Source organism: Solenopsis invicta, chromosome 7 (assembly GCF_016802725.1).
Source record: "Solenopsis invicta isolate M01_SB chromosome 7, UNIL_Sinv_3.0, whole genome shotgun sequence".
NCBI classification, from domain to species: domain Eukaryota; kingdom Metazoa; phylum Arthropoda; class Insecta; order Hymenoptera; family Formicidae; genus Solenopsis; species Solenopsis invicta.
The window spans coordinates 10,379,453-10,648,682 of record NC_052670.1 but is presented as its reverse complement, the minus strand read 5'-3'; the positions used below and the strand labels follow the sequence as shown (position 1 = coordinate 10,648,682).

The following is a 269,230-nucleotide window of genomic DNA, read 5'->3' as shown; positions in this document are numbered from 1 at the left end:
ACGCCTAGGCATCATTTTAACCTGTTTACGAGCGCGCGGCGCGGCGCTCCCTCACGTGGGTTCTCCTTCTCCCTTTCTCTATTTCCTTCTCTTTCCACGCGGGAACACGCGCACCGTATCCTTGTTGCTCCTGCCCTGCTGTCAGCGAGAACGTGAAATATCGTCCTGCCCAACTAGCATCCAATAATTAGTTTACTCCTCATTACGGCTGGCCCGCGTTATTAGGAGGCCCCGCGATCGTGGGAGGGAGCGGCAAGGAGCAAGGGGAGCGGGAGAAGGGAGAGAACGACGGGGAAGAGAGATGCGAGAGGGTCGAGCTCTAATTAACTGGACGTTTAGGGGTTACTCGACTGGTCAAGTTACGGCCACGCCCGTTTGGTTAAGCAATTCCGTTTTTACCTGGCTGGCGCAGCTAGCTCGAATACTTTGTGGGGCCAGCTACCACCCCTGTTTCGTGAACGCACCGGTGGGATGGTTCATTATCAAACATTTTCTCCTCTCTTCATTCGAACGTCCCTACAGAGAAGACGGAGAAAAAACTGTTCAACGGGTTAAACAATGTATAACGACAGTGTAGTAAAAAAAAGGGACAGATTAAACTAAAGCTAATCGTGGAACGACGCTTTCGTTTTTCTTCCGTTACGAAATATGAAGATAGAGAGATTCTACTTTGATCTCGCAACTTTTTTTACATTTTTTTAGTTTTGATAAAATTTAGATTCATAAGTTGTTTTTGCTTTCACACAAATTAAAAAAAAAAAATCGCTTTATATTATAAATGTTGGCGTCGATTCGCATTCTATCGCGTGTAAGATTACATAGCATATTATGCGTGATAAGAAAGAGGTAGAGAAAGAGCACGGGTCGAGTCCAGAGTATCAGAAAGCAGAAAGAGAAGCGTGGCATGAAGTTACAAAGAAAGAAAGAGATACATAACTGAACGTGCTCGCGCACGGGGCTATCTTTGATCTTTGATCTTCTCAACCGGGAGATCCAAGGGATGAACGGGAGGAAGGGACGATCTGGGTAGGCGGACGCAATAGAGGAAGCAATGAACAACTGGGAAGGGAGAAGGAGGAGGAAAAAGAAGACAGAGGCTCTTGTACGATGCGCGGGAGCCATCTCTGTTAATCACCGCGTAATTACCGCTCCAATTATCAGATACAGAGATAGAAGCGCGGAGAGAGAGAAGAGAGCAGGGGTATCACGATCGAGCCCCGGGAATCTGTTAGCGGCGACGATCCGCCGACGATCCGCCGACGGGGTCCGGTTTACATTCGGGCCCGTCATTCCCGGCGAACGGGCCACGGCTATGTCGATCTCGATCGCTCCGAGAGATTGGTAACCGCCAGGAGAAAGTGTCAATTATTCGGAGCAGGAAGTACGTTGCAATATCCGTTCGGTAAATTAAACCGCGTCGCTCAAAATCTCTGTAATATTCATTGATGATGTTTGACCAAGAATATACATCTGGCGGTAACTTTCTTGCCTCGCGTTATGGGACTGTTCGGAATGGAGTCTGATCAAAATTATTTCGTTTTCCTTAAAAAGATATGATAGAACTTTATGGAATAATTGAGTAATTCCGATTGAAATCTATTCCAAAGGATAAAGTTGCCTGTTATTGGATAAGTTCCTAATATGAGATAATAGGATTTCCACTAAACTAATGATGCATGTGATTGGTTTCATCATAAGCTTACTATTTTTGGAGTGAAATCTATTTAATAGAAAATTATTAAATCATGCGTGCGGTCGTTAAGAAAAAGATTTGCGAAATTGAATGTTGTCAAGTTGTTCAAGTTAAGGCTAGTCTTTAAAACTTTGTTTATTATTGTAATAATATACGGAAAGAACAATTTTACTGTTATATTTAAAAATTTAGCTAGATACAGATCAGAAAATAGCTTTATGTTAGACTATCAAAATAATTATGTAAGACGTTCAATAATACTGCTGCAAAAAGTTTTGACATTCTAGCAAGCGGCTTAAACATCCAATATAAATTTTATAATGATTGAACATAATTTATTTTTAGATCTATTGTATATTTCAGCTAAATTGTCTTTTCCGTGTGAATATTTGATAATAAATTCTGTATATTGTAAAGTAAAGTCGTATTAATAGAAAAATACGAGATATGACGATTTGCTTAATTGTAAAGATTAATTTTAATGATTGAACAAAAGGCTGAAGCTCATATATGAGACACTTAAAAATCCTTATTTTTTTATTATATATTCTAACTTCGGGAACCATTCAAAACGATATATTAAAGTTTTTCATTGAAGATTTTTCAAATTATGAGGTTTGACAGTTATAATATTCATCACTCAGACCCTAAAATATCTCAAAAGGAGTAGGCTTTAGAGGAAAGTGTTACGTACAAAAGATTTTGAGTATCAAACGAGCTATCTGATTAACTATCTGGTCAACTAAATTTTGAGTCCAGAGCCTAGTTTGGCCTAGTAAAGCCCAAGTCTATAAGGTATAGATCTTATACAAGAAAACTTTTGTGTCATATTAGGAACTTTTTTCTTTAATTATTAAAATCGGTAATTTTTATAAAAAAATTTTCACATACAATAAAGTATAGCTATTATCGATCACTAACTTTTGATGATAAAACTTAAATATATTTCCTGTAATTAAAAAAAAGAAATTATTGTTACAAAGTAAATAAATAGAAATCTTTAAAAAAACGTATTCTATAATAAGTGATTTTATCCTTAAATTACGTCGTTGAATCCATAAAAGTTGAGTGCTAAGGATTTCGTATCATATATGGATTAATTAAGTCATCAACTACGTCCGCATTAATCAAGATTGTTATCAATCTTAGAAATTAATAGTAAAAAATGTAATAATTCTATATACAAATGTGAAAGCGCATCGCACAAATAAAGATATTTATTCAAGAACATTGAAATTTTCTTGTGCTAATTTAAAAATTATTCTTTTTCGTTCACCTGCATGCTATTCTCAAATCTAAGGTATTACTGCCGGATCTATTCAAGCGCGAAAATAACGCGCGAACTCTCGCTAAAAGACGAGGTGAAGGTCGATTCGCGAATTGTCTGCCAGCCGCAATCCGCGCAGCATCCCGACGAATCCCCCCTTTTTTTTTCACGTCGCCGCCGACGCGTATCTCGCGCTTATGGTTGCACAGGGGCGGGACAATACTTGTCCAGCTGCCGGTAGGTTGAACAGGGCGTTACCCAACATTCCTCGGTAAATTAACTTAGCGGGCGGCTGCAGCGCACCGGTGAGCGGCGCGTCTCCCGCCAAATATTCATTTAAAAAGGTAAATGCAATTTTGCCGTTTTACGTGATTGAGATAATGCCCTCCGATTAATGGGCCCTCGCCTTTCCTGCCCCCGTCGGTGTCGACCTGATCTCCTCGCCCTTCTCCTCCCCCTCCTATTTCCATCCCTTCATTCTATCCTTCGAGCCCTTGCTCCTCCGCCGTCGCTTCCTCCTCCTCCTTCTCCTCCTCCTCCTCTTCATCCGTACATCTCCACCTTCTCCTACGGTAGCAAACGGGTCATTACCGAAATTCAAACCCGTCCCACGAAAGATCATCGCGGAAAAAAACCTGTAGTTCAATTTTCTGCAGGTGTACCAATGTTGAGTATACGGTGCCGTGAAACTTTAAACTTTGCGCGCGTGTTTCATTGTGCTGACGCATACATGAGAAATTGGCATTTAACTTAGTTTAAATTAATCTTCTGTAATAGAGGGATTCCAAAATAGTTGGGAAAATTCAGAATAAAAATTTCTTTTCGAAATCAAAATCCATTACAATAAAATAATTTCATACACGCAGATTATTATTGCGTCAAGTCCTTGTTGCGCAAAAACTTGTGCTGTTCTTTCCACGAAAACTAGAAATAATGAATATGTTTTACTACTTGAAACCAATGTAAATTTGGTTTAAGCAGTGTTACGTGAAACTTTCTATATATGTAAATGCACAGCGGGAAGATTCGAGCGCGAATGGATAGTGATATAGTGTTATCCTTCACAAACTTCTCAATCCCCATCAAAGGGGATGATCACAAAGGCGCCTCGACTGAACATTTTGCAGAGATCGTACATCATCGCGCAACACTTGTCCGCCTATCCGGTCGCTCCATTTGGGTTTAAATCAAATTTACTAATTAACACCATTTACCGGTATCTATAGCGAGCGACGCGCTGTCCAGCGAGCGTGACTTTCCAAGCTCTTTTTTGTTTTCTCTTCAACGTCGGTACGCGTTATTGATGATGCTCGTTAAAGAGCTCTCTCACGTGGCGGTGGGCACTTCTTCTTCGTCTCCGCCGTCTTTGGTGTGCCCTCCCGTCCCTTTTACTCCCTACCCTCCTCCCCGCTGCCGACCAACATTTCAGCCACGACTTCTGGACACCCTCGATCCATCCTCGCGGCAGCCACGCTGAGTGCCGCGGGACATTAGTCATCGACAATCAAGATGAATTCACTCTTAAACAATGACGCTTAATTTCAAGAAGCCACCGGCGGACAATGCTCAAATTAGACTGGCTTCCCGATTCGAGGGCGTCGCGGATCACTCGTCATCGTGATGAATGACTTTAAATCGTTCAAAGCTCGAAATTATTTGACCTTAAAAGCGCGTCTCGACCAGTTTGCGCGATTAGTAGTAAAAATGCCGACAGCGATCCGTTAATAAATTTTTATTTATAAAAATGGTATAAATTATATTTCAGCTTCTTACTATCAATAGTGAATCGTCACAATTTGAGAAATTGATAGAATTATAAAAAACTGACGATTGTATTACTTTTGAACTAACTTAGTAATCATTAAATTATTAGAGGGAAAGGTTGTGACGTAGCACTCATTTACATTTTATTCAGTAATTTTGTTAATAATCAATATTTTATATTGAAACTTGAATGATTATTCGTCAAAGCGTTTAACAGATTCTCGATTCAAAAATACATTTTAAAAATTCATTTTGTTTAAAACACACACAGTACTTTATTACAAAATTATATTTTTAATCGGCTATTGTGTATTAGAATATTAGCATCATTACATATAAATGGCAGATTATTAAACAAATGATTCCATAAGCAATCGTTAGAAGTTGTCATTTAATAATGGAGATAACAAAGGTCACAATACCTTCTCTTTTAATATTATACATACCTATGTACAAAATTATTCTTGTTACTGCTCGTTTTAAATTGAAGAAAATTGAAGAAAATTGTTTATCGAAATTTCTGCACTCTTAAACGAGAAATATTTGGTAATATCAAATCAACAAGATTGGCGTACATTCACGTTTAGCTAGAACTCTCGAGAGGTGAACGCTGCTTAAAATCATTTTACACCCCGTTTTGCGGCAATGCGCTGACGAATATGTACGTCCGATTCTCTCACGTTATTACCGTGATTCTTCGTGCGCTGGACAAGTACGCGCATATGGAAGAACGTCGGTGAATGCTTTACGGTGCGTCGCGCATTATCGTGCAGGGTAACGCGACACCGCAATTCCACTCGGCGGCAACTGATGGGGCAAACGCGCAAATTACCAGCGCAATTGCGGCTAACTTTGGATTTACACTAATAACGGCAATGCTACGCGGCGAATTGCAAACAAGGACGCGGTACAAGAACCTCGACGGGAGGTGCAACCTTTCCCACCGAGGGCGTAAACCGCAGGTGTGAACGACACCGCGGGCGAGGATGTTTTCCCGCGCGATTGCATAAAACTTGGACGGTGCGTTTGCATTCCGCGTTTGCATTCGCGGACCCTGTCCTGCCCTTACCCGAGAAAAAGCCTCGAGTTTATCGAAAGGAGCTAAGGGTAATAAAGAGAGTAATCTCTTTCACATAAATATTTATCATTTACTCATTTTCCTTCTTTGTACGTAATGGGAAATTGATTTTTAAGCCGTATCGACATTTCGAGGATGCGATATTACTTTTCACATATAAAAGCGAATGAATGTTATGAGCGACAATTCGATCTGACGTCGCGATTTGCGTCTACAATTTATCGTCCAATCCCGCCTTCATTGCGTTTTATTGCAAATTTACATAAAATTATAAAGTCGCATTAATTATTCATGCGCCTTGGAAATCCAATTTGGCCTGAAACCTCCGCATAATTTTTTTTCCTGCGGAATAATGCAACGCCAGCTAATATCGCGATGACAAACATTCCGAGTGCAAGAGGTTAAGCATCTCCCGAGCTCGGGAATGACTTTTAATACTCGCTAGAGCAGTAAGTTGCGAAGGAGGTCGAATTTAAAGACGAAGCCGCCTTTCTTACCGAATCAGAGGGCTCATGGAACGACCGTGGGCGTTCATTATTTGCCGAGAGAGGAGGGAAAAAGCGAGAAAGAGAAAGAGAGAAAGAAAAAACTAAAGATCCATTCGTTCATATGGAAGCTTTGTCGTATCCGTACACATGCGTAGCCCCAGTGGGATTACGTATCCACCAAACCAACACGGCCGAATGCAAATGGTGCGAGACGCCCCGGTAGAATTATATCATTACTCCTTTGGGGCCCGACCATGGCCGTGGCCGTGCCCGCGCTTTTTTTTAAATAAGGAAATAAATTAAGACGTAATGGGCTTAATAAGGCTCCAACCGGATGGCATTCCGCGACCGTGCCAGTAACTAATGGCGGCGTTTGCGCGTTTTATGCCATGTCCGGGGAGCAACGGGGCCTGGACGGAGTCCGCACGAGGTCCCCGAAAGTCCCGGTCGGGGCTACCCTTTCTCGATTAATGCCTCGCCGCCGCGATCTCGCGCGTGAGCGAGCGAACGAACGACGCAAATCGAATCGAGCCTCTTTCCGACGAGAATTAATGCAGTCGTATACCAATCAGTCCCAAAAATCAGCTTCAATGGAATTTTTTTTCCAAATGGAACAACATATTTTTGTAATCGAACGCGCGCAAAGTACCGGTAATTATCCGTCGATTCAACAGTCGTGTGTCTTACGAGTAAGTCTGCATCTTATATATTTGTGACTATAATAAAGGTGACTAATAAATATTGGAATCGTATATAACGGAAGTATGATTGCCCCAGAGTACAACACTGTAGTTTATCATTGTAATACAGCACCCATTTACATTTTATTCAATAATTCTGTTAATAATTAATATTTTATATTAAAAGTATGCCTTTAATTTGTATCGTAGAATAAATTCTCAATATCTTATGTATACAGATAATTAATTTCGTGACTGTATATAAGATTATCTCCTAAAATTATTTTTTTACTATTTTTTACACACGTTATCAAACTTAAATGTTATAAAAACAGATAAACTTAAACGATTATATTCGTCAAGTGCAGTTTAATAGATTTTAGATTCAATTATAAATTGAAAAAATTGGTTTTGTTTAAAAAACACATAGAATTCTGTTACACAATTATATATTTTTAATTATACATCATTTAGAATTTTTCTGCGTTTAAAAACATAAGAGATATCATTAATCTAACTCTAAAGAGAATTGTTATTCTCATTAGAGTTATATTAATTATAATTTTACCAATAAAGTTTTATTCGATTTACTTCTAAATCTTGATTTAGAAAATTTTTCGCAAATTACGTAAATAGGATTTTGAGATTAATAGGATATACAGGATATCACGAAATTAATTGTCGTAGGACATTGAGAGTTTATTATGCTACAAATTCACTAAATATTATAACTTTTTAAAGAAAACTCGCTTGTAAGTGGAAACCTTTATCAATGATACATTTCCATCAAAAGCAAACTTTTGTTCATACTGAAAAAATTCACTGTTGTTAATAAAATTAGATTGAAAAATGTATTTAAATAATTGCGACAAAGCGTTGTTTCTACCTTATTTGTTTTTATAACATTCAAGCTTGATAACGTGTGTAAAAGATAGTAAACAAATAATTTTAGGAGATAATCTTATATATAGTTACAAAATTAATTATCTGTATACATAAGATATTGAGAATTTATTCTATGATACAAATTAAAGGCATACTTTTAATGAAAATGCATCACTGGCAATGATTTCCACTTCCAATCAAATTTTCTTTAAAAAATTATAGTTTGATAGTTTGATTTTGTAGCATAAAATAAACTTTCATATCCCGTGTTCGGAGAATTATAGTTTCGTAACTGTAGAAGCGAGTGTCCCCCCTATAAGGTAATATATCATAGCTGCAAAGATCTTGATTTAACTTGTTCCAGGGTGTTGAAATAATAGATAATTATCATCGAATTAATTCAGTTGTAAGATATGGCATAGATGAAGATAATAAAAGAAATGTATGAATATTGTGCATTAAATGCATAAAACCTCATTTTTCTCATCTTTTGTCCTAACGACCCATCTTGGCGTATTTGTAAGACCTTAAAATGCTAATAAGATATTCTTTCAGATAAAATGATAAATATTAAATTGTGATACATTTCAATTTTAAAGAACACAAGTTAATTATGTTTCATGTTTATGTTTGAATTAATATCGTTGATGAATATATTTCTATCTTTCTCTTGTATACTTCAGTTACTTTCTAATATACATTGCCAGTACTAGAAATCTATAGTTTATATATAGTTATATATAGATAAGATTACGTTACTATAGATTTTCAGTTCTGGCAATAAATTTTAGGACGCAATCTTTCATGTCAACTTTTACATTTGCAAAAAATATATATTATGATTTATATAGATTGCAGATTATTATTATATGTCTTACAGGAAATTTTATATAAATATATTCTTTTAAAAATTTCAACATAAGGAACGTGTTCAATTATTCAAGCAACAAACTCTAATTGGAATTAGTTTAAAAAAAATATTTTTTAAAGTGTGATATGTATAAACTTATGTGTAATAAAATAATTCGAAAATATTGTTTAAAATGCGTTATTAATCCTCCGTGATTTAACTCGGGGATTTGAACACCCAGATAAATTTGCGATATTGAATTATTCTGCTTCAAATTACAAAAAAAAAAAAAAAAAAAAATTGGAAAATCGATGAAACAATTGTGAAATCGTATTCTGGAATATCGGAAAGATGTATTGGAATTTTTTCAGATCTTTTAGAGCCCAAAAATGCTTTCAAAAACATTATTAGGCATCACACCCGGGTGAATTAGAAAAACAGTAAAAAAGCATTGGATTATAATATTGGTTTACGTGATTATAATAATTATGTATGCAATCTATTTTTCATATGAATTACGATATTGATATTATATTAACATTTAAAAATATCACGTTTACTTTGTAGGATTTATTCACGAAATTTCGTATATTAAATAAATTCTCCTTTCGTACACACAATCACGAAGAAAGTTAGAGGTTAAGATTGCGTAGCAATTTACGACGTGGCGATGATTGCCCCGGGGAGAGCTATTGACGATCGGTGAAAAGCGATACGACGGTAACGATGATCCAATAATAATCTTTTCGCTTACCTCTCGCGATACTCGGGGTCCCCAGATTGAATCCCGAATCCATGATTTACGAAAATGGTCAAAGCTGCGAGACGGGAGACGAATTCTCGTTAAGCCGAGGACGCGGTCGACGCACTGTAGCATCGTCTCTTAAATCATCGTGACGCCGCGCGAGTCCGTCTTTTTAATTATCGCCTTGCTGCCGCGCGCGATTTAGGTTTCGTGCGTTCTACCGAATTTTGGCAGTCCCGCGCGATTTACGACGTGCTGGCGACGCGCGACGAGATAACGCGCGACGAGATAATCGCGCCTCGGCGGCCCCGCCGATCGTATCCGCAAGTCGTGATTTACGAAAATGACGGTGGATCGGGAGCAAGACGAATTCTCGTTAAAGTTGTAACACGCACTCTCTCGTCTCTCGTAAATCACCGGTGATACAAAAAAAGAGACGGGATAATAGCAGCGGGGCATCAGCAGATCGACTGATCGACGCGACGTGAACGGAGCGACCAATCAAAAATGCGTCCAAACGATAACCAATAAGAGAAGGTCCCGTTAACACACGGCGGTGCGGCAGCACATGTCCACTGATGTCCACTGAAATTAGCCATAGGATGCACCCAGATGCGCGACCGCTCACTGAAGCTAAGTAGCAATTGAAGATGATTAGCTGGATCTTAAGGTAAGAACCAATCGACTTTAATTGCTACTTGGCCGCTCAGTGAGCGGTCGCGCATCTGGATGCATCCATTATCTAGAAATTTTCTAATGTAGCTCCAATCTATATTAAATTATATATTAAATTTATTTTACATTAAATTATAATTAAACTAATTTTATATTAAATTATATTAAAATTTAGTAATTTTTTTCTCGATCTTCTATAAGTTTCAATCTATATCACGTAAACATTGTTACAATGTTATAGTTATAATTTTACACTTTTTTTTAAGTAAAGATGCTACATTTATGCATAATTACTTTTTTTTTTATACAATATCTATGTAGTTCTAATGATCAAATTTTATATATTAAAATATCACATACTTGTTATGCAAATAATATATGCAATACATGTATTTGCTCATTTATATTATATAAAAAAGTAGATACAAGTAACTCTGAAATATAATACAAAATTTACTTTCTTTTAAAAAAAGAAATTTGGAAAGATAAACATTTAAATTCTTGTTTTAAACACATTTTGAAAAATATTGTTCAAAACACAATATTTTGAAAAATATTGTTTATTTATTTTTTTATTTCAAAGTCTTTCTATTCTAATCCAAGTATTAAATTTTATATATTTGGATTATAAAATTTAATTATAAAAAATAAAAAAGATAATAATTCAAAATAAAAAAATTTTAATGTAAAAAAACTGAGTACTGTTAGTCCTCCAAGTATAATAAAATAATAATGATCATACATACATGGATTAAATTCATTATTACTTAGAAATTATTTTCCTTATTCGGTTTAACAGCGCCAAATGTTTTTTACATTAAATTTTTTTACTTTAATTAAATTTTATATTTCATGAAAACATACTTGGATTGAAATAGAAAGACTTTTAAATGGAAGTATAAGGACCAATAATTTCTAATAGAAACCGATAAAAAAACAATTGGCATTTGTAAAATTCACAAACTAAAGTGCATATTCAAAACAATTGAATTTTATTTATCGAGTTCTACTTTTTACTTACCAGAATATTTACAAGTAATTGTGATATATGTATCACGAAACATTTGTTATGTAAAGTATTATTCCCAAATTATATAGCATATACAAATTGTGTCAACTGAGTTATTACAGGCGTGTCGATCGGGACGGTAAAAATTAGTTTTTCAAATTATGAACCGCTCCGCCGCGCCGCGTCGCCACAGTGTTCGTATATCGCCGCGTCGCCGAATCGGCGCGCACTTCACACGGGTGATAGTCGCGTCGCGGTGCGTCGTTTGCGTGGTCGTTGCTCGCGTTTGATCGACGAAAAAAGGGCCGTTTAGCCCGATGATCGATGCAGGAGCTTATCGAACATCTTGTCATCGTTGCCGGTCCGTGGTAAACGATGTTCGACGGTGCGAGGGCGATGGATGAAGTGGGCGCGAGAGGAGAGAGACGCGAAGGAAGATCGTGAGATAGCGGGCGGATCAGGTGAGATTGTTGCACGCGCAGGTGGACAAATTATCCCCGTGATACGCGGTTCTCCCTCCCGTCGTTTACATTCTCTCTCTTTCTCTTTCTTTCTCTCGCTTGCTAGCTCTTCCCTCCTCATCCCCAAGGTCTCGGACCGAGCGACGACGCCGATGAGCGCGTTTATATAATGGCGCAGCGGTTTGCTCCGGTGAAAAAGGAGGAACGATCCCTCTTCGGGGGAGAGACCAAGACGGAGGAGACAGGAGGAGAGCGAGAGAGCCGCGGTCCGTAGGAGATAGCGCGAGCGACGCTGCATCGAGTGCAAACGAAAGGTACGGTGATGCAAGTCGTGATGAGGAAGGAGAAAAGATGGCGGTGGGAGGTGGGGCGGGCGGACGAACGGACGGACGAACGGACGGACGGACGGACGGCGAAGGACGACGGTAAGGAAGGAAAGGTAGAGAAGCGGCGTTCACGGCCAGATACGGCCTCCGCTGGGGAAGTTGGGTACACCGTGGATACACCCGGGGATACGGGAGGCCGCGCGGCGGTGTAAATGCAATCAAGAGGGCCTCAATTAGACCGTCACGCCGTACATCCCTCATCTCAAAGTCTTCGGCTTCTCCCGGTACTGCCTCTTCCCTACTGCCGCCACTCCGCGCGTCTCGGTCCCCGCCGTCGATTTCGCGAAGCAGGGGAACGTACATCGGGGCTTATTACGAGATAAGCGCGGTGTAAAGTTTCGAAAAGTTTCGGTTAGAATACGTCGAGAAATCGACTCTTACGCACGCGATTACGCAAATAACGGATTTAATCTACGAGTATGTGTTTTTCTGCTTCAGAGAGCTTGGATTTTCGTCAAGTTGGCGCGGCGTTTTTGTTAAAGCTAAATCGAATCCAAACTTTTTACAAGATAAATACTGAAGGCAATATGAACACATTTTTTATTGTTAGGGAAATAAAAATAAGTTTTTAGAATTTTTTAAGGAAAATATAAAATCTTTTAAAATACATTACTTTTTAATTAAAAAAATATATGTACATGAAAATATTATTAAATTATGTCACAAATTTTTTCAAAATGATGCTACAGCATTCATATTACATGCCAATTTCAAAAATGATATTTCAAAAATGATATGAAATATCTACATATGCATCTGAAATAAAAAGGTCAATTTGTTTAAGTTCCTATACTCACTTAAAAAATTCTCTTAATATCGTTGCCATTTTATACATTTTTGTTTTAAATAAAATGGTAGGGGCAGTATTTTTTCGAAATTGAAAAGTTAATAAAGTATCAATTTTTCTCACAAATTTGCATTAATTTTCCAATTAAAAAAGTTAAAGTATATATAAAATAAAAAACCTCTATGACGCTAAGAGCATTTTAGTTATTAAGCAGAAGAAACAGTGTAAAATTTTAAATAAATCGATGTAAAAGATTTTAAGATAAACCTAGGACCGTTTTTGAAATTGGCATGTGATGTGAATTAAACATTGTTATTTTGAAGGTTTTTGTAATATAGAAATTAATAAATATTTTAAGATACATATGTTTTTGTAAAATTAAAAAAATCTATTCTTAAAAAAAAAGTTAAAAAAGTGGGTCTTATTTTCGTTGCTCTACACTAAAAAAAAAGTTTTTTATGTTCAAATAAATATATTCACTATTAAATAAATTTATTTTGACTATTTCCTTGATTTAAATAAATATTAGCTAATATAAAATAATTTGTTTTTAAACTTAGGAAATATCTTTTTTTAAATCAGGGAAGTGATGTTAAAATAAATATATTTACTTAAACATAAATTTTTTTTTAATGTTGATATATATATATATTAATATCGTTGCATAGTTAATTTCTATGAAATTTTATAAGATGTGACTGTAAAATAAAGTAATTAGAAGATTTTGTTTTTTTCTTTTTATTTAAATTGAAACGTCTAATGAGTAAAAACTTAAATTGGCATACGTTTCAGCAATAAAATTTTATGCATATTATATTTATAAATATAAATTTGTTTAATATATGTATATCAAATTATATGCAACATATTGAAACAATTATTTTAATTAATGAACTTTTTGTAACAAAAAAAACTGAATGTTATCTAAGTAAACTTTATTTCATTAAAACTTGTCTCGATTTCGTTGACTTTGAATGATGAATATATTTAAAGAAAGTTTTTTTACGCAATGATTACTACACGTACATAAACGATGCATTTTTTATTCTATGTCAGATTTTACATTACATTATGTTTTTGTGTGTGTAATATATTTAAACACATACTCATATTGCGATATTATATTTCATTGTCGTCAATTAAATTTTTATGAACAAAAATAACACATGAAATTTAAGATATCGTTGATGAAAGAAAAAATTGATGTCGTCATTTTTCTATAACGTAAATAGATGCAAGTTCATTACTTAATAAATCTTTATCCGCAAATATGTCCTTATGCGACAATATATTTCGTGTAAAGTATTCCTTGAGATAATCACAGTAAAATATATTCGTGTCCCAAAACCTTCATTTAATTCTATGTATGTAAAAAGTACATGTAACATTTTAAAATGATTTACGTTTAGGTACTTTAAAATAAATCGATTGAAATTTGTTTATATCTCTGTAAATTGTTCGAAAACATTTTGAAGTCAATCCGATTTAATTCCATTTTGCGACACTCGTTTACAAATTTTACTTCTTTTTATCCTTTTTTTAATTTTTTAAATTTATTTAATTTATTTAAATTATTAAAAAGGCATAACAAAAAGAAATATAAAAAATTATATTTTAAGTTCATGGATTGTACAATGTGTCTATAATTTAAATGTTTTTTCTTCTAGATTGTGTGGGCACTCTTCGGGATACAAAAGACTGCAGCGAATTTAACCGGTGAATTTTAATACTTTTCCACAAACTTGGGTAAGTTAATTTTTTTCAAAATGATTTATAGTGATAAGCTACTGTTCTTTTCATATACCTATTTTATAATTGAATTTTTTCTCGCTGAGCAATAAGAAATATGCAAAATAACATAGGATAATTGCAATTCTTTCCTATATTGAAAAACTCTTTTACGATAAAAAGAAAATCGGTCCATAAGACTGCAGCTCACTTCCACGATATCAAGACGAATATTATGGAATCAAATCTTTAGTTCGTTTTTTGCCTTATGGCGGTGTCTGGTACACCTTGTATTCGCCTCGGTTTAACAAATTTTGTAACGAGTTATTAAAACTTGGCGGCCCATCTCGAGGCGGCGTGGCAGGATACATGAAATCGAATGCCGTTGAACGAAGGAAGCCGGTGCCGGGAAGTTAAAGCGAAGGCCCCGAGAGAGATCAGACGACCGGTTAATCTGCATCCATCGCGATGATAGGCGAGCACTGAGCGACTCGCAGGGGGGAGGAAAGCGGGGGCGCCTTTCACGTTAACCGAGTTAGTTATGAGGAACCCCGTAATTAGGGATTGTTAACCGGATAAAGTCTTGCGCGTGCTGCGCGCGAGGATACAAGAGAGCAGGAAAGAGTGTAAGAGAGAAAGAGTGAGGGGGAAAGGGGGGAAAGAAAAAGACAACAAGAAAAAAGAGGAACATTTAGATGAAGTGCCGCTTCTTAAGCCCATATTTATAGTCCTTATATGAATTTCATATTAAAAAATGTATCACATGAGATACTTTGAATAAAGTTTTATATCTTGAGACATATTCGTTAGTCACATTTTAATTAGAGAGCAACTGAGAATATACTCAGCTGATCGTGAAAAGTGGAACAATTATTTTCTAACACAAAACCTGACGCTGATACAAAATTGTTTTAATGTTATAAAATATCGCACAATATTACATACACGATGAAATAATTTTTTAATATCACGTTATTTTATTTCGAGCAATATAAAATTAAATTGTCAATAAATAAAATGGATAAGCTACTAGAAAAAAAATACTTTTTTATTTATTATACGAATAAACATAATTAAAAATTTTTTCTATTTAATAAATATATAATATTATCTGACAGTAAAATGCCCTCTGTTCGTTTTTTAATTAAGCTTGTATAAAAAAGAAAAAAAAACAAACAAATATATCAGTCGCTGATACAATTGCGCAGCGGTGATGTTGCGACTAGGCTGAAACTACACATAAAAAACAGATTACTTAATTCAAATAAATATATTATTAGTACTATTTTTTATTAGTTCCAATAATTAATTTATCGTCACTTATTTACATCATACAAGTATATATTACTGGTTTGATACAAAATAGTTACTTGAATAGTACTAATAACATATTTATTTGAATTAAGTAATTTGTTTTGTTGGTGTATGAAATAGAAATATATGTAAATTATAATAATATGCAAAATAATTAATATTTAGAGCAATAATTATCTCCTGCACATAAAATAATGATACATAATTAATTTTACAAATGAGAATGAGGAAGATCATAACATTCTGCTGGCAGAATTTGATAAGATCTGCTGCAAGATTTATAGCAATTTTGCAGAAAATTACTATTAGGGCACATAAACATTACATATTATATTTTACTAATTTCATTGAACGTAAGAATAAAAATTCACTTTTATTTTTACACACTTTACACACTATAAAAACCTGTATGTATAAAGCTCTTTTAAAAAAATAAAATTGCAAGTAGTATCCTTAATTTAAAAAAATAAAATTAAATTAAAATGCTAGTAATAAGTGGTAAATTTGATTTTCCCTTTAAAAAAATAATATCATAAAATTGCGCTAACTAATCCATTAAATTTCGAGAACTGCGTGTTTCTGTTTAATTATATGTAAATAAATTACCAAATTAATTGACTCACCAATTGTTGTTGCTGCCACTGTTTCTGTTACTGCATTTGCTTTCTGCAAATTCTGAAAATATAATAAATATATTTATTCATAAATATAAATACAGAGTAAACAATGAAATATTATTTCATAGTAGAAATAGAATATTATTTATTCTATCATTTTAATTTACGTGTGAGATTAATAATATATTTTTATATAATATTGATTAATAATATATTTTTATATAATATTGATTAATTGGATTCTTTTAGTTTCTGAAGACAATAAAATACATAAAATAATCTTTTAAACCTTTTTTAAATTTAGATAGAATCAAAGAAATTATTACAATAGCAAAAGTAAACATATTTAATGAGAATACTTCACATTGAAATTCCAATAACTGTAATCTCAATTCTTTTGACACCCTAGTGGCACTATTTTCTGTAGAGTAGAATCTACTACATGCAGTTAAACACACATAAAATCGTCAGATGTGCAAAATATTATTCTCAATATGGTCCTTGTGTCTGTCAACAAGATTTGTGCAATGTACATGCAAATAATCTATTTTCAAATACTTGATGCAAAAATCAAACTTTAGCTATGGTCCACTTGATGTGACAGATGCTTCAATGCATTCTTGATGCATGGATGGATTATAATTGATCCATTCATAAAACTTTGTTTCAATAATCAATGAAATATTTTGAAACATTTGTAATGTCAAGTGGACCGCAGTTTACATCGAAGCAGATTCTTTCTCGAATTGCAATTTGTAAACAGAACGCTGCAGTTCTTGCATTAGATATGTGCAAGTTTCTTGCAAAAATCTGGTTTACAAAATCCTTCAGAGGACTTGAATAGGATAAGGAAGATCACAATGTCCTGCTAGCAAAATTTGTCAAAATCTGCTGCAAGATTTACAGTAGTCTTGCAGCAAATTACTAATAGGGTGCATAAATACATCACATATTATATTTAATTAATTTTATCAAGCGTAAGAATAAAAATTAACTTTTATTTTTACATTCAAATTGGGAAAAAATGCAAAAACACCCATAGATATTTCAGTTAATAAAATAATACACTCACCGAGTTACTCCATGGCTGTCGTCTTCTGCTGACATCTCGTTCTGTTGCTCTTCTTATATCAACACTTGTTAATAACCGATTTTTTATTTAACATTCCCGATATTGCTTAAATATCACAAACACGAACGCGAATAAAACGAGAAACGTGCGAGAAAGTAACATGTCGCGACGCAACAGGTACTACCTTGACTAGAACATATTAGAAACGCGATTATTTTACGTGTCACACTATGCTTGCGTGGCGATCGTCTGCCATTGCTCTCATCACTTTTGACACTGCATCTGTGCACAATTTATTCTCAAAAAACGTGAGAAATACGAAACGTCCGACCAGAAGCGAGTACAATGCCGGCCAAACAAGGAAAGCAGTGGACGCGTGACGCACGCTGAGTGATGGTACGTAGTTCGAACGGACATGAAAGCCGTTGGATACATGCATACGTATAACGCAGTGTTCGCACTGTTAGAAACAACCCGGCTTTTGTATCTAATTGAGTCGACGAATATGGCACAATGTCTACTCGCGTATCACTCGACACATCCACGATGTCTTACGGCGCAAATGAAACGCTCGAGGCGAATACGTACTGCGCATCACAAACGAGCACGATTTCTACACACGATACAGTCACTCTTGTCACAAGATTTGTTATCACATTCAATACTTTCTCATCATCCACGCACAATACGAAATACATGGGAGCCATGGGAGCACATAACAGCAATGGCGGAACGTGCGACTGCAGCGACTACCGGCGGCGCTAACGCTAGTACAAAGAGGGCAGCAACGGCGTAGTTGCGTAATGGCGTAGTAGTGGCAGCGGGCAGCAGCAGCGTCTCGGCGCCTCGGCCGCTCGGTCACCTTCGCTGGCGCTCGGCAACGCTCGCCGCCGAGCAGGCGCCGCCGGCCGGCGAGCGTTGCCGAGCGCCAGCGAAGGTGACCGAGCGGCCGAGGCGCCGAGACGCTGCTGCTGCCCGCTGCCACTACTACGCCATTACGCAACTACGCCGTTGCTGCCCTCTTTGTACTAGCGTTAGCGCCGCCGGTAGTCGCTGCAGTCGCACGTTCCGCCATTGCTGTTATGTGCTCCCATGTATTTCGTATTGTGCGCGGATGGTGAAAGTACCGAATGTTATAACAAATCGTCTCGTGACAAGAGTGACTGTATCGTGTATCGAAATCGTGCTCGTTCGTGATACGCAGTACGTTTGATGACCTTGTCGCGTTGCCGCATGTCACGGTTTCGAGAATATTCGCTCGAGGATGTTTTCTCTGCGTACGTATTTGTCCCAAGTGCCTCATCTTCGCATTCCAATATATCGTGTTAATGATTCGTGAGTAGACGTCGATCGATATTCGTTAATTCAATTAGATACAAAAACCTGGTCGTCTAATCTCGCCACCGTTCAGGTACTTCATTCAGCGTGTGTGATATCAAATGCCGGCTGCTCTTCTTCCGATATCGTTACTTGCTTCTGATCGGGCGTTCCGCGTTTTTCGAGTGTAAATTGTGCATGGATACGGTGTCTAAAATGACGAGTTTAGTAACAAACGATTGTCTCGACACGAAAGCATAGTGTCGAAATAATCGTATTTGTAGCACGCTCCTTCTCGCGACCTGTTGCGTCGAGACATGTTACTTTCTCGTACATTTCTCGTTTCGTTCGCCTTCGTGTTCGTATATGATATTTAAGCAATATCGGGAATGTTAAATAAAAAATCGGGCGGTTATTAACGTGTGATTCAAGAAGAACAACAGAACGAGATGCCAGCAGAAGACGACAGCCATGGAGTAACTCGGTGAGTGTATTATTTTATTAACTGATATATCTATGGGCGTTTTTGCATTTTTATCTTCCCAATTTGAATGTAAAAATGAAAGTAAATTTTTATTCTTACGCTTGATAAAATTAATTAAATATAATATGTGATATATTTATGGACTCTAATAGTAATTTGTTGCAAGACTGCTATAAATCTTGCAGCAGATTTTAACAAATTTTGCTAGCAGGACATTATGATCTTTCTCATCCTGTTCAAGTCCTCTGAAGAATTTGGTAAACCAGATTTTTGCAAGAAACTTGTACATATCTAACGCAAGAACTGCAGCGTTCTATTTATAAATTGCAATTCAGGAAAGAATCTGCTTTGATGTAAGCTGTGGTCCACTTGACATTATAAATGTTTCGAAATATTTCATTGATCAATTGAAACAAAGTTTTATGAATGGACAATTCAATTAAAGAATGCTTCGAAGCATCTGTCACATCAAGTGGACTATAGCTGAAGTTTGATTTCTGCAGCAAGTATTTGAAAACAGATTATTTGCCTGTACATTGCACAAATCTTACTGACAGACTGTCAGCTGTGAATAATCTTTTATAGATTTGACTCAATTTTGTTGTATTTAACTGTGCACAAATTCTGTGCAGAAAATGCTACTAGGGTGTCAAAAGAATTGAGATTATAGTTATTGGAATTATAACACAAAATATTTTTATTAAATATGTTTACTTTTGCTATTGTAATATTTTCTTTGATTCTATCTAAATTTAAAAAATGTTTAAAAGATTATTTTATGTATTTTATTGTGTTCAAAAACTAAAAGAAACCAATAAATCAATATTATATAAAAAAATATTATTAATCTCACACATAAATTAAAATGATAGAATAAATAATATTGTATATCTACTATGAAATAATATTTCATTGTTTACTCTGTATTTATATTTATGAATAAATATATTTATTATATTTTTAGAATTGCGGAAAGCGAATGCAGTAACAGAAACAGTGGCAGCAACAACAATTGGTGAGTCAATTAATTTGGTAATTTCTTTACAATTAAATATAATTAAATAGAAACATGCGTAGAAGTTCTTGAAATTTAATGGATTAATTAGCATAATTTTATGGTATTATTTTTTTAAAGGGAAAATCAAATTTACCACTTATTACTAGCATTTCAATTTTATTTTTTTTTTTAATTAAGGATAGTACTTGGACTTTATTTTTTAAAAATAGCTTTATACTTATAGATTTTTATATATTATAATCAGATCTACTGTAACTTTGACTTTTATATTGAAGTTATCATATTATAAGAGTAAAATCATATTACAGTATCAAGTGTCGAATTATATGAGCTTATTTTTATTAGCATTGATTAATAATTACATAAATAATTATATACATGGTTTAATCATAATTAAAAACACACTAAAAATATATATAAAGAATTAATTTATTATATTACATAATTTTTATTAGATAGTTAAAACAACAAATATAAATATTGTAACCATACGGCTGTAGTTATAAAGTTTGAAGGGATATTGTTAAATGTGGATACAAAATCTGATGTTGTCTGTTTTAAACAAATAATATGTGAAATAAAAAATAATGTACTCATATCGTAATTGCTCCGCCGATATTCGATGCCTCCCAGGCCGTCTCCTTTCAATTTTCTGCGTTCTCCTTTGTTTCTTTCTGACATTTACTCGCAAAAACGTTAATTACGATCTCGCGTAATAATTACCAAAAATTGATTGCGGAATAATTGGCACGGCACTCTTGACGTTAACAACTACTATCACATATTATATCGCTCGTGATATAATGATTACGAAACAATATATAATTTGCAATTGTCATTTCTTATCGCTTCGATACTCATACTTGGAACAAATAAATTGTGTGAAATATTCATTTCCATCAGTAATTACTGCTTAGGTACGCCTATAAATCATGAAATGCAGAAGTTAATCATTTGCGTGGGCTTAGAATCATTCATAAGGAACGCGTTTCCTTTGCTGTTACACTTGTTATGATTGTGTTTCAAGAAATAATAACGCCGCGCGCCATACATATGGAGAACGGCTCGTTTCACTACCTGCCGATTCGAATCGCATGTCCGATTGATAGCGCGTCGACCTTGTATCAACATAGCGCCGTACAACGCGACAACAAACATCAAGGCCGCGTGCCAACCGGGTTGAGAAATATTCTACAGAATTATAGAATCTATAACGTTTTATAGGATAATGTTTATTTTAAGCAATAAAATCATACCGCCAATATTCTTTAATTATTATATAATTTAGCAATTCGTGTATTATATTTTATGATTTTAATTTAAAAAATGGACAAATTAAATTTAAATCTGCGAAAAGATAGAAACGTGATGAAGAAATATATCCGTTCAAAATTGAGCATCGCAAGGAAAATAATTTTATTCTCTGTAAGTTATAACGAAAATACTATTTATATATTCTCGTCCTTCATCAGCTTCAGATTTTATCTTATACATAAATTATCCTAGTGTCTATTTTAATAAAAAGATTATCGAAAATATTGTGTTGATGTATTCATGTGTTGTAAACTACAGGCATTAATTAAAATTAATAGGAGTAAATTAATTATTTACATAAATACTTATTTTTAATCATAATATTAAATAAATTATATTCTTCCAATATGACATCGCGCATTTTTTTATAAATCATCCACGTATAAACAATAATTAATTAAATAGGAACAGACTAATTCTGCAAAAGTATTGTAATAAATAATAAACGGATTGCCCGGTGTTTCACGAGCGTCTTTCTTCTCTCAGATTAATTTATTGCACTTGCACAATTTAAATTAATTACGAACATAATTGATAATTGACACAATTTTTTAAATTTTAATTACTTATCACATCAAAGCTATCCGTATCCGGATATTGAACTAAAGTAGAGTGAAAAAAAAAAATTTAAGTATTTGCAATGACATAATTTATTAAATGTAAATAAATATTTAATAATAAAACGATATTTAAATTATATTAGTGATTCTTGTATTAAACAAATATTTATTTACATCTAATAAATCATGTTATTGCAAATATTCTTCAAACAAATATTTAGTAAAGTTTGGTAAAATTTTTTCTCTTACTGTATGTTAATAATTCTTAATCTGATTTAATAACTCATAATAAGTCGTGATTAGTCGAGCAAAAATGTACAATTTTCTTTCTTTCCATTTCTAAAAGAATGAACACGTGGAAGGGACACGCATATAAGCGTGACGTAAATAGATATGGGTCCATTGCCTTCATCACTTCGGTTATCATCGAAAGCGGCTCGAGCGATAAGCGGCCACGGTAAACGAAAGGATAATCGACGCAAATTACGGCCCAGAATAGATCGGTAATACGCGGACGAACGGCAAAATCGATCGGCGGAGGCGTGTCTCCTCTTCCTCCTGCGTGATCGATCCTCGATCACTCGGGCCGCGTTGTCGATCGTTGTCCCGCCGCGCGATCGGCATGCAGACCACGCAGCTAACCCGATCCCGAATTCATCGTGTCGACCTGGCCATTAGCAAATTACTACGGTGTAAACAGTATCGACGATGCCCGCGGCGATCGGCGAATCGCGTATATATGCGCGTGCACATCGCGAAAAGATGTAGAAAGAGGCAGCGGGCGGGAGTTCAGCCAGTTAGTTAGTAACCGGTGATTACGGCGACGTTTTACACCGACTCTAGCCATCTAATAACCGTTCATATCAAAATGAATTTAGCGGTCGGCAGCTGCTATGTTGTTTGCAACGCATGATCTGCCAAGTCGTCTTTATTCCAAGATGCATTTGGAAAATTATCACACTGAATAAAGTTTTTTTTGATCAAATAATTTTCTTCGATTTAAATAACTTATAGTTAAAATACTTTATTTTTAAACTCAGAAAATCTTTTCTTTAATCGAGGAAATAATGTTAAAAATATATATTATTTATTTCAAAATAAAAATTTTGAGGGCACTTATTCTTTGTTACATTGAGAAAAGAATTTATTAAAAAATTAAAATATTTACGGTCCAATATGATCACCTAAACATTGAGTTGATTCAACAATTTAGTTGCACAAATAAAAGTTGTAGTTTATTTTTATGTCAATCTTCAAGAATCAATTAAGCTAACTCAATATTCAATTAAACGTCGGATTGAAAATATTTTAGTTATATAGCCAATTTTTTTCTTAATGTATAATACAATATTGATAACCGTATTGAGTAACTATCCAATCGATATTATCTGATGCTATCATAAATAAGTCATTTAAATGTAGGAAAAGAAGTCTAGGATAGTAAAATAAAATTTTATCAAATGAAATCATAAAGACCAAATAACGATAATTTTTTACTATTATGTTTAATAGAAAGGAGAAAAAAGCATTTTTTGTAAGATGCATAATAATCTGAGAAGTCTTTAATTTCATTACGTACTTTGGAACTTGCGTCCGTCACGATTACGATATGAGTGATGTAGATATATAGTCGAAATATGTAATTTAAGCTTAAGTTCGATACTTATTTAAGATTATCGCAAAATACGTAATCACGTTCCATACGACGTTCGTAAACTAGCCCCGACGTATCGCGATAAAATCATAATTCCAAACATTAACGTCCCATTTCTAATACCATTCCTCAATCACCCGCCGGTATAATATCGCGATTTTCCGGCAAATTTATGATCGCGATCAATGAAATTCCATGAGATCACCCCAAGTGACCGCTATTCGTTCAGTGCTTTAACGGTTTCAGGAAATTGAAACGTGAAATTGATTGTATGTTATCGTTTCACGGCATATCATTAAAATCCGTCCATTGCGCGCTCATTAGTTGCAATCGAGTTCAACGGCGATAGCGGTCTGCGTCTGTCCACGTTCCCGTTACCACGCATGTCTATCTGAATCGCGCGCTTAGGCAAAAAAGATCGGGATCTCTTAATTCAATAACATTCCTCTCTTCGACATATTTAACATATTCTCTCGAAAGAATATTTTACGTATCTTTATGGGTGTATTAGACACACGGTCCTTGCAAAGTAAATAAAATTTGAAAATGTGTTCAATATTAACACTTCAAATAAAATATATAAAAGTTGTGTAAATAAGATATATTTTTCTTTAATAATATATTTTTATAGTTTATTTACTGTGTTTGTTATTAAAATTATTTTTTAAGAAAAAGCTCAATTTTTTGTATAAGTACTTTAAGTATTCAAAAGATAATTTATGTAAAGTTTTATTGTGATTGTTTATTTATTTTGTAAATAAATAAATAAATAAATTTTATTTATTTTACAGAACTGATCTCTTCATTGCAATGAATCTTTACATAAATCATCTTAAATATTTAAAGTATTTAAGTAAAAAAAATTTAGATTTTTTTTATTATTTCATTATTAATTATATTTTCATTAGAGCACATGTCTACTCCTTGTTGAAATCATCTTTTTAACCAGATAGAAAATTGCCACCAAGTTTTTACCATTACTTTTAAATGCAATATAAAACAATCTGTAATTTTTCATAATTTTTTAAATGTTTTAAAAACTGTTCTACATCTTTAATACTAGAACAATCAAATGGCGAAATGACTAGTTTGTAATTTGTTATCAAATTTATAATGATGTATTTTCCATGATTTATGTTATTATAATATGTAAATGATTCAATCGATACATCTAATTTCTTTTTTCATTTCTTTTTTCAAAGATATACATATATTAGCATATTTAATAATAGAAATAGTTGTACGTTAATCGTCGATAATTTAGTATGAGTTAAATCTCGCAAGAAAATGAGATCTGCGAGAGTTAAATTTTAGCAAGTCTCTCGTATCATCTGTCGAGGAATCAATCCGTGTATTTTTATCTTAGAAGACCTGAAACATTTTAAATTCGTTGCTGCACGTCAGGTTCGATCGGCGAGCCGATTTGTCGGCGGAACGTTCGATTTATCGACCGATCGTTAGCGAGGCCTTCCCGAGAGCACGCTCGCGCGTTGTTACACGTCGGGATACATTACTAATTAGCTGACGCCCGTTAATGGCCCGGGACTCCATTAAACTGTAAAATATTTAAATAACTCGTCGGTCGGGCGTGTCCGACCGCGAATTACTCGCCGTAAGTCAATCCCGGGGAACTCCTCGAGTGCGGCCTTTCGAGAGAGAAGGAGCATTTAATGTATGTGCGAGTTAATGGGGTATTTTTCGGGAAGCTGACGAGCCCGTAAATTAATATCGCTATCCGACGTGCATCTCCTTGTGGCGTGATGGCGATATTGAGAATTAAGTCCGTGTATTTTTCAGATATTTGTAACATATACGTTCAGAGGAAAGTTTCTTTGAGTAAAAAAAAAATTTGTTTGAATCGAAGAAATTTGTGCATTGCATTATAATTAAAGAAAAGTTTCTTTAACTTGAAGACATTTTTTTAATTATTCCTTTTATTGGAATTGAAGAATTAGTTTCGTTGTGAAACGCAAATTTTTTTTAATGAAAAAATATATTTTTAAAATAGAACAACTGAATTATTTCATACATTTCTGTCGGTATTTTATTTGAATTAAAAAGTTGCTTACATTAAACAAATAATTTTAATAAATAATAAATTTGTTTAAAAAACGGCTAATAATGTCATTTCTTGAAATTAAATAAATTTTTATTTTCTTCAAAAGTATTTTTACTTTAATTTAAAAATTTTTACTTTAATTTTTACTTTAAGTTAAAAAAACTAAGTTAAAGAAACGATTTTATTAATTTAAACATAATTTTTTTCTGAATATATATATATATATATATATATAATAATTTCTGCATTTGGTTACAATAACAAAACAGTTTTAAAACAATAAATATCCTAATTAATATCCTATTTAATATTTTCTTTTATTAGTGATACAAAGCAACAGTAAAAAGTCGTCATTAAATCAAATATAAAAATTTTATTAAATTATCAATCTTTAGTGATGAAGGACTCATTCAATAAAAAACGCGTTCTTTTTTTTGTTGTAGTCATTTATTCATTGTAAAGAAAGGATAAAGAGGTAATATTAAGATTAAGTACAATGCACGTGGTTGGTTCAGTTTGAGAAATAGAGAAAGCAGATTTTCGATCTCGATTTCGATTCTAATCGCAATAATTCTATTAAAAGACGGAAAGATGTGATTTAATTTATTTTCTCCCATCTTTTTTTGCATTCAACGCGTTACCAGGATCGACAATTGTTATGTTTGTTGTTCGAGATCGTTTTAAAGATCTCACATAAATTTTCAATGGGAAAATTTGAAGAGAGAGCGCCAGCGAAAAATAGCCGGACTGCTGTTACGGTTACGTATGCGTGTCGTCGTACATATACAAATGGAACAGGTGACTGTAAGGTCTTGTTAAAAATGACACGCAGATCGTTACAATTATTTACAGGCGACTTACGCAATATACTAAGAATGCTTATACAGTCATAATATCTATAGCAATAGTGTAGAATATCTCGATTGTAAATAAAGTATATAGATTTATATAATATATATATTTATATATAAATAGTATCTCTCTTCTTTTTTTTCTTCATTGTCTAAACGTATATATAACGTGTAAAAGTAAATAAAACTACACGGACTTGGACTTCACGCGATCATCGATCGACGCTATGTAAGATCTCATTGCGATCGCGACGGGAAGGAACGGAGATATCGGGACAAATATTCTTTATATTTCACGAAGTTTTGCCCTTTTCTATTCATATTTTAGTTAATAGTTTCTAAAGTTCCGACTTTCCGTCGCAATGCCGAATAACCTTCAAATGGACGGACACTTTTCGATGATCTTTAGATAAGGATCACTTTGGAATCGCGAATATTCACTACTATCGTCTTCCTCTAAAAAAAAAAAGAACGGTTTACTTAGTTTTTATTAATCCTAGCAGATTCAAAAAGCTACCAAATATTTAATTAGATATCGAAAAGTGCTCTATATTACACATATTATACAAAATTTATTCTTTTAAATATAAATATAAATATAAATTTTTTAAAATTATAAACATGACAAAGAGTATTTAAATTTATAGATCAATTTTTTTCAAATATAACATTCTTCTAAAAATAAATTTCAAAGCTTTAACTAAAATTTCAAAAATTTTGACTTTTGTTTTTCAGCTTTTATTCTAAATTTAATATTAAACCAAAAAGTTTTATATGAAATTTAATATTACACTAAAAAGACTCATCTAAAATTCACAGTTGAATTTTTTAACATTAATCAGATAACCACACATAAATTTTATTCACATATTCGTTTATTATTTTATGATATTACATTTATTTATATCATTTGATGAAATAAAATATGATTTTAACGGAGCTCGCCGCCTTTCTATTCGGGATTTGATCCTGCTAGAATTAATATCTGTTTCACGCATATTTAAAACGATCAGCATTGCGTCAGACTAGTATCTCACACGTCCTACAATAAATTGACCGAACAACTTTATATAAAAAGAAAAATTTCTTACCGCAACCAAAATGCTAATCCGTCGTGATAAATTCAACGTGTATGATACTGGTCTTAATAGAAGCTGACGTGATTACCGGCTATGCGAACTAATTAAGAAACCTACCTCTCAATGCATATGAAACAGATTCAAACGATGTACCACGCGATGCACTTGCGCGAGCAAGTCCCTCGATTTGCACAGTTCTATTAATTTGCTCGCATACGGAATACTGTAAACTATATATACACAGTGCGATGTACATGAGTAACGGTAATTTCACTCTTCCTTGCTTTCGTTCACGTTGCTCCGGGTTCCTTTTTGTTTCATGTTGTGGAACGATGTCATGGATTATAACTAATCACATATGTGTATAAACAAAAAAAAATTGAAAAATATGCATCGTAATAAATTTTATTCATTATTAATTACATTTGCAAAGTAAACTATCAATTTTTCAAAAAAGTCAGTAGAGTTCTTCCATTTTTTTTATTTTTTTTTTATTTTTTTTTTAATATAAATTTCCATTGGTTCTGATCGAATCGAATTATTTCATTAGTTGATACGATCAGCATGAAATCGGAAAGATTGCAACAGGTTACAAATCGACACACGTGGAATGTTAGAAAAATAATAATCAATGATTCGAATCAATGTAAAATATAGTAATTTTAGTTTTTATCGCATGCGGATAGAGAAAAATGATGCATAAATTGCGATGTTGGAGAATCATATTTAACCGTCTACACTAACAATTTTCTCAAAATATACTTTTTGCCGCGTAAAGCGTACTGGAAATAAACACATAAAAATCGTATCGTTGATTCGATAATTCATGTTTTGACGGGAAACGGAACTTATCACATACCTTTCACATTCCATTTTTCGATACTAAAGAATCTGTTCCGTCTAACAAACGTACCAGCACTCACTACATACAGTTCGTTTGCCGCGAAAGTCGATCACGCATTTTCCTAAGTTCGTCGCGATTGTCGATAGCGGACCGATCAACTGCACTCGAATCACAGTCTGACCAATGTGGCGTTTTGCACAACCTAAAATTGCCATATACAGTCGAATTTCGCGTTCGATCAAGTATTTTGATATTTTGTTGAGATCCCGCGTCACATTGGGCAAACGTCGATTTTAAGTGTGCCCCTAAGAACTTGACGAGTTCACCCCACTTGACTCAACCTGCCGATGTTCTCCACGCGGATCCCTTGATCCATGACCGTCCGAATCGATTCAGGACAGAATTCGCGCTCGTTGTCTGTCGCATCCGATCGGCAGCGTTTCAACTTATGAGATCGCCGCTCTTACGCAACATCTCCAGATGCATCTCGTACTCGCGGGCCTTGAGTCTCAGCGAGGCGATGCTGTTGGTCCTCCTGTCGATGTCCGGCAGTCCCACGCTACCCGTAGGTGAGCTCTGCGGCGAGGTGGCTGTCGGCGGGGGCGGGGGCGGGGGTGCCACCGGGGGATGCGACAGAGCGATCGCGGATGCAGGTGGCGGGGGCGGGGGTGGCGAGCCGCGCACCAGCTTCGGTCGCTGCGCCGCCGATATGTTCGCTAGCAAATTCTGGAAGGAGGCGGCGGACGTGTAGGGCAGGGGCATGCCGGGCGGCAGCAGCGGTGGCGGCGCTCGATGAAAGGGATGAGCGGCGTAACTACCGGGGAGAACCGGGCCGTGACCCAGCGGCGGATAGCGAAAGACGTCGAAGGGCTTCCTGTGCGGGAAGTTGGCCAGGTGGGTGAAGGGGTTCGGCAAGGTCGGCGCCACGACCGCCGACGGTGGTGGGTACGGAGTGTACGGATGCGCCTGGGGCCCGACCTTCTCCTGCTTACGCCACTTGGCCCGCCGGTTCTGGAACCAGACCTGGAACACATGATGAACGAGCGGTCTGATTAGGCGCTGTGTCGTTCGTGGAAGGCTCTTGGGCCGCGGCGATAACAGCGCAGCCCGGAAGAATTCCTTTTGCGACCTTCGGAATCCTTCGCATTACGCAATTAGTGATCAGCTGCATATCTGCGCATTCGATCGTAACAAAACGAACATTTCGCTTTTTTTTTATCGATCTGTTTCGTAATAGAAGAAATTTAAATATAATTTTTAATCGATAAATTGGAATCGTTTCCGCTGTTTCTACTAATCATTTAATATTTATCTTACATCTAGTACTTGATAACATTTTATATAATAATTCTTTATTATGAATTTTAAACGTAATGCCGATTGCTTTCGTAATTATCGCAAAAAGAATAAAAAAATATTAGAAGCAAAGATTTAGATTCCGTTTAAGAGTTTCAAGAAAGTCGTTCGTTCGATTCCGGGTCAGAAAAGTAATCGATAGGTACTTTCTTCCTTGGAAGTTGTTGATTCGCGAGAGTTCGAATTCCGGTTACAGTGACGCATTCTCCCCTTTTTCAGGAAGGTAGAGAGCAGCGTATCATTACCGTTGATGCTCCAAGGAAACCGAGCACTGCTGCGAGGCAGAGATCTCTGCTCGTCCGCGCGTTTCCCTCTCTACCTTCCTCTCTTTTTCTCCTCTTCTCTCATCTGTCTCACTACCTGAATTTTACGTTTCTCCTCGAAAATTAACAAAATATCGGCTGTCGTAAAACCGTTAGGTTAGCGATCCCTTGGCCCACTTTTCGTTTCTGGCAATTCGAGATACTCGGAATCGGTATCGCTGCGTGTCAAAAACTCTCGATGTACGCATTTTTATAAATAACGCATTGAAAGAATGTGATACGAACATATAAAAATAACGCTAATACTCTGCTCAAAATTTGAAACTTCCTATCTTTATGATTATCGTACAGTTGATGCAGTAATTGCTTAATTGCAGCGTTTAATAATTGCAAATGTATACACTGTTAGAAATGATATAAATAAGCGGAAATGAATAAGACTGTACCTTATATCAATTATCATGCCCGATTATTTTAGCGAGACGCGAAACTTTAAATTTTTTCTTTTTACAAAATGACAAAAATATAAGAAAAAAAATTGATAACCAAGTTTTTGTGAAATAATTTCAATTAAATATTTTAATTAAGTATTTCAATTAATGTAACCAAATATTTAGTAATTATTTAATAATTATATCAATAATAACCAAACGTAATAGTAACCAATCGATTATTGAACGGTTACTCAGTATTATTAAATATTTGTTTATATTAATCGAACGTTTAATTAAAATTATTTCATTAAAAAGTTCAGTAGTTGTTATTTCGGTTTTAATTTTATAATTATTATCAAATTGTTTTCTCAGCGTACGTAAAATGTTTTCACGATTTTACTGGTCTCAGTTATGAAAAATGTAACAACGTTATTGCTCTGTTTTATGCCTTAAATGCTCTTTGAACAAATCAGAATTTGACACGGACGTAAAATCCAACGAAGATTGAATTCTAATACTCGTAAATAGAAATTGGACAACAAATCGCGAATCGCCGTTCGTGATGTGCGTCCACCGGGTTCCAGCGCATTGCATTCCATTCCAACGCGAGGCTTCCTCGAAGAGACCCGGAGCTCTAATCAGTTCAGCGGAAGTCCTCTCCTCCTCGCTCCTTCTTCAATCCGTGTTCCTCTTCTCTTTTCCCTTTTTCCGTCGCTTTTTCATGCCTCCGCCGTTCTATCGCTGGTTGTTGGGTCGATTTTATGCCGTGCGCGTCCGAACGCAAATAACGTATCGCCGATTTCGTTTTAATATCAGGTCGCGCAAGGGAAAGAAAAAGAAAGCGCACGGGAGGAGACGCGTCTCGTGACTGATCGCAATGACGAACGGCTAAGGACAACAACAATTCAACTTATCCAATCTCTCCGCGCGCAAGCACCTGCTGCGATTCCGGATTTTTGTATCATCGCGTTTCCGCGGTAAAGAACGGCTGCGAATTCCAAGCGCGGCTCGTTACGTCGATTGTTCGAGTAGAACTTTTCGAGAAGCGGCCATCTATCCTGAAAGCTATCCCTTGAGGTCTTTTATCGTTTCCGGTGAGGGAGATGTTTCGTGTTACCGCTTCAGAAGCGCGCGACTCTCGAGATACTTGTAGCGAGAATTCTCGTCAGGTAATCGTGCGAACGATTCTCCATCTTCTGCAAAGTTTTCTCACTCCCTGACTGCCATTTCAACGACTTCTGGATTGAATTTCAATTCGTCGTCTTTATGAATTTATTTTTCTAAAACTGTTCAATTTATACACTTGACTAGGTATTTCTTGTAACATTAATCGTTTTTACAGACATACACGTATGTACGAATCAAATTGTAAAATAATTAATATTGTTAGACCATTTTTTGTCAAACTGATGAATCTATACACGGTTGAATAATTTGTGTTAAATTTAACACGTATCGTTTTAAACAATTCACTTAAACTCTTGTGTTAATTTAACACAAAATGAATACATTAAAAAGTAATATTATGTAAAAAAATTCACACGAAAAATGTAAAATGCTTTGGCATAATTTGGAAACAGACTGTGAAAACGTATTTCTTCAGTAAAATTTTCGTTTATAATATGTTGACACGTACCTATATTTTATTCATTTATCTTACACAATAGAACATTTTGCGTTTAGATTGAAAACGATTCTTGTTAAAATTTCTGTGTTGAATTTTTCATGAACATAATTCAAAACATAAGTACAAAAAGTTTTCTACTGCGTGTGAATTGTTTTTTTTGTTTCAATATATATTTTGTAATTTTACTGTTCATCGTTACTTTCGATCTTCTAACAGTTTATTCTTTATACGCGCCGAAGAAATAGCACGTTACGTTGGAGGAATATGAACGGTGGTATTGGAAAATAATGTCTCTCCTCTTCATTTTCTTCATCGGGCTATAAGGTCGCGTAATAGGCGAGACCTTACACGGCGCTCGCTCGTTTTTCCCACTTACGAGGAGAGATTTGCCTCGTTTTCCGTCGGCGTGCACTCGCGTCGAATAGAACGACCGCGCGTTCCACATATTGCCGCGGCTCCGGCTCTCGGCAGCATCACGGATTTGGGAATCAAAAGTACCGCCGGGCGATGTAGACACTCCCAATACGGTTCGTCACGGTGCGGCCTCGTCATCGCGCGGACGAGGATAGACGTATGCCCGGATGACTTAGCGATTTGACGATCAGCCTCGATCATTGGTTCACAACCGGCGCGGCGGTGCGGCGGCGACTGCGAGCGCGTTCCGTGAGATCCTACCCTGGTAGCTCGCTATCGAGAAAATGATTTCGATCTGATCGTTTGCTCGATCTGAGATTTCGATTTGATATTCGAGTCCGTGATCACTCGCGCGATCGCTTTTCGCTGTAAAGAGAAATTACAGGTGCTATGCACTGAGAAAAAAAAAGTTGTTAACTCGACTAACAACTTGATTAGATTTTCTTCAGTTCAAGTAGTATTAATGTATTTAAGTTAAATATATAAATGCGTAAACTGAAGTATTTCATGTATTGAAGTATTTGAAATATTTCATGTATTTAAGTTAAATGCACAATGAGCTGAAGAAATTTAATTAGTTCAAGTTAACAACTTTTTTTTCTCAGTGTGAAATAACAGGATTATTTGAGGTGTCGTCAGCGTTTTTAAATAGCTAGAAACAGATTTCAGGCCTTGTTTTCACGTTACGCGCGCGTATGTATAATTAATAGATTTTAATGATTCGAATTAAACGTGTGCTCCCAACAATATCATTTAAATCAATCATCCTGCCTCTGGGAGCGAATCTACGAGCGGCTAAAGCGTGAGATTTACGATTGCGCAATAATCGATTACAATCCTCATATTTATATTTCCATTTTTGTTGTTCGAGGAGGAGGCTCCAAGCCGAATGGTGCGCGCGCGTTTCGCGTGTACCGTCCGCCTATACCTCGGAATCTCGCCTAGACGTACGGGAGATTAGAGCCTCCTGGCATCGTTAGGGTAGAGTGAGGAAGGAGGGGTCGCGGGTGCCAGGACCCCCCACAGCGAACAGGATTGCCCCCAGCAGGGCGCTAAACATCTCCGACTCTCCGCTTTTAAAACAAAACGTAACCACATCGCCGCCGGAACCTACTCGTTTCGTGCTTAATCGTGCCGCATTAATTACACGAACGCCGAGTACGTTCGTTTCTTCTGCTTCTCCGCTTCAATCTTTTCCTCTCTTTCTCTCTCGCGCCGACAAAGATTTCCCCGCGCGTTCGACACACGTATAGATACTTTCTCGGGTGTATCTTTGAACCCCTTCAGATCGGCACTTACAATCACGTTTGTATTGAAGAACGTAGTTGAAAACAACCTTGGAACATGATACGATTTAATTAATAGAACTTGTGAATTAATTTTATACTTGTGTGTTACGTCACATTCATAATGGTAATTTAATTGAATTCAAATGCTGTTTTTTTTTTTTTTTTTTTTTCCAAGACATCCTGAATGTTATTTCTTCGTTCAAGAATTGAGAAAGAGATTTTAAATGCTGTAACATTTTTTGTAAGATGGCTTGAGGAAGATCAGCTACTTTTGTGAAAAGTCTGGTTTAAGAATTATATAATATTTTTATAGTTTTAATTATACTCAAGGCAAATGAGAGTCATAAACGCAGATATTTTTTGCATATAAAAGATTCAATAATTTTTTATGAAATAATTATACATCCAACCTAACATTTAAATTATTACTTTAACAATAAATTCACAAAAACAATTAAACTTAGTAATATGTTATACATTTATATAGATATAATCAGATTGAAACAAATCGCATCATTCGTCAAAATTCAAGTTACAATATTTTTTTAGAAAATATCTTAATCAAATGGATTAATTACCTTATTTTGTTTGACGTTAATACTATACATCCACGAAATGAATCACAATAATAGCTATTAATTAAAATAATTTAATACAATGAATGGAATATTCTATGTGTTTCGTATTTTTACGTTACATATTTCAAGACTGCGACATATATATACACACATATAAAGTTAATTCATATATACAAACATCAGTCTCCACGTTCATTCGTTTGTATACGCGATGCTACACAACGCAATGTTGCACGCGTATGCACACGATTACTGTATTATTTGCGCTCGAAAATTTGAGCCGGTAAGCAGCAGCGAAAGCTGCACCATGTGTCATTACGTTATTATCTCTCGAAATACGATCGCGACGAGTACCGGGAGAAAACACGATTATTTCTTACACGATTATCAGTAACAAACAATATTCACGCGATTAACGAATTTCTGTAATTCATCATGAGCAACGATTTGTAAACATTTCGGAGGTGATAGAGTTTAATCGCAGCAAATACTTCGCATGATTTATTTATTTGAAATACGAAACTAAACTATGATATCTATACGTTCGTGTTTTGAACTCTTTTCGTCGATTTCAGCGTCCATAATTTTCGAGAGAGAACATGGAATAAGTATAAAAATAATCAGGTTACAAATTATCCAATTGATATCCATGATGCAAATCGATTCTTTATTTAATAATTAAATTGGATTGGAATTGGAAATATGTACTGAAAAAAAATTGTTGATAAACTAAAATATTTGGCCCAACACGATCAGTTAATACATTTTACAAATTTATTGTTTTAAAATGAATAGGAAGAAATTAGTGTTAGTACAATACTAAATTGTAATAAGAACATTTTAATAAAAAAATATTTGATAGAGAGAATAAGCTAAATAAAAAGTAATAAACAATAATTTTAAACTGAAAAATAATTGTGATGTTGGATTATTATTTGAGCCATGCAAATATGCAATCTTGATTTATCTTGTCAAATTGTAGACCAAATTCGTTTGATTTTAAATATTTTGATCCAATCTTACTGATTGATGCCCATTTTCACCAATGCAGATTAACTTTGATCTCAGTTTAACTTACTCTTTATCTTTTTCTAATTCTTAGAACTAAAGAGAGAGGAAGATAAAGAGTAAGTTGAACTGAGATCCAAGTTAATCTACGTCGGTGGAAATAGGTATAAATCCATCAAATCAATGCGATTAATATGATATACGAAAACGCATATACCGTTATCGAAACTTTCAACAATTTCATGAGAAAAAGAGAAAGAGCTGACAGAGAAAAGAATTCAAAAGTACAAAAATTACAAGCTTGCGAATATAAACACACACGTCGAGCGGGTTTATTCTTTTCGTTTGCCGTCCACTGAATTTGCCGCGAAATCGATTCGGAGAAATGTGACGTCTCGCGTGTACATCTCTAAAGACAGATGTCGAACGAAACGCGTGATATTTTTATCTGCAATTCCAGTTTTGCTTACGCAAGAATTTCCTCGCTCTCAGAAGTTCGCGACTCGTCGATTATCTCGTCACACTCGGGGAGATCGTAAAAATAATTAATAGCCAACGTTGCAACAACTGATAATCACTTTGCCTAATAGTAATCTGTTATTCATGCGATAGGTTTCATCGGCACGAGCCCGCGGGAAAAAAACAATTCATTATTCATTGAGCTGTGCACAAAACTCATACGCTCGATTCATAGTCGAATCAAAAGTCGAAGAATTTATAATATTTTGTACACAAAACGAGTGTGTAATTTTCAGACAAACGCGAAACAAAATATTTTTTTTCTTTATTCGGTATAGAAACGTTCGATTCGCAATTGAATACGTCAAGCAGGTTTTATTTTGAATTGGCAAGCTCATTTAAAAAGCCTTGGTGAAACGCGATGCGACGCACTTCTATTTCCGGTGAACCCGCAAACGCGATTAAGTTAGCGGTAATCCACGACTATCCGGTTAGATATTATTCTTTAATCTAATTTATTCATTTGTGTACTTAAAATATGTCGACTTTCACGCGTAGTATTTTAATAGTTTCAAGATTATTTCTACTTTCTGTTCGCGTCGTTAAATATTATAATTAATAAATTCATCGAAATTTCTCTCTTTTTATTGGTTCTGATTCTAGATTTTTATCATAGTTTTAATATTTTTCGCAGTTTCTATTTCTTATCTACATTTATTTAATGTTATAATATATTTTACGATACTTAATTCGCCTTATAAATACGAATCGACGTTTTTAAAATTGCTGCAATAAGCTCGTGTTTTATTTTCAAACGATACTGCGTGTTTCATGAATTATTAATGGTCGCCGATGATAGGTCATGTATCCTAATTTTTGTGCGCTGATGTGTACGGGCGAAATTTCGGGCGTCGAAAAAAATCGCACCTCATTTTCCATGACGACATATTTGTCATGCATATTAATGACGGCTGATGGACAAGCGGCGACTGAATCACCCGACAACCTAATTTTCGCGCGTTAGGTTGAGCAGAGAGAAATTTGTGGTGTTCACTTAAATCGTTCATTATAAGATTTACAAATGGGTTCGTAATATCTGTCAATAGCGAATTTACCGGTATTATTACTCTAACGAAATTATGAAGGCGTTTAATTATGCATTTAGTTATGTCATACCACCAATTGGAAAATAAAAAAAGAAATAAAATCTTGTCCATTTAGAACTTAGAAGGGAGTTAATTTGAAAACGTCGAATTTGATATGTAAATAAGAAATATTTATTTTTATCTAATAAGAAATATTAATCTTTAAGTAGGTAGGGTGCTGACAATAAGAAATGTTTTTCGTGTCATATTTTTCATTAGGATATTATGTTATATTTAAATTTACATTAATTAAGGATGTATCTCAAAACATTATCAAAAATATAAAAATTTCATATATTCTAAATTTTGTTAATAAGTATTACGTTTGAATATTTGAGCACAATTCGCTTATTGGTATAAAAGTTATTTAATTTTTTGTAAAATCGCGTTTTGCAAATTTAATGAAAGTAGCATTACCAATTAAATCAAAATTTTTATATATACTAATAAAACTCTAATAAATATTTGTGCAAAATTTTATTTAGGTCTACTCACTCGTTTAAAAGTTATTTGTTTAGAACTGCAGCAAAATATAGTAATTTTTGCTGCAAAAACTATTATAAATCAAATTTTTCATTGTTTTCTTCTTTGCAGCTAATTTCAGGGCATTCGCGATCAAATATTTGTTGTTAAATAGGAAAAAAAAAAGAATAAACCTGGAGAAGCCTTCAGTTTTTAAATTTAACTAAAGTATCTTTTAGCTCGTGTGGTATAGCCAAAACATCCTTAAAAGAGGTAGAGGTATATAAAAAAAAAAATAAACTTTGAGAATTGTGGACCATATTTTCTATTTTTTTCTCCAGAACAAGATGTCTAATCTTGCATTTCTTCGTTGCCTGAGGTGCTGTGATCACCCCACCTACCTACTTAAAAGTTAATAATGAATACCAAAGGATTCAAAATTTAACATATCTTAGAAGTCTGTCGTATCTCCTGAGAGGCAGCTGCGCGTTAAAGGGGTTAAAGACACCGCGATTGAATAAGTGCGCCGAATTCCCCGAAACGTTTTCGTAAACCAACACGCATAATTCCGCTACCGTCGCGCGGGCAATTGACACCTATCGCGATTGAAAAGGGACGCGCAGCTTCGCGAGGCCGGTCATCTCGCCGCGCTCGAGCGAGAAGAACGAGATGCAAGGTCCCCCCGTACAGGTTCAGGGATTCCTGAAAATTATTAACGGCACCGCGTGGAGTTATGGCAGGCGTGTCATTCCTCGGATGGTGCAGTGGTTCTCATCGCGTGCGCATCGTCGCGGGTAATTCCCGGCCGTCAGTAAATCGGCGATTTGCGGTGGACGGTGACGGATTTGCAAGTATAATGAAAAGTGCCGGGTTAACGTTAAAGCGTTGCCCTCGCGATGCGGGAGAAAATAACGAGAAGATCGCATAGGGGCGCGCGATAGTATGCGTGCCTGGAGCCAGCGAGGGATGGAGAGTGAAAGGACGAAGCGAGAGGAAAATACGCGTGGGCTAAAAGGGGGTAAGAGAGGGGGGAAAAAGAAAAAAAAAGAGTAAGTACCGGGAATAAATTAAACTAATTGAGCAAATTAGCCAGCTGTTCACGCAACGATGGCATACGGACACGCTCTCCTCGGTAAGAAGTTATCGTCGTCACGCAGAAAACGTGTATCCGTGCGCCCTTTTGAATAAACGAGTAGCGCGAATTATATTCGTGAAAATCAGAACAATTGGACGCATAAATCGAAATTGGCGTTAACAGCAGTGAACATTTCATAATATCGAACATATTACATTTAAATACTTTATATTAAATTAGTACAGCTTATTAAATCTATTACAATCAGGGAAATAACAAGTTACAGTAAGGAACGTTGTTACTTGTTACCTTTTTATAATTTGGTAATAATGTTACAATTTTTCATAATGGTAATGGTAAGGTCAGAGCTGGAATAGTCACTTTTAACAATCAATTCGTTATCAGCATGCATCACTCATTGAAAAACACTAACTTGTAACTTTATTCGTTACGTAACAAGTCAAAGTAACGCGTTACTTTTGTGTCACTTTTGTTCGTTACGTAACAAGTTAACTAACGAGTTATTTTATTTTTTTTCAATGATAACAAGTGGCTTATTAGAAGTGATTGTTTTCCAACCCTTATTATTACTATTGTGAAAAATTTTTATGTCATTACCGTGTCGTTATTATAAAAAAATAAAATACTTGATATAGCAAGTTACTTATACGATCAGTTTATTAAGAGCGAAATTTTTATATTAATTCTTCCAGTTATTTTGCAATATTTTATCATAAACCTATAAAACATAATGCAACTGTATTTACATCTTAATTGCATTTTATGCAATAGTTATATTGCAATTTTTCAACTTTTTTTTTAAAACTTCGAGTTTTCATAAGATTATACAATCATACGTATGTGAAAAGAAATGAAATATTATAATATCTTGATCGTCGAACGGTGGATATTAATCAAGTATAATAAAAACGGAGGAATGGAGCAATAATTCAATGTTTGAATTTAAATATTCAAATGTATCGTGTGATTGCCAAGGAAACATAAGACTGAACATTATCGAAGTTTGATGGCGGATGATATGCGCGATCTTAGCGTTGATTAATCGCAAATGTTTTTAATGATCGATTTATTCATATGTAATAAATGTTGCACATTACGAGAAGATAATTTCTTGTGTTCAGTACGAGATCCATATTCTATTGCCAATCGTATTTTGTGCAAGAATTGTTGCGAGATCTTTTTTCTATAAATAGCTAATTGAATAACTGATGAATACTAATGCCGATTATTATTAATGAATAATTATGTTACTTAATATTTATTGACGTCAATGCTCAGAATTAGATTATCGATAAATGCTGTGTTATTAGACTGTACTTTATCATAAATATTATACATGAGTTTTTTTTCCACGTGACGCGAGTGCTTCATAAATATCCCGATAGTAAATTTTTCTCAATGTCAGAAATATATTCTAGTAACAATGAGTAGCAATCGTTAAAATGTTCCAATAAGCAATCGCGTGTCCAATTTTTCAGTAATAACGGGCGCTTTGAAAAGGGTTGAATAAATAATTAAAGACTCATGACTTGTGTGTTGCTCGAAGGGTATCGCATTTCGCCATACAGGTACAGGCAAATTACAGGTGGGGATACGTGACCGCGTGGAGAACTTAAGTAATTCTTAAGTAATTCTTCGCGCGCGCTCGCGGGCTTCAAAACTATTATCCAAACGAAATGTCAGAGGATACGGGATAATTGTCGTTACGCAAGAGACGCGCGATATTTTCGCCTTCGCACCAAAGAAGACGCCTACCACATTATTACCGCCAATTATTGCCTCATTTTTCCAACAGACAAACTTTGACACGCGCAGCTGCTTATTATTAAAATGATTTTGAAGTTACACCATAATGTGTCAATATACATATAATCAGAGATAACTAATCAATTTTAGTTTGACACGTCATTATTTTTATTTAGATAGCATTGGAGATTTATTTATTTGTTCATTTAAAAAGTACGGTTTAGTAGATCTCGAAATTTTTCAAGTTAAAACGAACTTGTAATTTATTTTCGCTTTTATTTTCAATTATTTTTTTAATTATCCATAAGACTGTGTATGAAACAAATCCTTACATCCTGTGTTCGAAAAATTAATTGAAAAAAGAAAGATTGTAATAAAAAAAAAGTATCGAGCAATATCTTGCACATATTGGAAGCTTTAAACAAATTTACTGTGCGTTTAATAGCTGCGTCGTAAATGAGTCTATAATTTATCTATGTCGCGTTATTCACTGTTTCGTTTTACGCAAAGCAACGTTAAGAGAGAGATTCCACTGACCTGTATCCGTGCCTCCGTCAGACCGATCTTCATGGCGAGCTCCTCCCTAAAAACAAAAAGGAAGGTAATCATTAACACAAGAAAAAGGAACCAAGGCCGCACGTAGCCGCGGGCCTATTTGCGCGTGCGAGTTATCCGATTCTGCTATTGCGATAAACTCGAGTTAACGGAGTGTGAGCTTCGGCGTTCTTTCTCAAGTCATTTAGGATATTATTGTATTATCCAACGAATTCTGAACAATGCTAATGTAGCGGTAATGGTTGAACTAATATTTTTAATAATTTCTAATGATATCATTAATTTAATATGCGTATATATACAGTACACAGAAAAAATAATTTTACTTTTCTAAATATTTTATAAATATTACTAAATTTGATATTTGTTAAATAAATATTTAGAATACTTGTTAAATGTTTAGACAAGTAAAATTATTTTTGTTTATATTAATCAAATATTTAATTAGCATTATTTCACTCAACATTTAACAGCTATTACCAAACTTTTTCTTTAGTATATGTATTATCTCTTTTATAATTTTATAGTAATTACATAATTTTTTGTTGAAATCTTAAAGTGCTGTTTTATTATAGTCAATGACTGCAATTGCTCGACTTAAACTTATCGATATTTAATATGCAAAAATGTTCTTATTATACTATTTATTTTTAAATGAACATTGTTAGTTTTCTTAGAGACAATAGCTTTACATAAAATTATCTTTAATCGTTTTAATTGCTTTATTGTCGTTATTATTTCCAATTGATGGTCTATTAGTACTGAATTATTATTGCGTACGTTTTCAAGAAGCTAAATATAAACTCCACAGTACTCTTAACTCTTAACAAATGACACTTCCTTCTGTTTCTCTTTTTCTCACTCTCTCTCTCTCTCTCTCTCTCTCTCTCTTAGCTTACGTAATCAAATGCATATCTAAACGTTTGGGCAGTTAACGGAGTAAGTCTACGTAATCGCAACTTTAATTATTATCTCCCTTGAGTACGCGATTTATTACTTCGGAACGCGATGTAATTTAACAAAAGAAAAAAAAGAAAAAAAAAATCATTTAGTTGTCTTTTAATAGCGTCGGGGAATAGCGGTTACAATCTGACCTCGTATCGCATCCGTGAGAAAATCGCAGAAACCGTTCTACGAAATAGCCAGTCTGTCTCGTAAAAACGCGCGCGTTCATTACCTTAATTAGTTTTGCATCCGAAGCAGATTAGCCGACATAACGACGCACGATGGGGATTAATTGCATTATGTATCTCGCGGCATTATGTATGATTTTCCGTTGGATTGCCACTTGCACGAGCCGTCGTGACGAGAGCTATTAATATCTATTACGAGGCGATCAGAATCCGCGGCGACCGCGCCGCCGTCCGTCGTCGCGCCGCGGCTCCGACGACGAGAAGATAGAATCTCGTTTTATATAGGTGACTGCGCTTCCCAACGGCGTATTACGAATACGATTATCCGTGACTAATTGACCGGTCCAGCGCAGCGGTAATGACAAATAATTATTAGCTCGTGATATTTTACATAACGTCGATCATGTCGCACTCTATACGCTGATCGTTTCCTTTCCGCTCGATTGAATTTCGCATCCTTCGCTCGCGGGCGCATATAACACACGAAGCTGCCTGCATCTTACGTATCTTACGTGACACTTTTCTGTAAGAGCATACGCGGCGCGGCGCTTGCCTCGCGTAAAGGCGCCTCCCCACCATCAGAAATCCGAATCGCACGTAGCTGGAGGCTACTGATTAAGACAGACGTGGAATGTTCACATGTCCATGTGTGTCGGGGAAATTAGTAATATTATTAATAACGTTATTTATAGCGCAGAATCTATAATCTAAAATCATGATAATTCAGTTATTTATTGCGAGTGCATTATAGGTATGCGCTAGAAGTCACGAAGCGTGCACAGAAGTGGGCACGAGAACTTTTTTTCAAAGAACCCGTGTTTCACATGTGTAATCATAATTATAACATATTCTTTAAGAGTGTAAATTGTAAGAGAAGCATTACGACTTACTGTTCAAGGAAACAGGGGAAATTAATACTCATCGACTTTAATAATTAAATTCCTTTCGGTTGATTTACGTCGGTTAAGCGATTGCTCGCAGGATGTTTCCAGTAAAGATAATAAGCTGTATAAATCGCCGCTCGCATGATTTCACCGGAAATTATGCGAACACATTCCCAATCTTTTTTTTCAACTGAGAGAACGAGGCAAAGCGGAGGCGCGAAGGAATCATTACGCGGGCAGGCGTGAATCATGGCGGGCGTCGATAATTCATCCCGCACGTCGAGAATTCATTCATTCCGGAAATATCTGCGATTTTCGCCGTTGTTGCGATAAAGGAACCGGCCGGTCGGGCGGGTTGCAATCCGGCGGCGGACAGGAAAAGAAAGAAGAGAGTGAATCGGCCAGTGAGACACCCCGCCGGGCGTCTCTCATCTTGCAGGCAAATTGCCCAGATGTTCCACGAAATCGCGAGGAAATCTCGGTGATTATGCCGCGCACAGAAGCTCTCGCGTCCGATCGCCTTCGATCTCGTGTTTAGGTGCATTTCAGCCTTCAGACGGTAGCTTCCGAAATTACAGGGATTTCGGGGTGAGTCCGAAAATTGGCCGCGGTCCACGGATTCGTCCGGTTCACGTCGCGCCGATTTTATCATCGTCCACTCGTTGTATCCCGTCTGAGATTCTTCCGTTAGTCCGATCAATCCCTTGAGCGAGAAACATTTTTTTTCTTTTCAAATCGAAATATATTTTATTCCCATATATGTCTCGTCTTGAAAGCCTCGTCTTGAAAGCTGTATCATTTTACAACTTTAGCAACCACAAGAAAATTCCTGTGAGCACATATTCCTAGACGAATATGATTAAAAATTAAAATAATATTCCGAGAATATTATGTTACTCAATATTTTTTATATTATTTTAATATTATGGGAATATTGAGTTAATGTTACATGTCCGTTATATTCGTGATATATTATTTCAATATCCGTGAAATGTTATGAAAGTGTTCTAAGAATATTATTGTGATAAAAATTAATGTGAATTATTATGTATAAAGTATTCAAAAACTCTATAATTATTATATTTAAAAGTTATAATATTCCTGATAATACCTGATAGTACTCCTGATAATTTTTAAAATTATTGAAATAAATAATATTATTTACTTCTTCATATAATATTCATATAATATTATCAAGAGTGAATATGTAACTATTTTTTATTAATATTTTGGGAATATTATAAAAATGTTCTATGAATAGTATTGTGATAAAAATTAATGTGAATAATTATGCATAAAATATGCAGAAACTCTATAATTATTATATTTAAAAGTTATAATATTCCTGATAATTTAAAATATTGAAATAAATAGTATTATTTACTTCTTTATATAATATTCATATAATATTATCAGGAGTGCATATGTAACCATTTTTTTATTTATATTTTAGGAATATTATCAAAATGTTCTGTGAATATTATTGTGATAAAAATTAATGTGAATTATTATGCATAAAGTATTCAGAAACTCTATAATTATTATATTTAAAAGTTATAATATTTTTGATATTTTCTGATAATATTCTTGATAATTTTTAAAATTATTAAAATAAATAATATTATTTAGTTCTTCATATAATATTCATATATTATCAATATTATCAGGAGTAAGCATGTAACCATTTTTTATTAATATTTTAGAAATATATTTTAATATTAAATAATATTATAGCGCTTATAGGGATAATACGAGTATGTATCACATACATCGTGTATTTTATTCTTTAGAGAATTCTAATTCGTGGTTTAATTCATCAAATTGAGTTGGAGTTGATCGATAGTTTGATGAGAGCGATCGTAAACAAAATAATCGAACGATGTTTATCCATTGATTAATCGTCCAAAACATTTCTCATCGTATATATCGCGTATATCGGTCGGTAATTGCAAAGCGTATTCACGTCGTCAAATCATTTTGATGGCCCGCACACTGGACTTATTGGAGGAAACGTAACTAGAAGACGCGCGTTCGTATACTGCCGCGGTACTCTCTGATTACCCGTTGTCGTGCGCTAATGACTACTCTGGCGAACATAGTTGCAGACGGTAATTCGTACCTGCTACCAGGCGGCTCGGCTTCGTTTTCAATGAAACGCCGAGTATGAAAGCGCGCACCTATCAGCTGCTTCTCACGAAAAACAGGCTTGCGCCGTGAACGATAAAATTACGTGTAGTATGCGGTTTCTCTCTCTTTCTCCTTCTGTTGTTCTCTGTCTTTGCCCGTTACATCAACCATTTGTATGACTCACAAATACGAATGAATCAAGATCAGCAGTCTAACTGCTAGTCATACTAGATAACTCGACGATGCCAGAAATCTTCTATATTGCTACTTTAAGCGATATAAAATTTTATACTTAACTTTTTCTAGTCAAATATATAATATGTAGAATCGTAAAGAAAAAAAAGCTACTACAACGGAACAGTTGAAGATTTTATATTAAGCGCTTTCGTAAAAACTATCCATTGTGCCTGCGATGATGAGGAAAGTGTTTTACACTGTCGCTGTTCCGCCTAACGATTCAAATGTATTTATCTATCTCGTAATCTTTGCGTCACTTCTGGCCATTCGAGCGCGATATAATCTTTATAGATATGTGCATTACACGCACGGGTGCGCGAGCGCGGACGAAACGCACACCGTCGAAGTGGCGGACGAGGCTCAGGCACCTTGGGGCCTGCGAGTAATAATAATTTAGCCTTTCCCTTTTTCTCTCTCTCTCTATCTCGTGGCGCGCTCGCCGGCGTCCTTCTGGATTTAATAAGATCACGAAATTTCGCGGTTAGACGGGCGTCCCTAATTACACCCGCCGTTCACTGAGACTCTCAGTTACCCTCGATTCGCGTATCATTATTATTACGTGTCCCTCTCCTAACTCTCCCTCGTCCCCGCGATGTGTCCTTGCCATGGGAAATGGCGCGAGCTTCGGAAAAGTCGCCTCCGACGGGCACGTACGCAAAGATTAGTCGCGCATTCGCGACTTAATGGGAAATATGAGACCATGATGAAAACCTCGTGCCGCGAGATCAGCCAAGTTTCCGTTACGTGTCCTAGAATTCAATCTGAAATGCCTTTGCGATTAATCCGTGAATTCCGCTGACGTAAAGTACACTTGAAATTAGGCGACGATAACGAGAGATCTTGCGTTATACATTTTCAATTTTCAGTTTTGAAATTTTAACACATCGCTATTTTCGACGTTTCGACACTTTCCGACGAAGACTGATCGGTCTCGTGTTCGTCAGAATCAAAGAACTAACGCAGAAAATTTAAATTACGATCTGTTACTGTTACCGATTATCATTTCATCGATTACCGTTTATATACCATAAAACGAACCGTTAGATACGTAGGTCTTTAAAAAGACATTAGGAAGAAAAGAATTAATATTCCGCATGTTATTGTGCCAGGCGCACAGTCGCGGTGTGTAATACGTCACATATGCGACAGAAAACACGTTTCTTTCTCATTACGGTACACACCTGATTTATAATTAACGCGGCCGCTACGTTCACACGCGTTGCAAAATAGAACATGACTAATCGCCGATTAATTGCATCAACACGATAATCACATATCCTTTCGATATCCGCTTTGTATTATATATACGATTCCGCGGCGTATTACGCGAGTTTCTTGAGCCTCGAGAGGCGAGAGAGATCGCTTTTCACAGATTTGGCGAACAAATTGCCTCGCGCAACGAATAATCCGCAACAAAATGCATTCTCGGAATCGATTGCCGTCGCTGAAAGGAAGTCCTTCCTGTCCTGCCCTGCGCAACGTTGCGAAGTCATAGCAATCGGACTGCGAGAGGCGCGAATGGATTTGCCATTTCGCAACCGCACGGTAGTACAGCGCGAACCCACGGCCGGCATCAAAAGAGGCCGCTAAGTGGATTAAAGGCGAGTTTCTTCGTCATCTTCTTCGTCTAGTTCTCTTTCTCTCTTTTTCTTTCTCCGTCTGTCTCTCTATCTACCTCTTCTTCTCCTTTTGCTACTCCCGCCGCGCCGCGGCATCCTGCCGTTCTTATTTGCTCCTGCCTCGGCGCGAAGTCCTTCGCTGCAACCGCGCTTCGTCAGAAGTCACGGACGAAGGAAGATAATTTACTTAACTTACGTTTAATCGTGTTTGCGCGCTTATTTATTCGCATCGTTTGCGTCAACATTTGAATTTAATGCGCTTGGAATTTAATTCGATGACGAAATGATAGTGATTAATCACGACTCGCAATCGTACGTTTAATGTGTGCGAAGGTTAATTATTTTTCTTTTGCGGAAAAACGTATTCTCTGTGTCATTTAAAAAAAAAAGGTCACATAAATGTATTCCATAAGGAATTGCTTTATTTCTGCAACGCTGGAGAGAAATTGCTTCTAATAGAATCGAAACAAAAGAAACATTCACGGTTCATACATTTACGGTACTAGCCAATTTATAGTATCGTTTATCTTTATTAAGCTTTCAAGTGCCTATAAATAAATTCTTCTTCTCTTGTTATTTTATACATAATAATATACATTACATGGTAAAATTACATATATAAAACGGAGTAATCCAATATCTCCGATCTTGTTTCGATAAATCACTGCGTAATGTCTCGTTTTCTGCATGCAATTTAAGATCGATTTTCTTTCTCGTTCGATCCGCGCGAAAACCACACTGTGCATACGGTGCTTTGCAAAGCGCATCAAATGCGCATCTCGAATATTACGGAGATGATTACATTATCGTTAGATGGAAATCGAATTGAGATGGAGAAAAGAAACAGATGGCCGGGAAAAAGAGTGTACGAACGAGACAGAAGAGACAGAGAATGCGCGCGGGTGCGTGAATGACATTGCTGGTATGAGCAAGAGGCTTGGCGCGCGAGTAATTTGAGTAATTACCGCACAATTACATTATCTAATTAACCCCGGAGGTCGGAGCAGCGGCCACGACGCGGCGGCTGTGATTGTCTCACTCTCGTGGCGCAATCGCAATTATTATTGTTTAACACGCGCGGCACGAAACCATTGGATTTACAGAAATCTGCAGGCTTCGCAGAAATTTGCGCAGAGCTGAGCAAAGTACATCATTAGAGTATTTGAAATATAAAACACTGGCAATCTTAATATTTCAATTGCAAAATACAAAATACTTTTCATCTTTTGGTTTGAAATACAAAATACATTTAATTCGATCTGTATAATCTGAATTATTAATGTATAATAATAATAATATTAAATAATTAATAATGTTAAACTTCCTCAATGAAATTAAGCGCTGCAACATTGCGATAAAAGTTTGAGCAGCTTTTAGTCGGCTGAACGCAAGAAAGTTAAAATGTACTTACTAGTTGTAATTGAATTTCAAAAGAAAAAATTAAAATTCAATAAATATTTTTATTTTGACTAATAAAGGTCGAATTACTGGTGTATCGGTAGAACCGGAACAGATTAATTGAATTGTTTCAGTTCCAAACTGGCATCGCTGTGCCACGTGAGAAAAATTCAACTTACTATTATTATTGTCAAGGAACTTTTTCAAGGACTTTTTTGGTTATTTCAAATATAAAATAGATTGAAATTGTAATGAAATAAAAATACAAATTGTATTTCAAATGTACCAGCCTTGAGAGTTGGTAACAAAAAGTCGCGTTCTATTCCTTTTGTACTTTGATTCTATATTTTTCTTACAAAAACATTTTAGCGTCAGAAAATGTTGTTATAGCGAATGTAGTGGAATTAATTATAAAGGAGCAAGATTATTGAATTTTTAGTTAAATCACGATTATTAATCACTATCAATAATTGCGAGCATTGTCTGCGCGATTGATCTATTCGTAGAAATGCATTCGAGAGGAAGCTACGGCATTATTGTCCTTCTTCTTTCTTTTTCATTATTCTCATTATATACTAAGCAATCGTTCCCCACGATCGCCAATCGGCCCGCAGGCCTTATACACGGTTTTTTTCCGGGAGTTAGGTCCGAGACGAGTTCCGGGGTTTTACTCCTATCCTCTCTAGATTAATGGCGAGTTACTGAGTATTATTCTGCTGTCATTAAGTTATTATTAATGGCAAGGCGTAATTGTGTTGCCATGGCACATCCGGAACGATCTGAATTACGGAATATTTTTTAGTCACCTTAGGCGATGAGTTTTTTTCCAGTCTAAATTTTACGTAAAAATCGTCTCTTTCGTGACTGCCGGACGAATAAAAACTTAAATGCTTCTCTGATGTTAGTATGATAACAGTCGCTCAAACTCAATTGACCAATTAGATTCTTAGACACTAATTTTATCGACATAAATTTATTTTACATTTGCACGCAAAAGTATTTTGTGTTATTAATTTAGAGATTCGCATTTATAATTTTTTTTATTCCAAGAATGTTAATTTATAAATTTTTTCGTCGAAAATAAATTAAGTAAATGATGATGCATTAATTTATTCTTTATGTGTGACTTTAAAGAGGAGCTAATAGTTGCGAGTTATAAAATTACGCATACATGTACACACACACACATAACACGTTATAATCCGTGTGTACTATAACAATCGCGTTGATTAAAATCGCGTTGATTAAACAAGTCTTGGAATTTGCCATTTATCTCGACATAAATCACGTATTGTAATTATCTACATTTCGTATTTGCGTAAGCTGATATACCTTCTGATAAATTCGAGGTCTAACAAAAGACTTGTTAATTATATTTACAAAGTAGTAGTGATATCAGTATCTGATTAGTATCATGAAAACAAAAATTAGCCACTTCTTTGTCTTTAATTAGTGTTGATTATTATCGACATTATAGTGAATAATTATTATGTAAGTGTAATTTTCCGCATTGTAATTAGAGAGATGGCTGTCACACGGTTTATACAAATAAAATAAAATAAAGCGCATTAACAGATTAATACTAAATAGATAATACAATAAACAAAAGATATAAATTAATATAAGCTAAATATAATAATATATATATAAGGAAAGAAAATATTTGAGCTAAGCAAGTATATGAAGATATTCGTTTGTCAACGATATACATTCCTATAAAAAAAAGAATCAAATATAGTGTACATTAAGGAACAGTTACTTAAAAAATTTATTTATGGGACATAAATTGATTTCATCGAAATAAATTTTTATTTAAATTTTATTTTAACAAATAAACCAATCAGTCAGACGAATGAAATATATTTCACAGAAATATATATTCTGTCATCGTAATCAAATTTTTTTTATAACTAATAAATATCGAAGAACATGTTACAAGTAACATTTGCTGCTTCCGAACATTTCGATTTTTTTTCTCAATGTAAAAGCATGGACTCAAAAGATCGGGATGATATAAAATGGCAAGAATGGCATCATTGATAAAATACACATTCCTACGATCGGGAGATCGCGAACAAGGTTTATGCACACAACGATCTTTATCTGTGACGCGAGGCGCAAAAAAAGAGAGGAGAACAAAATTCGTCGACGAAATTCGAGCCCCGGTAATAAGCGACGCCCGAAGCCCTCGCCTTATTCCTTATACGTCTCGCCCAGAGAGACGCCTCCTTACGCGCGGTATCGATAATGTTTAATAACGAATCGCGCCGGCCGGACAAGTAATTCGCACTGACGAGGGGTGACAAGCGGCTTTTGCCGCTCGCATTATTCCCGAGCGGGATCCGCGGGCCGTGCGCGCATACCTGCCGCGACCGCTACCTTTGTGAGGAGCGAGGCGAAAGAGAGAAGCCGGTAGCCGGCTGCGTAATGCGTGCGTAATGCGCGCTTAATACGCGTACGGCGTGGAGAGCCAATTACTGATTGGCCACACTACCGCCAATCGGATGAGGGATGGACCCCGGTAAACCTGTACTCTTCGCTCTCCTTCGCACTCCGCGAGGCGAGGTCCTTCGTCCTGCTCGAGCGCGGAGCCTGTCTTCGAGGAAGAACGAGAAGAGACGATCATCCCGAGGTAGTCTAACATTCTTTTTCGTCGCTTTGAACGGAATCCGAACGGGCAGGATGAGATAGACTCGAATCTGTCGTTGACAGTAATAAAACGTTTAGAATGTGTACAATTTGTAACTAGAAATATCTTCCGTTTATTGTTTCATGAAGAAGAGATCAAGAGACATTTTTAACATTTACTGCATATTTTAAGAATTATCTTTGAACGCTTTGATTTGATGCGCAGAGTCCTTATTTTAATATCATTCTGGGAATTAAAATATGAAGCAATTAAAATTCAAAGTAACAACATGCAGCAAATTTGAATTAATATTGGATATAATCTTTTACAAATTTCTCTTTTTCTTACATCTTCTTATTAATATATAAACTTGAAAGGAATAAGAAAATATTATATACCAATAATGAAAAGAAAGAAATCATTTATTAATGGCTTTTAATGTATAACATAAAAATCCTGTGTAAATTTTTATCGTGTGGCTCGCCGTGTTATTAACTCAAACATAACTTTTTCGTAATAAAGCAATGACCGATCAAAAACAATGAAAAGAAGGCCTGTATTGACTCATTTAACGGTGACGAAGATCCAATGCCGCTTCCGTGGGACGAGACAGCATCGTCCACTAATTAACTCCGGAAGGCACTAATCTTATTTGTTGAGAAACGAATAACGGGTCGGCGGCGTTTCTAATCGGGAGCATGACTCGTCGTCGGTCGATTAATGACAGGAGGAGTTGCGGGTCCTGGACGCAGCGGAGAGCCCGGGACCAGAGGAGGACTAGAATCGCGCTGGAAGGAAGGAAAGGGGGAGAAGGGAGGGAGGGAGAACAGAAGAAGAGACCGCTCCGTGGAACTGGTTCCGTTCCATGGATCACTGGAAACAATCATCCTTATTAAACTCACCACCGGCCCACCCCGCGGATATAAAGGCATCCTTCGGAATGATTTACCGAGAAGCGCGTCGCGCGGCCCTTTGAACAGGTGGATCCCTCGAAACGCGACGCGAACGGACGATAAATTTTATGGATCCACCGGCCGGATAGATTGAGAACGCGCGCGACGGGGGTGGCCGCGCGCGCGATATTCCGCCGAGTCAGGTTTTCGAAGCGAATTCAGGACGAGGATGGCGCCCGGCTGGTCGGAGTAATTAAGAAGTGGAAAATCATCAAAGAGTTTTGTTATGATTACCTTAGGTAATCCCCTCCCGACATTCCCGACAGAAACAGGCTTAAATAAGTTGAAATAACTCAGCTTTCCCTTAACGCACTAATTTCGAACTATAATGTTTGTCGATACTATTTTGTCGACCTTAAAATAAACCAAGTTATGTCTGGTAGATTTTGATGCGATATCTATCTCAAAAAATGAGATGTTTAGTCATTTTTACCGACTTACAAAATGTATAGCATTTTTTTTCAGCATCCAGGTGGAAGTTGTTGAGAATGGCTAAATCCTTATTTTTTGCATCTTTAGATCAGAACATCTCCAAAATTTGATGTGATACATTTTCGAGGTCATACTCGTGCATCAAAATCTATTAGAAACAACTTTGTTAGCTTCAAGGCCCAAAAAAGATTGAATTTTTGTCGATCAGTGTAATCGGAGAACGACTTGAAAAAGGAAAATCGAATAGTAGAAAGTGAAGTACAAATGCGGTTGCTTGATTCAATTTTATCAATTGTACCGGCGCGGCGACGTTGCAATAAAAACCGGCTGAAATGCCACGTTGGAAGTAACCGCGTTTAAACACGCCATACGTGTTAACGTTTACGAGGTTATTAATTAGCTACGTCGTTTGCCAGAAAGAAAGTAAGTAGCCATAGCCGGACATTCGGAAAGACGCCGAGATTTCATCACTTTAACCGCGATCCTTCTCTCTCTCTCTCTCTCTCTCTCTCTCTGTCCTGGGGTTTACAACTGGGATAAAAAATTAAAACCAACAGGGACAGGTCGGGGACTGGCCGGAATCGCTCACGGTCGAACGATTAGTCCGTCTCCGTCGTCGGTAGCAGCGCGGGCCCGAGCCGCAACACTCCAATCTAAATTAGATCTTAAGAGCCCGTAAAGGTAAGTGGCCACGTTCTCTCGCGAGCCTGCGTGGCAAGACGGCTTTAAGTGCCATATAAACAGGACGAATCTGGTAATCCGCGCGCTCCCTCGCAAATGCCACTCGCCGGGCCTCGTATTCGCGGCTCCAGCAAAAAAGCTCGTTGTTATCTGTTATCGTATTCGGAAACGGCATTCCATGAAACGTTGTCCTGTCGTCAACAGTTTGTTCGGGCTACCTGCTCCTCTAGTCCCTGCTCCCTGTCAGTGTCGTACTCGATCGCAGACAAAATCAGTCTCAACAGGCTTTTTACAGTAACGCAAACAGGAACGCAAAAATTGCAAGTGAATAAAAATATTTATATGAACTACAGTAATAAAAAAGAAAAGAAATTAAGATTAACTTATTCAAAGAAAAAAAATTTGTATTAATGAAATAATAAAAATAAATGACAAATGACAAATAAATAAAAGTACGGAAAAAATAAAGAGAATAATTGCATTATACGATTTATGTAATATAATAAGCGTGCGTACAAAAGTCAAACGCCAAGGGGGTTCAGAACAGAGCTCGTCCGATGCTGTTTTCGTGCCAATGCGTGTTCTCTACTGATCAAAAAATAAACGAAGAACATTTTAAGAGAAACGTTTATCGATGTCCAATTGGATGTACACGGCCCGCCGCGCGGGAACACGTGTCTTTTATTGGCGGGAATGAAATTTCATTCGCCATGTCCAGGAAGTTAATGTCGCCCTAGCATCCTTTTGAGCCATTGATATATATATATATATATATATATATATATATATACATATACATTTCGATAGGTCCCAAGATCGCACGTCTGCCCTTACGTGTAAAGGCGCGCCTAATGAATATGCGCCGTGTTCCACGACATGGTTTACTTTCTTCTCTTTCTCCCTTCCTGTCTCTCCTTCTCGTCGGGCTAGTCAATAAACCTAAGCGACCATAAAATCCAATTAGCGCGAAATTAATACTACTACACGGCGAAATAGCGGAAGAAACGGGGGATCAATTTATACTACGAAACGCGGCAGAAAACCGGCGAGCAATTTTCCATACGGGCAGGAAGCCCGTATAAATATGGACGAGGAATAAATTAATACGGGCGACGAATATTATTAGAAACCAATCAAGCCAATTATTGGCCGTTCTCTGATGAAGAGAAGGAACTTTTACAGCGACAAATAAATAGGTGTCGGTTTTTATAAGGGAATATACATTTATTATGAAAATAATACACTGGATGATTGAAAATTGGACAGGTGACGGGACTCGTGGCACACGCTATTAAATTACAAAACTTTATTTCTTTTGAATTCGCACGAGTTTATTTTACCAACGAACGGCAAAACAACAATTTACATTTTTTTCGAAATTGTACATTATTATTGGTGGCCGGTATTCGCAGTTATAAATAATTTTCAATCTTTGAAAGAAAAAAATTAATGAATTTATGAATGAGAAAATATGTAATTAATTACGCCTTCAATCAAAGCGTAATTAAATTGAAAATTATTTACGACTATGAATATCGGTTTATGAGAAAAAAGTTTATTAGCTTGATTAAATTTTTCAAGTCGATTAAATTTTTTCAGTTTAACTATTTATGTATTTGATTTAAATACATAAAATACTTCAATTTAACCATTTATATATTTAATTTAAATACATACATATTTAATTTAAATACGTAAATGTTTGAACTGAAGAAATCGAGCGTATATTGAAAAATTTAGTCCACTTAACACTTAATGTTTTTCAGTGTAGACAATTTCTTCATGCTTTTTTTTTATTGATTAACTCTCTCGTCTGATTGAAGTCAACGATTTCTTAAAAGTCGACACATTGATAATTTCTAAATGATTGTAAAGACTAACGAGTTATCTTTCGACATGTTTTCCAATATTATTTATCACAGATCAGACATTTTCGAAAGACGCTTAAAAATCTTTTTTCGCTGCAAGGAAAAATTATTCGGAATCTTTTTCTTCTGCTTTTACGAGAGATTCGGTTCTAATTTCGCTAGATAAACGAAAGAGAGACGTGTATTTTACTTGTTAGGGCTATCTTCGTCGCAGTTTCACGCGCGCACATGAATACGTCGTAGTTTGTCTCCCCATACTCGCGCGAATACATCTCCAGCCCTGGCCGTACACCACGGACACTCTACCTGCTTCACCTCTCTCTGCATACTCCCCACCATCTTCGTTAATTACGAGAACCCATACCGTGGCCGCAGGACCGGACCTATTACGAGCGATTACACCGCTATTAGTTACCTACCGGGTGTTCCACGGCGCGGAGGAAGGCACTAAAAAAAGGACAAGGGGAAAGAAAAAGCTACCCAGATAGATTGCGCCGCGGCCCAATGGCGGCGCGATATACTGTACGTATGTAACTGGACCCGGGTGTGCTGGAGACTTAATAATGCAAAACCGTCGTTCCGCGTCTACGGATGGGAATTTGCATGAGGATCGTCAGTCTGGCTGCTGGAAGGCTCAATGATCGATGTATCGTTCCACGAATTTACACTCGCGGATTTAGCAGACTTGCTTGGATGGATATTGGAGGTGATTTATTTTAGAATCTGCCACGGATTCAGATTAAAGAGGGAAACGGGCATGATCATTACTCAAAACTACATTTGAAAGCGCTTCGAAAGGCTTTTGTTACCGAATTGATTTTAATTTCGTCTTTGATAAGAAAGAACGTTCGATATTATTAAGTATTCTACATGGATTATCTTAAATTCTTATTATTAACATTTTTATGCTATTTCTCAAATTCTTTAGTCTTAAAACAAAATTTTGTAAAAACTTCCAATATAAAATATTTATTAGTTGCAGTAATAGATGCATTATTCGTAATAGATAAGTAGTATAATATTATCAGTTATCGCGCCAAGTAATCGTTTGTTTCATTCCTGGTTCCATTATTTTCCATTTGGGTCTCTGGTGCGTTTAGAGTCCTGCGTTAACACGCATTAAGCATACCTTTTTAAAACACGATATGCTTATGCAGGCGTTGTGTCTCCAGCCGTCACCCGGTCATCACTATTTCGAGGCTGTCTCAGGTAGTATACACTTAGGATAACCAGATCTGTTTTATAACCGTGCTCAAGGACTACCTGTGCACCCATCGTAAATATCTTGTGGCGGAGACCATTTTTAAAAAAGAATTTGGTAAGTAGCGACGATATCGGCGATAGCCAGGAGAGTGCACAGGAGCCAGACAACGAAATATTTGGATGGCAACCAATCGGTCTCTAATATTATATCTAAATCCCGTTACTCCCCCGAACGTGGATCCTAAAGCCTGATAAATGCGGCTAGACACCTTGCCTATCGTCTAGATCCACGGGAGGTACACGAGCTTCCTATTCCGCCACCGACATGTATCATAAGCTCTTAGTCGTCAGAGTTGTTTTTGGAAGAAGGATTGAGACCCTAAAGTGTCTTGTAACAATTGATCTACGCTCTTGTGAAACATTAGCGGAGTAATATCAAATTAGTCGCACGTTTTTTTCATTTTATGCACTTCTTATAATATGATATTTACGCATAATAATAATTCAAAATAATTCTAACAGAAATATATGATTTGTTATTATTTATACACATATGGAAAAGAAAATAATGAAATGCAAATTAGCTCGTAATCGAACCGCTATATAGCATTTTTTAATATATAGCTTCATTTTAATTTAATTTAATGCCCGATTAGTTAACTGTCGACTTAATGTTTTACGCAGTGAGTTTCAATGTTTAAGTATAATAATTAATATCAAAATAGTTTTTAAATATACGTATTATTCATCTAAAGATGTTAGAGAGTCATTTATTTTATTTTACGCTATTCTACGTATGCCACTGTTTATTTGATACGTTCTAAGTACATGCACCGGAATGGCATCTGTTGTGCATTTCAATTTATAAGAAATATTAATATTTTTGAAATACGACGATGCCTACAGTCTTTGCATACCGAGTTTTCGATTCCAAATAAAATCCCATCTGAACGCCATTCACCCCGGCCATTTGAGCTGAGATAAAGCTCGAGATTATTAGAACATCGCCTGATGGTCAGTTGACTCACCTCGTAAACACGTCCGGATAATGCGTCCTGGAGAAGGCCTTTTCCAGCTCCTCCAACTGGAAGCTGGTAAAGGTCGTTCTGTAGCGACGCTGCTTTCTCTTAGGCGCAAAGTCGTCGGCCTCCGCCTCGCTCTCGGGGCTGGTCGGCGCCGCTCGCGGGTGGGTGCCCTCTTCCTCGGGCCTTACCTCCTCGGTAGAGATGCCCATTTGGGTGGATTGAGGTGTTGTTGTCGTCGTCGTCGTCGTTGACGCCGGCGCCGATTGCTGGTGAGGCTGCGGGTGAGGCTGCTGGCTCACCTGCTGGCTCACCTGAGTCTGACTCGAGTTGCTCGTGCTGCTCGCAGGACTCGTCTGCGGGACGGCCTGCTCGCTGCCTCCTCGCGACGAATGATCTGCATAGAAAAAATTATCACTTTACTCTCGTATAATTTCGTCACCTATACTAACATAAGTTTAATATAATTACAAGTCACTCGGGTGAGAATTCGGATATTATTGTATCTGGATCGTGGACAGCGTAACACCACCGTTTTCAAAGGTCAGATTTATTTCACGAATACAATTTTAAGCTAATTATAAGACTTTGCGGATCAAATGACAATGATCTAGACTGCAATGCTGTTTCGATATTCGTCGGTTTTATAGAAGACGATTTTAAATTTGATTATCTATACGAGCAAGATGATTTTAAATTCTTTCGGACGATCGCAAATAAATAACAATATCAAAGATTAAAAGTTCTGCTTGATGAAATTAGAAGTCACACATATGACGGGAAATTATAGTTGTTGTCGCAACAATTATTAAAAAGTTTGTACACGAGGTAAAAAAAAATTGTTCTTAGAAAAGCACGATATATATATTATTGATAGGATAACACTAGGCTCTAGTTAGGCCATCTGATCGCGACTGAAACGCAAACGTAGTGTGAAACGATTCATCAGCTGTCACGTGAAGCGGTGACCACAACGTATTATCAGCGACGACCAGCTTCCACGAATGGTCAGGGAAATCGCTGCGGTCTAGTTTCCGCTGCGAGCGGATTTAAACGACGGCCTGTTCGTCGACGCGCCGGCCATAAACCAGCTCGGGATTTGAAATTTCCGCGCTTCAAATTTCCGCCTTCGTGGAAAGATCTACGAAGTGACCGCTGTATAATTAGGCTACCCATTAACACAGCTGTTAGGCCGTAAGAAGTTTTACGCCTCTAAATAAAAACTAGCTTTGAACAATTTCTCGGCTGTGCCGGCGTGCCGAGTGTTTTCTTTATAATAAGCGCAGGAGAGTGGTATCACCGTAATATCATCGATTACTGTCAAATCGAGGAAATACATTTTTCACAGATATCATTATTTTAGTTGGTAAATAAAATGTGTTAAAATAAAATCTAATCTGGTAAAAAGCTTTTGTGCAATGAAAACATTTTTAATGAAGTTAAAAAAGATAGATCTTTTATCAAAAAAACATTAATACATTTTTTAAATAAAAGTGCTTTTTGCGTGGTTTTTTTTAACAAGAATAGATTGAAAAATAACTGCCAGCAAATAAATTCTATTGGATTGAAAGAATTTAAGTGCTACAATCGAAACAAATCTGCAGTAAATTACGTTTTCAAGAACGTCTTTGTGTAATAAAAGAAATCATGCTGACGTATAAGCTATCCTTTTTATTCTTTTTATAAAAAAAAAGTGAAAGAGATGGTCACGTAATGCACAGCCTATAAAGGGAATAAAACGATACGGTCGCTTCTCTCGCGCCTGTTCATTTTCGACACACAACCTCCTTAATCGCGTGCCCTCCCGCTGCACCTTGCAAACCCGCCGCGGTTAATTTTCGCACTGCATCATTATTTAGTCCGAAAAAAATAATCTCTCGCAGAATCGTGAGACGCGGTGCGCTTTCGCGGCAAAAGTGTAAAAATTGCCGTTCATTCGGCATCGATGCCATTTGTTACAACGTTATACGTTCGCATAGACAAATTAGACGAAGTCATCGCATTCGATACTTGAATGCATCTTTTCTTCAGTAAAAAGCTCTTTCTCAAATAGAAATAATATAAATATATCTATTATTAGTAAAAAAATTTATAACTTTACTTAATGAATCTTGTACATCGAAGTCGCGTTTTTTTTTATCGAAATGATAAATTGGATTTATTTTATAGAGCTATGATAATTAATTTTCTATATTAATGATATACATCTACTCTGCAAAATTTAATAAATATCAGTTTTAATCGAATAAATCAGTTTTAAATACGCGATATTGCATGTGCGAGATTAGGATAATCAACATATCGATATACATATGATTTATTATCAAATAAAGAAGCGAATCAAAATAAATAAATTTTAGCGAATACTGACAGCGCATACGCGCGCGTGCGGCAGAGCTATCACTCCTTTCACCGCGACTTTGCCTCGTAGGAATTAATGATTTCTACGAGCCCGTACCTTGGCATGATCGCAATCCCGCCATCGTGGCAATCCTGTAACGGCGTTCGATATTGCTTGTAAACTTGTAACGGAATCATTGGCAATAAATATCCGCAGACCGGTGGCTTCGAGAGACATTACAAACTATTGCCGGCTAATGCATATGAAAAGACGAATAACAGCTGGAATAAACACGAAAACAGCTGGAACAATCACGGAACAATTAATATATAGGTATTGAGTTAAAATTAAACTATGGAATATTTTGTAGACAATAATTTCACAATTTGTCCTATTAATTAAACAGAAAGGTGTTATAAGAAACGTGTAAGTACTTGACGGTTAAAATACTTTTCCAAATCGTAAAATTAAATCGACAATATAATTTTATGTTATACGTGTGTGTAGCAATGCAAACATATCTTAATTAATATAAAAATATGTTGTTATTGCTACACATATACATATAACGTAAAGTTATATCTGCGTAATCGACAATTAAACTACTTTCTTTTTTATTTCTATTTATCTATCTAGATATGCACTTAATTTCACTTAGCCCATTTTAAATCTCGCAAGAAGCTTAATTCGAAACGACTACAAGTATCCCCGTCACGTTTTGCGCATATTGGTGAAACCGTAGCACTTACGTACATCGATATATGCTCATATGCGAAGTCTTTAGAGAAAACGGCAGCCGATCGAGTAAATTTCTAGAAGCGGACGGTTCGATAGAAAGCGGGGGTCGAAATGACGGGCGCGGGATGGAGGGCGGGGGAAGGATCGAAGTGGTTTACGCAGTTCTTAAGCGGCAGTTTTTAATCGAGTCAATTTATCGGAAATGAGCTTATAATGCAGGTAGCCTCGACGTAATGCCGATAATATACAACGGGCCTAAACCTCGCCGGATTTTCCTTTTTGTTCACGTGCACTTCACGACGTGTGCAACTACGAGTTCATCGACGCGCAAGGAGAGTGAGGCGGTGAAAGAGAGAAAGAGAAAAGAGGGAGAGAGATGGAATTAGAAACAGATAAGGAGAGAGGAGAGAAGGAGAGTAGGACGTGTAGGTAGCCTTTTACATTATAATAGCATTAATGGGGCCTGAGGCCGCACTTAGCGTTCGTTCGCTGGCCAGTTCGCCTCGTCGTTATTAACTGAAAATTACCGAAACCGAAATCTAATTCACGTAAACACTATAATTTCACCGTGTGCCGAGGAATCGGGAGTCGCTCTCTAAGCACTTGCGCTCTCTCTCTCTCTCTCTCTCTCTCTCTCTCTCTCGTATTCTCCCCTTGCGATAAGGCACATTAAATTCTTCGGTCTAATCAAACGGGCAAATACACCCGCGCCTATGTGCTGTAAGTTGATGTACTGATTTTTTATCTTTTCCGTCGTTTGCTCTACATTAATTTAAAAGCCAACTTTGTTTTGCGCGCATAGATAGTTAAATTAACGTAAGGAGCGTACAGATATTCAATATTTAATTGCAGCTTTTAATGCTCGACGAAGCCTTTTTTTCTATAATGGGTTGTGTCACAAAAATTATAATCTGAGAAAATATTGTATTTATATCTTAAGAATTATTGCTATTGATTATTATTATTAAGAGTTTTTTTTTAGAAGAGTTTTGCAACAGAATTTTATTGAAATTCTTTGAAAAACTCCTTGCATATCCAAGGTAATTGCAAAGAAATGACGTTATCACTTTAGCGTCAATTACATGGCAGAGTAATTTTGATTGACATTGTAATAGCTTTAAACGACAATATGCAAATGAAAATGTCGGGAACACGCAAATCTTTAATTAGCACAAATTCATAAATGTCAAACAGCAAATTGTTTTCAGCAAAATTATACAAATCATCGAGTGTATACACACTACTACTATGTGTGCTACGCGCTATCTCGAAGTTATTCCCGGCGCGGATTAATGAACGATAGCTGGTTTATGTGTCGCAAGTGTGCGCGTCGTAATAAACATCGGCGAGAACGTGTTTTAGCGCGATTCCATCGCGAGTGGTAACTTGCATCGCATCGACGTTACTTAATTTACCACGGAGTTCGATCTCGCGAACGCCCATTTATTTCTCTCCATCGGCTGTTCCGCGCGCCTTGACAATATCATGAATGTTCAATTAGATACGTCACGCTCGATTAGAAATGATAAAGCGAATTGCAGGGCTGTAACCGGTGATTAATCTCGCGGGGAACGAAGAGAGGTATTACTTTGCTAATACGACCAATAAAATCGTGTACCTATTAGTTTTCGTTATATTTCTTTGTTGTTAGATGTAAGAATGTCACGGTTGGAAAAAATTTGTGTTAGATTTAACATGCGCGGCCCACTTAAATTTTTGTGTTAACACAAGATGAATATGTTAGAAAATAATACAAATATTATGTACAAAGTTAACACAAAAAGCTAAACACTTTGATACAATTTGGAATTGTGGGAACATATTTTTTTTTTTTTTTTCAGTAAAATTTACGATACATTGACGCGTACATTTTATCTTAGAATTGACGTTTTAAAACTGTTTTATTTTTATGTTATTTGTTCATTCACCTATAAATTGCATTATTTTGACACTAAGAAATGTTGAATGTAAATTTAATAAAAAATATTTAAATAAGATGATCACATTATGTTAAATTAACATTCGGGTACGCTGTTAAAAATCGGCAACAGAATTTGGTGTGATGTAACGGAAGCAAATTTCAAGCATGCTGGAACGTTATAACAGTTAACATACATTTAATGTAAATTTAATGTTATCAAAAGTGCGTTTTTTACGAACGTGTTTTTTAGTTATAGGTACATTAAATTTAACGTTTAATTAAAAATACATTGAATTTCATGACATTTTTAATAGTGTATGTTAAAAATTCGACACAAAAATTTAACAAGAACCGTTTTTAACTTAAATACAAAATTTTTTACTGTGTAGAAGGCCTTTCGGATTTTTTATTACTTTTTGAGTACGGTCGCGAAAATATACTTTTTTTTTCGTCCGGAAAATTAAATTCCAGAGTAAACAGCAAAATCTTATTTTACATTTAACATCAATCTCGACTTTGGCTCTTAACAAAAAATTTTAATTTGAGAATTAGTCGGGGGAAAAAAATCCAAGCAAATTTGCTTCGCTCCTTAGCCGTGCGTCGACGGTGTAGTGTGAATGTACAGATTCCAGGAGAGTGCAAATGCATCTACTTGTCGTTCCTCTCGTTAAGGCGGCTTGAAAAACTCCGTCGTTTCTGCTACATTTGCGCACCGTTAGCGTCTGCTTGCACACGTACGTACGTTGCGTGCGCGCGATTTACAGCCGTGCAAATTAGCGCGTCGCAATCAACCAATTAGCTAAGTCATTGTGGCCGCGTACGCGAAAGCGATGTACGCAGTACGCACGACGGGCGACAAACGGCAACTGTTAATTACCCGCTAATTCATACCGCGAGTGCCAATTATAGTTTCCTCCATGATATTTTCCATCCATGAGATTTCCTGCGTGTGATCATGCGGATTATCTACATAAAATACTACCGCTTCTGTTTATTCGTAATTCTATTAAGAGTTACGTTTGATCGTCGTGCTCGTTTCATAATAACTGCAATAATTGCTTATTAGTATGAAACTCGCGTTTCCTTTAATTAAATCTCGAAGCGAGTAAAACGTCTTACAGAGCGGACTTGGGTACTTGGTGCAAAAAGAGAATGCAGAAAAAGTTATCACCCTTAACATTTACTCAGTGATCTAGTCGAGATTAAATTTATCTAATTCACCGATGTATGCGACAGGTCGCGCAAGATTGAACTGTTTCAATTTACAAATTATACTGTCAATTATTATCTCTCATTATGTGATTTTATTATAGTTTTATTATAATTTTTATTATAGTTTTTATTTCTAGATGACTCATTTTTTTTTATATGGCACATTAAAAAATTGTATCTAAATAGAAAAAGAACTACTTAAATGTAAATAATTTAATATTTAAAATTAAATCGATATTTCAAATTAAATTAATTGCAATAACATTAAGCTATAATTAGAGCTAGTTGAGGCCTCTGGTATAACGGTAAAGGATTCTGGGAAAGAATTTTTGCGTGCTGCTGCAGCGACACTAATTCTTGGTATAAACGTACGTGCGGAAAACGTACGTGCAATTACACAATATTATCACACTGTAACTGCGCTAGGACTCATGTGAACGACACTTGATAGTACGGGGTCTCCTCGCGATCGTCTTTTTACCGGCTTTCGCCGGTTCAGACGCCTTGACCGGACGATTCGGGAGAGATGTTTCCACATCGAATCATACTTGCAAATTCGCGCTAATAGACGCATCAATGCATCCTGCGACACGAACCGGCGTCGCTCGGTCGTGTTCGATCTCTCGGGCGCGATAATAAGCGGCAATTACGAATTATCGGCGAGTCTTCTGGTCCGTTCGCTCCTGCCGCGATAACGGCGCAGATAACGCCGGATATATGTACCTTCCGGATACGGGCAATGCGCGTCCGATGCGCCGCGAATACGCTTGTACAACTCTTCCGCTCTCGTAATGCCTCGAAGAGCGCGGTAAGATTGCGAGATATGAAACGGGAACGGCTGAATGCCCCGGACGTGTGAGAGCAACCTATGACCCTTTACGTTATTCATTCTGCCGCCTCGACTCCTATTTTTTTTATTTTTTTTTTTTAACTCTCTCGAGACAAGTAATTTCGCCGTTATTAAAGGGGGAAAGTGGAATTTTGCCTCTACCTATTATCAGTATTAAAATAAAAATACGAAAACGCGAAAGTATAAATATTTTCGAAACAAGGCCAATATAAAATTTATTTACTATATAACATTTTTTTTTTTTTTACAGATTGTTATTAGTCACGAGACAAATTAATATCAAGGAAGTCGTTTCATATGGTTGATACAAAATACTACATTATTTCCATTTAGGGTTATTTAAAACGGATCAAACCAGTACGATTTAATTAAGTTCGAATAAACTCTCATCTTTTTTTCATTGATTGCATTTGCAGCGGCTATTTCTTATGCGATTGCTATTTAAAATTCGCGTTTCATCCAATTACGCAATTTCATAATTAATTCACGATGAGAAATACGAGCGTTGTAAAATGATTTCTCGGTAGACCGATTAAGGTGGTCTACTGATTCATGCAATTCCGCGTGGTTCAATCGACAGATCGATTTCGATCTCTAGTGTAGTCCATTATAAAAAAAAAAAAATATTAACTCAGACCCAGGTGATTTACGTAAGTACGATTTAGTCGATAATAACATTCGCAAAACAGGCAAGTAGATTTTCCGCTTGTGCACAAAGTTATATCTTTTTTTTTTTGCAACGGATCATTGAAAGTATAATGTACGCTAATTCAGTATTAAAATAAAATGTGACAAATACTTTTGCACGTTTACATTATTCGTAGCGACGACGATGACTAATACTTTCGATGAATCGATATAATTCAAATCAGTCAGAGGGCACTGTAAATTTTCATGCGGCGTCATAATAACGAAATACGGTTGTCGATCATAGTACTTTACGATTTTCCATTGCACCTCGCTCTTACGTCGCGCAACCCTTTTTTTTCGCACGACGACGCGACGTTTACAACTTCGACCTCTCACGTCGATTGAGCACGAATCTGTTTCGCGAGCGGCCTGTGGCAACAATCCATAAAACGATTCCCGTCGTTCCACCACGCGCGATTGACTCTGTCGATCGCGGTTCGCGTACCGCGCCAAGTATCACGTCGCGATCGCGATTGCGTATTTATGACGGCGAAACGTCTCGCGACCCCGTCGGGCGCTCACGTATCCGCCGATTATTACGTTGTAAAGATTATCGTGTAAACTGGGACGCGTGCTCGTTAGTACGCGTATACACACGTATATGCACACGTACGCACACACGTATGCAACTACCAGTGAACGCCGACGAAACATTATCTCCTGGCGGAGTCGGAGAAAGGCGAGGATTAAACGTCATAGGCGTCGACAGGGTTTTTCTTCAAGACCCATTAGTTTTCTATCGATCAGATTTAGATAAAAATACTGCACCGAGAGAAAAATTATGATTAAAATTAAGAAATTTTTTCTTTAAACATATTTTTTCAAGTTGAAGTGAAAATACTTTTGAGAAAAATAAAAATTTATTTGATTTCAAGAAATGACGTTATTAGCTTTTACTAAAGTAAATAAATTATTTGTTCAAATTATTTATTTAATTGAAATAAATAACTTTTTAATTCAAAGAAATACTGATGGAATTATAAGAAATAATTTTCTTGTTTTTTATTTAAAAATATATTTCTTTCATTTAAAAAAGGATTTTCGTTGCCCAGCCAAATTATTTCTTTGATTCTAATAAAAAGAAATAACCAAGAAATTTCTTTACATCAAAGAAACTTTTGTTTGATCGTATAGCAATGCACAAAGAAAATTTGTTTTATACAAACAAGTTTTCTTTGATTCGAAGAATTTTTTCTCTGGGTGTGCGCTGATAAAGAAACCGGATCCAACTTTATCAATTATCAACTTGATATTAACATTATTCAACATTATTCACATTACAATTTAAATCCAAGTGTGTAATTTTTATTTACTTGAGCGTGTATAACGTGTAGTCACTTTTTTTACACATTTTTATACTTATAATTTTGTACTTTTTATACACGTATAGACGTGTAATTTTTTACGCTTAGACGTGTATCAATATTAAATTACACATCTAAACGTGATAAAAAGTAGAAAAATCATACGCATAGAAATGTGTAAAAAATGACTACACGTTTTACATACTTAAGTGTATGAAAATTACACACTTGGATTTAAAATGTATTAATCAAAAATATCGTTAATATTATAATATTTATAACACTAATATTTATTGTCCATTCTTTTTATAAAAGTCGAAGTATCGTTTAAGCCTTTCAAGTGTCATTTAATAAATAAAGGCTTAGTATTTATTACAATACATTTTATTGTAAAAGAAATGATTTCGTGTAATTTTGGTTTTAATTTTCTTCAGTTGCATATACTACTGATGATGTTCAATATCGAAGGGATTAGAGATGAATCTTCTTTCATTGCGTATAAGAGCACAAAAAGATGAAACCCCTTTGCGGCGCCCATGAATATCGCGATCGTACATTCGAATGCCGTATACATGCGATGCCGAATCACGTTTTCCCCTCTCCTCTCGCGCGCGATTCTCGTTTACAATCTGCAAATTGGTCCATTATCGGCCCGGAGAAAGCATCCATCGACGATTTACGCACACGCGAGTAATTAATGATCGCGGAGATAGCGGCTAGTGTAATTTGCGCGGCATCCGGCGTATCGGCCGATCATCGATCACTCGCGCTGATCGACGAATCGACGAGAGACGCGGGGCACGCCACGATGTGCCGATTCGCAAATAAAAATTAATTCCGACGTTGCGTGGTAGCCGCTTAAGTCACGGCGCATATATATCGTTCCGTTCTACGTCCGCGCCTCGATAGCGATCGTTAATGATTTCTGCACACATGATCGCCGGGGAATGCCAAGTTGCCCGCCGCCGGCGGTATTTGCACACACTTCGCTGTGCCTTGATACTTTGATGTACGCGCACACGCGGTGTCTGTCAATATAGTAGCCGCAACGGTGTACATTATCGATTATCGCGGCAGAGGAAGAGAGAGAGAGAGAGAGAGAGAGAGAGAGAGAGAGAGAGATCTTCCCAAAGATAGATGTGAATTGAGCTTCTTTAATCGCCACCACGGGGTCTTTGGATCATTAACGACCAGTAAAATGGGAATTCCGCGCACTGATCAATTAAACGCTGATAAATAACAGGGTGTAGGCGCGTATTCCTAATGTACATTATAATAATACGCTGCGTTCTGTGGATGGGTAAAGATATGGGCAGTCAATCGACTTGAATATCGATGGAATGTTACGTCACGCTCGTAATGATTTACTGGCTACTACAACGTTATTGATCACTTTCGATTAAGGTAATTTCTGCACCTGTAAATCCCACTTGAATAAATTCTTAGTGAAACTAAGTGAAAAGAAAAAAAGTCGAAATCTAATATTTAAAGCGCGTTTCGAAAAATTATTAATTACCAATCTTTATTTGATTATATAATTTCAGTAGTTTCGTTATAAAGAAAATATACTTTCATGAAGATTATGTTCGCGTATATCTCTATCTAAATTATAGGAGTTAGCTTACCGAAGTACCACTTTCGATCCATCCTTTTGGCTTTTGTTTACCACGTCGATTCGTTTCTCTTTTTTTTTTCTTTTTACCGATCGGCCGATCTGTCGATCGATGCGAGCCGGGCGCGTTTGCTAATCGATGATCGTCCAAAGCAGATGTGCCGTCTGTCGATCGTCGATAGCGATTCGCGAATGATCATTAGACGCTCGAAACGAAAGATAAAAGAAGAAAAGAAAGATATGGCGAAACAGTCGGCACACGTGTGATAAATCACGCGTCTCCCGTTGCGGAGTTTTGCGATGTGCAAAATGTAATTGGCCGCGCTCCAATCTGCATCTAAATTCATAGCTGCGCATCGAGGGTTTTTGCCGCCACACATATCGCGCCGTTCGTTTTTGCCTCACTCTCGGGGCGCACCTTGATCCGTAATTAGAGGTCGCGTTTTTACTCGCGCGAAATGGGTGGAGCTGCTACAAATTACACAAATCTGTTCCTGAGCGAGCGAGCGAGCTCAGTTTGTAATACTGATATAATATCGTAACAATGCTTACGTAACATCTTACGTAGAAACTTGAGGAGAATGCGCAGGAGCGCAAGATATGGATACATCTTGCACTTGCGCGTATTTTAAAAACAAGAACCCTGTAGACACGTAATATTCCTAGAATATTATACGAATATTACTAAAAATTAAAATAATATTATTATATTATGTATCAATATTCCGAGAATGTTATTCAGTACTTTTTAATATTATGGGAATATTGTATTAATGTTATATGACTGTTGTTACGTATCTGATATTCGTGGTATATTATGAAAATGTTCTACGAATATTGTGGCCAAAAATTAATGTGAAATATTGGTAATATTACGCATAAAATATTCATAAGTTTTATAATTATTACATTTGAAACTTTTATAATGTTCTCGATAATTTAAAATAATGTTATTTACTTCTTCATATAATATTCATATAATATTATCATAAGTGGACATATAATCATTTTTATTAATATTTCAAGAATATTATTTAATATTAAATAATATTACGCGCTTATAGGGAAAACGAAAGGATACTAAAAGGCTTATTTTATTTTGCCAATTAAGCCGCATGTTTAATACAGATTACGAAATCTCTCTCTGTCTCTTTCATTGAGTAATTAAAAGTTGTGTTAAATGTTCGGGACATTACATTCCCCATCGTGGCGAGTAGATCCCCTATCGCGGGACCCCCCGCTAGAAACGGACGGCGAAATTTCGCGGCGCTCAACGGGTTAACAAATTTGATTGTAAACGTGTCCCTTGTAAGAGACAACGCGGCGTGCGTCGTCGTCGCCTTTATTCTGAACCATAAATCTCGCTTGGCCCGGCTGCATGAATGCGCGACGCATCGTTGTCGCGTGCATTAGTCTTGTCCTTACGGCAATTCTGAGAATATACACAGCGACGAACAACGACGACGACGTTTGCAACGTTTCCTTCTTCCCTTTTCTTTCTTTTTTTCGTCCCCCTTTACCTGCGAAAGAGCGTGTACCGGCTGCCAGTCGACAAGTCTTAAATACAGTCACAATTATCCACGGCAGTTAATTACCGGTGGTGTCACTATCAATTACTAAATCACGTCCCTCGTGCCGTCTTTGTGCCGCGTGCGGTACGCGTACGATGCACTTCTCTGTCCAGCGGTAAAAATTGCGCATCCAGCTGAATAATCAGCGGCGATGCCGATAATTAATTTTGTCTCGCAACATATTATAAGTCGCTGGTGACAACGTTAGCATCGTGCATTACTCGTTCAGATAATTACATGGCATTACGGGATAAGAAGTAAATTTTTTTCTGCGATGTGCATACGTGGTACGTGCCGAAAATGACAGAAGAAAAATCTTGAGGACACGTCTCACATTTTTTCGGATCGAGTATTTAAGACTAAGTATTTAAGACGAAATATTTAAGGTGTTAAAAGATATTTATTTGATGATGAAATATTTTTGCATGTGTGTTAGATTAGCGTTTTAAACTATTATTTTTTATGATGACATATTTATCGTTTAAACATTGTCAATTTAGCATTTAAAAAAATTGAAAAGAATTCACACAGCACAAATCTCTTAGGGACATTCTTTAGATAAAGTGTGCTGTGTGGGAGAGAAAAAAAAGATAAATCACATCAATCAGATTTAATTCAATGCGATAAAAATTCACTCCATTAACCCTTAACGGTCACTGGTGATCTCTGTGATTCTAATGAAAGTTTCAACTAAATTTGTGACTGTGCGAGGATGTTGTCTGGAACGCATCAATTTTTTCAAAAATTATCCTCTCTTATATTTCAAATAAATACTTTTTTGGAAACGTGCACTATTGATACTGATTTTTTTTTAAGTGCTATATTTGAAGAGTAACCCTAAAAAATTTTTTAAAAAATATTAAAAATCTAAAAAGTTATGATTTTTACAATAAAAAAATTTATTATTTATTTTGATTTATTTTGATAATTTTTTGCTATGTTCGATTTAAAATTTAACATAACATAAAATTAATTCACATTTTACACTATTTGAAGAATGTTCAGTAATTGTTTTTTACTTAGGTCAATTAATAGTTTGGGCGCAATGATCGTTCAGTCAACTGAAGTCACTTTGATTTCGTGTGACCGTTATGATACTTTACTGAAGTGTGACCGTTAAATATTAATTTGATATTTATTTTTTGTACAAGGTCTACTGTACAGAAAAAAAACATCAAATTAATTATATTCTCATATATAGGTAAGAATATAAAATCTTGCAAGAATTTGATAAATTTAAACAGATATAACTTGCTTGAAGAAATTTGTTTCTTACATGAATTACAAGATTTTGTTTCTTCATATAAGCAAATTATGTCTCTTTAAGATTATCAAATTCTTTCAAGAAGAATTTTATACTCTCGCTTATATATGAGAATATGATTGCCGATTTAATACAATTTTTTTCTGTTTGTAAATTCTCAATTTACGTATTATTAGTCTAACCGTATATTGTCCGGCTACGGCAATCGATCAAGGTGTCGCCGTCCTTTTATCTCATTACAACGATCTAATACACAATTTAAAAATATTAATGCGACACGTTCGTGATTACCTTGGACGAGCAAAGTGAGTAGTAGGTTTTTTACGCGTACGCAATTATTTGCTACTTTCTTGCGCGCGGCAATCTGCGCCCCGTGATTGCGCGGCTACTTTTTGTCCACTTCAACGACTCAGAAATTTGATTTAGCGTACGCGGTGAATTTGTGTGAATCCGGTCGTGCATACGCACCCTGGCTCTCCCTATACTAGTGCCACACCATACCGTATGGTATCCGCCATTCCGGTAGCGCGTCGCGAATATAACGCGTTGGAGAAACGCGGTCCCGCTTTTCTGATTAATGGCAGGTAATTACGGTTTTTGCTGTCCTTGTAATTGTTAATAATTGAACGTAATCGTTATGCCTTTTTAATCGCATTAGCCGCACACGCGTACACATATGTGCACGGCGTTGCGTAACACGTAAAGAATTGCCACGTCGCGTCGCGTCCTCATTCACTGGAGGATGACGACGGTGACGGCGGCAACGATGACGGGACAGGACGACGACGGAAGTACGTCGTCGACCCCTCGCGCTCCTACGTCCGGCTACATGATGGCCGTTTTCAAAGTAGGTGGCAGTGATTGATATAAGAATCATATATGAAAGTTTTTATCGAATATCACGGACTCTTTTAGCACACCGTGCATTTTTACGCGACATGATTTTGAAAAATAAAATCTCTATCTTAGTTTTCTGTACTGACAGATTTTATTTGAGCTTAAAAGCAATTAAATATCGATTGTAACCTGTAAGCGTTATAATATGAAAGATTTAATATTAAATAATATTCCCGAAATATTATTTTATATTGAGAAAAAGTGATTATATGTCCTCTCCCGATAATATATAAATATTATATATTATATGAGAAGCAAATGATATTATTTATTTCAATTTTATTTTAAATCATTGGGAATATTATATACAAGTTTTAAATATAATAATTGTAAAGTTTATGGAGAGAGATATTTTATGCATGATCACATTAATCTTTGAAGAAAAATGATGTTCGTAGAATATTTTCATAATATCTCATGAATATTAAAATAAAATACCACGAATATTATATAAGGCGGACATATAACGTGAATACAAGATTCCTATAATATTAAAAAAATGTTATATTTATAAAATAATATTAAAATAATATTCTTGGAATATTATTTTAATATTATTTTAATTTTTAATATTATTCTTGCAATGTTTTAGGAATACTGTAGCGCTTATAGAGAAATAATTGCGTAACGCAATCACAGAATTATTACAGTTGCATTAAGGAAAAATGCGATTGTGATCGATAATTGTCCACATATCGAATATCGAAAGCGGCGAAAACGCATCGTTCCACTCGTCCTCCCGTTTTTTTTGTCTTTATTGCTGCGAAAGAATAATAACAGCGGCGATGCGTCGGGCGCGAATAAGGGCAGAGCTATTTTGCATAATTGTCGAAGAGTATACCGTCGGTGCAATCAAGAAATGAGTCAGCTTTTTGGAAGCGGCCGGGCAAATTTCACCTTGTAAGAGCCCGATGCCGCCCCTTCGCAGGTTGTTCTTAAGCATTAACTCGGGCTCGGAGTCCCTTCGAAAGGGTAACTCGCGAGCGCAAGATCGTCTCGCGGCAAAAAACTTTAATAGGCCTTATTACGCGTCGACCTTGCGCGATTAATTAAATATTCGTTCATTTATGGGGAACGGGCCCGGATAATCATCGATAACGCCGATGGGTAATGAGCATTGAAATCGCCATTACGGTTAACGCAACGGCCAGATAAATGGCGAATAAATTAATAATTCATTTTTCTCTCCGGCCGCGCCGTTATCCTCGCGTAGTTCTTATCTCGATCTCTTAATCGCTGGTGTTGTAATTAAGAACTTAGAAATAATCGTGCCACGTATTTTATAACGAATTAAGTCGTCGTTATCAGAACGCTAATAGCTTCAAATTGCTGACTCTATTATCAACCTTAATGCGCGATATACATGTGGCGTGCTGGATAAATTTGCATCGCGCGTTTATGTCAAGAACGCAATAATAATATGCTCTTTTTCTTCTCATAACATGCAATAAGCTATAGAATGCTTAGTTTGCAATAGCTACACCAATTTAAATGTGCCATTACGTTGCACATATTGTAATTTGCATTAATTCCTGTTTTTTCTTCATGTTAGTAAAGTTTTTTTTTCAATCTTTTTTTTAATTAATTTGCAATCGCGAAAGATATTTTCTCAATAAATTTAGCTGCTCAAACTTGTCAGAGAAAATTATTGTATCGTTTACTATATTACATTGCATATAGCAGTTAAAATGAGTGCATAAATATTTCATTTTTACGTAAATAAGCTTCTTTTAAATATTTTGTTCTTTAATTGAATAATTTAAAAATAAAAACGCAGTAATGAATATACGAAAGCTATTAAATATGTATTTTTCAATGCTACATCAGGCTCAAATTTATAGTAATAAGTGAATCAATTTATCTCGAGTAAAGCTAATTTCCTACCTTTCCTAATTCTCTGTTCAAAGTAATTAACTTAATACTATAATTCAACGACTATTGAATATTTACGCTTTCGACAACTTTATCTTTCAGAATCTGCCAAGTAATCGTCCGTACCACGGACTGATGTAACTACGTATTAACTCGCAACCTGTGTGCAAACTCGGCACATGAATTCTAAAAGCAAATAAATCTAGCGTGCGCGAACGCCATCCCGTGTCTCGCGGGAAAAAAAGTCGCAGGAATAATTAACTATCTGGCCGTTGAGCAGATCGAAGCGCGGATGCAGGGCGTTTCATTAGTCGCTGGAGCGCGGCCGTTTGTGAGCGAAATCAGGGATCAGGTTTTCTACCGGTTTTCCAAATCCACTTACGCATCTTCGCCGTCGTCAGCGCGACGGGAGCCCGCGTTTCTTTCTCGCGACCCGCGCGGAGCCGTTTGATTTATGCGCGACGCTTAAGGGCCGATTACTCTACCTCCGCGCGGCTTTATCTAGTCATCAATCATCGGCCTGCAAGAAGTCACTCTCCCGTGCTCCGGCGCGCCGTGTGCGATCGTACGACGAGCGTACGTAAACCCCGCAGCAGCTCGATACGCACGCGGTACTCGCGCGCTCTCCGTGACAAAACGCCTCGCGGAATTGTACCGACGTTTATAGAACGATCGACAGTTCCTCGGCGGGTTTCGTTTAACCCGCGTTGCGGGGGGTTAATTTGAAGTAATCCCGCGTTTAGAGAACGTAGAGAAGACTAATCTAGAGGCGCGTTGCGGTTGCTAGTGCGCGATCACTGGCGCATAGTCGAATAAATGGGGGAATAATTCTATTACTTAAATAGAATCAAATAGAAGTTTTTTTTTTTTTACAAACAAAATTCTTACAATTTTCTCTCTGCACCCAGAGAAATATTTCTTTGAGTAAAAAAATAATTGTTTGACTCAAAGAAATTTGTGAATTGCTATACGGTTAATAAAAAGTTTCTTTGATTTGAAGAAATTTTTTCGTTATTTCTTTTACTAAAATTCAAGAAATAGTTTAATTGTGTAACGCAAATTGTTTTTTTAAATGAAAGAAATATATTTTTAAAATCAGAACAACTATAAATTATTTTTTACATTTCTGTCAGTACTTACTTTGAATTAAATCATTATTTGTTTAAATTAAATAAATAATTTAAATAAATAATGGATTTACTTTTAAAAAATGCTAATTACGTTATTTCTTGATATCAAACAAATTTTTATTCGTCATAAAGATATTTTTGCTTCAACTTAAAAAACCAAATTAAAGGAACGAAATTTTTCTCTGAGTTTTTTTTTTTATTTTTTTTTTTTAGAATCTATAACATAGTTTAAAAAAAATATATTATAGACACTTTGTAAGAGTGTACGCATTTAAACATGTAAATATCTGTCATTACTTTTACAATATTTTTTATTAGTATATTTTTATTGCTATTTTTTGCAAAAGACAGTGTAGAAAACAATTATACGTTACGAAAGATACGCGAATACAATTCACATTAATCTTGCTCATCCAAAAGCACGTCACACTTATAAATAAGAAATTGCAAGTCCCACCAATGAAGGAGATAAAGATGTATTTTAGGATATTTTCACATCTAAAAGAGAATGAAAGTCACGCGATTTCGCACCTAGCGGCAGTTTTCGTGACAAGCTGTCGACGAACGTTGTCGCGCATCGTGAGCGCCCGTGACGGTGAGAGAGGCTCGTTGGACCTTCTCGCGACCCGGCGCGATGGTACTACTCGACGGGTCCCATTGTTTCGCCTTTCCAACGGAATTCTAATTAAGGAGATCTGTCAGATAGCGCCGCGCGGGAGCGTTCTAGCGCGGCGCGCTAGAGGGTTATTAGACTTTTCCCGGCGATGTGTAAAACGGCGAGTGGAAGTGTTGGTAGTGATGGTGATGGTAGTGACAGCGCGGTGGACGCCTGCCGAGACCTGCAATTATTATTCAATTTCCGTAACTGCGCTTATCTTATAACCCGATGTCACAACCGTGGCGAGAGAGCGCGCTCGCCTGTGTAAGCTGGAGAAGCGAGCGAGGCGGAATTGCAGGGGGTCGCAATTAAAGCCCATTAGCGACGGCTGCACATACGCCGTGACTGAGTGTGAGAGACAGAAAGAAGAGACGCAATTTTCGAGTCCTGCCACGGCACCCTTGACATTCTTCGCGGCGAGCTTCTGCAGCCGCATCTTTCACTGACCGACCGCGGTGACACCGTCGTACCTCCAACATCATAAGCTCGTAACTGACGACTTTCTGCCTTTTTCACTTTCCGATGTTCTATACATCTGCGGATATTCTGCGAATAATTTATTCTTCGATATAAGCGTTAAAATAAACACGAATTTCTTTAGTTCCGGTGAGAGAGCGGTCTCTCGATTCATGACGGTTGAAATTACGTAAGAGACATTTATGAGTCTTTATAAAAGAGTAATTTGGCCGACGAGATGCGAGGAAGACATTTGTTTCTTTGATGGTATATCGAGAAAGGAAATCAGATAACAGGAAATTGTGAAAGAAGCGTTTTCTGTAAATTTTTCACACATATAGAGCCAGGCGAGTCGAAAACCTATAATTAAAACTACGCACACGACGGCGCTGTAAAATTATGGAAATCGTCGAGCGTGAATCTTTCTTTCTTTTTTGACACTATCTAGTGAACTAAATTACTAGGTGTCGAGTCGGTAGAGTCTTGTATGTGATCCTAATTTGAATTTGGGCGGCCGGACTGGATCTAGAAAAGGCTCGGCCGAAATGTCGATAACCATCGTCGCCGTGGTCATGGTCGGTTATGGCGACATGCGTCGCCTTCAGTTCTTTAATCGCGTTCCGAAAAGCCGCGGAGCGCATCGAACCGACGCCCCGTGTGACCCCACGTGCTGGGTAAACTACCGCGGAATAATTAGTTGGGGCAGCCGTGAGTCGGCGTTAAATGCATCGCGCAGGATGTCCTTTGTCCCGGCGAGCGAGCCGCTGGAATTCAGACGATCTTTACTACCTAGGTAGATTTTCTGTGAGCACCTGTTGTCCGTTGGCATATTCCTCCAATAAACAAAATGTGCGCGCTCGAAAAAAAAAATTATATTTACTTTGCACTACGTTTAATTCCGTTCGTGTATGAATAAAAATACGCAACAGATAAATATGCACATATTTGATATTATACATGGCTGTGTTTACGTACTTCAATAAACATATTATACATGCGAAACTCGGTTTCACAAGCTTTTAAAATTCAGATTAGATTAAGCAGATGTTCAATTAATTTGATTCAGAATAAAACACTCTAGCTTGTAAAAAGAAATTGTATTTCTACGAAATGTGTGTGTTACAAAATATTTATTACGTCAAGGCTTCCTTTACGAGATATTAACGACTCGTAAATTGATCATCAATCATAAACCACTGTAACTAATGTCTCGACGAGAAGACTCTCGTCTACAAAAATCAACTCGGTATGTCTCGAACGATTCAGACTGCCACGAACATTCCGACGATTCTTGAGAATCGCCGATTTCGATACGGGTCGCGGTTTCTCGCGCGGGCAACTTCTTCTCTCCCGCTTCCTGGAAGCCGGGAGGATTAACCCGTCACAGATTCGGTGGAGGTCCAGAAAGCAATTTGCCTCTCTCTGTTCCTCTCTCTCGCGGCGCGTCCACCTCTCTCTTTTCCGGTCGGCCGGGAGAGGAGCTGCTGCAGCTGCGTACTTCCAACGAACGAAAGGGTGTCGGGTTCTCGGAGTTTCACGGTGGTTTTCGTGGCGCTATCCCGCTACTATCTTTCGGACCGCGGTAATGTGCTTGCCTTGTCTTCGATTAATCCGAGTCCAGTGGGGACCGCTGGACCCACGATACGCGTGAGTTCGTTAAAGAATGTAACGAGTTTGCCAAAATTTTTCTGTTTCTTTGCACTAAATCGACGAAAATTCAATGTTCTTCGAATATGTCTAGCGATACGATATCAAAACATTTTTTTCTTTTAAATATCGTTTTAAAAGATGATTTATTTTTAGAGAGAGAGAGAGAAAGAGAGAGAGAGAGAGAGAGAGAGAGAGATACATATTATAATTATCGTCTCGGTATAAATACTAGAGTATCTCAAGGTAATTTAACACCTGATACTGCATAATAATATTATAATAACTTAATCCACGTAGTAAATAATAATGTCGCCTTCATGGATCTGTTTTTGTAACAAACATCGCATATATGAATATATTTATCAACGTCGAATATGTTCTAGGCAATATTACTTAGTTCTCTTCTACAAAAAAGGATGACTGCTATTATATCGTTAAATTAATGATAAATGTTTGTTTTAAAAATAGAATAATAATGACTCTTGAAATTAAAATAAAAAAAATTAATAAAACAAAGGTAATAAGAGTCCAATATGAGATGAAAAGAGCGCAAGATTATAATAAATAGTAGCATTTATTCCTCGTGTATCTGTAATCTTCAACGAACATTTCGACTCTCTTTGGAGTCATCATTAGCATTACAAATTATCATGAAAAGATATCCCTGCGAAGATGAGGTCACTAACCAGTTGCCAAATCCGTAATGTTATCTTATCATTCTGTTGACTAATATTCGAGCTCTGAAGAAATAAGGTTGTTTGTAATGCCAATGATGATTCCAAAGAAAGTTAAAACGTTCATTGAAAATTATGACTACATGAAGAATAACCTTATATAAATGCTACAATATTATTTAATATTATTATATTAATTAACATTTCAGAAATATTATTGTTAAATAAAAAGTAATTATATATTTCCTCCTGATACTATTATATAAATATTATACGAATATTTTATGAAAAATAAATAATATTATATTATTTACTTTAATATTTTTAATTATTGGGAATATTATAACTTTCAAATGTAATAATTATAAAGTTTATGAATATTTTATTCATAATAATTATTCATCTTAATTTTTGACCAAAATAATATTTGTAGAACATTTTCATAATATTCCACTGGTATTAGAAATGATATACCATGAATATTATATAAAACGAACATGTAACATTGATACACTATTCCCATAATATTAAAATAATATTAAAAATATTGAATAATATTCTCGGAATATTATTTTAATATTTTAATTTTTATTAATACTCGTAATAATTTTCTGGGAATATTGTAGCGCTCATAGAGGAACGCTATTAATTATCGCAATTAACAATCTTGCGCTCCTTTAACTGCGTTTTGAACTCTTATTAGCCTTTATTCATTTATTATTTTTTAATGCACGTTTTATATATTAAATTAAGAAGCCAGAAGTAAGAGTCTTCTTTCTCGGTCAAACGGCGACGATTTCTTCAACGGAGATATATAATGAAGAAGGATAAGGACACTCGAATGAATGTCGCGCGTCCTGCGGCGTGTCCCCGCCGCGTGTCCTATCTCGCAGGATCATCGGATGTTATCTCCGGCCGTAGGAATGCGGCCGCAGGTACGAAAATACAAATAAGAACTCGCAGTGTCGACACTTCGAATTAGGATCGAGAGTCTTTTAGATCTTATCTCGGATTAGCAGTCGTCTGTCTGCGCGGCCACGTGCCGCGACGCGAGCGGAGACACTTTGTAATTCCCGAGGGACCACCGGCCATCACCGCGACCCGCTCATTAACCGCCACGTTAATAGGCTGGCTCGTTTAATCGGCCGTAGTATTTACGCCGCGGTATATTAATCGCGTATGAGCGGCGGGTGGTAACCCACAAATAGAGCGACAAGAGCGAAACGCGACTGTCGCAACAACAAAGTTTAGACCGGTTAGATATCGTGCGATATCAATCCAGAACTGATAATTGCTAATGCAAATTTGTCGAGTTTCAACTTGCAATTAGCAAATTGATTTTTCTCGTTAAGAGATTCTCTCCTACCATTCTTAATTAGTATTAAGTTCAAAGGATAAAGCATGTGCGGCAGCTTCAAAGACACAGGACTGTTTTACAGAACTGTTTAAAACATGGTGTCCAGCGATACCTGGCTAAGCCAATTCAAGGATCTCTTCAGGATATTTCAGGTTAAAAATGCTAGTTTTTCCAGGTCGATTAATTTTCGAACGTTGAAGGATCTCGGAACGGCTGTTTCCGTTGATCCAAGCGATATCGTGCGGTACAGGAACGTGGCGGGTCCTGTGCCTCTTGTTGGCTCGAAAGAAATGCCCGTCCCCGTCCCCGCCATTCTTCGTGGACGAGCAGCTGGGGAATTCGCGGGCCACCCATCGGGGCGCGTCTCCCTCGGTCGCGAGGAATCGAAACGTTCCCGACAGGTTACACGGAATTGACTCGTCGCCCGCGAATTCCCGGCGCGCAAGAAAAGGAGGGAAGGAAGGTCGACGGTGATACGGGGACGCGGACGGCGGCTTTATGTTAAATGGATTAGACAGCGGTATGCGAGTCCTCGATGGATTGCCTTCCCCGCACATCCCATTCCCCGCCCCCGCCCCCGCCCCGGGACCGGGCCCGGCGTCGGTCCTCTCGTCTTCTCGGAACAGGATCGTTCGCATGGATCCTGGGCAGGCTCCTTTGCCGGCTAAAGCCCCAGTGGCGCTAATTGCCTCCTCGAAGAGCAGGTTAATCGATGAATTCCGACGACGCGTTGCAAGAAAGTAATGAAGACCGTGACACGTTCGCCGACGAAAGCGAACATTGTGCTGCGTTTTATAATGTGGATCCGGCCACACATGCGCATACGCATACGTGCATGTTTGTCAACGCGACCGAAGTGCTCGTATCGGGATTGGGATCTTCAAGTCATCGGGGGAAGGCAAGTCACGTCAAGATAAAAACAGATAAAATCGTTACTAAACAAAAGAGTTGTAATAGTTGCTGACCCATTTGTTAGAAAACTTTAATATCGAAAATCGGTATCTTATCAATATATCGTTCGCAATAATAGTTTTGAGCAATATTAGTTAAAAACTTGTACGCTACATGCAACTCCCATTAAATATAAATTAAAATGTATACGGAAAGAACAATTTTACTGTAGTAAAATTTTAAAAATTTTGCTCGACACAGATTAGAAAATGATTTTATGTTGGACTATCAAAATAATTATGCTGCTGCAAAAAGTTTTGACATTCTAGCAACCAGATTAAATGTCCAATATAAATCTTTCAGTTCAACATAATTATTTTCAAATTTGTATTTCAGTAAAATTATTTATATCCTTATCAACTTTTGGCTACAGATTTCTTATTAACCAGCTTGATTTAAAATATATAATTATTACGTGCTCGTGCGTTGTGTAATTTATTTTTTTTTAAGTTAAAGAAATACAATAATTTACATTACGCTTTTACTCAAAGATTTCAGAATCTTTAAAATTGAAAGGGTGACAGTCCTGCATAAAAACGTGCAATCGACCGGAATTATCACATGTCATTACATTAATTTATATTCAAGTCCGATTTCGAGAAACTGTCGGAAAACATTCCGAAAAGCGAGCGATTATAATTGAATAATAAAGCAAATCGCGCTGCGCGAGCATTCCTCCTTCCCCACACCCCGCTCCCTCTTTCCGCCGCCCCGAGTATCGTCGCGTTGTTATTTACATTTGATTGTAATGGTCGCGCGCCCTGCTCCGCGTACATCCCGAAATCCGCTACACATTAAGGTTACGAGCGCGTCGCGAAAAACGAATGTGAACAACATAAACACTCCGATCAGAGCACCCCGATTATTATTTACTGTGCCAAGAAACATGATAATGCTCCATCGTTGATTTTTTGGAAACCGCGCGATTTTGGTACACTTATCGATGCGGAGCGTGCGAGTAATTGATTTTGTTGTTAAACAGTTGGTAGCAGTGGATCACCAGTCGCTCCCGAGTACCGGCACGGTCGCGTCCACCTATTCGTTATTGATCGTGGATCGAGAAGGAAATTCACTGATGAGAGACTCGAGCGGCCCCAGGAACGAGCCCGAGGATCTTCCCAAGGATCCTCCGATGCCGTAGAAGTGGTCGTGGACGGCGCTCTCGTGTCCTGGTGAAACGAAACGGACGCCGCGGAATGCCGCGTTTCAGGCATTGCGTCGCAAGTGTCGCGTCGTGTGTGTGTGTGTGAGAGAGAGAGAGAGAGAGAGAAATGTGTTTCGACGAGTAAAGGACAGAAAAGGATGCATCGAAGGTGCGTGACGAAAAGTGCGTATCGAAAACACGAAAGATGAAAGAGGTAGTGTGGTGAAAAGTACTTGGAAGTGCCTCTAAGGACGGAGTAACGACTCCGCGAAAATTCCGAGGTATCTACGTGACGCGCGGCGAGTACTAATGGCGGGCGGGGAGGGGGGCAACGTCTTTTCCCGGCTAATTTCCGAGGATCTTCCGATGCCGTGAAAGTGGCCGCGGACGGCGATCGCGTCCCGACGAAACGAAACGGGCGTCGCGGAGTGTCGCGTTTTGGCGGGAAGTGTTGTGTGCGCGAGATGAGGTGTTTCGACACGTAGAAAAGAAAGGACGCGTGTCGAAGGTGCGTGGCGAAAAGCGCATATCGAAAGTGCACGAAGTGAGAAAAATGGTGTGTGATGTGAAAAGTGCTTGCAAGCGCCTGTAATGGAATAACGACTTCGAGAAAATTCCAAGGATGTCTACGCGGACACGCGGCGAGTAATGGGAGCGAACGAGGGGAGCAACGCATTTTTTTCCGATGTCGTGGTCGTCGAAAAGTAAGTCATAATACAAAACATATTTACTTTGATGTGAGAACTCTTCGCGATTTACGGCGAATAAAATGGAGTAGATTAGAGAGACTAAATCAGGTAAAATTACGTGTAGAATTTTCTCTTAGAATTTATTTAAAAAATCGTGATAATCGTGATATCGTGGACTTTGGCGAATTTTATTATTTTACTTTTAGCAAAATTTGATTAAATTTCAATGAAATATATATATATAATTAAACTACTTTGTTATATAAAATAATTTTACTAAAAAGTTTTTAAGATTTAAAAAATTTTCTTAGGAATTTTTTTCTTAACAAAAAAAATTTTTTTTTTTAAATTTTATGATTACACTAATGACTAATAATCAGCAATTAAAAAGGTATGCAAGAATTAATGCAGCACTATTGACCATGAAAATATTAGATACAGTACTATTTTTTGCAATGCTAATTCTAAACTAAATGACCACAAAACTTTCCATTCCATTAACATATCTATCTATGTCATTATCGTTAGTAACATTGTTACATACATTTTGTTTTTAAGTTCTTCTATCTAGTTTATGTTAAACGCGCCATTATACGCTGCTGTCAATAAATAACTAGTTAATAAATAAACATACTATGCAAAAATCTACACAAATGTAAAACTCTGAGTAAACGAAAATTGTTCGGGATGAAATTTTCCGCAAGATAGGAAAGATTTAAATAAAAATCACGACATCCGTACTGTAGTTGATAGTCGAATGCATCGATTCAATGTATTCGGTTATTGAGCACGGAGCGCAGCGAGCGATCCTGTTTTACACCATTCAGGTTTTATTACTGCAAAAATTCGTTCATATCTCGTTTCCACGTGTCATGTATCGCGATTTGTGAGCCTTGTAAAATATCTCGAGACCCGTGTTCTCGAAGAAGAACGCGACGTCGATGAGTCCGCGGGAGACAACATCTAACGCGCGCGCAATCTAAAACGATCCCTTTTTATATTCCGCGGATCATCCGCTTCCGACGACGACGACGACGACGACGACGACGACGACAACGAGTGCGCCATAAAAGTCCGCACAGGTGTTCGATCTAAACGCGAGCAACCTTCGCGGAATCCGAGCAAGATTTTTCTTCGGTCGCCGGACCCTTATAGGATCGAGTCTGCGCGGACTCTCCCCGACTCGCGCGGTAAGAAAGCACCCAAGTAAAGATCATCGAGGCTGCCAATGCCGACCGACTCTCTTCATGAATTAAAGAGGCAGGCGCGCGCCATTGACGACAACACGTCAGACGCGAGTTCTTGCACGAGATCTCATCCGGTTGTCGATTTCCACTCCGGCGAACGAAGCCGAATAGCGATTATCGCGTTTTGCGATAATAATTGTTCTCTGATACCGCGCTGCTCTCTCAACGCAAGTACCATTAAAGTACTTTTTCCATTTCCTCGCTCTTCCTACTCCCTCAATTTGCTTCCTCAAGTGCATCCTCCGCCCTCCCTGTTCTTCTTTCCTTTGCCTTCATCCCTCGTTCATCGATTCGTCCACTTTTTCCGCGCAGGGTATATCTGTCCGATTGGTCGCTTGATGAAGACATTCGAATACTCCATGTCTTGCACCGATAAACTCGCAGGACTAACGTCTTTAATCGCGTCACTCGGCGATTCCTCGATGTCTGGCTGGTCTACGCGCCGCGAGGATAAGCTTCGTATGTTCGTTCTTGCATACGTTCTTCTCGTATCGCGCACGTCAGGCCTGTTTGTCCAGGCGATCGCTCGCGAACGATCTGTCGCGACAAACGAGCCTCTGTAAAGGTCTGTTTGTACAGTGCATCGCGGATATAAATGGAACGCTGAGGAATGATATAGACCGGTCATGGGGAAGTTTGGAAAAAGAACTATTTCGATAGAATGAATTTCTATGAAAAGGTCTATTAATATAGATCTTCCTTAACAGTAGTTGTACATATCCCTTATCGTTAATTTTATCAAACGTCTAGAGGTCGCATCGTCTTGTTAAAAAAATTCTTCTTTTCGACAGATTTTATTCAAAAATATCTTGTAAGTGAAGAGTCTATCGATACTTCATTTTTTCTTTATTTTTATTATTTTTTGACACCTTCGTCTTTTTGGTGGCATTTCAGTGGAGCACTGAGAGAAAGAATATCGTAAAACAAAACAAAACAAATTTTACTTGACACAAAAAAAATTATTTACTCGGTGGGTTAATAGCTTATTTACTCGCAGTCAAGTTAAAAATTTCTTAATTGAAATATTTGTCTCAATGAAATGAAGAAACAATTTTTAATCAAGTCTTTTTTTCTTACAGTTTTAGAAAATGTTTACTGTTAAATTATTTTTATATTTAAGATAATTAGATTTTTTTAATGTAAGAAAACAATTTAATTAAGTTTAATAATATTACGAGCTTATTTGTAAAATTATTATTTTAACATAATATAATAATACAAAATTATATACTTAAGGTAACATATTTATTTATTTAAAAATAAATATTTTTACTTAAACAGAACAAACAAATGCTTGCATCAAAATTCATGGTTTTAAGAAAATACATTTTTGTTTCATTAAAACATTTTCTTTTCTCAGTGTACATGTATTTCAATTTCCAATTTTTAACTAAATAAACAGTATAGATTTCGAATTTACAGATAAATTGTTACATTTACGCGTGGAAAGTAAACGTGGAAACGAAATATGCAACGTTCACTGCCGTGAGAGAATTAATAAGTTTTTAGGTGAAGAAGTAGTGAAGTAACGATAATAGATTAATTTCTATATTTTATTTTCGTTTCGTCATCGCGCATATTGCGAAGCATATTATTACAAGACGCGCAAAACTTTTATTAATCTTTCATTAAATCGTAATGATCGTGTTGCCACAACCGCAATAAAGTTGGAGGACTACATGCGTATTCCAGCTAATTAATTTTTTCTAAAAGAAAAAACTAGAAGTAAACGCACGCTTTGGTATTTCGTTAAATGACGCGTTCATAAAATATAAAGGATTTGCGCTCTTTCAAGTCGTAGATAAAATGATTATCTATGCAAATAGTCATTATTCGTTTGTAAATGAGTTCGTAAATTAACACATTTACGAGGATAATAATCGTCGAACTGACACGTGTGAATTGCCCCGTGTTCTAGATCGGTCGTCGCATCGCGCGCGCGTTTCCACAAATAGAGTAAAATTACCTGTGTATCTGTAATTTATCTATGCGCATGTGTTGGTGTGCTCAATATTAGAAATTATAATCTTACTCGTAATGCTCTGGGGAGAAGGAGGCATATCGGCGCGGCGAGTTACGCGATGAAACGGCTAAATTGATATTATCGGATGCACTGTGTTGCAAGGCTAATAGAATTAGCATAAATAATGCGTTAATCTCCAGACGAAGGCGATTGCCAGCACTACTTTGTTTTTGTCTTTTGTTCTCGATAACATATTTAATGTAGAACGCAATATATACATGTATATAATTCTAGTTCCGGAAATACATGGCACAGTACGTGGAATTTATGTCAAAGAAATACGAATTAATTAAATCCGAATATAATGTTATTTTCCTTTCATGAAAAATAATAATTATTTACTGAATAAGGCATGAAAATAAATGTATAAAATATTGCGGACAAGAATACAAACAGACGATAAATTATGTATTACAGTATTACACCCAGAGGAAAGTTAAATAAAATTGATAAAATAGTTTGGTTTACTTGGTTTTCTCTTTTTAAGTTATATAAGGTGAATATATCTTTGAAAAAAATAAAAAATTATTTGCTTTTAAGAAATGGCGTGACTTCAATTATTTGTTCAAATTGTTTGTTTGAATTAAATAATTTTTGATTCAAAAAAGTACTGACGGAAATCTAACAAATAATTTAGCGGTTCTGGTATTAAAAAATATATTTCTTTCATTTAAAAAAAGATTTGCGTAGCACAACCAAAAAATTTCTCCAAATGACAGAAACTTTTCTTTAACTATATAGCAGTGCACAAATTTCCTTGATTCAAACAATTTCTTTTTTACTCGAAGAAACTTCTCTGGGTGTATTCTTTTATATTGCATACAAGTATTTTTTTTTACTTGATTTGTGACCGCATAACAGTGTGTAAATGAAATCAGGATTATGCAAACGCACTCGTTTTAATTATTTGCACGATCTGATTAGAGAAAATTACTTGATCTGGTGACAGAAAAGAGAATTAAAATTTACCTCGAGGCAGTTCGTATATTGAGACACGCGCGATAAGTTGGCGGATAATTACACGGAGGTAAAAAAAGAAAGCATTAAAACGCATCGGGAGGGCGTGCCTGCGAGAGCTAAGGATATTACCCATATCCTATTCGTTTTTGCGAACGGGCGTTTCCAGGTCGCATTAAGCCGCGGAAACACCTGTACCGCTGTCGGGAAAGGCACTCGCATGCTTAAACTCAATTAGCTGACGAAATTTCATTTCCCTTGTTCGCCGCCACCGCCGTCGCCATATATATGTACGTGCATAAGAAGCATTAAAGAAAAAGAAAGACGAAACGCTCGACAAACACGTCCTGGTACGCGGGTACTTTGCTAATGGGCCGAAACACAGCTGTCCGCGGAGGAGGCTGCCCGATGAACCTTGACCCTTGTGCGAGCCTCCAACACATGTCTGCCTCATAATTAAAAAAAATAATAAACCTGTCTGATTGACGGCGTACGAGACTCTCTCTCTCTCTCTCTCTCTCTCTCCCTCCCTCCCTCTCTCCCTCTCTCTCTCGTAGAGCTGAAATTGCTACGTAAAAATTGATATTTTCAATAACAACGGAGCGAGACGTTCATTTTAATTGCGTCTCGCAAGGGTAATAAAGGTACAGAATGAAAATACAGAAACCGTAATTGTCAGAGATCGGCGAAATATAACATAATAATAAATTGTTAATATCCGAATACAGTCAGGAGAGACTGCTTGCGTATTATCTTACGCAGGATCATAAAAAAAAAAGTAATATGCACAATCGGTTTCAAATTAATATTCTTTAAAGCAGGCGTTTTATACGATTCGCGGTAAAGCGCGGTATTTCACGTTTATTGCACCGTAATTCCGCTGATACTTCCTGAAGTACCTCGTAGCATCGTTCTGTTGGTGCGACGACACACAGCATGAATTTTAACGAGCGTCGCCACACGTTACGGTACTTACTTCGGCGTGGCGTGGCGACGGCGACGGCGACGGCGGCGGCGGCGGCGTCGGCATGCGCACGACATTTAAGTAACTTTCGAGAATCATTATCAATGTTCGCGGCGCCCCGCGAAAAGGAAGAAAAAGGCGCGATCGGATCTTAATAGCCCAGGGTCGTCGATGCTTCGGAGGCCGGCTCTCGCGAAATCGAGATTGAAGACGCGGTGGGATAGGTGAGGCGGGTTTATCGCGATGCATCCGATATACGGGCGCGTGTGTGCGTGCGCGCGATTCGGCGCCGGAGGGCATACTTTTAATTTCGCGAGGCCCATTACGAAAAGTGATATGCACCATTCGGAAATAAATAGCCAGCAGCAGCGGGCTCACGTGCTTTTTGTAATGAGCCGAAGCAACTCCCCCGAGCGGGTGTGCGGGGGGGAGGTGGTAGGGGAGGAGAGGAGGAGGTCAGCGAGGAAAATGAGCCCCGCCGTGGTGGCAGGTAGTAGTTATCTTCCGAGTGAGCTCCCAGTTAATGACAACCCCTGGTGCACGGCTCTGCCCTGCCTATCCCATGTATATCAGCTGTCTCTCCGCCGCGTCTCTCTCTCTCTCTCTCTCTCCGGCGTTCTTTGCTGTTCTCCTTACTCCGGCCGAGTTTTGTGTTTTCGTCTGGGGCGATTTCGAGAGATTTCGTGCGTCCGGCAGACACAAATGGCCGCGGAAACGAGCGTAACTGTCGAATGTCGATGCATATTTTTTGGTACAAGCCATTTAGCTCGTTTGTGCATATTTAATCACGTGTACAACCCATCATTATTTTGAGAGCGATGGGTGTAAATATTCAAGTTCCATTAATTCGCATTTTTCGCGAGAATTTACAGAAATTTTCACGGGGCGAGACTAGAATTTAAACATGTAACAGATATCGCGAAGGTTATCAAAAAATAAAAAAAGAAACGCGATCCGCGGGGATGACTGTGTGGAGCACAAACTTATGGATAAACTCACGGATGTTGCCAGTTTTTCTTCCCCTTTTTTCCTCATCACGACGAATTTTTTGGAGGCTAAAAGGTTTAGAAAATTTTGAGAAGAGAAAATTTTGAAGATCTAGTACCTTTATCTTCTGAAAAATTTTGATACAATAATATAAAAATGCAACTTTGGGAAAAATTTCCCAACCTGGCTCATGAACTTGAACTTTACACTGAAAAAAAATGTTGTTCGTAGTACCAACGAATGACGTTCATTGTCATGAAATTTATTGATATAACTTTTAACTAATATCGAGAATAGTATATGGAGTATTTTGCATTAGCCGTAATTGAATTTATTAATGTAACAAATTATTGTTTATTAATGTAATAAACTTGAATGTATCGTAACTTAACTTTATTTAACTGAACCAATGAAAAAGTTCATTCTTCTAATGACATGTTCGCGTAGAATCAATAAATTCATTCGTCTGAGATGTACTATAAAATTTTATAGAAGTGATCAAATGCATTCAACGTATTAACACATTATTTCATTTGTCAATAAAGTTTGTTTAGCTCAGTAATAGAATTCATTGCATGTATTAAAGAAAATGTTTTAAGAATGAAATTCGTTAATACAATAAATAAAAGTATGACTAAAAATATATATTATTCATTGTTGAAATAAATTTTAGTAACAGTTTAATAACTCGCGTTATCTTTTCAATAAAACTTAAATCATTATGATAAATAGATTTTTCATTCGTACAGTAAATACTTTTGCTGCATTTATACGCAGTCTTGGTTCAGTTTACATTGCGAACGTTCACGTTTGTACACCATGTACATTCGCGCACACACATTCATCTTTTTATAAGCGATATTGCAAAAAAGATTTGAGCAAAGGTAGAAACAAGACTCTAATCAAAGAATCTGAGAAGAATAAGACTAAAAAAGATTTATATACGCGTTTGTCGGATGAAGGATAGCGAAGGCTAAAGCTTATTTCTTTTCTTTTTACTTGTACTCCATCATAATTACAAAGCAGCTACGATCATTTTCTCCTGTATCTTCCAAATAGCTTCAAGAAAATTTTTTGCCAGTTATGACGATTTTCATGCATTTTATGCTGATCATCAGCAAGCATGGATGTTGCAATCTTGGCCTGTGCATGTAAAAACCGCTCTACTTCTTTCTGTACAATAATTTAATTTTATGTGCACTCCGTACGCTTCAGGCGTGTTCTCCCGGCGATTGTACAACAACGAAGCCATTCGACCAGGTGAAATTAATTGAACCTCTAAATAACGTGATTTTTTTTACGACGCGTCAATTTACGGCGTGAAACTGAACGCCGTGCAGTCACACTTGAAGCATTTCATCGCTCGACTTTCTACTTTTCTGTTCTTATTCTTTCAGACAAGCCGAGAGCGATCATAATTCCACTGTCTAATAGCGATTAAACACGTGTGTACGTGCAACGTCTCATCAATGAATTTTCTTTTCTCTTCGAGATGCAGTTAACTCCGTAATTGATTCGTTCTATTTAGCTACGCGATTGACTTGTAACGATACGTGTTTCGTTAATTGATCTTATAATCTCACTAAGTCGCTATTTACGACTGTTGTAACGGTGATTTATGCGCTACGAGCAGCGTGTTCCGTCATTATTTGAAATTATTTTTTGCTCTATATTAAAATATCGCTTTGTAATCGTACTGATAAGTAAATTAACTTCTTGCGACGCGCGCACGATATAAAATGCCTTCGTCAATGTCCTCCAGCGGAAGAGACGTGACCATCAAAGTTGCATATCAGTTTTTTCTCGGTAAATGCTCGTCGTGACGATGCATCGTGGCAATTATGGCCGGTAAACGGGTTTAATGTAATAATCAAACATTGTCGTGAGTGATACTAGCGACAGCTGCTGCTTATATTACGGGAAGAGCAAGTCGGCACGTAAGGCGACGAGTGTAATTACATGTCTCGCTCCGTTTAAAATCATACTTGCTTGATTATTATTTTCGTATCTTACACACCTCCTATTTCTCGATATTCAATGATCTCGATTCGATAGCTCCTTAAGGAAAATTGTATTAACATTTTTTCCAATTTGAGCACCTTGCTAATTCCGTTCGGGTAAGACTTGTCTTTTAAAATTGAAGTAAAAAGTAAAAGTTACGTTATCTAGTCCTAAGAATTCTAAGAATTTGAAGAGCTATTTTTGAAATTTTCAAGAAATATTGATATCCTGACATCCTTATCGAGAAAAATAGTCAATTTGCTTGATAATTAGATATGATCAACAGCACTAATGTGCTTCATTCTCAAATATGCGTTGCTAAATTTTTTAACAAAGTGTAATGTGATTATGTTTATCAGATATCAGCGCAGCAGTGTACTACGTGGCGGATTGGCTGCGGTAATTGCAATAATTTCTTTAATTATCCTTAATTTACGCCACTCGTCACGGTCCAAGTCGCCGGTGGTATGTCGCTAAATTGCGCGGAACGAACATTAGGATGTGGTTAGTTAACAAAAAGAACATTGAAAATAAGCGCGTGATACCGTAAGAAAATTAACTTCGCTTTTGAACGTGTCCGTAAAAATAATAGAGGTAATAATGCGCTGTTCGTAGACTAACCGTATTTTGTAATCGAGTTCGAATCATAATACGAATTATTAATTTTGAATATTTAAAAATAATTTGAAATAAAGAAAGGCCAATAAGACGAGCAAAATTTTGGTTGTTAATATAAATAGTAATTCTTTAATTTAACATTTGATCACAAACACACACTGCAGAAGACTCCGTAGAGTCGAAATGTTTTATTTCGAATATTAACAACAAAATTCTTGCTCGTCTTATTGGCCTTACTTTATTTCGAATCATTTTCATACGAGCTGACTTATTTTAGTTGAATATTTAATTTACCAGTATTAAAAACTGATCGAATAATTATAAAAATAACGTTTCTTAATTGAAAGAGTAAATCGTCGTGTATCATGATTACAACGTAATCCAAAGTAACGCGGAAATATTATGCGGGATATTTGATATGCCTAACAGATACGTAATTTATGCTTGTGAAATTTTTGCATAATGCGGGTTATGCAATTTTTTTTTTGAGTATACTGTTTAAGATTGATAAATATTCTTTAATAAGCGAGCACCCGATATTAAATTTGATGCGAGTAATTTATATCCAAGGAAGTTCTGTATGGCATTAAGGTGATGAAAGTAATTTGTACCGCAGGAAACTCTGCGACCGATATTAAATGGAGGAAAGTAAATAATCGCCTTTAATGGGCCAAAATCATGCCGTTATTTGCTAGGGTCAATTACATCATACTTAATGTCATATAAAGCTTTCGCCGATTATGCATCAATATGTACAGACCGTGCACGCTATTACCGGATTATTAATCCTCCGTAAACGTAAACTGTCGGAAACTCTCAAGAATATTTGAGATATTGATGAGAAAATTACCTAGGTTTACGTCAGTAACCGCACGATAAAAATTTCAAAATTTTCATGCTGTTATTTTAAGGGCGCGCTACACACCGTTAAAAATCAGCAGCAGAATTTAACGTAATGCAACGGAAGCAAATTTCTACCATTACATTAAAAACATTTAATGCCAAAGTGCACTTTATGTAAATTTCATACAAATACCTTTCAGTGATGGATACATGAAAATTCAATGTACTTTCAATTTAATGTTTAATTTAGAAATGCGTCAAATTTCATGACAAATTTTTAACAGCGTACAATTTCCTATTCTACAATTATCCGGCTGCCATTTTCAATTTTGATATTTATCGACCAGCCGATATCCTTCGGATGAGAATCATAGAAAAACGTAAGGAGGAAGGAATTATGTGTTTAGGGGGAATTCACAACCCAAAATTTTGTACACCAATGCCGATTTTTGGCATTGCTGTAAAACACTGCCGACATTTTTGTACACTGCCGACAATGCTTATTGTTAGTCAATGCCTACAATGCTGTCAATCCTATATTAAAATTAAGGCAATGCCATGCAATTATGAACACTACCGCGTGCCCATTATCATACGCCAATGCCTGCACAAGAATTCTAAAGCTTTCCCGAAGTATTCAAAAATTTTTGTGCTCAATCCCATGATCGAAAAACCGACTCTGAAGTGAGCTCACCACTCCCCAACCACTGACGACAATGCCGTCAATATTATAGGTCATTGCTTACTTTTTTCGGCAGTCCACTGCCGAAATTTTGTACACCAATGCCGGCTGTGAATTTCCCCTCGGAATTATGTGTTTGTACGTTAATTTTCTTGCGCGTGTACTAATGTCCGTCCGCGTATAAATTTTTCCGCGTGTAACCGCGTCGTCCGCGTATTACGTATCACGACGGACGTTACAGATGCAACGTGTACGATAGCGTCCGCTCGCTAAATAACCCACAATCTGCCGGTACATCATCGCGAGACGAAGGTGCGTCTTCCAACGGCCCGCTATTAATTACGCGGAGTAAGGGTACGAACGCGTTCGGCCTAATTGAATATTCCGATGTGTATACGTATGCATTATCCTCGTGAAAAAGAAGATAGGACCCGCATGTCCTCGCACGGCGCTTTTTCGCAGGTGGCCAATGGACGGATGTAGAGTCCCGCGAGGATTGCGCTCGCCTCTCCTCGCCCCATTAAAGATACTACGCCATCTAAACGTTACGGCGCATGTTGTACGTACGCGCGATCGCTTGTAATCGCATGCAATTGCGTTCAATTGTGTTTTACAAACGTCGAGAACACGCGACACTGCAATCCGCGCAATTGACAGCCGAGAGATGTTAACCGTCGCGCGTTTGATCGCGGATCAAGGTACACGTGCTTGTACTATGCGCCGCTATCTGGAGTACCATCTGAAGTTTTTTTTGTTACATCAGAGATCATTAATAGATTTCGAATCATTGAGGTGCAATTTAAACTTACTTCAAGATAATGTACTGTTTTCACGTGTCTTTTTAGCAAATGTAAATACGTCAAGCGAATATTGTTATTAATATTCATTTCAGTGTTTTACGATATACACTTCGTATGAAACACGAACGTTGATTAGATGCAAATGCTAGTAATATGCCGTGATGCATAATCATAGCGCATTATCATATTAAATTAGCTTCTATAAGAAATAATTTAATAGCCATTAGAGTATAAGTGTTACAAATGTGATTAGTCTGCTCTTCTCAAGATTATTTCGAGTAATTTAAACAGGATCTACAGTAAACAGCTTTTTCGTGCATATTTTTAGCTAATTTTAATATTTTTAGTTAATATTTTATTGTTTAGTTTTGATATTTGATCTTTTAATTAATTTTGGTATACAAGCCGATCAAATTAATATGTTGATTGATATGAAATGATTAACGTGAAATTAATATTGAAAATTAAATGTTGAAATTATGCAGTTATATTTTACAACTCCATATATCGATTGCTGGATAATAATATGAGTCCTGACTTAAACACCTCTTCACCTGCCTCTTGCAAAATGTTGGTTGTAAATTTATATGGCCCGCGGATGAATTGCTAAAGTGGCAAAAACTCGTCACTCGAAATTATATTCTCACGCAAACTTTATCCAATGGTTAACGTAATTGTTGGCTTATTAAACGGAAAATAAATTCATGTATTTCGCGAGTTATTAGCAGCCCAAGGTAGTACGTAATTCATATGCGTACGAAGAACAAGACGAATGTGAAATATTCTGTGTGCACGTGAGCGCATTATAGCCACGTGCACATCGCTAACAATGAGTGATGAAGTTAAGGTAGATGAGCTTACTACAAGCAGAAACTTTTCAAAGATAATTCAAATAGTAGTGCATTAATAATTGAGCAAAATGACAAATTAATACCGATTATATTGATTATGTTGCTCAAAACTATTAAAAATGATTAAAATTCATTAATTTTATTTTAAACGGTTGGAACAATTGTTTATCGCATTTCTTGTTCATTACTTCAGTATCCGATTTTATTCGAAGACATGAATTTTTGTAACATTAATTAGTGCACAGTTAATGTACAGTAGAAATTTGAACTGACATAAAATATTCACATCTAATTTAGTATTATACATAAAAGTGTACATGCTGTTTATTTTTATTATCGTAAGCACATAGATATTGTTTTCCAACGAAATCCGAACTTTCGAATACAGATGTTGACGAACATGATGCGCACACGTGCTGAATTTAAATTACGTTTGGCTAATATTTAATAAGCAAGTTCATTTATTTTAAAACTAACAGTTCACGATACATTAGTTATCGCCTGTTGATGTGCATGCGGCTTTAGTCGCGTAAACTCGGACACGAAGTGCATTTCGAAATGAAGCACTCGTGCATTCGGAATAAATTTGCACGCGATTGGCCGAACACACCACGTTTGCAATGCGTATATAAGTGTCTGACGGTCGATTTGATACGGGTGCCAAGGGCTTTAATGCCAAGGGCTTTAGTCTCAAGGACCATCGTTGTGGAGAAGCGAAGAAATTTCAGGCGACGAGAAGGCATAAAAGATTTCATCGAAGTTTATTTAACAAGATAATATGATTTGATTGTCGAAATTTATGTAGATGAAATGTAGATAAATCTCATTGATATCGAATTATCGAATTATCGTATCAAGATGTCTTACAAATACCGTACGTCGATTAACATATTCTAATAGATTGAACGGAAATCCAACACGTCGAAAATGTCGAGACTACAATAGTTGCATCGAGTTACGATCAAAGTTATGAGCTAATAATGTTGCGAAAAGTTTTACATTTATGATTTATAATCGCGCTTACGTATTGGTACATTTATTAATTTTTTTGAATTGTTAGTTTTTTCTATCCAGCTTATTTAGTCATTTTTTACGCAAGTAACACGCACATCACAACAATTGATATTAATAAGTTAATTACAGCAAATTTGTGCATGTTAGATATTTACAAAATATAATTTACTTCTGTTTTAAATGAATAATTAAATAAATAATTATTACTACTTACGAAAAATTATGAAACTTAACATTATCTAAAAAAATCTATCAATCTACAAAATAAAAATTATTTATTTTATATTTGGAAAATAAAATTCGTCTTTGTTACAATATTTTTTTTCTAAATATTGAGAAAAGTGATTGTGTGATTTTAATAGATCAAAATGTTGTTTCGCTGCGTTCTTTACAGTGATCGTTCTCTAACTCATTTCATCGTTTAACATTTACGAGCCAATAGAAGAATTATTTCACTTCATTATTGCATTTCAAAATACATATATAATATAAAAATGTCCATGTCTCATTTTGAATCTTTTGCTTGATCATTAATTGAAAATACAAAGAACGGAACATTCGACGTATATTTACTTTATTTGACGGTGTTGTGATGTGAATGGCGTGTTTACGCAAGTTGCCGCGCTACTATTCGTATCGTATACACAGATGTATTCGAGCCAGCAGGTAGCACGCGAGCCACTCTCCGTGTATCATCCGTATCATCCTTCGGAACGTGATCATTCCCGACGAACGATATCGAATGTCCGCACGATTAATTAACTCTCTTAATTAACGATTTACAAAACTAAAACGAGTACTATTTATTGAAATATGTATCTCACGATTTATTTGTTTGCATTTGATATGAAAATGCAAACGGTGGATGCTGGATATTGCAAATTGTTATCTCGTTGCGATATTTTCGAGTAATAGAATATATTGCATGTTACGCGATCACCGCATTTTCGTAATTAACGCACGCGTAATTAACACTGATTTAGTGAATGTTGTGTGCTATAAAAAGGACAAAAAGAAATAGAGAAACTTGAAAAGTGGAAGAAGGAGAGGCGACTCTGAAGATATCGGGCGACGACGGAGCAACTATAAGGCAATTTATTATTATTTATTTATTATTTATTGCTTGCAAAATTAATCGTTTATAATCATTTTACGGGCATAACTTTTTAAATGTCATTTTGTACGTTATTATAATTTGGATATATTTACAATATCCAATACAGAACAACGTAGTTATGTCGTCAGGGTTGCGTCGTTACGTTGCTCAGTGAGTTAAAAAAAAATTACTTTTTGTTTTGGTTCGTAACATAATGAATCTGTGAAAATTTATATCGGATACGCATAAGATATACGCAGACACATGCATAAATCAAACTAAAAAGCATAACAATAATGCAAACAATATATTATTTCATAAATTGTGTGTGTTTGTTTAAAAATTATTAGATCTAAAGAGATTAGTTTCAATGTATAGTCTTGAAATGTCAATATGTATTTATCGTGAGCATAAATAAGTAAGAGGAAACATTTAATTGTTGCTAGTTTTTGTTAATTTACGTAATTAAAAAAAATACAGTAGTCATTATATTTAATGCGTCAATGTTATCTTAATCTTTCATAACTTGTCTATTCATATTGACAAATTGATTTAAATTGATTTATTTCACTTAAAAAGTAAAACGTGTCATATGTGCTGTATGAAATTCAATTAATATTTCTTTGCGAAAGAAATTTTTCATTGAACTTATTATTAATACTAGAGAGTTGATTGCTATGGTATGTGTATGTCAGTAACACAAAATCAGTTAACCATAATAATTAATATCGCTTGAATTATAAATATTAATGCCAATTGATACGCGCCTATTAAGGCAGTAAACTAGTTTGCAAGCGGTATTAATCAATCGCGATATTATTAATCAATTTTGATCGTTTGCAACTCGAAAAAATCTCAATATTTACATAACCTTTTATCTCGGAATTTCCGATTCTAATTAATCTCTGAAATTTTATTTTGCAAAATTACATTTATTATTTTATAAATCACACATAAAATTATATTTTTTTTGGAATTTCTTTCAAACGTAATTTCAAGCTTATTTCCTCAATTTTGTCGAATATATAAACGAAACTACCAAGAAAGAACCAACACCAGAACATTCTCTGTGTGTTCGCGCAAAACTTCGCAACGCCAGAACCGCCGTAAATTTAATAAGTTTACGCTCTAATTGCCGGTGTCACCGTGCGCACAAAAAACCGCCGAAGATTTTATGCACCGCCCGGAGAGCGCAGCGCATGCATTGCACCGCGGCGCGGCGCGGCGGCCGGCACCGTGCGCGGAAAGAGAGAGTACGTAATTCGCGCGAATGTAACGTGGTTTTCCATGGTCGAGCGATCACCGTTTTTCTGATCCGCGCGCGAACTCCCCGCGGGCCCCGACTCGACTCGGGACAACGGCGTTTGTATGTCGAACAAAAAGACGAGAGCCGGAGCAACCGCGATGATAATGCAACAATCTGTCATACATCATCGATCGTCGGTTGACACGCGGTATTCTAACTAAAGCGCACCGCTCTAACAGCGATTTGCGATATCGGCCCGCTCACCGGTCGATTTGATTTGGTTTTGATGTTCCGCTCGAGCGTTTACGCAATTAATCATCCTTATTACAATGCAGAAAATCCTTCGATTGAAATTGGGTAATCGAATCGGCTGAACGCGCGCTTTCGCTCGCATACGTGTATTATATCCGTACCGCTTATCGCTAGAAATTATTAGATTTGGGATTTTTACTTAAATGTATCGATCTCGATCGTAACTTGTGCAGTTTCACTTGCCATTTTTCTAATATTATCTCATAACTTTTCCGTTGTTTTATCTATATATATGCTATCCATATACATTCATCAGTCAAATGTTAAAAGTTTATTTAATCTTATTCATATTTATTTAGAAGATTAATTACTTTATCTTTAATATAAGGATGTAGATCGATTAGATGTCAAAGTAGCGAAAAAATACATTCCATTAGCTCTCAGTGATCACACTTCAGCATGACTCAAAGCCGATTTTTGAAGTTTTACTTTTTACTTATTGCAAAATATCTTTTCTATATCTCTGCAACAACTTTTCCGACTTTAGCATTAGAAAATTCTTTTTTGCAGTCTCTAAACAATCGATTTAAAAAAATTTAAGATCGATGCATTGTGACTCGAGATATAAGCGTAGAACTGAACCAGAAAGATACTTGAGTGCGGGCAAATAGACTTTTTTGAAGTGTGGCTACTGAAGGTGAAATTGTTGTTTAAGAAAATGCCATTATGAACATATTAAATATTCTTTAGAGAAGAGTAAACAAAAATAATTACAATTCTACATTATATAAAAATATATTTTTACTTATCACGCGTTTTATTAGAAAACTGACGTAATTCGAGAATTGACAAAATTTCTTTTTATTAAACATATTTTAGATTATGTAAACAACTAATAAATATCTTAATCGATTTAATCGAGTCAAAAAAAAAATAAATAAATCTCGTTAAAAAAGTTTGTTTTTCTGATAATAATAATGATTAATATTGCAGTGTCAGTAAGTCGTTAAATTCAGTATTATTTTGTCACTGTTTCTTAAGGATTGACGTCTGCGTTTTCCGACCTTCGAGTAAATGATAAATACCGGAATGAAATAGAAGAGTAAATGATTGCGCGATCTGACACGTGCAAGGCGATTGCAACGAAAGAAAAACAATCTAATCTCGAATATCAATTACGCCGTCTAAATCTACATAATTTAAAATGTGCAAAAACAAATTTACAATGCGGGATGATTGGGATAATCGTGCGGGAGAAAAATAATAAGATAATGTTTGCGAGAATGAATTAAGCCATTACATTACTGGCGTACAGTGTAGCGTGTTATCTCAAGCGTGGGAATGACTAACGATTGACACATCTACATCTACTTGATGTAGAATTAATTGATTCGTTAATCAACGGGAATTTATCGCGATCTCAATTTTCCAATTTTCCTAATTGATCACGTATTGCATATGGAAACGCGTACGCACATATGCGATTTATTTAAGATAAAACAAGATAAAGTAAGATGAATTTGCAGAAAAAAATAACTTTGTTAATCAAGTTGCCTGAGAAATCGACTGCCAGCAACCAACCGGATTGTTCGCAAAAACTACGTTATCAGCTATCTTTTAATTAAATCCAAGTTCGATGAAGGATTTTTACCAAAAAAAAAAAAGAAAAAAAAGAAGTTATCTGATTATTTATGATAATTTATACGATTATTACACGCAATTAATATAATAAGCATAACTATATATTCCTATTTGATATTAGAGATACATTAAGTTGCATATATTAAAAATATTAAAAAAAAACTTATGATTACTTATTTGAATATACATATAAATTTTTTTATTAAAACACTGATATATACTTTTAAATCTGCTCTTGGAATTTGTTTTCAATAATCTTATGTAACTTTCCGAGTGCTTTTAATATTTAAATTAATGCTTAAATGCATACCATCGGTTTCACGGCACAGTTTCCACTAAATGTTAAATAGTGTTGCTTTTGTATAACATTACGGTCAACATATAATATTCATATTTCCATTTGAAATAAGCGATCAATACGAGTGCTTAATGTGGATAGAAGACCTGTGGGAAACGTATTTTTGCATTTTGTTACATTAAGAACATAAACAAAATTATACCTATCGTTGATAAAAAATATTCATGTAAATATCCGAGTGTTAATTTCACTCTTATGCCAACACGATCCATCGACTATCAACGGCTCGTTCGCTAAACTATCGCGAAAGCGAACACCCCGCGGGGAATTCCCGCGCGGTTAGAACGCGGTTAGGCCAATTCCCAATCCGACGCGCCCATTCACGAACAAAGAGGGCTCGAAACGCGAGCGGTGGGCCGTAAACTCGTAAACGGTAGTTCGCAACCGGAAGTGATGCTGTTGGATAAGTGGCAGTTATCGATAGCCCGTAGTTAACGCGTATACCTCCGCGTCAGCGGGGAGGAGGAGGCAAACCCCAAAGGAAACAAAGACTCTCTCGAGGTATCACCCACGCAAATAACAGGGCGGACGTCGAGGTTGTAAAAATTTTACAACCCTCGTCAGATTCTTTTATTTCGATTCTCCCGCGCCGCTTTCTCCTCTCGTGTCAGATTTCTTTCTTCACTTGTAAAAAATTCAACTTATGTCTCTTATGTCTCAATAACTGCTCAACGTCGTTTTCCAGGCGATGATGATAGCGTCGTTTCCAAGCTATAAACGAAACTTTAGTAAAATTTGCGGTTAAATATTAAAAATTCCAGATTGTTTGAATTTGAGTGAAGAAAGACGTCAAGAGTAAAGATATAAGCGAGATAAAGAGAAAAAGAGAGAGAGAGAGAGAGAAAGAGAGAACGCTTGTCTTATTATGATTTAGCCTTATTATGATTTACTCAGCCAACGTTTATCCTTCGCGTTAATTTTGATCGCTTGTAACGCGACTTATAACGAAATAATAAAAGATTATCCGTTATGTTGGCATTGCCTCGTCAAATCGATATGTCGCGGCGTTTTTCCGCGGATGCATTTTTCGTACGCGCGATCGTTCTTTTTGATGCCGATCGTTGCCGTCATTAAGTCCTGGAAAGAGCAGCCCTGCGGATAATTAAAGAGATTTGCAACGGCCGTTTTTGCGAGACCACAAATAATTGCGTATGGCGTGAGAGAGTCGCGACACGATCGAGCGACTCCGGAGAGAACGAGATTTCGAAATGACGGAAACGGTAGATTAACCACGAGCAAAACGCTCGAGACAACGCGTCCGCGATTGCGCTATGAGTGCGCTACATGCGCGCGATGTGCGTTTCCTCGCGCAATTAATTATCATCAATAATTCGATATGCGTCACGAATCGTCGTGTGAGATTTTCGAAAAGCCATCGTGCCACTGGGCATAATAGCCGTCGATATAAGGTAGACCGAGGCGAATCGAATTATTATAAGCTTTGAAGCAGTTATCGTTAGTTTTTTTTTTATTTCGTACGATGTGTTTTATCATGCTAGTTATTTTCGCGCGCTCCCTCTGCAGCGGAAATGATAATCACGACAATTCTGTATTGCACGTGATTCAGTGTCAGTCGATGATATAAGCGTGTTATCAGAGATCCTGAACGCGCAAAGAAATTTTGTCGCTCGTATAAAATCAATTTTGTGAGTTTGTAACGAAAAGGTTTAAGAGGCTCTTTCAAAGAGTTTATTCATTTATTTTTATTTCTTGTAGATTTTATTTCTTTTGAACTGGTGATCCGCTTTGCCGCCAATGTTGGGGCGAATCGGACAATTTTCTTTTCTTGATTTTTTTGCAATAAGAAATACCATGTTTATGTATTATTTTATTATAGAAAACTCAAACTAAAGATGTAAATATTAAGAACTTGTAGTAAAACTTAATAACAAAATTAGTTCATTATTTTTTTATCTATGAAGAAAAATTGATTCGATTTGTTTCGATCTATAGTATAAATTTATGTCTTGCGTCAGACATTTGCATCTTAATCAAACACGTTTTTTTTTAAATCCTACTTGTTTGTGTAATGCTAAATAATTATTCTTTTGCCTCGCGAATAATTTTGCAAGAATATATAAAAGTAGATCAGTAATACAAAACCATAAGAGACCATACTAACAGTTCATTCACAATTTATCTTCGTGAACCTACACTGTTAAAAATACGCAGCAAAATTTAATGTAACGGAAGCAAATTTCAAGCAGTTACATTAAAAAAGTTTAATGTTATCAAACGTGCACTTTTCACATACTTTTCAGTAATAGATACATTAAATTTAATGCACTTGTGTATCTTAAAAATACATTAAATTTCATGACATTTTAACAGTGTACACTGTTAAAAGTCGGCAGTAGAATTTAATGTAACGTAACGGAAGCAAGTTTCAAACAGGTACATACATTAAAAACGTTTAATGTACATTTAACGTAAATTTAATGTTGTCAAAAGTGCACTAAATTTCATGCACATGCAGCTACATTAAATTTAATGGACATTAAATTTAACGTGTAACTTGAAAATACATTGAATTTCATTAACATTTTAAACAGTTTAGTACCAATTTTAAATTCATCTTTTAATCCACTTCGATTCTCAAGTTTTATCAGATATTTTCGTTCTTTTGTCCAACATACGCGGATCAAAGAATTTACGCACGTGTAAGAAGAAGCAGCGCAACAAAAATCTTAATGCACGAATGCAAGCGCGCAATCTTATAGGCATTTGAAAAGCTATTTATCTGTATCCGTAGCTACTTATTGCACATAGCAGTATGCAATATCGTGCTCAAGTTCCAACTCACATGCGCAGAATCACACGAGGAGAACTAAACTTCACCCCACTTTTTTACCTGTGAACAATTTCCTCCGATATTCGTTACGATGGACGCGGCGCGGCGCGGGGAAAGCGGGGCGATTTCCGCAACAGTTCCAGCCGATAATGCGCACCTTACACCGACGCGTATTGGCACGAAGGCTGCGAGTTTTGCAGATCGTGAAACGGTAACGTGTATCGCGCGAGATGTACAAATTGTGATGCGGATCGCGCGGAGAGTGAGTGTATGCGGCACGGTGGCGCGGCGCGGCGCGGCGCGCGGAAATCAACTGCTGCGTTGCGCCTCGTCAATAGCGAGACCGCTCATAATCGCTCATTACCGCTTATCCCCTGCGATTACGAGTGACGATGATGCGCGGTGCGGGCAGCCTCGCGTAATTGCACGCACACACGAGGCGACCGCATGGGGAATACCCGCGGCGGCGGGAATAAATTCAACGCGGATGTCCGCTTAATGACAAGCGGACGAGGTAGCGAACGCGAGTTCCAAATTCATCGAGGGAACGTTCGTTCTTTTATTTAGAATTTAGAAAAACAAAACGCTTTGATAGTCGATAATCGCTGATGCATTGCGATTTCAACGAAAACATTATTTTTAAATTAAATACATTTAACTTGAGTTTGAATGGGAAGACTTTTGAATGAGAACATAAAGATAGTATCACTTGAGTTTTGTTGCAAAAGAATTGAAGATACCACACTTGTGTTTCGTTAAAAAAAAAATAAAGATACTATACCATTTCAATGTTATTTATTAAAAGTAATATCATTATTATTATTATTATTATTATTATTATTATTATTTTGTTATACAAAGATACTACTTTTATTTGTTAAAAATGCAATAGTTATACATTTTAAAAGACAATATATTCTCTTTGTAATTGACGCAATTAAGAGACGTCATACATTTTGCGAAAAAATATACAGATCGCTTAGGTTGAATTAGATTACACAATTTAGTGATATTATTTCTTTTAGGATTTAGATAATACCATTTAGGTTGAAATAAGACTTTTTAATGAGAATACAAAGTTAGTACCACTTGCGTTTTGTAAAAAAAAATTCGAGATACTACCGCTGGGTTTAAAAAAAAGATGAAAAGTGCACACGTACACACACACATATTTGATGCCTTTTTTATCTTTTTTTTTACAAGGCAATTTTATACTGATATGTTTTACGTGCGTACATGATTGGATGCAATCACGGGAATCTCCATATGTCTGCATCTACGGGAATTCATTCGTTGAAGGGAAACTTTCGCATCGACACCGAGATACATCGCGAAAATCGAGTTCCACGCGAGAAATGTGCCTCGCTAAATCGCGTCAAGCGCGTGCGTCGACGGAGGCAATGTCGCGAAGGACGTGAATTATTAAAATTACCGGGCGTAACGTGCTGGCCAAGGCCGCACGGGAGTGTTTCTCGCGCGACGGCGAAAATATCAAAGTCGAGGTCGATGAGCGCGAACGATCCGATCGCGCGTGTTCGAGACGTCATTCGCCGGATAAGATGCAGACGTCAGTTATTGATAAGAATGCTTGTGTGATATTTTATAACTGACAAAGTATTGACGTTGAGCATATCTACTATCTATAAATTACTTTCAATATTAATTGAGTACACTTATAAGAGACAGTTTCACGAACACTTTACGTTCTGATTTTTGCTGGAACGTTGCGTCGTGTACACTTACACTTTATTTATTATAGCATGTTAAAAACACTTATGACTTATATAAGAAAAAAATTCTTTTTAATTAGTTTATTATATGTAGAGAAAGCTGTATGCAATTAAAATTGCATTTTGTGTAATTACTGAAAGTTTTATTAATAATAATTTATTAAATAATTTAATAAGTAAATATGTTATTTAATTAATTAAAATTTAAGTAAAGAAATGATTTGATTAATATTAAAAACATGATTAAAAATATTTATTTATCTGAAGACCAGACAGCTGAAATTTTCACTCCCTTGAACACAGGGTTGCAAGTGCATCCCTCGGATCGTAGCGCCTATGACTGGCATTCGAAATGCATCGAGAATTCATTGTCGTTGGTTTAAAGCGAGATGCCGCGGCGGTCATCAGGAGGATCGGTAGGATGCTTTTAGCCGGCGCGGAGACAAGTTATTTATTGTTGCTATCTCGGCGTCTCGCGAGAGGGACAGTGCCCACCGGTTCGTGGTAGTGCAGGCACGGCCGAGCTCTCAATCCTTCTCTTATTAAAACCTGCCCTCCCTATCAGAACTTATACCAAGCACTACGGCTAAGCGGTACAGTCATTCGTAGAAGTAGCGCGAATTTTCGCGCTGACTCTCTCGACTTTCGAATGAAGAGGAGAAAACTCGATCATTTTGTCTCACGCGTACTCACGAATTGCATTTTCAAAAGAGAGAGAGAGAGAGAGAGAGAGATGTATAATTTTTTCGTCATCTTAAATATGTCATATTAAATTTTACTTAATCTCTGCAGTATACATAGGAATATGGCTTTCTCATTCGTATATATTCCATGATAAAATAATCTTTCTTCTTTTGAACATAATACCTCAGAGAGAATCGTGGTATATTGAATGAATATTGTGCCCCATGAAAAACAATTTTATTTTTTTACGGTAAACATTTTTAATAAATTGCTTTATTCGAACGAAACTTCTTAAAAGCAAAAACGTATTATATTAAATATAATTTTCCATTCAAAAACAAGTTTGAATCTTATGTCAATTGTATTATATCTCCATTAGCAGTTCCCACTAATTTGTTTATAGCCGTCAGAATCTTACATTTTTATTTTCTGATTACCTAACGAAGTCTTTTGTTGTAAGTCTTCAATCTATATAGGTATATTGCGATGAGACAAGAAGATTAATATTAAAGGCTGAAGCGTGATGCATTACGCCATACGTGTTATGTAATCATTCTCATTGTAATATGCTCGTTATGTCAGCAACATGTGTTCGGCGCTTTAATTATCTCAATTAAAAACTAATTTAGATGAGATTTGCTCGAAATTGCTGCGCACTTTCGATCGTGTTCTAAACAGCGGAACTTATTCTGATTTCATCGCATTGATAGAAATAATATACGAGGACACGCAATGTATTGAAATTCGAGATCAAATCGTGTAATTGCTTTCTATTTATATTTGAAAAGCGGAAAGTTTCATCATATTTATCAAAAATCGTGGCGGTCGTACGAGGACGCCAATTTTTTTTTGTGCGAGTCAAAAATGTTTAGAGATTCCATTTAATCAGATTTAACGTAATAAATCCTACATGAAAAATTTTAGTAGGAATTGTGCAATCGTGTTTAAAGATCAATCAAATCGAGTAATATTTATTGTCATGGAGTAAAACTGCATAAGAAATACAAAGCAAGCTATGAATACCGCAAAAAAAAAGTATGAACGCACGCAAATAACGAAATAACAAATGCCTGGACGCCAGTTGTACAAATAAGAGCACGCGAGGACGCTTCGAATAATGTATCTGTGACGAGAAACTTCGGACGAGAATTCGGGTAGGTTAAATGCGAAGACTATACCGCGAGAGCCATTACGCTAATGGGACGATCGAGAGCGGAGAGGGAGAGCCGGTCTTCTATCAGCGTGCAGGAAGGACCGAGCGGCGAACAAGGACGGGGCGAGATGGCTCGCGCGAAGAGGGAAGAAAGAAGGCACGACTCCGGCGCGGAGGACGTGGCGAAGAACGCATTACTCATAATCTCACCGAAGGGCGAGGAGCTGATCCCGCGAAAAAAGCCGCAGCCCAATTATTCCTCCTCGATCCTCACCGAACGCTCGGTGGACCACTCTCTGCCGCTCCGACTTTATCGGTCCTCTTATTTGCAATGTTAATCCTCGCGCAGAAGCCCTAGCGCCACGAAACACCGCGCGTTTGTATTCTCAGACGAGCCTCTTTTAGAGCTCTCGAGAAGAAGCGAAAGAATCAGAAGTCGAAATTACTTTTACAATTTGCTATAAACGTGCAGTACAGAAGTAATTAGTTTAAAAATATTAATCGAAAAATAATAATTTTATCAAAAATTTTTGTCCGTGTATTATGTGTATTGTTTTTACGCTGACAATGAGAAAAAAGGTCGTTAATTTGATTAAACTTTTCAACTCGATTAAATTGTTTTAATTCAAAGATATTTATGTATTTTACTTAAATACATAAAATACTTGAACTTTAGTTTAAGCAATATATTTAACTTATATATTTAACTTAACTACATATATTTAACTTAAATATATAAATACTTGAATTGAAGAAATTTAATCAAGTTGAAAAATTTAGTCAACTTAACAACGGTATATTACTACACGGAAAGAACAATTTTATTGTAGTATTTAAAAATTTAGCTAGATATACTGAAGGGAAGAATTACTAAATTTTAATAAATATTTATCTAAACAGTACTGATGAAATATTTACTAAATGTAAATATATATTTATTTAGTACACTGTTAAAAATGTCATGAAATTTAATCTGTTTTTAACTTACACATTAAACTTAATGTACATTAAATTTAATGTATCTATAACTGAAAAGCATGTGCATAAAATTTACACTTTTGCACTGTTGACAGCATTAAATTTACATTAAACGTACATTAAACATTTTTAATGTAACCGTTTAAAATTTGCCTGCATTACATTACATTAAATTTTGCTGCCTATTTTTAAGAGTGTACACGAACAACTAATTTAATTTATAATAAATATTATTTTTTATAGAGTAAATATTTATATACCGTAAGTGAATATTTCATTAGTACTATTCGAATAAATATTTATTAGTTTGGGAATTTTTTCTCTCAATATACAGATCGGAAAATATTTTTATGCTGGACTATTAAAATAATTATGTAAGACATTCAAGCATGATGATACTGTCGCAAAATATTTTGACATTCTAGCAACCAACTTAAACGTCCAATATAAATTTTTTAATGATTCAACGTAATTATTTTCAGATCTACACATATTTCAGCAAAATTGTCCTTTCCGTGATATGAATCTTGTAGTACGTACGCCTCGTTATATTTTAGAATTAAGATTCTTGAAAAGAATATTGATATTCGATCGATTTACCGAAAGATTTATACCGACCGATCGTCGCAATCGGATTTTTCCTACGGCGAGAAAAAGAGCGTTCCCGTGTTCTCTTTATCGTCTGGCCTGGACATCCGTCCCCCCGAGTAATTGGCGCTCGCTGTCATTAGCGCTTATTGAGTTGCAATTAAGTGTCGTCTCCGTCTTCCACCTGCCCTTCCGCACCTAGCTCGCGTCTCTACGTCGATCCTATTTGTCGTAGAGGAACACGACTTCGGCCGCGCAATTACCGCGCTTACTGTCGTTAGCCGGTGATTCGCAGCGCGACGAGAAGTCATCAAGGCGAACGCGAGTTAACCATGCAAGACGCGCGATTACTTTACCATCGCAACTAATACGCTGCTTTTTTTGCAACGCGTTGGAGGGACCGGACGAAACGCAGGGCTTGTAAGAGCGATAACGTGTTAGGAGGGAAAGTAACGTCGAAAGGACTGAGATTTATTAGCGGAATGTAGTTTAGTTCTCTGCTGCTTATGCGCTTGTTATTTTCATGCCATTGTTATAACTGCATTTTATCTCTTATCATCTACAGCTACTGTTATGCACACTCGCGGCTTGGCCTTTGTTGTAGAATCGACGAATGTAGCGCCGGAAAAGTGATACTTCTGGCTGTACGTGATTATATCGTTATTTACATCGTTACTTATATGGATCCGCAATTTTCTACTCTGTTGCCGACGGTAAAAGATGAGTTAGCTCGTAGATTGACCGCCGTCGGCAGCTTTGTTGCGATTCTTCGTGAGTAACTAAGCGATTCGCATGCGCGTGTTTGTTGAGATTTTTCAATTAAATGTTGCATCGGGAAGAAATAATTGGTACTCTCTCTTTCTCTCAACGGCGGATAAAATTGTTGATAAACCGTTAATTAAATTACGGAAAACAATAAAACGAGAAATGCTGCTTGTCTGCAAGTTAGAATGTTTTCGTATCAGACCGATCGGCGAAGAAGAAAACGATCGGTGTACATACTACACTGGAAAAAGAAATTTTTTATGTCTAAGTAAATATCTTAATTAGCACGATTTCTTTGATTTAAATAAATACTAACTAGTATAAAATAATTTCTCTTTAAGCTTGGGAAATATTTTTTTTTAATCAATAAAGTAGCGTTGAAATAAGTATATTTGCTTGAGCACATAAAAATTTTTTTTCAGTATAAATAGAGATTGCGAAGCGCTAAAAGCAAACAAAGTTCGTAAATGCTCGTTATACAACAATAAAGGGTTCGTAATATACCTGCTATACATTTACCCACCCACGTACCACATTAAAAATACAAATATCCTCTCATTAGGCTTTACGTGAAGAAATATAGCATGGAGAGTTTAGGTTTAGACAAATGCAGTTCGAGATCTAATCAGGCCGTTATGTTCGCGTAGTTCTTTAACAAATAATATTCATCTAAATTGCAAAGTAGCCCGTGATACGTGTACGGCAATGCGGGATCCAAAGAATTACTTGTACAAAAGCAATTACGCCGTATTGAATACTCGTCCTAAATTCACTGTTGCGGAAGGTAATTTTGTGATTATTTCCTCTCGATTAAATCTTGTATTCGCATGCCATGATCTCGTATAGCCGTGTAGCGTACGGGCGCGATATACCGCCTCCTCATGCGTAATTAAGTTGCGCCGATTACCATCTAAGGTTACGAATAATTGTTTAATTATCCGTACGTGATTAAACATCACGTATACGCGCGGCGTGCAGCATAATCGCAAATTGTTCCTCATTTCTGCCGCGAAATTAATTAAGTCGCGGCGAGCGCGTTCCGCGCGCCAGCGTTCGGCACAATTCTCTAATTACTCCCTCGTAATGAAACGTCGTCCGTCGAACGCTGACGTGAGATGCACCTCGCGGAAAATTTATTTCTGACGAAGGCTGATTCCGGGAAATGTAGCTACCATCGTACGCGATCGAGCGCGCTCAATTGCACGAAGCTACTGAATTACTCCATTCGTTTTACGGATTGAAAAATTGAACGCAAAATTTGTAATTTAACCAATTTTATCCTATATGCAAGAAACGGAGAGATTGCTCAAGGTTATTTGTCCATTCCGACTCTGGAATGCAGTTAAGTGATTAAATCAAAGACGGTGACGTAATGGCACGAGGTACAACTAATGTTGAGATTTCTTTACGCGTAGCCCACCCAGAAAGGGCCCTTTAAGCCCATTTGTCATCATCAGTCACGTATTTGTACGTTTTCATAAGCAATGGGAAGCGGTAAACTTTAAAACCTTCATATCAATCGCATTTCTAATCAAGTACGCGTTCATGAAAATTGAGTTTAATCGTACTTAATCGTTTACAGACCGATTCAAACCGCCTCGCTCGATCGCGCTGTTACAACGCTATTATTCCGACGTACCGCTGACTGTGTCAGTCGGGTCATTATGATTATTTATATGCAAATGAGAAGTCGGAGGAAAGAGAGAAAGAGAGAATGAGACTTCTCCTGGAGGCTACGTCGGTAAGTCGTAGTCGTTCAATCCGACGGCGGCGCCGCCGCCGCCGCCGCCACCGCCGCGCCGTCGTCGTCGTCATCGTCGTCGGCAACGACGACGGGGACGTCTGCGAGCCGCGCGAGTGAGTCGAGGGTTAAGCAAATAAAATCCAATTAAGGCGGCGAGCCTGCCCTCAGGCCCGGAAGGAAAGTCCTGATTGTAATGGAGCCTGTCGGCGGGCTAGTGCTCCATTACGCGCGATACCTTGTTATAAACGCAGTCAAATTAAACCCGCTGCCGCCGCCGCGACGTGACGGACGTTTATTGCGGGCAAGAAATCCCGAATAATCGCGCGGCCGGATCGTAAATCAGCGGGACGTGAATGCCGGACTCTCGTGCGTCGTCGCGTTGTTGCCCCGATCAGCGCAACAAAGTGGTTCCCTCGCCCTCTTTGTTTCTCCATTCTTTCGCGAGGCCTCTCTTCGTGGGGCCGGGTCGTTTGGCGAGGCCGAGGCGTTTGTCGCGGCGCGCGGCGTACGCGGTGATTAATCGAGTTTTTATCGATGAAAACTTCCGACGCTCGATCCCGTACGTAACTATGTAATAACGTCAACGTCGCGCTCCTTTCACGCCGCCCAGGCCTTCGCCTTCGCCTTCGCCTTCGCCTTTATAGAGACGTAATAGGGTTGTATCTCTCGGATCGGGTCGTTCATCAACGCTGACGCGTCACGCACGCACAAACGTGCGTAGCGATCGAATCGCTTACGCATCGTCAAAGTCGTTTAACCCTTTCAACATTGTTAGCATTGGGTAATCGGCTACATGGCGATAGATCTATTCTGATCGCGACGACCGGCCTACGAGATCGGGCCGCTATACCCTCTGTTAATTCGCGAAAAACGAAGAAAGTGTACCGTTTCGTGAGAAGGATGTTTATTCGCGCTGCTATTCTACATGTTGCCTTGAAAAAAAAACTGTTTTTTTTTTACATTTTCAAGAAAAACTCCTTTTTTTCTCACCATATGAAAAGATCATTATCAGGGATAAGGCGAATGCCTGACTGTTGACCTTATCTCTAACGTAACGTTTCCTCGACCAATGACTCATGGGAAGGAGAAAGTTGGAAATGCGTAGAAGACGTATTTGCCCATTTCAATTATGCAAAGATAATTACGCGTGAAAGGAAAACTGCTTTTTTATCGGAAACACTTACACTTGCATGAAGTGCGATTTATTTACGTAAAATTAAATCGAAGATCACGATTTATGTGCGCATTAAGATTGCAATTGCTTATAATTATTATTATTCCAAAGTAATTGAATAGTCTTAACCATTCATCGCAGCGACGTGAATTACGATACTTAAAAAGATCATAAAAATCAAGAGAAATATATCAAACCTTGTAATAATTCAGTTACACGAAAGAAATGTTTTACGCTTCGAGAAAGCAATCTTAACACGATTATTTCCATTTCATCGCGTGTAACACTTGTACCGGTGGAAAATTACCAACGCAACACACTTTAACCAAGAGACGTCGCATGGATGTCGCGTCGGATGAACAAGTGTCACATCGATTAATGAAGCGAGCACCCATACGATCGTAATATAACAATATTGCTACAATGTTTTAGCAATATTGCAGCAACGTTAATGCAATATTATATATGTTGCCGCAATGTTGCTGCAACATTACGTATCAATATTTTGGAGCGAACGTTTTATATATGTTGCTGCAATGTTGCTGAACTTTGCAACGTTTTGGCATTTGCTATGCTGTAGGGCAATGTACATTTCTCGTGTCAGTGGACTATGTCACTTACTCTTCTCGATTAAAAAGTTACACGTAAGAGATCCAGAAGCGAAGCAAAGGGAGGCATTTCGAGAATTCTGAAGCGATGTGAAACGAATTGTATTCTCCAAACATTTGTCCGTATAAAAAAAAAAGATCACTTTGACCAACATTCAAATCATTCGCACTTCATCTCATGTACCCTGAACGTCGGGGAACTAACCTTGGTGCGTCGACAGGTTTACTTGGAGTGATGTCCCTTCGTTCTCTTCCAGAATTCCGCCTTTCGGCTTCGGGCTTGCTCCCTTCGGGATTTCCCCTGACACCTCTCGCACCTTATCTGCTCCTCACCGTCCGTTTAACGAGGGATCACCCGCGTTGTCCCGATCGGCGGTCCCCCCTGCCTGCTCCCCGGGCGAGAACTCGCGCGAACGCTTACCCCGTACGCGTACCGAAACGAAGAAGGGACTGGAGAGGGAGAGAGGACGAGACGGAGGGGCGGGAGAGAGGGAGTGATACGCCGGGGGAGAAAAATAAGAAGAAAAGTCGCGGTCGCGTTCGTACGCGCCGCGTCGCGCCGTCGTTTCTCAGGCCGGGAACGAGCGAGAGGCGTACGCCGCGGCTGCGCGAACCGGTGTGTGGGGCCGTTTTCACCGGCCGGGATGGAAGAGCTGCGAGAGAGGCGATTCCCTTCCCCACCGTGTGGACTTTCGAATGGTGCGCGCGGCTGTTCGCCGTCTTGGTGGCGACAGCCCGGTCGTCCGGCTTCTCCGCTCGGGCCGGGATCCGCCCTCGTCGGTCGATCCGCCTCGAACACGGAACGCCCGCCAATGGAGGAGTCCGGTAAAACCGCCAATCCTAAACGGTTTCGCGTTCTCTTCGCTTCTCTGCCGCGGAAGATGAGAAGAGACCCGACGAGGTGTAGAAAAGAAGAGAGAGAGAGAGAGAGAGAGAGAGGGGGGGGGGTGGCGAGATTCGACAGAGAGGTAGAGAAATGCAATTCCACGAGTATCAGCGCGCAATTGCGCGAGAGGGAGATGCAGGGTGAAGGGTGGAACATGTTGATGCTTAAAATGGCAACTCGGGTGCCTCGACGAGGCGAGGTGGTACTCGCGATTTTATGAGCGATAGCGATCGCGCTGGTAACCATGTTAGACGCGACGATAAGAACATGCTTGTGGACATGAAGGTGGAGAGGGTGAGCAGAGGATGAGAGCAAACAGCACAGTAACACGGTATGGGACAAAAGAGATGAGGCTTTGTGAGTCTGTGAATTGTCCTTCCGTAGATAAGGCCGTTAGAGATAAGACACGCTTGTGTAATCGCTTCATAAGCTGGTCAGCAATGTTAAGTCATTTTATAAAAGTTGAGTGATTCCAGTCACTCGAGATATTTATAACATTATTTGTCATTGAGCTTTTCAATATCAATCATAGATTATCAGATATCTTAGTGATTTAGGCTTAAATTAAATTCTTACTAAGAGTTCTCATATATCAACGGCGAAGTATAACGCTTTATAATCTATTTATAATCTCTCTAGACTCAGTGTATTATTATTGAAAGACAATAAGTAATAGTCACCGATGATCAAGTTACAAGTATAGTGCTATAAATTATTAAGGTTTCCCTGAAAGATAATAATAAAACATTTAGTAATTGAAAATAGGCTACTGCTACTGTGAGTCAGTACGGGTAAAAGTACGCAATCACAAGTATTAATATTATATTAGTTATTTATTTTTTAAATTACAAAAAAACCGTTGAAACTAAAGATAACTCCAAAGCGAGTCAAAACGTTCAGGTTTTTTTTGTAATTTAAAAAAATGAATAAATAACTGGTATAATATTAATACTTGTGATTACGCATTTTTATCCGCGCTGACTCTCATTGTCAGTAGCCTAGTTTCAATTATTAAATGTTTTAAATTTCAAGAGTCCTGAAATAATTACTTTGTAGAATTAATAATATCAGTGAAAGAAATATAAAATAGAGATACAAAATAATTACTAAGCGTCATCGAAATACTCATTGGTTCTCAGTGAAATTTCTTTTGCAGTTTTCATTAGTGATATTTTCACTAATTCACAAGGGAAACACCACCACCAAGTGATCTCCTCCGATTTTAATGAGTTTTGATTATGTTAAAATGTAGACAAAAATAAAAGGAGTACTTTTTATAAATGCTGTTGAGTTGCATGTTGAGAAGGTGAAACAGCTCTTTGAAAAAACTTGGTTTTTCTTTCTTTCAAAAGAAATATCGTCGAAACTGTAAAAGATAGAAATAAATGTTCTAAGCTGAATAGTTTCAAAAGTATAATACTTTATAACAGTAATAGAAATTTTTTATAAAATATTCTTGAAACCATTCAACCTTCTTTTAGAACATTTTTTCTATCTCTTAAGTTTCAATGATATTTGCTTTGAAAGAAAAAAACCGATTTTTTTTCAAAGGAGTGTTTTACAAGGTGTTTTTATAAGATATCTGAACCGAATAAAGAACAGACTTAATTTATTTTATTTTTTATAAACTTTATGAAGTATATTAATGTAAACTAAGTGAGAATAAAATGTTTATTTCAATCACTCACAAAAATAAAATTAATCTTCCAAGTAGAACATTTGTAAATAAACAAAAAAGAAATTTTTTTTAAACTTTGATATTGGGTCTTATTAAATATTTTTGTATTTTTATTTTGCAAATCTAAAAAGTGGGCTTTATCTTAAAAAAGTATCAAGTATCTTAAAAAAATATGTATCTCTTATTTTTGTCTATATTTTAATTTTAATATATCCAAAACTATTTAATCGGAGAGGAATAATTGCATTCTTTTGTTTAAGAGAATATTTTTGAAATTATTTTTGTCTAAAAAAAATCACGCTTATTATACGGCCTGTTAAGAGATATATGGTTGAACAAATTGAATACTTTGTATACGTAATGATATACAAATATATACTATTTCGTTGAATGAAAACAACGTAAGCGGTTCATATGAATTTATACGATGTATCTTGAGGATGTGAGGCAAGGTGGAGCCGAAATAAGAAGCTGGAGGGCACCAGGAGTCCAGACACATATCTCACGTGCACGTGCATCGCGAACACCCGCGCGTATCCGCGATCAGCAGACAATCTGAACGAGAAGCGAGGCAATTTTATTCATCTCCGTGATAGACACTTCATTAAACAGTCTTAATGATCTGTAAACGTTGCACCTTCTTCGGGCCGACGCGCGGCGATCCATGCGTATATATATCTCGTTGATAAGTAGCTCGATGTAAAAATTTCAAGTATACTTACATCGTGCTTACCAGACTGTTCGGAATGTTACATCATTCTCCCGCATCCAGAGCGAAAGAGGAGAGAGCAAAGAGGGATGCTCTCTCTCTCTCTCTCTCTCTCTCTCTCTCTCTCTCTCTTTGCGCGGGCGCATCCTTCGTTCTCAGCAAGATTGAAATCGGGTAGATCGACAATGTGCTAAATTGGCGAGCGTTGGCTTAAGTACTGAAATTCCTCGGCGGTAACGAGCGACGGGGCCCGACGGTGCGGCCGTACCGATTGATAAACGATACGGACGCGGACCGCGCCGCGATTTTATTTTCAGCGTGCGAGAGAGGCAGAGAGTTATAAACGAGCCTGCCACGTTCGTGTGGATCCGTTAACGCGGTGCTTCGGCAAGGAAACCCGGTGAGAAGAGGAAGGAAGAATAAGGAGCCCGGTGAGAAACTCGGGCCGCCGCGCCACGCCGCGCCGCCGTCGAAACTGCCGATCATCGACACGTCCCGCTCGCTCGCGGATGCTTCATTAGCCACGCCTCGGCCCGGCGAACGCGCACTCGGTTAAGCTGATTTATCGCAGAAAATCCAGTTAGCGGGAATTCGTTCTCGTGCCGTGCAGTGTACACGTAGCACCGCCGCGCAAGTCCTCCCAGGTGGAGGCGATCTCTTTCTTTTTTTTCTTCTCGCTTTTTATCCGCGATCCGGAGATTTCGGAATGAATCTCTCTCGCGCGTTCCGCGTTCTCGAGGTCCCGGCGAGAAAATTTCATCTCGTCAGCGGATATTCTCGCGCGGCGAACGCCATAATTACGCGAGGCAATCCCATGCTTTACGTATCTCTTCGCCCTACCGTTTGGTAGCCAGGGCTTTTAATTGGTAATCATTGTGGTTGGTTGAAATCGTATATGTACAGATCGTTCCCCCCCCTCTCTCTCTCTCTCTCTCTCTCTCTCTGCCGGCAGACGTTTCAGCGTTAACAGCGTTCGTCGTTATGCCGCGCAACGTTAAACGCTCACGACCGATCGGCGATTAGAGGCGTACGGGCGCACGAGATATCGATGATGTGGCGAAATAAGTAGCTCCGAGAGGATCATCGACCGTCCGTGTCTCGATAATTACGACTACCCCATGCCGCGAGCTTATCTTCGGGGTCTCCCGACACCCCCCTCCCCCCTCCTCCCTCTGTCCCCACGCCCCGCCGCGCCCGCGGGGGCCCCGTCGCTTATCCTCCGGGGCCCGTTTGTATCTGATCTCGATGATCGATTGCCGCTACCGACTCTCGAAATTACATACCGCTTAAATCGCGCGCGCGCGGCTACGAATAATTATCCCCGCGCGCTACTTTCGATCCCGCCCGCGCGATTTTCTAACCGCCCCGGGGACTACCACGCACTCGCGGCTATCTCTCAATCGCGATCGTTGTAAATAATAAATTATCGGTGCCGTAAGTCGCCGGTAAACATGTAAATTAAGGCGGGTGACGCATGCCGGAGCCACATAATTTTACCGATCGCTTTTCATCCGCTTTCTCTACGCGCGGCGCTCCAAATTTACGTAATTTCTTCATTCCGCGCGCGAGATGCCTCTTAATTCCGTGCTTTTGATCGGGAAATTATTGTATTTACCGAGACATGCTTTGAGGCTGTGTTTAAGTTAATATTATAATGTATTAGATCGATGGAAAAACTGGAGAAAGAAAAAAGATCGTTTATTTTGTGCAAATTATTAGTTTCCCGTGCAGAATTATTTGTGCAAAGTTTATCGATACACACATCGATTACTTATATATTAAATGTAAATAGGGAAATGAAAAATCATTGATTAACTTATTAATATCTTTAATATGTAGTGTGTTCAGTTGATATTAGACGAGTAAGTCTTAAAATTTTTGAAAATTCAAGTACATTGCATGTTATATACGAAACAAAAAAATTGCACAGCATTCTTCTTGAAGTGAAAAATTCATCAACATTTTCTTTGATGATTCAAACGAAGGTGATCATTGAGAACGCCGTCGGTGATAGAGAAAAGTATATTACAGGAAATTACATCAGAGCGCTTCAAAAATACTGCACATTTACTAAATTACTCGTGGTAAAAGACTGTGATAAGACATAGATGTGTGTCGTTACGGAGATAAAAGCGGACATCGTGCCTGATGAGGTTGCACTGCGTCAAACCGTATCATAATTACAAGCCGAGGAAAACTTGACGTCGGAACGCTGTTAAACGCTACCGTATCTCTCCCCCTTCTTGGTGGAAAAAATTATATGAAATTCTGTATAAATTTAAGAAATTTTATAAAAATCTGAAACGTAAAAACGAACACTTTTCTAAATTTTTGTAAATTTTTGTATTTTTGTGGTGCGACGATTTCTATAAATTTCTCAGAGTAGTTTGACTACGTCAAACTACAATGCTACATTCTACATATTTCTAAGTAGCTTATTCTGGCGGAGAAAATTTCTATGAATCAGTTCAAAGTACTACTAAAAATAAAAATGTGTAGAAATTATTTATTTTTTTGTAAAAATATATTTTTTTCGTAGGAATATGTATTTAACTCGTACGATGCTTTCACCATTCTCATAACAGTGTTTCATCCTAGGTATCTCAAATCCGTTTATTTTTTCACTTATTATTTAAAATGTTTCAAAAGAATATTTAAAAATTCACGAATATACTTTCAACTTTCTAAAACAAATGTTGAACTTTTCCTTTAGAAAATAATAAAATATAATATATAATTTAATAACCGCAGTAATTATAAGTTAGGTAAAAGTGGTATTTTTGATTTCAAAAATTGTAATTTTTTATAATAAATAAATGTGAAAAAGATGAACCTAGGAAAAAATGACTCTCCAGAATCGGTCAAGCACAAAATAGCCAGGATGGGAGAAAAAGAGTTAATTATTAAAACATTAAAGTGTTTTATTGTAGATTTTTGCTGCATTTCTTAAATTTATGTAGGATTTTGTAGATTTTTTCCGCCAGGGTTGTCCCAGCTTTTTATCTCACGGGAGGGAGAAACGATTATTTCGTAAATGAAGCGGTGGCAGAGTCGCTCTCTCGTTCGATCCGCAGAATTCTGTGTTACTTCGGATCTCGAGATCTCACGGAGACTCTATCTATCCCGTCGGTGATCGGTCAAAAGATCACGACTGGTAACCGGCGGTCACGGATGCGTCGACCGTCTATTGTGATCTCGTTTATCATGGCGTTGTCTCACCGCTGCCTCGTCGCTCTCTCTTTCCCTCTCTCTCTCTCTCTCTCTCTCTCTCTTTCCTCTTGTTGCACGACAATCGATCGCTAAGGGAAACGATTGCGTCACGATGATGTCATTAGCCGTGGCTACGCCCCCTACGGCGCTACCCCATTACGCCGAATCATCGGATGAGATCGAAGGGACCACGGAGTCGATTGAGGAGGGCAGTTGGGCCCGGTAACGTCGTCGATCGGGAATCGATCGCGCGCACCGCTCTCGCGAGGTGTAAGAGTTAATTCGGGGACCTCCGGCCACGTATAGTATGCGCTCGCCGACACCCGCTGACCTTTATGAGTGCTTAATTAAATGAGGCTTTTTATGCGCGAATGCTGCGCTCGGTACCTGACTCATGCCGCTCATGCGGCAACCTCGCCTTCTTTCAATTCGTTACCTATTATAATATACCGCCGGTAAGATCATAATTTAGCGAAATACACGTGCAGGCGATAGAGAATTTATCGACCCCGAGGGTCGCTCGTGTTCGGTTAACGAGGCTAGAGCCTGTAACTATTTGTTTCTTAGAAAATTATGTTTTTTTAAGAGAAATATAGTAAATGGTACGTCGTAAATGAAATCGCACGGCTATAAGATGTGCAATGTAGCGCTGTTAAATATTTTTAAGGATATATTGGACATAAGCAAAGCAAATAAAAATTGGAAATGTGTTTGATATTATTTAGTACTCAAATAAACTATGTACGTATGAAAGTGGAGTGAATAGGATTATATTTTTATTTAATAACACATTTTTATAGTTTATTTACTTTATTTGTAAAAAATTAAATTATTTTTTACAATATTAAGAAAAATCTTAATTTTTTTGTGTGTAAGTACTTTAAGTATTTAAGATGATTTTATTGTGATCGTCTGATTTAGTTATTTTGTAAATAACTAAATAAATAAATTTTGTTTATGTTACAGAACTGATCTTTGCATCGCAATGGACCTTTACATAAATCGTTTTGATTATTTAAAATATTTAAATAAAAAAATTCTGATTTTTTTCTATTATTTCATTATTAATTATATTTTCATTATGTCTACTTCTTATTAAAATAATTTTTTATCTACAGATAGAAAACTGCCGCCAAATTTTGTCCATTTATATTTTCAAATGCAATATAAAACTATCTATAATTTTTTCATCATTTTCTTAATGTTTTGTCTTGATTTTTTACGTATTTTAAAAATTCAATATGATTTATGTAAAGTTTTATTGCGATGCAGAGATCAGTTCTGTAAAATAAACAAAATGTCTTATACGTCCTTAAATATTGCGTAAGAGATCGCTGAAGAGATCTTTTAAAACTCACCGATGATAGAGCGTGTGCACTAGTTGCGCAAATGAAATGTTTATTGTATGTTTATGAAGAACAAGGGTTGATGCACACAGCTCCGATACAATCTTCGATTCTTGTAATTGCTTCTTGCGTTCGTTATCTTATTATGCATTGATAATGTTATATCTGCTTCTTATGGCATATATTGGTCCTCTCTTTACACTTCATTACATGTCCGTCCGTTTTGTACTCGCTGTCGAGAACGTTTTTGATGTCGCGGCGATCCATTCGCGATCATTCCCCAGTCTCGTTACGCGCCACCGGGAACATTATTCTCCTTTCTCAATCATCGATCTTCAATCCCTTTTTTTCCCTCGGCCACTGTGATTCTCGGGGGCCCCGAGTGAGGCCGGTGAAGATATAGATATCGGCCGGGTATCCGCTACCAGGCAGCGGAGGCATTGTGCCGCAGAGGCGATGAAAAAGGGAGAAGAGAAATCGGGCGCGCAAAAGGAGCCCCGGGAATGACGTGGAAAGTGGCGGAAGAAAGGGGATCATCGATCGGCTCGGGACGATCGATAAGCGACCCGGCTAACACTCATTAAGCCGGCTATTGTACGGTGGCAACATCCGTTTGATTGGTTAATCTTCGCGGCCGACGTCTTGACGCGAAGCCGATGAGACTACGTCTCGATAATTTCCGGATTCTTGCTGTATTTTCTTCTGCATCTTTACTCGGAATAGAAATAAAAAAAAAAAGCTGAAGAGATCTTCAGAAGTAAAGAAACTTTAAGAAGTAAAGAAACTTTAGACTAACGAAACGCGAGCATGATGACAACAGCATTTTCGACATTTGTTTATTCTTTGAGAATTGGGTGAAAGAGGCAGATTTGAATTGATCTAAAAATGATTAATATAATTTTTTCTTTTGTGTAAAGGATTGTTTTAGTTTAAAATCTTAGTAATTGTAAAATGTTATAGAAAGATAGGTCATTAAACGAGCAATTAAAAGAATATAACGAATATATTATTGAAATAAATAATAAAAGGACTTGACTTTTTAGCGAATTTGGTTGGTGCACATTGAAGCCGCTGTACACTGATCTAACCTTGTTCAAAAATAAAAAATAAGTATCTCGAATGATAAAATATGTATTTTACTAAATAGTTTAATAAAATGTCGATTGAGAATTTCACAATTTAATCTGTTTATATATTTATACTAAATATATATCTTTATGTCGGCTTGTGTACGACGGTTTTAATGTGCACCAGTGCGCACTAGTGCGTGCAACCGAATTCGCTATTAGTCAACCTAATAACAATGATTTACATAATATAAACTTGAACAAAATACAAATGTATGAAAATACCGAATATCGAGGTCGTTGGACGCATGTCAGTGTTCTTATATATAATCGTAATATTAGTAAAGTATGCTTTGATGTCTTCTGATGAAACAATTTGATTAGTAATTGATTTAATAGTTGTGTTAGTAACAATATGTACATACGTTATCGTTTCTTGATGCTAAAAAAGTGCAATTTTTAAATTCTACGTTAATACTCGTTTCATAGTAGTAACTGTAAATGATATTACTGTTAACTATCCCCTGCGTTTCTTTTATAGGAGCTTATCTGCTCACTTTGAGTCATTTCTCTTCATTGCGTTCCTTCATTCGATGATTTAATGTTTCCGTAAATTAGACAAGCCGCGTTTCCGCCTCGCCTAAGTGCATATCCTGGATTTCTTTCTTGCCGGTTGCCGCCTAGATTGAAAGGAAGGAGGTTTTAACCTGCGTCTTCCGGTCGACTAGGTAGCGGTCTCGCATGAAAAAGAAAGATATAACCGTACGCTTCCACATCATACTTAGTATCCGCCAGTTGCATTGGAAAACATACGTTACACGGAAAGATGAAAGGCCTCGATGAAATTTTATCACCGCGCGTGATAGTGACTGCGAATAAGAATTTAAAGAATCCCAGCTGTTCTCGGTATCGCAGAGATTTTATTCAAGAAAATTGAGCTAAACTGCAAGATTGGCGTGTATAGAAATAAGTTTCTTCTACATAATAATAATAATAATAATAATTTATTCTACAATAAACGGCAATATTATATACAAATATAGAGAGAATGGAGACTATTTCAAGCATAGACACTTGTATAAATATCTATGATTCCAAGACACGCAATAGGTAAAACTGCAACGAGCGATTGATATGAATAATAAATTGGTCATACGAATAGTGAGAGGAATACGATAAATGTTAAAGAACGCTTAAGTATGTAAACATGTAATAAATAACATGTGAAGGAGGAAATTTTTCTAAATAACGAAACGATTACTTGTGTAGAGAAAATTAAAAGAATAATTTTCTATCGTTTTTTGTTAACTATCTATCGTTACAAATCTTTGGTCACACAATGTCGCTTTAAAAATCTTGACTAAAGACTTTATAACAATTTTTGGTCACACATCGGTACACATACAGAATACACAGTCTTTACCAAGCATGAATTTACAGGATTGGTAAAAAGTGTAAAGATGAGGTGCAAAAATATCTGTAACGCATAATGGGTTAAGTGTTTGCCACATGTTACTTCAACGGGTTATTAATTTTTTGCACGACAAACGATCCGAAAATGATTCTCCCTTTAATGCAAAGCAAATGTGATCTCGTGCATTTTGATTTATTTTTCGTATCTCATTGTGTGTTCTTAAGCGTTTGTTCCGTTCGTTTTTGCGGCCACGCCAGATTTCGTTTTTCTTCGCGGTCTCGCGGCGCGAAACCTGCGGTCGAGTTTCGGGGAAGAAGTCGAAGCCGGGGAATTGGCGCGAGAGCTTGCATGATCGAGCATCGAGGATCTCGTTAACAAGTCGAGGGAAGTAGTCTGCGGTTTTTCCCAAAGAAACTGGCCACGCTCGCTCCCTGTTTGTTTAACAGGAAGAAGTCCGACAACCCGACCAGCTGCGCAGCTGCTTCCTGTCGATCTTTCCGTTTTTATCGATTTCCATTTGTGCCGCGGCAAAATTGGCGATCGCGAAGCGATGAAAACACGGGAAAAAGGATGCACGCGACAAATCGGGGAAGATACAGAGCCAGACAAATCGTTAAAAACGTTAAGCGCTTTATAATTTCTTTTCTAGCTTGTATTGTACATTATTGTAGATTAAATCGTTTCGTGTTGAAGTACGCATGATTCCTTATCTTGTGTTACAGATTCCAAAAATTATAGAAGGGTGTTGTAATCATTTTCTGCAAGAAACTTTTAATATTTTAATTATTTCATTATAAATAGCTCGGTATCTGTTTCTCTAAAAAAAAAAAAAAAGAAACGATCGCAACAACTTTTTTCCTCTTCTCATATTTTACTACGTTGCGTTACGTAACTTACGTATTCATTATTCATCTTCCATCTTGCTATAGAAAGAGCAAATAATAACGTTATTCTCTCTAACAGCACCTTTCCGACGCGAATATTTACAAATTGGACTGAGGGTGGCTTTACATATCCGTCGAGACTAGCGTTGCCTCTTTCGTACAAGATGCTAATTTGTGCACTCGAATGTTACGGTTCTGCGAGAAGCGCGAGTACAATTCTCAATCGCGCGCTGCTCATAATGGCAATACACGGCGGTTAATGGTGGCGAGAGGGGCGTTGTGCTCGGCGGTCGATTGTCAAATTATCGATAATATCCCTAAACCAACAAGATCATGCGCCAGTGCCCAGCACCGTGCGAGAGCGATTCGGATCGAAGCCGAGCGAAACCGCAAGCGCAGATTATTACCCTGGCGCGACCCGCAGCAACGAAACACGACGATCGACACTCTCCTCGCGTTCTCGCACTCGTGCGCACCTACCCGGACATTCATCGAGCCCCAGCCCGCACACCTGCGCATGCCGCTGCACCGCAGGGTCGGCCAAAGAGCCCAAGCCCGACCCAAGTTAACTCGTGCCGCGCAAACTTTGCGCAAAGTATTCTTTTAATGGCGCAAATCTAATTGAAAAAAATTGCGTAATAGTGGTATTGGTGCACCATAAAACGATCTATGTATGATATTAATTTGCGTTGATACGGATATACATCGTAAATAAAGAGCAATGTACCTGAAATGTTGCCATACGTTCCACTTGCAAGAAGAATGGACAAACAGAAACAGAATTAGAGTAAGAAGCTCAAATTTGATCTTTCTCTAAGTTTCTTTTATGGCTCGTTCTCGAAAATTGATAAACGCAAATAAAATTTCATTTACCTTGATATTTTAGCTCAAAAACTCTGTAGTCAAAATTTTGGCAAAGTTCGTACAAACGAAGTATAAAGTTCGTACAAACGAAGTATAAAATTAAAATGTGAAAACATCCGTTTTTTTCATTTTTCAAAAAAGTGTTCCAAATGAAATCACATGCCTTAAACGCTGAAATTCGACTTGAAAAGCTAGAAAATATTGTACGCGAACAAATAAAACGATGTATAATTCAGAACGAGATGAACAGATGTTGTCATCCGTCTAGTGTCGTCTTTAAAAATAAAAGTTCGCACCGTCGCCAGCAAGTTGCAGCACTTGGGCCCGCTTTTTCATTATCTAGTTAACTTGAAGCTTTAGCCAATGAGTTTCACCCATGGCATCGTCATATGAGCGAAGCTCATTGGGTAAAACTTCAAGTTAAGTCTAACCATAAGTTACCCAGATATGAAAAACCGAGTCTTAACAGCTGAGATCGACCGGATGGTCGAAAATGAGACGTGGAGGGAGCAAACTTTTCTTTACCCTAGAAAGTGATGTTGAATAATATGACGAATGGTATATCTGAATATATTTGAAGCTAACCCGACCCTGTGCCGCGTCGCGTATAAACATATACGGATACACTCGCACACGCGCAATAAGCCGTGCGCACGCACGTATGGACGATCAAAAGTCACGACGTGGCGTTTAGCAAACCGATAGAACAGTCCGTTTGTGGTCAAAACGTTTCTAGAGGCGCGAGATGCGATTCCGCTCGATCAACGATGATCACCGGGCCCGCCGCCGCCGACGCCGACGACCGGCTCGATAACGTTACCGAGTCCGCGAATGGAAATGCAAATTGATGGGCGTAGCTCTGGTGCCAGAGGTAATAGGGATCGAAGCGTACATGATAGACCCGCAACCGGGATATCCTCGACGTAACGTAACTGAAGACGATATCGACACGCACATCGTACATAATGCGCTGGATGGAGGAACGCATGAACAGTTGTTGGGCGTAATACATTGATTTGCATCTCTCTTTCTTCGAACGATCATGTATCCAACGCGCTTCGTAAATGGAGATATCATTATTCATACAAATGCAAGTGCTACGTAGCGATAAATGTAATTTGAAGACGGTTAAAGATAACTCGAAGGAAAAAGAAGACCTTTGTTGTGTCCAGTGTGATGTTAATCGGTGAACTGCGACTCGAATAATATTGGATAACGTTAAAGTCAGTGTGCATAAATTCTCCGGCAGGTAATCTTATAAAACTTTGTGCAGACGGAATATATGCAAGGTAAGAACGTAAGTGAAGAAGAAGTGTTCTTTTCTTCTTAATCTAAGAGCGTTAATATCGATAGTGGAGATTATAAACGAAAATAAATTGATTTTGAAAGCGTAAATCATTCTTCGATTAATTTCTGGTTGAATTCACTTTCACGAGAGTTAATTTAAGCTTTTAATCGTGTAATTAAACTCGCAGAATCTCTCGCGTAACACTTGTTATTACAACCAATGGGTTTTGTAAACTTTGCCACTGTATTTGCTTGGGGGTCTTAAATATCCCCTTGTTAACGTGCAAAAATATGATACTGAATCGTTATCCGATCTCTCAACGGAAGACTCAATTAAGTGTCAAATAAATTGTAAAACGCGATATCATCCGAATCGCGACTTCCATTTCGGTTTGCCCCTTGTCTCGAATGAATTACTCGCATACAATCTCCTCTCGTTTCTCTTCGTCGATTCTGATTGCCCAATCGCTCGTACCAAGTTCTCTTTTCTTTCCTCTTCCTCCACCCTTGCTATCGCGCGGCTATCAACTTGCAAACCGAATTAATTCCAGCGTTCAATTCCGCGAATCAACGTAACTCGTAACACGTGACTGACTGGCACGCGTAGTGGATCGATGACTTTAACGAACGAGAGCAGTTAACACGCATTTTCGCGTGTTTTACGTAGCTCTCTGCAATATTATTATTATTTATATAACGAATTAATAAGCGACACACGTAGTATTTTTAACAAATTACAGTTAATTTTACAAATATCAATGTTATAACTGCCAAAATAGTAGATCTATTTTGAAATGAAATAAATTTTTTTTGGACAAGCAACATATCATACTCGTATATTGTAGAAATAAATGTATAATTTTATATTAACATTTAATATACCTTCGGACATTGCTGTCCTGTACTTTTCTTTTGTTTGAAATATTTTGTCCGTTATACTCAGTTACAATATAATTTTACGGTATAATTCCACTATATATAAACAACCGTATAAATACTTCCTAGATATGTATATAGTGTTCAGTAAAAATCTGGGAAAAAGATGTGTCTCAAGTGTTAATGATAATGTTACGAGAGAAATTTTTTTTTAATTTTTAATGCTAAATTTCTGTATTTACAACTAAATTTTGAAAAGACAATACAATTAGTTTGTTTTAATTTTTTTCCTTAGCACATTTATTTTCTAAAACATTAAGATGTTATTAAATTTTTTCTCTTGTAAATAATGATTAATAAAGGAAATATTAAAATCGTCAAATATATTTTTTTATATCTTTGATTGTTTATCATTTATTATGATTGATAATGGAACAAATACAATAAAATGATATGTGTGTACGTGTAATAATAGAGGAATTCGATACAGATAAATTTTCTTCTAAATTTACGATGCAATTTTCTATTTTCAGGAAACAATGAAAACAATTTTTTTTTAATAATCCATAAGCGTCTTTTTTTTATTAAAACAATCTATATACTCGTTTATTTGTGCGTATCTTAAACGATTCTTCCTTTGTACACAGTGTTAGATATCTCGTGCGTAGGCCACCCACGCGAGTTCTTTATCTTTCTTGATGTCCCCTAATAACAGGACTGGTAGAAAGGTGCGGAAACCAGAGCGGGAATTCCATAGAAACCGGGATTTGTGGTCTTTATTGCTCTTGGGAAGCGGTTGCGGTCGGCGCAGGCGACAGGAAGCGACGCCGAATCCGCTTTGCGGTTCTCCTGCTTCTGACAAATTGAACGAGTGCCCACGTAAACGACCCACCGTTCGAATGCAAGCAGTCTGTCAAATTTGTAACAGCTCTATGCGAGAGATAATAAGATAGAATTTCCCATTTCAAAATAGCATTGTAGTATATCATGAGGCTATCGTGTCATTGCCGCCATTTGTTTCTCAAATTAAAGAACATTGAAGAAAAATTAATTCATCTCACTGCAGTTTTAGTGAACACAAATTTAAAATATATAATTTTATGTTATCAACTTTATAAATTTTTTTTTATTTTTTAAATATTTGTAATCATTAAAAATTAATTAAAGACTTGCTGAAAATGATCGCGCTTTACACATTGTATCTATATATGTGAAACATTGTTATTAGTGAAACGCAGAATCTTAACAGGCTACTTTTATAAAATCAAAATTTTCAGAAATAATTATTTTATCTCAATAAAGCATATCATAAGTAAAAATACCGAAAGCATTTATTAACAATCAAAATTTATACAAATCAGAGAGTTTTTAAGCAAGTATAAGACATTTTCGCATTTAAAAAGTTCAACTTTATAACACGGAAACAGTGGAATTCGAAGAATTCAAGATAAGTTGTTAACCTTATCGATATGGAAGATTGTAGGAATAAATAATGTCGCAGGTCGATTTTCCTTCCACGATATCTCGCCGCATGAACAGTCAAATTAAGGAATTTATGTGATGTGGTATGGAATAAAAAATAAACACGCGTTTTCAGACATAACTGCGACCATAGGGAAAGACGCGGAAGAAAATTATGGCCGAAATGGCCTACGGGTAGATTCTCGATTGTCGTAATAAAGATCTCGAAAATAATAACCGTTTGTTTCCCTCCAGATCGTTCCTTGCCTAGTTTCTAAGGAAACTACCAAGCGGAAGTTCGGATCTACTAATCGCCTACTATACCTCAAGAAAAAAAAAACCTGATACAAAAGATTCGATTTCAATTCATTTTATTATACTTCTAATGCGTCATTAATTTTAAACTTCACTCTTCTCGTAAGGCATATGTAATTTTTTACTTAAATTAATTTTTAAATGAATAATCCTATTTTAAAATTGGCATGTTGTTTAAATTGAATCCTGCTTTTGCCCGACTGATTGTAGATTCGTTAACTTAATATTTTTTAAATTATTTAATTAATATAAATATAATAAATATAATAATCGCAACTAATTTATTATTATAATTTTTAAATTAAATAATTGTATAATTGATGAATTATTACAAATATTTATTAAATTTATAAAAGAATTACTATGGAAAAAAGAAACATAGCACGCGCTATTGTGTTTTAGTATACTTTAGTATACTAGAAATGTTAATAGAACAAAATTATAAAAAAGATTACATAGAGCGGTAATATAAAACATTTAGATTTAAGTTTTCCAAAACTATTATTTATAATGTGTTTAACTTATTTTCACATAACATTCTTGAACCAAACAACGCCTGAGAAGTAAATATGAAAATAATACTTTTTATAAACAAATAATTGAATTATTTAATGTCCATTTAATTATTTAATTAAATTATTTAACTCCTTGCTCATTTATCTTGTGTTATGCATTATGGTTCTTATTATAAATGTTCTTAGATGTCGCGAAATACCGCGATTACTTTTAATAGCCCGAGAGAATTGAGTTCCCAGCTCGTCTTAGCGAAAGCTGATAAAACATAATGGCGCAAAAAGTCGCGATCGCGATATGACTTTCAAGTAGCGTTCGAAGGAGAGATGAGGGGGATCCTGAACAAACACGCGGCGACCGATACGTCGCCGCATCCTTTATAGGCGCATCGCATAGATGCATTCTCAGTGGGATCCTCCAAGGGCGCGAGAGCACGCCTGTGTTAGTGGGCGTTTATCTCGCGGCGGAGACGAACCGATGATGACGATGCGGATTCGACCGCCGTCAGTCCGACTTTCCTCTCCTACCAATTTCACGGCAGGTTAACCGCCACCACGGTAGGACAATGTTTTATCCACCTCGTATAATACGCATTACGCACGATGCGTGTCGCATCGCTGGCTCGGGCCTGGCGCGCGGTTACGCTTATTTGTATTTTTAATAAGTTCATTTCGTGCCCGTAGCCGATACGCGCGGCCTTTCTTCCCGCAAGTAACGCAACTTTCGATCCGTGCCTTCGAAACGAAAAGAAGAATCATTTGTGCTCTCGTTTGTTAACGAACGATCTCATTAGCCTCTGAAGCCCACGCCTAGCGCGGCTCTTGAAGCGTGTTCAACTCCGACGAGTCGCGTCGCGATCTCGACTTCTACTCAGCCGCGCTAAATATCAGCGCTACGTCCTGTTTATCATTTTGCGTTGGTTATTTTAACAATGCACATCTGCGAAACGTACGTAATTTATCTCGTAAGTAGCCACGTTACATGACGCACGACTCAAATAACGTCGCGATAATTAATTGAATTATCTTAACGCTTCGATTCCTACAGCATTTCTGATATATAAACGTATTTCTCATACCGGACATTCCTGAAGTAGAATCAAATTCGCCGGTTACCGTTGAACGGCCGCGATAATCTCGCGAATTCTGCGGTATTATCACTGCACTTACCGCCGACCTTATCTCCCGCCGATTTCCGAAAAAGCGCGAGAATTCCTCGATGCTCTCGCATCAAGAATTAACTTGCGTGCGTTGCGCATTCCACGGTTAAAGCCGAATTTACACGGTTTATTTTTGAGGAAAGATTCCTATTGGTATCATTTTTGTTTCTGTCAAAAAATTGCGTATCAGTTTGTATAGCAGGTCAATACGGAGTCGCTGCGCGTAGCTTCAACGATTCGGATGTTCAACGATCATTCTCGTGAGTTCTTTACACTTTCTCCGTATTGGGGGATATTCTTTCGGGAATTTTACACGTACGCATTCGCTTTAAGGCTCGTTTGAACGATGCCTGCATTATACGTATCTCGCGGCCTGATAACGTTAATTATATTTAACGACGTGATAATTACGCGAAGCCGGGTGCGCGCGCTCGCGGACGTTTGATCGCGAGCCGGGGGCTCCCTCGACATTTTTTCATACTTATCGTAACGCATAACGTTTGTCCGGGGTTCGCTATTACGAGATTATCATGCGCGTAAAAGTTAATGCCTTGTTCGCGGCCAGGAATGTCGAGCGCTTCCTCTCCCGTATTCTTTGTTCAAAGTAACATTGTAATTACCACGTTACATTCGATTACTTAACTATTGTAACGGACCTTTGCCGTTATCGTCTCTTACGTTTGTAATTGCCGTCAATTAGTTTAAGTGTGATGCCGTTTAATTTGTAAGCTTTATCGACACGCGTCATGTATTTTTGACACTGTAAGTTGCGTCATTTATTTCTATTTTTACCATGTTGGAATCGCGAAGTGTCATTAAGGATGTTTCGGCTACACAACACGAGCCAAAATTTTAATATCGAAATTTACAAACTGAAAGCTTCTCTAGATTTATTTTTCTTTTCTAACCAGCAATAAAAAATTTTGATCGCTACATGAGCTACATGATTATTTTTTAAAATATTAATTATTTCGATCGCTGCTGTAATTTTTGTTACACTTGTATGTTACAGATTTACAGGATCCGAGAACAGGAGGCGGAGGCTTGGGAGAGGTACCTGGTCTCGGCGGAACAACCTTGAGGTTTGTGCATTTATTAATGATTATTGTGTATTTATTAGTATTTATGAATTTATTTATTAATACACTGATCAGTAAGAACTTCAATGATTACCAGTAAAGTTTCATTGATTTTTAAGTTAAGATAATCAGTTCCAAGTATGCCACTGATAATCAGCGATTATCCATTGATTCAGATTTAGAGAGTAATAGATATTGAAACACATGATTGCTAATAAGGTACTTAAAAAGTTCACTGCAGCTCTCGTGTAACGTGAACACCGGACTCACCGTATTTTATTACAAAGGTATCTCATTAGGAGTAGTTTGTTAAAGTATACCTCGGTTGCCCAAGGCTGTTTAATGAAAAACGAAGCGTCTTTTTCTATTGTTTCCTTCTTTCCGCTAGAACAGCGAATACGAAACTCGCGTTCGTAAAAACATCTTTATAATATTTAATGTTATCGAAAATAGAAAAATGCAATTTCTTATCCAAGTGAACGCTCGGGGGAGGGGGAGGGGAAGGGTTACGATCGGTGGGGCTATGATCAGACGAAGGTCACACTCGGTAGACGCGGGCATCCCACCGGCGATTCTTGTCTCGAGAGTATCGTTCTCTCGAATGGTCCGATCGACGATTCTTTTGCCGAATCATTTTCGACGCCTAATTCCCCAATTTGAATTTGCGCGAGCATGCGCACGAAATCACCCTTCGGCTCTCCCGGCACACATCTCTCCCAGCAATCAAGCGGAAATGGACGTTCGATCGTCCGATCTCTCTGTGATCTCCCTTTCTTCCTCTTCTTGTTGCGATATCTCCCCCGCCCCTCTCCTTCTCCCTTGGGTCATCTTTCTCTCGCCCTCCCTCACGCATTGTTCTCTTTCTCGAGTCCGATCATCTCTAGAGAATATGTATAGGGTGGCGCTGGGCGCATAACTCTGTAGACAAAAATAATCAAGTGTGATTGCTCGTAATGATGGGACTAAGTTGTCCAGCTTAACAAATGATAGTCCCGCGAATGGAGAGAATAAGAGGAGCAGGAATGAGGATCGTGCGGGCGGAGGAAGACGAGAGAGAGAGAGAGAGAGAGAGAGAATGGCTGGTTCCATTCGCAACCTCCTCAGGCCAGATCGGTAATCGATCCGATCCGCATGGAAAACGACGCTGAGATACGCGGGTTTCTTATTAATAGGCAGCCGCTTCCTTTTCGGGTCTCGGACGGTCTCGTATCATCACCGTTCCCTGGATCTAAACGTCGCTCGCCCTCGGATCGCGAGTCCAGCGGCGAGTCCCCCGGCCTTAGGGATCATCTTCCTTCTCCTTTCTTCCATTGCCGCGATATCTTCGCCGTCGTCGATCGCGAGCGTTTAACAATTACAGAATTCCCACATCTTCATTCACACAGAGAAACACAAATTGCCCCGTTCACCGTGCTACGGGGAAAAGAACCCTCGTCCGTGGGGCGTTAATTGCGAAAATGCGTAAGAAAATGATCGGTTTCCGCAATTTTTGCGCCTCTTCGCTTACCGTGCGCGGCCCGTCGCGTCGATACCCGAAGAACGGAGGACTATATGTAAGCCTATTAAGAATATCTGGGAAAAAGAGAAGGAAGACGAGGTTGGATGTAGCTGGAGGAGTAACAGGCGGCTACCGTCCACGGCGGTCTTAATGAAGGAGAACAGAGGGCGTGCTCGGGTGCACCGGCCAGTAAGCAATGTATCCAAACCTGTAATTATGTAGCTCGCTATACATCTCGTCCATAACGGTTATTAACAGGGACCTGACGTCTTTCATCCCTCTCTTTCTCTCTCTCTCTCTTTCTCTCTTACTCGGCGTACTTTTATCGTTCTACTTCGCTGCTCTTGCGGGACAGTGCCTTCGCAATGTCGCGCTTAAAAACGTCCACCTCCACTCCCTCGGTTTTCGATTAGGGAATGTTCGGCGCGAACGTTTCGGTGGCAGATTGAACGTCCACGATTAGCACATTGACTCTTCTCACGTCATATATACGCGCACGTACGTGTATAAGTGGTTGTAATGAGGTGTATCAATAGGTCCGATCTTCTCGCCCGGATGGAACGAGGCGGATGGGTATCGCGACATAACGAAAGAGGAAGAGCGATCGGTACGTGCGGGGAAGACATCTGTTACATCGCAGTGTTTTCCTAACGCACGTGTGCCTAATCGTGTGAAAGGAAACGAGCTACACCCTCGCCGCTACGATATCCACCTGTATCGTCCACGTCGCGGCTCGAATACGAAATACGGGCCAAATTTATACAAAGCGTTCCTCTATGTAGTCTCTTAAACCATTTCCCATACAGCGAAAACATTGCAAAGTATTGCTACAATGTTTCAGCAATATTGTAGCAATGATAACAAGTCGGTTCAGAAATATTGATACACAGCAAAAAATAAAATGTCATAGAAAGTCCATTCTAAATTTTAAGTTAAAATAACTCTCATTTTAAGTTATTTTAACTTGATAACTTAAAATAAGAGTTATTTTAACTTAACTTTTGAGTTTATTTTAACTTAAAATTTAGAGTGGACTTTCTGTGACATTTTATTTTTTACTGTGTATATAATGCTGCAGCAACGTTAATACAATATTATATACGTTGCTGCAATGTTGCTGCAACATTACGTATCAATATTTCTGAAGCGGATATTTTATCATTGCCTAATATTGCTCAAACATTGCAACAATATTTTGCAATGCTTTTTCTATGCTATGCTGTGTGCGTTTCTTTCGTCTGTGGTGGTTCTCTTTAGTAGATCCGTAAATAATTTTGTCTGAGCGAAGATAAATCTTAGGACAGTAACCTTCGAAGTATTCTTATTTGATCGCTAATGATGCCAATGATGCTTTCAACTGTTTACATTATATCTTGTCCATTCGCCATTTTAAGCGTATGCCAAGAAGATAAGCTGGTTTGTATCAGCGATACAAGCTAAACGGGTTGTATGACGTTTATCTTGGGGTATTTTTTGTTTGTTTCTAATAAAGTAAAGGAAAAAGAAGAGCTAGAAAATGACGATAAGAACGTTAAATGACATAAAACGAACAACAGTATACAGTTTGTGATTTATGCGACTGGTGAATGACGCAAAACGTCCGGTAAAACATCGCCGAATAAATTTTAGGATCGTAAAGACACCTTCGCCGATTCTGCGCCTGACAATAAACATTCAATGTTCCACTATCACAGGCAGCTGGCGAATCTGCGCGCGTAATTTCACCCGCGGTAATGATCGTTTACGACCAATCAGGATCGCGTTAAGGTCTGTTACGAGCTCACTGGCGAGCGGTGACAATCGCGCGAAAAGCGCCCACGGTAACGAGCCTCGTTGACGATTAATTCGCGCATTATCGTACCACATTGTGGCGACCGAGACTCCCCGGCGTTCAATGTAGCTGATCATAAAGTAGATGATAATAAAGGCGATAAATTCGTCAGGAATAAGCCTCGTAAGCTTCGACGATATTTTTCATCGCTAAAACACCGTCATTATCGCGTTACCTTGTAAATGTTTAAAGAATTCAGTGGACATCTGCGGTTCGTACTTACGGTTAGGCACTACTTGATTATTAATCAGGTGTTCATTGTAATCTGTAATGAGCCCGTGCTATTGTCCACAATAAAATTTCTCTTCGTTTAATACGACATAGAATTAATTGAAACGATTGAAGATAAGATGTGTGATATATAATAATATCATTTATTGATAATCTAGAGTATTAATAGTCCAGTACCTGATCTTTCAAAGGTTGCACAAATGCTGAATAAATTGAACGGTAAAAGAATTTGTTGTACAATATAACAAAAAAATAAAGTTTGAACTGTAGAAAAAAAATATTGACATAAGAATAATTAAAACAAATAGAAAAATATGTGTGGGAGATTTAATTTTATTTTAAAAAAGTAATATAAAAAGAATCGAATAAAATAAAAATGTGTTAAAAATAAGAGAATTATATCTAAAACAAATATTCATACTATAATGCAAAAATCAATGGATTTTTTACAAACATTTAATTAGATTATAAATTTATAATAATTTTCATATAAATTTTCATTTTTTCATTTTCAAATAAAATTATTATCAATATACATATTATTTTATTACGAGTGTAATTATTATTATTCTATTTTATTATTATTTTATTATTATTAATATTAATGCAATTCGGTATAATTTCATGGACCTTATTCAAATAATCTCCTTGTATACCAAGTCCCGTTGGATCATATAAGAAACGCTTATAATTCGTCGCTATATCCCGATCAGTATACCCAGGAAACCGCTAACGCATAAACACATAATTTGAAGTTACACGGGATATCGATTCCTGCATACATCCCGTACGTCCTTCGATCTGCGCGCATATAATAACAAATTTCTTGAAACAGGTTTCGAACTTTTGCAAACGCGAACGAAACTCTTGAGGCGCCAAATAACCGTTTAAATATGATAATGTACTCTCCACCGCTGACGGAGAACATAAGAGGGTGATCTGTAAAATATAAAATACGACGTGATATATTTACTCAAATGCGTTTAGATGCATATGCATTTATGTAAATTTGCGGATAGATTTACGTGCTTGTTTATACATTTCGAGTTGTTGCACTGTTTGAACATTCGTTTCGCCTTCAACCATACCGTCATTTCATATGAATCTTAATAAGAAATTTTGCGTTATAAAAGCAGTAAATTGTACGGACAAATCATGAATTAATAATCTGATGAAAAGTAGCATCTTCTCTTTCTAACTAACATGTAATTTTGCCAACTTCCTGCAAATATAAATTTCTGCTAATCGCTTAATTTTCGTAGATCATCTTTCTACATTCTTTGAAGTGAAATCTCATTCTGAAGAATGAAAATTTACCTTTTTTTCAAGATTGGCTGAATTTCCATTTTTTTAGAATTAGATTATATTCTAGAGAATTTAGAAAGAGATTATACTAAACATTTGAAAAAGTTGGCACTTAAAATTTTAATTTTTTGTAATTTTAATTCTTGTAGCACTTTATTCCTACACTTACTCTTTTCAATTTTTTTTTTAAATTTTACTAAATGTATTGATTATTTCTACAATTTGTTCCAAATTAATGCTCGAAAATTCTTATTGAAACTTCTGCTCGAAGTTTCTGGTCGACAGATATCAATCATTAATTTCAAATTTAAACACTTTGATAGTAATACAGAGCAAACATTTTGCTCGTGTACATAACGAATGATTTACGAGACTGTTCGCGGGTCCCGAGATTGCGGAGGCGTTCTGGCCGAGGTCGCAAATTTGGTCCTCTGGCTGGCTAATGATGACCGAGGACGCACGACGAAGAAACCGGGACCGGAAACCGCGGCCAACTAATTTCACGATATAAAAAGAAGGCCGGAGTTAGTCTGTCCAGACAAAGAACAGCCGACCTGTCATCCGCCACTAATCTAATGTTCCTCGGTGTGAGTGCGGACTCATTGAAGAGTGTCGAGAAGAAACGAGAGAATCGGTTCTGGTCTTGCATTCGAGAGCCTGAAAAGTTTTGACACGTATATTGTCGATAAAACCTAAACGAATGTATTTCGCAATAAAAAAAAAAAGAATTCATCACGCGATTATTTTCATACGAACTTATTCAACATTAAACGTTAAGCTTTATCTGTTTAGAAAGTATCATAAGTGAATCAAACGGAACATTTCTCTCGCAAAAAGTAAACCGTACTTTCTCTATGACGAATAGATTACTCATTCTCTTAATGACAATTTAGCGAAAAATATCGTATGCAACTGCCATCTATCTAGTTTTTCTTGAACAATGCATCTTTTCTCGTCGTTTCCAATTTCGTATTATGTCTCTCGGCTTTATTTGATTCGTCATAGTCGCCACACTACGATAGTAATAGTCGCACTTTACGTTAGGGTGTTCTATTACGTACCGACGCGACGCGAAGGCGCAGGAAGAGGAACGCGAAGCGGGGATAGCGAGCTTTTATTTTTTTCGTCTCTCTCCGCATCGTTCTCCGACCGTAGTCACAAAGCCGGCGCAAAAAACAGGCAGTTACCTAATGAGCGGCAATTGAGTGGCGACCAATTACAGGAGGGGCCGGACCGACGCATAAGATGCAACCGTCCAATGAGCACTGTTCAGCATCTCTGGCCCTTTCAGCGTCTCCTTCTCCTCTCCCGGCCGCCGTGCAACTTCTCTCGCGGCGATATCGAAGGGAAAGGAAACGCGGAGGTAAAGGAAAGAAGCGCGTGTCGTTTTCGTCTCGTTCGCCGGACGCGGCATTAGAACAAAAGCGGTACCGGAAATTGCCGGTCCTCCGAACGGAATGGAAGAGTCGTGCCGAGTAGGACACACGAAAGTATCGGGAAGGTTATCGGAAGGATTACAGAAATGCATTTGAGATAGTGCAATTTTTTCCGTACCAGCAACGACAATTTTCGATCTTCTAACAGCGATTTAAAAAAAAATTAATTTACCCGATTTTACAAGGTTTTAGAATCTCGGTTTTTAAAGATTAATGATAAAAAAAAGAAAGAAGACAAGAGTACGTAGAGGGAAGAAGTTTGAAACGTGTTCTTTATTTTATTCGGTAAAATACGTGTGCGTGTAGAAATTTCTTATTTATTCTTTGAATCTCGTAGAAAAATCACTCGAAAAATTGCACAGGCTCAATTTTCACTCTTTTAGAGTTACATTTCATTCTATGAGAGTAAGTTTGTCTATAATATACGGAAAGAACGATTTTATTGAAGTATCTAAGTATTTAGCTGGATATAGATCTGAAAATAATTTTATGGTCCATCAAAATAATTACGGATGTTCAAGCATGATGCAAGCAATGTTGCAAAAAATTTCGACATTCCAGCAATTCAGTTTGACAGTTCAACATAACTACTTTGATGGCCTAACAAAATTATTTTTAGATCTGTACGTATTCAACTAAATTTTTAGATACCTTAGCAAAACCTTTCAGTGTATCATTATTATTGGTAGTTTTCCACGAATGATCTTTATATCCTTATTTCAATTTTTATAATATAAACAATGTTTTTTCTTTAATGTTTATGATTTGCATCTACGATTGAAATTGTATTTGCCTTGATCACAACTTAATGAACCAACTGGATCGCGATATAACACAATCGATCGCCTTTCGTACTTAAAATTAGATTTATCTTTGATTGTCTATCCGAGATGATAACAATCGTAATCCAATAACGAGACAACCGTTGATTGCCTTTTTTCGTGCGTTATAATGAACGGCGCGGCTTGTGAACCAGCGATAGTCTTTATCGCGCCCGCTAACTGAGGGGAAACTCGTAAAGTCAGGGCCATACCTCGTTTGGTCCTGTTTATTACAGATAATGCGAAAAGGGTTGTTTTCAACGCGTTGCGATTGTATTTGGTGCAGCTTCGAAAGATAACGATAGATGAAAGGATAACGCGCGATAGTAACTCGGTCGTTAAACTTTAAACACGCATTTACGTATAGGGCGATTTATCTCCATACAGTCTCGCGGACAGCTTGAAGCGTGTACTTTTTGTTTCTTCTCCTGATACCGCGCTCACGTGTGCGAGCGTCACATTGAAAATTATTAATTTCTTGCGTGGCGAGGGGAAACTTTTGGAACGGAAAAAAATTATCGTTACATAAACGACTTTATCTGGCTCGTAGCGGCCACAATATATACTCGTGAGTCGAGAAATCCGACTCGTTCGGAGCGACGGAGTAGCCGGGCCGAAAAAAAGATTGGGCCACCGAGAAAAGTCGAGTCACTAATGGCGTTAATTCTTCAACGCGTAATAGCTTGATAGGCGTCTCCGATATCTCGTTTCGGGGGTGCACGGAGCGGGGTGGACGAGAGGGAACGGGCCTGGGTCACGAAAACCATCAACTGACCATTGTCCTCCGAGCGTTCCTCCGTGAACGCCATTGTGGCGCTCGCGGAACCGGCAAAAACAGCGTCGAGCTGCCAACGCGTCTCATTTTGTTAACGTCTCTATTTTTAAGCCGATCGCCGAGACGCTTCGGTAACGATATAACCGAATGAAAGCCACGTGAACTCAATAATGCCCGATCGATCCGCGTCGAATTCGTGTTATACAGAGAGTATCATAAAACACGGACGCGGCGTTTTACGGAGCGTGTTTCGTAGACTGGTCCACGGAAACGCGGTATAATCTCAGTGTCTGACCTCTCTCTCTCTCTCTCTCTCTCTCTCTCTCTCTCTCTCTTTCTCTCTTTGAGTAAGTCGAAGCGCAAAAAAAAGAAGAAAGGCACGGAGCGGTTACGCGCGATGAAATAAAATTGCTATACAATACCCACAAAGACGTAGGCGGCGGCATAACTCGTAACAATTGAATGTCTTTTAATTAAAATCCATTTTTGCGCAATCACGCGGAGGTTTGCGGTTGTGAGACGATATAAAATGGTATTTAATGAAATACAAACATTTTGTTTTACTGCTAGGACGGCGAATCGCGAATCGCGCAACAATAATGCCCCGGCGGTTAAGTTTGTATCCATCGCCAATCGTAAGACGCCAGTCCGTTTTATTTGTAGCGAAAAGGGATTGTGCTCTGCCGTACTCTCCCACCCTCCCTCCCTTTCTCTTTCTCTCTGCCGTAAATTCTTAGTCTTTAATTAAAGAATCTGCACGTCAAACGCGCACGCTTGACCGTGCGCGCGTCTTGATTAAAAATCGTAATTTACGCCTCGGGTCGTACGCGGATGCCGCAATTACGGCATCGCGCATTGACGATTTTATTGACTGCGCAACGTCGAGTGGTACTAACAAAGTAAGCATGCGATGCGACGTGCTCGCATCGCGTCCGCGCATTATTTCCGTGTATTTATGTGTGCGTGCGCTCACGGCCGCGACGACCATTAGACGAGAGGTAATAATGTTTAATTGCATTTTACGACATCCCCGTTTTGCTGTTAATTGTAATTGCCGGCCGTCGAACATGGCGGTGCCGCGCCGGTTTAGCATACATAGTATTACCGTTTACGATAAGACGATCCTGCACGTTTGCGGCTGATACAGCGCAAGCGTAAATTGCATGTCACGCTTCTCTCTCATTCCGATATTCGACATTCGCGATAATAGATTTGAGTGACGCGCTAGATACTGCTCTTGACGCAACGCTGATCGTCAACTGAATGGATGGATGTAATACCTATAAAGTTGTTATTTATAAATGAAAAGATAGGGAGACTTGAGACTTGTAAATAAAAATAAAAATGGCAAAATTAGTAGTAATAACATAAAAAATAAAATTGTATTAAGTATCATAAATTAAGGGACGTTAAGAGATAAAACGTCGCACAAAGAAATTCAGGAAAAAAAATACTTAAATCTGCTTACTCTTAAGGATTTGTAAAATAATCTATTTAATAATTTTTTACTCTGTAGGAAAGAGTTCTTAAATGTGTACCACCGAAGTTATTTTATTATACTTCACATTTATTGTTAGTGATGTTTTGGATGCAAATCAAAGTTCGAAATTATAGCTTGATATGTCAGGCATTTATTATTACATTTTAAACCTTTCAACAATAACAAATTAATTTATTATAAGATTTTCTATAACAGTTGCGGAAGATGTGATTTAGAAAATTGGTCGCCTAAAGCAACCTGTGATTTCTTAAATCGTATTGTTTACGAAAATATCGAATTTATGAATTAAAGTAATTAAGATACAAAGAATCATTAACTAATACTTATTTTATTAATAATTTATTGGAAAAGCAATCAAATATTCAAAAATTAATAAATAATGAAAAGTTAACATACTGAAATAAAACGTACTGTCTAAAAATTTTTTTGTAAATGTTTTGCAAATATTTTTATTCATAACAGTTATTAATTTTAATAGTATTACTTATCATTGTTACAGTTTTGCGGTGGTACGAGTGAGAAAACTTTATAGAGTTTATAAGAATATCGATTTTAATATTTAAAACAATTGTAAGTATGTATACGATAGATGTAAAATATTTTACAACAGTTCTTTTTTACAAAGAAGTATAACCATTCAAAATAAACTTGTATAAATACATTATTTTCACCTATTATAATGATGAAAAATTTACATTAGATGTATTAGATTTTCTAAAATGCTAATAGTATGTATAAAACAAGATAAAACTTGTTAAATTTTTGTTTACTTAGTTTTTATTTATTTTTTATTTTTGTCACTAATTGTTGCTTATGTGAAGTAAAAATGTAAAATATTGAAGAGGTACACATTCAGCAAATCTCTCCTGTATTTTGTAGAGTGAAAATGAAGTTGTGTAATTATTCGAATTACAGTACCAAATTAAAATTATATCCTCCTATAGGATTCCTAAATAGAATTCATGTAGGAATTACTCTTGACTCTCGTAGAGTGGCAAATCACTCGAATAATTGTACAAATTCAATTTTTTCTCTTTCAGGAGTGACATTTCACTCTTTGAGATTTAAAAAGTACTTATACTTAAAAGAATCATTAAAATTCTTCATTTATGTTCGATGCGTTATTTTCGATTTCAGCACGTTTTCATTTCGATCCCTTTTAATCCATAATATTTAATAATCATGGCTGAATTATTTTACTGTTGGCTGAAAAGAAGACCCGTTCGACAGCTGGAAAACTGATCTCGAAACGCATCCGCGAATGAATATTACCGAACCCGTAAACGTCGACGTTTACGACGTCTCGCGCAAATTTCGCGGCGTCTCGAAGGATTTTGCTCTAATCAAGTCGCGCCGTTATAAATTGGCCGCGAGGGCCCGCAATTTTTACTACGCGATGGACCGACCTTTTTACAGGACCGTTTGCTATCACCGATCGTTAAATGTTAACTGGACGTTTTATCTCGCGTATCGGGAAACCAGATGACGATAATCTTAATAGAGCGACGTCGCTGTAAATTAATTCGCGTTCTCGGAATTAATGATGGTTGAACGATGACGGTGCAGTCAAGAGTTTCGATCGAACGCTGATTTCTGTGAAACATCGATCGGAATGCTAACAACTATATCCGTTTTTCTTCTCTAAATATGGAAAGACTTTATTCATTTCTAACTATTTTGTATTGTGTCTGTTCTTTTACTGTTGCATATTATTCCAAAAATGTAGATCGATAAAATAATATTGTGTACTTATTTATTCGCTGTAGTACATTGCCAACATAAAGAAGAATCGTTCAGTGAAACGTACATAAATCGTTATTTTATCATAATATTAATCTTTTATTATGATTTCAAGCATCGCGAATTATTTATTGTATTTATCCATTATAATTTGTTCGATAATCATTGATCATTCGTCGCTTTTTAGTGTAATTTCGACATTTATTGAAAAAAGCGCGGATAATTTACGTTGCGCTTCAATCGTTCGATTGAATCGACAAGCTTCATGTTTCGCGGCTCGTTATTACGAGTTAGTCACGGCGACTAATTCTCCTCGCTTGCAACAATAATCGACCAGATTCCTCAATGGACGCATATAATAAGTCGTAATATTTGCGGATCAACGAGAATCGGGAAAGCGTGAAATGCAATCGCGTTAACCTTGGCATACCAAATTCACATTTATTCCCAAGGAAGTGTATGATTAAATTAAAGAACACTTCGAAACGAAACGTATTTGAGTCTGATAAAAAAACCTTTTATATATATTCTAATATTATCTTAAAATATGATTTAAATAGAGTATTATATAAATTATATGTTTCAGCATTACTTTATAGCATTATCTATAAGAACATTAATTTGCCAGCAAATGAAAATAAATTCAAATGAATTGAAAATTGCAAGTTATTTCAATTTATCCGAGTTCGCGTTTTAGAGTCCCCGAGTATTTTTAAATTTAAATGGACTCAAATGAATTGAAATACGAAATGCGTTATTTATCATTTAAAATCTGGATGGATTCATCCTCATTATATTATTTTTGGATCTAAATGAATTACAAATGAATTATTCATCATGTTGAATTCGGATGTATTTATATCCATGTTATATTATTTTTGGATTCAAATGGATTCGAAAAATCTGAAGCGCGAATTTGAAAATATCGAAATAAATTCATTTCAATTCATTTTTGTTTGTTGGGTGCAGCATTTATCTATGGACGGTATTAATTTATTAATATTCTTACTTAATTCAGCTGCATCAGATTTGCCGCGCGAAAAATATAAAACTCAATTATTATTTTAAATTATATACATTTAAAGAGAGAGAGAGAGAGAGAGAGAGAAGATATGGATTACACATATACGATTGTAAGATACGTTTGTGAGTGAATAATAAGTCAAAGTGAAGTAAAAACTAAATAATAAAACGATAAACCGTTAACCGTTAACAGCTGAACTACTTACTTTGTAGACGAGACTGCATCGCAACCGGCATAAAGAACTCTCTAGACAAAGCACCGGCAATGTATAGCTGTAGCTTGACACTTATTAGATTGTTAAAGGTACCAGAGCGAGACGCATGCTCAGGTATGAAAATGCATAGTCACACGCGTGAAATTCACGGAATTTCTTGGTTACAAATCGTTACAGTTTTAGAAGATGACCGTCTGATAATTCAGTAATTATACGACAGTTAAATGGGAAAATATATTTCTTTTTTTCTTCCTTGCCCCCCCATTGGTGCCAAATCTGGGAATTTTCTTATTACGAGTCTTTAGCATTTAAATAGAAATTAATTCAGAATATTATAGATAAAATTAATTACGTATATTTTTGCATAATCATAAAGTGTTATGTCACGAATTTTCTTTAGCTGTGTTTGTAGCAAAGAGAAGCGGTTTATTATTTTTCAGTCCTTTTTTGCGAAATTATCTGATAAAATAATTTTTATTTATGTGAAAATAATAGTGCAAGTTTAATTTAATTTCTTATCTAATAAAGATTGAGATAAGTTTATAAAGGATATTTAATTCTCTTGCTTAGGAAAAATTATATATAATTATATACTAACGTTATATATAATTATACACTGACAGAACTATAATAGAGCTACAATAATAATGTTTACGATATTCACTTGAAATGAAATTGTATCTCAATATAGCAACATCACAATTTAACATAGATTATTTACTTGCGTTAATTTATCAGTGAGTGTTCTTAGCTTATGTTCAGTGTACACTGATAAGATGATATTCTCAGTGATGCGAAAATGCCAGATAAAATTCACGAAGAATTTCAATTGCAAGAGTGTCGTCTGCCATTTCCAAAACGATGATGTTCCCCCTGCTTTTAAGCCATAACAGTATCGCGAGCGATCGTGTCCGAACGAGGGGAGTTTCGAGCAAAAATCACGAGCGGATTGTTGGCGCTTACGCCAGTGCGTTTGCCGATAAGACCGCGCGATGCGTGCTAATTACGATTACGTTGCGTTTATATTATCGGACCGGGTCTGATTAAAACATTTCATTAAAACTTCCACGGAAACGTTTTCCTCCTGCCAACAAATTGCCCGTCGTTAGAGCGCCCGACCAATTCACCACGGCTCTCACCATAATTACTTCGTTAGTGCGCCATTTTTGCATCCCTCCTTGCGGAGGATGGACAGCGAGATGGACCGCGATTTGAACATTACGAGATCGCGCCGCGTCCCTCGAATTCGCGCAACGTACGTACAAAATGCGCGTTGACGCGCGCGAACGATCGCGAGGATTTTTTTCTTTATACGACGTAATTACGCGCAGCGTCGAGATTTTATTGCGTCCGCGGGATTCCGGAGCATTCTCGAGATGATGTATACCTATGCTTATCCCGAAACGAGATTGCACGGTCGGCTTGAGACGCTTACAATACTCCTGCGAAGTATCGGGCTCGGAATCAACTTGTGTGCAAGCTATCCTAAAATCGCCGGACGATGTATTATAAAAGCCGTCTGAGGAGGAGAAGGAACGACGTCTTCCTTTTTCGGAAGCGAACGATTTGATAAGATTTAGCTTCGTTATCTTCCCTTTTATAGTATACAATTATGTAATTCGAAAGAGGAATAGCACCTTTTTTCTTCTCTCGAATATTCTCTCTTCGCGGATAATTCATATAATTTATCGCAAATATTTTTTTTTATATCTTTTTCTTTTTGAATTAGTACCATCCATACCCCTATAAACACTACAATATTATTTAATATTAAGTAATATTAATAAAAAATTATTTGTCCACTTTTGATAATATTATATCAGAAGTAAATAATACTATTTACGTCAATATTTTAAATTATTGGGAATGTAATAATTATAAAGTTTATGAATGTTTTATGTATAATAATTCATATTAATTTTTTATCACAATAATATTTGTAGAACATTTTCGTAATATTCCACCGATATTATATAAAGACGGACATTTTTCAACAAAATATTCTCATGTTAAAATAATATTAAAAATATTGAATTATATTCTTGAAACATTTATTTTAATTTTTAATAATTGCATAATATTCCAGGAATATTGTGCTTATAGGGACATTTGTATATTTTTTGTACACTTCGCGAATACTTACAAAGCAATTGCAGTTTACGAAATTGGAGATAAAAGTTTGCAATCGACCGACTATCTAGAAGTAGATAACGAGGTCTTTTCCTATAAATCGGAAACGCTGAAAGAGACGATCGCGAAAGTCCGTCTGTCTCTGCATTCGAGGTTGGCTACGCCAGTGAGGTTGCGTGCCGGCGAGCTCGTAGCGCCGAGTACGCCACTGTGATATATGCTAATTGCAATTACACCGCGTGTACGCTATCGGGCCGGTGCTCGGTGCTCCGCGTGACGAGCCACGGAGTTGCGCCAACTTTGCGCTAACTTACTAAACTCAAATTTAACTGGATCTCATTTGCCTCCACTTGTTCGAGCCGCAACGGCTGTACCTAGTCAGGCAGGTAGTTCCACCTGGAATTGAATTATACCGCCGTTCCGAGACAGCTCGCGCGGATGTACGCGCACGTGTGCGCGCGGCCGTGCACGTTTACGTGCTTGCGCGCTTGTATGCGCGACGCCGACTGTATATCTTCGCGTGTCAGACCATCGCGAAATCGGGGAAAGCGTTTGTTGAAAGAAACAAATTACCGGCGCGAGTTCTAAAATGATATTTTACGAAGGGGCAGAGAGAGAGAGAGAGAGAGAGAGAGAGAGAGAGTCGCTGTCTGTGCGGACAAGAGCGGTGTGTGTACGAGAGGATTATTAATCTACGCGACTGCAAAACGTTTCGACGTGGAAGTTCGAACGTTCAGAAAAATGCACTCGCGACTATTACTTGAAGAATAATCAGCGTTACCAATATGCTTTAGAAACTTCTCATATAGATGTTGCTTTAGATACTGTCTTAAGTATTTTACTGATTTAAAATTCTACTGACATGGAATTAAGGACGTTTTGGCTACACAATACGAGCTAAAAGTTATCGAAATTTAAAAACTAAAGGCTTCTCTAGGTTTATTCTTTTTTTCCTAATCAAAAACAAAAAACTTTGATTGCTGATGCCCGAACTTTTATCCTGAAACTAGCTGCAGAAAAAAATAATGAAAATTTTGAAAGAGATAAATATTCCAAGATAAAATTCCTTGTCACGTAATAGAAAACAATAATAATTACCACGACATTCGTATAATCAGCTTTAATTATATCTGCATAAATTCAAAGGTCGTTTAACGTCAAAATGTCCATTATTCATGTTCATTATTTATTATACGACTGATTAAACGTGACACGCAAAAAATGTACAATCGCCGATCGTCGATCGTCAAGAAATTGCGCAATTTTTGCAGGTGTGTAAAATTGCTCGGTACAACGTTAAATTAAAAAAAATAAAAGAAAAAGACGTGCTGTTGAGTAAAGACGTGATTAATTAGTACGAATGGATTGTTTCTGTTTCACGCGCTGCTCTAAGAGACTTTTATAATAATATTTTTAATTACGAGCGACGGTGCGATTAAATTTATTTGCTCGACGAAATTATTCCTGCCGGTTATCGTATACCTCATCGACATTTTTACGTTACCATGCACAACGTTCGTGCTAGTCGCGCGTTACGAAAACACACAATAATCAGGCTTATACCGAGTGACGTCGTATCGATACAAAATCGACATAATAAAAATCAAATAAATATTATCACAAAATTCAGAATTTCTTCAAATTATTATCGATTATTACTTTGGATAAATATTTAAGGTTACATTATAAATCGCCCTTGAATAAATATTTATTTTATTATCCAATTTTTGAAAAATACTAAGCGTTTCTATTTTAACATTTCATATACTAAAAAAAAATTTTATTTGTTCAAGTAAATATATTTATTTAAACATAATATTCTTGTTTTAAAAAAATATTTCCTAAGTTTACAAATATATCATTTAATATTAACTAATATTTATTTAAAACAAGAAAATGATGTTAAAATATATATTTACTTTGAACATAAAAAAACTTTCTTTCAGTGTAATTATTTTGTAATGAAGTTTTTCAAAAGTACAATGACGCTTATGCAATCGCCTGTGTATAAAATATTTCTATCAAGCGTTTAATTGAAACCGTTTCTTTAACTAGTTAAAAATTTTTCTTTATAAAAGAAAGTTCTTATATAAGAATATATTGTGCATTATATTCAGTATTATCTTCCTGCTATCTCTGATAAAAGAACGATAAAGACGTGACCAGAAAGTCTATTATGTAAGATTAGTCGCGCGTTTTAGCGTTACAAAAGCAGTGGCACTCTTCTGTCCGAGGCACATTTTTCAGTGGAGGGCATTAGTCGCGGAATTGGGTTGTCATCGACCAGAAATAACTCTTCGTCCCGTTTGTTGCCGTTTTACGCAGTTCCATTTAACGGACGGATAGGTTTTAGTGCACTACGCCGGTCGCTGCACCTAGTCATTACCGCAGACAATTAGACACGATGACGAGCGGCCGTTATTCTTTTTTACATTCTTTTAATAAAGGCAGTACAGTTTCATAACCTTGGCAACGTGACGACGGAACAATAACGCGCGTTGGCTAACGGTCGCCAGCGCGAAAACCGAAATTGAATTTTATTTTTTTACAAATGGCACTAATTCTTTCCGAAAATTTGCGGGAGATAGGCAGAACGGTAAATGGCAAGAGAACGCGTTATCTTAATTTTGTGAATAATTTGTTATGGTCGAATCGCAAATAAATCCTTCCCGTTTCACCGCGCAGCGGTCAGCCGTTGGACTTATGCTAATGCGAGGGGAATTGATAATGGACGAACGACGTCTAACGAGACGCGTCAGTGTATCTTATTTCATTCGACACTCACAAGCGCCAGTTTCGAAATCGTCTTATTCACGTGTAAGAGGGAATACGTCGTTTTTGAAAGGCAAATTCGTTTGGTTAAAGTTAATAGGGAGCACCTTGATTTCCATCCAATGTAGAGTTGCATTTTACGCCAACTTTTGCCTCATTTCGTTAGCGTCTATCTATCGATCTATCGTGCACTCGAGAAATTTTGTCATGATTATTATCTTGGGTCTTTATCATTGTAATACCCCTTTATTACTGAAAGTACACGTGGAAACGAGATATTATGACATAAGCAAGAATAGAAGTTTAATTATAAACTTTCTTCGTAAGAGTAAGTTGTTTCTTTCTTTGTTAAACTTTTCTTCGTAAGAAATCTTTCTCAAAAACTTGAATTATCGTCATGACATTTATTTCCAAATGTTACGTGAAACCGTCGAAGTTAGAAAGTTTCGTTAAAGTGCACGGAATCAAGGACAGTTATTTCAATGTACATTTCTTTTACTTTTATTGATCGTAGGAATGGCGTTTATATTTCTCGTACATGAGAGAAGTTTCATGTACGGTGACACGCGCAGAGCGCATTAATCCATTTATCGACCAAAAAAAAAGATTATTAACAAGTAGATCTTTCCACGTCGTACATTTCAAAGATATGCATTTTCAATTAAATCTCGCGATGGAAATGAGAATATTCCATTAATCGGCCGTATAATTATACTCAATTGATATTCTTTATACTTGAATTGATATTCTACATTGGCAAGATGATTGGCAGTTTTCAGAAATACGAGTAAAGAAAATTAAATATGTATAATGTATATGCGATTGAATAATAATGATATATTTGCAAGCATCTATTATAGTATCATTTTAACACTGTTTAAAAACATTGTTAAACATTTGTAAACATTTTTAATGAATAAAATTAAGTAACTTGAAAATTCATATATATCCTTATTTAAACGTAATAAAAAAAGTTGGAACAGAAGTTTCGTTAACATGCGTTAAAAAATTATAATGTGATATATACATTTTTTTTTTAACTGTGTCATGCCTACAGAGTACACGTTTTCTTTACTTATATCAGATATAAAATCTGCGTATATATATTTTTTAGCATTTTTATATTTTATAAACATGCGATTTGTGAAACCGTTTCGCTGCACATTGACGAAAGGAACAACGGTCATTGTCATTCATTGTCGTTCATCTTCTTGACGACGACGTAATGCAAAGCGGGCACAACAGTTAGTAATTAATTTCCTGACGGATTAATTAGACCCGTCACCACACGCGGTGCACTTTTATCACGTCGCGTCGCGACGAAAGAGAGCAGCGCGCCCATTGGTGTGCGAGCTTTTTGAGGGAATGGTCGGTAAATCATTATGAAATTATCTCCGTCCATAAAGTCGACTCCATTTGGACATCGTGTCTTAGCGCGATCCACGACGGACGGGCCCAACTGGATCTGGTCCCCGGTCCCCGTGACGATCGACGGACTGATCGACCATAACTTTACCGTTCGAAACAAATGACTCCAGTTGCCTTCGATAGTCTCCTATTCTACGAGACAAAATATGAAAGAACAAGAAATAAAGGAGGGATGTTTTTTTTCACGTTTTATGTTAATAACATAATATGCTAAGCTGTAAGTGAAAAATTATTTCTTCGCTCGTCAATGTTTTAATTCTTTTTAAGTATTGTATATAAGACTTGGATTATTCTTCTCTCCAATTTCTTTATTTTAATATTTTGCGATACCGCAGAATGATTATGTTTCGCCGTGCTAAAATACGACGGAAGAACCTTCAACCGCGACAAATAGCGACTGATGAAATCAAAAACTCTTGTCACGCCTGGAACCAATTGCCAAACGATGAAGGGAACGCTGAATCGCCGGTGTCACAGTCACGAAACAGTGACGATGCAAACGAAAGACAATTTAGATTGACTTTTAATTGCTTTACTAAGCCGACTCGATAATTACACGCTGTCAATCAAATTACAGATTGATCATTGATCGACCGGTTTGTGTGTTGCTACCTTTTAATACTACCGATTTCCAAGAAGAATCACTGCATATATTATTAATAAAAAACGAAATTGATGTTCGACGTATGTACCAGTCATAGTTTAATTATTAAAACAATGTTTCTCATTAGCCTTCAAGATCCAATTGTCTGCGAAATTTGATTGATTTGAGATTGGCACTGGCACTGTTCTTTTGTTAGTTTCTCAATATCAGATGTATTAATCCTTAAGTATACACGTGTGAGTTATATATCATAGTCAAAAATATAAAAATTTCATAGAGTGTTGTATTACCCAACTATTATAGAAATGTATCTAGTGGTTGTAGCCAGATTGAGCCAGGTTCTAGCTTTATTTCATTATCAAGTCATGATAAGGTAATTATCGGATAAATTTATCGGGATCAGTCTCGTGTAATGTATGTCGGGTCCATATCTGGACATCTCCATCAGGTTTATATCGAATTGAGTTATTAAATTCTTATTAGGTATTGGATCGAGCTCACAATATAAGATATTAACAGGAAATCCTAAGATTATCCTGTTCAAATTGTACCCTTAAACCGTATTTAAATTGCATTGTAAGCGTAGACACATTGTGAAGCAAGTTTTACCTTAATTTAAAAAAATTTAAACATTACAAAATTAATTAATAAGCAGAAAATAATTTTTAAATTATATATTATAATATTATATTATTATTTGAAAATTAAATATATTTTATGTAAGCCTTATCAATAGATTGTAATTTTTATCGAAAATAATTCTAATAAGTTTCGTTTAAATATATCAAAATTTCTTTAAATTTCACAAATATTACGGAAAGTACATGAGAAAGTCAATCGATGGACAATGTACAATGAATATTCCTACCATTTGACTGAAGATCGTGGCTTACATGATGCATGACCCATAGTGACTATTTTAGCAAAGTATTTTGGATAAATTTAAATGGATCTTTGACACAGAAAACAAACACGCAACTCTTACGTCACGATCATTATTTACATATACTAATTTTCGATATTTTTTATCCAGCTGGTTCAAGGCAAAAATTTGTTGATTAAAAGAGAGAAAGAATAACCAAATATTAGACCTGTTTTTTTTTTTTAACTAGTGTATATTTTCTGTACTTAAAGTGAAGTATGCTTAAAATTTGATGAAAGTAAGAAGGAAAATTCTAGAGCAATCTAGCGTGGTCCAGTGCAACAATAAAAAAAAAACAAACTCATTATATAACCACAAAACATCCTTAAAAAAGTGTATCAGATAACAATCCTTCAAAAGAAGACATCATGAATAATTTTTGTCATTGGAAGTATTTTTACCTTATGAACTTTTAGATATATTTGAAGATCAAAGCATACACACTGGTTATCCTCCGCGTTCTTGAGATTCAACGTTCCATTGATTGAGAGACGCAATATTTTCCACTCAAGAATTCGTAAAAAATAATGTTACGATCCCTAAAATCGCCGTCAACGCGCGCTTCTCACGTTAAACAATCGACACTCGCATCCGTCCGTGACGCGCCGTACGCCGCCGCGCCGCGTGCTGCCCGCGGCAAATAGATTCGTAAGCAGCGGCGCGTATCGCACGCCGCATCTCACGTGCACGCGGGCACTATGCGCGCGCGGACACGGACGCGGATGCACGCATCGCACGCGCGCGTGCACGCATACATCGCGCGGGCGGGGCCGCCGCGATCGGCCCCTTTGAACCCCCTGCCTGCGTGCGTAACTCGCGTAGCCGTCTGCTCTACGCAGCGCACACGCCGCCGCCGCGCCGCGCACGCGCGCGTTCTCGTTACACGACGCTTCAGACTGAGGACCCCGATAACGATAATTAATGTTGCCCCGCGTTGATTATCCCGCACGCGATACACGTCCGCCCCCTCTTTCATCGTCCGCCTCCCTCCCTCCCCCTCCCCTCCCCCTCCTCCGTCTCCCTTTCTCTCTCTTTCTCTCTCGTTACTAATTCGCGCTTTTCCATCCTGATACCTCGCGATATCGCGCTGCCGTCTTTCACGGCATGCTACTCTATCCTCATTTGCCACTCTTATTACCTGAAATGCACTCTGCGGGGAGGAAATTTATCGTAATCGTCTTTATCGATGTCTATAAAAACGATCGATAAGTGATATATTTTTCGCGTCGTAAGAACATCAACGTAAAGAACATCAGATATATGTTGGCTTATCGAATTTCTGTTGCATTCGACGTTTGGATTATTAGATTATTCGATAGTCCACGCGATGTCAAAGAAGAATTCCAAATAATTAATTGAAGTAACGATCTTTTCTAAACTTTGCTATTTAATAAGAGCAATACGACAAAAATTATTAAAAATCGCCATCGCCGTTTGATTGCTGTTACAATTTCGAAAAAATCTTTTTTTTTTTACGCCACACAAGAGAAGAGTTGTGGCGAAACTCCTGAAATTCTGCGAGTGCGGCGTCCTCGACCTCGAGGATTCGTGGAAGAATCGCGCGAGTCGTCGAGATCGGCAAGAGCGACGAGATAAGAAACGGCTAGTCGGCCATCGAGGTCGCGAGGGATATTGGAGAGATATTCGTTATTAACAGGGCGACGCCGCGCCGAGACGTTATACGATAAGTGTATCCGACGGAGTGCCCCTCGGAAATCCAAATCGGACGAGCTGCCGCGGCGCTGCGTCGTTGTTTCTCCGTTTCGTCGTCGCTACGTCGATGCGAAATTAATCATGCGAGCCGAGTTCGGGGAATCCATTAAGGCCGAGTTCGGCGACCCCGGCAGGACATAACCATATTGGCCAATATCGTCATTAAGAATCTTAACACGGGGGCCTCGCGGTATGGCACTCATCAAGTGCGATTGTGCGTCCCCCGAAATGAGGATAAATCAGGATCAAAAACCATCTGGGTTTTTTCTTTCTTTTTTTTTCCGAGGCAAATGGAAGTGCGCCGGAGAAGTTTATCTTTTCCACATTCTGACATCATTCGTTAGTGACCAAAACAATTAATCCGTACGAGATACAAGGTGCAGCGACAATAAATTAGATACATCGAAATAATCTTGTTTATTCCGCGCAATCTGTATACAAAGTTGTTTGTATTCAATTGTCGCGTGATATTAGAAATATATTACAGATATTTCTTGTGGCATTCGTTAATTTTGTCCTGGATCCGTTATTATTGCGAATAGAACGCTGTACACCTAACATTCTGCAGTTTTTAAGACATTGCGAAAGAAATGCTAGAATTGAAATACTCTCGTTAATTTTAAGAATTAAACACATAAAAAAAAAAATATTTCTACGAAAAAAAAACTAACAATTTCTATTGTTAGTAGAACTTTGTATTTATTTATAGAAATTTTTTTTTGCCAAAGTTTAACAAACTACTTAAAAGTATATAGAATTTAGTTCGTTATACGATAGTTTGACGTAGTTTCACCGAGAAATTTACAGCAATCACAGAACCGACGCGTTACAAAAATTTAATTTACAAAAATTTTGAGTGTTTCAATTCTAGCATTTTCCTGTAGGTTTTTGTAGCATTTCTCACATTTTTGTAGAATTTTTTCAATTCTGATATATAACAGTTTCTAGATATGGGATCACATCAATTAATGATTAAATCGGCGGACCTTTTCTAATATAGCAGTACTACGATTCACGGCTCGCTTGGTTTATATCGAATTAAAACTCGAAAACACGCCGTGTTATATTGTATGGTTAATGTGAAGTGATTAATCGTGTCTGTTCGCTCGCGGTATTGCTATCTGCAATCGGCAATCGCTCGCGCTGTTCTAATTTCGCGCGAAATGCTATACTATATCGATTCCTCTCATGTGGTGGACGTTACGTTGGTGGTCGGCCATTGTCTTAATTGTTTTGCTCAGTGGAGGAAAACTTGCATATTGTTCGAAAAAGTGCATTTGATTTAGCCAATCAATGCGTGAAGTTGCTTTACTAACGAAGCGAACAGGATTGTAAATGAGAAACCATTAATTGGAACTATTAACGATACGAAGAGGTAATATCATAATTTTATTGTTTCTACACTGAGAAAAAAATGGTTAACTCGACTAAATCTTGCAACTTGATTAAATTTGTTTAATTTAAGTATTTTTGTATTCAAATTAAATATATAAATGCTTGAACTGAAAAAATTTAATTTAACTTAAATACGTTAAATTGAAGAAATTTAATCAAGTTGAAAAATGTATCAAGTCAGCAATCAATTTAATCAAGTTTTTTCTCAGTATCTAGATATTTTTTACTCGATTTGAGAGGCACCATTATTTATTTTATTTAATAAAATTCATTATTATAAAACTCATTTTTTACGAAGAAGAAATAAATGAGTTTTATAATTATAAGTCATTTATTGTTTTATGCACCTAAGTTTTAAGGTTTAAGTTTCAAGCTTAATTTACTTTTAACTGCTATTTGTTTTAAATATCTTGTTCAAATGTAAGATTATGTATCGAAAGAAGATCGGCAATGCAAATGCTCCAATGCAATATAATATATACATTTTGTTAACAAAGTGGGAATACATTAACATTTGTTTTCATTTCGTAGAAAATATACGTTACGTTAGAGAATAAATTATTATATTTTTTGCTTGCTCGGGTTTTAACAGTATTATCACGAGCGTTACTTTTGTTATGTAATTTTCCACTGCAATGAAAACAATAGTATATTATGCTTCTTAGACGCTTAACATTTAGCAAAGATTTTTTAGCTTGACCGGGTTTTAACAGTATTATCACGTGCGTTACTTTTGCTTTGTACTTTTCCATTGCAATGAAAGAAGTAGTATATTATGCTTCTTGGCCGCTTAACATTCAGCAAAGACTTTTTAGCATTAAAATTAACACCTAAATTATGGGACAATTAGAAGTCGCGAATTTTTCGAATACATTTCGCGATTTTTAAAGAGAGTTTTCCGCTTTTTTCGCTTATTTATCAGTTTTTCAGATAGAATATTTTTCCTGGTCATTTTTTTTTTTTTACTTATCGCAGTTTCAATAATTTTCCGTTTACTTTAACTTTCGAGCTCTCCGTATCAAGATACCTATAACCTGTGAAATATTTGTAATTTCAAGGCAACTTTTACAAATAGGTGTGACAAAAGGTGAAAAAAATTTTCTGAGAACAAAACGTTTCGCCTATCGCCTATATATCGTCGTTATCTGTGCAACGTGTTTAGGTTCCTTAAGAAAGAAATTCTTTGAGCAAAAGAGATTCTGTTATTGTCGATTTATGAGTAGTGTTAACTTGTAGTGGACTATCGCACAAATGGCTCTTCCAACGGTCTAATCGTAAGTGCCTCTTCATTGCTGGTGCGTGCACCCGTCTGGCAGATAGTCGAGCTCGAGATGAAAAAACAACACGAAGAGAGTGCCTGCTCTTAACCGATCAGGTACGAACTCTAATGGCTTTGGCCGATCATTCGACTCATTTGCCGTTTCATACGAATATCAAGTCATCCGATTAACATTTCATGTTCGAGAAGATATGTATTTACTTTAATAGAGAATATATATTATATTTGTTATGTATGTGTTTCAATAGAATATCACTGGAAATTGTTGCAATTCTTGTAAAGCATGCGAACATAATGAACAGGGAACCTTGTACGACAATAGCTTTCTTTAATAAGTATAGCATTATTTATCTTTATTACTCCTGGAAATATCTCTGCATTGTCTTGTTAAGTTCAAAGTAAATTCTTTAATGCTTATAGTTATATTTAATTTTTTTATTGACACAAAGATTTTATTTGTCATCAAGATTTATAGATAATATGAAATTCTTAAAGGATAGAGAGTATGGAATATATATTATAAGGTTTTTTTTTATTTTTTATAAAAAAATAAAATAAGAAATCTCATAAATTTTTAAAATTTTAAATTTATTTCTCATGTGTGTCAATGATTTTTATTTTATATAAATTATTATTTTAGATTACTCAAAAATATAAACTTTTTTTATTCTCATTGTGAGTAATAATATTTATTTTAGAAGACAATGTTTATTTTACTTAGTAATTTAATGATTTAAGATTTAATTTCATGTTTTTTGCCGCGTATACAATAATATTATTTTATTTTTTATGACATTGTACAGTAAAGATATGAAGATATGTTTAGATGTATTTTGATCAGTTTACATAAATAATTAAGTTTGCACTTTATTATATTATTTTTTACTGTTCTTTAAATTTTATTTGTATTATATTTTATTTTTAGACTCCATAATTTTTACGTTTCTTTATTAATACTGAAATTAGATTTAAATTTTGGAAATTTTTTAAAAATTAGATATTATATAGCTAATATGTATCTAAAGAATTCTACATAAATTAAAAGCCTTAATATATATTCATATCAGAGTTAATGTTAATTTAAAAACGAGTGTCTTATATTATCTGCTTTTACTCTATATTTACAAAAATGGCATTCACTTTAAATACATAATCATAAGTGATTATAATATTAATATAATGGACTTTCACATATACATACATACAAAGTAAAACTATCTAGAAGTAATAATTTAAACGCGAATGACATCGGCCGATATGAAAATTAGATACATTCTGCAGATACGACTCCTATATAAATGTTGCGTGCAGTTATATTTTATGCGGTAGATAAGTGATTTTTTTCAATGCTAAATTGTTTCCATGCAAAACATAATATTTGTAAAGTGAAAAAATTAGAGATAACAGCACGGTAACATGGTATTATTTCATGAATACAATTTGCAGTCAGTACTACAATATTTAGATAAGAATATTAAACTACCATAATCTATAGTAGTAGTTTAATATTCTAAATATTGCATATTTATATTGTATATTGTACATTGAATATTAAACTCGATTATAATCTATAAAATTTGGACTTTGCATTAGAAAAAAGTGAGAATTTTGAAAGCTACAGAATTTTGTAAGTCACTACTTATGTGAATTTTTATACATTGACCATTCGAAAATTGCAAAGATTATATAATATGCGCATTTAAAGTTTACATTGAATTCGAATCGCTTTGCATGACTCGAAAAAGTAACTTTTGTATTTGTTTTTTGTTAGTAATATTATGAACTATCAACATGTTTAATTAATTCAACTAAATGGTTGAAAAAGACCAAGTTAGGTATAAGAAACTAGTCTCGCGATAATTATGTGAATAAAGGATATTAGAGAGGGAATAATTATTTAAATCTTTAGACTGGTTGTACCTGGTCTTTAATATTTATATTATTGTACGACAATAACGAGCAGGTGATAAATACTTAAAAATATCAAAGATTATTCAGATTATTAATTTAACTTTAAGAGTATTGAGACTAGAAAGTTAAATTTTTATACATTATTGCATCTCTTTCTATCTCTCTTTCTTTCTAAAAAGAAGCGCGCAGTTACTACTAGTATTAACATTATTATTATTAGTATCATACAAATAATTTTAGTGCGTTGTACAATTATTCTTAGTCGTAATAATACAATTATTTTTGTGTATTCATCTTGAAACATATTAAGCAGAAAGATTTTCTAAAATAGACAGATTTCTTTAAATTTTTTGTTAAGAGAATGTATTTTTATTAAATCACTTATGTATGCAAAAATGTCAAAACATGATATTTGCTAAACTTGTTAAAATATTAAACATAACATTTTGGCATGTGCTATCTTGCTGAATACATAACATATGTCCGTATGCATATGGAATCATTCAAAGTAACTTGTCTCCGATAAAGGATTTATTTCTCTGTTGTTTAAATATGTTTGATTTAAATAGCAGTAAAGAGATAAGCAGCCTCTTTAACTAAAACTATTGGTTCTGGATTATCTTAGCATTAATTACGCATAAATAATTAAAATATCTTACAATGCTTTGAAACAACAAAAAAAATTTTCCGTATGCGTGACAAGTGTGACGTTTGAATACAAATGAAGTCGCTCCGTACTTCGGTTTAAATGACTTGCAACAAAGTTTATCAAGAAAAAGTTTTCAAGATACTTCACGTAAGATTTCATACGTGTAGACTGTCCTACAAGCACCTGCTAATTTCATTATTTCTTTTTATTTTGTTCAGTAAACAAGAAAATTAGCAGTAATCAAATTTAATTAGATGCATTATTGCGCACTGCTGCATATTTAAATTGTATACAAATTAAAAGATGTGTAAATTAAAAATAGGCAATATTTAAGGCTTTTCGCATAAAAATTTTAGATATTAGGAATAGGAATTGAAGTTTTAGAACCAGTTTCTTGAATAAATGCATTATAGATAAATAATAAGTTATGTTGTGACGCGTATAACATATTTATGATAAACCTTATTAATATCCATTATGCATTACATTTAATATTAATCATAGAAAAAAATACTGCTTTAAATATTTCAATTTTTATAATACTTTAATATTTAAATTTTAATATTTCGATTATATTAGTGTCAGCGATGATTTAATGTGCACCAGTGCGCACTAATGCAGTCCACAATCGAATTCGCTAGAGGAAATTTCCGAGATAGAAATACTGTTACCTTCGAAAAAGCTTATTAAAAAAGATTTACTTGAAATATTTATGTCATTATGTCATATTGATAGGAGTTCTGTGTTTTATTAACATAGTTCTTCGAAGAATCATAATTTCTTTTTTTTCTGCCACATGTACATTATAATTTCTTATTTTTAACATCATTTTTAACATTTTTTCAAATTATAACAAGAAATATAGAAATATATAATTAGAAAAAAAGAATTTTTCTATTTGCGAGATAGCAATACTGTTACCTTCAAAAGAGCTTATTAAAAAAGATTTATTTGTAATATTTATATCATTATGTCATATTGATAGGAGTTCTGTGTTTTATTAACATAGTTCCTCGAAGAATCATAATTTCTTTTTTTTCTGCCACGTGTACATTATAATTTCTTATCTTTAACATTTTTAACATTTTCTCAAATCATAAAAATAATTAATAGAAAAAAGAATTTTTTAATAAAAATTTTTTGTTATTAATTATTTTACGACGGAGAAAAAACTGTCCTTTAAAAGACAAATTAAGAACAATTAAGATTCTGTAACTAACAATAATCCTCCGGCAATTCTTTTGATTTTTCATAGATAAAAGAAATATGACACTTTTAGTTAAAAGTAATACTTTCATTATATGAGTTCACACAGATACATGTACGCAAATTGTATACATGAGCATCTCTGACGTTCTATCAGGGACAGGGGCTGTTATCAGAAACGAAAGTAGCAGGGTGACTTCGTGGTAGGCCTCTCTATCTTAACCAAATTTACGGAAAACACTCAGCCCGGAGGCCACCGTCGCCGGGGATCCTTGTCCTGCCACCGACGAATGATCGGCATTCCTGGCATCCTCTCTTTCTTTCCTTCTCTCTTTCTCTCTCTTCTTGGGGACTCGCGATCTTAGGCCCTAACTCCACGAGCGTGTTAAACTCGTGTTTCCTAATGGATTCTCGGAATCGTCATGATCGTCTCCAATCACTCGGGTCCCGTACCTGAGCCCTCGCCCTCTCGCCCTTCTGTTTCACAACGCGAGCGAGATTGAATTATCCTTACGTAATGCACCTCATTCTGCAATTCGACTCGATGCCACAATAGCCCTATTTGACTTGAATTAACCACACGATTATAATGCCATTTTGTGATCATATTTATTGCACGATAAAATTGTATTTGGTTCACTGTAAGGATAATAAGCCTCTTATCACGTAAATGTCAGTAACAAAAATCCCATGACCTCGTTACCATCTCGATACAATGTTATCACAAATATTCGATAAAGAAACGATCTACATGAATTAAATTCGAAAGAGGAAAGAAGAAAAAAAAATTATTCTTTGCGTGGAAAATCAGCTCGTGCGAATTACGTTTTAGTTTAAAGCTTCGTCGAAATTTACGGGATAATGGGATAGTGTGGGATTGCACCGATTTCTGTTTCACGCGGAAAATGTTCGCGAACGCGGTTATTACCGATCTTGCTTGAGTTCTCGCCGTTCTTCATCATCGTTTCTGGCGCAGCTCCTCGCTCCTCGCTCCTCATCGTCCTTCGTTCCTGACGCGGAACTAATGGTGTGGTATCGCGACGGTAACGAAAGACGATGACAATGGTGACAAAGAACTTGCGGTGCCGCCTCCGAGGACACAGATCGTCGCGCAGTCGTGCCGCGATGAGGGCGATGGCGATCCGATAAAACGAATCGCGCGTTGCGGTGCGCTGCCTACCGGCGGCCTAACACCTGCGTCCGTTGTGGATGATTAGAGGACGGACAGGTATTGCGAGATTGAAACTTTTAATCGGCGTAATAGGAGAGAAAACTAATCGTTCCGACTGATCGTCGTGGCGTACGCAAAAGTGAGTTAACGCACACAGAACCAAAAGAGAAATGTGCTACACACACACGTTGGCAATATGAAACTGTTTTGAAGAGTTATTTGAAAGTTAGATCCTAGTGGATTAGATTTTTAGTATCATTTAATTATGGTTAATGAAAAATCAGTAATTAGAATAGATTCACCTAAGTGTGTGTTAAGGAAAACATTTCTCAAAACATTAAGAAAATTATAAATAAATTACAGATTATTTTATATTGCATATTGAAAGCAGTAGAAAAAGTTTGTCGCCATTTTTCTATGTGAATAAAAGAATTATTTGAATAAGAGGTGGTGCTCTAATGAAAATTATAATTAATAATGAAAGAATGAAAAAAATCAGATTTCTTTATTCAAGTACTTTAAATATTCAAGATGATTTATGTAAAGTTTCATTTCGTTGCAGAGATCAGTTCTGTAAAATAAATAAAATTTATTTATTTATAAAATAACTAAGCAGACAACCACAATAAAACTTTGTATAAGTCATCTTCAATATTTAACGTACTTACACTAAAAAATTGAGATTTTTCTTAATATTATACAAATCAATTTAATTTTTAATGACAAATAGAGTAAATAAACTATAAAAATCTATTAAATAAAAAGATATCTTATTCACACAACTTTTATAAATTTTATTTGAAGTATTAATAATAAACACATTTCCAAATTTTATTTATTTTGCAGGGACTGCAACTATATTCGATACATCCTTTAAGTCTGATATTGTTTCTTTACGACAGTTTACGAGATTGTAATGTAATATATATGTATGTTTTGATTCAATCATTTATCCCCAAGATTGAAGAAGTTTTTTCGTTTTTGATGTGACGTATGTCTAAAACGAAATAATTTATCGTGATTACTCGAGAAACATTTATTATTTATTAATTTTGATGGATAGCTTCCTATTATTTTTTAATAATAATCACGCCAAGAATTTTTTTTTAATCTGTGGATACTGCGATCCAGCGCGATCGTTCTTGGCGAATTATGATCGTGCTTGGCGAACTCGTGCGGTCGTAAATATCTTCTCCTTTCGAATGAGTAAAACAAAGCCGGCGGGACATGAAAACAAATACCCGTCGAACAGGCGAAACGATCGCGAGGAAAAATAAAAAGGGTAGGTTCGGTCGAAGAGAAGAAGCGATCAAGTGCAATTGAAACGATCTGCCGGATCGGTCGATTTACAAGCGACGGAAAAGAAACGGCTGTGTCCGATCCGTCGAAGCGGATCGACCGACGCGATGAGAGAAGAAACGGATGCAAGATCCGCAATAAAACTATCGAAATAAAAGTAGCAAATTTATAAATAGATACATCCGATGTGTGTCTTTTCTTGCCTGTGTCAAGAACAATAAAGGGTGCAGATATATTTTACGTTACATTATTCTTAAATTTAAAATTCAATATTTTCACCCCACGCGGTCGTAAATGGGACAGTGGTAATTTGTACCCTCGGAATAGCAGTTTCACGCCTGGTATTTCGGTTTAGAATCTCTTCGCTTCGCATGCGTATCGTGTCACCCGAACAATGCCGAAATTTGGAAACGACACCGGAATGGATATCTTTACAATCTATCTCGACGATACCGCTGTTACGCCGGTTTCTTCATTATGTTTCCTCGTGTTTTCTCAGGACGGGAGGTAATTTCGGGTGTAATTTCGCCGGTCATTAAGACACGCACCTGCCGATAATCTAAGTAATCCCTCGGTATAGCTAGATCTGATAGTAATATTACTGTTATTCGTAATGATGCGTCGTTGAGGCGCTTTAATGATATTTTAAATGAGGAATCCAGTCATTCTTCTTTGTTTGTTAACGAATCTTGTATAATTGCAGGCTGACAGTAGCCAAATAGTACGTATTATTATCTAGAAGTTTTACTATTTATATTACAGCAATTTTATTATTTTTAATAATAATTAATAATGAATATAATTGCTAATTATTATATACAGCAATTTTATTATTTTTAATAATAATTAATAATAAATATAATTGCTAATTATTATATAATTTTCAAAACAGTAAAATTACTGATATTTTAAAAGTGTATTAAAATAAAAATTTTTTTTTATTTCTATAAAATATATACCAATTGTATGTACGTATGCGTTGCGTGTATACAATGTTAATATTTTTAAATGCATCTAGTGAACATAGCGACTACATTCTTAATAAAAAAGTTGTTCAAATACTTGAAAAAAATTGTTTTAAGTGGAATATAATTGCTTTTAATAAAATAAAAATTTAATAAAAGTTGTTGATAATATTCAAAATAAATATTATAATTATTTTTCAGAAATAAAATTTGAGACAATTAATTCTTTTTCTAATCGTAATCTGTGAACATTTTCGTACAAATAAAATCTGTTTATCGTTAGATTTTACTTTCGTGAACGGCCTTGTAATGAAATTTCATAAACTTTCTGAGACATCCGGCGATTTATCCCACCTGCATAAAATTGGCTGGAATATATTTAACGAGTGCATTTTTTTTTATGATCTGAGAACAACTTTGTTTCTCCTTCTTCAGCCTTCAGTTCTATTCCGTCGATTTGCTCTGCATCAATTAGCGGAATTCTTAATTGGCACTTCGTCCGGATGCGCGTGTCTCTTCGTCCCTCCTTTCTCCCCTATCATAACGTCCCGATTCTGCGGAACAAGTTAACGAGGTGAACATTTTACGTTTGATATTTACTTCGGGCCCGCCTTGGGTCTGGTTTTATTGAGTCATATATCAAGGCATTGGGCCCTGAAAAAGCGAGAGGAGTAGGAAGACTGGCGCGCACGTTTGAATCGACTGACGGAGTTCTCGCCTTCGTAAGCTCGGGAGTTCATCGCGTTTTTCTTCAACCCGAGCTGTCAGCGAGTCCGCTTTAAATTTTCGATTGAGTCGACAATGCTCGCCAGTTCGTTGGTTGGTGTTAATTAGCGCAGAAAGCTTTGCACGCACCACTTTGATTGAGATATGTTATACACGCATCATATAATTTTATTGAATATTCATCAGCAGAATTAATAATAATAAAGAGTATATAAAGATAATTCTTAGAATATTAACGTTTCTCCTCGTGAATTCAATTAAAATAGGAATATTTTCTCTCAAGGTCCAAATAAAATTGGAAATTATGCATTTTCTTGTTTTTTTTAAATTTTTTTTTAATTTTTACACCCACAATATGTCTCCTTATTTACTCGTTATTTATTCTACTAATGTTTATCTAAATAAATTTTTAACAATGTCAAGAACAATGAAGAGTTCTTTAAATTAATTAAATAGCGAAGTTGAAAAAATTTTTAACTTTGCTATTTAATTAATTTAAAAAAATTCGCTTATGCAACACGCATCTCACGTCAAAAATAGCGTGGACGCATGACGGATTTTCATGGTTTTCAACAATTCGACCGCGTTCGAAATTAAAACGTCTCGAGTGCGCGCGGGAGGGCTAGTTTCGAGACGAAAGCGGATGAGGATGAGAATGAACCAAGATGATCGTTGCGCTCGTCCTCTCGGCGCTTCGATGGGGAGCGTGGGTTTCGGTGCGGCGCGGCGCGCGCGGCCATGCATTCCAATAAATAACGAAACAAAGGAGCTGCGATGCCCACCCCGCCCCATCTGGTCCCGGCATCGGGCCCCGGACGCGCCCGCCGCCATATTTACATCCGATAACGAGCCGCCGGCAGATATTTACATTTTTAATAGCATAAACCCACAGAGCCCCGGTCGGCTCGCTCATGGCAACGTTTTCCTCTCCTTTCCGCGCCCCTTTCTACTCCTCTCCTCTCTCTCCTCCTCCTCCTCCTCTCCCTCTCCCCCCCCCCCTCCAGGCCGTTCGCCATCAACAACCCCACCGCCGACGCCATTTATTAGCCTTAATTGATCGAAAGGGGTCTCTCCCACCCTCGCGTACTCTCTTTCGTTTTTCCCTTTTTCATCTTTCTATCCCCCTCGCGCGAGCCGGTTCGCATTTTTGTCTGAAACGAAATTTCATTAGGTTGCGGCGAGGAAAGGAAACGAAGAGGAGCAGGAGGAGGAGGAGGAAGAGGAAGAAGGGGGTGAGATACGACGGGGCGAGGAAATGAGCCGTTCTTTTCACCGCGCAGCATATGACGCTGGCGCCTTCATAACGATTAGGACCGGCGGCGAGTTAACAGGTGATACCTGCGGAGATCACCCGTGACCGATCTATTTTACCCCATCTCGGGATAAACCAAGGGGAACGCGCGTCGGTCGGTGGAAAATATCTGGTTAACAGGGAGGCGAGGGAATTCCTGAGTAATTTTCCTACCTTAATTAACTGCGCGTGTACAAGGTATCTTTCAATAACCACATCAAGACAGAAAGAGAAAGAGAGAGAGAAACATCTATAAGGTAAATTGAAAGAGCTACAATTTTGAAATTTACAGTACTTGTAAATAAAAAAATCTTATTATATTTATTGTAGCGCTGTGCCCATAAATATGGAAGTAGGAAACCATTACAAAAATTGCGAAAATATTGGTATAATGACGAGAAAGAAAACAGTAATAAAGCATTTAACGGTTATAATAACTTAACTGGTTACGATCTTTAACACAAAACTTTATTGTGTCAATATATCCATTTTAAATATGTTATTTCATCGTTACAAATAATTTTATTACATTATTAATTGCCATCATATATTTTTAATAGTCTATTAATTATATTCGCTTCAATGCATTATTAACATTAATTTTATAAGTATTATGATTAATATATGTATATAGACATTTAATAATCCGTAAAGTATCAGTTAGTCAAGAACAATTATTCTTCGGCGTTTAATTTAAATTCTTAAGACGATAAGAGGGATGCGGAATAAATAAATTGTATATTTATCATAAATCAAATATTTAAAGCACCTTTTAATTCTAATTTTTTTTTTCAAAATAACGTAATTTTAATGTACTTAAAATTATTATATTTCAAAATTGTGCAATAAGTTATGTTTTATCTAAAACAAATATTATACATATATGTATAACTAAAATTATAAAAATAATCCGGATTTTAACATTGGGATATATTAATATTCATAATCCAATTATCCAAATAATTTAAACGCTTAAATTTGAATAAGAGGACAATAATTATTTCGAATATTGTTAATATTCTAGTATCCGAATATATTTTTAATTCTAATATTTATATACAGACAATAATTGAAATAATTTGTATAGATTACATAAGATATTACATAAAATATAAAAAAGAAATTATACATTAATCTAAAGACATTTCAAATATACTAAATTAATTAGTAAATAATTAGTGAAAATGTTCTATCACATCATGGTATTGAGAGAATTGAGGTTGAAGCCTACAAAAAAACACGTTTTTTTACTATCAGAAGAAACTATTTTTCTTTTCCAAACAGCAAAAGCCAGGCAGACCTGTGTAATCTGCAGTCGAGCGAGAGTAAAGCAATGATTAAGTTTGATCTCGATTTAACTTACTCTTTATCTTTTTCAAATTCTTAGTACTAGAAAATGATAAAGAGTAACTTAAGCTGAGATTGAAGTTGGTCTACATTGGTGAAAATGGACGTAAGACGTTGTAAGTAAATCGCTTCGTCCATGAAATATCATCGCTTTGATCCGCGGTTCACGTTAGAGCAATTAGATTGGTAATTAGGCGATCGTCGTGCGCCAAGAGCCGGCCCACCGTCGCTTTTAACTCATCCGAGCCGCAGGAAGCATAATTTATCGCGGATCGGATATAAGTTGTTCGAGTTTGAAGTAAGTTAGTGCCGAGGGGGTGGCTGCACCGCACCAGCCATGGACGAGCCGCGCTCGTGGGAGGGGTTAATTGGATGGAGTGTTTGCGCTCGCAATTAGCGATTAGCAATTACTTCCTATGCGAGCGGATAGGCGGGTGGAAGGGGGAAAGGGGGCTTTGAGGCTTCGGCTGTTTCGGACCGGCGGAGCGATTAATGAGCCAATCGGCTAATAACGCGTCACGCAAGAATACGCGGTAACCGTTTTGCGTCGCGTTGCCGTTTGCGCTGTACGATACTATGTTGCCGTTATTACCCCTCTTTCTCTCTCTCTTTCCCGTTTCGCACCGGTTGTTGGCCCTCGCCAACGTCGTCACTCCCACGAGGACCGTGGGCTCGTTAGCGGATTACGACACTCTCCCGCGTGCACATTGTGCAGGGAGCAGTTTAGAGAGCGGAGTTGAAACGGCGAATGCGCGTTATTAATCCACTTTCCGCAGTCAATTGCGCAGCGATTGACAGATGTCTTCCTGGAAATATGCCGGGAGAGCATTCGCGAGACTGTGCAAATTATATGCTAAATTTATGTTAAGTAACAATAGACGAACTTTATGAACAATAACTCACTGGCTGCAACCGGCTGAACGAGCGAAAGCGGATTTCAACTAGCGGATGCTAGTTAGCCATTTTCTCAATTTAAATGTGTCTATATATAAATATGTATTTCACACATCTTTTTCATTATTGCAGATTCTAATTTATGTATTTCTATATTAATTCTTATAAATACATCGTTCGAAATTAAATATTTGTACAGGGAAAGTACGATTTTAAGGAAAATAAATTATATCAATAAAAACTTAATAATTTTATCTATTAAAATTGACTTTATCCACAATCGATATCGTCTGTTCAAAAAAGGGCGAATCAAAAATCTTGTAGGAATTGCAGGAATGACTAAATTACAATAAAATCTATCAAACGTCCTGATTATAATAACCAGTGTTCCATTACAATAACCAGAAATTCTGGTTGGTGGTTTCACCAGAAACACTCGATCATACAAGTTTTGCTAATATAATCAAGGTGATTTTTCTCAGTTTATACCAGAGTTACCCTATATACTCATAAATACATTAGTATTATAAACCTCGTCAAAAAAATGATATGCAACCTGACGCGGCAATTTCGATCGCCGATGGAAGCATTTCTTGCTCCGCGCATCCAATTACGTGCATGTACAATTTATTGCTTTATTACTACGCGAGAGTACTCGATAATTAGTCAACGACTGGGAGTTTCTGCGAAATGCCTTGTCAGATTTACGCCACGGCGATATCGATTCCGAGCTGGTCGGCATGGAATCGCAGGCTGGAAGTTTGCGCGGGACGTCCGCGACTCCCCACGCAGCCTGTACCCCGATAATTGGTCTTACGGAGCCGCCGTTTAATAAATAAGCGAGACAAATGATCGCCACGCGGTCGTACGTTAAAATTCGTAGCGTCGCTCTTCGTTTATCCGCCAGTCCAATAAATTCTCGCGATACTTCGCAAATCATCTCGAGTCTCGCGCGTTCGGCGGAGGGTTGCGCGATGCCCGAGAGAAAGAGAGAGATTCGCGATATCAAAAAGTGCGGCGCCCGCGAGAGGAACAGCCGCGAATTTCTCGGAATACACAGAGCCCCCACACGTATGAAATATGTATATGCACACGTACATAATACGTGTGCGTGTGTGTGAGCGTGGAAGACTCCGGCGCGGGATAAAGCTCCGCTAATTGGTGGCGAGGACGAGCGGTGGTGAACGCCTGCACCTCCACCACCGGCTGGCTCCGCGGCCCGCGTAATTCCGACTAATTTATTTGATTGCGCCAGCATGCCCGGCTCTCCTCGTCGTAATAAGACTCGCCCCTGCTCGCCTCTGCCCTACCTGCCGCCCGGGCCCAACCCCCGCCCGCCGCCGCCGCCAAGAAAGTAAAGAAATGCCCGTCCGCGTTCGATCCTTGATACGGTTTCGAGTTTCAACCTTGAGATCGCATCGCCGTTTGCTTGACTCACGAGCGACTTGGCCGACGCGATTAATTAATGGACTCGAAACGCGTAAGTCTCGATCAAATATTTTTTTTTATTTTAGAAAATTAAATTATTCTTGCACCAAACGAAATAAAAACAGTATGTTAATCTCGGAGTGGTAGTACTCAAAAGATATTAATATTATTTTGCATCTGTATCAGTTTTTTATCACGCTGATTCCTCTTTTACTTTTGCTCTTTCCACAATCATTGCACTGAGAAAAAAAATGTATTTAACAATTAAAATATTTAGTTCGATACACGGAGAAAAATAAAAGTTTCAAGGTAAAAATTGAATGATTTTTATCTTGTAAGATTAGTAAAAAATATTTTGGTTAATTTTGTCGGATTTATAACAAACTTTGCTTGCTTGAAAGTGAAAATACCAAAGATTGCAACGTAAAAAGTACATTACAATTATGGTAAATCCATTCAAATGATTATTACCTTACGGTAAAGTAAATCATACTATTCCCAAGACTGTAAACACGAACAACTTTACACACTTGTATTTCTTACTGCGCAATAAAGTAAATTTTGTTTCAGCGCAGTCTAAAGGCAAAAAGTATTCGTCGATGAAATAAATTCTATTGAGATGTATGGTATGCGCATTTCAATACAATAAAATTTACTTTACGAAATGCAAAAAATACTTTACAGTATGGCTGTACGACGATCGTCCATTTATCAGAAAAGTAAAATAAATTTTACATAAATGGGCCCCTGTCCCTCTAAGGACCTGCCAGTTTCGTAACATTTACTACAATTCTAACGTATATTACTTTACACTTTTTCTTCGTGTATAATCAACTAAACATTGGATTGATTCAACAACTATTTAGTTGTAGAAAAAAAGAGACGGTTTATTCGTGTCAATTACAGTATAATAGTTTACGTCTAAAAATTATTTTAAATCAGAGGGTAGAGTCTTAGAGATTTTTGGGTGCTAAAAATGATGCAAATCACATTTCATCAGCTCGTCAGCTTTTTCCAAAATAAATAATTGAGGATTTAATGTATTAAAAATGACTTTTTTACTATATTTAAGTTTTTTTTTGTAGAAAAAGATACGTTGCCTGGCAATTCTGATTAGATATCACGAATGTATTGTTCATTTTTATAAAATGCAATTCTTTTATTTCAATCCTATTTTTTAGCCATGTTATGAAAGATTGAAACTAGGAATTACTTCTGAAGTAGCGTTGTTCAACTGTCGAATGGCAATGTGGGAAGGAAATGATTTAATCATTATTTGTCCTCCTTTAGATCATACAACTTTTATCTGAAACATATTTTTTTTTTAATGCATTTGTTTTAAAAAATTTAAAGCAACTAAAATAAAACATTTTATATATGAACATACATTAGTGAAATCTATCAGGATAAATTACACTGTGTATGTGTGTATCAATAATTATATACTACGAATATTATAAATATAATATATGATTTCATTATCATAAGCAGAATATTTGTTATTTAAATAAAATTCTATAAATTCTTTATGGTTAAAAAATAAGGTAACGAAATAAAAAAATTCTGTAGGGGATGAACGATACATTCATGATTTCTGATCAGAATTTAAAGACAATATTAATCTTTTTTACAAAAGAAAATTTCAAATACCTCAAAAAAGGTATTGTTTGTATATTAAACCTCAATTATTTCAAAAACTAACGTGTTGATGATAATTGGCTTGCGGCATCGTTTTCAGCATCCACAAATCTGTAAGAAACACCTTGTCTGATACAAAATAATAAAAAAAGGAATTTTTTGTAAACTAGAGTTATTAACATTTTTAAATTACGAATTAACTAAACTAACTCAATATTTAATTGAATGTATCAGACTAAACATTTTAGTTTTTCAATAAATTTTTTCTTAGTATTCGAATGTTGCGTAATTTGGTTTTTATTAATTTTTATTACGCGTATATTCATTAGGCCTATTACATAGTATCACTTTGATATTAATACAATTTTTATCTCAATAATGAGATTATCTGTCTCACAAAATTTGCACTGCGAACACAGTTACTTTTTAAATCAATTTTTTTTCTTTTAATCTTGGAATCATTAAAAAAAAAATCAAAATTCTACTCTTATTTGTAAAACAATTTATAAAATACTAATTGTTTTCTAATTATATTGAAATACATCATTGAGAAATGGCAATTCTATAATTGCGACTTTCTCTTCTTCCTCCCTTCGGCAAAAGGGAAAAGAATCGGCGAAAGCTCAGATTCTCGCGGGTTCTCTCACAGTACCTTAACAGCTCCTTAACGAGGATCAAAGGCACGATATCCTCGTGTCGTCGCGCATACGGACCCACGCGAATGCGCGTGTGTGGGTTTCAGATGTGTGCCGTAGGAACCCTTAATAACAATGTCGCTCGCAGTTAGTACATGGGCGGTAGGTTAGTTAGCTAAGACCGCAGATGTTCGGCGTTTAAACAAGAGGGGCGGGAGAGAGGGCAGAGAAAGAGCAGAGGGGCAAGGGGCGAACGCTAATAAAACACAATTAGCGGTCCGACCAATCAACGAGCAACGCAGCGCCGTGTACGCACGTGTAAAACCAGCGCGGCATTATTTACAGCCCGCCCGGCGCGCATTATTGGCAGGGCTCCTCTTTGTTTTTTGCAATTAGCCGCACGATGTTGCGGAAACCCCCTGGAAGTTGACGTTGAAATTTTTGACAGCCCCTCCGGCTCGTCGTAGAAGAAACGCGAGATTAGAACTTGGGACAGTTTCTTATGAACTTGCCTATAGCTTTCAGAACCGTCCCGGGACATTTGAACTATCAAGAACTCGAAGTAGCTTCAATAATAAGCTTAAGCTAAATATAATTGTTTACGACCAATATAACGCATCCGTATGAGTAAACATTTCATGCGATCTTGTTTTTTGCGTGGCGAAAGAATTAAAATATTATATAAATTCGCCATACGTATAATCTTTTGTAAAAGAAAAGAAAGTTTTAATAACTTGGATAATTACTTAACTATTTACTCAGTAAGAAATAAAGTTGTAAACATATACGTCTGAAGAAACGCGTTGCAATCTTTTTGCAATATGCAATAAAAAGTATTTATAACGTGATTTATTTATTTTAAAAACGCACGAAGAAAATGACGCGATACCTATTACACAAATCATTTTTCTTATATAATGTTTACATTAAATTATTACGTTAATTACAAGAAGTGGTACGATGACTTCACAAGAGATTACAAGCCTCGATTATTAGTCCTGTTAATCGACTTGCAAATTTAATTCGTACGCTATAGATTGCCGCTTGTCGCGCACTTATAAACCATGTCCGATGATTATATCTTTAGCGATGCCGTCAATGGCGCAGCGTTTACTGATATAATAATTCTAGCAGCACGGAATGATATTTTTATTTAGTGTTTCTAGTAGCACGAAATATTTTTACGCTTAATGTACTTAATTACAGGTTATAATTACAATTTATCAAGTATTCTGGTTATCAAGTAAGAAATTTCCACGTTTTATCGCATTTTTATTCAATAGATAACATTTCTTACATGTTTTTCATGCAGTTACACGACAAGAGAACAACATTTTATTTTTTAGTTAGAGAATAATGAATATAATACAACGATGACATGTATGTGTTTCTTTATTCAGGTGAAGAAGGGAGAGTTGTGTATTTAAAAAATACTAAGAAAGAGGTTCTTAAAAAATGTGTTCGAAAGATTAAACGGAGTTTCCGACGATAAAGTTTCGTAATTTTATGCAATTATACCGCAATCACTAATTTGAATGGAGAATTTGTGAGTGCGGGGTTGTTTCCAGAACGATGAAATTTTAAACGCGAGGGTGGGTCGTTCCTATAATGGGATAACGGGAACCGATGGGAGGATATAAAGACGTAGCTTACCCGCGGGGAACATCAACCCTCGCCCGTGAAAGCCAATCGAGCACGAACAACCACCCTAATCGCGGAGCGCCATTGGCTCGGAGTTACCCCAATTCTATTACACCTTCTGTCATGGCCATTTATAGCGTTTAATCGACCAGACCGGATCGTAATATGGCGGCGATAAACCCTCGGTTAGGCCATGCACATGCCATCTCACCCCCGAGATATTTCTATCGTTAAATAGAAAAGTCAGCATTTGAGGTTTCGGGGTAATTGCGAACGCGCGAATACTCCAAGTATTTTATAAGTCACATGTGATATTTTTACTGTTAGACATCTACAAAAAACAAAAAAAAAACAGTTTTGCTGAAATTTATCTAAAATTTATCTAAAAATTTAGCTGCATGCAGATTTGATAATAATTTTGTTATATCAAAATAATTATGTAGAACGTTTAAGCATGCTAGGTTTTGGATGTTTTAGCAACTAGTTTGAGCAAACAAAATTTCAAATCTGTATTCAGCTAAATTTTCAGATACGTTAGCATGAAATTTGTTCTTTTGTGTAAAAGAAGAGGGAACTTAAAAAAAAAAACAATAGAAAAAATTAGTCGACGTTTTGAATTAAATATAAATACGGGATATTATTGCGTTTATTAAATGCAATTAAATTGAAGCAATTTATTATAAAGTTAAACTTCCTGATAGTTAAACTTCCATCAACAATTGTGAAAAGTTTTAATAAACTACTAAACTTCTCATCGTGAAAACGAAAACGTGCGTTATTAATGCGGCGATAAATATATTTCATAGCAAATTTCAGAACTGTTAAAATAATATCATCAGCCAGTTGAATAATTCGAACTTTTAGGTTAAAAGTAATATATATATTCTTTTATCAACTTTAACAGTAATTTCTACGGCAAAGGTAACTTTTGAAACATTTTTACTTGTTGTACCGCGATATTGTTAAGCCAACTACTTGAGCCCGCTTATCTATGCGTCAGCACAGTGGGTAATTATTTATACCTACTTTTAAATATTTACCTACAAAGTACGCAAGAGTACGCTAATAATACCCGTGCGGCATTAATGCGGCGATAATTATACGGTTCTGTCCTCTTTCCGAACGCCGATGACAAAGTAAACTGAAAAAGTATACAATTGTGTGCGAAAATTACTTTAAGTACCAATAACCGTGTGAAACGGTGTTCCTTTTTTTTTTTTTTTACGTACGAATTACAATCTACTGTTTTCACAATTGTTTTTGCAATTGGTTGTAATACGAAAACGTACCTAGGCACTCAACAAGCCTTGGCTAATAATGATAGCAGTTCCTCTTGAGCAATAACGATTATCTTTTAAGGTACAGTTGCCACGTGTCCGTTTTCCGTCGAGCGGAATTCGTTAACTCCTTGATGCATCGCGACTACATTAGATTAGCAATTCTTATTTTGTGCGCGCTTATCTCTGTGCAACATAATTCGTTTTACGTGTCTCGTAAACTTGATCGGGCTCCCGTGGTCGGTCAATGTACACGGATATGTTGAAGATTAAAGAGTTGCCGTGTGGGTGTAAGGTAAGCAAGACCGAATGCAAGACGGAACGTATTTCAGTGATAGCTAAAGAATGTTGCAATTACGTAAACCTACGACATATGCGTATTACGTGTAATAATTAATAACGAACACGAGTACAAATCAGTACATATTTTTATTCGTTATTAGCCGAACGAAGTATTCGCGCTACACGTCTAAATTTTTCGGTCACGTCGAACGATGATCGTAGCCCAATTCCTCTCAGGCAATTCGCGCGTCTGCATTCCGATCCGTTGCGCGCGCACGTAATTTGTTAATCAACGCGCTATCTTGTTAATTACTCGATAACAAGCTGATAGTTTATAGAGTCGCGGGGAGAATGAGATTCCGTTATCGCGCGAGCTCGTTTCGCTTTATCGGCCGGCGACTAAATGGTAATTCGCTATTTATTCGTCGCAAGAAAGTCGAGTAATGCGCATTATCGTAGCCGGGCAGGTATTTTGCATATCGGCCAACTAGAAAACTCGACCGCGGCGTGGTGCAGCGTGCGGCAGCGTTTTGCCCGTTATTCCGCGCTCATGTCGCTTGTCGCTTCTCCCGCGACCGCGTTCTTACAGCCGTGCGGATGCTGCGATAGTATCAAATGTCGCATTTATTTGTAGAGATGCCCATATCTTCATATCGCAGAAAAGACCGTAATCGTTTACTCGCAAGCGTATCAATTGTGTAATGATCGATGAACAAATATCTTGAATTACTTCAAGAATCACTACATCACTGACTGAGGTATTTTTTTTCCAATTATTTATATTTGTGATTGACATATCGATCTAAGGACTCTTACTATCATGAGTTATATTTCCTAAAATTGCAATTGCATTTAGATACAAGGGTAAAGCCACCTATTATGAGATACCTTTTTTTAAAGGCTTGTAATTGATTTAATTTATACTATTAACTCCTATTTCTTTTTATATCCAAATTGTAGTAAATATATTTAAGTTTCATCGTCAAAAGTTAGTAGTCGATAATAGTTATTCCTTGTTGTATATGAAATTTTTTTTATCAAAATTGCCGATTTTGCTAATTCAAAAAAGGGTTCCTAATACGAAACACAAAGGTTTAATAATGAATTTTCTATTAAATAGATTTCACCCCAAGAGTAACAAGTTTGTGATAATATTAATTACATGCGTTTATTAATGTAGCAGGCGACTTTACCTTATATAAAAATGTTTATTTTACATTTATCATTTATGATATTTTACTATATTAATATTTGAAATGACATAATTTATAGTAAAATTTTTCATATTTGGTAGAACTATAAACAACATTATGATTGCATTTAACATTTTAGTAATGATATCTGCGAAAAAAAAAAGCTTTAACCATAATGATTTTACCATATGCAATTGTAGTCACAAATACTGAATACTTTTGTCTCGCTAAGGAATTAAATATTTAATTACTAAATATTTAAATATTTTTACATGTCTTTAATCGTAGATTAAATTTTTTAACGCAATTACTATAGTGCTGGCTATTACATTTAACAATAAATGTCTCAATTCTAATTTTATTTAACATGAAAAAATTATCAATCGCGGAAGAAGAGCGACTAAAATGACGCCAAGCGAGCTATGAGAATACTAATTATATCGTTGTTAAAAATTTTCTACGATTTAGAAATAACTTCTGGAAGGGTAGGGCTTACGGGAGTGATGTAATAATTCGCTCCAGGTCTCTAATTGGGCATCGTTTCAATCACGTATTTATCTACACGTATCGATACGTGTCGGCAATAACGACAGCGATACAGTTTTTGCTAGATCCATGGGCGGACTAATTTCAAGTTAATCGCCGTCTTATCGCGATCTACCGACTTTAAATGCGCCTTAATTAACTCCGCCGCTCTTATAAGGGCGGCCGGTTTTTGCTGAATCTCGGACACAAAAGGCACTCGTGGGGAAAAAGTAAACTCCGGGACCGCGATTTCTCAAGCCCCCGGAATGTCGTGCGGCTTTGATCGAGGAGGTAACTGATCGTCCTCCGAAAACCCGGTGTCACGATCGATCTTTCTTTCCGCGGAATTTAATGAAAACATTCGCACGTTTCCTCGAACTAATTTCCAGGGTGTTATTATACGCGAGAATTTTTATAATTCGTCTCGGGAATTATGTTTTACGAGTCACGAGCGGGTCGATAAGAACTTTTGATCCATAAATATCACGCAACTTGCATTTTTGCCTATCTAATATTGCACCTTGTCTATTAAAAATATGTCGCGTTTAGACGTCTATCGGAATTAATAATTTTCTGATATGGTCGTAAAAAGTAGACCGTTTCTTTTTCTTTTTTTTTTCTTTTAGAATCGCACGAAACGTGTTGCGAATTCTTTTCCGATCGCACGCGTCACACTCGATTTGTGCGTAAACACACACAAGACTATCACTCAAATTATTCTCATATATCGCTATAATTAAGGATTCCGTAGCACTATGCAATCAACAAGCAGAATAGATTTTTTTATACGGCGACAAATTACATAGACCTACTAATAATTACACTTCCAACTTAATCAACTCAATAATTAACTTGTCTACCAGATGGCCTTAGAATATGACATACCTGTCACCCATCATAAACATAGTCATTTATTTTTATTTGAAACAACAAAGTTCTTGTTTTATCTATCGCAAGTTTACCAATAGCTTTATGTACATGCGATTATTTCCTTTATAACGTTTTTAAACTTTGTTGTCACTCATGATATTTTTGTGTCTTTTAAATGTATTTTATTGACAATGGATTTGTGTATTAGCACTTTGAGATAATATTACGATCAATTTATGATAATTTTTTTCTTGCTCCTCGAAATAACTCGTTACAAATCGGCAGCAGAATTTAATGTAATGTAACGGGAGCAAATTTCGAGCAGATACATTAAAAAACATTTAATGTACGTTTAATGTAAATTTAATGTTGTCACAAGTGCACTTTTCCATGCGCATGCTTTCGAGTTATAGATTTGAGTTACACATTAAATTTAATGTGTAACTTAAAAATACATTGAAATTTTATTTTATTTAACATTAAAAAAAAGTGTAAAAGAAAAGTTACAAAAGAAGTAAAAGAAATATAAAAAGTTGTAATAAATTTAAATAATTCAAAGATTTAGTCAATACAATGTCATCGAGACTTGCTTTAAATATTACAGATCCTAAGGATTCGTAAAAATGTATTTTAACAATCTGCGTGAGTTTTTACAGTAGAAAAGTGTATTGTCATGAATACATGTAAGTGCAAGGGAGTAATCTCGACAGTTTTCGCGAATTCGATCATCGACGTTACGATCGTCTAAAGACTCACTTGGCGAGAGCTCGTCATCCTGCACGGGGAGCTCCGTCTCCTCGACGTCGACGAGACTGCGGATGCTGAAGACGCTCTTCGCTACTCTGGTCTTCTGCAGATCACCGACCACGCCGTCCGTGGCTCGTCTGGGCGTCGTGCTGAGATCCATCGTTGACGGTCGCACTATTTTCGCGAACGGGAGCGAGCGGGATAAGGAATCGGCATCTCACGTCCTCTCACCGTACACACCGAGATCGTGCCGTCTCCGTCGTCGGCGTTGTCGTCCGCATCTTCGGCCTCGTGACCTCATTAACGAATAACAAACGTATGCCGTCCGCGAGAAAAAAGCCGGTTCTCTCGCACCTATCAGTCTCCTCAACTTCGCCGATACTCAACGCACGATACTCGATGCAGTAGTTGACGCTCGAGAGAGATCTAACGCGCTGCTTCAATCGGACGGACTCGATAACAAAATTTTCAATACGTCGTCCTTCACTTATATACTTTTATTTTCTTTCAAAACGTTGCATTGTCCATTCTCGTTTTTCTCCAGTGTCAACGAGAATCTAACGACGACTGGTTATCAGCTTCCTGTCAATGCAGACGACAACAATTCTGCTTCAACTCGTCGCGTGAACTCGGCTTCGCGGAGCTCGATTTTTAAAAAGAGCTGCTCGTTCACCTACCACTTGTCTTTTCATTTGGATCATCAACACACGTCACAGATATGTCGCACTTAAGCTAGATAGCAGATCGTCGTCAATTTGCCACGATATCTCCGGATATTCGACGATAACTCGGTTATTAGCTGAACAGTTTTTTTTTTCCCCCGAGTAGCAGATACAATGATCACGTATCACACGCTTATCGCTTGCATTTTTTTTCCTTCCTCGTGGTCCCGGATTATCTTCGAGCGTCGGATGATCTTCGCGCCGACGTCCCCCGCGATTCGCGCTACCACGCGGCGAATCGCCTCCCCGCGATCCGGGATATGATCTCACCCTCGCCAGCCGACCGTCCCACCGTTGGATCGAATCGGCGATCGCTTCGCACTTCCGCTTCCGGGCGAGAATGGCCGTTCTCCCCGTTCGAGAATACCTCCGGATGGATCATTGAGTTACGTGTTATCGAGTCCGCTCGGCCGGAAGAGCGTTATCGCGTTAATCGTTATCAGGTGCGCGGTGCCGATCATGCACTGCCATCGCGTCGCGCAAAAGCTGCTCCTGCCGGGCCTGCAAGCACGCTCACGCGCGCACACACGTACACACTCACACACGCGCGCACCCGAGAGGATCGATGAACTCTTTCACGGTTCACGTCGTCCAACTACTTTTGGCTGTCGTTGTTGTGTTTACGAATCGCGCCGCCTGATTCGATCTTCCGTCTGTTTTCGCGAGACCACAACCTGGTTTTTTTTTTTTTTTTTTAAAGTCCAATCAGGGTGGAGGGGACTCCTCAACCTTCGCCGTAAATCGATCAAAGCAGTCTCTCACGCGATCACTTCCGATTTTCGAGTGACGAAACGATCAGCTGACGCTCGGACACGTGACGTAAAAGACAGAAGACAATAGCGCGGCGTTGAAAGTCTTGTGGTCTCAGATTGACGGTTTCGTCAATCTAAAATTTTTTTTTATGAAATCACACGTCGAAAATCATGTGTGAATGCGATTGTACGAGTTTATTTGAACTTTACAAACGGCTCTATCTTTTATTGCACAGATTGCTAATGCTGCAAACTCGATTTGCTGCGATCATAGTCAGTCTTTAGTTAATGGCTAATATCTTTACTTGTTTATCGAACTTGTCGAAATAGAATGAAAATTACTTTTTCTAATAAATCGAGGAAACGGCTTTTCAGCTGTAAGCTCCAGTATGCACGGAAGGAATAATATCACATTCTTTCAAATATACTCGATACCGTCTTTTCCGAGATATTGTAGAATCCATAACTGTCACATTCACATAAAACACATGGATACTTGCTCGAACCTTGCGATTACTTGCGCCACGACATGTTCATCGACACGTTTGTTTAACTTTTCAAAGTAGCGTCAAAGTAAAAGACCCCGTGACACCTGTCTTATCACCAAACAGTTTTCTAGTTACAGCCGGTACGCGGCTTGTGGGTATCGCACGTGCACGCGTGTGTCGTACCCAATTAGAGCACGCTGTCTCCGATTCATCGATTATTCGCGGTGCGATTTGCATCGCGCGCACTTTTTTCCAATTTTCTGGGTGCCGATCGGCGTGGAAAGCCCTCGGGCACGGGCACGTTCCGCGTAACGAACAGCGCGACCGTTTCACGGTCTCACTCGCGGCCGGGCAGCCGGCTCGAAAGCGGACCTGACAGTTCCGTCATGACGGAACGAGACCGTTCCGAGAGAGGCGAGAACGAAGCCGTAGGCGCGCGGTACACGCGCGTATCGCGAACTCCTGGCCGGCAATGTGCGCCGCCGCGTTCCCTCCACCTCGAGGAGGTCGATCGCTCGTGCTGCCCAAGGTGATACCAGGTGGTAGAGGGGAAGGTGTGGAGAACCTGCGGACCGCCCTCGTGGTATAAAATGGAGTTGGACACGGGTCGAGAGCCCGCCCATCGGGATACGCCCACAGCCGCGACGAGAAAGGTTGACGGACCGAATCTTCTCTTCCTGGAGGCTGTTCCCTCCAACGAGAGGAGATAACGGTCGACGCTTCGTGTGCGCTCGTGTACGTCTCGACGCGCGTCTCGGTTTCGATGATCTTGTCGCAAAAAGAATGATTATCGATCTCATCGAGCTGAGAGTTTGCAGGCCTTAAATTTAAATGTGGATGTAAGCGCGGTTTGATAACGTTGTGATAGTGATCTACGGAATCGCAGATTGACATCGAATCTTTTTTAAGAAATTTTTTTGATGTGAGTAATGCGTGTGCGAAGATTACATTATCCAAATTTATTTTATATCTATAGATGTGCAAGAATTTAAGAAAGCTTGATCGTTGTGAAATTATATTGAAATGTTGAGCGTAATATTGAGATGGAATATGAATCGAAAATTTGGAGAAAGTGGATTTTTAGTTTGTTGCTGCGAATTTAAATGTTAAAGCTGGTTGGTTTGATCTATTTCTACTGGTATAGACTAACTGTAATCTTGCTTTTCTTTTTCTAACTCTGAGATTGAAGAAAATTAAAAAAAATAAAATTGAAATTAAAGCTAATGTATATTAGTAAAAACGCACATGAATAATAATATAATCATATCTTTGATAACAAAATACAAATTTTTTTTTGTTGAAGATTAGTCTTTTGAATTTTCAAGATAAATTGTATGAAAAAAAAATTATATATATCGAATTAAAAATTGAAATAATTAAATATTAACTCACTTAAGTTATTTTTTTAACTCTAATATCTTTGTTACATATTATGGTAATATTTTAATGTCTAAATAGTTTTCATACGAGAACTTTTACACTTATACTCGATTCTGACACTTGTTACATTGAGCGTTTTATTATTTATTAATACATAGTATCACCTAACCTTTCTCTTTAAAGCTTTAATGTAATTCACAGAATTTTATGCTTGACAGAAATATATATTGTAAAAGAACAAGATTTGAGGATCAGCTTTTAGGAAATGGAAAGGATAATGTGGTAGACGATATTTGTATAAATGAACAAGCTCGATAAGTAATTCTCTTCGGTTTATTTCATATGTATAGTATTCATTGACTTTTAATACAATACGTAGTGCGTTTAATAATTCGCCATAATAGCCAGCCATTAGAAGCACCTCGAACGGCGAGAAGTTGCGAAGTAACAAATTTTTGATTATGACATCGTTCTTATACAGGAGAAGAAATATCTCCGATACGTGGTATGAGAGTTCAATCCTTATTATTTACAAAAGGTCATTGCAATTACATACCATTTGATTTTTCGTGCGTTGCTCATTTTGCGTAAAAAATAATATCTACTCTACTTATTAATAAAGAAAGTAGTTACGGATTTTTCGCATTTTACGGATAAAATTGTTTTTCAATCGTGCATAATATACTTAAGAGCGAGTGTTACGCAGGTTGCGCAATGACAGGTTGAAAATCGCAAGTAAAGATAAAAGTAATAAAAATGCAAATCTGAAATATATATATATAGATCACATTTAATTAAAATACTCCGGGTCCGCTAATAATACTGCCCTTTGAGGCGCTTCGCATCGCTGAATTTTGAACGGAGCCCTGTACACACACAATCCGACGAACACAATTAATCTGGGTGAGTTATACAATTCCGCAGTGACACGTCGCTTTACAGATCCCTACGTAATTACGATCAACGTAAAAGAGTCGCAAACAAATAGGGAAAAAGGACGACGCGCGCGTCTGCTGTGCGTCGCGAACGCGCGAATATGTAACATCTAACGAGGTTCGAGGACGAGCTGAATTACCTTGTAACGGAGAGTCGTTCGTACTTTTAATCACGCGAAATTGGACTTGTAAATTCATCGTCATATCTATGATAAAACTCTCGACGTGCGGGAAAAAAGTCACAGAAACAAAATAAATTATTTTCACACGCGAATAAATGATTAACTCCGTTTCGCTATTGACATGGATGTAAATCTTGAAGGAACATATATTCTAATGGAAAGCAGTCTGTCTCTGTTTTATTAAAAAATTCATACATAAAAACTTGAAGGCTGCATACATACATTTGTCCGTGAAAACAAGATACAGAATCGGTGATCTGTGTGCAGATTGTCCGGAATACACAGTCTAACAAATTAAATTCGTATTTTATTCCTATGAAGTATTACACAGTTCGGATTGGTAACCAACGTAAATTAATAACTAAAATGAGAACCCTACGTGATTCAACATTGCCGGACGTAACTTTGTGCTACCGCTTTTTTTTTCACGAAGTGGTAACGGCCGTGTCACCGTCAACCGCTGCGAAATCGAAAGCATGCCTCTTCTACGCACGTCACTATGAGTGACAACGAAACTGTTATCGTCAGATAAGTACACGAGGAAGAGTAATAGATTCATAGGTGGAGACAAAAAAAGAGAGAAGAATTAGAAACAAAATGTCAAATAAATGTGAGTGGAATTTAATAAGATTAAACTGAGTTTACGACGAAACTTTGAGTCTTAAGAAGCACAGTAAAAGAAACACAACAGCGGAAGACGAAAACGAGGGTAGTTGCAACGGAAACTACTGTCATCGGTACTACTATCACGGCGTTTTGATAACAAAGCATGAAAATGCACGCAACGGTATAATACGCTCGCTTTGCTCACGCGCGGAAAAACTTGTATAAAAGAAAACTACTCATTGTCTGTCGAAGCCACTGCAATCTTTGCTTCTAAAAAATTAAACAAAATAAAGGCTCTTTTACGTACAGATTTTGACAAAAAAAAAAAAAAAACTACATTGTTTCGATAAAAGCTTGACAGAGACATTAAAATACAAAGAGAGATGCAAAATAAGTTTTTTCCTCATCGTTACAATGCTAATTTATGTTAATTTCTGCTTTAACTTCGCTGGCGAAAATTATTCAAATGAAATTCGTCCTCGAACGTGAGTGATGTGAGAAAAGGCATATATCTTTGGCACAATAAATATGAACGTTGCAGTTATCCGCGTGTCGGCCAATGCCATGCGATCGTCGCATCGGCCTCTCATTTCTCTCTCTTTTCTCCTCCCTTGATCACGGCATTTGAGATCTTTCACGTTCCTTCGCGCTGATACGAGATAATCACATCGATCGAAATTAAAGAGATAAACATCGTAACGTAGACAATTATAACTAAAGATATTAAACTTAGTATCTAATGGGGTTATTCGCGATTAACGATTCCGATTCTTAACCATTCGGGAATTTTGATAACGCAAGATAAAGTACAGAAGTTCTTTCTGCTTGGCCTAGGAAAAAAAAAAAAAAAACTAGAAAAATCGTCTCGCCGACTCACAGCATCGAAGAAAGTTTTATTTATTTTTTTTTCTTTCACTACGAGGAAAGTCGGAGGATTTGAAAGATTCAGGATGCGTTGTACCGACGTTTTTGCGCTAAACGAGATCTAGGAAAGAGCTAGAGGTTATCAAGAGACAGAAATACTCTTAATCGCAGTCTGCTAATCTCTTGCTCCTGCATTATTAATATTTACGTTCTTCAACTAATTTCTAATTTATATTACAGAACAATTTAGAATACGTCGAGGAAATCGTTGTGATGATTAACTGCTAATCGAGAGCTTCCTCGGTGCAATTCACCCTGAAATTGAAATCACGAGACGCTTACGTATACCAGCTTGAACACCTAGGCCTAACTCGTGCCTTTAATAACCGTACTTGACGCTTGTCGGTGACCAGTCGCGGTTCACCGATTCGACATCGGCAATTATTAACGCTGCCAACGTCGCGTGATCGTTAGCGATCGTCAGCAATCGCCGATTTCTAATTTGAACGTTCCTAACTAACTTTCTGCACGTGCAGAGACTTACCTATCTTTTGTCGCGACATTTCTTTGGAGACTAAAACAGGGAGATGAGACTCGCGAATTATGAATACCGAATATCGACCCTCAAGTACATATTTTTTACAAGTACATTTTTATATCGCGTTTTTTGTTCTTAGATCGATTAAATTAACATTAAAGAACATATATTGAATAACATACAGGCGCAATGTATAATAATAATTATAAAAACACAGTCTTCCTTATAATAGTACTTCCTTATAATAATATAAATGACGTGATTATCAATATATTAAACTTTAATTATGAATATTCAAATATAATTGATTTTTTCAGATGATTATTATCTATAATTTATTAAATCTCTTGACCAATGCAAATAAACAATTTCTTTCTCGTACTTCGGGAAAAAATAAAAAAAAATATTTACCACAAATTAATAAAAACAAATTATTATATACCATCACAATAAAAAAGTCATGTGTAAAAACATATCATTTAAAAATGTTGCAGACTTACGCGATCGTGTAAGTGAAAGTCAAGACGTTTCTCATTAGAAATAACAATTCTCGTGAGGATTAAATCCTTCACTTGTCCTAAATTCAATTAAGTACAGGATCTACTGCCAGCGGGCAATAGGATGTACTTAAGGGTACCACCGATTCGATACGAGAGATAACACCTCGAAATGAATTCATTTACATACACTATTTTCGTTTAGGGCGTGTAACGATAATGAAGCGATCGAAATGAAAGATTCGTGTAACACGATGCGTTAAGTCTTTGGGGTGCTCGCATTTACGGGTTGCCAGCCTGAGTCTACAAACCCAGCTCGTAACGACGCATGCATGTGAAATATTGGATCACGGATATATACACAGGACTACACTCGAAAGCTAGGGATATCTTTGGCAGCCTTAAGACGAAATCGAGCCTTATGACCGAACGTCCACTAGGGAGTCTCTTTGACCGGAATTTTACTTTTATATTTTTACTTTTTTTTTTTTTTTTTAATTGAGAAAGCGATTATACACCGGTCGAAAGCAGCGGATCTTAGTGCTCAATAATAAATTTATATTTTTAATTCATAAAATTGTTTAATTTTATAAATTCCTTTTTTGATTCTTTCATCTTCTACAATAATTTGATTTTTTAAGTGGACGCGCAGCCCAAAGGGTCTCGACAGGTCCTCCCAATATCTCCAAATTCCGTCTAGCTACTCCATAAAATACCCGCCCCGTTCCCGTCCCAAGACTTCGAAGGACCCGGCTGCAGCTACGAGCAAAAATAAGCATCATCGTGTGCTCGGTCGTTTTTTTTTCGATATAAAATTCGTTAAGTCTAAATCTAATTAAGTGTGTCATGGTTGACCGCAGTCTATCGTTACGTCGAATTCGCGCTACGCGAATTTGCGCGTGTCCGAGATTCGCGTAGCGATTTTGATAAAAAAGAAATCCATCGCTCTCGGTATTAACAGCGCAAAGTCGCTTATCGTGTGACACACACACACACACAAAAAGTGTTTCCTCCATATAGATTAGCTTAGTGCGATCGGCCGATCGTTCGGCGAATCGCTCTTCGTGGCGATTTCGAAAGCGATTCGTCGGTTCTGCAGAGCGCTCGTGCAGACGTTACGTGGCGACAAAGCAACTTATTGTCGATTATGATAAACTTCACAGAAACTCGTCGTATTTCTAAGAATGAGTCTCGGACTAGCTCCGAGGGATAATCTGAGCAGCGCAAAAATTCGAAAATGTTCTTCTAGATATCCGACAAATACGCGCACCTCCTTTAGATACCTAAAGAGCATTTTACGTCTCATAAAGATCCAATAGACTCGTAAAAGATTAGTACATTCCTGTCCATTTCTACCATTATAGATTTACTTTATCGTATTTAATCTTTTAACTTACTTTTTATCTTGTTCTAACTTTAGAATTAGAAAAAGATAGGAGTGCGTCAAACTGGAAAAATCTTTTTTGGTTTAAAGTGGACATTAGATTATCTAATGGAAGTCTATAAGAGTGGTATTTCTTTCAGGCGTCTTTACGACGTCTTTCAGATATATATATCATTCGAAAAGCATGTTAAAGGTCTGTTGAATTCTTTGTTTGGTATTTAGTAATCAAGTATCTTTGTTTAACCTAAATCCTGATTTCGTTTAAAGTTTTGATCTTAATCCTTAATCCTGAGAAGAATAGTTAAGAGGTTCAGATAAAATAATACTAATAAATAACAAGCTAATGGTAAAATACAATCAACATAATGAGCAAACAAATCAAGAAAGCGAGCAAATAAAATGTTAATTTAAAAAAAACCGCGTTTATTTTAACAGTAATTAGTTTAAACACTCTCTAAAAACACTTTAATTAGTAAAATTCAAACAATTTGATCCTCGGACGTTTCAGCTACGCAGAGCCTTCTTCACACGATGCGTTTTGAAATTTAACAGAGTATTTTGCACTGGTTAGATTTTCGTGTAGCATGATTATTGTACACCTCGCTATATCATTCTCATTCTTGTTAAAGCTATGTCGGTCATAATTTACATTGTTTATACTGTTAAATCATTAATTCTTATTTGATATTTTTAATTTTTGACGTGTCATTCTTAACTTACTTACGGATCTCTGATTCATTGACATATTTATAATTTTTCAGACTTAATTGATATTAAAAATTGTTATTACTGTTTTGACGTCGTTACATTTTTAATAATAATATTTACTTTGCTAAAGAAGGCTCTGTGTAGCCGAAATGTCCGAGGGTTCAATCTGTTTAAATTTTAATAATTAAAATGCTTTTAAAGAATGTTTAAATTAATAAATGTTAAAATAAACGTGTTTTTTTAAATTCACATCTTTCATATGCTCGGCCTGTTTGCTTATTATGCGAGTTCAGATAAAATCCAAATAATCTGTTACATGAAATTATATATATATATAGTATATATGAAATTATTTGGAATTTTTAATTTGGCTAAAAAAATTCATTTCTCTTTCCAAATTTTAATCACTTTACTGAAGTAATCTATTAACTATTCTTGAAATCAATTTTTCCAAAACTCATATATAATCAATAAAAACATAGAGGTCAGATCAGTTAAGGATTGATTAATCAGTTCGCATATCGAGTTGCCGACCCACGAATGCTTCGCTTACGCTGAAACCGAAGCGGCCGAGCAAATTTCGGTTCAGTTCTCACGATTCGAAGCAGGGAAGATTCGCGTCGAGCGCCTCATCTGTCTCTGTCTCGGAGTGCATCTCGAGTGCGTTTCGAGCACATCCGTCGCTGTCGCCTCGCTCGCGGCTCATCCTCACCTCTTTCCCTCTCCCTGCGCGGGAGGGAGACGGACTCCGGACTCTTTCGCCAGGCGATCTCGCGAATTAGATAGTCTGGCGCTAAGCAGGCACGTGGTTCGGCATGCTCGAGGACGTCTGCAGGGGCGAGCGTGTCTGATGGAACCTCAGCAGCTCGGACACGGTGACCGCGACACGTACGACCCCGCGACCTCCCTCCAGGACGTCGCTGGCGCAGCATACGAGATTCTGAAAAATCAGCAAGAGACACGTACGTGTCTTTAGCACTTCTCGTTTTTCTGCGGCGCGTAAATATTTTCGTCTGTCGTTCTCGATTAAAAATGCGCGATTAATTTAAATCACAATCTAAAAAGTGTCGAAAATATCTAAAAGAAGAAAAAAATTCCTAAATGATATGTAAAAAAAAAAAATTGGAGCTGTTCCTTTTAAGCAGTTTCACGACATATTTTTAGACAACTGTACCAAAATATTCTCTAGGCGATAACAAGAAATGTGTTTATCTCGATTAAATATGCGTGAATAAAAATATAGAGTACCGCGAATCTTTTACCCATGATCAGTATAATTCTTGAAAGTATCTTATCAGACGTCTGGGTGCGATACCAGAACGATCAGACAGATGGTAAAATCCGATCTGTTACTCAAGCGGAAAACGTCCAAATAATATGCGAATGCATAAATGTATGAATCGAGAGAATATAATGAATCTTTCATGAAATAGAGATAAAGGCGAGACTGGATAACGTCAGAGCGTGTCTAAAAACGTATGCAAGTTCGCGAACTCGGTTAGGAAAATTTTCTCCAAAGATACACGAAGCCTTTTGAGAATATTAGCAGGAGCGATCAAAGTGGCAAAGTGCATTATATTTTAAATTAAAAATATTTTGCGAAAAAAAAATATGCAGCGAAGTAAAGAAATGGTTGTCGAGGTCGCAATTCCTTCGATTCGTTGTACTCCATCACTGAGTGAGCGTAGACGTTTTAAGAAAAGGATATTTTATTATAAATGGCTATAGTATTACAATCATTATGCTTCTTTTTTTTTTTACCCATACAATCAACGTTACAGAGTACACCTCAAAGGAGAAAAACAAGGTCGATGATATATCGCTGTGGTCCGAGCGGCGAGACAATTAAAGAGATTTTAGTTCTTGGTCGATCGATTCGGCGAAAATCGAGGGAAAGATGCGATGATTGTCTCTTCGCATTACGCCGCTGGGACCGTACTCTCTAATAACGAAGCGTCAGGGACGACGGACGAGTGTCGGTACGCAACATGCTTTATAAATAAATTAAATATGAAAGACAGAAAAACGAAACACACTGCGACACTTGCGAGATACGATATTTGTGAGATACGACGATCGTGCGATTCGTGTGAACGTGCGCGTTTTTACGTCGGTGGCGCGCGATCGTGATCGTTGAACGGCGATGCTTCGGATCGAATCGGGTCGAATAATTGCACTCGTTTAAATTGCAGGCAGCATTCGGCTAATAAACGCACATATTTCCTGAGTACGATTTTACTTGAAATTTCGATTCGGACTGGATCGTCTCTCGAATTGGATTGTCATTTTTTTTTTTATTATTATTTATTGTATAACGCAATAAGCGTAAATCTATGATCAAAAACCTGTGAATTTTAATTAAAAAACAACTGGACATTTTTTAAATACTAATCCTCAATATAGTAATTACTTAAATTATCAATCTCAATTAATGATTCATTAAATTACAACATATCCATTTAGATTTTATGTATAAATATATACTTAGATAAAGAAACTGTTCCAAATTTCTCTCTTAAGACGAAGAAATCAGGAAGCTTAAGAAGTCTAAAATTAGCGGACGTATACTCAATGAGATTCGATAAGCCACTTTAGAATACTTTCTTCGCAAATGCGTAGAAGTAATACTCAAATAAAAAAATGTCCTTTCTCTTTTGTAATCAACATACGCCAATGAATGATGGTACGATTTAAAATGAATGTGACGGAAATTGAACCCGACTCGACCGAAACGACGTAAATGCATTGTGCATATGTGCGTTTTTTCGGTTGATGCTGGGCGCTTCGCATTGTACACGCAAAGATCGAGTTGGTACGAGTCGATCGTGCTAGGCTCGTCGATCCTGGCCGCTTAAGCCAAATTATTTATTCAGAAAGAAATTATTGTCTTGAGCTCGGTGAGCAGGCATCGATCGTGCAAGTACGAAGTTAGTTTAAGGGGACAACGCGCGCAATAAATATAGGATATGTATATAAATAGACAAGCTCTAGAAGCTTACAGAAACAACAACGGACGAAAGTACACCAAGCACCAAGTGGATTTATCGAGCTAGCAAATAATTTAATTGACTTACATACGTTAACGTTAACGTAAAAAAAAGGAAAAAAAAATAAAAGAAAGATCACGAGAAACGATGTAAAAGAACTAGCTTCAACGAACTATATATCTGTTTTCATATATAATATATATCTATCTCTATATATATATATATATTTCTGCATATATAAGCTTTTTCTTTCTCTTCGCGCACCTTACAAAAATTATACAATTACATAAGCTAAACGCAAACGGAATGATTTCGTATTTTTCTCCCTCCTTTAAATAACCCTCTTTTTCGATTTTTTTTATTTCCAATATGCTTAATAGCAATTGTAGCCTCTTGCGAAAGCGAAAGCTATCGATAAAATTTCAATGCTACGATCTACGAGATTGATCCTCGACTAGTACGACTGGATGAATTAAAGTTTCGTACAAAATTTTTATTCTACGTTTTTACTCTAAGGCGTTAGATCGAATTTAATCTAACGATTGCTTTTCGCACTGATCATCTTCAATATTTTTTTTATACTAGCTACTGATCGTCGTCGTTACAAAATTATTTGTGCCGGCCCGTTTGCGAAGATAGTATGAAGGTTTAGCACGTGTCGGGCAATCACGTAGATCAAACGTGAACCATTGTGCTAAGCAACTGACGATACGAAGTATACACTGGTATGCGCTAAAAAAAAATTCGAATCCAGTCTTAAATTGTTGAGAATACTATACTCAATACCTCGACATCTCGTCCAATTCTAATGAGAATAATACTGACGTGACGTGGCCGTCGCGACCATTCGTATTCGCGTCCCCGCGAAGGATCATTAGGCACCCGTCGTAATGATCGATGATTAAACGTAATGGAATATATCCGGATGATGACTTGTCATCGTCCGGCCGTTCATTCGTTATTCCATAATGGACGATTCGCTCGTTGGATGTAAGTGCGGAAGTTATTAGCGGACCGCCTAATTACGCGTTTAAGATTCGGAACGCCCGGAGATGATAATTTGTCCACTGACGGTGCAATTTTTAATTTACGATCGACAATTGCAGTTCGAAACTTTCGACATTCCGATCATTTTTTTTTCCAAGAGGCATATATATATTTACTACGGATACTTTGATCGTTTGACGCGGGTATCGTTAATTTTTCACACAAAATGTAAAAGAGGTAACGAATTCCTCTTTCGATAATTATTAGTGTCGAATAAATAAATGCAACAAAATAATATTTGATTAAGGCTAAAAAAGGAACTATTAAAAAATTAATTTGATGATATTATAATATAAATAAATTAAGCAAAGCGAAAATAATTCATGAGATATAATTTCAGGAAAGTCGTAGAATATGAACGTCGGGCGTTCCAATAAAAGAACATTGCTCTAAACTGACTAAATATAATAGTTGCGTTAAGTAATGAATAATAATTGGGAAATCATCAATACGTGGAGGTCACGAAGAAGCCACAACAAGTTACTAAAACTGCAGAAGAGAAATGCAAGAGGAGAAAATAATCTGACTAGAACCGGGATAGTTTGACAACTCATAATAAATAACGATACTATTATAGACTAGAAAGTGCAAAAATCCACTCCGACTGCAAACGCGAGGATGCAATGCCTCTGTGTACATGCCTCAAAATGCATCTCTCGCCAAGATCGCGGACTGAATTCGAGCATGAAATTATGGAAGATACGGCTCGCTCTTGCAACCCCTTAAAAACAATATACACTGGCATGCTGCATAGAATAATGCACGTGTCGACTCGCGACGATAAATACACGTATAAATACGTATTATGCTTATATGATAGTCTCTCTCTCGAAGTATAGCATGGTCGCCCGTCATAAGGCCCACTTACGAAAAGAATCCTACGCCTCTTTTTTTACGAGGAACCTTGCCCTCTGAAAGTTCCAATTATTTTCAAAGAATTTGCTTGGCTCAAGCGTAATTTCAGCAATTCGCAACGATTAGTGTCGCTTCGCGTTAGGATTTTTCCGACGACCTAGGATCTTGTCGGAAAAACGAAGCAATGTCACATTCAATGGAACATGTTGAGAAATTTGGCACTGTCTTAAGTACTTTGCGACGATTAGTATCAAAATCACTGTCTGAGAAGCCCACTGTCTATCAATCACCTGGATGTGATGTAATATTGTATCTGTCTTCTTTTCCGACAAGGATCCCGTCTACAAATCTGAAGAGCGTTTTCTTAACATTAGAATATTAGGTATATGCTTACACATAGATGTATGCCCTCTACGTTCTTATCGAGTTTTTATGAAAATAAATTGGCAGGTAGCAGGCACCGTGTCTCTACCATCAAATATCGCGGTCACTTTGATCTCGATTGCTTACTTTTTCGTGCGTATTTTTATAGCTGTTTCTACTGAAAAAAGAGTACCCCAGAGTTTAAATCGATATAATTTTCGTCAGAAATTATCAAGTATAATTTCTGTCAGTTCAAATTTTGACTGCTATAATTAGAATCGGATCGAATAATTAATTTTTATTAATTAATACAGACACAATATTTACGTTTAACGGTGATGATTGAATCTCGGTAAAAAATACACTTTTCACATTCTTATTTTTCAAATTTCAAAATTTGCATTTCTTACTTTTCAAAAGCGGAACTCGAGCAAAATTAACGCTGAGATCAAAGTAACGTTGATCTAAAGTACAGTATCCCTTTTTTTTTAGACTACGACCAAATTGCTTGGTCGAGAAAATATCGAAGAGTGCTTTATTTTATTTCTTCTCTTCCGAAACGAAAACGTGGTTCCTGTTATACTGAATAATCGAAAAGTTCGAAGACGATCGATCTACCTACGAAATTACGAATAAGGGAAGCGATGTCGCTTCTAACTTATAACGAATAAATATAAACGTCACCGTTACATCTTTAAACCCTCCTTTCGTTAGATCTTACATTATCAAAATAGAAAATCCTCGAAATGAAAGAGATTCCTTTAGCACCTTTTTCGTGAATCATGTAACACTCGCAGGCTACCTATCACAGACCCACCAATCCTGAAAGAGCCATAGGCGGTTCATTGGTCGAATCTTAAAAAAATATTGCCATCGAAGGCATCCATAGCTATCCTTCCGTTCGCTCTTTCTCTTCTCTTCCTGAGAGACAATTGCAGACCCAGGCGCAGAGAATGATGTCGCAATACTAGCTAATTGGGATTCTGAGGCTTTCATAATATAGAAGGCAATGAATACTTCCCGAGAATTCGGAAAGTCAAACGGGATATATATGACTTGTACAATTCTTGAACGAGTATTGCACATCAACTCTCGATTTTCGACCGTTATCCTTTTCTTCTTTTTATCAAAATATTTCATCGTTCTAGTCGCTGACTGCCGGCTTGCGCGATTACAAGCGGCGATCTTATAACTGGCTCATTCTGTAAGGTACATTCACAAATAACTGAATGTGATATGCGAGCGCTTTTCACTTTGATTGCGCTCTTTGATTTTACGTTAATTCGCGATAAGCCCGAAGAAAACTAACGCGAGTACACAGAATATAAAATAAAACGTTGTGTCTTCCAGGGGATATTATCACCTGAACTTTTGTCGATATCCCCCGTTTGCAATTGTCGATAAAGAATGAAGGCTTTTTCAGAAAAAAGATATTTACATACTACTTAGTCGACTAAATGTTCCATCAAGCTGCCTACCAACACTTAAAAACTATTTCCGAAAATTCTCCGCTGACCGCAAGATTCCTCGCTCGTGCGTTCAAACGAGGAAACTTACGCGAGCGTAGGTCGAAAAAAGCGAACAACTTCGTTAAAGCTACTATCGCGATGAGTCGATTCTCGAAAGCTAAGTACGTTGCCTCTTGTGAGGATTAGCGACAATTTGTCATGCGACAAAAGATATGTTCTGATATCCTTTAAAGTGTCTAAGTGCGACAGCGGCGCCAACCATTCTTTAATCTACTCAAAAGACACTTTAAAAAATTACAGAGTACTTCGATGCCGATGACTCTCTAGTGTTCTGTTACGTAAACGTTTAGACATTTAGACCATTAGTCTTTTTTTCTCAAAGAAGAAATGTGTCGTATCTATTGAATATTAACGCACATTTTTTTCTTCATTCAAAGCGACTGGCTAAGCACCATTTGGGAATCTTTGACATCGAAGTTGGATCTGATGCGACACTTTCTTTAGTCCTAATAGACGTAAGTACAAAGAGCCGACAAAAATAACCGAATATAATCCTAAAAATATCGAATTACGAAACGAACAATGAAAGTGTCGCCTACATCGTTGTTCAAACGAGACGGTGATTCTCAGACTGATACGGTTATCAAAAGCGAAATTGACGCGACGATGGTTTAGTCAAAAAAGAATGTAGCTACTCTGAGAATCGTCGTCTCGAGATTCCGTGTCTTCCGGTCCTGGTATTTTTTCCCCCTTTTCTCAATTCGTCGATTCTTCATTTTTCGTATACTGACGGCTTTCCGTTTCCAACATCGTCTTATTAATCGGGGATTGGGAAGAAATAGAGTAGAACCAGGGCGGATAGGAATGTTGTAAAAAGCATCGCGGACAAAACGCGGTCTTGAATTGTATAGAGTGAATCTGCGGCCGGCTTTTTGATGCCACTCTCCCCCTCATCGCGAATAAGGAAAAGAGCGGTGACGAGGCGCGCCAGAGCCTCCAGCCCGTACGCGTCCATGTAACCCACGTCCATGATTGCATCCGCGTCCAATAACACCTCCTGCAACACCAACAACGATACTACTCAGTCCCAGTTTCTACTTTATGTGAGAACATTTCTCACTTAAAACGTATAAATTCTGTCCTCTCCGAGGAAGGCCCTATTTTTGTAGTAATGAAAAAAGAAGCATTCCTCGGGAGATAGCCGTTCTGTTACATCCCAGCCTATCACCACGTGGTAGAAGGAAATTGTTTTCCTCCGCGACAGAACTTTTGATAGAATTTTGACTTATTTCTGTTTTTTTTTTTTTTTTTTTTTTAATTGAAATTTGCTTTGAACAATATTAAAATCGAGTGCAATCAATTTATTTGTTAAGGATCTGTATCAAAAGTTCCATCTAGAAAATAATCGAGGGATATCGAGAGGAAGAATGGATAGGAAAAAGCAACAGTAATATATATAGTAGTATTTTATATAATGACTGATGAAGAATTATTCGGATTGTTTGTACAATTGGGGATAGTTGTTCCGTGGATGTTAATCGATGAGATAATCGGATGGCAGGAAAGGTGAGAGCTCGAAGTACAGAAGTACTGTTCCCTGAAGAAGCAACACAAAGCGAATTGGAATTTAGGCACATGCAACTAAAGTTTCTTCGTCAATTTATTTTTTTTTGTCTCTTGGGCTTGTATTTTTACAACTATAATGCCCGTATGTCTTCTTAAAATCGGTTTGCAATTCGATCAAAATGAGATCAAAATCGGGGACTGACTAGTAGTCGTTGAAAGTGTCATCGAGAAGTGACGGCTAGATTGCCGAAGCGTTAGTCACGATATATACGGACGATTCGATAAATTTTTTCTGTCCGACTGTTCATCAAGCAGGTTCGACAGATCTAAGGACAACGCTCGATGAAGGTATCGTCAATTGGTGATCGTGTTTCGTAAAGAGTAAACTGAGTCTCGTATTCAGTTTTACGTTCTACTCTTCAACGAAGCACGCACGATCGATCGTACAGCACAATTGCTATCATGATTTTCTTGCCGCATCACCATTTGTAAAAAAAAAAAAAAAAAATCGGATTAATTCATTCGAAATGGAGTATCCACCGTATCAACATGTTTCATGATACGTCGTACACTATTGATGACAGCGTGTCTCATGCATGTGTAGTATACGCCCTGAGCGAAAGAGAAGCACAAACTTCTTTGGAACTAGTTAATAAGATTGATGACGTTTCTTACCTCATCAACGCCAATCTTCCGACACGCCTCGAGGAAGTTGTCGACGTTACGCCTACATCGTGCCATCGTCAGTTTAGGCTACAAAAAAAAAATGTAGAGGTCAGACTACCGACGTACGAAAACTCATGTTCACAAAATGATGAAAAAATACTCACTACAGCGGGAGAAGGAACATGTATACTAGCAACCGATCGCGGTCTAACATGGTTCGCCAGGTGACAGAGAACAACGCCGTCCGTTAACGCTGGTGCGAGGTCCTCTGGCAATGCCATCTTCAATCTTGTCTCTATGTGCTATTAGATAAATATATTCTTGATTATACTGTAGAGATAATTAAAATTGTTTTTCGTAACATGGCGCTTACGCTTCGTAGTTGTTCGATGAGATCAGCCTCTTCTTTGGCACGTTCAAATTCTCTCCTCATAGTAAAGGAATACTTTTCAGGCACGTTACTATTCCATGTGACGGATCGTGGGGATTTCGGACTGCCGCCATTTCTGCTTGGACTGTTGTTGCCTAATAAACATGCGCATACTATGAGCACATTGTGTAATCAAAGTTCTCTCTTATGCTGTATGAAATGTATAAGAGAAATTTTTTTTGTAAAATATAAAATTGCTCTTATACATTATCTGCGAATATCTTATCGAGCGAATCTATTATTTTTATTTAAATTTAGTTTAAACGATTACCTTCAACGTAACCAACAGCAGTTTTCACAAGCCTAGGCGCGTGAGCTGGACTTGAATTCGTGGACAGGATACTAGTGGAAGTTTTGATGGGCGAGCTAGGCTTTTTATAAGGTTGCTCGAGATATTTTCCATTTTTATTGTTGTACTCGTTATTACTACCGTTGATGATCGGCGTGCTTTGGTAGTTTATTCGTGATGGAGTAACCTTTTGTACCGGCCTCTTCAATGCGTTATCTTCGTTGAAGATTTGCTTGCCAGTCAGAGTAATAGTTTCTTTATTGTTGCCCATGTCGGTCTCGTTTTGCGTTTCGTTGCCTGGAGGCGTCACTTGCTCGCGAGGTCTGTACACGCTTAGACCTTCGTTAGCTCTCTGCTGCTTCAAAGCTTCTTTGTATTCCCTGGGAATAAAATGGCTTATAATATCAAAGCATACGCTCTCATAATCTATATAAGAACATGATATGATAATTTTCACGTATGTTATCTGATGATCTTGAAAGTATGAAGGATTAAAGCAAGACAACAATGTATAAAATACCGAAAGCGTTATTACAATTTCACAACGTATTAATCCTCTTTAGAACCTTACGATACTTTAGAATAAGGGTGGAAAAGTAATTTTTTAAATCTTATTTCTCAAAAATCAATCATTAATGACATCTTAATTTATATATCTTTATTTAAATGATATATGCATTTTATATATAAAATAAACCTTTTTTTAAAACACACTTATAATCAAACGCGTAACTGTCTTGCATACTGAAGAGGATTAATACGCAAGGTCACTCGTAGTTGCTTAACGCATATAATACGTCACAGCATTACCAGGCGCGCCTACCAGACGTACAAATGAGTAAATGAGTAACGCAAACGTGATAATATGAGATAAACTCGGACGGACAGGGGCTTTTGTTGATATGGTCCAAAGCGAGGTTACCTATACGTCTGTATGTGATTGAACGGCCTCTTATCGTCGCCGTTCACCATCGTAGCGGGACTCGTTGCGGTTTGGAGCGGGTGTACCGATTGCTGTGCGGACGATATCTGCGACTGACTCGTCAAATGCGTGGACTCCAGATGGCTGTAAAAAGGGATTGCCAGCCACGATAATGCACATGCACGCATGCAAGTATACGTATATGTATATATTTAAACTACCGTGACAAATTCGTATCACAATATCAAACATCGAGGGACCGCGCTTGTTTATTTCGGGGGGGAAAGCACGCGGATCGGGTAATTGACCCACTGATCATCGTAGTGAGAGGCTTCACTCACCCCGGTGGCGTAATCGATGTGTGTTGAAGGCCGGAGATCATCGGTCTTCGAATGTCCGCCCCATTCTCCGAGGCGCTCCTCTCTAATCTCCTCTTTTCCAATTGATCGTGCAATATCATCGCCTGCAAGAGATTTCGCATTAAAGTGTGAACTATAATTTTTAACATCGTCATAAAACTTTTTAAACAGAGATAAATTTAAACTTAACTTTAAAAAACTTAATCTTTTTTTATCTTGGGAATTAAAATCTCCCTCTTTGGATAAGGAATATTTCCAATTAATTTTTAATTAACGTTACGTTCTGCCCATTATCTTAATTATAGATTTTGTTGAAAAATCACGTACTAGGCTCCGATACGTGAGAGAAACAGTAAACATGAGAAAGCAGGCGATTTCACAAAATATACATGAACATTTTACTAGTGATGCAACATGCCGTAATTTTGAAACGTCCGTCGTTAACGTGACGTTTTATTAGGTCAAGGCTTTATAACAAGATTTGAACGATAGCCAAGAGCGACTTGTTGAGACGACTATCATTACCGTAGCGCGACTTGAGATCTATTCGACAGCTAAATATAGCGGCTATGTCATCCTTTAAAGTTCCTAGTAGTCTATTCGTCTGTTGCTTAAACACTTCAGACAGAAATAGTGCGATAAGTTTTTGATAACAATAGTATATCTTACTATTATCCTATTCCATCTATCAGAATTACATCGATACTAATTGTGTTGTAATCTCTTATAGCAACCTGTTTTCTCTATAGTTTAGATAGTTATCACGAAAATTTTATTTCTTTGAGATATTACGTAGTTTCTATTGGTAAATCATTCATATGTATAAAGTCGGTATTTTTATTTGCTGAATATAAGAAATAGGGAAAAGCTGGACATTATTCCTACTCGAAAAAAGCAATATTACAATTGATAAAAAGTTTGTTTAATTACCTTATTTTTTGGTAAATAATTAGAATGGCGATCATTAACTTGTTTTTCCTACATACAAGCCTACCTTGCCTAACTCATCCTCCAGGGACGTGTGCTCCCCGGGTGAAATCGTGCTCGGTGTCGACGTGCCGCTGCAGGATCCGTTCACGCCTACCTCATGCGGTAGCGTTATCGAGAGCGGTGAACATTCCTGCCGCCACAAGCTGCGAACTTCGCCGTCGTGTACCTGCACGCAAACGGTGGCCAATAGGAGGCATGTAAAATCGCGAGTTGTGTGCACTTTGCGTATTGACAGAATTTTATTCGTGTACTTTGTACAATGATTTTAATTAGAGATCAATTGATTAGAGGAAATCGCTTGCCTTTCTTTTTGTACAATAATTTATATACAAACATTGCATGAAAATTTACAAAAAAAGACAGATAATCATTTTTTCTAAAACGATTCCAAGAGGTCATATGAATAATAGAATTGAAGGTTCTTAAAAAAGAAGTATTTTAGGAAATAAATGCATTTGTTCTAAATCAAAAATGTAAAACAAAAATATCCCACAGTACATTACTGTTATAAAATATTTTAATAGATACATCTACTAAGTATCTATCTTATTATTCGCACAAATAAGTACTCTAACTACATAAGTATGTAAACAAATGCTGTAATATAATGCTTCACTTATTCGTTCCACATTTTCTTCGTTAAAAAATTAGAGTAAAAAAATATTTACTCCGCTTCGATTATTGTATATGATCTAACATGTTTATATCTTCCAAAATTTTCTTCAACGAAGTAAAAGCGAAAGCATTTGTGCTTCGGTGTTTATTCATATGGCCGATTATCCGCATTGGATCTTTGGAGAAAGGGGGGAGAGGTCAGAAGTCTACGGGCGATTCGGCGGCAGGCTCGCCGAATAGCTTTGCGAGGAAGTAGTTGTACAGCATGTGTAGAAGATGCAGCGATAGCGGAAAGGCCACAAGAGCGACGGTGAAACTAACCGCGCTGTGGATTTCCTGGGACCAACGTTTGTCAACGCCGTCGCTGGTGCTGTACCCGCTATCGACGTTGTGCCGCCGGTGTGACCTCGTGTCCAATGTCGCGTGACCTCTCGCATCCAGTGGTGCCCGCCGCGTTCGACCGCCTCTGGCCCTCTCGTGCTTCGCTGCCTGCCTCTCCAAGTACTTGAAAATGTGCGTTCGCCCGCGAATGCATAGCTGAAAGCGGCAGTGAAAACGATCACCTTTTAGCGCATGAGATCGGTATTCTCGGGAAAGAAAAGACGTCCCGCATTTCCTTCGTTTCGCTGTCTCCCGGCGCAATATGCAGAATGATATTGACGTTCTAGAGTAGCGGAGATATTGATTCATGAATTCAAATAAAGTATCGAATAAAGTAGCGAAGCGAAAGGCACCGGTTTTGCAATCGTCGGCAATTCCGTGGGCAGACAGCCTGTGACTGAAGGAAACGGTAGTTTGATGGATGAAGTAATCGCATACGGTTTTATTAAAAAGTTTGTCGCGGGAAGAAGGAACGTAGGAATACGAATCGCAGAAAGGAGACTTGAGTGAAAACAAACGAATCGTTAAAATGCTAATGCTCACCGAGGCAGGCGGCGAGGTCAGCGGATTGTCGGACAGTCTGAAATCCACTAAGCTCTTCATCTTCCTCATCTCATTTGGAAGTACAGATATTCGATTGCCGCTAATATCCAGCTTCACGAGCCTCAGGTACGTCAGTTCTACGTAAAAATGCGATTTAAGGAACTAATTTCTCGCATTTGATCATCAATTCTGATCGTCAGAACAATCACAACTCATAGCTTTCATATTTTTTTTTAATTTCTTTTCGTTTAGATTCAACTTTTTTTATTTTGCTTAACAAACAAAAATTTAAAAAAATAATCCAGAATTGATTTATAAAGACTGATTCTCTTTAGCGAGCGCTGATTTTGTTAGAGCCAATTTGTTAATCTACTAAGAGTTACTTTTAAATTCTAAGCAAGTTTTTTTTTAGCAAGCTATCGGTATAGATACAATTATTTCTCAATCGTATTAAAGCAGTTAAGGCAATCTCGATTAAAGTAGCGAGTTTATCCGAGCGTGATAAACATCTGTCGTGTGTACTGCAATCATAAAAAGGCGGGCCTACCTATAGGCAGGTGCACCAGCAAGTTGCTCCTCAGGTCCAGAGACCGGAGTCGCGCAAGGTCGCCCATTCGAGCTGGAAGACTCGTGATTTCGTTGCAACCTGCGTCCAGTTCTGCTAATGCTGTCATCCTGCCCAGCTCGTCTGGCAGAGATGCTAATCTGTTGTGCGCGACTAGCAAGGTCTGAAGGGGTAGCCTGCATATCTCTCGAGGTAGCGACGTCAATTGGTTTCGACTGCGGATCAAGATATTGTCTGCTTTAAGTAAATTCGTCAGACTTCTCATTAAACTTATAATCGCCACGAATTGAAACTTTTTTAAACGGATAATCAATTAGTGAAGAAACAATAATTGCTTAACTTCAATAAACTATTTTAATAAATTGATATAAATTTTAATATATTATTTCAATAAGTTAATTTAATTTCAGGCTTAAAAATATTTCAGAATAAGATATTAACTTTTTTAAGACATGCACTTGTTAAAAATTAATCGAAGTACGTCTTTTTCGTCGAAATCTTTTTCAAATCGAAGAATTGCTCAGTAAATAATTATATAAATACAATCAATAAATAATTAATTATAATAAATTAATTATAAATCGCATGTTAATATCGATTATTCTCGCAATAACTTTTGAAGTATTTACAACTTTTAATTATACTGTGCTGCGTAGTATAGCGGGAGCTTATTATTATCGGCACTATTATACTATATCATACAGGATGCTTACGATATTGTATCGCGCAATCCAATGTGTGTATGTGTGTATGTGTAAATATGTACACAAGTATATACCAACCTAAGATCGAGGTAGTTCAGGGACTGGAGCATCACGACGGTTTCCGGGATTATTCTTATGGCATTATGATAAAGATGCAGCTTTTCGAGGAATGGAAATTCCGTGACTTCCTCCGGTAACTCACTGAAACGATTCTTCGAAAGGTCTGTAACAGAAAACAGATACTCATCTTTACGATGTGTTAGATGATAAAGACACGACGACGCGATGGTTGCCAGTTCCACCGAGTTAAAAAGAAACTCAAGAGGCGTCGCGTGATTTCAACAGGAAATTGTAATACGTTATAAATATATAAACGGAGATACGAAAAAAAAAAAAAAAAAAAAATTAAACTTCATATTGCTGAAAACTGATTTGCATTTGAGAGCTGTCACTCGACATCCAAGCTCCGTATTCTCATTAAAACAGTCCATCGCGTCGCAAAAGCAATCGCGCCGGCAATAAACGGCGTCTCTATAACGATCGGCCGATAAAAGTCGTTGGTGGAGCGGCACCGTCTTAATAAGGTACTGATATGTCTCCCATGGCAACAGCTGTGTACCCCGGTTAGGGTGATCTTAGGGTGTTGCTGGGGGTTGCTGTTATGAATGGGGCGCGAGCGACGGCAGGCCACGTGCGCGCACGGGCTCGAAACGCAGGAAAAGGACAAGGGTAGCAGCTCAGCTGCTCCCGGCTTCGAACCTTCCTTCCAATCAATAACAGCCGTCCTCGAGTCTTGCGAAAATGTTCGCGAAGGACGTCGCCGATTCGCATGTTGAAGGCTTCCGAAATAGCTGTCGTTCTTTCAATGCAGGTAGTACGTGTAAAAATGTCGCAAGCGTATTTAAAATTAGGCGTGTAGTCACGCAATGTTGCGAAATTGGCAATTTTATCTAGGTTACTTAGTAAATATAGATTATTTGATAAATATCGACTTTTCGGTAAATAACATTGTCTTCCTTTTTATATATTGAAATTTTTATCACAAAATATGAGAAATTTTATCTTTTTCTATAGTTTTAAAAATATTCCTCTACACATATGTATTTTTAACATCAATAGAAGGAAGGGCGCGGTCAGTTCTACATGTACTTGACATTTAAATTGCTTGGAGTGTCGATCATAATAGTTAAGGTCTTCAGATAATTTTAAAATGCAAAAGCCTTGATCTCATTTAATACATCGAAAAAATATAATAACTTAATAAGGGGAACTAATGAGCCATATGCTGGATCTATATCGCATGTTATAACTTAATCAACACTTATTTATATCCAATATCTAAACGTTTTGATCTCCATTGGATCATCTTGAGTGTGTTCTTACTGATTTGCAATCTTATTACAAACAGTAATAAAAAGTGCACACAATCTTAATCAAATTTAATTTGCACATACAAATTTAATCAAGAATGTATATATGCTTTTTATATGTAATAAGATCCAGCATATGGCTCATTAGTTTCTTTTATTAAGTTATGGAGTTTTATTCCTTTGAACCTGATCGTTAATTTGTAGCAAAAAAATAACTGAGATGGTACAACAATGTTTTATTAAAAGCTCTAGGTATAATAGTATACCGAAAGAAAAAAATTACTAAATTTCAATAAACATTTGTTTGAATACTTGTAATGAAATTTTTACTAAATGTAAATAAATATTTATTCAGTACAAGAACTAATTTAACTTATCATTTTTTTATTGAGTAAATATTTATCTACCGTAAGTAAATATTTTATTGCAAATATTCAAGCAAATATTTATTAAAACTTGATAATTTTTTTCTCAGTTTAATATATCATTATTCTACGTATATTTATTTTTTTTCTTTGTGAAATACACCGGGCAGATTAATTTACGGAAATTTTATTCCAAGTATACACGAGCTTGTAGGGAGAAAACTAGATTCTAGCGAATTCGTCGAACGATCAACGGAAATTGGCAATCGTTGCGTGCGAAGGATACGCAATTTCCTTTAGGAATGAAGAGCAAAATTTGCGCAGCAATTTTCATCAATCTTTCCCAACGAAATAAATAAAAAATATTTCTTCATACAAATTTTGTAATAATTTATGAACAGATATTATATTTATAAATGTCAAATAATAATTAGTTCTAAAATACGATATATAATAATTATAACCAAATAATGTGCTACCTACATACAAAATGATAGTATTAATTTATTGTATATTCAAGTTCTTTTGATCTCTCTCTTTTTCTCTCTCTCTCTCTCTCTCTCTCTCTCTCTCTCTCTCCCTCTCTTGTCGATACATAATTATTACATGAAATCGTAAATTGTGATAACTTAATCTTGCGAATTGCGCTCGTAATTCACCATAGTATAAGATATAACTCGTCTTCACTCGTTGAAAAACGTGACAATTTACGTCGTTACAGCCCGAGGGTGTGTCTTGACGAGCGTAACTTCGTTAATCGATCTCGATTCTTACATGCTGCACGAAGCGTATTGAAACATGAGCAATTCGAATGGGGAGGAACCCGAGGCGTGAATAGGAAAATTTACAACACTTTCATCACAGCAAAAGACTTGACTTTCTACTTTCTTTAATTTGATTCTTAGTGCAGAAAATTGTTATTTTAACAAAAAGTATCGGCCAAAACGTTGAATGACAAAATAAATAAAATTACAGATTATGTAAAGATATAGATAACACGTTAATAATAATTTCATTTACTTTCGGGATTCTATTACCGTAGATATCTCTTTTCTTTCACTCTGAAACTACATTGAAAAAATGTTGGCTCTGGAAGGTATTTTTAAAAAGATTTATTGAATCGATTATCGATACTTGCTGTATCAGATAACTTGTCGAGGTATCAATATCCTTCGTCTAATTTAAGTCTGGTCATTTCTAAGTCTGGTAGGTCGATGGCCGTGACGCAAGGGCGTCGGCCTGTCTGACGAAGACGGGGCTGAAACCCCTTGCCAACCCCTATGGGCAACTCCCACGCAATATTGGATTCTCTCTCAAGCATCGTCTCTTTGTGCAAAATGGTAAAATTTTGCGGCGAGCAGTCGCGTCGTCGACATGATGTATTGTGGCCCTCCGTTGTAGAATTCGTTCCGACAACGTATGTCATGTCATCATAATTTACAGATTTGGAGGTGTATGTTGCTGACGGAAGGCTTTTCCTGCGAGTCTCCCTTTCGCGAGACATAAAATCGTACTGGTGAAAGCATGGGAGGCAACACCGAGGAGCGACTCTCGTCTCTGAATACGCTCGTTAGTACGCTACAAGTCCGCGGAAACATTTAAGCTTCTATATTGCATTTCGAGTATTAAATTTGTATAAAATTGGAAAAATTTCATCATATTTTTTAAAAATTATTATATCATCAATTATTTATATTTCAATTATAAAATATCAAATGCCGTACCTATATTATCATAAAGTTATGTTTTACGAGAAAAAAGATATAAGAACTTGAAGTTAAAATTTCACTTTCAAAGTTCTTATACTTTTTTTTAAGTCCCACTTTTTCTTCATCCCTTCAATTTAAGGATATGTTTTTTACTTTTGGATCCCAGGTTCGATCGATCCATGGCTGAAGTGTTATTTTTCACAAATTCTTCACAGTTTTTTTTTCAGAGGGAAAAGGGTTCTCACATTCAGACATGTTCAGATACGGTTAATTAACATCATTTATTATTAAATTGAAAATCAATTTAATAACATGATATTACTATTAATTCTTATTCAACTTGGAACCGTGTGTTATGACTAAAAAATTTATTCAGCGCCCAGTTTAGGGAACTCAAAAAAGTATATAAAATCACACAATAAATCTCGCACTAAGATCTATCTATGACCGTTAAGACACTTCGTTCATATTGTACTTTTTTATTGTTATTTTATTTTTGAAGATATTTAAAGTACATAACACTTTCTTTATTTAACACATATGGCGACGTTTAGCAATAATGTGGAACTGAGATATATAATGCAAAGAAATATAATGTAGTATCGATAGCCATTAAAAATGGATAAACCTTAATCTAAAGCTGCTCCAATTAAAAGACGTCAATACATTTTTACGTTACGCATCCAATTATCGAGTTAAATCACGAAGTGACATTACGGTTTTTGTTCTCGTGCGATGAAAAAAAGATTTTATCTTTCTATGCCGCATCGATCAGCATAACGGAAGTTAGTCATACCGATATCAAATTTAGGAATGGCCGATAAGAATCAGCGGAACCGCGCGTGCGAAAGACTCTCCATGAATATATCCACACTTCCGTTCCTAACGGTCAGACGGACACGATAAATATCGTAGCCGTGCCCCTTCGCGGTGGTTGTATAGGACGTTTCAGAAAGGGTCGATACACCGAGACATTTCAAGGACCAAGGTCGAGGTCCCATCGTCGAGGATCGATACGCAATTGCGTGACGCGCATACAGTGACATTTATTTGTCGATAAAGGGCGTGGCAGTTTCATAAAACTCATTTACGCTATTCCAGATTTACCTTTTCTAAGATAAACATATTAGTAAATGATCAATTAAGAAATGACGTTTTAAGCTACTTATCCTTTTTGCTAAATGAAAATGCCATTGTTATCATGCCTGAAATAATCAAGATCTAATTTCTTCTAAATAGAGGAAGATATAATATTTAACTGCTACATTAACTGTAATTATACACAATTGTAAAGGTTACAAATTGTGCTCATTTCTACTGAAATGTCAATTTGCAAATTGCCATATTGTATTATTGATTATTAATCAATATATTATAAAATTTTTAATTAATGCAATCGAGAATATATTTGGCTGAAAAAAATTGTAGCGAATTCAAACGTGGAATTCATGATGCTCGATAAAAAGTATAAAGAAAAAAAACAATCTAGTTACACTGAGCAGTTGTACTAATGTAAATCAGAAACATAGACGCATCAAGTTGCCAAGCGGGTGGGGGATTTGTTTATCTGGCGGACTCCTCGCGCGAAAAAGGACAAAGCTTTGACGGAAAACAAAAACGGAGTACGTCTATTTCGCATATTAATTTCCACGTGCTATAGCACACGAGGCCAACGGCCCGGATAAAATGTCCGGCTAGACGAGACAGTCGCCCTGTGACGCTTGTCTGGCAGGGACTCTGCCCACCGTTTCTTTCTCTCGTTCAGGTTTCCATTTACGTGCGCGACCAGTGAGAGACGTGCGCTCTCATAACAGGTAGCCTTGAAGGCCGAGCCCGGTCATTTCCTCGAACCTTAACTGGCCGGTTCTGTTGTGTCGCAGTGCAACGAATGGAATGGCCGCGGAGTGAGAAAAATCCGAAGGGACCGTGTATCAAAATTAAGAAAATGAGAAAGGTACATGATATTTCGGTAAAACTCACGGGATAAAAATAAAAAAATGTTACCTCTTTCTTTAAAAATTATATTATAACAGAATTAAAAGGGAGTACGTGGAAAAAAAACGATGACAACAGCATTAGATCTAATTGAAAATAATCTTATTAATTCAGTAACATTAATAAAATACCATAATATTGAATTAATTGGTGCAACAAAAACAAGAGCATTGAGTTAAGAAAATTTCTAATTAAACCGACGCTGTTTTAATACATCGTTTTTTGTCCGTATATGTAAGATACATTCAATATATGTAAATATACTTCATCTTATTATAAAATATTGTAGTTGGGATTTAATCTCATGCTTTGAAACCAATGAGTTTTTTTTTTAATAATTTGAATTATAGTTATATTGATGAAAGCACTCAAGTTTATTCATAGTGCATAGATGTGCGTATAGGAAATATGGAATTCAATTACAAATATGAATTCAGACAGCGATTAGGATAGGATATGTAATATAGACCACGTATATTTCCCTGGGGCGAGATAGAACGCTCAACGGCGTTATTGAATGGAGTTTGTTTAGGCTTAGAGAGAGAGCCGGTTTACCGCGTCCCTACCACCTGAGGATATGATGACGCATAGATAGAGCTAGTAGATGATAGGAACGAAGCCGCTCTTTTAAATACCTGTATAGAAGGGACCATGAATATCCGACTTAATGATAAGACTCGAAGCACTTGCTCCATTCTGGCACAGAAGCAGTTTATTTTATAACAAAGTTACTTTTTTTCAAGTTTGCTTAATTTTTACATGTGTTCTTAGTTGTAAAATAACATCCATTTTTCTTGTAAAATAGAATTTTATAAACATTCATGTTTCCTAAGAAAATATAAAATTTCATGCTTTTTTAACTTTTACGTTTTATCTGAAAAACAAGAAAAATTTTAACAATTGATAGTATCTTATATAATAATCTAGCATATTGTCTGCAAAAGCGTACTATTGTTGCTCATTATAATTTTCCAGATAAATGCATTATCTTTTTAAATATAAAAATTTAATAATAAAAATTATATATCTCTTTAAACTTATATTGTCAACAGAATAAAAAAAGAGATATATAAGATATAAAACTATTATCTCTCTTTTTTCGCAAAGAATATTGCAATTACAAGACTCTTAATCGTATTAGGTTTAAATCAACTCAAAAAATTAATTTTTTATACTTAAGTTATAATTGCACTGGTAAAATCGCTCACTTCAATCAGCGATCTTGCATAAGGATAGATCGAGTTATCTGTGCAATATCACCGTATCGAGCTCGTCTCATGTTTGAGTATGGATATAAACCATCTAGAAACGAATTTGGTTTCTGGGTGTGTCTCGTACGAAACGTTTCTTCCAGAGAAAAAGTCACGTCTCCGTGATACGTCGTCATCGGACATGACTTGCAGGTGAAATTGACTTCTCGTTAATTGGAATATGTCACGCAACGTGTCGGAGATTTCTTCCCCAGTGTAGGAAAATGCAAACTTTAAAAGCGGAAATTGGCTGTATTGATCGCTCGGTATTATCGAAGACGTTATTGTGCAACACTCGTTTAAAAATAGATAGAAAGTAGAAGCGAGTAACGGCTCGTTTTAGAAAATATAGGAAAAATATAAAATATAGGTTTAAAAAAGCGAGATTTTTTTAGGTTTTATATATGATAGCGTCACGCAATTTCCGGTTGAAATTGGAAGAAATTTTTGTCGTTTTCATGTTCTTTTATTTTATTTGAGAATTTTGAAATTTCTTTTGGCATTGACAGTATCACGCGGCGTACGTTCGCCAGCACAAGAATGTATTTCTGTCGAATGACGGACCTTGTTTGCGTCTATGCAACAACGTAACATAATATCAATCCTACGTCGCGTCGGCCGGTTTTACTCGTTACGATCAAATGGTGATAAATATTACGCCAGCAATAAGTATATCTAGCCTTGTAATCATCGTATTAATTTCACTTACAATTAGCTATACTTCACATAAACGAATCACTGTAATAGCCGCTGTAATACTCGCAATAAACATGAAGAAATTAATTTTTTCGACATTTTCAAACATTTTTTCATTGTATTTAATGAGTATTTAGGAGAAAACGCGTTATTTCTGATTAAATAATATGTTTATTTTCCGAGAAATTTCGAGATATATTTTCTGAAAAATTATGAGACATTTTATGATAAATTGTGAGAAAAAGATATTAGATGTATGAGAAAATATAAGAAAAAAATATCAGAAAAAATGTGAGAAAATACTATGTACAAGAAAATATGAACAAAAAACAAGATGTATTTAAAAGAAAAGAATCTGACAAATAAAGGAAAAAATTGTAGAAAAACTTATATTTTTTCATTGCTTCTTATAAGTAATATTATGAGAAAGCGATCATTCTATGGGTAAATATGACATATTATTTGAGAAATGAGACATTTTTAAACAAATTATCAGAAATTTTATAAAAAATGTTAAGATAAATTTTTATCAGGTACTTACTTTGAAACTAAGCAATTCAGTCACAGAAATAGAATTGACCAGATGAAAGATTTTAACTGTTTTATGTTAAAATAATAAATTTCGACACACATGAAAATAAGGAATTGATTTAAATTTGATTCTTTAATATTTAACATATAATAACAGAAAGAAAAAAAAAGAAGAAAAAATGACAAGCATATCCACATGCAGTCTCCTAGTTTCTAAAGTGTCTTAGACTTTTCTCAGTATCGCCATGTACTTGCAGACGCAGAAGCATGGGTTGGGAAGGAAACGACTGTCTCTTGCGTACGTTTTCGAAGAACAGCGACTTTATGTCGTTATCTTAGATACCGCCGAGGTACCGCGGGGCCGTAAGGGCGCACATAAGGGCCGCCTGGAAACGCAGGGCGATCGATAACGGCCCCATGGCGGTAAATATTGCCCATGGGGTTGCTGCAATCAAGTACGCAAGGTGCTCCGCGCGCGCGTTGCTCACTCCAGCGTGCACTCGCGCTCCGAAACAAAGTGAAATATTTACGGTCTTATCAGCGTGAAATTTGACCGAGTTACCTCTGCAGGAGACCGGCCGGAAACTTCGTGCAAAATGCACGCACCATTTGCACCGTGCTCGCTGCGCTTGAAGCGAAAACTGTTTGCATAGAAAAATACAGATTTTTTTAAGCTTCTAAAACCGATTCTTTGAGCGCATAACGGTCATAACTCCTTTATTTATGTAAAAGAACAAAAATGGTTTTATAAAAGATACAATGCGATTAGAAGAGCGTAACAAAAATTCTCCTTTTAGATAATTAAATTAGAGTGGATTTATTCTTCTCGAATAACTTCTCAATGAACGTTTCGACTCTCTTTAAAGTCATCTTTAGCGTTACAATTTTATACGTGAAACGCTATCTAAAAGGAGAATTTTGTTACGCTCTTTTAATCGCGTTGTACTCTTACTAGCTCTTATAAATTTTTTTTTTGAAAGTCGCTATTTGGTTTTTTTTTTCTTTATTTATATGTTTTTCTTGATCATAATTTACATACGAAATCATTACGCAGTATTAATCAACGAACATTCATTCAGTATGATCGCATCCATTTTTTTTCTGGAACAAAATAGCTCTTTAGAAAGCGATACATTTAATAGACATATTTTTTATTATTTTATCTAATAAATTCGTAACGTAATAGACGTATACTCATGTGATTTCAAACACGACATGCATTTTCACGCAAAGTAATATAAGGTCTTCCTCTCCATCTACAATGTAAGATTGAGAAAACTATAGCTCGAGCCACTAGAGCGTCCTTATGACATTGTCATTGTGACACAGCAAACTTCGTTAGTTTCGCTATGACGCAAAGAGTGTTGCAGGACACACCAGCAGGGGAATGAAGAATCGATAAATTCTTCTCTTCCAAAGCAAAAGCACTCTTTCGAGAACTCCCCATTCGCGAAAGTCATCGCGCACTTCGCATGCCTTGGCAGAGCGCGATTCTCACGTAATTGACTTTCGCCATCGTCGTCGTAGTCGTCGTCACGGTGGCGACATGTGACGCCGTTGTGGAGGCCAGAAAAAAAAAATCATTCGCGGGAGAGATAGCGCCGGCAGGAGGGGGAGAGGGAGAAGAATTGTGCACAGAAAGAAGAAGTTCATGGCGCATCCGTCCGGCAACTTGAGAAACGCTTCTTCGTCGTTGCGTGCTGTCCTTGAACCATGTCGCTATTGCCGTGTCATTGGCGGGAGAGATCGCGTCAAAGACGAAGAGGTGCACGACGAGGTGGAGAACCGCGCGGGAACTCTAAGGAGGGAACTCTATCTCTCTCTATCCTTCTCTTTCTCTCCTTCTCTCCCTTGTGGCTTTTGTAAAGGACCGCCACAACTTCCGGTGACGCGCGGACGCAAGAACGGACGAGACTCGCATATTCGATCGAATGCCATGCGGAATTCAAGAGCTCGCCATCGTCTGGGCTCTGGGCGAAACTCGGTAACATACGCCGGCTGATGTTATTTATCGCGGTAGCCATTTGATAATTGATAATAATACCTAATTTAAAAAAGTTTTCTTCTTATTAAGGTTGTATAGGACATTTCTCAAAACGTTTAGTTTAAAATTATAAAAAAAAAATTACAGATTTATATTGTATTTGAAAGTAGAAAAAAAATTGGCGATTTTCTATCTGGATAAAAAATTATTTCAATAAGTAGACATGTACTCTAATGAAAATATAATTAATAATGAAATCATGAAATAAGAAATAATGAAAAAAAAAAAACTGAATTTTTTAATTTTAATGATTTATGTGAAGTTTCATTGCGATGCAGATATTTGTTCTGTAAAATAAACAAAATGTATTTATTTAGAAAATAACTAAACAATCACAATAAAACCGTATAAATCATCTTGAATACTTACATAAATATATTAAGATTTTTCTTAATATAAAAAATATTTTAATTTTTAATAACAGAGTAAATAAACTATAAAAATGTTATTACGTGAAAATATAAATATGTATATATATATATATATATATATATATATATATATATCAGACAGTAAAGAATATTATTAAAATAATATTAATAAATAGAGGTATTTTCAAAAGTATAATTATTTGCATTTATATGAATTAAAATGGAATCCTCTGTAATGTCGGCCGAATCTGCATGTTTGAAGCTAATATTCCATTGGTATATTTTCATGGCAAAATTGAATTTGCCGACGCTGTAACGCCTGGAAATCTCATACGTGCGTTCTGATGGACGGTGTTTGGATTCCCGTCTAAGCCGGCTGTCAGAGATAATTTCCACGACAGCGAGTCGTCGACCATCTGGTACGCGACGATTCGACCAGACATGAATTACGTGTATGGATACTCGTAGAGAATTGAAAACGATACAGAGGCGACATGTCAAAGCGATTTTGTTGGACAAGAGAGAGAGAGAGAGAGGAGAGGGGAAGAGAAAAAAAATTTTGAAAAAAATCAATTAACCCTTTGTTGCATAACTATCCTCTCCAAAGGATATCTTTCTCGTCACAATTTTCGTATACTTTTTTGTATTTGGTACTCAATTTATATTACGTATTTAATATTATTATGTTCCTAAGACTTGTGTATATATGAATAAAAAAATATGTAATTATTTTGCATTAAAAGGAGTTAGAAACAAAAGATCAATCAAAATTAACATTTTTTTTACAAAAAATTCATGCTAGGATGAAAATGATAATGAATATGTTTTCAAAATCTCTATATTAATATTTTCGAGGATGCTGATTTCATAATTTGTAAATTTCAAATGTTAGATCTAATGACGATCTAAATCACCATCAAGACATGTCGAATTAATTAATTTTGACTTCAGATTTGTAATCAGCAAAGCCAAAAATTCCCATATACTTAAATTCAGTAAAATACGTTCAATAGAAACATTTGTGCAACAAAGGTTTAAGAAATAAATAAATAGCATCTGTTTCGAATTTTCATAAAAGTTCGTAAATGCAATGGGGAAGACGATGATATATCTGAACATTTTCACTATTGGGTTTGTACATGGACGAGATGGCTCATGCGTGTCGAACAGTGCGTTGTATTGTGCACGTAACAGTCCCCGCGTTCGGCCGTGCGTGATTATAGTATGTACATTTGGTAGACGTGCCAGTGTGCATGCACGGACACACGGCAGGAGAACAAAGGAGACGTTTTTTCTCGTCGAGAGCGTTTCGATTTTACGCTGGCGCTGATATACACGGTATCCCCCAGCCACGCCAATTTTAATTTTGTTAACCGGTTCTTTGATCAAAAATTGCAATCGGTCCTTCTTTGACAAAAGTATCGGAGCGTCAATAATTGTTCAACTATAAACGAGAGACTTTTTATAAAGATTTTTAATCAAATTTAAAGGAAAGTAAGTAAAAAAAATGAATTTTTCATTAAAATTTGAGAATATGTTTCGAATGCGTCATACAGAAAGTATATTTATCACAGACACACATGCGGTGGTTTCGCAACATTTCCGTTGTTGATTATACTCGCTTGTTTCCGCGTGAATTCTACTTGTCGCACGCATTGTTTGCAGCCTTCTAAAATATTTTTTTTTTTTATTAACAACGTTGTCGTTTTAATTACGTCAAAAAATTTCCCCTTTTCTTGTTTTCTCTCTTTACGGAGATCAGACCGACGCCAAATGAGCGTGTCGAGCGTGTTTTCATTGTACACACTTCACCACGTTATTATGCTTGGCGCAAAAGAAAAGAGCTCGGAGTTGGAAAAATGGGAATTTGTGCTGGAAGGAAAAGCTCGGGCAAAGATGTCCGCGGATAATACTATTTACTGATGGAAATGCAATCAAGGATAAAGCGCGAAAATTTCATTAAAACTCCGACTATACGACGTCGATGCAAAAACGGAATTACAAAAAAGAATTTTATTTACATCGTTATTGCGTCGGTCGGTGAACATAGTCATATAGATATTATAAATTTAATGTAATTGCACACCTAATTCGTGTGACTATTAAAGATCGTAATTTATTTCTAGCATATATATAGCCATTGACAAAATTATTAGGCATTTTTGCTTTTTCTAAATTTCTTATAACTATATGTGCGTAAGCTAAAAAATAAGTCATAAAAAATAATAGTGAACCAAGCAAATATTAGTTTATGTCATGGTTACTTAAGAAATAAATTATAACATTTATAAAGATAGTGTTATGTATTTTTTTTTATAAATTGAAGAAATTGTTAAATAAATAGGGTGCCTAATAATTTTGTCAATGGCTGTATATGTGAATATATTAAAGCAAGTAGCTATGATATACCATTAGTTCGTAATTAACATTAATAACTATCTACAATTAGCGTGACAAAAGCATTAATAAATGTTATAAATAACAATGTTAATAAATGTTGCAAAGTATATTATTAATTGCAGCACGCACGCACGCACATGATAGCTTCTCTAAGAGATTTACATCTCCTCATCACTGTAGCCGTTTCTGTTATCGCGATCTTGTATGAATCGGTTTGAGCGACGCGACTGCGCAGGGCTAAAAGATGCCTCTGTTCCCCATAATTTGTGCTCAACAAATGACGACTTGAGATGATCGTCGAGGAGAATTCATCGGTCTCCGCGCGCATTATCCACGCACGGTCGCGCCTCCCAATTTAAACTCGCGAAGCCAAGAGTCGCGCTTTCGCAGATTGAGTTAGCCTTAATGACGAGGCGGCCTACAAATTATACTGTGCTATCGAGCGGTCGACGACGCCGTAGAGGAGAAGGAAATTACTATTGAGACACATGCGAAAACGTTTATATAAAAAAAAATCTTATAATTATTATTTCTATTAAAAAGATAATTATAATATGTAGGTATAATAAAAATTTATTAATTATAATATGTATAATTTAAATCTATTAATTATAATATACATAAATGAAATTTGTAATTTATTATAAAAAGTGATTTTGTGAAAAATCTCATTTGTGCCAATCTCTCATAAAGTTTCTTGTCTTACAATATTATAAACTTTATGATGTGCGCAAATCTTGACATTATTCACGAAGTGGCTTTTTAATTAAAAAGACTGCAATTCTGGAACGGGAATTAAGGAAATCTCAAATCGTTTGAAGAATCTTGGAGGAAATTAACCCTTCAAGGTCCAACGTTTTTCTCGCTGTTTCTTTAGTTAACCAGGTTTACTAGTGTCCGATATTTTTGAAAAAAGGTTTTTGAACTCTAAAAAATCTGAAAGAAATTCTGGTACACTCTCACAACATTCCAGAATATGATTTCACAATTGTTTAACCCGAAACATTTTTCACTTTTTTTACATGTCCGAATTTGAGGCAGAATAATTCAAAAGTGAAAATTCATCTGCCTCTTCAAATCTCAGTACTATGGATGGTTAAATTACATGACGATAGACTGTGCATTGTCTCGCGGTTTTCTGTACATAAAAGCTGCTCACACTTGGCTATCGCGACTTTTATTCGTCGTTCGCGATACGTTATTCCCCTCGCGATAACGCTTTGCGCTAAGGGTGCAGCTTCACAAATGGAGGCTGTACATTTTCAGGCATGAAAATGGCACTCGTCGAAAGGAACATGACTTCTCTACGTGTTCACGTATTTTCCTGTGTATCACACATCAGCGGGTATATTCGAGTTACGAACTTACGTAGCGCGCAAATGTTTCGATTATGTGTCGTTGTATGTATACGCAATGCGCTTAGCGGAAAACGGCTTTGATCTTTCGATCGTTACTATTCGTGAACCGGCAGTGGGCAAGTTAAATCGTGTCACTTGCAGTTGCAGAGAAATCACTGTACAAATCGAAGGACTAAAGGACTCGTTACTGTCATTACTTGTCATAACTACAAATTAAATTTCCTGAATGTTATTTTCAATCAGATTAAACTTTGTTTCAAAGGCAAATCTGTTCATTAGTTAAAGTTAACCTGCGACAAATTCTAACTCCGAAAATGTATAAGAGCCAGGAGCTAGAAAATAAAAGTCGTGACTTTTTTGTGCTGCAGCTTCGCAATCGCGTAATCTTGTAAATCGCGATTCGTGTGCAAATTGCGTTAGCAAGAATACATCACAGATTGGCTGCGCCGATAACCCCACGCATTTATCTTGTCAGATAAATTTCGCTCAATGGGCGCAGCGGCGAGTTCGAACAATGAACGATCGGAAGGAGCGATATTCTACGTATGCAACAATGGAAGTCACGAGATAACCGCATTTTCGGCATAGTGCACGCGACTTGCATTGACGATCCTTAGCAAATCGGTCCAAGCAACGAGGCTCACAATTATATAGAGGCCAGCCCCCATGTTGCAGTGTAAAATAATTTTCCGCCATCTTTCTTGCTTAATTACATGAAAAATGGAACATTTATTATTAAACGTAACACACTTTCATTTAATCTATCCATCTTTCAAAGACTGAATCATTAAATTTCATTCAGTAAAAATTTAACAAAACGTTAAATAATTGAAAGTGATTTTCGAGTTTCTAAATTTTGTAGATGTCCGCGAGAAATTGCACATCGCAATCTAGATACGCCGTGTGATTAAATTTGATAAATAAGTGAAAAAATATGGAGCACTGTGAGGCCGTGCGTAGCTGTGAAATTAAATTCTTTTTAATCGTGCAGCCGAGAGATATCGCACTATGTCATTTTTGTTTTATTAAACAGCATGGCTGTTCGAAAGTCTGGAGTTACTCCCTTTCCAATATCCAACAGAAATAATTACATTTATATTTACGAAGCTTTTGTACAGCATTTATTTCCAATTTAAAAAAGGCCAAATAACGTGAATACAAATAAAAGGTATGCATGACTCACGAGTTCCACAAAAAAAAAATTATGTTAATAGCTACGTAACGCTGAAGGACAAAGAATTCAGATGACTTCACCGTGCACGCATCGGGAAGTTAAAGACAGGGACAAACCTGTTCTTTTCAGTTATTCTGACACTTTCTGCATTTAAAATAACACACAGTTGTGTACGCAGGCTTCGAAGAAAGGGAAAGGAGGTAGAAGAAGAGCGTAGTGCAGAACTGAAAAGAACAGGTCTAACGATTGAAGTCGAGTACACCTTGCACAAAAATAAAGAGAATAGGTACGCTGATCGTTGTATATAAATCTTGAAAAGCCTTCGGAGTTTTATCTTCAGGAATTTCTATGAATGCACAAATGTCTATGTGCCTGAGGCATGAAAGGATATATCCGAAGCTTGATATCATACGTTTGGTCATGGTTGCATTGAAGCCGTGTATAATGACGGTAAGTTTCAAAAGACGTATTTCTTAATGCGAAAGGAAATAAAGATTGGCTATGGAAATAGCAAATTAATCGAGAAATCTGTAGGTAGTCTGTCCTTTGAAGTATTCCGCGTCGGAAGAAAATCGTTTCTAATTCGAGCGAAACGTTGATCGTAGGACGATCACTCACTCGAGCGTAAACACTTAACAATAATGGTAATGAGTCGGTCTTTATAGCGGTTCGTAAATACAAGAGATACGAAAGAAGCCAGTCAATCAGTTGTAGTGCATAGCGAGCGCAAGTGCGTAACTGCAGGCACATAAGCGTGCAACAGCAGTGGCCGTTGATGTTCCATCGCGCCAATTTATCTGAGATAACACGGCAGAAGAGTCGACTTTGAAGTCGATGGATCGATATATGGGTCATACTAGAACGATAGGCGTGAAGGATTGCGTATACTAAACATTTATAAGCATCTTAACGTTCATTATACTTTCCATATCGAAGCATAGTCTAGACGTCAGCGTATATTACTAGGTATTAATGATAACGACGGAAGCAGCTAATGAAATGATCGATAAGTAACAGCTGATACGTGTCACATTTTGTGAAATTAAAAAAGTTTTTAAATCAATTTTACAGAGGATAAGTATTTCCCGATATTTTTTATCTTCTTCTGCAGTATGTTGGTAATACTTATGGTAACTAATATTGCTATTTCAATTTTGATTTACATAATTTCAGTTTAAATTACACAGTATTGTAAAAATTAATACAGTATTTTTTGAAGAAATTAGAAAATTTCTACTACGAAGAAATTTCATGTCTTAATTTACACATGCGCGCTTGAAACAAGAACTCAATTACAACGGAAACCAATCATTAGTTATTTACGAGGATTCAAATAAATTCTCTTTTGCATATACATGTACTTATGGCGATATTTAAAACACAGTTGAAAGCAGGACATGTCAATCGTCCTGGTCTTTTTTCAGCATTTTTTCCAGAGTTTCCGCATTTTTAAGACCTAAAGCACTTGGCATAGATGATATAAACAAAATTCCCTTTCTATAAAAGTTGTACAATAACTACAGTGTCTTTTTTTTAAGGATATATATTTGTTATTCATAATTTTTTCAGCCTCTCTCTTTCATTCACAAATTTAGTGAATCACTCAACATTTAATATTGTTTAAAATATGCATTATTTTTCAAGAAAAATTAGATATTACCAATTGTCTATATTCTATCATTTTCGCTTTGACAATGTATATAACAGAGTGATGTTCCTTAAAATTGATTAATTTGTTTATATAAACTATTTTAAATATATATATATATATATATATATATATATATATATATATCAGAGAGAAAGATGTTTTATTTATTTATAAAATCTAAAAACATTAAGTGATAATAAAAACTTACAATCAGCGTATCACGTATCCGCATCGAAAAGGAAAAGAGTCAAACCACAGCTCGCACAACTTTCCTGTGCCATCGATAATCTGCGGAAGATACTTTATCTTCGAACAACGGGCGCAACGGAGCGAGAGTTAGTGCAACTCTTTCACAAAGGCTGCTACTTATAGACCGTGAATACTCCTTTTGGACTAGCGACTTTCGGAAACTTCCGCGGCTTAGACGAGCGTCTCATTAATAAAATGAATGACTTAAATTCATTAACAGCAATGAATAATATCCACGATGAATAATCACTTAGATAATGAATTGGAAAATGAACAGTATTTAATAGATTGTAATCAGAATGGGCGTAATTAAATTCTTCTACGAAAAAAAGTCGTAATAATTTGCAGAATAACGTTTCGGTAGAGTTAAATGAAATAAAATAAATTCAATTAATTTATGATTCTATTTCTAGAGAAAAAGAGAGAATTTACGAAACTTATCAATTAATTTTATATCCAATATTTACGGTAATATATTGCAGGAGGATTATACGAATATGTGTCTCTTCATTTTAATGGAATTGCTATTTCCTTTCATGTGATTTTTATGGAGAGCTACGTATCGCAATGCATTTGACAATTACTGCACTTTTCCCCCGGTACTAATAAATGCCAGCAGAGCACGAAATTGTGACGTCGAATATACCGAGCCGGGATGATATTAGTGCGGCCCTGCGATAGAGTTAATTATAACTCGGCAACGAAACCACCATGTTGCCTTGCATATGCGATACACACGGAGGAATGGTGGCGCATATGATACAGTGACACGCGTTATACATAAATGACGGATAAACCGTGGCAAATAGCGAAAAGCGTATAAAAAAAGAATCAAACCTTGTTGCGCTATTTTATGGAACGAATAGACAGCGATTACTTGCAGCAAGGTCAGTGTTAGGCGATTACTGGAAAACTCGTTGAATGAATAAAAAGTTAAACGATTTCGCGGCAGCGTAAGAAAAACGACGGGAGGTTCGTTCAACGCAGAAAACGCATTGAAATTACAGTTAGTAAAGTAGTTAGATATAAATAGGCGTAAAACAACAAAGAGATAACAAACAGGCTTTGCTCGTAAAGTTTTGCCAACAGCAAATCTTACGGGACTTTCGGAACTACGCTACATTCCAGCGCCTCCATTAATTTTTCCGCTACAGCCTTATGTTTTATCCATCGCGCGATAATTAGAGCTTAGACGCGAGGGTGTTGAATTAATACGCCTCATCAAGGAGCCGCTATAAGCTCCTCGCGTGCTTGCTCGCGCGTGCGGCACTAATTCGCAAAGGCGATCCATTTGCGTTTCGGAGGCGCCTGAATCATGAAAGCGATGGAGTAACCGCGACCGATTTGTATTAACGTACGAGCGCGTACGGTAAAATACACAGTGCATTATTCCCAGTTAATTAGCCGCGAATTATTATCATTAGGCGCGACGGTACGTCACGCTCGTAAAGTCGCGTGCAATCTCCGAAGAGCAACACAAATCGCTTTCGATCTCTATCTTTTCTAGACCTCTCTTCAGTCCGGGAATCGCGAATTTTATTACCAAAATCACAAAATTACATTTTATGTGATAAATATTGCATAATATATCTGTTTGTAAAATTTAAAAGAATATTTTCTTATTCCAATTTCAATTAGTTTAATAATTCTTCTAGATTGCTTAATTTGGTATGTTATTTGTCTAATAGCACAATTTCATTCTACAAAAAATAATTAGCTCGTGTGTTTAGTTTCAAGGTGCACCGTAAAAAATAAAATGTTAAGTTAAAATAACTCTTATTTTAACTTAATAACTCAAAATTTAGAGTGAACTTTCTGGGACATACAAAAGTGTTAAATTAGCATTTTATTTTTTACTGTGTGTATATGCATTATTCGGGGATATATTTACATTTCTATTGCCTCCATTTATAATCTCGAGATGTTGTTCTTTGTAATACGTACAAAAAATTATTACAGCTCGAACAGATATTTGAACTTTGTTTAGAATTTCTCCGGCTGTGTCGATGCAATTCAGGCTCGCATCCAATGAACCTAATTGGAACGCGTGCACGTAGCCAATACCGGAGGAAATATTTCTCTTAGTCGCCGGTGCATTACATATGCACAGACAAAGGACAATAAATGCATGGCTGTTCGGAGGCACGCGAGAGACGCCTGCACAACGCCATATCGGGCACATTCATCTGGTGACTAGTTGGCGCACGTGCGACACGAGGCATAGACCTCAGATGTGACAGGCACAGAGAGTCCAGACTGTCTCATTACGTAGAAGTGTCGCGCCGCATTTGGCACGAGACCTCCGCGTTCACCCTGTTTTCATTCATATTCGTCGTCGTACGCGAATAAATTAGGGATAAGAGCCGGGAAAGGTCGCGCTCGCCTTTGGCACGCTCGCCCTCGCAGCTGGAGTCGGAAAGAAATTAATTAATCACGACGCGCAAAAACGTACTGAAGACAACGATTAATCTGTAAATGCCTAAAACCTTCTTTATTCGTCGTTAAATCATGTAACGAGGAACACATATGTATGCAAGGAATCATTAAATAATCTCTTTACAAAGTTAGCCTTTTTAGAATTTTGACACAGAAAAAATATTGTTGAATCAACAGCATCAGTCTAACTAGAAATATTTTGTTAATTCCATAATAGTATTAATGAAATAAAAAGGTTAAAAGCAAAGACAATAACAAATAAAGTTATGACTAAAACTTAATTGAATCAAACTACGTTTTAATTTATATTACAGCATTTTTTTTCAATGGATATAATTGATAAAATATTGGCTCTTCATCCAAAAAGTTCTAAAATTTCTCGTAAGTTTCAGAAAGAACATGGAAGTTCGATGAGATGCCTACTTCATATTTCCATTATATAAAAATTAATAATCTTTATAGATAAGCAGTGTAAAAAAAAATTAGCAATTTTATTTATGTACTGTCAGGAAAAAATAAATAATGTAGAACAATTTTACAGTAACAAATAAAACGTTAACGTATTCATGTAAAAGTATCTATTATTTACTATTATCTGTTTTTCTGTGATAGGCTTTACGTAAAATGATATGCATTAGTATGGCAATTTGTTATGAATACGATTCATGCAATCGGAAGAATGCGTTTCGCATATTATTCCTATAAATTTAGAAGACAGGACTACTAGGCTTTGCACAATTGTCGATAACAATGTGAATTAACGTGCTCCGGCGCCACGGAATTATCCACGTTAAAGGCGAACAATGTGAATGCTTTATCCGCTTTGTCGACGATCTTCATTCATATGCATACTACATATCCGTCGAATAATAGAACGATTAGACAAATGAGTGCGTGGGTGATGTTCGTGAAGCCACTACTTTTTATTGCATCGATCGAAAATAAACCGATTAGAGGGACCGACCTCTTAACCCCTGTCACGATCGCTTTCGTTACAAAAATACTTCTGAACACGAAACGTTTCAACGATCTAAAGGAGAGTCCAAAGACTTAACGCGAAGACCTAACGTACGAGCCTATTCTCTTTTCTATAATCTAATTTATATGCATGCTGCCTTACTTCTAAAATAATAAAAATTTACATGTAATATTTATTAAAAAAAAGAAAGCCAGAGAAATATATAATAAATGCTGCATATCTAGAATTGGTGAATTTCTTCTCGTCGAAATTGAAAACGCTATTTGTTTACGTATTTTTGTTTGAGGGGAGGGGTTATAAGATTCTTTATCATTTAACAGATAAATTTTGTTTTTGAAAAGTTTACATTTATAAACTGAAAGATCTCATTAACCTTCTGATCCGAATTAGATTAATTACTATTGTTATTATTATATCGAGTAGTAACAATATTCGCATTTGTGGGTGCTTCGAAATATTATTAGTTATTACAATGTTTATTAACTTACGATAACTCAAAGAATGATTTTCTGTTAATAATCACTTGTACAGAAACTCATTGTCAGTCCCTGTTTCCATTAATTTTGGCCAAACTAATTTCTGAAATTCGATACATTGCAGAGTTTTATCGTTTCACGCGCGTTTCACGAATAATTAACTGTGTAAAGTGATGAACACGAACAGTATCTAGAAACATGTCGTGTAATAATAATAATAATAATAATAATAATAATAATATTATTATTATTATTATTCTAACAGAAAAGAAAATATCGCTTGTGGTCTTCTTGAATTTACTATTACTTCAGTTACGTATGAGTTACGTTTTCCCTTGAGGCAACGTATCATAATATCGCCATTGCCATTAAATTGAGGCATTTTATATATTCGCAATATATTTGCGAGTAGAGTTCCTCGAACTTCAGACGCTTCGCAAGCATGCAAGAGATTTCGTCTCGCCAGAGTGCTCCTTTAGCAGGGACGAGTGCTCTAGATAAACGACAGGACCGGATTACGTTGGCGAACTTTACGGCGTGCTCTAAAATAGCTCATCAAAATTTTGTTCATAGTTCGCATCGATTAATTACCAACGCGTCAATACCTTCCCACTCAGATCAATATTTACACCTTAGATCATGAGAAAAAACTCACATTTATCGCGTTTTTTCTGATGTAACAGAGATAACTTCACACGTGTTTCAAACTTTTTCATTGATACATTCTCAATTATCTGCAATAAAGTTCGAACAATCGAATCAATGATAATAATCGATATGAATTGTTGCTGTTAATAATCAGTATCGCGTTTCACTCTTAGTACATTGATAATTCCTTAATTTTAATAAATATTTATGCGAGTATTAGCACTAATGAAATATTTACTTATGGTACATAAATAATTAACATTTATTAAACTAAATAAACATTTATTAATATTGAGTAATTTTTTCTCTCAGTATAATATTCCGGTATCACGGCGCTGAAACTGCACTGTTATACGCGTTCTAAAGTTAATCTGATGCACTCTAACACATCCAAAGAGATGCACTCTGGCCACGTTTTCTATTTCAACTTGTTTCGCGCCAGCCTACTCTAGAAGTAGATACAGCACCGTCGTGCACTCCAGCTTTCTTTGGGGGTGGCAGTAAGCCGAACACTTCCGACGCTGATAAACGAAACCCGAGAGTAGAGGCGCCACGGCAAACCCCACAATATAACACATTGTGGAGTATCGACCTTTTGGCACCCCTGTCTCTGCTGCAGCTGCGGTGCCTCTATCTTTAGCTCTTCGGACGCGTACACGAATGTGTCTCTCTTATATTCATGGTACAGCACATCCCCGCTCGGCACGCGTGCAAATCGCACGCACGCCGCTCCACCCCTGTAAAAACACTGAGACGCTCCTCACCCTCGCGGACAAACCGGACGGACGCGTTTCGATACCGCTAGAGATAATTCGGAGGGTCGCTACCACCCTCGGCGGTGTGCCCTGTGTACCGTTCGGATTTTCGCGAATCGGCGAGAACAATGTCGATCGACGACGAAAAGGCTTTTCGTTCGAGATTATTGATCTCACGGCAGAGAATAATTTGTGAGAGAAATTCGTGAATTTCTTCCCATCGAAACTGAAAAACGTTTTCCTTCGACAAAGCTTACATTAGGGAGGCATTGTAAGATCTTCTTATTTATGTATTATAAGGATAGATTTTGTTTTTAAAGAGTCTCCATTTACAAACTGAAGAATTTCATTAATCGTCTGATTTGATTTATATTAAGGCGGTTACATGCCTTTTCTAACTTTAAAAAAAGTCAATTTTTTTAAATCTTCAATCTTTACAGTGTCTAAGAAAAAAAGTGAAAAGTTGATTGGAAACACAATTATTATGAATTTTCTTTATCAAGTTTTAAATGCGTTTTTCTGGAAACCATATTCTTTTAAAAGTCTTAGCGCAATAATATTAACAATTTTCAAATTTTCAATTTTTTTCCATAAAAAGTTTTCACTTGTATAAAATGCAATTTTCTATGACCTGTCGGACCATTTTAAAAAATTTTATCATAACAATCAATAAAATATGTCCTTTTCGTAGATATTAAATTCATTTATTATTCTTTCCAAAAAAAGATTCCCAATAGTCATTTTTTTAAGTATCGAATAATATTATTTAATACTTAATATTACTAACTTCCTATAACTCAAAAAAACGATTTCCTGTTAATTAATCAGAGCATTCAGTTCCAGCTTCCATCGAGAGTTCAATGTTCGCCAAATTAAATTTCTAAAATTCGATACATCATTACAGTGTTCACTGCGTTTCACGGATAATTAACTGTATAAAGTGATGAACGCGAACAGTATCCGGAATATACTCTATTCTCGGCGAATCGATCGGAATCGCTTTAATACGTTCGAGTATTACGGAGATCATCCTAAAGCGATTCAGGAAGAAAACACTTTCGTTGTGGTCGGCCGATCCTTCGTTGCATGACAGCTGTTACAGAGCGAACTAAAAAAAAAAGAAGAAAGAGAAAACAGACGAAATGAAGGCGAAGTGGTCCGCTGAAAGGTGAAGCACGATCACTATGCTCGAACGCGCTCGCTCGTGCTTTTAAAACAGTTTTGCAAAGAATTTACAAAGTATTACAAAGGTAAAGTAAGAAAACGGAGAACGAATGTGTTCGGAAGAGTTCCTAGAATGAAGGTAGTTAGTCGCAGCTTCGAAGCTTAACGATCGCGCCTATTCGCAACTTTGCGATCGTTAACTGCTGCTAAGTCTCCGATGGCTATTGTGCGAGAGCTCGTATTTATATATCATATGGTCAATACGTGACAAGCGTCCTATACATTCATGCTCGACGAATTAGACATTAGACGATCGAGGCACCACGGTCGGCGTAGTCGTAAACTTTATTTTACGCACCACCGCTCTCAGATTCCTTCGATCGATAGTGGATCGATCCGGCTGTATCTACATTGTCTCACTCGTTGAATAATAGATTTGTAGACGCAAAGCACATTTATTCGTTGAGAATTTACGACAAATGAATTATTATGTGGACTCTGAGGAAAACTGGAACTATTAAAGGATAATTAGGTGGAAGAAGTTGACATGATTCGAACTAGATGTAAAACAGTCGACGTTGCAGTAACCAAACCGTTCAACAAAGTCATAATGACCACCGGCACAAGAAATATCGCGTGACAGTTTTCCGCAGTGCGGATGGGAAAAAATAAAAGTGCGTAAAAACGTAGTAAAAGAAACGATTTCGTCAAGGTGAAACATACAGCAACATATGTTTTCTAATACTTCATGTGTATACTTAACCCTTAACTATAAACCTACTTCATCGCACAGTTACGCAAATATTACATTTCTCGCGTGGCACAAGATTGTTATTTAGAAACAAAAATATCATAAAGTTATTGTGGAAAAAAGAAAATGTTTTTTTTTTTTTACTTAGAGCCCTACGAACTTGATATTCTGTTTCTTTTATTTATAACTAATGACTACTTTTTAGCTTCAAAATGTTTAATTATTGCATCTAGACAAAAAAAGGCAGAAATTAAAAAAATTTTTTTTTCAGTTAAAACTCTTATCAAATTTCACACAAAACTATTCTGCGAGTGTAGTTGCGTAGATCATATTTGGCAAGTGTATTTAAGGGTTAAAACGAAGGACGGATATATTTGTGAAAATTGGATACACCCTAAGTCTGCTTGAAACGAATACCATCCGAGTCCTTGCGACAACGGCCGTGAGCGCGTACGGACGTAAGTGCAATCGCATCGAAATTGCACTTGGCAGAGAAGCACGTGCAGAATGCCAAGGTGTAAACCTCGGCGCGATATTCCGTCCGCACTGCGGACACTGACATTTTAAAACCTACGGATAGTGGAATATCTCCCGGTGACTGAATTATCGGCCTGGAGTAAATGAAGTAATGGTGCATAGAGAGGGACGGCACAGAAAGGGGTGTCACACCCTTCTTCCTTATACTCTGCGAAGAATGCGCGCGGTATACCGTAACATAATCGATAAGAGTTCTGACCGAATACGCGCTACGTCGAGAGAAAGTCGATGCGAGATGAATAACGAAACCTAGTAGCATATCGAAGAATAATGGAACGCCAACGGAGGTAAGCGAATCATTTATTTGTGTATTGAAAAATGAATCGAGCCATTGTAAAAGTAATACAATGCACAAAATAATATTGGAAAGCTGGGTACAGTATAAAGGAAAGATAAATTTGTATGAAATGTATATACATAAAAAACTGTATGGAATTGTATATTTAAAAAAATATACCATAACAACACGTAACAAGTACATTTTCTGAAATAGTACAATATTCTGAAATAGAAATTAGATAATGCGCGCGCGTGAAAGTCGTTTAAGATAAGTAATTAATAATTAAAAATCTTAATTTTATGAGTTTAATTATACAAATGAGGCTTACAAGAGAAGGTCCTCAACTCGAAACTTTAAAAAATTATGAAACTTTGACAGTACATAGAGAATATCCTGACATGTAGTAAGCAATTTTTTTGCTGCGCGAATTCATCTGAAGAGTAAAATCAAAAGAGTGAAGAGCCCATTTTTTATTTTATTATTCGCCAACAAAAGAAATTAGAACAAAATTTTAGAAAAAAATTTATTTTTTTAAATTTATTTATTGATTAGAAGACTTTATCAATTAAAAAATTATACAAAAAATATGAACAAAAGAAGGATCAATATATTCTCAATATTTTGATATTTTCATTACTTGTTTATAATATTGTAATATTATAACTAATGCGTATTTTAATTAACTTTATTTACGATTAGTTATATAAAATCATATGATAAACGTATAAAAACATATAAAGAAATAAACATGCAAATATTTATTATCTATAAACATACGTTAGAAAGATTTGAATATAATGATAAATATACAAAATTTTTTTTTAAATATTTGTTTAAAATTGTTCCTGATAATTATAAAACTTTTTAAAAAAATATTCAAAACAAAGAAATCTCTTATATCATAACAGAATAATTATCGCACGTAGAACTTGAATTAATCAAATCTTGCGGAAAAACAAAATTTAAAGGAGCCAGGAAAAAAACCAGAATTTATTGAGAATATTGTTCTTGCTTTTGTTCGTATATTTTGTATAATTTTTTAAATAATTGATAAGTTTTCTAATCGATAAATCTTATTAAAAGAAATAAACTTTCTAAAATTTTGTTCTATCTCTTTTTGTGGTGAATAATAAAACAAAAATGAAGAATGAGCCAATCTTCAGAAGCTGATTTTAAGGTGAATTCGGGCAACAAAAAAATTATACATATCAGGATTTCCTTTATGTACTGCCAAAGTTTGTCGAATTTCCAAGTTGGGAGCCTGCCTTTTCTTGTTAGTGAAAAAAAGTTTATAGTCTTTTATAAAATTTTTATCTCTGCCAAATTAAGCCTGTCAATACGATATCTGTTCTGAAAAGAATCTCCCAGAGGAGAAGAAGAGAAATACACTTTTAACGTTAACTGTCACGCATGAATGTTTCATTTGATGCGGGAATAAGCTGTCAGGTCTCTCATCAAACGAGCTGTACTGACCTGGGGGTCCATTAATGAAGTTACGTCCCTCCCTCCCGGGGTGTCGTGGGACCCATCATAAGATAGACACGCGACAGTTCGATAATAATTAGGAATGTAGCGACGGTCGTAAAAACGAAGGAGGACAGACCAGTCCTATCGTCAGACCACCGATCTATCCTCCGGGGACGGCGTCAATTCGCGATCCTTCCCTCGTTCGTCTCCCAACGACCGTCATCGAAATTCGATAAGTCCGCTACTCGATCCGGTCAAAGAATCCGACGTGTGGATGTATGCGAACACATGTGTTATTTCTGTAATAGGAAACTGTAACGTCCAATTTTAGACTAAGACGTGATTCTCAACTGGGATGAATGGTCACTTCAGTTATCTCTCTCGCCTCGCGGCCGCTTTTTTTTTTTATAAAGAAAGCGTGGATAAGAGATCAGTAAGAAAGTGTCTTCACTTTCTCTGGCGCGCTATAAATATAAGTATATATATGCGAGCTCTTGCTGTTGATTATCACTCGTCTAGCGTCAAGTTTAGCGTTAATTAAAACGACGCGGTGAAAATATGGGGCAATGTGTTTGCGGGCTGCTGCTGCTGCTGCAGCGGGAAAACTCTCGAGGCTCGAACACGAAAGTAAAATTATTATTGCCGTGCCGTACAAGCTCACTGTATGCTGCCATAATTAAGACTCGCGAATAGCGATTGAAAAAAATCCCACGAGCAACATTATCTCGCATTCTCGACACGTTAGTTAGGCGTTATACGCTGGAGCGAGTACCGTGTAAGTACATACGCGTGTAAGAAAAAAAAAAAAAAAGCGAGTGAGTGCGCGTAAGGCCGGCACCGCATCGGCGGCGAAAACCAGACCGCGAATATCCTGCGTTCCGCCTAAGAATTATGAATCAGCGGTGTAAAATCTAACAGACGTATAATAGCGAATTCCACGCGTGGAATTACTGGCCGCGAATTAGAATCGGCTGGATTCTTTCCCGGCGCTGGAGAATAATTTACCGGCCTCAATGTTGCAGCAGCGTGTTGATTCATATCACCGTGTCCGATACATACGTTATTTTTGAAGAATTCTATGTACGCGCGTTCAACACGTTTGGATTGTGTACAAACATTATATACAAATGCGTCGATTAAGTTTCACTATCTCGATGAAATTCTTGGGACTATGATTAGATCACTGATTAAAAAATACAACTTGATTGCGAAATACTGCGAAAAAAGCTTTCGTAGCTTGGTAACAGCTACGAAATGTTAAATGAAATAATGCTAATTAAATATTTGGTTAATATAACCAATAATTTTACTTATCTGAATATTTTAGAAATATTATTAAATTCGACTTACTTGCTAAATAATTTGATAATAAATACTACTAAATTTAATACTTGCTAAATATTCAGAAAAGTAAAATTATTTTTGGTTACATTAAGCAAATATTTAATTCACTTGACATTTAATTGGCTATTACCAAACTCTTTTTTTCCATTGTGGAACAACAGTCTAGCATATTTCATTCTTCTACACTGAAAAAATAATTTTATTGTAATCAAAATTTGATAAACCTAACCAAAAAATTTGGTTCCTTCTATTTAGTTGCTACAAAAATATGTTTCTTGCTTTAAAGAAAAATATATTTGTGACAATAATATTTTAATATACTGAAAAAAGGATTTGGTAATTATTACCACAAATTTGGCCATAACTTACTTCAAATTATAATTTTCGGCAGTACTAAATAAAGGATTCAGAAAAATAAAAGATTAATTGAAAATAAAAAAATAAAAAAATAATACAAATTGTTTTATTAATAATTTTAAACTGATGTTAATGAGAAATATAAGCAAATAATTTGACTGCGGTGATTTAAACGAATTCGTGAATTTGGCGCAAGTAAAATATTTTGTATAATCATCAATCATTTTGATAGCAATTAAAAAAATAATTTTTTCAGATGTAGAAGGTACAAACGCAGCAGTTACTTCTAGAACAATATTGCAAATATTAATATATCATCTTGATGGAGTAATCGAACGGCAATAAGATGCAGCAAGTGTCCGTCGTCGTACTTTGCAAGTTTCGAAGTTACTACCAAAGCGATAACGACAATAATATCGAAATTTGACATGCGGACTTCAATGCTCACGCGCGTAATTCTCGTTACTCTTGGAATTATCGGCTGTCAGACGTGTATTTTATTACGACAACAGGAAGTACTGGGCGTGCCGCGATAACGTAGTCCTGCGGCTGATCTCTCCGCTCCGGCACGCCGCGTTTTACATTCAGGCCGAAGCACGGTGATAAAAGGAGAAGCAGGACGTCGATCTATCGGGCGCGAAAATTATAACGCGGAAAGTCCTTTGTACGCGACGCGAAAGAGTTACGGACGACGATTGCATGGTCGCGCACGGCGTTCATGCGACGCGACAGAAATAAGCCCCCACGGATGCATAACTTTGGTGCATGATTTTTCTTTTTCCTCATTTCTCATCGTTCCACTCGTCTCGAGAACTCCGCATCACGTAAACGTGTTTTTACGATTACAGAAAGTGGAACGAGTTTGAAAAGAAATGTTACGAAAGGAAGGAACACTAAAACCGTTTGTAGGTATTCAATCAAACTTTTCATGATTTTCGTTTGTGTATCAATCATTACATTTTTTTATTAAAATAGTTTAGTAAATTAATGATACATAAGTACAAAAATAAAATATCTTAACGAAATATTGCTCCTTTAATATTTAAACTTTAAAACGGAAACCGTGTGTTACGTTTTTTTAATATGTTATTAGTGTTCATTATCATTAATTGTATAGTATTACGTCATTAAATAACAATAATTTAAAAATCAAATAGATTTCGTGTTATTCGTATGAAAGTAGCAATTATATCTTGTTAACACGGGACGTATAGAATATGAAGATATTGGAGAACAGGGGTCAGTAAAATAACTGATACGACTTATTTAAAATACAAAATATAAAACAGATTTCAGAAACTTATTTGAAATATAAAACAAGAAATAGATCATAAGAAGTTATTTAAAATAAAAAAATACTAAATTTTATTTTATTTTATACATATACCTATTTTAAATGATGTTATTTTAAATAGGACCGACTCCGTTGGAGATATCGTTTTATTTGGCAATTAAAAAAAGAATATATACATATATATGTGTGTGTGTATATATATAGTACATCGATATATATGTATATTATAATAAATAGCATATATGTACATTGAAAATAATTTATTTTCAAATAAACATTTTTTTAACATCACTTCTCTTATTAAAAAAATATTTTAGTTTAAAGATAAATTATTTTTTAATTTAATATTTATTTATAATTTTTATTTAAATCAAAGGAAATAATTTGATTTGAAAAAATCTTTTCTTAGTGTATAAATATATATCGTATGATATTTATGTGTATTAGTGTATTATTTACTGAAACTTTGCTATGGAGACCCCACGAATTAACATTGTTCTGTTGTATCACGCTCATTTGATATGTTTGTGTTCATCCTGTACAAAAAGAGAGATAGACATCTTTCTTTATGTGTGATAATGATACGTCAGGGTCTAGTAGATTCTGTATTCTCTTACTGCAAATTTTGGTTAAGCTTCATAATTTCCAGTTATTACTAATCAGGGTATATAAAGAATTAATATCCTATCGCTAATCGCGGTATATAAAGAATTAATTATAACTACAGAGATATATGCGTGTTTTACTCCCTTCGGCGTTGAGGCTCGGATTTTATGAGTATTTTTATAAGCCAAAGGGACTACGTGCAAGAGTAAATAGCGCAGTTAAAAAAAGAATTTTAATGTCCGCAGCGAGATTATATTCCGAGTGAGATAAACTAAGCCATGAGATTTGTTTCTCTTAACATATTTAATTTCAAAAATAAAACTATTAAATTTAATTTATGGAAACGTTGCAGTTATTATGTTTTGTATGTAAATAATATCATGAGAAATTTATTTTAACTTCTTATTTTTTTAATATTTTCATAATGTATCTGGGTTAATTTTGTTATTTACAAGGATGAAAAAATAGAACTGACGTAAAAAATAGAGTCTTCGCAATCTGTTAACATAAATTGTAACGCTTGTACATATGGGCTATTTTATTTTTAGTAAAAATTTTCTATTAACTTATTATTAACTCAGACCTAACTATTTACAAGACAAAACAATTAAAATATAACGAACATGCATATTTCAGATCGAGTTAAAAAACCAAATGAAATTCAAAGAATCGATATCAGGCACCACCAATGCAATGCGATGAGAATAAGAATGTAATTCATTAAAATGCTTTCAAATCATTTCATATGCTTAGTAGGATATTTAATAAATCTGCTAATCTTATGATTGCTACAAAGTCCTGCAATCGATTGCAATTACTGGTGAGTAATGCACGCCAGATGTCGAAGTTGGCAGGTGCACGTACGTTAGGTAATGCTTAAAGGTTTCTTTGGTCATTGCACTTGGCACAAACGGTACTATGTATTCGCTCTTTGAATGATCCAAGGGAATTAACAACGTTCTGATGCGAGGTGTATTCATCAAGAAATAATTCTTCCTTATGTATATCATTTTTTAAACAAATACCAATAAATTTGAAGAATATTTCTAATTAAGATACTAATAGAAGTATTGTCATTAAGTGGCTATTAATACAAATTTTTAAATTGTGAATTAATATGAAGACTTATGGAACAAACTTACAAAGGAATTTTTAAACTATGCCAAAACGATGTTCAGAACCAATTTTATATAATAAATACTAATAAGTTTGGACAATATTTGTAATGAGATACTAATAGAAATATTAGCATTACGTGGATATTGTATACAATTTTTTAAATTGCAAATTTATGTCGGGACTTAAAGAAGAAATCTGTTAATAAAATTTTTAAGCAATGTCAAAGACACAATGCTGAAAATTTTTATAACAAATTAATTTTTTTTAAATATATTTTATTAATAAATATCAATAAGTTTAAAAGGTATTTTTAATTAAGATACCAATAAAAATATTAACGTTAAGTGAATATTACATACAAATTCTTTAATTGCGAATTAATGTCAAAACTTAAGAAACAAATAAAAAAAAATTTTTTTTAAACAATGATAAAGGATAAAAGCTGAAAACTTATAATTTTTTTCTTACAATAAAAATACCGAGGGGGAATTCACAACCCAAAATTTTGTACACCAATGCCGATTTTTGGCATTGCTGTAAAACACTGCCGACATTTTTGTACACTGCCGACAATGCTTATTGTTAGTCAATGCCTACAATGCTGTCAATCCTATATTAAAATTAAGGCAATGCCATGCAATTATGAACACTACCGCGTGCCCATTATCATACGCCAATGCCTGCACAAGAATTCTAAAGCTTTCCCGAAGTATTCAAAAATTTTTGTGCTCAACCCCATGATCGAAAAACCGACTCTGAAGTGAGCTCACCACTCCCCAACCACTGACGACAATGCCGTCAATATTATAGGTCACTGCTTACTTTTTTCGGCAGTCCACTGCCGAAATTTTGTACACCAATGCCGGCTGTGAATTTCCCCTCGAAAAATACCAATAAATTTAAAAAATATTTTTAATTAAGATACTAATAGAAATATTGGTTCAAAATTTTAATATAATATTCATTTAACGCTAATAGAAATATTAAGCAGATATTACATACAAATTTTTTAATTGCGAATTCATGTCGAGATTCAAAGAAGAAATCTGTCAATGGAATTGTTAATCTATGTCAAAGACGATGCTCTGAAAACCAATTTTTTATAATAAATATCAATAAGTTTGAAGAATATTTTTTATTAAGATACTAATAGAGATATTAACGTTAAATAAATATTACATATCTATAAATTTTTTAATTGCAAATTAATTGAAACTTAAAGAAAAAAAAGTTCCTTTTAAAATTATTCCAAAATCTTAAAAAGATTTTGCTGAGAATCAGAATAATTTTTGTTCAATGTACAGTTTGGTTCTTGATCAAACTTCATGCGCCTATGTCTACGTTTACACGATTTGATTTACGCTTAAGTTATAACATCGATATTATGGAACTGGCCGATCACAATCTTTCCATTCCCCAGAGGAATACTTATAATTGGCCAGTAGCATAATACTGATGTTATAACTTCGGCGTAAATCGGACCGTGTAAACGTAGTATATGTGATAAGGTGGATGGTGATTGGCAACTAATCCAACATGCATTAATCATATATGAATCATATCGTAGAGATATTAGAAACATACGTTTCAACGCATCATGAATAGTAACAACAATTTGCAAATCGTAAAAAATAAAAGCCGAAGAGAGACCCGTCGTAACTCCGATTCCCATTTGACGTTTGTCAAATGACGTTTTGTTCCAAATGCACCGAGTTAACGGGCAGCCCTTATTCGAAGGGCGCGCAGTAAGGCATGATCAGAAATAACAAAAGCGTCGCGGTGCTTTTTCTAAAGCACGTACGTTTTCGAGAATACATCTACTGAATTATTCATATATTTACCGACAATAGATAGATTATATTTAGGTGGATATTTTTATTACGCAAAGCGTTATCACAGACTTTTATAAACGCGTCGGTCTTTTTCTAACTCGTATTTTTTTCTTTTTTTTTTTCTGGAAATAGACGGATTATATTTAGAGAGATACTTTTAAAAATAACTCAAATGATTACGGAACCTGAACCATATCTCTCTCTCTGCTTTCGTGCATAACGTGCCATTCACGGAACGTTCACGCGCTCGTCTCGAGAATATCGGAGCAACGATGCGCGTGTATCAACACGACGCGCGTCAATCGCGCGCTTTGACACACGCGTGCTCGCGGTGTCAAACACGAGACGCGCGCCGACGTCGCTTGCGACGAATGCGAAATTTTGCGAAATGTAACAAACGGAGCTCGATAATCGTTCCCTGATTCTTGCCTCTCGAGCGGCCGCTCTTGGCGAAAGAAAGCGAAAAGGGGAAGGAAAAAAAAAAAAACAAAAGAGACGACTGCGGAAAATCCCGGGAAGAGAACGGCTAACTCACCGGCGATCACGGTATCCTGGAGATTGTACTTGGCCGTGCCAGCTTTCCCGACCTTCGGGAAGTCTTTGAGCTTACGGCCGCTCAGCTTGAGCTCGCCGCTCAGGTGCGCCTCCTCCAGGATCCGCTCGAGGCTCCTGGTGAGCTGCTTCTGTATGTGGCCGCTCATGTTCGACGCAACCATCGCCATATTACATTTTTCGGACACGGGCACACGCGGCGCGGTCCGCACGCGACGACGCGACCCCGGCGATGCGCGGCGGCCGCAGCCGAAGAGGCAGTGACGACGACGACGACGACGACGACAGCAACGGCGACGACGGCGGCCTCCTTGCGGCGTAGCACCCGCGCGTTGATGCGCGCTCCGATCCGCTCGTGCTACGGGAACGGACAGAGGGATACCACGGGTACGACGCGCGTCGACCACTCCCCCGTTTAATGTCAGTGCCGCTACTGATCGCGCCGATCGCGGCACCGATTCGGCAGAAGGCGTCGCGTTCCGCGCGCGATCGCCGCGCCACCTGGACACTGGACAGGCGAGGCGCTCGTTACCATGACAACCGAGGGGGATTCGAGAATCACGAATGACACGAATCAGGTGGATTAGATTTCGACCATCTGAAGCTATGTTCCAAAATTCAATTTCAGTGCTGAAAATCTGTAGTGCATGTAACGTAAACTATACATATTTAGCGCTGGCGCTGAATTTTGAAACATAACCTAAATAACGTCGATGTCGGCTCTGTTGTCCCGATTAGCCGAATTCTAATCTCTAACATCTAATTCTCAATTCGTAATTTTTAATAAAAGCAATTTTGAACTTGTCAAATTTCCAAAACAATCAAGCATTGTTGGGAAGAAACATAATAATTAAAAACACGCGGAATGTAATTGAAAAAATAAACTAATTTATAACTATACACATAATTGTCCAGCAAATAAAAATAAATTCAAATGAATTGAAAATTGCAATTCATTTTTATTTATCCGAGTTCGCGTTTTAGAGTTCCGAAATACTTTTGGATTCAAATGAATTGAAATATGATTCATCATGTGCAATTCGAATGTATTTATTTCATATTCATATTATATTATTTTTTGGATCCAAATGGATTCGAAAAATCTGAAGCGCATATTCAAAAATGTCGAAATGAATTTATTTCTATCCATTTCAATCTCTTTGCTGGTATTGAAATTATTAACGATTAATTTCCCTATTTTAGCATATCTCTAACAAAAAGGAATAAAGAGAGAAAATAAGATAATTTAATCACATTTATATATTGAAATAAAAAGCATGGAAAATGAATCATTATAAGTTTGAGTATTTTTTAAAATACTAATTTTTTTTTAATTGTTTTAATAGTTTTAGTCTTAAGAATATGAAAAGTGATTGATGTGTATTGTAATTACTTAAAGTATTATCTGAAGATAGATATTAATTAAATTCACAATTATTTTTCGACGCACCTGTTTGTAAATAAAAATTACCTTCTATATTTTATACTTTTTATCACACATTTTTTAAACGTGAACTAATATTTACAACTTATTTTATACATTTATACACATTTGTTAAGTATACAAATTTTGTATTTTTGTCTATTAATCATTATTTTTACTAGCAATTATTTATCAGTTTACGTCGAGTATATTAAATATATAAACAATGCATATATTATCATAATGCAATTACAGCATTCATAATATTACTCAATTTTTCACTAAAAAAAACAAATTATTTATTCTAGTTAATTTTTCGATTTCTGAGATTTTTCCGAGATCACTATTCCCTGTGATTCTTGATATTGTCTAACAAGTTGGTCTTGCACTTCCGGTAAGCAAGGACTGTACCTTGCATACTCCATCGTGAACTCTCCTTTACCTTGCGTGCTCGATCTTAGTTCACCGGCATAACCGAACATTTCGTTAAGCGGTACTTCTGCAACGATCGTGAACCATTCATCTATAACTTCTGTGAAGTTTACAAGTCCTTTTCTTTTGGTAATTTGCCCTAATACTAGACCCTATAAACAAATGCGTGAAGAACCGTTTAAAATTGATAAATTATATAAAAATAATGATGATAGTAAAGTGTTAAATTATATCTAAATTATGAAATAAATTGCATAAGCAATGTTATTGCACCTGAAATTCCTGCGGGCCCACTACTTCAACTAACATAATCGGCTCCAAAAGTCGCCAGTTACCATATTCAAAAACATCCCTAACAGCACCTTGTGCGGCTTGGAAGAAGGCAAATTCCGAGGAATCAACACAATGATGCATACCATCGAGTATTCTAAATTTAACACCAGCGATTTTGTGACCACTGAATAAACCTTTATCACACATTGACCTGAAGCCTCTCTCTACGCCCGGAATGAATTGTTTCGGAACATTGGTCCCTACAGTTTCATCCGAAAATTCAATGGTTGTATTTTTTTCAGGTGGCAAAGGCTAAAATATAAATTTTTCTTAGTGAATATGGAAAAAAATAAAGAATATCAGAACGCGATATGTAATGTCAAATAATGACAAAAATCTAGTAAAAGTAATAAATCTATCAATACCTCCATAATTCCAATCACGCGAGCGTATTGGCCAGCACCGCCAGACTGTTTTTTATGAAGATAGTCAAATTCACAAGGCCCACATAAAGTCTCGCGGAAAGAAACCTTTGGTTTCCCCAGAATGATTGGGCAATTATATTCACGTTCCAATCTTTGTGCATAAATTTCCAAATGCAATTCGCCCATACCAGAAATTATACTTTCCTGAAAAAAGATACAAGTTAATACAAAAAATATAAATCTCACAAAAATATTTTAAAAATGATAATATTACCTTGTTATCCACATCATAGTGGAAACGCAAGGTTGGATCTTCCTTCGTAAATCGGCCAATACCTTTAGCAAAATTATCTCGATCTTTCGACTGTTTCATTTGCACAGACATAGATACCACAGCATCGGGAACGTAAATTGATTCCATCGACAAATTTAATTTGGAATCTCTAACAAAAGTGTCACCAGATGCACAGTCTATACCAAACAAAGCAAAAATATCTCCCGCATAAACTTCCGTAACGTCTTCCATTTGATTTGCATGAAGTCGAACTAATTTTTGTACCCGTACCTAAAGTACAATTATAGCATTTTTTTTAAATATTTTTTAAATATATTTTTTACTGATAAATTATATAAAGAAAATACTGTATGTACATCAATATGAATAATTACCTTTTTTCGTGTTCTTGTGTTATATAAATTTTCCGCTTTTCTTAACATTCCTTGGTAACAACGAAAATATGTTAATTGGCCAAATCTGCCAGCCTCCAATTTGAATGCTAATCCAACGAAAGGTTCATCATCATTGCGATTAGAATTCAATAAAACTTTATTATATTCACCCCTAAAAGTGAAATAAAATTTGTACTCAGATACATATATACATTAAACAACTTATTATATATCAATATAAAAAGCTTACTCAGCTTTTTCTTCTAGAGCATAATTTTCCACCTCTCCTGGATTTGGTAAGTAGTTTATTACCGCATCTAGTAGTGGCTGAACTCCCTTATTTTTCAATGCAGTGCCAAGTAGCACAGGTGTAAACTTTCTATTCAAGCAACTTCTACGTATGGCGTCCATAATATCTTTCTCAGTTATTTTTGTATCATTTAAATATAAATCACCAAATGTATCGTCTGCATTGCTTAAGTGTTCGATTAATTCTTGTCTTCTTTCATTTACCTCTAATCGATATAATACAAATTTAGTAAATTCACAAATTGAAAACTTAAAAATGCAAATATTGTGTGTGTGTGTGTGTGTATTATGTGTAAAAATTGATTATTTTATACAAATACCTGTATTCATATCCTTTGGGATTTCATCCTCTCTAACATTTTCCCCGAAATTTCCTTCAAAATAAATTGCTTTTTGGGCAATTAAATCTACTATGCCTTTTGTATTATTCTCAAGACCAATTGGTAATTGTATGAATGCTGCATTATGATGCAGCTTGCTCCTCATTTGTTGCAGAACTCTCTTTGGATTTGCACCCATTCTGTCAAGCTTATTAATGAATGCTAGACAGGGAACATTATATCTCTTCATCTGTCGATTTACAGTCAAAGTCTGTGACTGGACGCCACCCACTGCGCAGAGGACAAGAATAGCACCATCCAAAACCCGCAGAGCTCTTTCAACTTCCACTGTGAAATCCACATGTCCTGGTGTATCAATGATGTTAATATTATGATCTTTCCATAACGTGTACGTGGCAGCGGACTGAATAGTGATGCCTCTTTGCCTTTCCAATTCCATGCTATCCATAGTTGCTCCCACGTTATCCTTTCCCTTTACCTAGAACCATGAAAAAGTCATTAAATATATCTTATCCATTTTATAGAAACTTTAGAGAATTTTACCCTTTATAGTTTATCTACAGAAAGACACGTGAAAGTTAGATTTACCTCGTGCATCTCAGATATTCTGCCGGTGTAATACAAGATACGTTCGGTCAAAGTGGTTTTTCCGGAATCGATGTGAGCTGATATACCGATATTCCTGATCTTTTCCAACGGTTTGTGCTCGGCGAATTTGGCGTGCGACGCCAAAAATCGCACAGTTTGCTAGAGAAATTACGCGATACAATAAAATATACTGAAATTTTTGTGCCACTGACAAATACGTTGTGCAAAAGCGATTAAAACTTATAACCTAAGAATTTGGCAGAGGTTAAGAATCTTACTCCGTAAGTACATAGATGCAGCTTTGACAGTCGATTCAAATTGATCTTGCGGCTTAAAAATGTTATGATAGTCATGATTATCAAACGTTTTCTATAGATGTAATCTTTTTTGTAAGTTATTTAATTTTCTACGACTCCACGTGAAGCAGCCATGGAATACTACGGCATCCGTCCCGTCGTCGAAAGTGTTCTTTTTAGCTGAACTAGCTGCACTAATTCACAGTTCATCTTTTTCTCTTAATATTAGAAAAAGAAAGATAAACTCTGAATTAGTGCAGCCAATTTGGCTAAAAGGAGCAGATCTAAAGTTTCCACTGACGTAACGTGCATTTGAGAGAGTAAAAACATATATGATCTATATTCTTTATGGTATTTGATTAAACAAAAAATTACTTGTATATATAAATAACGCATAATTTGATACACAATCGATTTAATTAAGTAAAATGTTATATTACTGATATAAATTATACATTAAATTATAATTATTTATAATTTTATAAGTTACTTTCTAAATGTTAAAAAATATATTTGATTTTTAATGAAAAAGAAATTAAGAATAGAGAAGAAGTAAGAATTAATGAGTGCAATAAAAAATTACATTTATTGAATAAAACAATTATTAATATAATCCTTCTCATTTATAGAACAGCATCTTTCTACTTTTTAAATCAAAGTGTAATTTTTTGAAAATATTTTTTTAAGATCTTTAACAAAAATTTAAAGAAAAAAGTCGGGAACTAATAAGTTAATCTTTTATGATGTTTATATGAGAATATAAAAATGTAGGAAAATGTAGGATAATTTTACAAGTATGAAAAGGATTTTTTTTTATTTCATCAAAAAGTAAAAAATCTTAGAAAAATTGTTCTAAGATTTTTTATCTCATATTATTAATACATATAAATATTCACATAGCTTTAAATAAAAGAACAAAAATTGTTGACAGAAGACATTTATTATGAATTGCGTAATCATATTCATCTTAATTTTGTCAATAATAACATGTTGCATAATAAAGTATCATAAAATGTATAACATAAGAATTTACGATAGCTTTAACATAACATAACATAACATAACACAAGTATGTTTAACGCAGTCGAATAATCTTTTCTTTATCGTACAGATATTTACAATGAATTCACAGGGTCAGAAAAAATAATTTTTATATAACCGGGTACAATTATACTTTGTGTGCTCAAATATATCTGTTTACTATTTCTACTTTATAATTACAATCACCTATATTAATATTCATGGCTTTGCATTAATTGTAGATCCATATATTTGATAAATATATCGTTGCATATTAATGAACAAACTTGTTGCACGATGTGTTTAAAACTTAAATGTACTTTATACTTTATGTATATATAGAAGTAAATACAGTCTCTTCTCGTGAAGAAAGAGCATACAAAATCGAGATAATAAAAGAATTAACTTTACGTACTTTCGTCCATAATTTTATATAAGTCTTTGAGCTAATAATATCAGATGGAGAATATTCTATAAGTATCGACACTAAGAGATTGTTTTACATTACACAGAGATTATGTCTTTTAAATGCTGTAAAAAAAGTAAAAGACAATTATATATATCGAGATATTAACAATATCTTATAATGTGATGCAAATGTTAATATTGATTGTCCATGTTTATCATAATTGTAATCACTGAATTTATTAGTTCTATTAAAAATCAAAAAGAACATATGTAAAGAAAATAATTCACAAATACCGTACATGTGAAACGAGTTTGATAAATGATAAACTCATTTCTTATAATTCAGCGTATATAGGTTATGTCAATTTGATTTTCTATTTTCTATCTATAATTGTTATGTGCACTTGTCATACCCAATCATCTACTTCATCAAAAGCATTCATTATGCACAAGGTATGCTATAACATGACAAATCAATTGAGTAGTATGAGTTTTCGAATATATTCCTAATTTTTGTTAATTTTACTGTTTAGTGTCTATATTGTAATAATATATTTCGCATCGAGTATAAAATCTTAATTATTCTTATACACAAATTCTGTACACAAATTGAAGCTTAAGGGTACCTTACAGTATATTTCTCTCTTTTTTCTGACTATATTATAGACATAAAGATTTTACAAATACATTAATATCTGATTAAAAGCACGTAACATTTTTGGTACCAAGTTTCGTTGGTGACTGTTTTCCATCACTATCACCGAGATCCATACCAAATGGCACAGAATTCCAAATGGCCTTGTCACTTTGATCGTCCTCCTCGTTCAGGATATTGCACATCATGCGATCATCGTAAAGCGAAAATCGCGCCGTTGATTGCGCACGACCGCGAATTTTCCTGACAGATGGTGGCAAATCACCGGGTGTTTTTATTCTCATATGCGGGTCCTTCAACGCGTTGTTCACGTTCGAACCCACATTGAAGACTTCGTTAAATTTATCTATGCTCTCTTGTCTGCTTAAATTATTTTCTCTCTTTTTATTTCTTAAATTTACGAGCGGTAAAGTGGAAGGACGCGCATTGGATGTCGTGTTATCACTTTCATACTGTTTTTGCTTCCCCGTTTGCATAGTATTCTTGTCATTTTTTTCTACCGGCATCGCCGAAGTAGAAGTCTTACCAATGATACCATTTACATACTTTCCTCCAGACGAGATTGTTACGTTCGTCTCTACGGTTTTAATCTGGACATTTTGCTTCGATAATAAATTTGACTTAGAATCTTCTCTATCTATTTGGTATCTGCTGTATGGATACATTTTTTTGTTGACGAGTAATTTTTTCAAATTGGGCCAGGCAAATAATTTTTTTCGCGGGCTTTCTTGAAGAGATGTATCCTGTATATTCGTCTGCTTTCTCTTACCGTATGAAGATGATCCTTCATCGGAAATGACATTTTGAACGTACGGTATAGGTGTCGCCGGTCTAAGTTGCGTTAACTGAGTAGTATGCTGACTTAAGTAATCGTGCGAAACTAATCCTTGTGCCTCTGTACCAGTTTTGTATTGATCGTTACACGCATGCTTCAGTGATTTATCGACGAGAACGTTACCATTACAGCCTAAGTCTTCCAACGAATCCGATTGTAACATTAAATTTCTTTCCATACACGGATTTCTACCTTGATACGGTTGAAGCGTTTGAGTGTGATTATATGTTGCTACTTCGTTCGAATTTTTGACTGAAACATAAGCAGATTGTCAAAAATGGTTGAAAAATGAGATTATAGAAATATAAAATAACTACGTGGATACTAATTGCTTACAGTTCAATGATGCGCAACCTTTTTTAAACTAAGGGTTCTTTTCAGAAAAAGACAAAATTTTGCGAACTGGGCTGCGTTCAAAATGAACGTCCGGGTGTACACAGCTATCATTTTATCTTTCTTGTTTATCGAACATTAAACAAGGAGAAAATGATACCTGGGTGCACCCCAGCATAATGTCCATTTCGGTAGCACGTATGTATACAGTGTAAATCAAATAATAACGCTCATGTGCAGATAGAGCAGACTAAACCGTAAAATTTTTTACCATTTAGCAATAATTAACGAGTTTAACAATTAATTATTAAAAACCATCGAGTTAGTCTGATCTATCGCCAAATGCAAGCGCGCGGCGATACAACCGCCCAGCGATGCTAAGTACGCAAGAAGTTATTTATAAGTGACATTGGCTAAGCAGGAATGGTGCATACAGCACACCTTCAAATATTTTTTCGCGCGTTTATCAACAACGCTGGACGATCGTAAGTCACCACAGGCTTACATTTGGCTGGAAGAATTCGGCGATCTTTAATAAAATTAATATCTTGTTAACTATATTGTAAAAATTGTAAAACAGAACTTTTCGACTCAGTTAAATCCGCTTTATCTGTACACGAGCATTTTGTCATCTGATTTATATAATCTGCAATCTGCAACCCGTTTGCATGCGATTCGGGAGCTGCAGGTTGCATATCATTGACTTTATATAAATATCAATTACTTACAACCGTGTTCATGAACAACGCTGTCGGATGGTGATAATGTAACCAAGTTTTCAGCTATTGCACTATCGTTAGTATTACTATCTTGCACCATATTCAACGCAAGTTGAACAACATGTACATTGTCATGATGCGAGGACTCACTATAAAGACTGTTTGTTGTTGAAGGCACTAAGGTGCAATGAGAATTCACCATTGGACTTCCATCAGTAAAGTGCATTGTTACTACAATTTGTTTTTCTCTTTTAGAAAATGTAAAAATCATATAATTTGCTAAATATTGGTAAATGTATTACCACGATGGGACTGCAGTTCTGAAAGCCGTTCTTCTATACACAAAGCAGTTAAACGAGCTTCAGCATCGGCATCCCAACAATCTTCTATAGTTTCCTTAATCAAACGCACTCCTGGTCTATCTACTAAGTTACCTTCTAAAAGTGGTCTGGCTTTATTACGTGACACTAAGACTTGCATCTGTTCAAACGTTGGATGAAGACCTACACAATAAATAAAAATATTATAAAAAATATTTTATAAATCTAAAATTTAATAACAGTATCAAAACAGCGCTAATAAATGTACAATGATTAAAAAAAAAGTATATGATTCACAAACCTATTTCATTTTCATACGGTTGTTTATATTGCGGTACGTCTGAACCAGGAATATAAATGTCAGAACATCTTGTAACCAGTTCCCAAAGAACTAAACCCATTGCATAAACATCTATTTGTTTTAAAGAACTTTCGCAATCCCGTAAATTAACAGCACCATCCAACACTTCTGGCGCCATGTATCTCAATGTACCCACCTAATGTAAAAAAATTTTAGATATTAAATTGTAGAAGATATAACCTTAGATATTATTTAAATACTCACGTCATTAATTGATTTTAGTTCAGCATGTTGCTCCTCTCCATTAGAGTAATACTTAGATCCAGAGATTTGAACTGCCAATCCCAAATCACAAATACAGCAAGTACCATCAGCTTTAATTAATATGTTCCTCGAATTTATGTCTCTATGTGCAATACATGGCTTAAACTTGTCTGGAAATTAATATTTATATAAATATTAATATTAGAATGTTTAATTATAATTAATGAAAATGCTTATGAATAAAAAATGTTTCTATATTTTTTTTAGCCAATTTCTGATGCAATACATACCACCTTTGCATATATCCGTATGCAAATAAGCAAGTCCTTTAACTACCGAAAGACTCATTTTGCAGAATGTATTCCAATCAATAGTGTGTGTTCGTAAAAATTCCGTTAAGCTACCACCGGGAGCAAAACTGAGTACCAAAAGATATTCAATACTACCTTCCATGCTTATTCTTTCATCTACACCTGAAACGAGATTATAAATTAAATTTTATATTCTGGTATTAAACGTTTAAATATAAAAAAAGTAAAATATTTTCATATTATCTTTGCTTTTAGTATTTGTTTCAAAATAAAAAACACCAACCATAATAGTTTAATAATGATGGATGCTCCATAAAAGGTAGACAGTAAGTATCTCTTTCATTCTGAAAATAATTGCGATAGTGTGATGGATATATTTTAACTGCAACATCTTGATCTCCCATACTGCCTTGCCAAACTGATCCATATCTTCCTTGACCTGTGATAATATGATTATAATAAATAAAATTGAGTAATTATTAATTGTAATATTAAATAGATGAGAATCTTTGATTTTATCAAATACTCATACAAATAAGAACATACCTACAATATTTGCAAGTTTCAAGTGATCAACTGTGTAAGTACCAGTTCTTAATGCTGTGCTATCCATGAATTGATCATTATAAGATAACGGTTTTCCTAATCTCATTAAAATATTGTTATGATACGTTCTGTATACATTCATCACTATAGTACATAATAGTAGCATTGTACATGCTACAACAATTACTACAATAAGGAACCATCGTTCGGCATTTGACTGCTCGAGATATTCTGTAGCTGGAAAATATCACAAAATAATGAATAAAAAAAAGTATTTTGCTTATAATTTTTATGGAATATTAAGCTAAAAACAAGCATAATATAATTTTTTTGCTATACAATGATTAATAGCTACTATGATTAATACTATGATTAATGCTTCTGCTATCTTACTTGGCCGATTTTTTCGTGAGGAAAGAGTGTTAGACATTTTATCATCTGAATCGGTAAGATTAGAACTTGTAATATTGAGATTACAGAAATCTCCGTGACAACAACAAAATTTCGTATTGTTCAAAGCCTTTGTAGATCTCTGGAGCGCAACACATTCTGTATTTTCACATTTCTGTTCACCAGACTGTTTCCAACAACCTAGTCCACATAAAACAATAATATTAATATTTATAAATGATATTTATAAATGTACGTCTAAGCGTGATAAATTTCTATATATATATATATACCTTGAGACAAAATAGTGATTTCAGTACCATTTGCAGTTTTATCTTCTTTCCATAAGGCATGACAGAAATTATTACACATCTCAAATTTGACATCTTCATTTATCTGAAAGTCATATATATTTCATTTTAAATATTTCATAGAATTATGGAAATAATGTAATAAAGATGATAGGTGTTTTATCCATTAAATAAGCTTTGAATAATTCTAGAATAATTGTATGATTTTGTCCAAAAAGTATACAAGCTTATTATAAATTACAAATTAAATTACTTAAATTGTAAATTATTATTTAATATAAATTATTTAACGTAAATTATAAATTTATTATTACAACCTACATTATGGTCACTGGATGAATTTTCAGGTACGTCCGCTGAATTCTGCTTCGGAGAAAGATTTTCGACATCTTTCTTTCTACTGGCACATTTCCTAATGGCATTGATGGGGGCTAAGCTTATGCCACACAGCAGTGCGATCAGCGCGATTGATACAATGGCTCTCATTGTGCTTTAGCAGGCCTCTTGAACCAGAACCACTTCAACAGAAGCAGAGCTCCTTAAGAATTGGCATCTTTCATCGCAGTAATACACAACGCCGCCGTTGAGATTCTAAGTTCATCTGGTCGTCATACATAATGTAAAAAAAAGATCGATAAATAAAATTAAACAAGAAGTGATATACAAAAAAATGAGAAAATCTATATGCAATCTACAGCAGATCTTGGTGCCTAATAATAATAATTTTTACGATCTCTAGCCTATGTAAACTGCGCACCGTATATTTATTTAATAATATAATCATTGCATATAGCTGAAATATGTAATATTATAAATTAAACTGATAAATAATTTAATAGTGTTGATGTTGCATTGGAAAAAAGGATTTATAAGATATCTCTTCTCTAGAAAAAATTTATAAAGAATTTATTGCAAAAATAATATCTCAACCTGGGTCTCCCTCCATTCTATGTAGATGTCCTACTAATTTGAATGCCAAGTCATGTGGCAAGGTTAGTAAAAACCACTTTTCAAATACATGTTTAAAAATCCTATTTTAAATATGTTTAAATATGTTTTTAAACACCAATATAACATATTATATGTTTAAAATTTGTTTAACACATGATTTTTACTAACTTTAATATGTAATGATATTCTTCGCAATAACCTAATCAATATATGTTAAAAAATTTTTTGGGTTTTTTTTTTTTCAGGCAATGTAGTGTCAAATTAGGACCAATGAAAATGTCAAACATAAAGATGAAAAAACCTATACCTGTAAAAATTGTTATTAGGATCCATTGCAAACCAATATAGATGAAAAAACCTAATGTTTGATAAAAAAAATCTTTGTGTTTGACATTTTTATCAGTTTTCAATTTACCTCTTGTTATTGTCACCCGAAAAAATAATAAATACAGTTTTTCTTCATTTCTTTATATGTAACGGTATAAGAAAATTAGATATTAGTTTATATGAGAATTATATGTTTATCTGCTTGTCATATACATAAAAAATAGACTAATAAATAATTAATAAAATTAACTGCAAAAAATATAAGGTTCTTCCTTATTTGTATTTTAATAAAAAAAATAATATTAATGAATTATATAAATATATGAGTATATATTATATATATATATATATATATGATTATATAAATATGTAAGTTTATCTACTTGTTCTATATATAGTACAAAAAATAGACTGATAAATAATTAATAAACTTAATTGCAAAAAATATATTAGATTTTCTTATTAGTTTTTTTGCTTTTAATGGCACAAGAGAAATATATGAGAAATATTAGATATCAATCTCTGATTTTTAAAGACAATGAAAATATCAAATACAACTTAAATTTGCAATTGTCACATGCAATACAAAAAATAGACTGATAAATAATTAATAAAATTAATTGCAAAAAATATATTGGATTTTTTTTTATCTTTTTGCTTTTAACGACATAAGAGAAATATATGAAAAATGTTAGATATTAATCTTTGTGACCTCTAAAGACAATGAAAATAACATACACAACTTGAATTTATAATTGACAAAATCGTCATGTGCGAAGCATGTTCTTTCCATACTTCGGCTGGCATCTGTCTACGTGTCAGATATTCAATAACTTATATTAATCGCGTTACGCAAAATCGATTTTTTTTTCAACTTTTATCAACGCGAATATACATATAACATATATACTTAACAGACACACACACGAGATTACTTTTTGCAACATATACCATCAAATTTTATATCCAATTCCAATTATTTATACATAATAATTCGCACAGACGTTGAAACTCTTCCGTCGCCGTGGCATGACGCAAATTTGACAAGCAGAAAGTAACGCGAGATCTCATCTGTAACATGACTGATTAATCGGAGTTCCTTACGCGGTCAGGCGGACGCGATATCGAGCGGCCGGGGGACGATCGCGATATCAACGGAAGGACGACGTTTGCGTTTAACGGCGTGGAAGCAGATATTACGCGTCGTGCTCCGATGTACGTCGAGACTCTTTCTGCACGCGCGTCCCGAAAGAAATTCGCGAAAAAAATGGAAAAGAGAAGCTCGTGCGGGATACGCATTACAAACGAAGCGGCACGCCACTTACGTTCTACTCGGCGGAAGTCCTCGTGGAAGTCCTCGATGTGGTTCGCGCGTGTTATTGCGGTCGCCGTGCGGCGCGACATCGCTCCATCCTCTCAAAACGCCGCCGAGCGCATTCGAAATAAGCGTCGTGTGAATACACTCGTATATTTGACAGGCAGCCCGTGTTCATTGAGTCGCGTCCTCGTTGTGCGTTCGTGAACGCATCAGCGCCCGGCGGTCGATACATGGTGTGTGCAAAATCCGCAAACCACGCCCCTTTTTCGCTTCGGATACCGCTCAGACCCCAGGTGTACCAACTTCGAAAAATTAAATGTTTGATAATATCAGGTTACTACAACTGTTATGATTGCATCTTTGTCCCACTCTGCTATATGTTCGTTGTGTCCTTTTCTCTGAAAGAATTGCAGTTTGTACCGTTTGTAGTACGCGTGATTTCGAAAGACGTACGTAATTCGAGAGATTTTATGTGAAATTTAGTGAAGATGGTGCGTCAGTGCATTGTAAAATAAATAAGAAGCAATACTTAAAAAATGATGAAAGGAGAAAAAATAAAAAAATGAAAAAATTATTTCCGCAACAAAAACATAATTTTTGCAACAAAAAATAAACATAGACCAACTTTTGGTGACTTAGTCAACGATTTGCAAAAATTTTTAAAGAAAGACTGATTCTGCTTCCTTTAGAGTGTTATTATCTCAACAAGACTGCATCGACTTTCGTGGTAGATGAACAACCTATACAAGTCAAACTTCCACAAAAATTAATCAAAGTTTGTAAAATATCAATTTTACATTTACTCGCGGCATTTTGTGCAGATCGAGTAAAACGATCGCGGCTTTTCAAGCGGAACGATCTTAAGAATTTTATACATTACTCGCGGCATTTTATGCGGATTGAGTAAAAAAATGCGACTTTTCAAACGGAGCGATCTAGAAAAAGCACTATATATAGTGCAGTTCGCGGCCTTATGGCGGATCGAACTAATTTGGGAGATAATTAACTGAGAATTCTTTAAAATTAAATTTTTGTATTTGTTTTTTCTTTTTATATATTGAAAGAGACCTTCAAAGAGTCATTTTATTGCATTTTATGTAATTTTATTTGAAGCCTTTCCAGTTTAATTTATGTTAATATATGAACAAACTTCTTCAATTATTGTAAAATATTAAAAAATATTACTTACATGCAAATCACACTCTTCCTTCTGTTCGAGGCTCTCGTACGATATTCACGTATGCGATAAAAAAAGACCGAGAGAATACAACATGATGTGCGTGCAACGAAGACAACTACATTCAGTTGTAACAACTTTGTGGAGTTAAATAAGATTGGTACACCTGGGGTCTGAACGGTCAGAAAACAAGCGAGAGGGCAAAGAATTAGAGAGAGATGCTTGCAAACTGCACACACCATGTTACTTCCACCAGTGCATATGAGTCGCGTCCTCGTTGTGCGTTCGTGAACGCATCAGCGCCCGGCGGTCGAACGGTGCGGCTACTCGTCGTAAAGCCGCTGTTTGCATCGTACGACGTTTCCAATATGAAATCTACATGTAGTTGTAACGGCAGTACGACGCTGTACTGACCAATCAGAGAAAAAACAAATCACGTTTTCTCTTCTTTGATTGGCCTATCGCAGCATCACAATATTATAATGAATTGCGCTGTTGACCTCGTAAAAAATTTCATGGGCGACTTGCGCGAGAATCAATATAGGGTCACTGATTACACTCCGATTAGCTTACAAAAATCTTGTCAATGTGAATAAATATTATTAATTTTTCTTCATTGAACGTGCACAGAGAAAAAGATTAGATTAAAAATGACAGATTGTTAAGAACTTTATTGTTATATGATTACTTTAACCAGTCATTATATAATAAAATAAAATAATTAATTAAATAACATTACTGGTAATACTTATTTATCAATAAAGATAAAATTATTAATTTTTTTATTGTTTAATAAAATATATAAAAAATATTAGTTAGTGTACAGTTAGAATTTTTATTTTAAACAATTCTGATTTGATTCAACTTTAATTGAAGATGATATTAAATTATCTAATTAGTAATTTCGCTTCGATAAACTCCAATTAACTTAATCAGCTATTAAGTAAATCAAATAATTAAGTCACACTTATAATATTTTATCAATGAACGATGAAATTACTTATTTTTTTAATTATATAGTCATTAGTCGATTTTAATTAAATTAAATATTTGTAATACTTTATTAAAGATAAAATTATTAATTTTTTATTGTTTGATATAATAAAAAATTGGATCACAGATAACAAATTATTATAGTTCTGTTTTAAATGATTTTAAATCGATTATATTGGAAACGAATTGTTTAATTAGAAATTTATCGTGTTATAAACTTCGAATATAATTTAATCGGCAATTATCAGTATTAACTAATATTCAGAATATTTTATGTGGTCCAAATTTTTTGTTTAACATACAGAAAAAATGAAAGATAACGAATTATTAATGTAAGACAATTCTGCTTCAAGCTATAATTTTATCGGTTGAATCGATCGATATAAAATTACGAAGTTTGGTCGAAGCCGCCGCCGTCGCCGCGATCGCTGACGAGAGACAATTGGTCGGTCATGACACACACGCGACCAATTAGCGATCGCGTGTTCGGCCACTCCGATCAATCGTATTCGCTCGACTTTGCGCGGGTAGATTCGCCACTCGCTGTAGTTGCGACCAATCAGGACTGAGCGTCGTGTCTCCGCTGCGTGTTTTCGGTATTTGTCGTGCAAATGGCGGTTGTCGCGGTGTTTTGTCCGATTTGTCTTTGGCATTAACTACGCCACACTGTTAGCACAAACGTTTAACGAGTGGGAACGTACGACAGAGCAGGTCGGTGCCGCGATCGCGGATCGCCCATAAATATGGTGAAGCTACTGAAGAGGTTCGTCGCCGGTGACAAGGTGTTTGCGAAAGTTCGAGGTTACCCGCCATGGCCAGCGAAGGTAAGAGAATCCGTCGTGTCGGGACGCCCGACGCTGTAATGATAAAATTAGTAATCTTGACCGATACGTCGGACGCGGCGTTATAGACTCGTCGTTCTCGTGAACGACCGACCGGGACGTCGCGAGGTGTGGTGACGTAAATTATTCAAAGGTTGCGGCTCCAGATCGGCGTGCGTTGCGCGCGGCTGCGTCTCCGTGAGACCGCGGTTCTCACGTAAATGCGAGAAAAGCGCGGGATCCGCGCAGAATGCCGCGACAACGTCGACGATAATCCGCTAAGTGGCACGTCACCGACTGCACTAATCAATGCGTCAGCTACGCTTCCGTCAATATATTGTATAATTTGCCGTACAAACGTATATGTATTGAAATTCTATCACGATGTGGATCGTTAATGTATCCTCCAATGGAGAAACATACACCTCAAACCCCGTTTGCCATATTATAGTTCATCGCGTGTCGCTTCATCTGTTTTGTATATTTCTTCATCTGTTTACAGATCGAAAAAGTCAATGATCCTAATTCCAAAAATGCTAAATACAGCGTTTACTTTTATGGTACAGGAGAAACGTAAGTAATATTACAGAACTGATTGCTCTGTAACTTTAGTTCTCCTAAAAAAAAAACTAATAAATATTTAATTGATCAAATATTATCATAATATTAAACTTGTAGAGCTGTTTGCAAAGTTGACGAGTTGTATACCTATGCTGAAAATAAGGAAAAATATGGTAAACCAAATCGGCGAAAATTCTTTCATGAAGGTATACAGCAACTTGAACAAGAACTTAAAAATGATAGAAATAAACCTCTGGCAGATATTGCTGCTATTAAAGGTATTTGTCAATATTAATTTTATTATAATGATATTTTGTAATAAATTTGTTTATTAAATTTGAATAAATTAAATATTATCTATTGAATCGAAAAAATTAGTGATTATAAATGACAATTTATCCTTTATTTAAAGAAGCTGAAGCAGCAGAATTGCCAACAGTCAGTGCAACAGATAGCGATATGGAAACTGGTTCTTTAATAATTGATGAAGGAGAAAAAAAGAAACCCGTAAAAAGGAAAGCTCTTATATCCACTGCTAATACTCCAGTAAGCCATATTCATCCTTTGCTATTTTCTAATAACGCTTTGGAGTACTACTATATGTTTTACAATACTGAGCACAAAAACAGTTATTGACAAGTGTACTCCAAGAAGAATTTAAGGAACTGCCGACAAACATTTTTAAAGCTTAGATAGTTTGAGCGATTGTTCCTTACACTTTTATATATATTTAATTGAGTGTAATTAAATACATATATTTAATAAATGTAATAATGCAGCAAGATACTCCTGAGGTGAAGAAAAAACGTGGTAGAGGAAAAGCTTCTAATGATGCATCAAAACAAGAAGCTGCTTTAGATTCGCAGGGCGAAGAATCGCCCAAAGAGGTGGTTAGCCGCAGTGGGCGCAAGATTAAACCAAAACGTTTCGCAGATTTTTCAAGTTCGGACGAGACTGAAACCAATACAGGTAATAAGAATTTATAAAATCTTTTATTGTGGCATACATTTTTCAGAGAATATGTTTAATTCTGCAGCTTTATAGATAAAAAAATGTTTAAATAATAAATGATTAAATAATCGACTTTTTTTATTAGCTCTTACAATTTAATGTACTGTATACTTATAATAATTGCATCGAATAAAAATATTAATTGCATTCTAATTGTGAAATATAAATGTTTACTATCGATGTCACAGTATGCTGTTATTTTTATTGCAAAATTTAAAATCAATTGCCCTGATAATAACTAATATTTGAAGGTAGGAGCACAGTAAACAGACTTACATCAATACCACATTTAATGGTGGATGAAGGAACCCAGACTTCTCCATCAGAAATATCTGAAAAATATCCAAGACTTAAGGAATCCAATGAAACTCGGAATTTATCTACAAAAGAATTAAAAAGATTAGTTCTGTTGGAACAGCTGTCATTGATTCGCATACAAAAATCTAAATTCTTATCTGTAAATGTATCTTAGATATCTTTAATTAATAAAACTTAACAATATTTTTTGTTTTGAAAATACTGTTTATGTGTTTATATCCCTACTTTTTAAATAGTTTTTACTGAATTTTTTTTTTTAAATACCCACACTTAATTTAGGGAAAAAAAATAATTACGTTCAAGCTTATTTGTAAAAAAAGTTGGTTATTTTTATTTTTGCATTTGTGTTTAAGCTAACTAACATAATATGATTATATAAATATTATTTCTGTTTAGAACATTCTGGTCGAGGTCGTAAAGCAAAAAATGAAGATTCTAATGAGCATCAAATAAATGTGACACCAAATGTGACGCATAAAAAAAGAGCTGCTATTGAAAGTAGGCATTTGTGTGAATAGTTTTTTATTTTTTTTTTATTTTTTAAATTGTAACTTATTTCTGAGAGATACCATTTATATCTAATTTACAGAAAGAAATAATGAAGGATCGATACTTGATGGAACTGTAGTATCGAGTAGTACATCTTCTGATACATCAAATCGAGTTCTTTTAGTTCATACATTTGCTGGAGAATATGTAGGCATTAAGCTTGACACAGACAGGCCAAAGTCATTTGAAAATGAACAAGCTCGGACACAATGGGAGTGGTCCACTGCTAGGAATGCTATGAAACTCAAGCTACAATTAGAGTCCGGTGAAATTTTGCCGGAACAAGTAAAAGATTCTCTAGATTTTAATGTACCCGTCCCAGAAGATGAAAAACGACTTTTGACAAAAGATGGAGCTGTTCATCGCAAAACATATAAATTGAGGTATGAAGAAATTGTTTTTGATGTATAGCTTGTCGAAGTGTATATTTTACGATTTACCGTGTACCTATATGTGGTTTATAGATGGCTTCGTATAGAGGCTCAACTTTTACAATTAGATGCTCAAATAAAATCTAATCTTGGACTGGATCGAGCCAATACAGATCAGTGTTTACGAGCGATGGATGACATCTTGGCTCTTTCAATTGATCCTTTAATGCTGAAGAAACATCCTCATATTGTTGAAACAGTGAAAAGGGTAATATGTCAATTTTTCTCTTAAAATTAGGAAGTAATATGTTTTAACTAATTACTGTTACAGTTACTTTTTTCATAACATACTGGTATGACATTTTTTCGTAATTATAACAGTAACATTGTAACATTTTTTCAGTTACAAATTTAACATTTATCATTTTGAACCTGTTTATGACAATTTCTATTAAAGTGTGCGTGCGTTTAATGTTTACTCTTACTAGTATTCATAATTTGTTGTTATATTTAAGATTATTTTAATTATAATTTTGAGATGTCATAAACCAATGTCACTGCTGCATACATTTTAAGAACAATTTTGTGCTTAAAATTATTATATTAAAATTTTTTAATACGGGATTGAGGATACAAAAAATATAAATTTTATTATGTTTATAAATTGAACAAAACCAAAATTTTTTATTTGTGCTTTCAGCATTTTTAAATCTTTGTTTTTAAATTTGTTGTAGTCTTGTGGATTTAAGATATAAAATAAATTTTTTTTATTTATAGTAAAAAAACGTTTTTAATCATTTTTAAAAAAACATTTAAAAAATAAATTTTTTGTTTAAGGTTCTTAAATAGTCGGTTAAAAACTTTGCGTTGATGGCGGCGATGTAGTATCGCATAAAAAATTAGAATAGGCGTGAAAAGTGACGTGTTGATGATAAAATTTTGTCTTGCATACCATTTGGTTATTATGTGCTTTATTGTAAAAGTGTGACTTGTCTTGTCCTTATCAAATTTGTAAAAATAGACTACAAGTAGTTATTTTTAAATTTTATATATAAAATATTTTCCACTCTTTTCACAAGTTGTGGTGTATTTTCTTACCTGAATAGGCTTCACTTCACGTGTCTTACAACTATTTACTACCAGAGTAAAAAAGAAGAATTGAAATTCACTTTTACAAGTGTTTTAAAGCAATCTCATTATTTTATTAAATCTAAATTCTCTTTATTTAAATGACACACAAGAAACTTGAATGTGTTATTTCTCACTTACGATATTACGATTTCAATATGATTACTCAGAAGCCTTAATCTTGTTTTAGCATTTAAAAGTAATGAACCATTACTTTTTTAAGTAACGATAATTAACGAGTTATCTTTAAAAAATAACTTTTTCAACTGTAGATTTTTTAATAATATTATAATATTGCAATAATTTTGTTTAACTAATTTATTTTTTTATTTTATAGCTGCGACGATATATTGGAAATTTAGGAGCGTGGAAATTAAGTGAAGAAGAAGGGGTATGTATAAAATAGACGTCGTGTATCTATATTTTAACACGTTTATAAACTACTTAATGTTATTTTTATTCTACTACAAAATATAATGTTCTTTGTAGACTATTTTTAAACAAAAAGCAGAGCAGATTAGACAAAAAGCTGAGCATATATATAACAAGTATAAGGTAATGTGTCATATACGATGTAATATATTATAGGTAAAAATCAAAATTATTTCTTTTATTATATACTTATGAAAATATACAGGCTATGTTTACTATACCTGAGGGTCAATCATTTTGGCAATCATTTTCCGATCAAGTGGTCCATTTCAAAAAATTAACAAAAGATATGCCTGAGGAGAAGGTGTTCTCATTGATGTCTGATCCTACTTGTTCAGGTAATTTTGCTATTGTACATTTAATGAATAGTGAGTATTAGATTTAAAAATTTTTCTAAAAAAGTTTTGAAATTGTAATATGTATAATTCATATTTAAATAGATAGAAGAACCAAGAAACTGTCAAAGCAAGATCTTAATACTTAATTGTTTTATATGATTTTGTAAATATTTTCTAATTTTTTAAGTTATGCAACTTTACTTGCATTTTAAGACTGAAAGTAACGGTGCACAGTTTCAAAAAATATATCAAATTATAAGAAATATTATATCCAAACTTTATTTAAATGACACGCAAGAAACTTGAACGGTGTTATCTCTTGCTTATGACATTACGATTTCAATATGATCGTGGCGACTACTCAGAACTACTTAAACACGAAGATTCTATTTTGATTGTTTCTTAGCTCTTTTTTGTAATTAATTAAGTTTTAAAATTGTTTACATAATAATTTATAATTTTTAAACTTAATTAACTAGTAATTAAAGTAAACAATATTCAAATTTTTTAAAAATATATTCTGTAATACATATTTTTTATAAATATATATATATATAGATACAAGTATGTCAGAGGACTTGCATGCAGACGATAGTGGCAATCAACTGGATACGAATATAGTGACTGAAGCAGAGCCAACAGTGGAATCAGGAGAAAAAGCACAATGCGAAGAAAAATCAGAGACGGAACCTCAGCTGGAACCAAAAGCAAATACAGAAGCTGAATTAAAAGCACAAGCACAGACAGATGCAGAACCAATTGCTGAAAGAAAAGTAGAAGCAGAAGTGCCTACTAGAAGCGAGAGTCCTAAAGATGAAGCAGCCAAGTAACATATGTAAACTTTTTTATCTGATAATGTAAACTTTTGCTTATTTCCTTGTATATCATTATGCTACTAAAAAAAGAGCATATTTTAGTTGAAGTACATCGGGCGCATTCATAAAATATTATAACTAATATTATAACAAATATGATTTTTTGATTCTTTTTCTGTATTTCATATGTAGCAAATTAATGTTTAGTATCACATTTTAAAAGATGATCTCTATTAATAATTACGAGGAATATGATAGAAATTGGAAAAATTTAATTTATTTTATGAAATGTAACTAGTATGCTATTCTTTATTACAACTCATGTTACCTACAGCAATGCTGTCTAAGATTTGTAGTTTTGGGTTTAAAATTAAAATGTATTGATGCCTATTGCTATTTTTACTTCTCATTTTATAGTTATTTTTTCGTAGCGCGCAGTCTCAGAAACAAGACTAAGATTATTAAAAATGTTGAGGTGTGTCATTCATAATCTCCGATGAATAATGCCGAAAATTATCAAGTTAGATATAAGTAATACTATTAGATCCAGTTGACACTACAAATGCTTTGAAGCGTTTGATTGACCAATTGGGGTGAAAAATTTTACCAATTGACCAATCAAAGAATGTTCTGAAGCGTTTGTAGCATCAAATGGACCATAGCCTTAATTATATGTATTCTGTTATATATTGTAATTATGATAAATTTATATACACATGTACAAATTATATATGTATATTTTTAAATCAAACGTATAATATTATACTTTTAATACATATATTTATGTGTTTTTTATAAGTACATATACTAAGAATAATATTTTATATAATATTAATAATAATATATATTTTTAAACAATGAATAATGTGCATCAAAAACTGTTAATAATCTCAATCTAGTCTCTGAAAACAAGCGCATTAGAGAAAATAACTGAAATCAGGAATAGAAACAGCAATAGGAATGAACACCAATACATTTTAATTTTAAACTCAACTACAAATTTTGGGTATGTATTCTGTACACGTTTTTTATTTTGAATGATAGTTGTCGAGTATGCACAGATATTTTACATGGCAAAAAAGCTGTGTAACGACACCGACAACTATCGTTAAGAACAAAAAGTGTGTTACAGTTACATAGGGACAGCTGGATCCTAATTTATAGTATAAGCTTATGCAATGCTTATATGTACAATTATGTAATAAGCGTTATTGGAATTTTACTAAATAATTAAATTAATTATCTATTTCATTAGATATCCATGAATTTATTAAGTACATTTATTTTTTTATATTTACATTACGTAATGAAAATGTAAAACAAAAATTAACTTTTACACATATAAGCAATGCAAATAACTATTGTTACAACATAACGCTGGTAATCATGTTACCAATTCAAGAAGTAAAAGAATTGTAAAAATATTTTAACATAATTCTGTGAATGCGATCGATATTACTTTTACGCACGTGGAAAAATTAAGTTTCTCTTTTGTGTGAATAAGTTCTGTTATATTCTATTTCGTGAATTTGTAAGCAAAGATACATATTGTATGATCGCCATACACTCATATACTTGATGCAATATCTGCAATCACCAACTGGACAATATCGGGCAAATATTCACTGTCAGATATTATCGAATAAAAATGGCTGATGTAGTGGATATTAGATGAAACACAGTATTTTTACCTGACAGTAATGCAATGCTGTCATGTGTCAAAATACTAATCTTGATATATTCAGCCAGTGCCATGGAGGAAATTTGTAAAGAGCACATAACACTGTTACTGTCACGCAAAACTTACTTATTTAGTTAATTATAATTGATGTTAGTAAAATAAATACCATATTTCATAAGAATTATAGCGCAATGAATCGTATAAGATATAATTCTTGGCACTTACAACTCGTTTTTAACGCAGGTTTTCCATCTTTGTCGTCTTTTAGTTTTCTTTATTAAATGAAAAGACATTACTCATATTTATCGCATTCTAAAGATAAAAATATATATGATTATTGTATGCCAATATTTCTTTAAAAATATTTATGAAACGACAAATATAATTGTTCGTAAAATATTATTGTCAATCTTCTATTTCATATAATTTAATTATTGTCTTTATTAAAATCATTACTATTACAATAAAATTACGAAGTACTTGTGAAACGGTATCGAAATTGTACAAATTAGATAAGTTAATAAACAATTTTCGGACATTATCACATCTATTATGGGCGACATGGCAATTACTATAAACATTTAACGATTGGTAAGTATTAAACCTTGTTTTGTAATCCATAGTTACATATCCAATATATTTGAGAAAATATCAGAAGTTATTGACGATGTAATTTTTGTATCGAAATGTTCTTGTCAAAAATTAAAATAAACTATTATAGTAGAGGCATTATGGCTATTTATTCATAGATTTATGTAGATAAATTACGCATTTTAATGTGATATAACATTAAAGAATAGAAATATATAAATTGTATAGAAAGATAAAAATAAAAGTAGAAGAGGAGAGAGAGAGAGAGAGAGAGAGAGAAAGATACGTACGTAAATCTCTAAAAAAAGCAATTTGTTTTTTTTGTAAGAATCTCTTATTATTAAGGATATCCAATTTAGAACTGCTAAGCGACGGAGACCTAGCAACTTTAGACGTAAGGGAAAGTTTATGCTTTCCCTTGCGTCACGAACGCCGAAAGTTTCTCCACCCAAGGCTAGCGCTCGAAACTCATGGTGTAAAAATTTCATTATTAGGCGTCTAAAATCGGTAAGCGACAAAAAAATAAAGGAGTTGAATACGTATTATGAAACTGTTCGGAATGAATTCCGATCGGAATTATTCAATTATTTCCTAAATTTCCATTATTTTTTAGAGAAAACGGAATAATTCCGATCGAAATTTATTCCGAAGAATTCCATAATACGTGTGCCTGTCGGGATTCGAACTTTGGATCCTTCGTTCCAACAGCTAGAACTCTCACTCTGCTTCACCAAGGCTCCACTGCTTTTTCGTTGCTATTCACACTCCTACGACCTTTCGCTTCTGAGTGTCTTACATTTTTTTTTCTTTTCATCATTTATATAATAAAAAAAGTATGTTTTTCTATTGTCTTTTTTTACTAATGTTAACTTTTTAGTTTCAAGGAAGTCTATATGAATCGATAAATTTATTCTTATAGACAAAAATAAATTTGTTTCAGTAAAATATGGGTTTTTTTGTGAATCAATTGCAAAAAATAAAAGCAAATTTATTCTTTTAGGGAAGAGTGGAAGAAATATTGACACCGGACTGGACACTGCCTTTTGCCTTCCGCGGCAGTGTTACATGTATGTACGGGTTCGACATTTGTCTACGTTATGGTCAATGACTTTAGATTCTCGACTGTGCCGACTCTTATTACACGACACCATTAATTGGATTTAATAACAACTATAGTTATGAAATTGATCATTTACAAATAATCAGAATCAATCGCATTGCACTACTACTTTAATGCTCCCACTCAGTCATATTCACTTTACTGCCTAAACTTTAATTATACTTTTAAAACTCGCTTCATGGCCGCATAGTTTCCAAACCGCTGAAAGCGGGGCTAGCACCGGCGAAAAGAAACAGGATTGCCTAATCAAATCACTGATTAAGTTGTTTTGTACGCCATGGCCTTCAAGATACCGTTTTATGCGCAGCTGCGTAGTACTCTGGCAGCAAAAATATCTTTTGATTCATAGTTTATCTCTTCTTTCTTTCTACGTTGCATGAAAAAAAAAAGATAAATTGCGTGATATTTTTATTGCCACAGCGTACTACCTGAAAAGGCATCTTTATCGTCAACATCTTAGCAATATTGAATTGTAAGATTGCGAAAATTACAGCAACATCGCAAAATATAGATTCAACATTGAAAAAACATCACAGAAACGTCCAATATTTGTTGAATCTTTATCTTACAGGCATTGAAATTCAACATTGATTCTATATTTATTCAATACATAAATAATGATTTCATAGATATTATGCACATTTTATTTTCAAAAAAGAATAAAATATGTCAAATTGGATTATAAATTATTGAAAAAATTAAAAAAATAATGTCGATTCTTATTATTTAAAATTATATATTAAAATTTTTCTGCTTTTCTAAAATGTACCATTATATATATATATATATATATATATATATATATATATATATATATATATATATATATATGACATATGTAGATAAAAGTATATTTTAGAATGTCAAAAGGATAATTTGTAAATAGTAAAGTCTTAATATTTATTTTTTAATATTAGATATTTTTCCGACAATAGATTTAAAAACGTTACACATTTATTTTATTTTCTTTTAAGAGTATAAAAGTAATTTTAAAGCTATAGAATTAAGAATTATTTTATGTAATTAGGTTTGCTTTTATTAACAAATTAAATTTGTATGTTACTTATTAAAAATTATAAATTTTTTATAATTTTATCATATTATTTATTGCATGTATAAAATTCAATTCTATTTACACGACTTTTTATTTTTGTCCATTTTCGACAAGAAATATTGATAATTTATTCAACATCATATTTTAACGTTGCAACAAAATTAACAATCAATGTAGAAAAATATAGATTCAATATTGAAAATATTTCTAAACATAAAATAAAAATATGAAACAGTTTCAAATATTTACGCGAGTGCAGTGAAGATTTTTAGAAAAAGTATCGTTTATTGTATTGGTCGTGTTGGATATAAATATATATATATATATATATATATATATATATATATATATATTCAATATGATCTAATTAAGTGTTTTTTTTCCATAAAAAATATTAGAAAAATAGATAATAAAATGATCTAATGTTATACTTATAAGTTTATGTGTTTATAAATTTATAACTTTAACATATTGACAAATTTATTAACATATTAACATATAAGAGTTTACAAAGTATTTTTATCAACAATCCATTAAGTAAATAATTGGCTTATCTTAATTTTTCTGCCTAAAACCGTAGCTAGTATTATGAAGCGGAGTTCAGCAGGTGGATTAAAATTTATATGATCTGAAGTAATAAAAAATTGTACTAAAGTACTGAAAAAAACATTACAATCGATATGTGTGTAGTTATTATTGATCTAGATTGGTTTTACCATAGAAAGTCTTTTTCTTTGACTTAAACAGGATGCTATAGTGAAAATGGAAATGCAATGGAATTTAAAACCGGTTGGGAACCTAATGTTAATGACTGCTGCAAGAAAAGGGACCATTTGGGTGTGGGAACGTTAGATTTTATTCAGTGGACGACCTAAGGAAAATGGGCATCGATCAGAAATTGGAAGGAAAGACACATAATAAGAAAGAATGGAAAAGATTCTTAGAGAGGCTCAAGCGCATGGGGATTTGTAGAACCACATACACATATACATACATATATGCATTTGATAGTTTATAGAAAGCAGTAACTTTTTTATATACGAAATATTAGATTATGAAAAACATAATCGAGAAAATTCTACTTTTGACCTCATCTACAGCTAACGTACACAAACTGAGCAGTCAACTACTGCAAATAGTCACGTTGACAGCTTATATGACATGCTACCGTTATTTGTACAATTCATTATATGTATAATTATTTAGAAACAGAAAGTAAGTCATGTATTTATCTTATTATAAATGTTCTATAAATATAAATATATATATATATATATATATATATATATATATATATATATATATATATATATATTCGCAAATCTATCATAAGTATCATCGGTCTTTAGCTTTTGTTAGAGCTTAGTGATCCTTTAACGTATTTTTGTGATGTGCGCTGTTTATAATTTACATAGATATATGAGACAGTTTAAACGCCAGTTTTAAACGCCTTATTAGAAGGGTTCTTTTGGCGAGATACTCGGTGGTTTGCTATTGCCTTCCGAGAGGCAGCGATCGAACAAAATCAGATATTTTGGATTAATAGGATTTATTCAAAATATATTTTGAATGTTAATAATTTAATACTTGAAGAATATTAAAAAATATTCAATTATAAAACAAAAATTCAATTTACTTACATTTTTCTTTGATAAAATTTTATATTTTTTGAAAGAGTATGAATTCTTTTTTTCAGTCCATGATGATTTTTTCTAAAATTTGTGTTAAGTATATTTGAAAAACTTTTATCAAGAAAATATGCTTTGTTAAAGATAACTGCTTACGTACCAAGAAAAATAAATTGAGTAATTGAGTAATCTTAATAGACTTGATGTTTCTATGTGAAGAAAAAAAATGCACAGCAGATATGAAAAATCAACAAACTCCGTATAATTATTATATGTACAAATATATATATATATATATATATATATATATATATATTTAGGTATTGTACATTAATTAACAAACGTTTAATATACAATACATTGATTAAAAAATAAATGTTTTAACTATACTTTTAGTCTTTTTTAATCGTGTTTATTTCTAATCTAATAATTACATATTTCTGCGGTAATTTTAATTACATAATGTTTGTTCCTAATCCTCAATCATTATTTTATTATATTTAACATTTTTTGCAGATAATTCTTCGGTTTTTGTTAATACTTCTAACTACTTCACCTTTTTTCGTATCTGTTATTTTATTAATTGTATACGAGCCTTTATTTCTTTGAATAAAGAAAATGATATTCGTATATTAATTTGTTATTACGCATTCTTTTACTTGAATTAGTCAATTTAATAATTTCTACATTATTTTATGCCTTTAATCTAATCACCAATTCTGATGATAATGTGAGATAAATTAAGGCAAGAACTCAAAGATATAAATATAGAATGGAGACATCGCTAATAAAATAATTATATTACCAAAAAATATCATGACGAAATTATAAGTTATAATTTCCGTTTTCCTTTGTTATGATTATTATTTTAATGTACCTTGCGAAATATATTTCTTAGATAAATAATAACGCGATACAATTATGAATTACTAATCATATATATTAATTAACTGTATTATTATTATGCAGCATTACAGAAACCATAGTAAATTTATTTCTTTTACTCTCAATGTAATTTTTCACAATGAATAAGTTAGGAATGAAGAAAAGGTAGAAGAAATATAATCCTAAGTAGTACAGAAAAGATCGAGAGAGAAGAGGTGTGAAAGAAAATATGCTATGGGGAATCTGGGAATACATTCCTTCCCTTCCTCTTGGAAATTTCCCCTACTATGTCCGTGGAAGGAACCACAAGTTCGTGTATCACCATTTCAAATTCCAATACGCTCAGTTGTAACTCCCGTGCTTTCGCTGCTGTTCGATTTTTCTGTACGAGTCGTAGAATTTGTGCGCGCTATTTATACAAGTGTATCAAGTTATTTGGAATAAACTGTAAGTCGTAGTATTATTCTTTTGGACTATCTTTTTATCTATCTATTTATCTATTTTATCTTTCTATTAACAAATTTATAATTTGTAAGAAAATTAACATTAAGAATATCGCATAATCGTAAATTTGAATGAAAGAATCGAAACGCTGTATTATTTATTAATAATATATATATATATATATATATATAATTATTTGCAAAATGTTTTCCGTGAAATTAATAAGTTTTATTACCGCCTACTGTACATTCACTATTAAAGAAAGGTGGTACGAAAAGTTTTACTTTGTTCGGGGAAAATAAAACTAACATCATTTCTTATAGTTTTTAAGGCGAGAAGTTTGATGGTATTAGTTAAAACTACGTCACGTGATGAGTACGCATAGAAAATTGCGTTTAAATCGGGAAAACGCGTAAAAAAATATTAGATACAATTAGAGTTGCCAGATCTAATATCAATATTTCCGGGACATATCTAAGGCGATGAATGCAAAATGGTTTATCGTATATGAATTAAATGTTTGTATCAGTTACTCTCCCCACATAAATCATGATATACCGATCATTTCTTAAACTAAAATAATTTTTGTAAAATAGAAGAACGAATAAAAAATTAGGATGTGTAGTTTTCTTTTAAAGTTTTTTTTGATTATTTAAAAAAACTTTCAATTATTCAAAATTTTTGTCTATTTGTGAGGCTATTATTGTACAATATTCGCAACCATATGCTTATCGGAGTAAGCTTTCACCGAGGGCGAGGGTTCGAATCGGGTCAGCAGAGTTGGATCAGAATACCATAAAGTATATGTGTAAACGCAACATATTTGATATCTATATGTATACACAGTCACACAGCTCAATTTTTTTATTTATCTTGGCAACACTACAGTAATCTCGGTCATTAATTTACGACTTTAGCTTAAAATTTGATCAAGTAGAGTTCAACTTCATCTTTGATGCTTTCATTGGAAGAGGCGCTTACCCCAATCTGATTTTGATTCGAACCCTCGGCGGAAACAATTACTCGATGTGGGATATGTCGATGAATTCCGGAATTCTTTCTTAGAAATCAGCGACGTGGCAACTTTAGACGTAACGGTAAATTTGTACGAACACGTCGAGGGTTCCCCCAAAATGGCTAGCGCTCGAAATTCATGGCGTAAAAGTTTTATTATTAGGCTATCTGAACATTGGTACATATACATGTACGAAAATATTTGCGAATATTTAATAAACTGTAAATTAATAATCATTTTTTTCTTTTATTTTTTTATTTAAAATGTAATCTTTATTATTATATGTATCTAAAAAAAATATTAAAAAGCTATCATTTTGATAAAAAAATCATGTTTTTAATAAAGATTAGCTTTTAAACGTTCGGCTACTGGGATATTTTCCTAAACATTTTTATAAAATATTTTGTACTTTTATATGTTAAAATATGATGTGTAATACTATGTATCATCGACACATAGCATTACATATGTAGCGTAAAATCCTACCTTGTAAACTGCGAAACATTTAAACGCAATTTTCTATGAGTTTCTATCACATAACGTAATTTTAACTAGCACCATCGGATTTTTCATCTTAAAAGAAATTATATTTGTTTTACTTTTCCTGAACAAAGTAAAAACAGGCCTTTTCGTAACATTCTTCTTTCTCTCTGATGCTCGCATATAAAGGGACGACAGGGTTGGTACGTAATGCGTTACTTGTAACGTCGTTACCATTACAATTACTTTTTTTCGGTAACGAATGAGTTACATTTCATAATTTGTGACGGTAACGATAACGAATTATATTTCGTCGGTAATGGTAACAATTTGAATAGTGTAAGAGAATCTCAAGTATAACTATTATCGTTACTTTTATCGTTACTTTTATTGAGGTATTGTACGTATTAAAGCAGTAAAGAGTTATCTTAGTGATAATTCTATGGAATCAGCTTAATTAAGTTAATGTTCCAAATAAGTATGTAAAATATTTAGTATCATCACAATTTGATAAACAATATAATATTAATAATTATTTTATCTATGTAATCATAAAAATAATAATTGCCAGTTTTGTTTTCAATGTCAAAATTATTATTACGAGCTTATTGATTTATAAAATATAGAATCAACTCTATGATGATTGTAAAGTATGATCAAGAAACATTAAATGGTATAATAAAATAAATCTTATTTAAAAAAGCCGCGTTTATATAAAAAATCTAATCTTATCTTTTAAATTTTAATTTTAAATAAAATTGGAAAAGTTTGGAATTTTTAGAATATTCTTTTACAAAATTTGAACAAACCCAGTATTACTTCGTAACTACATTCGCAAATATAACAAAGAAACATTAACTTAATATTGTACGTGTATTTAATATACATATATTTTGAAACATCATTTCTTTACTAAGAGACAAAAAAATTCTATTTATATTTATCGCAGAAATTTGTATACATTTTATTAATGTAAAAAAAGTAACGAAAATAGTAACGATTCGTTAATTTTTAAGTAACGATAACGATAACAAATTACTTTTATAAAATAACTTTGCCAACCCTGATTGACGATTTATATTAAAACGCGCATTAATGTAATACTTACTCGGTCGAAGATACGTCATGCGGATAATCAAAAAAGTAACAATTATAAATATTTTCGAATGATGCATATTTTTAATTATATTTTACGAGTATTTATGTATAATATTAATTACTGTAAATATTTATGTATAATATTAATTACTGTAAATATTTATTTTTAATATTAATATGCCTATTTTGGCGTTAAGGCTCCTGAGTACTCGCCGCGGCTATATTGAAGTCGTGACGTCAGAAGCGAGAAATTGCGTGAAATGACACGTAATTTTGTCCGACATGCCATTTGTAAATAAAGCCAATTTGGATAAAACAAACTAAGCAGATGACTTTAAAACACTTCTAAATATCGGTCACGACTATCCTTTTTTCGCCTAGTAGTCAGTAAATAGTCGTAAAAAGCACGTAAAGTGACGTCTATTCAGACAGGAAAACACACGGATAGCTATTAAAAGGAGTGAAAAATGTACTTTTATGTATAAAATTCAAAAAAACTTTACTCGCGGTCCATTTTTACGAATTTGGTAAATATGAGACAAGACATGTTTTTACAATGAAACACATAATAACAAAATGACATGCACGATAATATTTCATCGTCAATCTGTCACGTTTCATGTGTATTTGTTCTAATTTTGTCCGCGACGAAATGTCGCTACCGTCAACGCGGAGTTCTCGGCTGAGGAGTCAGGAGCCTTAAGAAAATAACCGGTCTGTCCGTTACATTCTAAAAACGAAATGCAATTAAGAGTGTGTCATATTTCAAAGCATTACCTCCTCGATAGCGACGCTTATTTTTAAAAGTTAACTACATGGAAGACGAAACAAGGTTGTTATTTTAAAATAAGTTTGAGCTGTACAATCAGTTAAAATATTTATCAAATAAAAATATTTCTTAAGTCTATATTATTTTTTTGTTAATGACATTAAACTTGATCTTGAATAGGTTTTGAAATTTCACAAGTAATAAATAATTTGATTTATAATAACTTGCGCAGCGCGATGACCATATTTTGTTGCAATTTTTAAGTAAATAACTTTTAAACAAATAAGTCGATCCAAATAAATTTTTGCACAAATATTTATTAGAGTTTTATTAGTGTATCTAAAAACATGTATTTAATTTATAATATTACTTCTTCATTAAATTTGCAAATAAGTATTACAATTTGCAATTTTATATAAAAATTAGTGCAAACTAAGAAAAAATAAAAAATAACTTTTAAACTGATATGAGAATTGTACAAAATTTGTATTGCTACTTAAACCTAACAATAGAATAATCTATGAAACTTTTATATTTTTAATAAAATGCTTTGAGATGACACATATACATTCTTAATTATACACATTTCGTTTGCATAATATAAAGCTGGGTACGTACTTAGCAAATGAACATCGAACATGTTATGGACATTTATTAATAAAATTGCCATATATGTATATATATATATATATATATATATATATATATATATATAATTTATATTGTATATATTATTATTTTCAGAATTTTTTTATACTATTTAATTTTTTGTAAATTGCTTTAGTGTTAATCAAATTATAATATATATTATTATATTTTTCGATATTCTTTAATTTTGTGTAATTATTGCAATATTTAATTTTAATTATAATATGAAGTTTTTTTTCTAAATATCAACAATGAGTGTAAAACTAACTTTATATTAAAATTAAAGTTAAAATTAAATATTGCAATAATTATAAAAAATTAAAGAATATAAAAGAAAGTTTCTGACACCACGCTTACTGAAAGTTCAAGCGTGATATACAGGCAAATTCGAAATTATAGGTATGATTGACTTAATGCTAAAAGGTTCTAAACATTTTTTTGATAGATTAATTCGTAAAATTCTTTATCTGGATCAATCAATTAAACACTTTAAAGTATTTCTAGTGTCAAGTGGATCGCACCCTATGAATCAAACAATGTATATAATTTTATAGAAGCTCTGCATACTTACAATTCAACTTTCTTCTTATGCGGTTCACTCTCGCGCAATTTTATTTTTATAAAAACGCTTTTTTTATGCATTTACCCGATTTCTTACTAGATGGAACATAATATTTACCACGTAAAGTGATAATTGGATATAAAATTTTGAGAATACTGTAGAATGCAAAAATACTAATTTATAAATAACATTTATAAATAATATTTTATAAACATCTTATACAGCATCGATGGTTGTAAAAAGTTTTTAGAAAGGTATCATTTTTATATGCAAC

General features: G+C 35.7%; 5 protein-coding genes across 11 annotated transcripts; 1 reads left to right on the top strand and 4 right to left on the bottom strand.

The window, feature by feature from the left end:
• Positions 1-27,613: 27,613 nt before the first annotated feature.
• Positions 27,614-177,295, bottom strand: LOC105205013 (homeobox protein aristaless). The gene is made up of 4 exons (XM_011174304.3): positions 177,145-177,295; positions 57,304-57,694; positions 41,094-41,139; positions 27,614-29,702 (listed from the first exon to the last, which is right to left on the bottom strand). The coding sequence occupies exons 1-4, from the start codon at positions 177,293-177,295 to the stop codon at positions 29,121-29,123; spliced, it is 1,170 nt and encodes a 389-aa protein (XP_011172606.1). The 3' UTR covers positions 27,614-29,120.
• A 9,016-nt stretch (positions 177,296-186,311) lies between these two features.
• LOC105205014 (leucine-rich repeat and calponin homology domain-containing protein) lies at positions 186,312-235,148 on the bottom strand. Of its 5 annotated transcripts, none has more exons than XM_039452013.1 (13): positions 234,686-234,872; positions 201,021-201,165; positions 200,221-200,453; positions 199,674-199,810; positions 199,071-199,286; positions 198,139-198,300; positions 197,127-197,248; positions 196,786-196,929; positions 195,846-196,243; positions 195,518-195,687; positions 195,309-195,446; positions 195,154-195,231; positions 186,312-187,131 (listed from the first exon to the last, which is right to left on the bottom strand). In XM_039452013.1, the coding sequence occupies exons 1-13, from the start codon at positions 234,870-234,872 to the stop codon at positions 186,985-186,987; spliced, it is 2,277 nt and encodes a 758-aa protein (XP_039307947.1). In that variant the 3' UTR covers positions 186,312-186,984. The 5 variants fall into 5 exon arrangements, with proteins under 5 accessions (XP_039307947.1, XP_039307946.1, XP_039307950.1 ...); XM_039452012.1 differs by lacking the exon at positions 186,312-187,131 and adding an exon at positions 187,883-193,969 and having other exon boundaries at positions 234,686-235,147; XM_026138983.2 differs by lacking the exon at positions 186,312-187,131 and adding an exon at positions 193,730-193,969 and having other exon boundaries at positions 195,518-195,669; positions 234,686-235,098.
• An 859-nt stretch (positions 235,149-236,007) lies between these two features.
• Positions 236,008-239,639, bottom strand: LOC105205015 (elongation factor G, mitochondrial). The gene is made up of 9 exons (XM_011174308.3): positions 239,441-239,639; positions 239,163-239,321; positions 238,554-239,052; positions 238,175-238,439; positions 237,925-238,096; positions 237,530-237,820; positions 237,256-237,459; positions 236,831-237,142; positions 236,008-236,709 (listed from the first exon to the last, which is right to left on the bottom strand). Exons 1-9 carry the CDS (start codon positions 239,513-239,515, stop codon positions 236,434-236,436), a joined length of 2,253 nt encoding a protein of 750 aa, XP_011172610.1. The 5' UTR covers positions 239,516-239,639; the 3' UTR covers positions 236,008-236,433.
• A 740-nt stretch (positions 239,640-240,379) lies between these two features.
• Positions 240,380-248,679, bottom strand: LOC105205018 (bone morphogenetic protein receptor type-2). Of its 2 annotated transcripts, none has more exons than XM_011174309.3 (12): positions 248,475-248,679; positions 246,193-246,472; positions 245,854-245,956; positions 245,564-245,761; positions 245,171-245,407; positions 244,908-245,063; positions 244,604-244,786; positions 244,314-244,483; positions 244,050-244,245; positions 243,731-243,931; positions 243,438-243,659; positions 240,380-242,628 (listed from the first exon to the last, which is right to left on the bottom strand). In XM_011174309.3, exons 2-12 carry the CDS (start codon positions 246,355-246,357, stop codon positions 241,586-241,588), a joined length of 2,874 nt encoding a protein of 957 aa, XP_011172611.1. In that variant the 5' UTR covers positions 246,358-246,472; positions 248,475-248,679; the 3' UTR covers positions 240,380-241,585. The 2 variants fall into 2 exon arrangements, with proteins under 2 accessions (XP_011172611.1, XP_025994767.1); XM_026138982.2 differs by having other exon boundaries at positions 241,586-242,628; positions 246,193-246,389.
• A 2,447-nt stretch (positions 248,680-251,126) lies between these two features.
• LOC105205012 (PC4 and SFRS1-interacting protein) lies at positions 251,127-259,391 on the top strand. Of its 2 annotated transcripts, none has more exons than XM_011174303.3 (12): positions 251,127-251,461; positions 251,961-252,031; positions 252,137-252,297; positions 252,435-252,565; positions 252,799-252,988; positions 253,745-253,846; positions 253,938-254,280; positions 254,362-254,536; positions 255,734-255,787; positions 255,886-255,951; positions 256,034-256,166; positions 256,725-259,391. In XM_011174303.3, the coding sequence occupies exons 1-12, from the start codon at positions 251,381-251,383 to the stop codon at positions 256,994-256,996; spliced, it is 1,779 nt and encodes a 592-aa protein (XP_011172605.1). In that variant the 5' UTR covers positions 251,127-251,380; the 3' UTR covers positions 256,997-259,391. The 2 variants fall into 2 exon arrangements, with proteins under 2 accessions (XP_011172605.1, XP_011172604.1); XM_011174302.3 differs by having other exon boundaries at positions 252,432-252,565.
• Positions 259,392-269,230: the final 9,839 nt, after the last annotated feature.

What these genes read in the sequence shown, in the direction of transcription:
- LOC105205013 (XM_011174304.3), bottom strand. Translation starts at nt 177,295, where the DNA reads ATGGATCTCAGCACGACGCCCAGACGAGCCACGGACGGCGTGGTCGGT. An exon ending in GGATGACGAGCTCTCGCCAA is followed by an intron (nt 57,695 to 177,144) that starts GTGAGTCTTTAG and finishes TTTTCTATGCAG; the next exon opens with ATCATTCGTCGCGAGGAGGC. An exon ending in TATCCGGACGTGTTTACGAG is followed by an intron (nt 41,140 to 57,303) that starts GTGAGTCAACTG and finishes TTTTGTTTTTAG; the next exon opens with GGAGGAGCTCGCCATGAAGA.
- LOC105205014 (XM_039452012.1), bottom strand. Translation starts at nt 234,872, where the DNA reads ATGGCGATGGTTGCGTCGAACATGAGCGGCCACATACAGAAGCAGCTC. An exon ending in ACATCGATTACGCCACCGGG is followed by an intron (nt 196,930 to 197,126) that starts GTGAGTGAAGCC and finishes CCCTTTTTACAG; the next exon opens with CCATCTGGAGTCCACGCATT. An exon ending in TGCTGTTGGTTACGTTGAAG is followed by an intron (nt 195,688 to 195,845) that starts GTAATCGTTTAA and finishes ATGTGCTCATAG; the next exon opens with TATGCGCATGTTTATTAGGC.
- LOC105205015 (XM_011174308.3), bottom strand. Translation starts at nt 239,515, where the DNA reads ATGACTATCATAACATTTTTAAGCCGCAAGATCAATTTGAATCGACTG. An exon ending in TGCATCTATGTACTTACGGA is followed by an intron (nt 239,322 to 239,440) that starts GTAAGATTCTTA and finishes TAATTTCTCTAG; the next exon opens with CAAACTGTGCGATTTTTGGC. An exon ending in ACACAAGAACACGAAAAAAG is followed by an intron (nt 237,821 to 237,924) that starts GTAATTATTCAT and finishes ATTGTACTTTAG; the next exon opens with GTACGGGTACAAAAATTAGT.
- LOC105205018 (XM_011174309.3), bottom strand. Translation starts at nt 246,357, where the DNA reads ATGAGAGCCATTGTATCAATCGCGCTGATCGCACTGCTGTGTGGCATA. An exon ending in ATTCATCCAGTGACCATAAT is followed by an intron (nt 245,957 to 246,192) that starts GTAGGTTGTAAT and finishes TATGACTTTCAG; the next exon opens with ATAAATGAAGATGTCAAATT. An exon ending in AATCACTATTTTGTCTCAAG is followed by an intron (nt 245,762 to 245,853) that starts GTATATATATAT and finishes TATGTGGACTAG; the next exon opens with GTTGTTGGAAACAGTCTGGT.
- LOC105205012 (XM_011174302.3), top strand. Translation starts at nt 251,381, where the DNA reads ATGGTGAAGCTACTGAAGAGGTTCGTCGCCGGTGACAAGGTGTTTGCG. An exon ending in TTTTATGGTACAGGAGAAAC is followed by an intron (nt 252,032 to 252,136) that starts GTAAGTAATATT and finishes TTAAACTTGTAG; the next exon opens with AGCTGTTTGCAAAGTTGACG. An exon ending in GTCTGATCCTACTTGTTCAG is followed by an intron (nt 256,167 to 256,724) that starts GTAATTTTGCTA and finishes ATATATATATAG; the next exon opens with ATACAAGTATGTCAGAGGAC.